Consider the following 241,328-nt stretch of genomic DNA (forward strand, 5'->3'; position numbering starts at 1 on the left):
GCTAGGTTGGCAGGAGCAGGGACCGAGCAACAGGAGCTCACCCTGTCGCGGGGATTTGAACCGCCAACCTTCTGATTGGCAAGTCCTAGGCTCTGTGGTTTAACCCACAGCGCCACCCGCGTCCCTTCAGATGGGATCATACCGTACAAATAATAATAATAATAACAACACTAACACTAACAACAAGAACAAGAACAACAACAACAACAACAACAACAATAATAATTTATTATTTATACCCCGCTCATATGGCTGGGTTTCCCCAGCCACTCTGGGCAGCTTCCAACAAAACACTAAAATACAATAACCTAGTAAACATTAAAAGCTTCCCTAGACAGGGCTGCCTTCAGATGTCTTCTAAAAGTTTGGTAGTTATTTTTCTCTTTGACATCTGGTGGGAGGGCGTTCCACAGGGTGGGTGCCACTACCAAGAAGGCCCTCTGCCTGGTTCCCTGTAACTTGGCTTCTTGCAGTGAGGGAACCGCCAGAAGGCCCTCAGCGCTGGACCTCAGTGTCCAGGCAGAACGATTGCAAAAAAAATGCAAATCAATTTCCCTTAATATAATGTGTTTTTGTCTGTTATTTTCATGAATTCATGGATTTAGTGCACACTTTACCCCAGTATATGCAGTTTTGTATGCATTACTTGCCTGGAGAACTGCATTGTAAAATTTGGAGAAGAGTGAATTTTGAAGGATGGCTGTGTTTCAGTCTGTGTCTTGTTTCAGAAAGTGTGTATCAGAAAAGTCCACCTTCAAATGCAAACTGAATCAAATTTCTCCCCCCATCCCTACATGTCAGTAATCAGTATTCTAGAAAAGATAATACCTAAACCATTCTTTTAGACCAGTGCTTCCCAAACTTACAATAAAAACTTACAAAGATAATTTGTGGTACTTTTAACAACAACAACAACAATTGTAATACTATTTTATCTTTGAATTGTTTCCTGCAGCTAAAAAACCTATGATGTAAAATTAAAAAAAAATATGCTGTGCACCCTTTGAAACTCTTTTGGGAATATCACTGTTTGAAACCAACTCTACAATCAGCATTCATTTCTGCACCATTTGCACTGAACCAGTTCTGATGGTTTTTGTCCTTTATCAGCCTCATGCAACCTTGCGAGTGCATTTATTCTAGCGTAGGACAACCAGCTGCTTCCTGTTATATCATCACTTTTGTTCATTTTTTATCTCTCCTCCCCCCCCCCCCCACTTATGCACACACTTATCCTTTATTATATGGGATGTTAGGTTTCTATCTGATACACATGTCAGTTGGTTGAATTATAATTCCAACTCTGTCAAAGTGCTCTTATGATAGGATTAAGAGTGTTCTTTTCTTTTTGTGTGCAATCATTCATTAAAATACTTTTGTGCTAAATTACAACCTGCCTGTTGCTGAATGCTATCATTTGTCACAGAGGTATTTGCAACTTAATTCGCACTGAGTATATTATTAAGGCTGCAGTTCTATGCACAGTTACCTGGGAGGAAGCCCAGCTGAGTTGAGTTGGGCTGACTTCTGAGCAGACGTGGATGGGATTCAGCTGCCAGATATGTTTGTTAATAGGAAGTGGTGGTATTATTCTGACACTGACAGGAGGCAGGATTCCTCTGAATACTAGTTGCTGGAAGTCATAAGAGGGGAGTCGTAAGTGCGCTCAGGTGTGATGGCCTGGGATTCGGACTCAGAGGCTGAACCTGAGGAATCCCAGCCTGCACAGGAGTCCCCGCCTCCAGAACCAGCTGAGCCGGGGCTGGGGCCTGAGCCTGAAGGGTCCTCACCTGTGCTGGATCCTCAGGTGCAGGCACCAGCTGAGTCTGCTCTGGCTCCTGAGGTGATGGAGGACCCATTGCCTGCAGGTGCTCCACTCTCAGCCCTGTCAGGGGAAGCTGAGGTTGCCTCTGGGTCCAGTAACCCGCCACCCTCTCCTGAGCTGCAGAGGCTCAGGGCAGAGAGGTGGAGGGAACTAAGTTCCTGCAGGAGGAGTGCTCGCTTCCAGGCCAGGAGAGGCAAGTCACCTATAGACCGGGGCCGCCCTATGCCTCGGGGCATATAAAAGCCAGTCAGCCCCAGTCCCAGGTTGCGGGAGCAACGATGTTGCTAGCCTGTTCCTGCCTGCACCCTGTCTTGCTCTTCTGCCAGAGTTCCTGACCCCACCCAACTCCCCGCCTTGGACCCAGCTATAGCTTTGATGGACAGCCTCCATACCGCACCATCGACCTTGGACTGGACTCAGTTCTTTATAGTAGTCCTCAATGGCATTATTTATAATGCAAAATAAAAGACTTAGTCACACACACACACAAACACACACACAGTAAAAGCCGATTGTAAATACAATCTGGCATTTAAAACCACCTAGAGGGCCACACCAAAGCAGGAGCATAAAATCAATTCTAAACCAGCATAAAAACAGTAAGGTAAAAAGAATTTGGCACAAGAAAAGGAAAACTGCCAAAAAATGTAAACAGTGAAAAACACTGTCCTGCCCCAAAGTATTGATCTGAGATTCAATTGCTTTAGCTTTTGTACACGGGACTAGAGAGGTGCGCCATTCTATTCTTTGATTTAGGCAGCAAATCTGCTCTTTGCCTTGGGCAACCCTGCCTCCTTTGGATGGTGGCAAAAATGCTGGATCCTGATGTCTTTAAGGCCAGAGATTCAATCCCTCCAATGTCCGTAGGCCTTGACAGGTTGAAGCTGAAAGAACACTTGGCAGGTTCAAGTTGCCTGATGTGCCTGACACAGGACACAGCTCCATCTCGACTGGCACCTGATATACCCTTTTCACCACAGTTGTTGTTGTTTAGTTGTTTAGTCGTGTCTGACTCTTCATGACCCCATGGACCAGAGCACACCAGGCACTCCTGTCTTCCACTGCCTCCCGCAGTTTGGTCAAACTCATGCTGGTAGCTTCGAGAAAACTGTCCAACCATCTCGTCCTCTGTCGTCCCCTTCTCCTTGTGCCCTCAATCTTTCCCAACATCAGGGTCTTTTCCAGGGAGTTTTCTCTTCTCATGAGGTAACCAAAGTACTGGAGCCTCAGCTTCAGGATATGTCCTTCCAGTGAGCACTCAGGGCTGATTTCCTTCAGAATGGATAGGTTTGATCTTCTTGCAGTCCATGGGACTCTCAAGAGTCTCCTCCAGCACCATAATTCAAAACATCAATTCTTCGGTGATCAGCCTTCTTTACGGTCCAGCTCTCACTTCCATACATCACTACTGGGAAAACCATAGCTTTAACTACACAACTACCTGGATTAGTGAAGCTACCATTGCTGGGTTGTGTGAAAAGTACTGCCAGACAGGGAAATCAAATCCTCCCTTCTCAATGGTCACCTCTCCCACTAGAACCAACCCAGACCCTGCAATCATAATTTGAAGCCCTTCTTCACGCACCTCCTCCATAAGAGGTCCGGAGGGTGGCAACAGGAGAGTAGGCCTTCTCTGCGGGGGCTCCCTGCTTGAGGAATGCTCTCCCCAGGAAGACTTACCTGGCACCTTCATTACATATCTTTTGGCGCCAGGTGAAAATGTTCCTCTACCTCCAGGGCTTTGGATAATGAAGCAATCTATGGCTTTTAAAACTGTGTTACTATTTTAGGTGGTGCTGTGGTCTAAACCACTGAGCCTCTTGGGCTTGCTGATCAGAAGGTTGGCGGTTCAAATCCCTGCGACGGGGTGAGCTCCCGTTGCTCGGTCCCTGCTCCTGCCAACCTAGCAGTTCGAAAGCACGTCAAAGCGCAGGTAGATAAATAGGTACCGCTCCGGTGGGAAGGTAAACAGCGTTTTTGTGTACTGCTTTGGTTTCACCAGAAGCAGCTTAGTCATGCTGGCCACATGACCCGGAAAAACTATCTGTGGACAAACGTCTGCTTCCTCAGCCAGTAAAGCGAGATGAGCACCGCAACCCCAGAGTCGTTCACTGTCAGGAGTCCTTTACCTTTACCTTTACTATTTTAGGTATTTCTGTGCTTTTATATTGTAAACTGTCCTGCGATCCTCAGGTGAAGGATAGTACAGAAATTAATTAATTAAATATTTTTTTAAAAAAACAGCCGCTGCCCCCCAAATATTAAGGACCCCTTCAAGAATCCACTTGTTGGGCCTGCATATCTGTCCTCTCATCATCTAGGCTCGATTGCTATGCCTTGGTTCCTTTGAAGAGATTGTAAAGCTCCCCATTCTTCCTTTGAAATGTGGGAATAAATTGCATATTGGGTTTTGCAAAGTGAGCCGAGGGGCCCTTTCAGCCAGTCAGGTTCTTTCTTTTTTTTTCCTCAATAGAGGAATTAAGACAGGATGGGAGAGTAAATGTGAGTCTGAGCTTAGCAGTTGTCTTGGGCACAGACTTCCAGAAGCCCACTGCCTGCCCTCATTGTGCAAACAAGGAGAGAAAAGAAATATCTTAAATACCTTTTGTAGGATGAGTTTAAGAACACAATGATGGGACTTGGGTTGCTTGAAAAATTGGAAATACAATTGTGGGGAGGGAGAAAAACCCTTTCCTGACAAGACTAATCTGAAAGGGACTCTTGAAGAAGAAGAAATATTGAAGATAATGAAATGTTGTATGACTACTAACATGGAATAGATGTGGTCTTCTCCTCAGCTTTGGGATGACTGACACTAGTCGGATTACAGCAGCGGGCATGATTCAGGCAATAGAGCTTTGACAATTCCTTTCAGAAGATTATCTTCTGGCTAAGAGATTTAAAATCTTCCTTCTCTGCATGATGATTAAGATACTTGGCATTCAAGGCTAAGGCTTGTACACTTGGAAAACTGTATTTACCAAAACTTCAATTATGAATCCTGTAAAGGGGCCGGGTTAACATTCGGGCATTTTTCTCATGAGCTTTGTACTTCAGATTTCTGAACAGGAGTATTAAAACAGAAAATATGTGGGTTTGGTTTTTTGTTTGTTTTTTAAGCTGCAATATTGTAAAAGCCACTTTTCTGGGCAAGCCCATCCAAAGGGGTTTACAACATTAAAAATAAAATTAAAACCCATAATGAGTCAGCAATAAATAGGCTATCAATAAGCAGGGCAGTAAAAACAAAATAATATAATTCTAGCCAATAAAGCAATCACATGCCTGGAGGCAAATATAAAAAGATACAGTGGTAAATCTGGTTATGAACGGGATCCGTTCTGGAGGCACGTTCACAACATGAAAAGAACACAACCCGCAGCAGTGTGTCTGCTCACGCGCGGGTTGTGATTCACCGCTTCTGCGCATGACATCATTTTGTGCTTCTGCGCATGTGCGAGCGGTGAAACCCAGAAGTAACCCTTTCCAGTACTTCCGGGTCGCCGCGGGACGTATCCTGAAAGAACATAACATGAAGCGGACGTAACATGAGGTATGACTGTACTTGCAGGTTTTTGAAGCTGTGCAAAAAAGAGAAAACTATGAACTGTAGACCAGAGTGCAACGAGCATCCACAATAACACACCACCATGGACAAAGGTATCTTGTCTGTTCTTCCTCCAACTCTTTTGAGTCCCCCTCCAGATGGCACTTTCAATGTGGGTGTATATGCAATAAGTGTTTGTGCTTCAGGTTAGGACTGGGTTGTTGTCTTTCTGAGGAAATAAAAGAACACACACACACACACACACACACACACACACACACACACCAGGTGGAGGCTACAGAGGAATCCGAAGGATGCCTTTACTTGGAGGCTATGTGGACAACAATCTGGTGAGTTATATTCCTGTGTAGGAATCATTTTGGAGGAAATCTGGCCCTTTTTCAGGTCATCCTCCTTGGTATCATTATATGCGTCTTTCCCAGCCAGTCTCTTTCTTAATGTTTCTTGTCTTTCTAGAATTTCAGCTTGGACTGAGGATGGGAATGACCAGAATTGACTTATTAGAGTGCTTTCTTCTGTAGAGAAATTGTCCTTTCGCTCGTTTACAGGGCATTGCAAATCATGTAAGGGTGTGCTTTTCCTTTTTAATTTTGGGGTCTCTTGTTTATGATGATCACACCAGAACTTTTGGGGTCAGTTCTCCTTTTTGGATTTTTCCTGGGCCTCTTCTACCATTGGCTTATCACACTTGGCATCAATGGTACCCTATTTTCAAAGAATCTTAGTATTGCTGTCCTTACCTCTAAGAATAGATGTCTTGATCTGTGGATAGGTTTGGCCAAATTTTGATCTTGAAAGGTGATCATTGCTCGTACCGAGTAACATCACAGTGTAAGTACTCTATAGAAACAATATCGTTTGGCTTTACTACTCCTGGCAATGTATCATTCAGGATGTTCAGGAAATGCATTATGCGATCTGTCCGTGAGAGGAAGCCCTTCGGTTTTGGAGGCAGGGAATGTGGTCAGGAATCAGGTCACCTAGTTGCCTCTAACAATGGCCAACATTTTCGAAATGAGTGAGGACCTCTTTTCATTCCTGCTGCCACTGGCGCTTCTTCTTGGCCCTCCAGGAGCCACTTTCCCCATGGTTGCTTGTGCTCTCCTGTCTCCCTTTTTGCACCCTGCAGCTGGGCAAAGATGCAGTTGCAGCCTTGAGTGCAAGGAGAAGAGGAAAGAAGATGGGTGAACAACCCAGTGCTCACTGCTAGCTTGCCCCCTGACCCCACTGACACCCAGAACCTACCCCTCCTTCTTGCCACCCATTTTTCAGCTCCCTATAATGCCAGCTGATCCAGCAGCAAAAGAGAGAGCCAGTAGTCCTGGTGGCAGTGTGCATGGGCAACCTAGAGCAACCACCTCTCCCCCCCCCTTTTTAAACCATAAAGATGTACTGTATTTTTCGCTCTATAAGACGCACCAGACCACAAGATGCACCTAGTTTTCGGAGGAGGAAAACAAGAAAAAAAATATTCTGAATCTCAGAAGCCAGAACAGCAAGAGGGATCGCTGCGCAGTGAAAGCAGCAATCCCTCTTGCTGTTCTGGCTTCTGGGATAGCCGTGCAGCCTGCATTCGCTCCATAAGACGCACACACATTTCCCCTTACTTTTTAGGAGGGAAAAAGTGAGTCTTATAGAGCAAAAAAATACGGTAATTGCTGCGCTAAACCTTCACTCATTTCCACAGAAATGGCACCAACAACCAAGTGTGCAGGAGTGGCTACACACACCAAGGAGTCAGTTTAAGTTGTCACATTGCCAGGACACCTTAGCACAGCAGCACAACAAAAGTGCCATTGTGGTCTGCGAAATTATGTTGTTGGTTTTTTTTTAAGAAGGTGGGAAGCTATAGACCAGCGGTTCTCAACCTGTGGGTTCCCAGATGTTGTTGCACTGCAACTCCCATCACCCCTGAGCTCTGGCCTTGCTAGCTAGGGGTGATGGGAATTATAGTTCAACAACATCTGGGGACCCGCAGGTTGAGAAAGGCTGCTATAGACCATGCCTGGATTGCAGTGGCGTAGGGTGGGGGGTGCAGGTGGGGCCGGCCGCACCGGGCGCAACATCTGGGGGTTAGGGAAATCCACGGGTTAGGGGGCGCAAATCCATGGGTTAGGGGGCGCAAATTACTTGCCTTGCCCCGGGTGCTGATAACCCACGCTACGCCACTGCTGGATTGCAACAAATGTTGTGTGACCATCCAGGAAATTTGGGGGCTGTGCTCTTGTGGGAGCCAAAATGAGACATTCCAGAATTTAATCAGAAGTCAGGATATAATTCTGGGATGTCCCAGTCAAATTATGACGGATGGAGGGTATAGAACCTTACAGGTAAAAGCTCTTAAGGTGTGGAGAGAATCTGTTTATTTGTACACCAGCGAAAAAAGAAATAGAATTATGTACAAGCAGAAAGGCTAGCTGACTTGAAATGAAATATCTGTTTCATTTAGTTCAGATAGTCTTTTGCAGGCCTTAACCTGTATTCTACCTCCTTCTTTGGAAGGGTTCTGGTGGTTGAATTTTCTCAGAAATCACAGTTAAAATGCATAGGAAACTCAATTAAGTCAGGGATGAACCCTATCACTGGGGTCCCCCCCCCCATGTGAATTCCTAATGGGATGTGGTCTTTATTTCATTCCTCCAAATATTCTTTTTGCTTCACAGATACTTCCTTGCTCTGTGTTTTGATTCTAAACCATGTCAGAGCTAAGCACACATAATTCCTTTCTGAGCCTCTCTATCACTAACAATATAAGATCAAATAACCAACTAATTAAAATTTATGTCCACCTTCTCTTGAAGTCATCATTCATGTTCCCCGGAGGAGGGTTTTTTTATTATTGTGTGATCTCTTGAGCATATTTTTATGTACACTCTAGCCCATGAGAGTGGAAATAGAGGCTTTATACTCATTCTTTCTAGGTAGATGGAAAAAGTCTTAATTCAGTAGCCAGGGCTGGCTTTTTGCTATGTCTATCTTATAGTGCAAAGGCTATTCCACCTCCCAAATGTCCTCTCTGACTATAAATATCAGGGCCTCACTTGCAGCTTCCACTCCTCTCTGTACAGCTGCTTGCCACTCCTCCAGAACTAACCGACAGTTAATTCATTTATCTACATACAGTGGTACCTCGGGTTAAGTACTTAATTCGTTCCGGAGGACCGTACTTAACCTGAAACTGTTCTTAACCTGAAGCACCACTTTAGCTAATGGGGCTTCCTGCGCTGCCGGAGCACGATTTCTGTTCTTATCCTGAAGCAGAGTTCTTAACCTGAAGCACTATTTCTAGGTTAGCGGAGTATGTAACCTGAAGTGTATGTAACCTGAAGTGTATGTAACCCGAGGTACCACTGTATAGAGTAGTGTAATATAGCACATTAGCATATAGCACACTGAGTATACTATGGTATAGCCATTATTCTAATTACTACAGTCAGATTTGATGATAATTGTTTCTTAAAATGTGCCCCTGAAGGGCTATTCTGAATCATGCTGTGCCTATATTAAACTTTTCCCCAAACACCCAGAGTTTTCTCCTCCCCTTCCCCAGCCTTTAAAGCATCCTACCTCACCTGCTCTCTTCCAGATATTGTTGGACTTAAATAAAAAACACCTGACTAGTATGGCCAATTGTCACAGAAGATGGGAAGTTTGTAAGGCTCAAGGATGTGGACAAGATGCTTGGATCTGTGAGGGCAACCACTTGCACTCTTGAGCCTTGCCCCTCATGGCTGATAAAAACTAGCTGCAAATTCCAAACCTTTCCATCACTTCTACAGCACAATATGTGGTGCTATTACCAATGTTATTTCAGTGCCTCCTTTTCACCGTGCTTGTCATTATCTCTTAATGCTGTGTCTGAGCTACTGAGTCATGCCCATCTCTTGGTTCCTCTGCCCCCCTCTTGAAATATTTCAGGATGTCACCCACAGGACATTTCCCTTCAGCTCACAATGTACTCGAGGTCTGTCTCCCTGGGAGAGGTATAATCAATGCCTTTACAACAATGAGCTTTCTGAAGCTCCTGGAAGTGGCATTTAATGCCTGTTAAAAATTGGCAAGCTCTGCGTTGCTTTCCAGAAAAGGGAGGCGAGTCATTATCATGGTGTCTCCTCCAAAAGGAGGAGGGCAAAGCTGCCAAAAGGGCAGAACAGCTTCCAGTAGTATGATGCATATCTGTCAGGCTGCCTACCTGCTAGGTCATACCCCGTCTAACATGGAGAACAGCCGCACAAGCGGTACAGTAACATCAGCATGGGAAGCGTGGTGCATTTGTGAAGGCAGGGTTCAACAACCTTTTTCAGCCGTGGGCCAGTCCACTGTCCCTCAGACCTTGTGGGGGGCCAGACTATATATTTTTTTTGGGGGGGGGGAATGAACAAATTCCTATGCCCCACAAATAACCCAGAGATGCACTTTAAATAAAAGGACACATTCTACCCATGTAAAAATACGCTGATTCCTGGACTGTCTGCGGGCCGGATTGAGGAGGCAATTGGGCCGCGTCCGGCCCACGGGCCTTAGGTTCCATACCCATGCTCTTCTCCAATGCACTTCCAATGTACCTGATGCACCTCAACACACTGATTCCCGGACTGTCCGTGGGCCGGATTGAGAAGGCGATTGTGCCGGATCCAGCCCCCGGGCCTTAGTTTGCCTACCTATGGGTTAGAGCAGCCTTTCTCAACCTGTGGGTCCCCATTACCCCTAGCCAGCAAGGCCAGAGCTCAGGGATGATGGGAGTTGTAATGCAACAACATCTGGGGACCCACAGGTTGAGAACCACTGGGTTAGAGTGTCAGATTAGGACCTGGGAGAGCAGCAGTCAGATCCCCACTCAGCCATGAAGCTTGAGAGGCCAAGTAAAGGAAGGATGGGACAAGAATGATCAAGAGAAGTGAGGGCAAAAAGAGTAGGATGCTGATATGCCCATCTGCACTATGCATAGAAAGCAGTATCATATGGGTTCCTCCAAAGATCCTGGGAACTGTAATGGAGCTACAATTCTCATATTTCTCTGGGGAGAGGGATTAATTGTGAAATCACTCTGGAAATTGTAGCTCCTTGGGGTCTCCTAACAACTCTGAGCACCCTTAAGAAACTGCACTTCCCAGCATTCTTTGGGGGAAGCCATGAATGTTTAAATGCATGGTGCAGGTGCAGCTTCCATCATAGCACTTGTTTTCTGTACTCCTGGCCATCTTTGTTGTCCTCCTCTGAATTTGTCTACATCTTTAGATAGATAGATAGATAGATAGATAGATAGATAGATAGATAGATAGATAGATAGTTTATTACGACCATAGGCCCATATTCAATAGATCATACAGCAAAACAGGTATAACAAAGTAAAATTAATAAATTAAAATACGTTTAAATCAAGTACATCTCAAACTGTAAATTTCTAAATTCCATTAAAATAAGAACAATATAGCGCTTAAAATATCAAATTATCAATATAAATCAATATTATTTAGGCAAAATCAATAATCATAGAGTAATCCATTTTTCCTCTTATAAGCTAATACTGTTATCAGAAATCTGGCAACAGAAAGAGACCTACTCGGATCAGAATCTTGCAGTAAATGTATTAGCTGTGTTTCCAAGGAGTCACCCGAGATTTCCAATAATAAAGGGGACAAAAATCTGATCCGAGAAACTGAATGTAGTGAACAACAGAATAGTATATGTTGTAAGGATTCTATAGATCTATTATCACATACACACACCGCTGAGATCTGACCATTGGAAAATCTATTATTCAAGACATTGGAAGGAAAGGCGTTAAATCTTGCCTTAATAAAGGCATATCTGTGGACCGCTACAGACAAAGAAGTCAAATAAGATGGTATCTGCTGAGAGGGCACTATGCCAAGATTTAATGGTGAGCAAGTGCCACTACCCAAAATGGTGTTTCTTAAAATGCAGTGCCCAAGAGCCTGAAGGCATGCAACCAATCAAAACTTCTGGTTGATTCTCGCTACTGTCACAAGTCTGACCTGGTGCTTGAACCAAAAAACCAAATAGCTACAAGTCTACAGATTTGTATATGTGCTTCTGAAGAAGTGATATGAATGGCATAATTTGAGTGAAGTGAACATTCACAAATTTTAAGTTCCTGAATACGAAAATTTCAAATTTGAGATCAAAAATACTAAATTGGGGGTATATTCTACTTTCCGTAATATACGCTTAATTTCTGACTTATACTATTGAAGAAAATTATCTACCGCTGACTCTGAAGAAATTGCAAAATGGAGAAAAATCCCTGGAAGGACATTTTACACCCCCTTTCCTTTTCATGAGAAACTCTCCCAGCTGTTTCCGGACAGCACTGTCTCCCATCTAAACTGGGAATTGTTGTAAAATGTGCAATCCAATGAGAGATCGGGTTTTGATTTCTGACAACTATCCCAGGATCAAAGCCATGGCTGCCATCCAACACCTATGAAGTTTCACATCAAAGTCTACACCGAAAATTTATTTTGTTCCCACTCACCTTTCTTTAGTCCTGAGTTTCAGATGATGAATAACTTATTGGCATATTCAGATCAATCGCAAGAGCCTTGGGCCACAAGAGTTAGCATGGCAGGTTTAAGCAAAGTATGGTGTTGTTTAAATCCACCTTGCTATTGTTGGTCAAAGGAGATCTTGAGATTAACCCTTGTTGCATCCCAGAGTGGCCTGAATGGATGTGGGGGTCCTATATCTATGTATAGTCTCACAACTACCCTGTGAAGTAGGTTAGAGAGCATGACTGGTCCAAGAGCATCTAAATATGGAAATCTGAACTCCCATTTCCTCAACCAGTCAAACATACTAACCTTACTTTGTGTTTCACGGTGTGTATGTTACATTTTGGTAATATAAACTTGTAAACTCTTAATTTTCTGACTGGACTCACAGTGATTTTATACTAACCAGACGGAAGGACAACACAAGAAAAGATCACGAGTTAGAAAATAAGGCTGAGAGCAAACATCAACACAAAAATCTTGTTCTCCCATTTTTATATTCCCTTTAAGCAATTTGCATCCTGCCCTTCAGAACTAGTGCTCTCGAGGCAGCTGCCAGATTTCTCCCTTACTTCTTTTGTCCTCACACCAACTTTAGAGGATAGTTACTGCCAAAGAGCCTATACTGAGCTTCATAGCTGACTGGGGATTTTAACTCAGGTCTCCGCGATCCTAGTTATTACACTACACCAGTTCTCAGAATGTCTACTGCCACGTTTTCTCTTTAAAAAAAAAAAAAAATATTTATTGAAGTTTCGAAAAGGTTACAAAAATATAAAAGAGAAAAAGAAAAATACAAAAAATACAAAATACACACAAAAATAAATAAAAATAATATAAAAACAATTTAGAAAAAAACACACGTCATCCTTTCCATATCTTAACTTTCATTTACTTGTTTCCCTGACCTCCTCACACCTCCCTTTTTTGTATTCTAGTTCAATTAGTAATTTCAGCAAATCCTTTCCATTTTTTCTTTTATCTTGATAATTCATCTTAATATATTATAACTTTGCATTTTCACCTAATAACACTCAATTTTCAATTAAATAATTTATCTTAAAAAACCTAACCTGTTAATTAAGTCAGCAAATCCTTCCATCTTTCCCTACTATATTCTGTCATTCAATTTGCCTTAATTTATTTTAACCTTATCTTACCATAAAATAACTTAAAACTTAATACTTATTTGTACATAACTCCATATTATTTCTACTAAAGCCAAATAGTTTCCTTCCAACGTTTTTCCTAATATTCATTAATTTTACACTAATTTCCAAAATAAGACTTTAAAAATTTTCTCCCAATCTTCATCCAGGGTCTCTTTTTCCTGGTCTCGGGTTATGTCAGTTCTTATTGTCCTTTTCTTCTGGTCCATCAACCTGGTAATCTTATGTCCGAGGCTCTTAAGTCTCTTCCATGTCCCTTCTGCTGATCTTCTTCTTGTTTATACTTGCTCTTTACTTTCTCTTTTGTTGATCTCTTTCTTAGTTTCTTTCCTTTCTCATTGAAGAGTAGATCTCGGGGATGTTCCAACTCAAAAATGTCTCCATCTTTCCTCAAGAAATCAGCCCATTCCTCATAGTTCCATTCCCCACAGTCAACAGCGTAGTCCAGAGGGTATTTAAAGACATGCTTCAAGGACCCTCCAAACTTAAGGGCCCCCACAACTCCAGGTCCCTCCTGGCCCACTCCAGGTTCAACCTTCAACAACAACGACTTATGCTCCTGTGGGGCCTCAGGCTTCTCCATTTGTATTGCTTGAAGTTCAACAACAATTTCCTCCCCTGTCTTCTGCATTTGCACTTGCTCCATCAAATCAGGTTCTTGAGTTGCTCCTGAGTAATTCTTGTATAAATATTCACTGTTTGTCCAAAATTTTTACTGCCACGTTTTCTCACATAACAGCCTGCAAAATGGAACCTGCTTGAAGGGGTTCTTGATTGAAAAGTCAGTGGAGAATATACACACAAAATTTAGAACTTTTCTGCTTAAATTTTAAAAAGTAAAGAGTTATGTGGCCCACCTCTTTTTCTATATCATTTTCACTGTGCCTTCAAGGATCACCTAAAAGTGTACCAGAGTGCATTTTAAATCACTGAAGCGTAAGGAACCACTTGTCTACAGCCCAGAAAATAAGCCCCAAACCCCAATGTAATATAAACTGCAGACTCTTCACCAGGAGTTTACAGAATGGGAATCCCATAGCAGTCCATGCAGTGAATAATATTTCCTATTTATAAAGTACCCCAGGTGGATGTTTTTTCTTGAAAACTCTAAGACCTGGGGATTCAGAACTCTGCTGGACAGGCAGGGCCTTGTTTTCACTGAGGCAGTAAACTTTTATCTGGGATGTATAAATTGAGACTGAAAGTAGTAGCCCTTACATTATTGAATGTTCTTTCATATAGCTAGCCCTGCATGTAGAAAACTAGCAGATCAGGGTGAAGTCAAACCTTCTCACTTTCTATATTCAGGGATATTTTCTCAAGAATGGAGGAGCATTCTGGGCCCCGCCCCACCCCCAACAACCATCTCTACCCTGAGGTGGTCCAATCCTGTCAAACAGAAAGTCCTTACCTCCTAAGTGAGAGAACAAGTACTTACTCTATTGATTCAATGCTCTTAAAAATTTAGGAAGCTTTCCCCCCTAAAATATAACAAAAATCTAACTTTAGTTCACTGTTTTAATACTTTTTTAAAAAAAAATAGTCTCATTATGATTGAATGCACATTTAAAAAGCTACCTGAGATTGACTGTGTCCTAAGAATGATTCCCTCCTCCCAGCTTGGCAGTTATTGCAGTTGAATAATCTTTGGCAAGGAGCATAGATTTTTGACAACACATTAAATGGCTTTTCATCTCAACGAGACAGGAAACTGTGTTCATAAAAATAAATTTAGCTTTTAGAACAGGTGAGCGCAATTGACAAATAAAAGTTAAATGAGCTGAGAAAGATGTTATAAAGAAAAAGATTCAGCATATTACGTTGTCCTATCACCGCTGACAATTAAAAAGTAAGATAAATTATAAATGTCTTATTTTTCTGTACTTTGCTATTGTCAACTAATTTGAGGCTGCAATTCTAAACTCACTTAGACCTATGTGACTTTCTTCTGAGTACACATTAGTGGTATATTCATGACCTGCCTACCCCTTTTTGGGGCTCCTATTTGTTCACTTAAATAAATGTTCAAAAATACAAGAGAGCTAAATGTGTAAGAATGAGTTAATCAATAACAAAGTTTATTTTTTTAGTATCATGTTATTAAACAGTGCTTTTCATTTCTGATTAATGAAAGGAACTTCATTAAAAGGAGGGAAATGAATAAAAATTCAAAGACAAGTCAATTTGATAGAATTACAAGCTTGGTGGATCAGAGGAATGCTGTGAGTGTAGTATATCTTGATTTCAGTAAGGCTTTTGCCTTGGTCAGACCACATCAGGAGTACTGTGCCCAGTTCTGGGCAGCAAAATTTAAGAAGGATATTGACAAGCTGGAACGTGTGCAGAGGAGGGTGACCAAGATGATCAAGGGTCTGGAAACCAAGCCTTGTGAGCAATGGTTGAGGAAACTGGATATGTTTAGCTGGGGAAGAGAGGAGATATGATAGCCATCTTCAAATATCTAAAGGGCTGTCACACGAAAGATGGAGCAAACTTGTTTTATCTTGATCCAGAGTCTAGGACCCAAACCAATGGATTCAAATTACAGTGGAACCTCGGGTTGCGGACATAATCCTTGACGGAGGCACGTCCGCAACCCACAGCATTCACATCCTGAAGCGCCGCATCTGCGCCGGCGCCGGCGCGATTTGGCACTTCTGCGCATGCACAAAGTGTGCTTTAGTGCTTCTGTGCATGCGCGAGCGGCGAAACCCAGAAGTAACCCGTTCTGGTACTTCTGGGTTTCCCGCGGTCCGTAACCTGAAAACACGTAACCTGAGGTGTCTGTAACATGAGGTATGATGGTACAAGAAAAGAAATTCTGGCTATGCATCAGGAAGAACTTTCTGACAGTAAGAACTGTTTGACAGAGGAACAGACCCTCACAAGAGATGATGAACTATCCTTCATTGGAGATTTTTAAGCAGAGGTTTAAGCAGAGGTTAAGCAGAGGTTGCAACCTGTCATGTTGAGAGCCCTGTTTTGCAGGAGGTTGGACTTTTGGGTCACTTCCAACACCACAATTTTATGGTTCTATGATTCATAGATATTCATAAACTTTATACATGTTTCTTTGACCATTTTTTGCGCAAAATTGTCAGTTAACTTGTCAGACTATTACACCACGTAATGCAGAACTCTATGGCAAGTTCAAGAACACAACAGCACTATACAGCATGTCAATGCGAGTTCATTGTTTGTAGTCATGTTTCAAAGTTGCGTGTGTAGGTCCCCAGGCCACCCCTCAAATAACTTCACACATAACACATAATTTTTGTTTTGGTTTTTGGGCACTATTTTGGCCACAACTTTATTAAAATACAAAATCAGTGAGTGGTTGTTTAGACATTGGTTATGACTATCTGTCCCCCCGCCTGGGACAGAACTGACATCCCGAGGTCCGATCGGTAGCCAGTAGAAGAGAAAGTCAAACTGGGGGTCATTTGAGCTAAGCGTCGGACCCACGCCGCTCACCCCAGCAGCTCCCCGAAAGCTTGCCGGCCCTGGTCCCATGACAGGGATTGGACGAAATCGTGGCAAGCCCCAAGATTCCTTTAACGGAATTCCCTTCAGCACAATTGGAGGGGCAGGCACAGCCTATCCTGACCCCTCCACCACCAGGATATTATAACCAATGCCTAACCATAGCCTTACAAGTTGTGACGAATTGCTGAGTAGTAGGCAAAAACCAAATGGCACAGCCAATCACCAAATGGCAAAATTCCTACTAGGCCCCTGCTCCAAAGCAGACGACCCCATGACAGGCAAAGCAAGGTCAACCGGAAAAGAGGGCGGGCGGGTGATCCGATGCACTCAGCGAAAGAGAAAGAGAAACCAGAGTGCACCAATATTTAAAGACTATGGTCCCACCCACCCAATTTGCAACATACAATTTGCCCCAGCAACCCGGTTACCCCATCATAGTGCCAGGCAACAACTATTAACCTGCCTGGCAACAAGAGGCCTGGCCTGGCGGCCCACACCGCAACACGTGCTCTCATTTATTGGAGAACACGCTTTATCCTCTCAGTTAATGATGTATCCAATAACTTGGAGGTGCTGCTGTTTTCATTCATTCATTAATATCCCACATTTCTCCCAGCACAGGACCGAAGGTGGCTCACAAAATAAATTAGAATAGCTAATTTTGTTGCATGTCTATAAATCTGCAACAACAACAACAATTTATTTCTTGTACCCGGTTCATCTGACTGGGTTGCCCCTGCCACTCTGGGCTGCTTCCAACAAAGTATAAAGGAACACATCAAAATATCACTGGTATACATGCACAGCATTGCAAATTAATATTCTAATTCCTTAAAAGGCAGGGGAGAGATACAATTTTACATAGCTGCATATATATTAGGGATGAACAGCCCCTACCAGCTTCAAACTAAGCTGCAGGTTGAGTGTGGGAGAAAATGGATTAATTTAATACGTGTTCTTAGCCATGTTAAGAGGCCTGAGAGAGGCTTCCGGGACACGACTGCTGCTGCTGCTGCTTGCGTGATTGTTGGGAGGACCGCTCCCTCTCCTGCCAACTCCATCCGGCCTAGGGGGCGGGGCCTGCACCCACTGCCACAGCATAAGAGGCCTGAGCAGCTACCGGCAGCAATGGACAAAATGGTTTTAAATGTTTTAATCGCTTTTAATTTGCAGCACTTTAAATGGTGGTTGTTGTTTTTTATAATATTATATTATTTCATTATTTTATTTTTGCTTGGGGTGGGATAAGCACTGAGTCAGCACTATTGTTCCTTGTTTTGCTTTGTTTTGTTTTGTTCTGTTTTGTTTTATTATTATTATTATTCTGTTAAATTATTATATAGTTTGTATTTTGCCTTTTAAGGGGGAGGGTCATGGCTGCCTGGGAGTGGGCCTCAGCCAATAGATTGGGTGGGGCAGGTTCCACAGGGGGAGATGTATTGGGACACCCGATCTCAGTGATCACGGGCAGGAGGAGGAGTTATGCTAAGACCAGACCATGTCATTACCAAGGAGGCAGGTTTAGTCGTTGTTTGAGGACTATCCCTGCCTCCAGGTCTGGTCCTGACCGGAAGGATACAGTAATCAGCAAGGGAAACCCACATGACCTGAAAGTGTTGCTGTGCAATGCCAGGTCAATGATGAATAAAACCACTGCCATCCACGACCTGATTGTGGATGGAGGATTTGACCTGGCATGTGTGACAGAGACCTGGTTGGATGAGGCAGATGGGCCTGTCCTTGCCGCTGCTTGCCCACCAGGTTTCTCTTACGCACAGCAACCCAGGTCATGTGGGCGGGGAGGGGGGGTTGCAGTGATTTTTAGGAAGTCATTAGTCTGCACCAGGCGTCCTATTGGGAAGACCCAGTTTTCTGAGTGCATGTTCTGGAAGTTGGGCAATAGGGGCAGTACAGGATTCCTACTGGTGTACCGACCTCCCCGCTGCACCAAGGATTCCCTGCCCGAGCTGCTTCAGGTCGTGGCGGATATGCTCCTGGAGACACCTAGCTTGGTTGTCCTGGGGGATTTTAACATCCATGCCGACACGACCTTACAAGGGGCAGCTCGGGACTTCGTGGAAAGCATGGCCTCCATGGGGCTGTCCCTGAATAAGTCTGGCCCAACTCATAGCCACGGACATGCCTTAGACTTGGTGTTTACCTCTACGGATGTTGGTGATCTGACATTAACTAAAAGCGAAACAAAAGAAGTGCCATGGTCAGATCACTTCCTGGTGCAACTGGACTTCTCCGCAACCCTTCCCCTCCGCAGGGAGGTGGGACCGATTCGGATGGTCCGCCCCCGCCACTTAATGGATCCAATTGGCTTCCAGAGAGTGGTAGGGGATGCTTTATCCCAAGTTGATGGCCTTTCAGCTGATTCCCTGGTGGCACGCTGGAATGCGGAGTTAACCAGGGCTATTGACTGTCTGGCTCCGAAGCGCCCTCTCCGATTGCATGGAGCCCGGACAGCCCCGTGGTTCTCCCCGGAGCTGAGGGTGATGAAACAATCGTTGAGACGGCTAGAGCGCCGGTGGCGGAAAACTCATTCTGAATCAGACCGGACACGGGTTAGAGCTCAATGTCGAGCCTACCAAGTGGCAATGGCGACGGCGAAGAGGGCCTTCTTCGCCGCCTCCATTGCATCTGCAGAAAACAGCAGCAGGAGACTTTTTCAGGTGGTTCGCAGTTTATCGGAACCACCTGTACCACCGGGGCCTGGTAGGGACCCCAAGATCTCCTGCAATGCTTTTGCAAAGTTTTTTGCAGATAAAATCGCTCAGATTCAGAAGGAAGTAGACTCCACAGTGGGAGCAGGGCCAGGGCGGGAGAGTGCTAGAGTTCTGTCTGGTCCTGTTATATGGGATCAATTCCAATCTGTTACCTCCGAGGATGTGGACAGGCTGCTTGGACGAGTGAAACCGACCACCTGTCTTCTTGATCCTTGCCCATCCTGGCTGATAAAAGCGAGCCGGGAAGGGCTGGGCGATGGGCTTTGTGGGGTGGTGAATGCTTCCCTCTGTGAGGGAGCCTTCCCAGACCCGCTAAAAGAGGCGGTCATTAAACCGCTTCTTAAAAAAACATCTTTAGACCCGGCCAATTTGGCCAACTATCGCCCAGTCTCAAATCTTCCATTCTTGGGCAAGGTGATTGAGCGGGTGGTTGCTGAACAACTCCAAGCACGCCTGGAGGAAACGGACCATTTGGATCCCTTCCAATCGGGATTCAGGCCTCACCATGGGACTGAAACTGCCTTGGTCGCGCTGGTTGATGATCTCCGGCGGGCTAGGGACAAAGGTGAGAGCTGTTTCCTAGTTCTGCTGGATCTCTCAGCGGCCTTTGACACCATCGACCATAACATCCTTCTGGACCGTCTAGAGGGGCTGGGAGCTGGGGGCACTGTTATACAGTGGTTCCGCTCCTTCCTCCTGGGCCGTGTTCAGAAAGTGGTGGTGGGGGATGAGTGTTCAGACCCTTGGGCCCTCACTTGTGGGGTACCTCAGGGTTCCGTCCTCTCCCCCATGCTTTTTAACATCTATATGAAGCCGCTGGGAGAGATCATCAGGGGGTTTGGACTGGGTGTTCATCAGTATGCAGATGACACCCAGCTCTACCTCTCCTTTAAATCAGAACCAGTGAAGGCGGTGAAGGTCCTGTGTGAGTGCCTGGAGGCGGTTGGAGGTTGGATGGCGGCTAACAGATTGAGGTTGAATCCTGACAAGACAGAAGTACTGTTTTTGGGGGACAGGAGGCGGGCAGGTGTGGAGGATTCCCTGGTCCTGAATGGGGTAACTGTGCCCCTGAAGGACCAGGTGCGCAGCCTGGGAGTCATTTTGGACTCACAGCTGTCCATGGAGGCGCAGGTTAACTCTGTGTCCAGGGCAGCTGTCTACCAGCTCCACCTGGTACGCAGGCTAAGACCCTACCTTCCCGCGGACTGTCTCGCCAGAGTGGTGCATGCTCTGGTTATCTCACGCTTGGACTACTGCAACGCGCTCTACGTGGGGCTACCTTTGAAGGTGACCCGGAAACTGCAATTAATCCAGAATGCGGCAGCTAGACTGGTGACTGGGAGTGGCCGCCGGGACCACATAACACCGGTTCTGAGAGATCTGCACTGGCTCCCAGTACGTTTCCGAGCACGATTCAAAGTGTTGGTGCTGACCTTTAAAGCCCTAAACGGCCTCGGTCCTGTATACCTGAAGGAGCATCTCCACCCCCATCGTTCAGCCCGGACACTGAGATCCAGCGCCGAGGGCCTTCTGGCGGTTCCCTCATTGCGAGAAGTGAGGCTACAGGGAACCAGGCAGAGGGCCTTCTCGGTAGTGGCGCCCGACCTGTGGAACGCCCTCCCATCAGATGTCAAAGAGATAAAGAATTACCTGACATTCAGAAGACATCTTAAGGCAGCCCTGTTCAGGGAAGTTTTTAATATGTAATGCTGTATTGTTTTTAACACTGATTGGGAGCCGCCCAGAGTGGCTGGGGAAACTCAGCCAGATGGGCGGGGTATAAATAATAAATTATTATTATTATTATTATTATTATGTTAGCACCAGAAAAGGTGGTCACAGAAGGGGCAAATACAATTTCCAAGGGGCCAAAGGTATGAAAAGTGCCTTTCCTTTAAGCAGGGATGGAGAAGAAGTTTGTTTCATTTCACATTTAAAGGGGAATATACTTAATCCTGAACCAAGAAGTGAACCAAAACATGTCCACTGTTCAAAATTCACAATTTTCCAAATTTTGCAATGCAGTTTTTCAGCGAAGTAATGTTTACCAATGTGCCTGCACTAAGGTGAAATGTGCTTAAGAATACATATACAGTGGTACCTCAGGTTAAGTACTTAATTCGTTCCAGAGGTCCGTTCTTAACCTGAAACTGTTCTTAACCTGAAGCACCACTTTAGCTAATGGGGCCTCCCTCTGCCGCCGCACCACCGCCGCACTATTTCTGTTCTCATCCTGAAGCAAAGTTCTTAACCCGAGGTACTATTTCTGGGTTAGCGGAGAAAAAATTGTGTAGTCACACTGAAATTTTGATGGGTTTTGATAGAGACTTTAAAAACAAATAAATCACAGACTGATGTGGAAATGTGGAGAAGTGTGGGAAAACTGAGAAACTGAGAGAAACTGAAATTGACAGATTCATCTTTTCCTACCTTCAAATAATCACAAGAATCCAGCAATGGATATAGATTGAGCTGCTTGTCTGGGGTTGTAAATATCTGCTTGATAATTTTGTTGTTTTTATTTATTATTATTATTTAAATAATTTTTATTAAATTTTCCATTTAATAATCCAATCATACCTTAGCCCCTAATTTTGTTGTTTTTAAATGGTTTTTACTTTCAGTTACTGATGGCCTGGTGTGGCCAGGTGACCTGATGCCCAAGTGTTGCTTGTTTGAAGGAAAAAATAATACTTAGAAAAGCACCAGCCTTTGCTTCCTGCCACTAACGAGCAGGACACTTTCCAGCGGTGAAGATCTCTGCTGCAAACAATCCTCACGCCTCAAAGCAAAATCAGCCTGAAGTGAGTGAGCATGTGTTCTAGAATATCACTCAGAAATACTTTCATGTCTGACTCACTCAAACTGGAGCTCTACGTTGACATTGTCATATGCTGATACACTGCTGAAGTTTAAAGGAATTCCTTTCGAAACCAAATGTTTGGCTGGCGATGAAAGGAAATCAAAGAGCTTGTTCGGAGTTACATTTGATAATTACAGAGATAAACCCCCTCTACTACGCAAGATATGCAAATAAAGTATTGCTATTAATGGAGTTAAATGCCTGTTGACGATAGGCCTTAAGCACCTCAGTCAAAGGTATGTCCCTTGATAGTCTAGTGGTGTTTTTGGAGAGAAACATGCTGTTTCCACTGTGTGCTCAACTCCATAGCCATTGAGATACTTGGCATGGGACAATCCTTTCTCAAATCCCTCTGCCAACACTGGTAAACCTTTCATAATTTGCAAGGATTCAACTTCTGAAAATCCACACTCCGCCTTCTCACTACATTGGAGACACGGCAACACCCTTGCCAGAAGGCAAAAATGACCCTTTCAGAATTGAGGCTACAATCCTACGTCATTTTATCAGAGTAAGCCCGAGCTGGACCATAAAGAAGGCTGATCACCGAAGAATTGATGCTTTTGAATTATGGTGCTGGAGGAGACTTTTCAGAGTCCCATGGACTGCAAGAAGATCAAACCTATCCATTCTGAAGGAAATCAGCCCTGAGTGCTCACTGGAAGGACAGATCCTGAAGCTGAGGCTCCAATACTTTGGCCACCTCATGAGAAGAGAAGACTCCCTGGAAAAGACCCTGATGTTGGGAAAGATGGAGGGCACAAGGAGAAGGGGACGACAGAGGACAAGATGGTTGGACAGTGTTCTCGAAGCTACCAGCATGAGTTTGACCAAACTGCGGGAGGCAGAGGAAGACAGGAGTGCCTGGCGTGCTCTGGTCCATAGGGTCACGAAGAGTCGGACACAACTAAACGACTAAACAACAAGAAGAAGCCCATTTAACATAATGGTGCTTGCTTCTGACAAAATATTCATAGGGATCACACACTTTATGCTTATCTTAGGTCAGGGTGCTTTCCAGATATTGCTGGACTATAACTCCCATAATCCCTACACACTGAGAGTGCCAGCTGGGGCTGATGGGAAGTCCAAAACATCTGGAAGGCAGCACATTGGCTTCCCCAGATTTATGCTTTGGGAACGGTTACCACATCACGACTGTTTTATGGCTCTGATCCACCTGCAGTCACACACAACCAGCTGCTTTTGAGAACAATTGGCCCTGAATGAGGAGATGCATCTCTTTTCACATGCAAATATAAATCAAGGAATGGGGGATATATGAACCTCCAGACATTGTTGAACCACAATTCCCATCACCCCTCACAATTGGCCTTACTGGCTGGGGTTTATGGGAGGTAAAAGGATTGGCCTCCACAGTCACCTACAGATGTGCCGCTAAGGCTGTGTTCATTGAAGACCATCTTACTCGGCTACAAGTGATCGCCAAAGAAGAATGAGAAGATGGGAGTTGGAGTCCAGCAACACCTGGCAGGACAGAGGTTTCCCACCCCGATTTAGCTATTGCACTGTGGTCCAGGTGTGTGTCTTCACCTGCAAACAGGCAGCAAGGTTGGCTGTGAACCTAGTGAGTGGGTGGAAGACCACCAGGAGTCCGCTTGTAAGCTGCTACACCCTTCTGTTTTCAAAGAAGAACAAGATTAGAAGCAGTGTAGTGGTTAGAGCAACGGTAGCCAATGGAAACAAACCAAACAATGACCAGCCTGTTCCTCCTTATGTACTGTGTAATCTTATACAGTTCTACTCAGAAGGAAGTCTCATTTGAATTCAATGGGACTCACCCCAGGTAAGTGAGTATTGGCTATGAGCCATCGAAAGCAGATGATCCAGGTGTTGCTGTTTGCCATCAACTTGCAGGCTGTACAAAAAGCGTTTGGTGGTGACTTTTTGTCTAACCAAAGAGCAGCACACCCATGACAGGCAGCCTGGTGAGCATTTGATGAGCCTGTTTCATAGCACTATCCCTTCTGTTTAATTGTGGCATCTTTCTTTCTTTCTTTTTGAAAAAAAAAATATTTAGATAGAAACATGCCACATTTATTTCTGACAGATTGCACTTAAAAAGCTTATGGTTTGTTTATAGCATACCAAAAGCATTGCTGTTAATGTAACATTTCATGCCTAATGAACCAAGACTTCGCTCCAAAGAGACAATGACGGCAAACATTGCTTTTTGTCACACTTCATTTCCCCCTCCCCATGTTTTATGGCTCTGCCCATCCTTACCTCCGCAGACAAAATAATGTCAGATTGACAAGTCAAATCAATGAGATTATGCCTTCGTATGATAAATCGCCAATAACCATAACATTCATTCAACAGCTTTTAGGGCAAAGAGATTATTCTGAAAAACATACACAGACTGCAAGGCTGCAAGGCTATGCACATGAAACCGGGTGAAAACTCAACTGGATGCAGTAGAATTTGCTTCTGAGTAAATAGCCATAAAGGGACGCAGGTGGCACTGTGGGTTAAACCACAGAGCCTAGGACTTTCTGATCAGAAGGTCAGCGGTTTGAATCCCTGTGACGGGGTGAGCTCCTGTTGCTCAGTCCCTGCTCCTGCCAATCTAGCAGTTCGAAAGCACATCAAAGTGCAAGTAGATAAATAGGTACCGCTCCGGCGAGAAGGTAAACGGCATTTCCGTGTGCTGCTCTGGTTTGCCAGAAGCGGCTTAATCATGCTGGCCACATGACCCGAAAGCTGTACGCCGGCTCCCTCAGCCAGTAAAGCGAGATGAGCGCCGCAACCCCAGAGTCGGCCACGACTGGACCTAATGGTCAGGGGTCCCTTTAAAAAAGGTAAAGGTAAAGGTACCCCTGCCCGTACGGGCCAGTCTTGACAGACTCTGGGGTTGTGCGCCCATCTCACTTAAGAGGCCAGGGGCCAGCGCTGTCCGGAGACACTTCCGGGTCACGTGGCCAGCGTGACAAAGCTGCATCTGGCGAGCCAGAGCCGCACACGGAAACGCCGTTTACCTTCCTGCTGGTAAGCGGTCCCTATTTATCTACTTGCACCCGGAGGTGCTTTCGAACTGCTAGGTTGGCAGGCGCTGGGACCGAGCAGCGGGAGCGCACCCCGCCGCAGGGATTCGAACCGCCGACCTTTCGATTGGCAAGCCCTAGGCACTGAGGCTTTAACCCACAGCGCCACCTGCCTTTACCTAAATATCCATAGGATTGTGCTGTTAACGTGATGGATGTAATACCCAGTCCAAGACAAGTTTGAGAGATTTGTTCTTTGCTAATTTCAGTATGAACTGACCTAGTCCACATTGTCACCACCCACCTAACATCTCAAGGACCGCCTCTCTCCATATGAACTGATCTGGAGCCTGTGAGCATGATCTTAGGCCCTTCCTCATGAGCCCCCTTCATGAGAGGTCCAGAGGGTGGCAACATGGCAACGGACCTTTTCTGTGGTGGGACCCAGTCTGTGGAATGCTCTCCCCAGAAAGGCTCACCTGGTGCCCTCATTACATATTTTTAAACTCCAGGTGAAAACATTTCTCTATAATCCGCCTTTGGCTGATTAGCATTCTGTGGCCATTTAAATGTGTTTGTGAGAAGGAGGTCTATTGGTTTGTTTTTGTTTTAGTATGTATTTCGTGTTCTCATTTCGTATTTTTATGTTGTGAACCATCCTGTGATCTTCAGAGAAGTATACAAATTTAATAAAATAAATAAATACAGTAATGGCAAAGGGCATCCAGAGGAGGCAAAGGGCATATTATGATGGGCAGGTTCATGCAGAGTCTTTTAAAGAGCATTTTGCATTGTGCCTGGAAATGGACAGGAAGCCAGTGAAGCTTCAAAACCTCAGAGATGTGTTCTAACCAATCACTCCCAGTTGTAGTTTCCTTGCTAGTTTTTTAAAAAACCAATTGAAGTTAATAATCAATCTTCAAATGGCCTGTTGCAATACCGTAATCTGGACTTAGTAGTGCATGGATAACAAACATTCACCTATTGAAAGCTACTTTGTGCCGCCACCAGGGATGGGCGACTGACCATTTTGTTTTCTCTGCTTCTTATATTTCTAACCTTAAGTTCAGTTTTCCACATTTCCTCATCGGTTAGTATTTTTTTAAAGTCCTCATGAAGGTTCATCAGCATTTCAGTTCAATTTTTTCCTAATACACACATTTTTGCAAAGCAATCCCCCCCCCATATGATGCATTTCTATACCTTATTTTCACAACCGTATGGATTTTTATGCACACTTTACCCTACCAGATGCAACATATTGCGTGACTGGAGAATTGCATGGGAAAGTGTGAATTTTGAAGCAGGGCTTGTTGCTTCAGAAAGTGTGTGTTAAGTAGGTTCACCTTTAAACGCAAACCGAACCAAATTCATCCCTCATTCCTAGCCACCGGTGCTGCAAAGATATCAAAATTCAGGGCCAGAATTAGCATCACCCTCAAGCTGTGAATCTGGCTTTGTAGATTTGAGCAGGTTCTTGTCCAGAACAGGTTGGTCATCAATTGACCCTCCATTTCTCATCAACACAAATGTCAATCGCAGTTCAGCAATATTAGAATCAGGAAGAACTTTTTATTTTTATTTTATTTTTAAACCCTCCCACAAGTCTCTATTCAGCAATGACGGTGTCCATAATAGAACAGCAAAAGACGAGGAATAAAAGAATCCTCTTTTTACTGAATGAGTAGCCCATGAAGTAAAAGAGAGCAATAAAGCTTAGAAAAGGAAAACACAGGCTGGAGACATGAGGCAGTGGAGAACAGAAACTCTGAGAAGGAGTCCGCATCATGAGCCTGCCTATAATTCTGATGAATAATTTGTAAAGGCACATGACATGCCCAATAAATTACAACAATTTCTTCTATTAACTGGTACTTAGGCTCCTAGTAAAACAACTTTCCTGGAAAAGTAATGGTTGGATTTGTGCAGGAGCTACACTCTGTAATTTAATAACACTTGAAGTTCCTAAGGGCAGGCAGAGAGTAGTTATTACCTACCTGTTCCTGAATTGGAGATAATTATCATCTTTACTCACTGCTCTAAACTAACTCTTGACTTTGTCCTCAAGCCAATCTTGTTGGTTCAGGGGGGGGGGCGGCACAGTTCTTGAAGTTGCATGTGTGTTAGTGAGTTTGGGGAACATACTCAGGTATATGGCATATTATGGAACACTATTTTATTTACAGTTTTAGTCACCTTGCAGAGGGGGCTGTTCTTGTTAGCCTTAGTGATGTGGATACTTCCCATGACATTTGCAAATGTCAAAAGTTACTATGGATGGGCAAATGTGTTCGTTTGGATTTCTCTGTTTCTCATTTTTTTCTCAGCTTTTGCACTAAAAAAGGTAAAAAGGTAAAGGACCCCTGGACGGTTAAGTCCAGTCAAAGGCGACTATGGGGTTGCGGCGCTCATCTCTCTTCAGGCCGAGGGAGCTGGCAATTGTCCACAGACAACTTTCCGGGTCATGTGGCCAGCATGACTAAACCACTTCTGGTGCAACAGGACACTGTGATGTAAACCAGAGTGCAGGGAAACGTCATTTACCTTCCCGCCACAGTGGTACCTATTTATCTACTTGCACTGGCATGCTTTCGAACTGCTAGGTTGGCAGAAGCTGGGACAGAGCAATGGGAGCTCACTCCGTCATGGGGATTCAAACTGCCAGCCTTCTGACTGGCAAGCCCAAAAGGCTCAGTGCTTTACACCACAACGCCACCTGCATCCTTCTATACTACCCATGCCCTGAAAGTGTGTACATTATCCTCACATCAGAAGGTGTAAATGTTGCATTTTGGAAACAACAGTGCTGTCGGTGGGACAGGAACTATGGCACAGCTGCACTCTTTCTTCAAATGGATTGTGTAGAATTTTATAGTTTGATTGAGGGTAGGTTGGCAGGTGGCGAATAGCTTCAACTTGTGGTGAAAGAGATGGACTAAATGCCCTCTTGGACATACTGCCAGATTCTATGGGGGTGTGAAGGCACAATGTGGCCACCTTCTTCAAATCTCTCTGCCAGGGACATTTAAATAATCATTACCCTTTTCACATGCTTAAATTGTTTCTGTTTTACTATGTTGCATTGATGTGCTGCATTTTGATGAACTGTTATTTACCACCCTGAGAATCCTCAGATTTGAAAAACAGTTTATTAACAACAACAACAACAACAACAGTAACAGCAACAGCAGCAACAACTTCCACCACCATCCTCAAATGTTCATTTTCCACCCAGGGAATCCAAATATAACTGAAAGCCAGATTGGTAATTTGGATCCAGAATGATTATGAAAGAAATTGACAGAGAGCTTCATCATCATAAATATCTCATTTGTGTGGTGCTGTTGCAGAAGTGATGCAAAAAGACTGTGTTCTTTCTATAGCCAATAGTGAATTAATGCCTCAAATACATGACTCTCTTCAAAACACTGGACTGCTATGACACTAAACTCCTGCAAGAATGGTTCCTCCATTTACTTCAGTGGAGCCAGCAATTCGCTTTGCATAAACAGAGCAACACTCCCCACAGAAGTAAATGGGGACATCTTTATGGGCCAGGGATATTGATGTCTATAGCACTCCTATATTCACAGGGAGTCACTGGATTTGGGCAAATTAAGCTCTAGACTCCTCCAGCACTGTAAATCTGGCCATATTTCATCTTTCCATCACTATATGGAACTGTTTGATCCATGTATTAATCAAAGGACTGTAGGTGGTGGTTTCCTGGGCTACAATGAGAACTCATTCCCAGATAGTGACCCACTGTTGTTAAACCTCCGGATTCAGAGCTATAGTAACTTCTGGGCACTATTCTGCTGATAATGTGGGTGCTCAGTAGTACACACACTAGGAAAATCATAACTTGGAGAAATTTTCCTTCTAGGATGGTTGCACAGAAGCAAAATTTCCTTGTGTCAGAGAAATCTTTGATTCAGAAGGAAGAACCGGTGTTGTTATAAAGATGAAATTGTCACCCACTTGAAAGGCATGCCATGGATTTCAATTTTATAACACATTCCGCAGTGTAATGCAAGTACATAATTATCTGTCAAAGCCAGAGAATTTAAAGTTTTCACGAAAGCTGCATCATAATATAATGCTACTGTCATAATAGCTATTGTGATGTTCTCTCCAAAGCTCTTTTCCACTTGGAAGTATAATAGCCACTGAATAATACTCTAGCACCAGCTCATTTAAGCCTGAAACAGATGTTTAACTGAAGGAGAATAATGTTTAAGAAGGATTACAAACTGAAACAGGAAGTATTTTGTGCCAAAAGATTGTGCTTAATGTCATTCATGATGTTGACAATACACTGAAATTGATGTTTCAGACAAAGGTTTGCTTTTCATTTATTTGCGATGGTTTCTCCACATTATTATAGAAATCATAATACCTACAAATACCCACATAGAAATGCTTAGAAATGTGGGCTAAATAGTCAGACACGCCCATTATTGGGGCGATTTTGTGAAAATGACACCTGGACAAACATTGAGCAGCCTTGTCTGTCATCAGGCATAGAAACTGATCAGAAAGGTCAGAGATTCAGCAGACTCCACAGAGATTCATTATGATAATATGTATTTAACTCATTCTGTGCAATCCCTCTTTGATCTGGATGGTAGACACAGCTATAGGACTATGTGTGACATATTTTTTTTGGTAAAGGTTCTATCATCTTTGGGGATTCAAAAATAGCTGGGGAAATTGAAAGGGCACCATGAATGGACCCAATCCACAGAAAGTTAAACAGCTGAAACCAATGGGCCATTTTCACCATGACTAATCTGAACCCCATCCCATTTAGCACAACTGATCTGCTCTGGATTGTAGGCTTTCTAGAAAGTTGATTTACACTTATTTTTATTTGTTCCTTCTGATTTCCACAGTGTCACATCTACCAGCCCAAATGGCAGCCAATTCCTAACAGAATTCCAGTCCCTGGGGCTAGTTCACACACACACACACACACACACACACACACACATACACACACAGTATCTCATATCTGTGCAGGTGAATGCCTCCCCATTTGGAAGCATTGTATCTGCGTGGGCAGAAGACAGGACCAGACTAAGCCCATGGACAGTTGCTTGTCATAGACCCCTAGGGGAGAGATGGGGAATTATAATAATAATAATAATTTATTATTTATACCCCGCCCATCTGGCTGGGTTTCCCCAGCCACTCTGGGCGGCTTCCAACAAAGTATTAAAATACAGTGGTCTGTTAAACATTAAAAGCTTCCCTAAACAGGGCTGCCTTCAGATGTCCTCTAAAAGTCTGGTAGTTGTTTTTCTCTATGGCATCTACCTTCTTGGGTGCCACTACCGAGAAGGCCCTCTGCCTGGTTCCCTGTAATAGCTTCGCACAGTGAGGGAACCACCATTCCTCCCCCCCCCCCCCCGCTTGCCCCTGTTGCAGCCTCATAACCCACATCCATATAAATAAATGAAGTGAAGCTCACTTGGATGGACTGTAACTGGGAAAACTGGGGAGGATGCAGTTCTTCCCTTGCCCTGGGATGGTTCTCCCCTTGAAGAGGAAAGGACCACTGCTGAAACAGTCCCCCAATTGGATTCACAATCAGGTGCAGTGACATGAAGGCTGGGAGAAACCTGTAGGAAGATATATATCTACATGCTGCTTAAAGGACAATATATACTATACCAGCGTTAAGGACAGTAATAGGAAGAGGCATCAATTGTAGGTTTCAGGATGAAAATTACAGAGAGGTATACTGGCAAGTAACAGCAAAGTATGCAAATACTGTTAAAAGTTCGGGAGAGCTTCAATTTTTGGGTGGCTTTTCCATCCCATGCTGCGCCATCCTCAACAACAAATCTAAAGAAGACATTTCTTTGAAGCTCTTCTATTAAGCTGGTTGTTTGTTAAATGCCATGTTGTTTTAACCTGCAGCTACTTGGTTGGTGTTTAGCTATTTGAATAAGCACTTTGGCAGGGAAGAAACCGGGATGTGTTTTAAGAGTGTTTTCTCTCCCTGTGAGTTGCTTCTTTCAAAAACCCTTTCCTATTTAAAAATCCTCCTTTTGTTTTTCTGCAATTTCGACTCTAGCTTGTTCTCCCCTTCTCCCGCCTTTTGAAAATGCTCGCCCCTTTGAAAGTTCCCGTCTTTCTAAAATGCCAGAAAAGTAAACAACCAAATGTGGAAGGATGCCCTGGCCAGACAATGATGTCTCCAGCGAGTGTTTCTAAGTTAAGTGCTTCTTTCAATGTCGCCATTTCTATAGGTCTGGTTAAAAAGGAGCGGGGAATGCCCTTCATCACGACACCTGTGTCTCGGCAGATGATGGATTTGTTAGGCGTTTGATTGGGAAGGACTTCACCATCTCATACTGTTTAGTACATATTATTAAAATAAAAGAAATTGCATAAAAAATAAAAAATGAGGGCATAGCCAGTGCTGCGGCTCCAGTAGTAGAATGGACTTCCATGCATACAACATAGCTTGCTTTTTCTCTTTTGTCTTCTCCAGCCCCAATGTGCTTTCAAAATCAGCTCTGGGGACCCCCCAGAGCTGATCAGGGTGGTGGTGGGGAATGAGAGGAAATGGAAGTCATGTTGCACCAGCAAAACTCTACATGCAGAGCCTTGGAGACAACCCTTAAGCTGCCATGCTTGGAAGTCACTGGAGAGGGTGATTTCAAAGTGAAAAAATGAAGGTGGATTTCACTTGGATAAGTTTTTAATACGTTGGTGAGCTGCTGCAGGGAGAACCAGTGGATTTCTTTAGCTTGGAGAATCTCCTTCATAACGTTATAGATGTTAAGATCATGGCTGATCACGTTTGGGCAGCAACATTGCCAAAGTTTGTAAAGTTTCTGTGGGATGTGAAACACAGAGCAGTCACGAACAACATCCCTAGAGTGGACATAAAAAAGGGATGTCTGGACCAGCCAGTCGGAACTTCCTGTTTCCTCCTAGGCTGGGACAGACTTCCTCTACATGTGACTAGAGGTGGGTGAGGCCTCACCTATGCAGGTAACAAAATACCTCAGTGAAGGCCGCCATCTCTCTCTCTGACCACATTTGTCGAAGAAGCAACATCTGTTTAGCCTAAGACAAAGGAGCTATCTCCTTATGGGATAGTTTCCAGATGTATATTACTTTTGTAACTTAAGTCTGCCTTCTGGGATCCATTTGTGAACAGAATGTGAGTGAGTAAACTCTTTTTACACTTTTATAGAAGACTGTGTCATGTCTATCTTTTTATGAGGGACTAAAGGGGAAATTACCAAGGAAACTTATTTTAGAGCCTGAGCAAATGCATCCGCTGTGCAAGTTTAAAAAGGGGAATGTTACTCTGCTAAATTGTAGAACTTATTAACACAAGCTGGAAAGGATATAATCAAACAATATATCCTCTCCTGCATCCCTGAACATTCCCACAGTTTCAAGTGGGTAATTCTTGAGAATTATTTCCCTGAGGATTGGTCTGATTAAAACTATCAAAGGAGATTCTGTAAATATGCCTAAAAGCAGCATTGTCGTTGGTGTGATTGCCTTCAAATATGATTTTTACAATGGAAAAATGTGCATGGTGTGAATACTCACAAACAAGATGACCTGGGAAACCTATTGTCTGAATGCACCCCAATACCATCATTTTATCCTAAATACTTGAGCAGAAGTAGGGATGTAGGAAGGCATCACTTTCTATTCTGCCCTGTATTCATCACCTGCAGCACTGTTTCCACTCTGCTGCAGTTCATCTTCCTCCAATAAACTATGTTATTCATACAACAGTCTATTGTGGCAAAATTACATATATTATAATTACGTTGCCATTACACTATTCCACCCCATTCATTTCAAATGCAAAGGAAACACAGTGCAAATGGGGAAAACATAATCAATCATCTATTGTTTGTGGACTGAAAGCAACAACAACAACAGATGCCCATTGTATTCACTGGATTGATTTCCATTCCATGTTCCCTTTTCTGTTTTCGATGGTATCTAAAGAAGCAAGTCCCATAGACGGTAATGGAACATATTTTCATCTAAGTGCCCTCCAGATCACAGCGTTGAGAAAACACATTTGCTTGACTATAGGTTCCACTGTGATCCATGAGACTTTGCTCCAATCAACACTTTGACCACATGACAGGCTTAGTTGTGAAAAGTCAGTTCTGGAGAGGAACTGTTAAATGTGTGCACGGTAACAAAGGCAGCCAAGCTAGGCAAACCTTTTGCATGGCCTTCAAAGTGGACAGATTGTAAGACCAACAAAAAAGCTTGTGGGCAGTTTCACCTTTTATCATCTCAAGTCATCATACCTAAATGCTATGGACCAAGAATCCTGATCTTTGTCATCATACCTGATGTTCTCATGACCTTTTGTGGTAGACATACTTTGTCTCATTATGCTGTCCATGGTTTTGCCAACATGGTATCTCCTCTTCCTTTCAACCATGCTGTTGTTGGGAAGGGGAACTGGCCTACCTATCCCACCCTCTCTGCTTCAATTGGCCTGTGCTGACAGTCCTCGATAAAGAGAATTGTCATTGTTAGAGCTGAAGTAGCAGAGATGACATTTCAATTTGCTTCGAGCACACGCAGGGAATTCATGTCAGTGAGAGTCCTTTTCATCTTTGGTTTAAAAGGAAAGCGGAGGGCTGTAATTCCCACCAGGTGCAGACACTGATTGGGTCTGGGTCATGTTCCCTGAAACAGGGAAATGTGAAAACCAGCTGAGAAGTGGGAAGGCACACGTGTGCGCCTTTCCCAAAATCTAATTAGCAAACGATGTCTTCTCCTCTGCGATGGAAAGTGCAGAGCACCTCCATAAAATATCCGTGAGGTCTGCAGGACATTTTGGCACCTACACGGAAGTTAATTAGCTAATATTTGTAAAGTGCTTTGAAGAAAAGAACTTCTACTGAAGTGCTATGTTTTATTAGCTGAAGGGGGCAAGGAGAGAACAAGTGGAGACGTACCGAAAAGGAGATGGGAGGAAATGGGTCCTGACAATCTTTTGGTGGGGCTTTGTGTACTCCATGGATACATTCAAGCCTGCCATTTAGAATGGGGCGCAGAATGCATCTTTCTGAGAATCTTGTAATAAAGAAAAAAGGTTTCTAGTCCTTATGGATGTTAAGATATGCTTGAAAGTACACAAGCTCCCTGATGAAATCACAGAAATTGAATGCGGGAAGATGGTGTTCTCCTACCCTTGCCTTGCTAATACAGCAGCACCTCTTGTCTGCTACATTTTAGGCCCCAGATCCCCAAACCTCACCCCAGGTGCCCTAAGATGGAGGAAAACATACATTTGGATTGGATCAGGTGCAACTGCCAAGCTACCAAGGGGTATAGTTTGGCCAGAGCTGTCATCAAATAGTGTCTGGTGCACAGCACTGTATGGGGCTGCCCATAATCCACTGGAGAGGCAAACCAGGAGCCCAGGAGGTTCCCATATAGCCACACCTTTAGGGAAGTTTCAGGTGTGTGGGACAATGATAGTTATTCCAATGTTTTCATGATAGGTATGATAATGTCTGCTTTGGCTAGAGAAGAGCAGCTCCTCCCAGGCAGTTGTTAGCAGCACGGAGAGCTTTCAGTCAGCCACCATTCCCCAAGTGGTGTTCCCCAAGTGGAAATCAGCTTCTGAAGTTTATCCTGCCAATAATGGCTTCAGTCAGACATAGGCTAATACTGTGAACTCACTTGTCTATGTGGCCCAGTAATGCTTATTAATATTAGGCAAGCGACTTTGCTGCATTGTTTCCAGCATCCAACTTTTGTTTTGGCAAGCCTCAAGTCCATTGGCCTATAATTAGACCTGACACAGGTCCTGATTTGGCCCACAAGGCCGTCCCCCCCCCAAGTTATGCCCACCTGCCCCACACCTGACCTCTGACCTGGTGTCAAAGTGGTCCATTGGGGTTGGGGGTAACTCAAGATCTGGCCCACCAGAGGAGTCCAGTTCCCCATCCCTGCTTTAACACATAGTTATGCTATGCATAATTATCTTGAAATGACTGAATCCGTTAATATTTTGGTAACATTTTCATATAAATTTATTTTAAAAGTTTTGCTTTTATTAGTAGTTTTAATGTTCCTTTTGAGTATGCTTTTGTTATCTACATATTTTTTTTATAAAAAAATTTCTGGACTTGATCCCCCAAACATTGTTGGAGTACAGCTTCCATCAACTCTGATGGCTTGCTAGGCTAATGGAAGCTCAACATCTGGAGAGCCACAAATTAACCATCCCTGAACCAATCTAACAGGTAGTGACTCTGAAAACCTCAAATAGAGAGCTCTACCAGCCTAGGTCTTTCAATCACAGATGCCACAGATTAAACCTAGGATTTTCTTAGTATAAACTAACACTCAGCTGGGGGCTATCTCCTGCCAAATCTGGGTAATCAGGTGGTGAGGGAGGTGGAATGTAGCCATGCAAGAATGCACATTTCACTATTTCTGAAGTTGCTTTTATTAGTGCTTTAAAGGTAAAAAAAAAAAAATCCTCTTGAAATTTCTTATTCCATAGACCTAAAGAACCATTTGGGGACACTCAAAGGTGGGTAACAAAAATATTGGATCTTATCGGACTATAAAGGGGAGGCTATCATTTCTCTACTGCCACTACTCTTATCAGTCCAGTTCATTCCAGCAAACAACATACTGGGAACCACTGTATTGTTTTAGCCAACCCTTTTTGTTTGATTAATTTGGCATCCTCTAGAGTCTAGCACAAGGGAGGATTGATTTTGCAAACTGAAGAAGGGGTTGATATTACTAACTAGTGTGCAGTCTTCTGCATATAGCACTGCCAGTTCCCTCCTGTCCAGTCTTGGAAGGGCTGTATTAAGACCAACCATAGCATTTGTTGGGCTATCACAGTGATTTAAGTTAATAATAATAATACCTCCCTGTTTTCCCAAATAAATGGGAAGCTCAGTGACTACATTTCATTTTTAAAAATATTAATTTGTTTATGTGTAGTTTGATGTCTGGGAGGGACGCGGGTGGCACTGTGGGTAATACCTCAGTGCCTAGGACTTGCCGATCGTATGGTCGGCGGTTCGAATCCCCGTGGCGGGGTGAGCTCCCGTCGTTTGGTCCCAGCTCCTGCCCACCTAGCAGTTCGAAAGCACTCTTAAGTGCAAGTAGATAAATAGGTACCGCTTTATAGCGGGAAGGTAAACGGTCTTTCTGTGTGCTGCGCTGGTGCAGGCTCGCCAGAGCAGCTTCGTCACGCTGGCCACGTGACCCGGAAGTGTCTCCGGACAGCGCTGGCCCCCGGCCTCTTAAGCGAGATGGGCGCGCAACCCTAGAGTCGGACACGACTGGCCCGTACGGGCAGGGGTACCTTGACCTTGACCTTTAGTTTGATGTCTAGATTCTCACTGAAACCTGCCAACCCTTGTAGGGCAATGATAAGAGAGATGTTCACATTTAATGAATGTACAATCTTTGCTCATGTATAGTTGAGCTGTACACTGGTAGTTATTCACATGCAACATTCAAAAGAGTGCACTGTCTGTATAGCTGTGTACACAACAGCTGAGATCTACAAATGCTGCCCCACTGACTGCTGAGCATGTCCTCACTTTCTCCAAATGTTAGAGGGTGAGTGCCTGAAGTGGAAAGCTGTTTCTACTCTTGTAGGCTCCCCAGTGATCAAGAACCTTTGGTTCTCAATGGTTCTCCTTTTATAGATTCCCTGAGCAATGGAGAACAAGCTGCCCACCACAGAAGGTTGTCCTCCAACTAGCGGAGATGACAGGAATGGCCATGGGGAATGGAAGGAGACTAAGCATGCTTGTTCCTGCTGTCCCGCATTGTGTACTGACGTAACCCAGAATGTGTGCACCTGAATGAGACTGATTCTTTCATGTCGTGAAGACAGTACAATGTCACAATGCTATTTCTGACATGATGATGTCACCAGACGTCAGCAAATGGATCAGCCAATCAGTAACACAAGGATGCTACTGAAGGCCAATGAAGTTGTTTTTAATAAGCAGGTGGGCATTTTCCCAAGGAGTGCCCAAAATCACCGGAAGAAGAAGATGTTGCTTTAAAAAATGTTTGCAAAATGGTGTTTTGACACAGCACTACGCAATATTTATATGCCCTGTTAAAAAAAAAAAAAAAGAGGACACCAACAATTGTCCCCTGTCATTCAACTCCCACCCCTCTCCATGTCTGACAGGGAATCTTAATCAAAGACCCAAAAGAATAGAGCAGCTAATTTACCATTTGCCATTGCCCGAGGGGGAAGAATATGTATGACTTCACAGATCTGGCAGGAGTCACGCTGCACCATGCCAAGTTTGATCAGACTATTTCAGTGGTTCAGCATTCTAGAAAGCAAGCACTAAGGACTCAAAGTGATGTTGACTCAGCCATTTGCTTGCTGCCAGGGAACGTTAGCAATTTCTAAACGCCTTCGATTCTTCCATAATGAAAATCCATTTAGACAAAGCCACTTCCATGCACTGCTCATTTTCATTTGGCTCCCGGAGCCTGGCCTGTATTGCTAAGTGAGGATGCAGTCATCTCCCTCTGACATCATAGGCGCACAAGGAATTATCTTGTTTGTCTCTTTGGATAATTGTTGATGGGAAGGCTCACTTGTTATGTTTAGACACACCATTTGGGAGAGAAGGTAATGGGGATTTCCCCAGAGGAGGGGAACAGTGGAAGGTTTTATTACAAAAGGGAGATTTTTGCAGGAGTGTCCTGAATATTTTGCTGCATCTAGGATTACTTGATAATAGACTATATAATGGGCCTGCAGGCTACTGGAATAGGACTAGGAGTGAAAGAACAGTACCCAACCACACAGGTAATTTAAAGCTTATGTTTAGAATTGGTTCAGCTCCCAAGGCCATGTGCCTTGCCTTAGTTAGTTTGCAAGACCAGTTGTGTGTTTTTTAAAAATGTCATCCCAGATCCAGATATTGTTGTTTAGTCGTTTAGTCGTGTCCGACTCTTCATGACCCCGTGGACCAGAGCATGCCAGGCACTCCTGTCTTCCACTGCCTCCCGCAGTTTGGTCAAACTCATGCCAGTAGCTTCAAGAACACTGTCCAACCATCTCATCCTCTGTCGTCCCCTTCTCCTTGTGCCCTCCATCTTTCCCAACATCAGGGTCTTTTCCAGGGAGTCTTCTCTTCTCATGAGGTGGCCAAAGTATTGGAGCCTCACCTTCAGGATCTGTTCTTCCAGTGAGCACTCAGGGCTGATTTCCTTCAGAATGGATAGGTTTGATCTTCTTGTAGTCCATGGGACTCTCAAGAGTTTCCTCCAGATATAGTCAGACACAATAATATGCATGCGACACGCAATGGCAGTTAGAGTCTCAGGATTCTTCTTTCACTTGCAACATGCTCTGCTAATAGGAGCAAATGGTTAAGAAATGGTCAAAAGGAATAGGGGTGGCCCTGTTCTGGCCTCAATGTCACCTCTATACTGGTGGTAAATGTAAAGTCAAGGCTGGGGACCCGGGCACCCTGCATGTGTCACTGGACTACAACTCCCATCATCTCTAACCACCCATCATGCTGGCAGGGGCTGATGGGAGTTGGAGTCCAGCAACATCTGGAGGGCATTGCTGTGCTACGTGTTTTCCCTTCCCTGTGCTAAATGTTGCTCATATGCATGTGAGTATGGAGTGAGCTTTGGAAGTAGGAGTGCACCCTATACTCTTTGGGGTCCATTAGTTTCATGCTGGGGAAAAACATGAAGATAAATAAATAGGAATGTGGCCTGATTTCAAATTGCTTTCTTGTAAAGACTTTAAATACAGATTAACAAGAAGAATACAGAGATCAGAGAAACACAAACAAATGCTTGAAATAAACTATACACCATGCATGTCTTCTATACCATGTCCACCCATGCAGATTTTTTAATGAACCTCTTGCAACTTTAATGTGTGGATTGACCACAGACAGTTGCATCCAGCTCTTTTCGCATCTTGCAGATTGATCCATCCTCCTACAGGCAGCAACAGTCCTTGCTCCTGCAGCTATTCAGCAACAAAAGTGAAATGACACGACCAAATTTAGCAAAACTTCAGCTCAAGCTGGGTTTTGAAACCACAGTCTCCAGTAGGGAAATTGCTGTTCATCATTATTCCACTTCATAAGCATTCAACAGAAATCAAAGTCGCAAAATTCATTTTTTATTTATTAAAAAACAACATATTGCCAACCCATGAATATGAACAGCATTTTTTTAAAAAAAAAAAGTAAGGCAAGCTTTAAGATGATTCAAAGTACCAGGGGAGAATATCCACTCAGGAGATCTTAAAACTACATCGAAGACAGGCATAATCTCAAAACTGTGTTTTGAGATTAGAACTGCCAAATATTCTCCCGTTTCAATTCCAAGGTCAAAAGAGCAATTTTTATGGGACTGAAATGTTTTTGTGAATATTATTCACATTTTTTCCTTTTGTGTGTTGTCCTTATTTTCTTGGTTCTCCTTTTGATCCTTCTTGGTTGAATCATGTTGCAACCCTAGCCAATCATGGGTCATGGAGTGAATGGGACAACGTCAGACTTGACTACGTAATGATGTCATTGAGGGCAAGTTAAAGGCAAGAGAGGGCTATGCAAATGAGCATGGGGACATTTTCCAAAGGAGTTCAACATGTTACCCCAAAGATCAGTCTTTTCAAAACCAGTTTTTAAAACCCATCAAAAAGTGCTCATTTATAGTTCTGGTTCAATGCTCACAGATATCAGCTTTTGATGAAAACATCTACTGAAAACTGTCAAAGAAAATCCTTGCACTGGTGAAATTAGAAGTGGGGTGAATTTGGAGTATCCATATAAATATGCCCAAGTTTTGGGAATGCAACTGAAGAGGTGGAATTATCAACTCCTGATCTAGACGCCATGTCTGCCCTGATGGAAGCTTCATGGTAATAAAGCATAATTCAGGAATGGCCTGAAAGTTCCCTACTCCTGCTTCTTCCTCCTCTGCCTCTTGTAGCTAACAGGATTACCAGCCCAAAGCTGGTAAGCAGATCAATTGCCCATTTTGGACTTGGAATCTTTTTCTCACCAAACCCACCAAACACCCTGGCTTCTCAAGTGGTGAAACCCTATTTCCCCCATTCCATTTCCGCAGTCACCCTGTTGTTCTGTCTTCAGTGGCTTTCCCTACTTACTTAAGAGGAAGAAGCAGAAGCAGACCCAAGTCCCCATTTATCTGAGCACACAGATTAGCTCCTAGAGCACAGAGAGGCTCTATATGTGCATTGCGGTGAACATGAGGCACTGCACCAGGTCAAATAACCTATATGGAAACAAAAGCTGGGACTTACTTCCAAGTAAACAGGCCAAGGTCAGTTGGCCTGTAAAAGCCAGTCTCCACCTAAGGTGGAGAGGAAATACAAAGGCCATTCTGCTGTTCTATCCAGACTCCAGCTGGCAAGGCAGAGGAGGACTCTTGTATTTCTCCACATACTTCCTGGCACACCATTTTTAATATGTCCCCTTCCATTGGAATCAATGGGGAAGAAAGGGGAGGGAGAGATTTAGTCATGCTCAGGAATGTAACTAAACATCTCCCTGATTTGGGGGCATATTGTGGCACCGGACTGTCTTTAGATTTTCAGATACAAGCTGTCTCCCACAGCACCCCTAGAACACCCCCAACATACCTCCTTGGGGGCCCTACCACCAGTGGAGCACCAACATCAGTTGGGTCAGATTACTGGAGGAGCCAGGAACAGCCAGGAGGAAGGCTCCAACATTGGATCTCACTTCCCAGCATCAAGGACTCAATGTGAACTATCCTATGGCACCTGAACTATCCTATGACAACTAGTCAGGGACCCAAAAGTATAGGGTTACATCCTTGGAATGCCAACCTACATTCAGTTACTAGAATGTAATTCACATTGAACTCAGTGAGATGTGTGTCTCAATAAATAGGGTGCGTATCTCATTGGATTCAACAGGACTTACTTCCTGGAAAAACAAACAAAATTAGGAAATGGCTTCTTAGCATAGTTAAAAGTTGTTACAAATCTATTGGAAGCTAAATCCTAACTTCAACTTACTCAGCTGCCCTGAGAGCCTTACCTGGCCCTATGGAAGGATAGAAGTGTTCAAAATAAAATAAAACCATCATTTAACTTCCACCTAGAAAATCTGTAATACGTTATCTTCCCAAGCATGCCATTAAATTAACTGCAATATAGATGTATAAGTGGTGACCTTCTCTCAAAATGTAACTTGCATTATTATCAGAGAGGTAATACAATATTTGATTATTCTCATTTGTGCCCAGAACAAAACAAATTGTGTGGAAATCCAGGCAAAATTCAGATGAATAGAATTGTCAATCACCTATGTCTCAAGCATCCTGCTCCCTTGAGTTTCTTCAGCCTAATTTAGCTATTATTATTTTTTAAACTAGTCAACGAGTTCAATATGTTGGGTCCCAATTCTAATTGCCATGAAATCCTGTTGATTAGGTTTTGTAGTGTGTGGGTTTTTTTTTTTTGGTTTTTTTTAAAGCAGCAAAATGTGCTGACAGTGTCATGGGACTGTCTACAATTGTTGCAATCAAATTTTTAGCAATATAGTTCTAGGCAGTGTCTGTCAATCACCTTCCCCCTCCCCCCCCCCCGCCTCCATGTCCCTTAAAAGTTAGCAGACCTTTTGCTTCTTTGTGGAAGGCTGAGGACAGTCTGAGTTACTGCGAGAAGATTAAAATCTTTAATTTTACATTATTTCCAGCCGTCTCTATAGAACAAAGTAGGCTTTACCTGTTGAATATGGGGCTTATGTGGAGTGGAGTGCTCTTGAGGCATTAAGAGCCAGCCTTGAGCAGCTTCTGAGGTTTAAGCTGAGGAGAATTCTAAAGGGATTACCACAGCATTTTACATAAAATGGGAAATAAAAACAGACTCGAGCAATGCATGATCATAAACACATTCCTGCTGTGATCAAGAGCCCCGTTCCCATTGCTTTTCTAAGACTGGGGCAGGAAGGGCTGTCAAAGGGCAACCATACTTGTAAGGATTTAGTCTTGTCTAATTTAGAACGAAATAGGGGACTGAGTACTTTGTATCTCTTCCATTGTAAGAAGGCGCTCCAATCTGCAGTCTCGCCAGTTCATAGGTGAGAAACTCGCATATAATTACTTTAATGCCATTTCAAAGATTGCACAGCTTTCTGGAGAATGTGGTGAGGGGGGAGTGGAAATTTCGGCGGGGGGAGAGATACTTTATATATGGCTGAATATTATATAAAGTGTGTATGTATATATGTGTGAAAGTGTATGGATATATATGTGTGTGTGTGTGCGCGCGCGCGCATATGTTGGACTAGATAAGTCATGGGACCCCTTCTTACTGGGACCACCAAAGTCATCTAGTCCAACCCACCTCGAACCCACAACCCTGAGATTAAGAGCCTCATGCTCTACCGACTGAGCTATCCCAGGAGAATGTGTATCAAAGCACTTATAAAATTGCTTAATGCACCATAAAAACAATAAACAATACCACGAAAAACCAAAATTCAGAACAAAACCAGCAGTATAAGAGAATTTAAAAACAAATAGAAACCAGAAATTCAAATCAATAAAAACAGGGTCTGATCATATGGGTCAGAGTAAGTCTTTGCAAAAATATATATCTCGAGCAACTGTTGTTTTCTGCTTCATGCATGGGAGAGAGAAGGGCATTCCATAGTATAGGGGCAATAGCAGAAAACCCCTGTTTTGAGGTGATGGCCCTATGATATTCTGTAGGGTGTGGCACTACAAGTAGAATTTTCTCAGATTATCTCAGTGATCTTACAGGTCTATACAAGGGCAGGAGGTCTCTCTGGTACCCTGATCCTGAGCTGCGTGTGTGTATTATTATATTAGATATAAATACTTCCTATTCAATAAATATTTGGTAGGCATCTTCATTGTTTTCAACACCTGCTAAAAGCTGTTTTCTTTAGGCTAAGCAGCCCAGAAATGTAATTTTATTACATTCATTTCGTTCTCAAAAGTGTTGCATTTTATCTATATTTCAATAATTCTATTATGTCCATTGTTTTTAAAGTCTGTTTTTGCTGCTATTTTAAATGATATTTTATATTATTCTAAGTAAACTGCTTACATATTAATTCAGTAATCTTTATAAATCTCTGTAGGGTTAGACCTGTTTAGTAGAGATTTGAACCTGGGTTTCCCTAGTCCTAGTCTGACACTTTGACCTCTACACCGCACTGGTGTTCAGGTTCAGTCTGTAAGTGAAGGGGATTCCATATTTCTTGAATCCTCCAGGAACTGGGACCAGGTGGCTTGGGCATAGATGCATTTGTAGCAAATCAGTACAGGACTGAGGAATCCAAGTGGGAAGTGCATGGAGTTCTTCGTATCATCTTATATTTATATAAGACTCGTATCCATCCTGCTTCTCTGCTTTTTTTAAAAAATAACTGATATGGTTTATATAATTTAACAAAGATAGATAGACACGAAAGACGGATAGCTACAGAACACACTTTACAAGAGAACACATCATCCATTCAAAGCTGCTAGACACAACCTATCAAATTAAAATATATGCAGCGCCAAACAGTAATTAAAATAAAAATATAGGTAACTCAAAAATATCATCTCAGCATCGGCGCAACCTCCTGGCTAAGAGCCAACATACAAGTCTGCAGAAATGGAAAGGTCTTAAATATTGTCCCTGTAATTTTGGATTGCTGGATTTGGGTGGGATTTTCCACAAGTTGGAAGGGAGTTCCAGTTCCTGTTAATTTCACCTCACCATTAGATGTGGGGCCCAATCCAAATATCACACAACTAGAGTGTAGGGAGGAGGTGCATTCTTGCTGGGCCTTAACTTCAGCCCAAAGAATCGTGGCAGTCAGTGCAATTTATAGCACATTGGGCCTACAAGAACCTTCCTCTTCACCCCTGCGATAAGACAAGGTGCCGTATCCTGTACCAGCAGCAACTGTTTCTTAACTGTGTCACTTGGGGCTCGTGGTGATAGTCACAACAACCAATTAAAAAGACGTGTGTGACAGTTGCTAAGGGTTATATTCAATGTAGTGATGAGTGAATGTCACTTAGCGATAGGCTTGTTCTCTGGCAAAATGATTTGACCCAGCAACCAGTGGTTGCACTGAGAATGCACAAGCAGGTTGCTGGTAACTTTGTTGTGAAAAATAAGACTGTGCAATCTGTTGCACAAGGAACTGCTGCTAGAACAGCTGATGCCATGCATGCCTCTGTTGCATAACAGTCCCTCGCCCATCTGCTAGTGCAAAAGGCCTTGCACTATCAGACAGACAACGTTCGACAGTCTGCCAGCAGGAATCATGGAATTGTAGAGTTTGAAGGGGACCCCCAGGACTTAGGTTGCAATTGAGAAAAGGCCTTCTTGGCCACAGCAGCTGAGTCCAGAAATGACCATATCCAGTAACATATCTAAACTACCAGCCTGTTCCATCAGGAGAAAGAAAAAACTCTTTAGAATAGCCAGTTGCACTTTCTGAAGATCGCATGTGAGTGGCCCACCAAGGCCAATTCCATTTGGAATTTGGTGAATGTGCGGTATCTTTTTTACATGACATGACATGGAAGTCAGCTCCCATAAATGGGTTGCTATGTCAGAGACATCACTTTGCCAACAAAGGTCCGTATAGTTAAAGCTATGATTTTCCCAGTAGTGATGTATGGAAGTGAGACCTGGACCATAAAGAAGGCTGATTGCCGAAGAACTGATGCTTTTGAATTATGGTGCTAGAGGAGACTCTTGAGAGTCCCATGGACTGCAAGAAGATCAAACCTATCCATTTTGAAGGAAATCAGCCCTGAGTGCTCACTGGAAGGACAGATCCTGAAGCTGAGGCTCCAATACTTTGGCCACCTCATGAGAAGAGAAGACTCCCTGGAAAAGACCCTGATGTCGGGAAAGATGGAGGGCAGAAGGAGAAGGGGACGACAGAGGACGAGATGGTTGGATAGTGTTCTCGTAGCTACCAGCATGAGTCTGACCAAACTGCGGGAGGCAGTGGAAGACAGGAGTGCCTGGCATGCTCTGGTCCATGGGGTCACGAACAGTCGGACACGACTAAACAACTAGACAACGACAACAACAATGTCCTAATTTACAGGAGGCATTCCTCTAATGTCCAGCAGGCTCATCTTATGTTCTTATGGCAGAGAGAAGAGATGGCCAAGGACTGCAGAGGTGAGGAAGACTGACATTTTCATATTGTTTTGTTATAACCATCCAAACCTTTTGTCTGTGGGCATCTAGTGTATTTTTTAATATGCTGAGAAGCAGGAGAGTGTAATGGTCAAAGTTTATGAAGAATAAAGATTCTCTCCCAATTTAGATTGGCTCATTAGATAGAAAAACCTTTTGGCGTTTTTCTCTCTCCATTTTTAAAGGAGTTGGGGAAGGCCTACTTCAGGAGAAAAGTTCTTGAAAGATTCTGCCTCATATCGAGCTTGAGAGAATAAGTTTCCCATTGCTAAGCAGCGCAGCTATTAAAGCTCGACAAATATTGACAAGGAGAAGTATCACAGGGAGATTTTCCATTTGCACAGCCCAAGAATAGGAATCTCTCTCTGTTCTGGTCTCTCTCTGTTCAATTGTAAACACCCTGAAAGAGAGGGAGGAAGAGGACAAAGAAAATAGAATTTGGTCGTTCCTTTCAAATATAAAATATGGCAGATGAATTCTGATCAATCTATCAGCATTGTAAATCACAGGAGGGGGAAAAACTTTTATTTTTCCATCTCTGTTGACTTTGCAGTTTCACCATTGTGACAACAACACAGATCAGCCTACATTGTAGTGGCTCTGCAAGAGACCTTTTCATACAGTTTCCCTCCCACCAGCTTGCAGAGTCTGGCGAAGGTGAAACTATGTCATTATACTGGAAATCCTGAGACTGATCGTTATGCTAATACCCATTAGTTCTTCTTTAGCAATGTAGGCTGCTGAATGCAGTGAATAAATCTTATTGTCACTGTCAGAATAATAGCCGACTCCTTATTGGTACAAGATACTTTGTAGCCAATGTACTCTGCAGAGAATTTCCAGTATTTCTCAAATTGCAACGCCTTCACAGGTGCAAGCCAAGGCGCATTCTCAAGAATCCTATCCCAGCAGGAACATATTGCTGTAGCCAGTCAGGTAAAGTAACAATCACATTTTGTTATATAGTTAGTAAACAATATTACGTTTTATATTTTTTTTATAGACAGACCTTTGTCGTGTCTCTCCTAGTCAAAATCTGGATTGTAAACTGCTTGGAGTTGGGGGGTCTTTATTTTATTTATACACTTCTTAGTCTTTCACTGAAAAACAGCCTGAAGGCAGCTTACAGCTATGGGAACCGTATACAGTAAAATGCAGCTGCAAAAAGAAGCCATGAGATCAAAGCAGAAGAACCTGCAGAAAGACCACAAGATTGAAACAGAAGGTTAAAGGGAACCCAAGTACCACTGAAAGGGCAAGAGAATAGGGTGGACCGCCTGGTACCTAAATGGCAGTAGGGTTGGGGCTGGGCAAATGTTTTGGGGAAAGAGTTCCATATTTGGGGGGGCCACCACAAAAAAGGCCTCATATTTGGGGGTCACTCACAGAAGGGCTTCTGACAAAATTGGGTTTCAATGTCTTGGCCATTAATTGCACATCTGCGGTTCTACAGTCAGCAGTTCTACAATATCAAAAGGAAGATGGGTGAAATAATTTTAATTCCACAAGCACCTAGCATCCTTAGGAAATGCCTCTGTTTACCCGAATGCCACCAAGTGACCATTCTGAGCTCAAACGTGGGAGACATAAACCCCAGGAATTCAGGGAACTAATGCCCTTGGGTAAAGTCTGGACAGAAAGGAGTAGATACCCGGCCGTTGCTTTTCATGCTTTGGTGACTTTGTTCCAGATTGGAAATACAGCAAAGGAGGAAGAGTTAGAGCCCCTTCTATGCCCATTCCAGGTCTGGATCCAGATGGGGGGTCCCACATCTGCAGTTTTCTTTTTAGAAAGCATTCACACAACCAGAGCCAACCCAAGACCATTTCCATGCCTAAGGTGAAGGACACGATGGCACTGCCTCCAGTCCATGTGCAAAAGGTGACCACTGGCAATGGCATAGTCTTCCACCACACCTGAGGGCTACAGACTAGATCAGTGGGTGTAGGGCAGGCCATGTGGTTTGCACAGCATTTTCTGCCTTCCACCCCTCAGCATCTGCTGCCTGGGGCAACTGGCTCACTCTACCTAATGGTAGGGCCGGCTCCGCCTGCAACTGCAAATTGCATGAATGGCATCTCATGTAGTTCGACCTTAATGCCGACCTAGAAACAATGATGCCAGCTTAGCTCCATGCTTCAACACCATTGCCACCCTGAGCGTTGCAAGTGGAACTTCACAGACTTACTCTGAAAGTCATCCCAACATGATCTGAAGATTAGATTGCTTTGTCTCGGCTGGTGTTTATTTTGTTGTGTTGAGATATAGCGGTTGATTCCTTCCCCCTTTTTTATAATAGAGATTAAAGGCATTCTTGTCATTTTTAATGACTGGCACTTTATAAAAAGTATTTGAGAATCGACACCAACTTTAAACATGGAAAAACTTAAGTGGCATTTAATAGCTAACTTATTACAACACAGGAATTCTCTAAACTTTATTTCCCACCATGGAGGAAGGAGTCCCAGTTTGCATGATAAAGGACCGTACTGCAGTCAGAAAGGTATGACGGAGAACAGAGCAGGTGGAGCTTTTGGGAGCTGGAGATGGCTCCACTGTGGCTGCTGAGCATTCAAGAAGGAACTGAAAAAGAATGCAAAGTTGAGGTATGCTAAACATTTCCAGCCGTACAGTTGGCTGAAATCATTAGAGAATAAGAACCTAAAAAGAACCCTGCTAGTTGAGGGCAAAGGTCCATCTAGTTTAGCATCCTAATAATAATAATAATAATAATAATAATAATAATAATAATAATAATATGTCACCCATCTGACTGAGTTACCCCTGCCACTCTGGGCAGCTTCTAACAAAATAAAATACAGTAAGACATCAAACATTAAAAATTTCCTCATTCAGGGAAGCCAAGCAGATGCCATTGATGATGATAATAATAATAATAATAATAATAATAATAATAATAATAATAATTTATTATTTGTACCCCCCCCATCTGGCTGAGCTTCCCCAGCCACTCTGGGTGGCTTCCAACAAAGATTAAAAATACATCAAAATGTCACACATTAAAAACTTCCCTGAACAGGGCTGCCTTCAGATGTCTTCTAAATGCCAGGTAGTTGTTTATCTCTTTGACAGCTGATGGGAGGGCGTTCCACAGGGCGGGCGCCACTACCGAGAAGGCCCTCTGCCTGGTTCCTTGTGGTTTTGATTCTCGCAGTGAGGGAACTGCCAGAAGGCCCTCGGCGCTGGACCTCAGTGTCAGGGTAGAACGATAGGGGTGGAGACGCTCCTTCAGGTATATAGGGCCGAGAAGTCTGCAAGCAAGACCTGAGTCCAATAGCACAATTCCCACTTGCAATTCTCAGCTACTCGCACCCCAAGGCCTCCAACAGTGGGTGGGAAGGGCCAGAGGCAAAAATGGGCAGAGCTATGGGTGTCAAATTTACTTTTCTACAGTAGGCTAGCTTCTACACACACTCACACCCCTATTTCTCCTCCATTCAGGCAAGCAAGAGGCATGATCAGAGTTGAATGACACATTCTAGTCAGGCAAAAACACTCAAGGAGGGTGCAATGCAGGACCAATGAGAGGTGTGGCCTGAGGAGAGGGGTGTGTGGCTGTGGGGAAAGGGTGTTGCCTGAGGGAAAGGAGGCATAGAAGTGATTGGAAGGGCTCATTTGGCCCATAGGCCTGAGGCTGCCCACTGCTGCTTCAGTGAGCAAGGCTACAGTTCTATCCTCACTTATGTGCTGCGAGTAAGCGTCACAGAATTTTAAAGGACTGAGTAGGCATGGTTAGGATTTTGCTGTAAGATGAGACTGCTGTTTTGCTAATGACCAAAGTGCAGCAGGCATAGCTGTTGAAATGCCTGGGTGAACAGCCGTCGGGGGTTCCTTGCCAGCTTTCTGAAGAAAAAGCGGAGTAGCACCTTTAATAATAACAATAATAATAATAACAACAACAAGAAAATAGCTCAGAGATATGTGACCTGAATTTTGAGCTCTTTAGTGTTCTACACTTCTGCAAACAGGAGAACATTCCAGGGCCAGTTTGACCAGACTAGCTTCATGAGGAGAGAATGCTTAGTCTGAGTTTTTGTAAGATCCATTTAGTTAGAAAATTTCAGGTTGAACACGGGAAAGAAGGCGATTGGGTTACATGGGGAAGAGCCATTGCTCAGCAGCAGAGCGCCCATTCTGCATTCAAAAGGTCCTAGGTTCAATCTTTGTCAGGGAACCCTGCCTGAGCCCTTGGAGAGCCACTGCCAGTCCGTGTAGACAATACCAACCTAGATGGACCAATGGTCTGACTCTTTATAAGGCAGCATCCTAGGCACATGTAGGCCATGCCTACTTGCTAAAGGGACACGGGTGGTGCTGTGGGTTAAACCACAAAGCCTAGGACTTGCCAATCAGAAGGTCGGCGGTTTGAATCCCCGTGACGGGGTGAGCTCCCGTTGCTCAGTCCCAGCTCCTGCTAACCTAGCAGTTTGAAAGCACGTCAAAGTGCAAGTAGATAAATAGGTACCGCTCTGGCAGGAAGGTAAGCGGCGTTTCCGTGCGCTGCTCTGGTTCACCAGAAGTGGCTTATGCTGGCCACATGACCAGCATGTCTGCAGACAAACGCCGGCTCCCTCGGCCAATAAAGTGAGATGAGCGCTGCAACCCCAGAGTCGTCCGCAACTGGACCTAATGATCAGGGATCCCTTTACCTTTACCTTTACTTGCTAAAGACTCCTCCATCACTGCTATCCTAAAAATTGGTGCTTTCCAAAATGATCAACAGGTGAACATTTCTCTAAATGAAGAGTGCATAAGTAATGCTACAACTCTTGAATGGCAGGGATTGTTTTTTGCTTTAGACATTAAATTGCAGGCGCCATCCATCTGAATCATTTTATTACCCAGCAAAACAAAAGCTCTTGGCGAGACCTTTCCAGCCATAATTAGTTAATGGCTGCAAAACACAAGCAGTCATTGGACAGCCTTAAAGGACTTTAGTCATCCTTTTTCTCTTTCTGCACTACTGATGCAGAAGGCAACTTGGTGTTTTGTCTTTTTAAGATGTCCCTTGCTACAAATAGGCTCCTAATGGTGCCATCTTCTGAGTCAGTCACTTGACGGCAGCAATTTCCCCAAGATATGACTCAGCATTACAAAAAGAGATGGAGCCAAGCTATCATGTCCATAGCCAGAAAAGAACCATAGAATCATACAGTCATGTGCGATTTTGAAGGTCATCTAGTTTAACCCCCTTTCCCAATATAGGATATTTAATGAGAAATACAGCTTCAGCATCCCTGGCAGGTGAGCATCTAGTCACTATTTAGATACCTCCAGCAGACTCCCTGGAAAAGACCCTGATGTTGGGAAAGATTGAGGGCACAAGGAGAAGGGGACGACAGAGGACGAGATGGTTGGATAGTTTTCTTGAAGCTACCAGCATGAGTTTGACCAAACTGCGGGAGGCAGTGGAAGACAGGAGTGCCTGGTGTGCTCTGGGCCATGGGGTCACAAAGAGTCGGACATGACTAAACGAGTAAACAACAACAACAACAACAAGCAAAGGAGAGAGCGTGTTGTAGTGGTTAAGAGCAGTAGACTCGTAATCTGATGAACCGGGTTCGCTTCCCCACTCCTCCACATGCAGCTGCTGGGTTACCTTGGGCTAGTCACATTTCTTTGAAGTCTCTCAGCCCCACTCACCTCACAGAGTGTTTGTTGTTGGGGAGGAAGCGAAAGGAGAATGTTAGCCGCTTTGAGACTCCTTAGGGTAGTGATAAAGCGGGATATCAAATCCAAACTCCTCCTCTTCCTCTTCTTCTTCTTCTTCACTGTCCCTGGAGGCCATTCCACATGCACCAAAAGTTGCAACAGACACATTCAATTCGATTTGTTTTGTTTTGAATGTTGCAACATGACCGACATCCCCGGAGAAACGGCCCAGACCACCAGGGCCTGTACAACCAAAGCCCAGACTCCTACGGGCACTTTCCCCAGAGTCTGAGGAATCAGATGCCTCCCACCACACAGCACCAGTCCAGCGGTGCAGGGAGGGAGGCTGTGGAAGGGAGGAGTTCCCATGTCTTCAGGCCAAGGGGTTGGTCCTTTAAGGCTTTGACATTCTCTCAAGGGGGTGGTGCCTGGTAGTGGTAGTCTGGAAAGAGAGGTTTCAAAGGCCTCAGCCTGCTGCAAAACAGCTGCTCACTTGGAGCTATTCATGGTCTGGCAACCTTCAATCAGTCAGGCCTTGAGCTTTAGCCCTTTCGTCTCGGGTTCTGGCACTGACCTAGAACAGGGCAGAGACATAGGAAACTAATTCATCCCGAGTCAGACCAATGATCCACCTAGCTCAGCACTGTTCACACTAGGCAATTTAGGGTTTCAGACAAGGATCTCTAACAGTCCTATCTGAAGATACCACAGATGAAGCAAGAACCTACTGCATGCAAAGCAGATGCTCTACCATTGAGCTATGGTCCTTATACATGTGTGAACAGGCCTTAAGGATTGAGAACAACCAGGGGAGAGAAAGTGATACCTGACAGCTGGTTCTACATTTCTATAGCAAACCAGCACCCGGGCAGGCTCTAAGTATATCCAGTTGTACAGCAGTCATGATCTTCAACTAAGAACTTTAATGGACGTTCTAATTTCAGTCATAAACAATGCAGTACATTTTCTTTTTGCCAGACACCTCTGGGTGAACCCTGTTTTCCCCCCGAGAGGCAGTAGCCTTAACTGGCTGGCACTTACTTCTTTTATCATATTTATGAATCACATTTTTCTCTCAAAGTGCTCAAAAAAATGTTCAAGTGGGCGCTGCTGTCAAGAATGGCCCCACAGGTCTTGGTGCGTTCCCACCTTATCATGGGAAATAATGTAAAGTAGGGCATCCCCTGCATGCCTTAGTACCTGAGGATGTTGAGGCACTCCTTCAGATACTTATGTAAGCTTCTGTGCTACCATGCTGGTCAAGAGCATCATATGACCCATGTTTGCCATGCAATATTTTTGGAATGTACTGTTCTATTTTCTGTGAGAGGCGGGTACTTCTTTGGCTTCTTTGATGATAATAATAACTGATGGGCTTCCAGCAATGTACCAGTCTGCACAAGAGAGAGCAGCAGAAGCATTCTGATCATGGAAGGCCGGAAAAGGAGAGGTGATTTGGCTTAAATAAATATTTGACATCATCAACTTTTCACAAGAGACATATGAAGCAAATTGAAAAGAAAGAGGTGTCATTTTTTAAAGCATGTTATGCGCCAATCCACATCCACCACCCTCCAATGTGCAGTGGACCTAGGACACTGGCATTCTGCTGTATGAACTCCATGCTCAGCGCAACTCCACCTGTGCTGCAAACATGATTGGTTAACAGGTCCTTATCTCTTCCTGCTGCTGCCTGCACTGGCAAGTTGTCCTGGACAGGAGGTAGATCAACAAAGGTACCGCAGGATCCACTTGGATTCCATTCACACCAGCGGTCATTCTGGGGGGAAAGAACTTCAAAATGTCCTTCATTTTCTGGTGTGCTCAAGTGATCAATCTCAACTTGAAATGATAACCATAGACTTTTGGAAAGATCAGGGTCTCAGTACTTGTTTTGCTTTCATCTTTGGATAAATGGCTACATGGTGATGTGTTTCTTTCTGATAGGTGAAGTTCACAACTCCATGGTAAAACACGGTGACCCATGCATGTTCACAGACTGTTGACAAGACTGTGTGGCCAAAACATCCTGGAAAATTACTATTTATTGCAAGTTACTATGTCAGTAAGTAAACCCCCTGATGCTGACTTTCAAAGGGGTAACCACTGAATCTCAATTCGTTCTTTTTTGACAGGACTTCTCCCACGATCTGTGGTCCATTCTCTGAAGGCCTCCTAATTTGTACACTGCAGTTGCACAGGTGGTTGTCAGTGCAAATTCACAGGAATTGAGGGTGTTATGGAATGCTCAGGCTGCAGTATTCCCCCCAAAAGCCATGGAGTCCTCAGTGGAAGGGGTTTCTAGTGCTAGAGCTAAAGTTTTATTACATGACTGGTTTAGCCACCAACAAGAAGTCAGATGCTGCTTTCATTCTGTCCTAGGACATGAGCCAGGTATGATAAATAAATTGAGTGTTGGTTAACATCCAACCTCTACTGTTTACTGTCTAATTAGGAGAGAAATGAAAATCTTCTGGGGATTCTGCAGAAGTCAGGAGTGTTGGAAGTGTAGGTTCCATGGATGATACATAAGAAATGTTCCAAGAGTTTTACTGGAAACCACTCCTGAATTTCTTTTTTTTGGGGGGGGGGGGATGGAAGCTACAAAAGAAGGATGTCTGAGCAAATCTGGATTGAAAACGTAAAAGGGAGGTTAACATCCAACCTGAGATGCAAGAGATCAAACCTCCAACCAATTTGTAAAGAGAACAAAAAATTACATATCAATTTTCAACATGCATGTACGAGCTTGTTTGCTAAGATTAGGCACACAGGCCTGGGGATCCAGCATTCATGTGCGGGCTTGGGGCAAAAGTATGCTTTCCTTTGCCTCTCACACAAAGGCTGATGACAGGGTCAGCAGCTGAACTTGCACAGAGCAGCTCACATTAAACAAACAATACTCTTTTAAAACTTTTTTTTACCTTTCACCGTTTTCCCTCAGTGGCAGCACACTAAATTTTGCTCAATATGCTCTTCTTTGGTCCTCAGCCCAAGGGAGTTGCCCTGCTACAGTTCCAAGTCTGCGTCCCTTAAGCCCGCGGGGTTTCTAGCCATTCCGTAGGAACCCGGGGATGCCTCTGAAGAGTGACCAGTTTCAGAAAGACAGCTTGCCCACTCTTAGGAACCTTCCCTTGCACTGTGTGGAGTACTGGTCACATAGTAGTGTGTGTAAACACTTCATGCAGGCAAGAGAAAGGCCTACAAAGCCTGATGAGATGCCGGTATGGACTGAGAGGGAACCCAAGAGCCCTCTGCAATAGCCTCCCCATACCTGGTGCCCTCAAGATGTCATTGGAATCTGGCTCCCATCAGTCTCAGTCAGCATGGCCAATGGTCAGAGGTGGTGGGGGCTCTGGTTCTAAGCATTTGGAGGGTGCCAGGCTGGGGAAGACTGCTCTACAAGATGAAGAATTAAGGCTCAGACATCCATCCATCCATCCATCCATCCATCCATCCATCCAAGTGGCCTGTTAGATCATTTACAACAGATCCTTGCATGGTGCATGCTCTAGTTATCTCCCACTTGAACTACTGCAATGAGCTCTATGTGGGGCTACCTTTGAAGGTGACCCGGAAACTACAACTAATCCAGAACATGGCAGCTAGACTGGTGACTAAGGGCAGCTGCCGAGACCACATAACACCGGTCTTGAAAGACCTACATTGGCTCCCAGTACGTTTCCGAGCACAATTCAAAGTGTTGGTGTTGACCTTTAAAGCCCTAAATGGCCTCGGCCCAGTATACCCGAAGGAGCATCTCCACTCCCATAGTTTTACCTGGACGCTGAGGTCCAGTGCTGAGGGCCTTCTGGCAGTTCCCTCACTGCGAGAAGCAAAGCTATAGGGAACCAGGCAGAGGGCCTTCTCAGTAGTGGCACCCGCCCTGTGGAACGCCCTCCCATCAGATATCAAAGAGATAAACAACTACCTAACATTCAGAAGACATCTGAAGGCAGCCCTGTTCAGGGAAGTTTTTAATGTGTGACATTTTGATGTATTTTAAAGCTTTGTTGGAAGCCACCCAGAGTGGCTGGGGAAACCCAGCCAGATGGGTGGGGTACAAATAATAAATTATTATTATTATTATTATTGGGTTGGCAACTGGTGACAGGCAATAAACCCTAGGGGGTTTGGTCCAAGAGCTGCCCCTTCTAGATTCCTAACAAAACTTTCTGTGGGGAGGAGACTGAGAGAAGATATGATAGCTATCTTCATCTTCATACCTCAAGGGCTGTCACATGGAAGATGGAGCAGGCGTGTTTTCTCCTGCTCTGGAGGATAGGATTCGAACCAATGGCTTCAAGTTACAAGAAAGGAGATTTCCTACTAAACATCAGGACTTTTTGACTGTAAGGGTCGTTTGACAGTGAAACAGACTGCCATGAGAGGTGGTGGACTCTCCTCCCTTGAAGGTTTCAAAGCAGAGGTTGGGTGGTCATCTGTCATGAATGCTTTAGCTGAGATTCCTGCATTACGGGGGCTTGGACTAGATGACCTTTGAGCTCCCTTCCAACTCTACAATTCTGTGATATCCCCTCCTTTCCCATTTCCTTTGCAAATGTGTGTTGGTCAGTTTGAAGATTTTCTTCTCTTCTTATGCATTAATACAGAAGGTAGCAACATGCAAAGACAATGACCCCAGTCCGGCAATCCAGAGTTATGCATGCTATAGGCACATCGATTTCTGGGGAAGTTATGCACGCATGACTGAGGTGTGATGGATCAGGGTCAGCTTAGAAACAAGAGCAAACTGAGCTCCTCAGGGAGATGCAGTTTCAGCTGGCTGAGGAAACACTCCTGCTAATGTCCTAGAGGTCCATTGGACATCCCTGGAACTGTTCTTCACCTTCCCTCTGTCAGTGCTGCTAGGTATTACAGTACTTGTTTGAGCAGGTACTCACAATACTTAGAGAGGGGAATGCCACATGTACCATTAAGTTTAACACCTTACATAACAGCAGGGATTTAGAAAGGGGGGGATTTTGAGGTCACCCGCTGCATTTGGGCTCCTTTTCAACGGCTCCCTCAGCCATCTGGAGGAGAAAAATAATTGAAACGAATATTATACGTGTGGAAAAGCCAGGAATGCCCCTTCAACAGTATCTTTGAACTATAGCTTCTGTGCCCTTGGGCAACTCACTCACACAGCAACGTCTTGTACCTCCCTTGGCTATAACAGTAACTTTGGCTGTAGCAGTAACATGTACACCCTTTGGCAATCCGCTTACATGGGGAGTGAAAAATGCCTTTGCTAAAAAGTGCAGCTCCCTCCAATTAATTCGCTGTTGTAGATTTCTCTCGTCTCATTCCTTTTCTCATCATTTCTGGAAAGCAACTTCCAGTGCCCCGTGGGTATAAGGCCTCCAGGGTCCTATCTGCAGCAGGCGACACTGATGCATGTATGGAGTCCCTGTGCTTTAAAAAAACCAAACCCAGAGCAGCTGTTAAGCCAGCAAAATTATTAAAGGCACAGCTAAGAATAAGGGGAAATTTCATGACTATCATTCACTACTATCAGGTGTGTCACTTCAGTGGGGAGGTGAGGAAAAATTTTAGGGTGGGGAAGATTCCCAGCAAAGGTTAAAGGCCTGCTCTTGGATACATTCAAGTTGCAGAATACAAGACTGTGCGAGAGCTTCTTTCTCTTACTTCAGCCTTCATAATACCTATATGAATGGTTTCACTGCTGGCCAAATAGCAACCCCTTATTTATTTATTTGTTTGTTTGCTTATTTCAGCAGACCCTCCAAGTGTCCCTATTTTCCAGGGACAGTCTCGGATTTCCAAAAGCCATCCCAGTTTCTGCTTCGATCCCAGAATGTCCCGCTTGCCCTTAGGACATCCCTATTTTCATCAGAGAAATGTTGGAGTGTATTGTGTATTGAGTTATGCGACCCCCCCACCCCCCGAGCCAAGGAGATAAGTAATTATACAACCTTTAGAAGGCAGCCCTTGGATAGGAAAGTTTTTTAATGTTTAATGTTTTCTTATGTTTTTATATATGTTGGAAGCTGCCCTGAGTGGCTGGGGCAACTTAGTCAGATAGGTGGGGTATAAATGATAAAGCAACAACAACAACAACAACAACAACAACAACAATAGGTTGTCTCTGTTTTCATCGGAGAATTGTTGGAGGGTATGTTTGAAAAAATTATATATTTGCCTTCACCATATATTAGAGAAGAATAAATGATAGTAGTCTTGGAGAGGGCATTCCTTAACAAGGACATCCATGCCGAGAAAGCCCCTTAATGTCTTCTGTGCTTTTATTATATTGTGTCATGGAAGGTTTAGGAGACACCGGTCAGGAAACAAGACAAGAACTTTATTGTCTCTCCTAAATAAGAGCAGAGCAGCAACAGGAAACTCCTGATTCAACCCAGCTTCAACCGAGTCCAGTGCCACCTAGTGGCTAAACAATATAATGACACTATCCACACACTTCATATACCTAGCACATTGGTCAGTTTTATGTTCAGCGGTGGCAAAGTGGTGAGGTATGAGGCAATTTGATGTGAAGGAGCAGCAGGCCAGATGGGATCCCTACCTGCCACCTCCTCTCATTAACAGCTTTTCCACACAATGTGGAGCCCTGTGATTAAACACCCCTGTTCGTGCTGCGTTGCTCCAGGTCAGGGAGACTTGGGTTTCCACATCTGTCACTAAAGCAGTGTTCAAATGGGTTGGTTATAAAGATGGCTGATCAAGAAGCACATTTTCTGTGGAATCCTGCAATCTAGCATCCACTTAGATGGTGTTTTATGTAATAAGTAAAAACCTTTTGGTGGTGTTTAGGTTGGACTCCCATGCACCCCTAGCCGAGAGTAAGCTCCAGTGAACAACATTAAGTTTAACTCTGAGTAAACCTATACAAAATCACACTGTTAGTTGGTTTTATTTTGTTTCCTGCAGCTGCTTTCATTATTAGGTTGGAGCAACTAGTTTTTATGCAAGTTTCAAAGCTGTGTTCTGTTGGGTTTTAATGATATTTCCAATTTAGAATATTATTATTATTATTATTATTATTTGACATTTACGTGTCACTTCACAACAGAACCGTCTAAAAGTGACTTACAAAAAAAGACGTTGTTTAAAGGAATTGTTGTAAGACACTTTGAGAACTGCAAGTGAAAAAATGGGGTAGAAATATTTTAAATAAAACAGAAAATGCTCATCATCTGTAGTCAGAGAAGGAAGGGGGTAGGTCCCCTGTCCTCTCTAAATAGCATCCTGATTGAGATGTGTAGTGTATTTTGACTATTTCTGTAGTTGTCTTTAAAAAAAATACCTTCACAACTATCCTAGACTACATCAACATCACAGTTAGAAGCCCATCAACCCCACAGCAGGGGGGCCAGCTGGCAACCTGGCGAAGACTTTGATGTACAGGGAACCATTTGCACAGGGAACAGAACAGGACTGTTTATCCCTGCTGCTTCTTTCTCCATGAGGCATAAATAGTGCCTGTCTTAGGCATTTGTACATCTGTAGAAGAATGCCCACCCAATTCTAGAGGTCTTTAAAAAGAAAATCTTGCAGAGATTGACAGGGAAATGGTGCTCCCTCTAGAATCTGCGGCCAGACTGATTGTTTCATAGGATTTTCTTTTTTTGCACCCCTCTATTCATGTAAGTCAGGACACGGGTGGTGCTGTGGTCTAAACCAGAGCCTAGGGCTTGCTGATCAGAATGTCGGCAGTTCAGATCCCCGCGATGGGGTGAGCTCCCGTTGTTCGGTCCTTGCTCCTGCCAACCTAGCAGTTTGAAAGCAAGCCAAAAGTGCAAGTAGATAAATAGGTACTGCTCTGGTGGGAAGGTAAACGGCATTTCCATGCACTGCTCTGGTTCGCCAGAAGCGGCTTAGTCATGCTGGCCACATGACCTGGAAGCTGTCTGCGGACAAACGCTGGCTCCCTCGGCCTATAGAGCGAGATGAGCGCCGCAACCCCAGAGTCGTCCATGACTGGACCTAATGGTCAGGGGGTACCTTTACTTTTGCCTTTATTCATGCAAGTGACTCAAAACAGCATTCTATGGGCTTTCTCCTTTTATCATTGTCACACAGCTCTGTGACATAGCGTTAGGCTAAGAGGTGGTGATTTCATAAGGTCATAGAATTGTAGAATCATAGAGTTGGAAGGGATCCAGTCCAACCCCCTGAAATGCAGAAATCTCAGCTAGATCATACATGACAGATGGCCATCCAACCTCTGCTTTAAACCTCCAAGGAAGAAGAATCCACCACTTCTCATGGGAGTCTGCGCCACTGTCAAACAACCCTTACAGTCAAAAAGTTCTTCCTGGTGTTCAGTCGGAATCTCCTTTTTTCTGTTGTGAAGGCTGGGTAGGGATTTAGACCTACATCCAGTTGGTCCAAGTTCAGCGTATCTCCGCTATACCACAACAGAAATGCAGTGCTCACCCAAAGCGTTTTTCAGCCTTAAGTAGAGATCAAATGATATTATGCACACAAACAGGCCAACACTTAGGTCCCATTTGCACTATATATTTAAAGCAGTACCATGCCACTTGAAGTAGTCCAGGCTTCCCTCAAGGAATCCTGGGAAGTGTAGTCTGTTAAGGCTGCTGTGAGTGGTTAGGAGACCTCCATTCCACGCACAGAACTACAGTTCCCACAGTCCCCTGGAAAGAGGGATTGATTATTAAACCACTATGAAAAGGGTAGCTCTGTGAGAGAAATAGGGGTCTCTTAACAACTGTCAGCATTCTTAACAAATTAGGGACTAACAACTAGCCTGCACCAAATACAGGAAGAACTGCAGCTTGGTGGCACAAGCTTTGCATGCAGAAGGTCCTAAATTCAATCCCTGGTGCTTCCAGATGAAGCTGTCAATATGGGTTTCTCTAAATTTCTCATTGTTGTAGTCTTAAGTTCGCTTCTCTATATCAATTCGCAATTTATTTATTCTTAAATCCTCATGAAAATTCACCCACATTTTAGTCAGAATTTTCCCCAGTATACACATGTGTGTGTGTGCAATTTTGCCTAATATACACATTTCTGCAAAGCGATTTTCCTAATATACTGGATGCTTGTGTGTTATTTTGTTAACTGTGCCCTTCTATGCACCGTTTTCTTTTGTTTTATGTCAGCTGGAACAAAAAGAGGCAGGGTGGGTAATTGTATGTAAAGACAAGTAAATTAATAAATGATTGGTATGAAAGGGACACCCAGAGCAAGGCCCTAAACAAGGAAGAACAAATAGTTCGTTGTGTACGTCTTCATTGTTGCAGTATCTATGAGAAGCGCCTGGGGGTATCTTCCATCCTAAATGGACTTTCCAGTCTACATTGATGCATCTTGATTCCTCCCCCTCTGCTTTATAGAGTCATAGGCTATAATTTCCCCAAGATAGTAAAGTATCCATCTTTTTGTCATGAGATCTTAAGGATTTCCACTAGGCTACTTCATTAGCTAATTAATAAGCTATGCTGATCAATGGAAACCTTTTGATTAATTAAAAATGTGTACCTAGTAAATTTGGCAGCAAAGGTGCTTTTTTTTTTCCTTTTAAAGAAATGTAACATTTGTAATAGGACTACTTTAAAAAAAAACAGAGGAAATAACCATCATCTTAGAAGAGACATTCTCTTTTCTTCCCACCAAAGAAAGACGGTATCTTCTGCAATGAAATCATTTTGTTTTTCTTAGAGAGTTCTTGTTCTTACACATATGCAAATATTTTAAACCACTATTAAAATGATTCCAATTCATGGCTTGGGTGTCTCGAGAGGCCTAATTTCTGTTCTCATTTCACTATTAAATACTATTTGATTTTGTGACACTTAAAGCAGGCTTGCCCAGTTTAGTGCTCACCAGATTTCATTGGACTACACTTCCCATCTTCTGTGACAATTCGCCATACTAGTCAGGTGTTTTTTATTTAAGTCCAACAATATCTGGAAGAGAGCAAGTGAGATAGGATGCTTTAAAGGCTGGAGAAGGGGAGGAGAAAACTCTGGGTGTTTGGGGAAAAGTTTAATATAGGCACAGCATGATTCAGAATAGCCCTTCAGGGGCACATTTTAAGAAACAATTATCATCAAATCTAACTGTAGTAATTAGAATAATGGCTATACCATAGTATACTCAATGTGCTATATGCTAATGTGTTATATTACACTATACTATATATTAAATAGTTGCTCTATAGCAGGGGTCACCAATGCAGTGTCCATGATTGCCAGTGTGCCTGCCAGTCCCTCCAATGGTGATCTCGGTAAATATCCCCTCAAAATTCCACAATGCAAGAGACGGTTTGCACTTCCAGATAAGTTCCTTTGTGCATTAGATCAGCCTCTTCTGCTTTGGACTGGACACCCACCCTCCTTTCCGTTCTGACCATAATAAAGTGTTGTTGTTGTTGATGACGACTAGAGGAGAAATGCAAAGAGCTTCTCTTTGTGAGAAAGTGTGGTGGTGCCTAATGTAGACGCCTGTTCTGATTGGTGGGAGGACTGGCTGATAGAGGGCATGGTCACACCATTTTGTGGCCCTCTCTTTTTTTCTGCTGTTTTAGATCTGGTGGCCATTTTGTGTTATGCCACGCCCCCATGGCCGCCATTTTGAATGGCATACACAGCCCAACAAAAGCCTTTGTGGGCACCATGATGTATATGATCAAGTGGGTGTTGGTCCATGACAGCTAGGACTGTGTATCTTTTGTTGTTACGGAGCAGGTGTTCATTAACTATAATTAATCAATTAATTATACTGCCCTTCATCTGAGGGTCACAGGGCAGCTTACAATATAAAAACATAAAAATACATACCATAATAACAAACAAAAACAACCCTCTGGTACACACACATGCACACACAATTTAAAAGGCCATAGTTTGTTTAACCAAAGACCTGGGAGAAGATGTTACGTTTTGAAAGTGTCAAGTGAGCCTCCTTGAGGAAATCATTCCACAAACAGGGAGCCACTGCTTCAGACTTCTTATGGAGGAGATACATTTGGGGAGAGGCAGTCCTTGAGGTATTGCAGTCCTGAGCTGTTTAAGGTGTTATTGCTTAAAACCAGCACTTTGAATTGGAACCAGAAATTAATTGGCAGCCAGTACAGTTGGAGCAGGATTGGCATTATATACACAAACGATCTCGGTCACCAAATTCTGCACCAGCTGAAGTTTCTGAACCGTCTTCAGAGGCAGCCCAATGTATTACGTGTTGCAGTAATCTAACCTAGAGGTTACCAGAGCATAACCAATTGATGTTAGGCTATCCCTGTCCAGATACGGGTGTAGCTGGACCACCAGCTGAAGCTGATGGAAGACACTATCTATAAAATGCCCGTCTAATGTATATTAAATGCCCACAACTCCTACTTCCACAAACATATTACTGCCCCCACTCTTCTTTGGAGAGTCATTTAGTTAAAAAAAAACCATCAAGAAATCAGTCATGGATCTTCCTGCATAATGCATATTTTGGCCCTTAGCTGGTGCTTGTAGTTAACGTTTGTCTCTTAACACCTCAATATTTTATGCATTTCTTGGGACAATATCCATCTGATTTTAGTTTTTGCTGTCTGAACCTCTCCCATTAGGTGACAAGCCTCTGAAGATTCCAACTTTAAATTTGAGATATGGAAATATAATTTTACAATAGCGGAAAAACCCAATTTGCATGGCTGCAAAATGTTGGTTTAATCACGATCAGTTCTACTTATTTGCTGAAAGAAATCCTTTTCTCCTACAACAATGAGGGAACCAAGTATATTGTGTATGGGTTGGCAACTGAAAGCCCCTGGGAGTAGGGTGTCAGTTGCGCCTCCTAGTTTTTAGTTAAAAGGCAAAAAAAAAAAAAAAGACAGTAGAAGACACGGGTGGTGCTGTGGGTTAAACCACAGAGCCTGGGGCTTGCCGATCAGACGATCGGTGGTTAGAATCCCCGTGACGGGGTGAGCTCCTGTTGCTCGGTCCCTGCTCCTGCCAACCTAGCAGTTCGAAAGCACGTCAAAGTGCAAGTACATAAATAGGTACCGCTCCGGCAGGAAGGTAAACGGCATTTCCGTGTGCTGCTCTGGTTCACCAGAAGCAGCTTAGTCATGCTGGCCACATGACCCGGAAGCTGTACGCCAGCACCCTCAGCCAATAAAGCGGGATGAGCGCCGCAACCCCAGAGTCGGTCACAACTGGACCTAATGGTCAGGGGTCCCTTTACCTTTACCTTTTTGTAGTTTCTATCACCTTAGAGGCAGGTTAGGGATGATAGCTCATCACATGCACACACAACTTCCCTCCAGCAAAACTAGGGTTGCCAACCAGCGTCCCTGACTTTACCTTCTGCTTGCCAGGTTCTGCCCCAGCTCCTCCACCTTTGGCCTGCCAAATGCCATACTGGTTCCCTTCATGCCTTTTCAGGCTCACCAAACCTATCAGCTTCTCACTTGGCTCTGCCTACCCGGCTTGTTTTGAAATCAAAAGTTGGCAGCCCTTAGCAAAACAAGGTGCTGACCCAGAGGCATAGAGGTGTTTTTTTAGGGTTTTTTTTTTTGTATTTTAATGTGCAACTCATCAGCAGGCAAGCACACAGCAGAACGGGGAAATTGTACCGGGGGTCATATGAGGCCTAGGCAAGTAGCTCACTCGTCGCCCCATTTTCCCCCACCCCTACCCAATTCCTCCAGATGTTTAAAGACCGGCTTTCAGGCCCATTCTAAAGATGTCACAATAAAAATGACAGGTTCTTCCTTTCACCTAGTGCTGTACACACTTAAAGAGGTGCTGCTGCTCCTACTGCTGTTGCCGTGGCCATAAATCTTACTTAATCACCAGATCAAGGTTCCATTTGCATACAAGAGAGAGCTTGAAAACTACCTGAACAGTTGCCAAGAACGTAACTAGCATGCATAACCTTCAGAGAGGTTATTAGAAGGCAGAGGTGCACCAGTGACTTGAGGGGTGGGGGGAAAATATGCAATGTTAATTTCTTATCGTCGGTGTAAGAGGGCAGAAATGAGTCCAAGAAAAACATGCAGTCAAGGATCTCAGACAAGGAGGACGACCAACTGAAACAATCCTTCCCGAGCAATAGGTATGCTTGTCAACATTCCCTTTACATGTTGCCTGTCAACTGCTGGAAACTGTAATGGCCCTCAGGAGTGGTTAGTATTGGCGGGGAGTGAGCTTGCTTTCTCCATTTGCAACCCACCCCTTATGCTGTGTTCACCAGGGAACACACCAGAGGCTCAGGTGCAGTGCCAGATTTACATATAAGCTAAACAAGCTATAGCTTAGGGCCCCACTCTCTTGGGGGCACCCCAAAAAATTAAAGGGGGGAAAACTGGATGTACATTTCCCAAATATAAGATAAAAGACAAATAAAATAAAACCTACATACAGCAACAGTGTTTTGTGTTGTGTAGGCTCCTATGATGTAAGTAGAAAATTTTTTAGGGAGCTCACCTGCTCCCTAAAATATCACTGGTTTGCTCATTTCTATATATAGGGTGCCTACAAACTGCAGGAGGCAGTGGAAGACAGGAGTGCCTGGCGTGCTCTGGTCCATGCAGTCACGAAGAGTCGGACACGACTAAACAACAACAACAACAACATTATGCATGGACCTTGCATTCTGCATGGACTTTTCAACAATTACTTTGAGAAAACACATATTTTGTTGTGTACAAATGTCTTTAGATACCTATTAGGTCCATAAATTACCATATAGCATACATTCAACACAAAAACAGTGACAATTTGTTGTTGACAAAGGACAGCTGGACATATAAAGGGCCCCGTTACCTTCAGTAGCTTAGGGCCTCATCAAACCCAAAACCAGCTCTGCTCAGGTGCCTTCACAACAGGGTGTTCTCTTCTGCTACCCATGCACAAGAAGACAGTAGCTTCCAAGGGGCAAACAAAGCTCCAACATTGGAAAGATCCTGCCTATGCCTCCAGGAGGAAGGAGAAATGAAGGCTGCAGTCCTAACCATGTCTACTCAGAAGTAAGTCCTACTGAATTCAATGGGGTTTCCTCTCAGGTAAGTGGAGTTAGCACTGCAGCCTCAGACTTGCAGGCTTTCATCAAACAATACACCTAGATCACAGAAATGGCCTCATTGCTTGCTTCCATCTCTGGCTCCCTCAATACAGTGGCACCTCGGGTTAAGAACTTAATTCGTTCTGGAGGTCCGTTCTTAACCTGAAACTGTTCTTAACCTGAGGTACCACTTTAGCTAATGGGGCCTCCCACCGCCGATTTCTGTTCTCATCCTGAGGTACTATTTCTGGGTTAGCCGAGTCTGTAACCTCAAGCGTCTGTAACCTGAGGTAGTTAGAAAGCTAAGGCTCCATCGGCACTGTATCTGTAAAGCTCCACTTTAAACAGCAATGGTTCCCCCTGGCTGGCCCCAGAGAATCCTGGGAAATGTAGTTTGTAAAGTGTGCTAAGAGTTGTGAGGAGACCCCTATTCCCCTCACTGAGCTACTGTTGCCTGATAGTCCCCTCCACTTGCCATAGCCGTTAGGATGAATGGGAGGTGGGCAGGCATAGGGCCAGTTGGAGAGCAGGAGCCTCTTCTCTGTCTCTCCCGCCGCCTCCATGAGCAAACTGGAGGAGCATGGAGGTGGGCAGAGAGTGTGGGATCTTCTTTTGTTGCCTATGTACCCCTTCCCTTCCCTTCCCTTCCCTCCCCCACACCTCGTACTTTGCCGCAGGCCCCTACTCGTTCACAACATTTAACGGCCCGCTTTGATATGCAGCCAGTGGTGTGTTTTTTTGTGGTTTTGTTTTGCCATTCCCGACTCATCTTTGATTCAGAAGTGCTCATGCCAACGAGGTTTTTCAGAGCCAAAAGGAGGCACGGCTACCTTAGCAGTTTTTGAAAACTCAGGCCGTAAGCAAAATGAAGGTTTGGCAAAGAGGACGGGATAATGTGATTCTCAAGTCTGGAAAATACCTTTCGCGTTGCAGGTGCCACGTATTCTTCTGCATGGCCTAATAATAGAAAATGCCAGGCTAATGGAATATTACAGAAAGCCACTTAGGTGGCCATAAATTTCATGAGTCAAATGGCCTCTCGCAAAACGCCAGCTTGAATCCTGCAATGGGTCTGGTATAGTACGTTTTGAACTGCAGCACATTTTAAAATAGAAAACCCAGGGATTTGCTTCATGGTCATCCATACAACAATATTTAGATAAGCATAAGGCACCATACATTTACAGTACATTTAAAGTACATGGCTTCTCTCAAAGAATACTGGGAACTGTGGTATAGCCTACTTAAAGCTACAATTCCTAGCACCCTTGACAATCTACAGTTCCCAGGATTCTTGGGGGGGGGGAGCCATGTGCTTTAAATGTGTTTTAAATATATGGTGTGGATGTGACCTAAGACACATAGGAACATTTTCAGCAGCATTAAAAATCTCCCCACTTACCGGTACATTGCCTACCCTTGCTGTGTCAATGGATTCATTTCACGTGGGATTCCTGATTGGCCAGCACCATTCATGTGACTAATCCATAAGAAGAAGAAGCAGTAACCAGAAAAGGGGGGAGCAAAGCAGAATGGGACCAGAAGACAACTTCACACAGCATGAGAAGAAGAAGAAGAGGAAGAGGAAGAGGAAGAGGAAGAGGAAGAGGAAGAAGAAGAGGAAGAAGAAGAAGAAGAAGAAGAAGAAGAAGAAGAAGAAGAAGAAGAAGAAGAAGAAGAAGAAATTTTATTTATATCCCGCCCTCCCCAGCCGAAGCCGGCTCAGGGCGGCTAACAACACTAAAACAGTGCAACATTATAAAAAAATTAATTAAAATCAAAATTGATGGCAACCATAAACTAAAGTTTTGTAAAGATTGCCGAGGGAGGGAGTCAGGCTGTGCCCTGGCCAAAGGCCTGGCGGAACAGCTCTGTCTTGCAGGCCCTGCGGAAAGATGTCAAGTCCTGCAGGGCCCTTGTCTCTTGTGACAGAGCGTTCCACCAGATCGGAGCCACAGCCGAAAAAGCCCTGGCTCTAGTTGAGGCCAGCCTAACCTCTCTGTGGCCTGGGACCTTCAAGATGTTTTTATTTGAAGACCTTAGGGTCCTCTGTGGGGCATACCAGGAGAGGCGGTCTCATAGGTACGAGGGTCCTAGGCCGTATAGGGCTTTGAAGGTTAAAACCAGCACCTTAAACCTGATCCTGTACTCCATCGGGAGCCAGTGCAGCTGGTATAGCACCGGATGAATGTGATCTCGCAGCGAAGAACCCGTAAGGAGTCTCGCTGCGGCATTCTGCACCTGCTGGAGTTTCTGGGTCAGTCTCAAGGGCAGCCCCACGTAGAGAGAGTTACAATAATCCAGTCTGGAGGTGACCATTGCGTGGATCACAGTGGCTAGGTCAGGGCGAGAGAGGTAAGGAGCCAACTGCTTAGCTTGGCAGAGATGAAAAAATGCCGCCTTTGTTATAGCTGCAATCTGCGCCTCCATGGAGAGGGAGGTATCGAAGATTACACCCAAACTCTTAACGGACGGTACTGGCACTAATTGCACCCCCGCAAGAGATGGGAGTTGCCCCCTCAATCCCATATCGTCCCGTCCCAGCCAGAGGACCTCTGTCTTCAAAGGATTTAACTTCAACCGGCTCCCACGTAACCATCCAGCCACAGCTTCCAAGCATCTGATCAGTGTGTCTGGGGCCGAGTCAGGATGGCCATCCATCAACAGATAGAGTTGGGTGTCATCAGCATACTGATGGCAGCCCAGCCCAAAACTCCAGACAAGCTGGGCGAGGGGGCGCATAAAGATGTTAAAAAGCATTGGGGAGAGTATCGCACCCTGGGGCACTCCACACACCAAGGAGTGGCGGGATGACAATTCCCCCCCAGCGCTACCCTCTGTCCCCGACCAGAGAGAAACGAGCGCAGCCATTGAAGGACTGTGCCCTGGATCCCCACGTCGGCAAGGCGGTGGTCCAGGAGTTCGTGATCGACCATGTAGAAGGCTGCTGACAGGTCTAGAAGAATCAGCAGCCCCGACCCGCCTCGATCCAGCTGCCTGTGGAGATCATCTGTTAGGGTGACCAGAGCCGTCTCAGTCCCATGACCAGCGCAGAAGCTGGACTGGAATGGATCCAGAGCCGATGTTTCATCCAGAAACCTACCAAGCTGTTCAGCAACCGCTCTCTCAATCACCTTACCCAGCAATGGAAGATTCGAAACCGGGCAGTAATTGGATAGATCTAAGGGATCTAATGATGTTTTCTTTAAAAGCGGGCGCACCACTGCCTCCTTCAGTTCCCCTGGGAATGTCCCGGTGCCAAGGGACAAATTGATGATATCCCCCAGGGGGCCCCGCACCTCGTCTGGACACGCTCTAATCAGCCAGGACGGGCACGGGTCGAGAGGATAAGTGGTGGGCTTTCCAGCTCGGAGGAGTCTGTCCACATCAGCTGGAGATATCAGGTCAAAGTTGTCCAATACTGGACCCGAGGACAGTCGAGGGGCCTCCAGTTCCTTTATTGTATCCAAATTGGCAGGGAGGTCATGGTGGAGCAACAGGACCTTCTCCGCAAAAAAGCTCGCAAATGCCTCACAGCTGTGTGTCAAATTGTTATTTAAATTTGGCTGTCCTTCGAGGGACGTTAAAGACCGAATTATACTAAATAATTGCGCCGGGCGAGAGCTAGCGGATGCAGTGGAGGCCGAGAAGTAGGACTTCTTAGCGGCCTTCACTGCCATCTCGTAGGTTTTCATAAAAACCCTATAAGATGTTCTTGAAGCTCCGTCACGGGCACCCCGCCATACTCACTCTAGCCGTCTGAGGTCCCGCTTCATTTTCCGGAGCTCCTCGGTAAACCAGGGAGCCTGATTTCTGCGGGGTCGCAGAGGGCGCTTAGGTGCGATCTCATTTATGGCTGCCAGGAGCTGGGTATTCCAGCCCTCAACAAGCTCAGTCAATGAGTCGCCAGGGGGAGAAAGGTCCCGCAAGGCTTGACGGAATCTATCAGGGTCCATCAGCCTCTGCGGGCGAGCCCAAATCGGCTCGCCACCTAAGCAGGGTGGGGGTGGAACGTCAATCCTGGCTTTCAGAGCGTAGTGATCAGACGATGGCACCTTCATCGAAGGAAACATGATCACATCTATACTGACGCCAAAGATCAAATCCAGCGTGTGGCCTGCTTGATGTGTGGGGCCCGAAACAAACTGGGAGAGCCCTAGTGTCGCCATGGAAGACACCAAGTCCAGAGCCTGTGAGGAGGGAGTGGCATCAGCATGGATGTTGAAGTCCCCCAATACCAATAGGTTAGGGAACTCCAAGGCCCAGCCGGCCACCGCCTCTAGCAGGCCTGACAGGGTGGCTGCTGGTGCGCTAGGTGGCCGGTACACCAGCCAGACGGCCAAGCTCACCTCGGAGCCCCACACTAGACCAACACATTCAATGCCGGGAATCGATGGCGATGGTAGAGCCCTGAAAGAACAATCTTCCCGGATTAATAATGCCACCCCTCCCCCCCGGCCCACAGTCTGCGACTGGTGGAGGACGGAGAAACCCAGGGGCGCCATCTCTCGTAAGGTAACAGTATCCCCTTCGCGTGCCCAGGTCTCCGTCACACAAGCCAGGTCGACCCCCTGCGAGATGAAGAAATCTCGCAGGGTGGCGGTTTTGTTGCCTATAGACCTGGCATTGCACTACACCAGTGACAGAGGTGAGTAATCCTTGCTCACCCTACCCTCATCTCTCGGGATGGGGCGCAGATTGGAAGAGGTACGAGCATATCCGTATCTCGATCCCCTTCGCCTATGACATCTGTCCCCACTGCCATACCTCCCTCACTCCTCCACAGTAGGAATCCCAAGCCTCATACTCGCCTCCATTTACAAAATATAAAAGCAAACGAACAAAAAACAATTACACCAAAACAGAATCAATCCCCACCCCACTCAACAACCATCCCACCCCAACCCAAAATAAAACAAAACAAAATAAAAATACATGGATAAAAACCACCGTTTATGGTGGTACAACAAAGTAAAAAGTAAAAACACTTTTAAAACAATTTAGAATATATAAAAACATTTTAAACATTTGTTGCAGCAGCACCAGTGTCCTTAAAGTTGTGGCGGTGGTGAGTGTGGGCCCCGCCCCCCGGGCCTGGTGGAGAATGGGCCTGCAGGGGGAAGAGCCCTCCCCACAAACTCACGGCGGAGCGGCAGCAGCAATGTCCCGAGGCCTCCTTGGAGCCTTATATGCTGAGGTGGAGTATGGGGCCCGCCCCCAGGCCCAAGGTGGAGAATGGGCTTGCAGGGGGAGCGGTCCTCCCCAAGACTCACCGGCAAAGTGGCAGCAGCAATGTCCCGAGGCCTCCTTGGAGCCTTATATGCTGAGGTGGAGTATGGGGCCCGCCCCCAGGCCCAAGGTGGAGAATGGGCTTGCAGGGGGAGCGGTCCTCCCCAAGACTCACCGGCAAAGCGGCAGCAGCAAAGAAGGAGGAGGAGGAGGAGGAGGAGAGGAGTTTGGATTTGATATCCCGCTTTATCACTACTCAAAGGAGTCACAAAGCGGAGGAGGAGGAGGGGAGGAGTTTGGATTTGATATCCCGCTTTATCACTACCCAAAGGAGTCACAAAGCGGCTAACAATCTCCTTTCCCTTCCTCCCCCACAACAAACACTCTGTGAGGTGAGTGAGGCTGAGAGACTTCAGAGAAGTGTGACTGGCCCAAGGTCACCCAGCAGCTGCATGTGGAGGAGCGGAGACACGAACCCGATTCACCAGATTATGCGTCTACTGCTCTTAACCACTACACCACACTGGCTCTAAAAAGTGAATGATTGCAAACAGTGGTTTTCTGTTCAATATTTCTACCCCTCTGGAATTGCTATTTGCAGCTCAGAAAAATTGAAATGAGAATACTTGGTGCAACCCTAGTTTACATGCACCTGATATGGTTTTCCACAATCATTTCTACATTATCATTTGCTGCAACCCCTCCTTTTCATAGTACAGTTTTGTGTGACTATGAGTTGGTTCACACATTAATGTTTGCATCATAGAATTGGAACCGACTTTGGAGGTCAACTATTCCAATCTCCTACTCAATGCAGAATCTTTGAGACAATCCTCAAAAGCAAAAATGTTCATCACTTCCCAGCACATATGTCATCAACCCTTGCAATAAGTTACCAGAACCAGTAGGTACCAGTTGGGGGGCGATAGACAGAGAGGCAATCTATTCTACTTGCATGGATTCCTCATCGAGTAACCACTTGCCACCATACAGTATATTTCCTCAAACTTTACTTCCTTACATCCTGATTCTTCTCCAGTTCAGTTAGTGTTGCTGTTGGACCTTCAATGCCTTCTTTCAACCATCAGTCTTACCAGAATATTAGTTTTGCACTCCCCTGTTATATACAGTATAAACGGGTTCTCACAGATGAATTGCCACAAACAAAATTTTCATACGACCCATGAAAAGTCATGTTCAGCACAATGCTTTTAAATGGATTTAGGGCATACAGTTGTCTGGAGAAGAGAGTTCAGATCCAGAAAAACCAAGTGATGGACATGTTAAAGCCAAAATGAGACACAGCAACCAAAACCCTGGCTGGGAGCAGCGATGTGGTGGCAGATCCACCTTCACACACAAAGCCCTTCCACTTTTGACATCCAGGATGGATCGAAAGCTAGTCCATTTCCTGATGAAGGATCATGACCCAGGCCATTGTGGATCTGGTGCAGCATAAAGAAAAAGAAATTGAATTCTTCTACCACTGTCTAACAGACTATCCACAGCCTCCTCTCACTTCCTTATATAATGGTTGCTGGAAGGTTGGAGCAAGGGACAAAGAATAAATTGTATTTAGTTTGCATTTAAACCTAATTCACTCTTTCTAAAACACTGCAAACACAATAATCCATCAAAATTCGCACATATCTGAATTTTGCAGGACAGTTCTCCATCCAAGTAATGTGCACAAAAAATACATATACTAAGGTAAAATGTGGATAAAACTGCATATATTCATGAAAATAACATGCAAACATGCAGTTTATTAGGGAAAATGTAAATATTAGGAAAATATGCTTTGCAAAAATGTTTACGAACTTAATCCGTTCCTGAAGTCCGTTCTTAAACCAAATCTGTTCTTAAACTGAGGCATGCTTTTCCTAATGAGACCTCCCGCTGCCGGTGCCCTTCCACTGTTCAGCTTCCGTTCGTAGACTGAGCTAAAGTTCGCAAACCGGAACACTACTTCCAGTTTTGCGGAATTCGTAAACCAAATAATTTGTAAACAGGACTCTTCATAAACCGAGGTACCACTGTATTACGCAAACTGCATTCAAAAATGTGTGTATTCACACAAAAATGCTGGTGGATTTTCACGAGGAATTTAAAATTAAATAAATTGTAAGCTGATTTCGAAATGTAGAGAACTGAACTTAAGACTGGGAAAATGAGAAACTGAAATTGACAGATTCGCCCATCCCTAGTTGGAGCACAAAAAAGCAGGGAAATTTGAAGCCTCGGGGAAACCTTGCATTCCAAGGCAGGGTGGGGCAGAGAGGAGCAATTTCTGGCAAGAACTTAGCCTGGAATTAAAACCAAATCCAGTTGTGTGTAAGGATGCTTGAAGAATTTGACCTTTGCAAATTCTGATGTGACCTCACCTGATGCTATTGGACTACAGTGTAGATCAGAACACAATTGCCCTTGGGATTTTGATCTTCTCTCACTGTTGCGATGTTTCTCAGCTCAAAGAAATATGTATCCAAATGCATATAAAATGAAAATTTTCAGGTAAAACATGACAGAAAATACATTTTTTGAGATACGTATTTTGTGAAAGTATATGTTTAAAAATACATTAATTAATTGCATATTTAAACATTGATTTTTGTGCTTTAAAAAAGTGAAGTCAGATTAATGCAGAAACTATTACAATTACTACTACAGTGGTACCTCGGGTTACAGACTCTTCAGGTTACAGACTCCGCTAACCCAGAAATAGTACCTCAGGTTAAGAACTTTGCTTCAGGACGAGAACAGAAATTGCACAGTGGTGGCGCGGCGGCAGCAGGAGGCCCCATTAGCTAAAGTGGTGCTTCAGGTTAAGAACAGTTTCAGGTTAAGAACGGACCTCCGGAACGAATTAAGTTCTTAACCCGAGGTACCACTGTACTACTATTTTATTGAATTTACACCTAGTCCTTCCTCAAGACCCCAGAGTGCCAAACAGTATACAATTTAAAAGCAAAAAGAAAGCAAAATCATTATAAGACATTTTAAGCAAGTACAATAAAATATATCTAAAAGCAATGTCACTTAAAAACCTTCTCCTATCAAATGATCATGAACATTCTTCAGCCACCAAATGTCTGGGTTAACCAGAATGTTTTCAATTCTTCCTGAAAGTTAATAATGATGGAGACAGACACATCTCACTCTAGAGGGCATTCCACAACCAGGGAACCACCACTGAAAAGGCCCTGTCATGGGTCAGCGCCAACACACCAGCTGCTGGTGGCAGCACCACCAGTGAGGCCTCACCTGGTGATCATAGATGGCAGAGATTTAAAAATGAACCTATGATGACTTGACATAGGCCAGAAATGGACATCCATTAATTCCTAGCTAATGGGTTCAAAATTGTCCAAGCACATGCGTAGTTTTGACAACTTGGCATGTCCATTTTAGGCCGCATTTACAATCACCACTCCAAGCTGGAAGACATTTGGGAGGAAGAAACAAGGCTATTGTTTCCATGTGTCTGGTTCTTGTATTTTATTATTATTATTTATGATTCCTCCGGGGACCTCAAGGTGTTGTGCATTGTTCTCACCCTCGTTTTATTCTCACACTGACCCCGAGAGAGGGTGCCTGACCCAAGGTGAGCAGTGAGCTTCATGGCCAAGTGGGAATTTGAACCCTGGTCTCCTGGGTCCTAGTTCAGCTCTCTAACCACTACACCACACTGGCTCTTACTGCACATATGTTTAGCTCTTGGGCACTTACTACAGCAGTGTGAGATCTGGGAAAAGGAGTTTCCATAGCAATGATTTGGGCCTAAATTGCATGTACACCATTCTCTGCCCTTTTCAAGTTAGTAAGTGCTCGACTGAGTACAGTATTTTGCAGACCTGAGGCTAGAAAAACCATTCCAACAATAGGATTTTTATTGTTCTTCCTTTTTAAAGAAAACTCATTTGGTGTCCCTTTCCTGCTAAGTATCTTCACCCATCATAGCCCTTTAAGACCATGAGCACATTTCTGAAAACACACCTAATTTCAACTTAAACCCTTTGATGATGTTTGCTAAAATACAGAAGGTGCTTCTCACATGACACCGGATATTACAGTGTTTGATTGCCACGTCTGTGGGCTTAAGGCAGTTTCTAATGAAAGAGTTATGATTTCAAAAATCCCCCAAATTATAAATAGACTCTCCCGGCTTCTGTTTTGCCTTTGAAGAGGATGAAATTTCCTCACTCATACAAACCGCTCAGAGTTGCTGCTCCTCTGTCAAACTTAAAGGTAAAGGTAAAGAGCCCCCTGACAGTTAAGTCCAGTCGCGAACGACTCTGGGGTTGCGGCACTCATCTCATTTTACAAGACGAGGGGGCCGGTGTTTGTCCGCAGACAGTTTTCCCAGGTCATGTGGCCAGCATGACTAAGCCACTTCTGGCAAACCAGAGCAGCGCATGAAAATGCCATTTACCTTCCCGCTCTAGCAGTATCTATTTATCTACTTGCAGTGGTGTAGTTTCGAACTGCTAGGTTGGCAGGAGCTGGGACCGAGCAACAGGAGCTTACCCCATCGCGGGGATTTGAACCACCGACCTTTTGATCGGCAAGCCTAAGGCTCAGTGGTTTAGACCACAGCGTCACCCACGTCCCATCTGTCAAACTTAGGGCTAAGTATTTATTTATTCCAAAGCCTGCTGGAAACAGCAGAATGGGACTTGAGTTTTAATTTAATTTAGTGGCCAAGGACATTTTGTTGTCGAAGTCTGAGGAGAAAATATGACACACAATATTCACCCACTCAATTCTCTGTACAGAAGCCAACTGGACTGTCAGGTGAATCTACCTTCAACCTAAGGCAATGTCCTCCTCCATATTTGAGGGCAGTGTGTTAGATTTATGGGCACACACAGCTTAGCTGAAGGCCTGCCTTATCCCATATGTGCCATTTTTAAAAGTGCTACAGAGTCTTCGTTCTAGATTAGTGTCTTGAAACAGGTGGCAGGTGAGTTTGAGGGTCATCTCAAATTCCAAATACATTTCTTCAGATATATGACAACCAGATGTTAACCACTGCATTTATAGAAAAGAGAGGACTTCCTCTTGCTTCAGGCGAAATCTTTTCTCCTTGGTGCAGGTTGCTGGGGAACAACCTTCCCCAACCTGGTGCCCTTCAGATAATTTGGACTACAAATCCCACCAGTCCCAGCGAGCCCAGGAGTTGTAGTCAAAAACAGCAGGAGGGCACAGGTACAGGAAGGCTTCAGTGGGAGGCTGGCTCAGGTCATTTTTGGTTTGAGGTACCAACAGCACAATCCTGTGCCTGCCTACACAGAAGTCAGTCCTATTGTGTTCAACTGGAGCTAAATATAAGACTTTGGCTGTAATATCACTGTTTTGAGTTTAGCTGTGGTGTTTTGTGTAGCTCCAAAAGATAAGAGAAGCTCTGGTGAGAATTCAAAAGTAAGACAAATGACTCAGCAATTGAATGATTGATTTATGGAGAAAGATTAAAAGAGGGAAATGTGTATAGCTAAAGGGGTGACATGATAACTGTCTATATGTATCTTGAAGATGTATACCAAAGAAAGCAAGGAAGTGGTGAGGGTGGCTGATGATGGCTTGGAAAAGGGACTAAGAAGGAAAAGAATGAAAACAGTGCACAAACACAGAAACAATGAAACATGGTTATTTATTTACCAGCTATATGTTCCCCTTCTCCCATGGATCTTAAAGTGGCAGATACCCCCCCCCTTTTTTTTTTGCCTCATCGCAAACTCATTGGATAGGCTAAATGAATACATTTTCCTTTAGCTACCCAATAAGTTTATATCTGAGTGAGGATTTCAACCAACATTCAGTGTTACGAAAAAAGTTGTTCTTGATTTTCAAAAGTCTCTTGGAAGGCTTGGGAAAGAAATCAGTCATAGAATCACAGAATTGTAGAGTTGGAAGGGACCCTGAGGGTCATCTAGTCCAACCCCCTGAAATGTAGTCAAAACATCAGTGTTTAACTACTGATACCGACACTGTCCGAAACACTCAGAAGCCCATACCTCTGTACACACAGGCCTCCATGTCACATGGCTGGAAGGGGATGTGCCTGCCCATTCGGCACAGGAATTCAATCACTACCCCAAAAGCACACAAACTAAACCTGTGAAAGAAGGACGCTGTTTGCAAAATCTGCTGATCAGACACCAGCCAAACAGAGAATGCTACTTACTCCCTTCCATACAGAATTCAGAATGGGCTGATTGAAGGTGTTTAATGGGTGCAAAGACCATAGAGCTGCAAATGTATTAAAGTCTGTGGCAAAATCTACCTGGGGAGAAAAACTGCTTTCCCCCCAAGAGTTAAAGATGCATTCTTTACGTTGTCAAAAAAAGACAATAGTGGAAAATGCATGATAGGACACATAAGATATGGACAGCTGCCAGCATGTTGAACAGCTGCGCAGCACATAAGAATTACTGCAGCTGTATTTTAACTAGAAGTGAAATCTATTTTTTATATATAATTTAATGTGCTCAGGCTTTTTTTTACTTATCAGAAGCGAAACATTAGCAATTATGAACTGTTTATTTCCTTGGACGGTGTGCTGTTTTTGCTTCCATACATCTCCAAGTTCAAAATGTCAGGGAGGCATATTTGTGGCTGGCTTCATCATGAGACAACCAGAAGAAGAAGAAGAGTTTGGATTTGATATCCCGCCTTTCACTCCCCTTCAGGAGTCTCAAAGCGGCTAACATTCTCCTTTCCCTTCCTCCCCCACAACAAACACTCTGTGAGGTGAGTGAGGCTGAGAGACTTCAAAGAAGTGTGACTAGCCCAAGGTCACCCAGCAGCTGCATGTGGAGGAGCGGAGACGTGAACCCGGTTCCCCAGATTACGAGACTACCGCTCTTAACCACTACACCACACTGGCTCTCTGTAAGACCCCCAAACCTGCATGGCTGTATGGGCTGCCCTGAGATTTTGGTGAGATTTCTTAGAGCCAAAGGGAAATCATGTTCAGCAATTAGACTAAAACCTTGCCTGTTTAAGATCAGTTATGGCTGTCTTGTATTGGCTCAGATTTGTGGAACAGGAATATAAGAATGGCCCATTTAGTCCAGGATCCTGCTCTCACATGGCCAACCAGATGCCTATGGGAAGGTCATGTGCAGGACCCAAGCCCAAGAGCATTCTCCTTTCCCATGGTTTCCAACAACTGGTTCAGAAGTATTGCTACCTCTGACCATGGAGGCAGACCATAGCCATCATGACTGGTAATCGTTGATAGCCATCTTTCCCATGAATTTGTCCAATCCTCTTTTAAGGCCGTCCAAGTTGGTGGCCATCACTGCCTTCTGTGGGAGAAGATTCCATAGATTCCATGCTGCATGAAAAAGTGCTTTCTTTTATCTGTCTTGAACCCTCCAACGTTCAACTTCATTGGATGTCTAAAGAAGCTAAGGCTGATGCCAAAACAGATGCAACCCATGATTGGCAATGATGTTGTGCAATGTCACCGATTGTTCTTGCATGGGTACACTCACCCTTTACCTTGGTCTTTTAGGTCCAAATCCAGGCTGGGAGGATGGCGTGCCTGTGACCAGAAAGCATGACCCACTTTGTCTTGGTTCTTTATGAAGCATGTGAACTGGATACTATTATTGGAGGAAATACTCTTGTGAGTTGAGCCATGCCTGCTTGTTCTCTACATCAGTAGCCCTGAGTCTTCTTGGAGATATAGACGCGTTACAAAAATGTAAAATAACTGTTTACTGGCAATTCACAAAACTCAGCTTATCCACTCATTCCCAGCTCTCTCCCAGTTCCGTGGGATTCACTATTAAGCCGCTCTAACTATTCTTAGCATCCTGAATAAACTCTTCTCGTCTTCACTGGTGATCACTCATAGCCGAGTAAGATGGTCTTCCATGAACATAAAAAAAATTCCTTCCAGTAGCACCTTAAAGACCAACTATTCCATGAACATGGTCTTAACAGTGAGTCCATAAGTGACTGTGGAGGCCAATTCTGGATCCACACATCCTTCCACAGTGGGGACATAAGTTTCCGGGCGGGAGTTGATCACGGAGAGGGTTTGCCAAACTACAGCTCCCAGAATTCCTTAGGTGACTGTTTAAAGTGATATTGCAGTACTTTAAAAGTATGGTGTAAACGTGCCCAGAATTTATTGTTATATTTTCAAAGCATTCCTGATCATCCCTGCCCTTCTGTTTGCCTTGGGTTTCGCTTTTTGTAAAAATATAGTGCCAGTTTGAAAATTTGCCACTGTTTCCCCAGAAGCGAGTGGAATAATGAAATAAATAAATGCCTAATATGCCAATCTGCTGAAATGCAATTTCTGACACTTGCCTAGGCTAAGTGTTGGCTCTAACGCCAAGCTCTCTGCTCCAGTGCTCATGAGCAAATGTATTTCCCTCTGTCATTGTAGCTAATTAGGCAAGGGCTTGTGTTCATGTCAAGCCTTGGGTAATACTGAACACCTTGTCAACACTTAATAAATTAATAAATAACAGGATGATCTATTAATGGCCTACTGGCTCCTTCCTTTCATTCTTCCCCCACCCACCCTCTTCACCAGAGAACTTGAACTTTCCCTGTTATATTTAGCAGAAGATATTGTAAAAGGTTAAGTTTACGGCAAGCTGTAATTACAGAAAACCCAAGGCTTCTGTGTGCCAGTCTAACAAGATTAATACCTTTTTCGACAGATTTTAATAATACAGTTTTATAATATTTAATTTTGTTCATAAAATGTCTCTCAGTGGGGAAGCCCCCTTTCTTTTTTCTTTGTTCTTTTTTTTAAAAAATAATAAATACCCAAACATTAACGCTCTAAAACAATTTAATTTGTTTCTCTTGGCACAAAAAAATGTGTAATGATGCAGGATTGCTGGAAACTGATTTTGATAGGACCACAGAGGGATCAACTTCAGCTTAATTTGGACATTTCAATCTATTTTGATAGGCCTAGGCCTCTGAAGCCAGATTTTCAATTGTGGATCAAATTCATTATTCTCTCTTTTAAGTCCATATCCAGTCAATGTTTAGTTTAGTTTAGTTTTTGTTTTTTTGCTGTCCTGATTGAATGTCTGCCCCCATCTATACTTTATTGGTATCCTGCCCCTTCTCAATGGAAGATTTAAACCCATAATAACCCTGTGAGGTAGGAAAGCTGAGAGACTTTCCCAAGACTGTCCAGTCAGCTTCCACACTAGTCAAATCTCATCTGTCAAGGCTTAGGTGAATGACTGTAGCTCAGTGGTAGAGCATTAGCTTTGCATGCAAAACTTCCCAGGTTCAATCCCCAGCATCTCCAAGTAGGTCCGAGGAAGACCCATGTCTTAAACCCAGCTGCTAGTCAGTGTAGAATTAAACCAAATGGACCAATGGTATAAGACGTGCCTAGTTCTGGATGTTACACTTTAAATAGGATAAACTGGAATGGGTTCAAAAGAGGGCAACAAAAAAAAGTCAAGGGTATGAAAAAGAAGTCCATTGAAAAACAGTATAAGGAGTTGGGTACTTTTCACCTGGAAATGAGAAGAATGAGTGGAAAGATGATAAAGGTAAAGGTAAAGGGACCCCTGACCATTAGGTCCAGTCGTGGCCGACTCTGGGGTTGCGGCGCTCATCTCGCTTTACTGGCCAAGGGAGCCGGGGTACAACTTCCAGGTCATGTGGCCAGCATGACTAAGCCGCTTCTGGCAAACCAGAGCAGCACACGGAAACGCCGTTTACCTTCCCGACGGAGCGGTACCTATTCATCTACTTGCACTTTGACATGATTTCGAACTGCCAGGTTGGCAGGAGCAGGGACTGAGCAACGGGAGCTCACCCCGTCGCAGGGATTCGAATCGCCGACCTTCTGTTCGGCAAGTCCTAGGCTCTGTGGTTTAACCCACAGCGCCACCTGCGTCCCTTCATGGAAAGATGATAGTAGTCTTCAAATACCTGAAGTGCTGTGGCATAAAAGGTAAAGGACCCCTGACAGTTAAGTCCAGTCACAAATGACTCTGGGGTTGCTCGCTCATCTCGCTCTATGGGCCGAGGGAGCCGGCCTTTGTCTGCAGACAGTTTTTCCAGGTCATGTGGCCAGCATGTTTAAGCCGCAAACCAGAGCAGCTCACGGAAATGCCTTTTACCTTCCCCTCGGAGCAGTACCTATTTATCTACTTGCACTTTTGGGGGTTCTTTCGAACTGCTAGGTTGGCAGGAGCAGGGACCGAGCAACAGGAGCTTACTCCATTGTGGGGATTTGAACCACCGACCTTCTGATCAGCAATCCCTAGGCTCTGTGGTTTAGACCACAGCGCCACCTGTGTCCCCTGCTGTGACATAGAAGAGTACAAAAAGTTGTCCTCTGCTGCCTCAAAGGCGAGAACTACGTTATCCTTCCACTGTCAGACAGAGTAGGCTTCTTTGAACGTCAATTGCTGGGAATCACAAGTGGGGAGGGAGCTATTGGGCGATTTCCACAAGCATCTGCTTAGCCACTGTGAGAACAGGATGCTAGACCAGATGGGCCATTGGCCCAATCCAGCAGGGGTCTTAACTAAATCTAATGGGCTTAAGTTCCAGGAGAGTATATATTGGTCCAAAATCTTAATCTTAAAAGTAATTTGACAGTGAAACCAATTATCTGGGGTGGGTAAGCTCTCCCTTACTGAAGGTCTTCTTCACACACAGGCTGGACAGCCATATGTTGGGAATGCCAATAGTTCTAGATTTGCTGCATCAAACAAGGGGCTGGAGTAGGTAATCTGCAAGAACCCCTCCAATTCCATGATTTCTGGATGAAGGGTCTTTTTTCCTGCAACATTTTTCCTACGTAGGTGTCAGAGCTGCCCAAGGTCCCAGCTCACAGAGGACCAACGCCAGGTCGTGGTTATATACAAAAGTCTTTATTGAAGTTCAGTTTCCATTCCAAAGCCGTAGCGTGCAGCTCTACGTCTTAAACCCTAGACCGCCGAAGCTCCGTCTGAGTCTCCTCCCCCTAGACACCAGTTTAAGACTCTAGCCTTACTCCACCTCTTCCGTTGTTCTTTCCTCCTCTGGGTCCGTCTGCCCGCTGGGGTGTTGCCCTTTCTGGACTCTTCTGATGCTGAAGAGTCCCCGGATTCTTCCCCCTGCCTCCGGCGTGCTTTAGGACCTGGCTCCCAATCCGAGCTCCCTGCTGTCCCGCGCGCCTGTACATTTGAACTTGGCGCGCGCGCCCACCCGGCCACCTTCCTCCTGACCGTTACACTGCTCCTGTCACTGCTTCCCCCTTCGGGGGGGGGGGCTAGCTGGATCTGACTTCCCCTCCGTTCCCTCACTCAGCGATAGGGGCGTGGTCAGCCCTGGCTCATCTTCTCTCCCCACTGGAGGGGAAGCCTGCCCTGACACATGTGACTCTTCCCCCCCGCTACGCTCTGGTGGGGAAACTGGTCCCGATCTCCAGCTGCTGCTTTGGGAGTCGCTGCTGGCCCCTAGCTTCTGGTGCGTCCCTCCCGGGCCCCCCCTTGCCCTGGCCATCGGAGCCCCCTTCTGTGAATCTTCCGATTCGCTGGAGAGGCTCATGGAATCTCTCGGGCCACTGTCATCTTCCCCTACGCTGCCCTCAGATTCTTCCCCTTCGCTCTCCATCTCCCCTCTTCCCTGTGCTTCTGCTCCTGAGCCCCTGACAGTAGGCTTAGCAGAAACAACAAAGCATTCATTCATCTACATCAGGGATGGGAACCCATGGCCCTCCAGATGTTGTTAGATCAGCCTCAACCAGCAAAGCCAATGATCAAAGATAATGGGAGTAGCAGTTCCCCACCCCTGATATAAAGACTACCACAAAGCTGAGCCACTCATGACTTTTCTGTACCACAGACATAAAACGTATTTAGTAGTTATACCCTCTCTCCAAGGAATCTTGGAATAGAGTGATGCTAAGCTTCTCAACCAAAAACTTCTCATTGCCTCCACCAGATTACAGTCTCCAGGAACCTTTGAGGAAAATCATCTGGTTTAAACAAGCTTGTGGTATGGATCTGCCCTGGTTTCAACCAGCGAGCAAGCAAAATAGAGAGATTCGCCTTCTAATTGTACTATATCATGGCATCTCAGCCAGTTATCATCTTCTGCCCTAAAGCAGGAGAGGGACACACCCTGTTCACCTTGTCATTTGCTTGTAACCAATTAATCAACTAAGGTTTCAATCAGAGATCAGCATTTTGCTCTCTGAATAATAGGTGCAGCTAGCAGCAAAGGCAAACACCAGCACCAAATAGGCCACAGAAACATGTACAACCTCACATGGACTCTCTGCACCAAATCTGATGAGAAAGAAAAGTGGGGTGTATTTCCTTTGCTTCTCCCTCCTTTTACTCATGATTCAGGCAACTTGTCTTCTTTAACACAGTAGGTCTCATTATCCATTTGCTGTACCTTACTGCATTGTAGAAGTCACTGAAACTGCATTTGATTCAACAAGTATCTGTTGGTCCACTTCAGCCTGCTTCTGTCACAGCTGGAACCACAGATTTGCTAGTCAGCTCTACCTAATTCTCTGGAACAAGTTACACTTCCCCTTTCCTAAATGTCAAAGGGCCCATCAGTTGCCTTTGCTCAATATTTCTTAGTACAGCAACTCACCCTTGTATCAGTCTTGAATAGCTCTGCAATAGTCTAAAAGAAAGCATGTGTTCCTAGAAATCTAGGCTGATCTACACAACCATCTTTTAAGACTCCAACATGTTGACATTTTCTCAGTGGTTCTATCACACTAAATCAGTTTTGTGGATGTTTTGATATCTGTTCAGATTACAACACCCCACAGTTGTAAAAATTTCCAGAGTGAAACTGAGTGCACAAGTTAGGCACACGTCACAACACTGACTTTGGTCAGTGTGACATAGTCTAAAATCCACCAAAATATAAATTTATAAAAGATCATTCAACCAATTCTCTCCATTGCTTTTCTTCATGGCAGAACCAGAACTAGGACAAGCCTGATCAGGTCCCTGGGAGGGACTCAAATAACAGAACATACTGAAAAGATGAGTTGATATCTGCATGGGCAGCAATGTGCTTCCAGTGCTTTGCAAGGTCTTCTCTACAGGCCAAGCATTGCTTTACCAGCTGTGGAAAACCTGGAGCATGTGCACACAGGATTCTGTTTTGACTTTATTGGGTGCAAAGGAGATGCTCTATGGGTGAAGATATTCCTGGCCTGGCAATAAGAAATATAAAGACTTTTAACTGTGTGTCAGGCTGCTTTCTGACAGCAAAGGTGGAAGTCAAGTAAAAAGGTGGAAACTCATAGAGGAGTGGGCAGAAGGTATATGGGAATCTATTATTAGCTCCCTGGGTGATTTCCAGTAGTTCATCAATAATTTCTGGCCCCAAATTGTTTGACAGTGCTAAACAATAAAAGGACTTTCCCCCAAATACCTTTTCCCCAAGACTTTCCCCCTTTGAAAATGCAAAAGAAGGGTAACCAGGAATGGTTCTGGTACTGACACAAATGCCTAGTTTCAATGTGTGCACAGAGGCACCCTGTTTTCCCATTCTAACAGTATGGTTTTTGGACATGACTGTGGTTCATGGATGCTATCAATAGCTATTAACCATGCTCACTGTCAAGGCAGTATCCCTCCAAATTGCTGGAAATCACAAGTAGGAAGAACTTGTGTTCAGGTCCTCTATATGGGCTTCCCACAGGCATCTGGTTGGCCACTGTGAGAACAAGCTGCTGGGCTAGATGGGTCTCTGATCTGATCCAGCAGGGCTCTTCTTAGGCTCTTACGGTTGACAGATTTGGAAGTTCTAGTAATAAACAAAGTAGATTCAACAAGCCTGAATCTAACATTCTGAGTGGTGCAATAGGAATGAAAGCTGGGATATGATTCCCTCTATTATTTTCTGAAGTGTTGTCTCTCTTAAAATGTCTAAATCAAAATTTGGATTCTTTATTTGTCCAGGAGTCACAACTTCTGAATATAAAAAAGGCAGTTTATACTCAACTGCCTTTATACTCAAAATACTCAACAAGGCCTGCTAGCAGCAAAACACTCCCAGATGCACACAACAGCCAGAAAGGCCTGCTGGTTCTCTCTTCTGCAGTACATGGTCCTCTTACTTATCTCAACCCATCCATTCTACCACACTAGACAGCATGGGAAAGATATGAAGAAGTTGCTACTGAGCAAGCAAAGTTCTTGATTGTTTCTCATGCTCCTGTCACCTCCCACAGGAAAGTAACTGCATACAGACAATTGTCCCTGGCTTTTGTCGAAAAAACATCTGCCCAGCATGTAAGCTGTCCCTGGTCTTGTAGCCCTAGCTATCTAAATCCTGCTCCCTGAACCCTTCAGTCTGCTTCCTGCTTCTTCCAGACTCCTTCCACTCTTGGTGCATTGTGCAAAAGCCTTCCTAGGCTCTCACTGGACACAGACGTATCTGGTATTTTGGGAGGTTTAATCACTTAATTACATTTCAAACTCCCAAAACTGCGATTCATTTTGAATGTAAAGGGGACCTTACATTTGTTTTCCAGTGTCACTGTTACTCACCCCAAGACCTTAGCAAAGGGCATCTATATATTAATTTCAAATGCATTCAGATGTCTAAATGAAAACATTTTAAATTAGCATAACTGTGGCATTTCATGATATATCTTGGAAGAAACATCAGAAAATTCAAAGGTATGAAGGGGGGGAGGTGCTTGTTTCTAATCTCACCCCTGTAAATATGAGAGCTATTTTCAAAAACCCTAAAATGTATTCTAGGTGAAAGTTGTGCCTGTCCTCATAGCTCTGTTTTATTTCTGTGTCCAATAATTTCTTCTCTGTATCACTAATAATCAAACATTCCTGTGTCAACGAATAAAACTGAAGACGGCCTAGAACATCCCTCTTTTCATTCTACTCCTAACTGAATCTGTTCGGAATAGCCTAAAAATGGTACTTAAAATTTGACGTTAAGGAAGGATTTTTTTTTCATCCTCCTACATAGATGTGGGTTAATTAATGTTTTCCTTTCATAATGCTGAATAACGCAAACTTTTACTGTAATGGTTTCTGCCCTCTTAATCACTGTTTTTATTTATTTCAAATCTTTAAGATCATTTTAATGTCTACTTCTGTCTTTGTCTTTTCGGCATTTTAAGCATCTGATTATATGTGTGCTGGAAATGCAGTTTTGTGAAATAATTGTTTACTGGGATTACTTGAGCCCAGATTTGACTTTTTAACATGTGAAAACAAGAAGGCTTTCAGAAATGATTCTCCATGTAGAAATGGCAGGAAGGTGTAAGACTGTTAGGCTGTGATCTAAATATTAGTGCAAGACAAAATTCTAAGGCATCGTGATAGCTGCATTTGGGCACCGATCCAGCAGAGCACTTAAGGAAGGCGATCTAAGGTGTCATTTACTATGGAAGAAGACATTGCTCCATCACTCCCACTCCCCACTCAGCCAGAATATTCCTGAACACGTCACACCTTGGTCTCAGCCTCATGTGCAGTTTCCAGAACTCAATGGAACATCACAGGAGCATAAGAAGCATAAGGCCAAAGGCCCATCTAGTCCACCATCCTGTTCTCTCAGTGGTTAACCAGATACCTAGGGGAAGCCTGCAAACTGGATCTGAGCACAACACCATTGTGTGCCAAGGCACCACAGTTCCCTTAGATAATAAACACACAGACATGAAGATTTTAGGCTTATGGGATGAATTAGGCCACAACTTTATTGGCTACAGATGTGAGCAATTTGACTTAGGCATTGGGTAAAACCAGGCTATATCCTAACTTATGGTTACCAGATTTTTGTTCAATGAATCTGGAGACATTTTTCAACTTCAATAGAAATAATAGGATTTTGTCAGGGGACTGATTTGTAAATCCGGGCATTGTCCCCAGGAAACGGGGACATCTGGTAACCTTATCCTAACTCTTGTCCATCCGCCCAGTCAGTCTGACATCAATACCAGGGAAGATTCTGGAGCAGATCATTAAGCAAACAGTCTGTGAGTACCTAGAAAGGAATGCTGTGATCACCAATAGTTAGCATGGATTTCTGAAAAATAAGTCATGTCAGACTAACCTGATCTCGTTTTTTTGACAGAATTACAAGCCTGGTAGATGAAGGGAATGCAGTGGATGTAGCCTACCTTGATTTCCACAAGGCATTTGACAAGGTGCCCCATGATATTCTTGTAAAGAAGCTGGTAAAATGCGGTCTTGACTATGCTACCACTCAGTGGATTTGTAACTGGCTGACTGACCGAACCCAAAGGGTGCTCATCAATGGTTCCTCTTCATCCTGGAGAAGAGTGACTAGTGGGGTGCCACAGGGTTCTGTCTTGGGCCCGGTCTTATTCAACATCTTTATCAACGACTTGGATGATGGACTCAAGGGCATCCTGATCAAATTTGCAGATGACACCAAACTGGGAGGGGTGGCTAACACCCCAGAGGACAGGATCACACTTCAAAACGGCCTTGACAGATTAGAGAACTGGGCCAAAACAAACAAGATGAATTTTTACAGGGAGAAATGTAAAGTATTGCACTTGGGCAAAAAAAAAATGAGAGGCACAAATACAAGATGGGTGACACCTGGCTTGAGAGCAGTACATGTGAAAAGGATCTAGGAGTCTTGGTTGACCACAAACTTGACATGAGCCAACAGTGTGACGCGGCAGCTAAAAAAGCCAATGCAATTCTGGGCTGCATCAATAGGAGTATAGCATCTAGATCAAGGGAAGTAATAGTGCCACTGTATTCTGCTCTGGTCAGACCTCACCTGGAGTACTGTGTCCAGTTCTGGGCACCACAGTTCAAGAAGGACACTGACAAACTGGAACGTGTCCAGAGGAGGGCAACCAAAATGGTCAAAGGCCTGGAAACGATGCCTTATGAGGAACGGCTAAGGGAGCTGGGCATGTTTAGCCTGGAGAAGAAGAGGTTAAGGGGTGATATGATAGCCATGTTCAAATATATAAAAGGATGTCACATAGAGGAGGTAGAAAGGTTGTTTTCTGCTGCTCCAGAGAAGCGGACACGGAGCAATGGTTCCAAACTACAAGAAAGAAGATTCCACCTAAACATTAGGAAGAACTTCCTGACAGTAAGAGCTGTTCGACAGTGGAATTTGCTGCCAAGGAGTGTGGTGGAGTCTCCTTCTTTGGGGGTCTTTAAGCAGAGGCTTGACAACCATATGTCAGGAGTGCTCTGATGGTGTTTCCTGCTTGGCAGGGGGTTGGACTCGATGGCCCTTGTGGTCTCTTCCAACTCTATGATTCTATGATTCCATGATTCTATGAGATTCTTTGCAGCTGTACACTTCCACTATTCCAGTTTCTGGGAATTGCAGGTGGCTGTTTTACTTGGGTCCTGCTTGCAGGTTTCCCAAATAACAACAACAACAACAATAATAATAATAATTTATTATTTATACCCCTCCCATCTGGCTGCGTTTCCCCAGCCACTCTGGGCGGCTTCCAACAAAACAATGACCTATTAAACATTAAAAGCTTCCCTAAACTGGGCTGCCTTCAGATGTCTTCTAAAAGTCTGGTAGTTGTTCTTCTCTTTGACATCTAGTGGGAGGGTGTTCCACAGGGCGGGCGCCACTACCGAGAAGGCCCTCTGCCTGGTTCACTGTAACTTGGCTTCTCGCAGTGAGGGAACCGCCAGAAGGTCCTCGGCGCTGGACCTCAGTGTCCGGGCAGAACAATGGAGGTGGAGACGCTCCTTCAGGCATCTGTTCAGCCACTGTGAGAACAGGGTTCACCTTATATTCTTTCACATGCGGACACCCACACGCATCCCTATACATATATCAGGGCTAGCCCACCCATGAGGCAAGCTGAGGGAGCTGCCTTGGGCAATGGAATCCCAAGAGGCAGCACCCTCAGTGAGGCCCTGCCTGCCAACTCTGCTGCTGGTGGAGAAGTGGTGACAGCTTCTGGCATGATCTTGCCAAAATGTCATAAGAACGTGCTGAAATCTCACGAGATCTCACAGAGTGCATGAGATCTCGTGAGATCTCACCAGAACCTGTTGCCATCGCCACTTCACACGCAGCAACACACAACCCAGCTAAGACTTTGGCAAGGAGGGGGCACCTTCTCATTTTGCGTCCGGTGGCAAAACAGAACGTGCCACTCCTGACATATTTGCATGAGAATTTCATCTTCCAGTTATGTGCACATGGAAGCCTGGTGAATGTCCACAATGGCCACTTGTTAGGCCTCTCAACTTACATTACCACTAGCATCTAATGGCATATACCTGAATTGCAAGTAGCAAAGTTTCTCCTTATATATTCTGTGCCAATCTTATATTTTATGCCAATGAAATCTCTGGTTTTACTAGTGTGGAGGGTGCGAGGGACTGAGATTGATGCATTCATTGGTCATTTGCTTTCATAAATTTAATAAATAATTTGTCTTCTGGACCTGTTGGATTTCAGCTCCTCCCCACACCCCCAACAGTGTCTTTTCATACTTCCTTTTTCGTGTGCTCCATTTCTCAGCCCAGCCTACCCTGCTGGGTTATTGTGAGGATAAAATGTGATACTCCTATGCACCCCTTTTAGATGGAGGGGAAGCCAAAGATGTGCATAGTATGCTGCTGCTCCCACAAAGACACAACTGCAACAACCAGAGACAAAACTCTGCAGCTGCTTCAACAGCTGGCAAACAGAGATGAGGAATTCCCCTCCCACCACCAATCTAAGCTCTGGTGCCACCTTCTCCTGTTGCTCTGGGCAAGCCTCTGGATCTCTCTGACTCAATTTCCCCATCTGCTCAATGGGGGTATAAATATGAGGGAGGAGAGATACATGTGTTATGGGGATTAATTAATTAGCTAATGTCTGCAATGTGCTTTGAAGATCCAAGGTGCCTGCTCCACTGCTTTTATGGAGGGTGTTGACGTTGACGTTCCTCGACTTGGCACAAGGAGATCTGGGGGCGGACGATCACCGGGCAGAAGTTTGTAAGCTGTGCAAAACAAAAGGGCTCCTCTGCAAACAAGGAGTTCCTTTTGAGCACCCATAAAGGGCATTGATATATTGACTGGCTCAGCAAAGGTACTAAAAACACAGCACTGATCCTAAGGAGGAGGAAGCTTGCAGGAAGTGCCCGTTGGGCACGACGTAAGTAAGAAGGCAGGCAGGTGGGGACTAGCTAAGGACAGATTAACACTGGTGGTCAGTACCCCATTCATCCTCCCTTGCTTTATTGAAATCTCACCAGTATATTGAGTGGAATGAAATTAGCAAACATGAACCATCTACACCCAGAACCATGCAGCATATTTTTAAAATATTTTGCAACCCAGTAATCAGAAGGTCAGCGGTTCAAATCCCCACGACGGGGTGAGCTCCCGTTGCTCGGTCCCAGCTCCTGCCAACCTAGCAGTTCGAAAGCACGTCAAAGTGCAAGTAGATAAACAGGTACCGCTCTGGCAGGAAGGTAAACGGTGTTTCAATGTGCTGCTCTGGTTCACCAGAAGCAGCTTAGTCATGCTGGCCACATGACCCGGAAGCTGTACGCCGGCTCCCTCGGCCAATAAAGCCACAGATGTGCGCCGCAACCCCAGAGTCGGCCACAACTGGACCTAATGGTCAGGGGTCCCTTTACCTTTACCTTTTTAATCCAAATTCTGCAGCAAGAGATATTGGATTCTGGGACCCAGTAACTTGAGAAGAGGAGCCAGGTGTCTGCAGTGGCCACTTCCTAGTGGGACTCCAGAACTTCTTGCCTCCCTGCAGGATTGAAGCCCTGACTGGGCAGTCCCCAGTAACACCTGCTGCTCCATCCCCAGCTGAACCTGGTCATCTAGCTGGGTTGGTGTCCTGCAGGTGGGCCCACCACCAGAGGGGCAGACATCAAAAGGAGTGTCCACTTTGGGGGCTACCACTTTGGGGTGGCATGAGGGCAAGGGCTTGTTGCCCTGCCCAAGAGAATAGAGGACTGCCTGCCCCTGAGAGTTCTGTTCTCTCCCCCATTAACATTTACATGTAACTACTGGGAGAGGGATGCGGGTGGCGCTGTGGGTTAAACCACAGAGCCTAGGACTTGCCGAACAGAAGGTCGGCGGTTCGAATCCCTGCAACGGGGCAGCGCTGAGGGCTAGAAATTTATTTTTATTTATGGAAAGTGGAAATTTTCAGGAATGCTCTAGCCAGAGAAATTAATAGGCGTGGCTAATTTAAGTCCATTCACTTCACTGAATCTACTCTGAGTAGAACTTATTTGGATACACACCACAACAAATGCCAAGACTGTCATTTTCTCTTAAAAGTTTTTTAAAAAATTGAGTGCCTGTATGGCTGGAGTATCTCAGGTTTAAGTCACCTTACACTGATTGGAGTGTGTGGGTGGGTGTGGGTGTGGGTGTATCTATTTATCTCTCTATCTAATCATATAATTGTAGAGTTGGAAGGAACTCTGAGGATCATCTACATATGCCTCTTTGAGCTTTTTGGGGAAGGGAGTGACAAAAATATAAATGACAAATAGGAGCTGCAACATAATGTTGCAGTCTGGAACACTCCTGTTTAGGATAATTCATTGCATTCCGCCTCCACCTTGACATTCCACTCCACTCCTCCACCGTACTCCAACAGTTGGTCGGCATTCTATGCCCACTGAGCATAGAATCAGGGCTGGGTTTATGTCTGTCTGTGTGTGTTTATTTGTTTATTTATTATTAATTGCTTCTACTTGTCACTCTCTTCAGAAACAAATTCCCTAGGTGTTTTCCCTAAAAATTGTGATTGTGTGTGTATATATATGCATATATCTGCAAAGTTTGGTTTCGCTGAGCCTGCTAGCACCTCTCTCTTGGGTATGGATAGTGCTAATTGAGCTATATAAGCAGCACACTCACCTCTGAACACCTGAAACAGAGGGAGTGGTTACAGCAACCTTTGGGGACTGGTGTCATCCTGAGGCTACCGCCTACTGGATCAAGGAGGATACCTTGGGGGCTTTGGAGGAAGGTGGCAATTTGCAGGCATAATTTCACCCTGAAAGGAGTTCATCTGAAAGTCACTGCCTTATACAGTAAGCACTAACAGATAAGGACTGTCAAGGCAGGGGGGGGGGGGAATAGTGTATAAAAATTAGCAATTAAGCAGCTGACATTTGAAATTTTAATTCCACTCATTATTTTTGCTCTTAAAACCATTTATACCTAAACACAACAGACACAAAAGATACCAACATGACTTATAATGAAAGTGATGGTGTTAAAAAATAAACCCACTGAGCCAGCATTTTCTTCGGGTCATGGGTGGAGAATGATGGCTGAAACCTGGCTAATTTTTTAGTCTTGCTTTGCTATCATCACTAGGGTTGCAAAATGCCACAAGGTAAGGTAAAGGTAAAGGGACCCCTGACTGTTAGGTCCAGTTGTGGCCGACTCTGGGGTTGCGGCGCTCATCTGTGGCTTTATTGGCTGAGGGAGCCGGCGTACAGCTTCCGGGTCATGTGGCCAACATGACTAAGCCACTTCTGGTGAACCAGAGCAGCGCATGGAAACGCCGTTTACCTTCCTGCCGTTTACCTTCCGCCGTTTACCTATTGATCTACATGCACTTTGACGTGCTTTCGAACTGCTAGGTTGGTAGGAGCTGAGACCGAGCAATGGGAGCTCACCCCATCGCAGGGATTCGAACCGCCAAACTTCCGATCGGCAAGCCCAAGGCTCAGTGGTTTAGACCACAGCGCCACCCGCGTCCCTAAAATGCCACAAAGAGGGGCACAAATAGCCAAAGCCATTTCATCCAGCTTTTCACAGCCAGATCCTAATGGGCTTCTTTTCCGGCACAAAGTGAAATTTCCTGGCTGTGGATGTTTTTAAACAGGGACATTTTATCATAAGTTGAGGAATCCTTGATTCTTACAAATTTTAATATATGCACTCATATAGTGAAGCAGAAATAAAATCCTTTTTAATAGAATCCATTCTGTGATTAAGAACAATGGCATATTGTCATCTAGGGAGAGACCCTTTTCAATAATGGCACCACGGTTAGAGAATCACCTTCCCAAACATGGTCACCTGGCACTATAGAATCATAGAATCATAGAGTTGGAAGAGACCACAAGGGCCATCGAGTACAACCCCCTGCCAAGCAGGAAACACCATCAGAGCACTCCTGACATATGGTTGTCAAGCTTCTGCTTAAAGACCTCCAAAGAAGGAGACTCCACCACACTCCTTGGCAGCAAATTCCACTGTCGAACAGCTCTTACTGTCAGGAAGTTCTTCCTAATGTTTAGGTGGAATCTTTTTTCTTGTAGTTTGGAACCATTGCTCCGTGTCCGCTTCTCTGGAGCAGCAGAAAACAACCTTTCTCCCTCCTCTATGTGACATTCTTTTATATATTTGAACATGGCTATCATATCACCCCTTAACCTCCTCTTCTCCAGGCTAAATATGCCCAGCTCCCTTAGCCGTTCCTCATAAGGCATCGTTTCCAGGCCTTTGACCATTTTGGTTGCCCTCCTCTGGACACGTTCCAGTTTGTCAGTGTCCTTCTTGAACTGTGGTGCCCAGAACTGGACACAGTACTCCAGGTGAGGTCTGACCAGAGCAGAATACAGTGGCGCTATTACTTCCCTTGTTCTAGATGCAATACTCCTATTGATGCAGCCCAGAATTGCATTGGCTTTTTTAGCTGCCGCGTCACACTGTTGGCTCATGTCAAGTTTGTGGTCAACCAAGACTCCTAGATCCTTTTCACATGTACTGCTCTCAAGCCAGGTGTCACCCATCTATCTTTGTGGCCTTGTTAAATAACTTACATTTTACTGCCTGGGCCTCTATTGAGTATTTTAAATTGTGATTGGGTGGTGGTGGCTGACAGTAGCTGAAGTCCAACGACAGCTACAGGGCCTGAGGTTTGCTACCCCTCAAAGGATTTGGCCAGGACTGGGGAGATCCAGATTCATACCCAACTGAGCTTCCAAGCTCCCTAGGGCTATTCACCATCTTTCAGTCTAACCTACTACATACCCTCCAATATTTCCCCAATGAAAATAGGGACTTCCCAATATACAATTTGAGGATTGGGAAAGATTATGGAAAGAAAACTTAAAATTTACAGCATGTATGACGTTAAAAGAAAATGCTATGAAAATGTTTTATAGATGGTATATAACATCGGTAAAATTAGCGAAAATGTATAAAACATGTAATAAGTGTTGGAAATGTAAAGATAAAGAAGGTTCTCTTTACCATATATGGTGGGAATGTAAGAAAGTGAAAGGCTTCTGGGAAAGGATATATAATGAATTGAAGAAGATATTAAAATATACATTTATAAAGAAACCAGAGGCCTTTCTGTTAGGAATATTGGGAAATGAGATAAAGAGAAAGGACTGTAAATTTTTCCAATATGCAGTGACAGCTGCAAGAGTGTTACTGGCCCAGAAATGGAAACAACAGCAAATACCGACGATAGAAGAATGGAGAATGAAACTGTTAGACTATGCTGAGTTGGATAAATTGACTGGGAAGATTAGATATTTAAGAGACCAAAGGTTCATCGAGGACTGGGGAAAATTTGTGTAATATCTGGAAAGTATAAGTGAGGGACAGATAACGCTAGAAGGATTTAAAGAAGCACTGTGAAATTTGAGAAGTATTGTTTAAAGGGAATAGAAAAAGAAAGGATTAAATAATGACAATGCAAACCTAAGGAATGCGTAACTAAAATAATGACTATGGATGTTTTACGGAAAAGCTGAAGGAAGTCCAGAAAAGAAATAATTTGTGAAAAATTGGATGTGAAATTATTATGTGTTTTTGTTGTAAACCAATAAAAATTATTTAAAAAAAGGAAAAGAAAATAGGGACTTCCCATTCCATAATGATAATTTTACTATGTATACCCCACACATCTTACTGGGTTGCTCCAACCACGCTGGGCAGCTTCCAACATATAAAAAACATAAAACAACATTAAACATTAGAAAACCCTCCCCTATACAGGATTGCTTGGGGGGTCAGATAACTCCATATCTTCCAACATTTCTCTAGTGAAAATAGGGACATCATGAGGAAAAGTGGGACATTCTGGGATCAAATCAGCAACCAGGACGGTTTCTTGAAATCAGGGGCATCCCAGGGACACTTGGAGGGTCAACTCCCTGAGAGGGGTGTTGTGAGTATAAAACTGGGTGGCAGGGCTGAGGGAATAACCACGTACACATGAGCTACTCGGAAAGATGGGAAATACAAAAATAAATACATATTTGGGTAGTTCTTATTCGGTCCTCCTCCTTTAGATCTCTCAAGATGTTCTTAAAAATACTTATCCCTATGAATTATTGTATACAGAAATGGTATCCAATAGGAATGAGTGTCATGTCTGACACTATCACTTATATCAGAAGCCCCATTTAAGTGTTCACTCATTGGGCTTTAACAGTGTTGTTCAAATTTGTTTCTTGAAAATTATGGAGCTACTAATATTAGAAAGGCATTTTTTTAAAAAAAGAATCCTTTTTTAACATACTGAGAAATGGCACAGGCAATTTTTTCAAAAGAAAAGAAATGCGAGGTGAGGGAAGTGCTAAATTCATCTAAGTATTATTTCGTTTCTGATGTTCATGACAATCACTGTACCTATTTTGTCTGACATAAAATACATGGTTTAGGAGTTTAGAAAACACCCTGGAATTACTGGGATCACTCCTATAAAATTGCAATACTAAAGGAAGCACCTGGATTGATAATTTAGCACTCTTTAATGTTGGCAAAAGAGTTTATCATAAAAATGAAAGGTTGGAAGGCTATTATTAAGTGGAATTGCAAAGAGATTACATGTTGATATGTGTACTGTAATAAACGCTTTACCTTTAATTTGTGTTTTTACTAACTTGCGCTGTGAATGAGAGAAACTTTCAGCAACTGTTGATTAAATGTGCTGTCAGAAACAGAATGTCTGACAGAGAGAAAAGAGGCTACTTTATTTTCTCAACAAATGCAGCACAACATCTCTGAGGATCATGTTGTCTGACCAACAAATGAGATCAAGGGGCGTATAATGTTGTCATGCTTTTTTAAAGTTTCTTTGAGATCAGACCAGCAAAGGTTGCAATCCTAAACAGACTTACTACAGAAGAGGCCTCACTAAACAGTACAGGATATGATCTGACGTGAGCTTGCCTAGGATTGTGTTGCGCAGCCGCAATCCAGAACTGGCTCTACTGTTAGACAGAGGGAGGTATCTGCCTCAGGCATCTGTATTTGGCTGCCATGAAAAGGCAGCAAATAGGGAGAGGCACTTGTGGGATTTTTCTACCTCAGGCACCAACTGGCACTCATTATCTGACTGGCTTTGGATACCAATATCATTTCATTGGCTTGGGGTATTCTACACTTTGACTGCCATGTCTTGGGCTAGCCCATTGAACTCCATAACAGTTTGGGTAAGCAGGCCGCTTCTATTTCACTGTATAAGTTATGATGCTATGAGGCACATACTTGTCAATAAGGTTGAACTTGCACGCCCTCAAGTAGGCAATACTCATTTGACAACAAGGAACCAAGCCTTTCTTATCATTAGCCCTGTGGAATATTCTGCCAATAAAGATTGAGCAGGTGCCTGTTCCAACAATTAAATGCCTGCTGAAAATTTGGGGAGGGATCTTGCCAATGATGCCCCCCCCCAACAGGGTAGGGCTTAATCTCACTTGTGGTAGCCACCATATGCTTTCTCTGTCACTGCTGCTTTGATGGTGGCAGAGGCACTGCTCACCATCTTCCACCAGGCCCTTAGCTATGCTGCCTGAGCGACAGATGTATGAAATCAATACATTTCACAGAACCATGGGTCAGGGCTTTACATTCTGGGTAACTCAAAACAGTGGGCAGCCACTATGGATGGGAGCTGAACTTGGCTCCGATTCACAAGCAGTACTGCTGTCTGCTGTGAGTTTGATAGGGAGGATGATGTTGCAGCTAGGTTGGGGTGATGAGGAGCCCTTCAAAGCCCCTGGGACCATTGCACCAGGCTTGATGGGGAACCAGCAAATGCTCTATCAAGACATTCCATCCCCTTCCTGATTGTCTCCCACCCACCCCACAATCAGGGTTTCCTTCTGTCTGCAAAACTCAGGGTTCCCCCAAGTCTGCCAATACCTTGTGCATGGATGGCCCCATAGTAGCTACATGACACTCCCCTGGAGATCAGAAATCAAATACAAGATGAATTGTTATAGACAAAATTTTTGTGTTGCTGCTTATATATAGGGTTAGTTCTAAGGGTACTTGTGGTGTCTTAAGAGTCCCTGAGAGTGTAACCTACCTGTGTGCATCAGCGTCAACAAAACAAGACATCTTGTAAGTTGGTCTTTTTAAAAAATATAGAACCTCAGTATATTATCTCACACAAGGTACCCTAGTTCTATTGAGACTCTGAAATGCAAATGTGTGCTGCCGCTGTTGTGTTGGTTACAGAGGCAAAACTGAAATTGGAGGAAGCAGATGGTGTCACCCAGTGCTGAAGCTGTTCTTGCTGAGTCTGAACAATCACTTCAAGAGCTAGTAATGAGAGGAGCTGAAGCTGCTGCTGATTACAGACTACATCGGAACGTAAGAAAATGAAAGTGATGACACCTTCTGAAAGGAGATATTGCAGCCACAATATGAACCAAGAAAACCAAGCAATTTCATTCCCAAATCCCACTCTTGGAAGTAAACCAGACTCTCCCTTTTAAACCAGAGAAAGAGTATCATTCACCTATTCCCCAATTAGCAAGGACTATGGGTCACAGGGACGCAGGTGGCGCTGTGGGTTAAAGCCTCAGCGCCTAGGACTTGCCGATCGAAAGGTCGGCAGTTCGAATCCCTGCGGCGGGGTGCGCTCCCGCTGCTCGGTCCCAGCGCCTGCCAACCTAGCAGTTCGAAAGCACCTCCGGGTGCAAGTAGATAAATAGGGACCGCTTACCAGCGGGAAGGTAAACGGCGTTTCCGTGTGCGGCTCTGGCTCGCCAGAGCAGCGATGTCACGCTGGCCACGTGACCCGGAAGTGTCTCCGGACAGTGCTGGCCCCTGGCCTCTTGAGTGAGATGAGCGCACAACCCCAGAGTCTGTCAAGACTGGCCCGTACGGGCAGGGGTACCTTTACCTTTACCTTTATGGGTCACAGGGAAAAAACAAAAATGTGTTCTGGACATCACTAGCCATTATTAATTATGTGTCTAAGAGCATTTGTCAATATAAATAGTGGAATAAATGAATGTGAATAAAACCATGATTAACGTGTGTTTTTTGGGGGGGAGTTGGATCTGTGTCCCCAAAGGCCTTGCAATCTAAATTTTGACACGAGGAAAGAAAACAGATTAGAGCAATGGCAAAGATAAGGCAACAAGTGCAATCTTGATCCAAAGTCTTTGAAGTCATCCAAAGCATTTCCCATAAGTGCAGATCACTCAGGTTGGCTCACAGCCACAAATCTTTCTAAAGCAGATTGAATGTTGGCATGGCAAATGATGCTATGCGTTCAGGCTACTGTCAGGCAAAAATACTATGGCTCCTTTTCCCCCTGAAAACAAATCTGGGGGGAATAGTCTCTTTCACTAAGTCTTTGTGTGAATCAGCCTTGGCTTCTATTGGGGGATGGATTCAAGCAACCAGGGATTTTCTACCAAGCAGTCGCCAATGGCAGCAATGAATTGGAACCACGTTGTCTGAAGCATCCATCAATTCTTGGAAAAAATGTGGTAATTATGAAAAACATGAGGCTTCCTGATACCAGATTATACTTCGTTCATCTGATTCATTCTTCTCTATCATGACATAATCTCACAGGTGGTAAAAGGTCTTTCCTGTCACCTGCTACCTGCTCTTTAGCCTGACAGGTAGACTGTAGCCAACCAACAGTGCAAACAGTTGTGCCCACATAATTTGCATTCGCAAGTCCAAATAGAAGTAACTTCGTTCTCAAGAAATCGCAAATCTCTTTAATTTCCCAAGTGCTTTTCCACCTTTGTTGTGCTAGTGTCTGATTGATGATCACTCACATTAGGAGCTGGAAAAGTGTAGCTACCAGCCCTTGCACTCAATTTCATTTGCTCACAGACAGCTGATGAATTAGGCCAAACCAGCACCACAACTAACCAGCTGTCACATATATATTAATTTGAAGGTTTGTTTGCTTATTTATGGGCAGTCTGATCCTCCATGACTGCATATGGCACTGGGGTTGTAGAAGACCTTATTTTACGCTAAGGTTTCTAAGCGTTTTGGTAGAGGATGGAAATAACTTACCAGATCACACCGGTGCTGGGGCATAATCTATATTTGATTATCTGTTTATTCACAGTAAAAATAATGGGTGACTTTCTCTCTCCCAATGACCCTCAATGTGATGTACAACTGTTATAAAGCATAAAAATGCCACAGAAATGTCCTGGGTTATTTGCTGTTCATTATCCAGGAACACCAATGCAGATGAGCATTTCCAGTTGTACAACTGGTGACTATCACTTGTGCAACGTATAGGTTGTGCTATTTAGATACTATACACAATGCAGAAATAATTAAGAAAATCTCCTACAAAAGTACAGAAGCAAGACGTTCAAGCTTAAAGAAAGTACACACACCCAAGCCTATCCTTGTCAGTTCTCATGAGCTTCTAGAAGATAACTTGTTTTAAGAGATCCCTTCTCTCCCCTGAAGCTGCCTCAAGCACCCCAGCCCTTTTCTCTGATCAGAACCATCCTGCCTTTTGTCATAAATAATGACTGCAGCCTGGGCTGTTCATTCTCGGAAGTCTGGGCCAACCTGGTGTCCTCCAGACATTTTTGGACCACAACTTCCATTAGCCCCAGCTTGGGGCTGGTGAGAGTTATGGTCCAAATTGTCTGCAGGACACCAGGTTGGCCAAGCCTGTCTGTGGACTTGGATTCAGGGGTTTAATACTATTTTAATGATTGTGATCATGACCTGGAGCTGATGGGTCTTATGTGATTCCTGTTTCGGAGTGCAGGCTATCTCTCCTAGCTAATTCTATTTCTAGCCTTCTCCATGTTTGGTTGCTTCCATGACCACGTATAGTGTTGTTACCAGGAAGGCTTCCCACCTATTCAGTGAACACAGGTGGCCCTTTCAGGTGTATTTTGGAAGACAGAATTGGTTCTAGATCTATTTGCTCATTTTGCAAACTGAATGTATTATCTCACAAAACCAAGGCACTCATTTCATAGTGTGCATGTTTGGTGGCAAGTACTAGGGAGGGGGTCCCAGCATCAGTTCTGCCACATTCTGAGCCTCTGGTCTTTTATTTTTGCTTGGATGACTTTAGAAGAGGGTGAGACAGCTGCTGTCTAAAGTTGTACATTTCATAAACCAGTTTACTATCTCGGTTAGAAGAAAACCTCAGAAAGTGAATGCAGCTCCTAGTTTTCCCCAGAAGTTCACGGCAGGTGCTCCCCTGCCCTGTTCTATCAATTTCCATGCTGCATCCATCTAGACCCAGATTGGTCTTCTCCTGTGTTCCCTCACATCCCTAAATCCAGAGCTGCAGAAACACCTCCCTTTAAAAATGAAATCAGTGGCATGCCGCCCCACACTCTCACATTTTGCTTAGCAATAAATGTAACAAAGGAAAAACTTGCCTTTCACTGACTATACAATTGTCCTTGCTTTGGGACTGACTGATTATACACATTTTCACCATCTGCAAAATAAAATATTTCCTTTTCCTTTGAAGGTGCCATTATTGTGCCACGCAGCTTCTGCTGGATGATGTCATGGGTAGTGTGGTTTCAAACAGAAGCAAAGCATCTGAGCCAAAATATCCAGCAGATGTTTCAAGAGCGCAGCTGGCCGCATGAGAAGGGTAATTTTAGCGCTCTCCAAATAATTCAGCAGCGAGACTTGTGCTCTGCTTGTAGATCTCCTGCCTGGATATTTGCAAAAAGGCATCGGGGGGAATAGCTGGTCCCTCTCTGTATCTACCCACCTATGTTGTTCATACAACATCCATGCGTGGTTAGTTATGATGAGAGACTGTGACTAGCCCAAGTCCACCTCGGGAGCTTCAAGGCTCAGTAGAGATTTGAACTCACGTCTCCCAAAGGTTAAATCCACTACAACATACAGGAACATCTCACATTGGCAAAGTGTTTAGTGAAAGCAGAGAATAATTTGTTAAAGATCATGATAAAGACTGCTGAGAAGCCCATAGCCAGATATTTTGTGGGGAAGGGGCCTCAGGGTGGCACAGAACATTGCAAAACATAGATACAGACAGTCTACCATGCTTAAAGACATTTAATTGTCTGCAAGCATTACTATAATAAAGTTTAATGTTATAAAAATCTAAAAGTAGGGGCAGGCTGCTTGTCAATTATTCTGATGCTTTTGCATTCATTGGCCAGAACACAAGGAATGTGAGAATCTGCCTTGTACCAAAGTCAGATATATCTCAGTTTTGCTTCTACTTTCCAAGTGTAGGTTTACCTCAGCTGTACCTGGAGATGCCAGAGGACACCTGTGGGGACACCTGTGTGCAAAGCATGTTCTCTGCTCTTAACTGTGGCCCTTTCCCTAACATGAATATAAGATTCCAGCCCTCACGGTTCTGAATAAAGGGCTGATTGAAATAGGAACACAGGGATATGCCTTATACCATTGGTCTCTCTGGCTGCATTCTGTCTACACAAACTCAGCAGTGTCTCTGCAGGGTTTCAGAGTCTTCCCATCGCCTGATCCTTTTAAGGGGAGACACTGGTGGACTGAACTTTGGACCTTCCACATGCAAAAGTTACAAATGCCAAATGTGTATTCTAGGTTAAAATGTGCACAATATGTACATTTTAGGTTAAAATGCATTAAAATGGTTATTTTAGGGCAAAATGCATACTAAAAATGCAGGATTTTCATGTGTGTGTCTTTAAATTGCAGAATGTTGCAGAAATAGGATGGAACAAGTTTATGAATGAACACCTGGAAAGCTGACATGGATTGGAAATAAACCAATCCATCCTTTCCTATGAATGAATATATTTACCTGGGAGACAATATGAGATCAGATCAACACAGATTCAGAAAAATCACATGTTGTAGTCTTCTAGGGCAGTGTTTCCCAACCTTGGGCCTCCAGCTGTTTTTGAACTACAATTCCCATCATCCCTGACCACTGGTCTTGCTAGCTAGGGATGATGGGAGTTGTAGTCCAAAAACAGCTGGAGGCCCAAGGTTGGGAAACACTGTTCTAGGGTGTATACTATTTCAGAATACAGGTGGGAGAACTGGAAGGATGGATGGATGGAAGGAAGGAAGGAAGGAAGGAAGGAAGGAAGGAAAGAAGGGAGGGAGGGAAAGGGATTTACATACACTAACACTATCATACTAGGAGAAGGCTAACAGTCCTTGGAGCTTATACCATATAAATTTTTTGCACATGATTCATTGGCGTCTCGTATAAGTTTATAGATACTGAGTTTCATAGGATGAAACTGGGAACAGAAATTGAATTGATGACGCCACCTGTATGGAAGGCTACTCCATACGTGTTCCAGGACATACCCCAGGAAAAACACCTGAGATGCTCAAGAGTAAAGTGAGGGATTATTTCCCTGCTGGTACTCTGGAGCACAGGACTCTGAGTTAATAAATCAGGAGCAAAATTCAAGCCAGCTCTCAGTGCAGTGGTATAGGCAAGGTACTGCTTTTCTCCATCATGATTTAGGTCACAGTTTCATGGCTATTGCCATAGCAACCTGAGTTTTTGCCTGTATGCAGAGACTTCTAATGGTATACCACAAGGTGAAAAAGAAAGAAGGGAAGTGAGAGAAACCAAGAGATGTTAAGCAGAGCATTGAACAAGGCAGTTAAAGGAAAAACTTTAAATCACTTTGCCAGTGGGAAGAAATGGCAAACAGCGGTGCTAGGAAGATCCCAAGATCTATGCCAAGGATACCTTGAGTTCAGTTTAGGATTTCATGGCCTCCATGGAAAACATGGGGAAATCTCAAACGGTTGTTGGCTTGAAACTCAGAGCAGGGCATACCTCAATTTGGTATTTTCTCCAATTTGAGAGGGTGTTTGTTGTTTATGGAAGTAGGAGGGGGTAGATACTACCCCATTATAATTGCCAGATCACTTCCTGGTGAAGTCTGGTTTTACAGCAACAATACCTGCCTGCAGGGGTGGACAAGCAGTTTTGATGGTCTGCACTCTGGGCTTCTGGAACTCACAGTGGCAAGTATGAGCGGTTAGCAGGACCCTGAGAGGCAGTCCCTCAACTGACTTATATGCTGCTTTTACAGCAAATCCAGTCGAGTTATCCAGCATCACATCTGGCCTGGTTAGGGTAATGTTTCACAGAAATTACTTCCTTCGAGTTATGAACAAATCTGTTATGTACTGAGTTGAAGAGGATCCAAAATGCAGCAGTCTGATAGGTCCTAGAACAATAGGATTCAGAATGCAGCAGTCTGATTGGTCCACAGGAGCCACCCAATCCAGCTCCAGGTGGAAGTGAATCCGCAACCTGATTGGCCTACAGGAGAATCCCGGAATTAGCCAATCACGTGGGGCCCATTGTGTAAAAATGTATATAAAGCAGACATTCGGGGGGGGGGGGGACTTCCATTTCTCCTCACCACTATGAGCTGAATAAAGAGCATGAAATCACATCTTTTCTTTTGACACAAATTAAAACCTGTAAAATAAAAAATCCAAAAATATTTCATCTGTGGTGCTACTATTCCTGCAGAAGCTCCTTCAGTTATTTTCACATCTCTCTCGCTCCTCTCTCATGACAATCGATAAGTATTTGCCATAAACAGACTACATTTATTATATTTCTCCTCCTGACTTTAAAAAAAAATAAAAATCTAGCAAGCAGTTAAAAACTTGGCATTCTATTTATAATTTTTATTTCTTTCAAATCCAATCCCAGCAGTGGAAGACACACTTTGCATGTAGAAAATCCCAGGTTCAATTCCTGGCATTTCCAGGCAGGGTTGGGAAGGACTCCTGTCAGAAACAACAGAGCCAGCCCTTGGAGACAATATTGAGCTGCGAATTCAAGAGACAATATTTAAAATAAATGCTGAAGGTTTCTATTTTTTCAGAAAATATTTTTGGCATAGCTTTATATAGTTCCCCAAGTCTGGGTACATTTCTCTCCTGGCACACGATTGCAGGGATCATACTGAGCATAAATGATATTCATCTGCATGCCATATTTACTTCTGCAGAGCTTCCCCCTGTAATTGAGCAATAGTTAATGAGCACTTAGGCATCTATTCACAAAAGTTTACTAATGTCTGCCTATTGGGGAGCTTTCCTCATGAAGACTCCAAGTGTTTGGGTGGCTGAACAATCAGCCTCCTAAATATTAGGCAGAACAGTAGAAAGTATACAACTTTGGGGGAACTTTAGATGGAAATTCTATTTTAATGCCAAGATAAAATAAGGAAAAATGCTGCTTCTGTGCTCAGATTTAACGATGCAAATCACCCAGACGTGCAAATGTTTTTAATTCCCATTACATGTTCAGATTCTTGCATTAGGTGTATCTGAACATTTACAATGCTTTGGCAAAGTCTGAGATATAAGAATACAAGGAAAGAAGGAAGCATGGGAAAAGATGGGAGGCAAAGGAGTTGCCAGGAGTATTGTGAGGTGAACTTTGTCCATTGTTCTTTGATCTTTTAATATCCCCCCCCCCAAAAAAAAATTACCTGAACTTTTAAAACTGATGTACCCATTAAGGTGAGAAATGTACATGCAGTTAAGATTCCATGCATATATTCCCAGATGTACTGGTGTGTTCATTCAGTTATTTTATTACTCTCCCAGCTACTGAACACCATGTGCCTCTCCACTGCTGCCTATCAGGAAGGGAAGGGTTAAGGCAGCAGGAAGCTGGGCACGGTGAAGGTTCAGCAATAAGAGCATTGGATTAGCTCTCCTGACCAGCCCACATCTGCCAAGCTCCCTACTGCCTCACACCTTCTCTTCTCCCTTCTGGTAAGCAGAAGGTTCAGAAGCTGGGACAACAATGCAGTTCCACTTGTGCCACCCTACCAATATCTACTGCCTTAGATCAAGGAACAGGTTTGCATCAATGTCTGGATATGCTTGGATGCCATGTTGACTGAAGATGGTGGACTGGCCCTTTCAAAATTGCACTGATCTTTTGGGTTCTTTGAATTCCCAAGCAATGCAAGGTACAAGGTGGCTGGTAGATTATATACCATAGTACTAACAAAATATGGTCTGAAACTCAACATCAAAAAAACGAAGATCATGGCCACTGGTTCCATCACCTCCTGGCAAATAGAAGGGGAAGAAATGGAGGCAGTGAGAGATTTTACTTTCTTGGGCTCCATGATCACTGCAGATGGTGACAGCAGCCACAAAATTAAAAGACACCTGCTTCTTGGGAGAAAAACAATGACAAACCTAGGCAGCATCTTTAAAAGCAGAGACATCACCTTCACAACAAAGGTCCGTTTAGTTAAAGCTATGGTTTTCCCAGTAGTGATGTATGGAAGTGAGAGCTGGACCATAAAGAAGGCTGATTACCGAAGAATTGATGCTTTTGAATTATGGTGCTGGAGGAGACTCTTGAGAGTCCCATGGACTACAAGAAGATCAAACCTCTCCATTCTTAAGGAAATCAGCCCTGAGTGCTCAGTGGAAGGACAGATCCTGAAGCTGAGACTCCAATACTTTGGCCACCTCATGAGAAAAGAAGACTCCCTGGAAAAAAACCTGATGTTGGGAAAGATGGAGGGCACAAGGAGACGGGGACGACAGAGGATGAGATGTTTGGACAGTGTTCTCGAAGCTACCAGCATGAGTTTGACCAAACTGCGGGAGGCAGTGGAAGACAGGAGTGCCTGGCGTGCTCGGGTACATGGGGTCACGAAGAGTCGGACACGACTAAACGACTAAACAACAACAACAACTTCAGCAGCAGTAGGATTGCTATTTTATCCAACTTTATCCTTCCTAACCAATGCACAGAGGTGGGGCAGATCCACCCATAAACCAGCAACTACCACTTTAAATTGAATTTAGTCTCACTGATTTTCCTGATTCCCCCACTTCCTTGTGTAATCTTAATAAATGATTGGGCTGTGAGTTTAAGACACTGAAACTGCGGCGAACAATGCAGACAAATCCGCAAATGCCATTTGTATATCCAAAGCAATCATATTATCCCTAATTAAGTTTGAACATGACTGAAGGGCTATGCAAGAGGGCACAAGGGAATCTTTAATTTCATATTCCACAGCGGCATGTCCTATTTGTTTGCTTTGAATCCTCCCCTTTCAATAAGGTGAAAACTTGTGCTAATCCTCCATTCACCAGTTGCCTGGGTGCGTGTGAAATAAACCATGTGGACAAAATAAACCATTGCTAGCTGCAATATTCCATTGTGCCTTAAGCTGCTTCAAGGAGCCTCTTCACAGGTAGCCAAATACCACTCGGGCCTCTTCACATATTTGTTGAGGATCCTACCTTTTTTTCTGTCTTTCTCCACAGAACACCCTTGCTCAGCCATTGAAGAATAGCCAAGATCCAGGCATAAAATGAAGAGGGGTGGGTGGGAAGGGGGGGGGGGGGAGACACGGGCGTTAAAGGAGCCCAAACTGGCTTTCTACACACACAAGGAGATAATTGGCATGGCTGTAATTTTGGAGCCCTGAATGACATGAATAAAATGGAGACATGGGAAAAAACTGAAAAGGACAACAGTTTCCTGGCATACACATAATCACTCCATTTTTCTTGGGAGGCCCAGTGGATAAAACAGGACAAAAATGTTTTTTCTCCATTAATTGCTTTCAAACATCGTCCTGCTAAATGCCTAATTAAAAGGTAGAAGTGTGGTTGAGTCTTCCTTTCCTCCCACCCACCCCCCTCTTATTTCTAATGACCACCTATTGGGGATGGGAAAAAGAAAATCAATAGCAATGTCCTCACAATTTCTTTTATGGAGGCGGAATAAAAGAGATCAATGGGAGACGTTCTAAGCTTACCTTAAACCTAAGTCGCAGCCTCAAAGACCAAAGAACAAAGTGAAGGGGATGTGGACAAGTTGCGCACAGATGAGGTGCACTCAGTATGTTCTGCACGTATTGCAAAGCCATCTTTTATACCCTGGTCTACTTTATTGAATAAATTATGAATGGATGTGTTGCTTTCATTCCATCCTACCATCATGTGAAGAGATTCTCTGCATTTCTAGCTTTCTTCAAAACAGAATCACCAGGGGTTCTTTTGTTTTGTTTTGTTTTGTTTTGTTTTTAAAAAGCAAAACTCAGGTTTGTCACTTGTATTATGTTCCCCCACCACCACCACCTATGTCTGCAATTTTTCCTATCTATAATTCCTTCTAATACTGAACTCGGTGCCCCTGTGTCAACAGGACTGGACAAAAACTTGACTACTGAAAAAACAAAAAGGAGGTATCAGCATGGTTGGGAAAACCCTAAGATTTACAGAACTCCCCTACCCCAAAAAGGCAAAGACAAATGCATGTTGTTTTTAATGAAAAGTCTGTTAAGCATAAAAATGGGAGAAACGCCTTCCATTTTATTGGACCCATCAGCTGTCAAAGAATGAATCTGAACACAGCTGAGGTTAGTTCCAGGTACATGCCCAACGTATGCCTGTAATAAGCAGGCTGAATAGTAAAAGCACTAGATGTCCATATCACAGTCTTTCTGGATTTTATACCTTCCTCAGAAATATAAAACAGATAATTTGTGTCCTCCAGGCAGTTTTTATAACAAGAGTCATTTAACGCCTCTGATGCTTTAAAGGGGAATTAGCAAAGGCATTATGTTCTCATCACTCAGTAGGCATCAGGAGTTTATGTTAACATTGATTAAGGTATTACTTACCTTAATGGAGAATATTTTTGCTTTTAAATTGGCCAGTATAACTAGTAAGTGGGACGCGGGTGGTGCTGTGGGTAAAACCTCAGTGCCGAGGACTTGCCGATCGTATGGTCGGCGGTTCAAATCCCCATGGCGGGGTGAGCTCCCGTCTTTCGGTCCCAGCTCCTGCCCACCTAGCAGTTCGAAAGCACCCCTAAGTGCAAGTAGATAAATAGGTACCGCTTTATAGCGGGAAGGTAAACAGCGTTTCCATGTGCTGCGCTGGTGCTGGCTCGCCAGAGCAGCTTCGTCACGCTGGCCACGTGACCCGGAAGTGTCTTCGGACAGCGCTGGCTCCCGGCCTCTTAAGTGAGATGAGCGCACAACCCTAGAGTCGGACACGACTGGCCTGTACGGGCAGGGGTACCTTTACCTTTACCTTTATAACTAGTAAGGCAGGGCTGGGGGAACTGTGGTGCTCCAGATGTTGTTAGAATCCAACTCCCATCAGCCCCTGCCACCATGGCCAATGATCAGGGAAAATGGGAGTTGGAGTTCAGCAACATCTGGAGGTCCACAAGTTTCCCAGTTCTTAAGTATGGAAGGAAGCAGCTGACATCCACTATTGGCGGTGAGGGGAGGGGTATGTGCTGCCATGAGAGGAATGGGTAGGCTGGGTCAATAGAAATGCAATAGGACTGTCTTTTAATAATAATAATAATAATAATAATAATAATAATAATAATAATTTTTTATTTATATCCCGCCCTCCCCAGCCAAAGCCGGGCTCAGAGCGGCTAATGACAGTAAAAATAGCACAGTTTACATAAAATCACAGTAAATTAATTGAAATACATTCTAAAATCAGTTCAGAATCAAATTAATGGCAACCATTGGGCTATAGTTCTATGAAGATTAGAGAAGGAGAGAGGTCAGAAGGTCAGACTGTGCCTTGGCCAAAGGCCTGGTGGAACAGCTCTGTCTTGCAGGCCCTGCGGAAAGATGTCAAGTCCCGCAGGGCCCTAGTCTCTTGTGACAGAGCGTTCCACCAGATTGGGGCCACGGCCAAAAAAGCCCTGGCTCTGGTTAAGGCCAGCCTAACCTCCCTGTGACCCAGGATCTCCAAGCTGTTTTTATTTGAAGACCGTAAGGTCCTCCATGGGACATACCAGGAGAGGCAGTTCCATAGGTTTTGGCATATGTTTTTGGCATATGTTAAATAAAATACTACTACTACTACTACTACTACTACTAACAACAACAACAACAACAACAACAACAACAACAACAACAACATGCCTGCCTATCAATAAACATTTCCTGGCCACCACAGAAACAAGACAATGTTAAAAATAAAATATATGGTCATTCATATCAACAATAAGCAATTATAGACAACCACAAAAACTGAGACATCATCAATGAGACTGCAGTCATAGTCCCACTGACCTGGGAGTAATCCCCATTGAATTCAGTAAGACTTTATTCTGAATAGATATAGTTAGGATTGTGCTATAAGCCAAAAAACCATGAAGTTACCAATTAAAAACCTTGGGTGAATAAAAGGGGCTTCACCTAGCACTGAAAAGACCACAGGGAATGTGCCAGGTGAGCCTTTCTGGACAGGTGAGCCTTTCTCTATAGCCAGGGTGATACATCCAAAATAGTCCTCTCCTTCCGCCCTAGATTCCTTTGGAGGGAGGGCAAGTGAAATAATGATAATATTTCATTGGTGGGAGAGCCTGGAATCTTAAGATTTCTGTTAGCTATGTATGAAAAAAGCATAAAACTTTGGACCTTGAAGAAGGTAGGACATTCAGTTTTTCTTCATTTGCAGAATAATTAAATGACCTAATTGACAGGCTTAGTTTAATTTAGTGGATAAGTGGTAAAACTGTTTCCGAACTGTGCTACTTCAGACTGCCAAGTGGCGTATTGCATAACAAGGTGCACTGAGAAAACTAGGATTATGGGGGTAGGACAGGACAGTTTTAGCCTACTGTTGCATGTAGGTGTGTGTGTCATTAAGTGGGAAACATGCAAATCCCTACCTGAAGTGTAAATGGCAGTCCAGGGCCAGTTTTGCCACAATTCCTACTTTTGGGGGGAAATGAACTTTTTTCTCTGGATGTCCCATGGGGTAACAATCTCCTTCTTTGTTTTTCCGTCCTCCAGAAGGTATTCAATCCTCACAAACTGCACAAATCTGGAAAGGGGGATCTGTGGATCATTTGTACACAGCAGTGCAGACTTCCTACCTCCTGGTGCTTTCAGATAGTTGCCTGTCTCCATTGTGAGAGGCAGTCCTACCCAGGTTAATATTACCAGGGACCATCTGTATTGTCACTGGTGACAAAGAACTGAGTTGTGTTGCTAGGTGTCACAAGTGTGGGGCATCACTGAAAACTTTTAGGCCGTGCTCTGTGTCTTGCTAGCTGGACCACTGGGATAATTAAAACATTTTTTACAATATTTATAGACCACTTTATTGACAATAAACCTCTAAGCAATTCATATAAAACAGTAAAAAAATACTGCTTAAAGTACTGATAAAATCAAACATTAAAATCAAATTGACATAAAATTTAACAATATATAAATAAAATGAACTGTTTCAAAACAAATATAAATAATAAAAATACATATTGGTGTAGACTTGCCTAAACAAAGAAGTTTTTAGCAGGCAACAAATTATAGTGATCTACCTAATATCAAAGACCTGACAGGGATGCAGGTTGCGCTGCAGTCTAAACCACTGAGCCTCTTGGGCTTGCCGATCAGGAGGTCAGCGGTTCAAATCCCCGCGACAGGGTGAGCTCCGCTTGCTCTGTCCCAGCTCCTGCCAACCTAGCAGTTCGAAAGCACACCAGTACAAGTAGATAAATAGGCACTGCTGTGGTGGGAAGGTAAACAGTGTTTCTGTGCGCTCTGGTTTCCACGGTGTCCAATTGCTCCAGAAGCAGTTTAGTCATGCTGGCCACATGACCCAGAAAGCTGTCTGTGGACAAACGCCAGCTCCCTTGGCCTGAAAGCGAGATGAGCGCCGCAGCCCCATAGTCGCTTTTGACAGGACTTAACCGTCCAGGGATCCTTTACCTTTACCTTTACCTTTTTTTAGTTCTTGAGAGTAGCTGCTGCCACTCTGAAGGATCAGTTCCTTGCAGATGCAGTAGGAACATTATCTAATGACCAGCTCACAAACTCTTAGCATTTCTGTTTACTGCCTCAGCTAGAACTATCAATCAGCTACGAGTGTGAAATATACTTGTTGTTTTAATTGCAAAACAAGAGCATACGCCAACCAATGATAAGGATGGCATAGGTGTGTGATCAAACACTTAAGGAGTACAAAGTATTTTGTCCATAACAAATCAGCATGCAACAATGACATAATGATATAACAAGAACTACCTTGTTGGGCACGGCCATTGTCTGGGCAAATATAGGTGTATGCCAATGTTACCTCAACAGAAGAGATTGTGAAATTCCAGGGGATGGTTTTGGACCAACTTAAGAAACAATCCTTGCAATGACAAGTTCCTTGGAGCGACATCAGGATTAACGATGGCAAAAGCCAAGAGCCTCACCCTCCACTGACAGAAAGAAGATGCTGCAATGTTTGATACATAAATCCAGAAAAGCGATGGTAATAACGAGTCCAAAAGATGACAAAAGAAAAACAAAAATGGGAAAGGAAATAAACATTGTTTACAAATGGCGGGGCACAGTCAATACAGGTTTATGCACAGTTCAAGGTATGCTTCAAAACACACACAAAACTCATGAATACGACTCCTTCATTCAGTTCAATGGAAAGACCACTGTGTTCACACATCATGTGCCAGGAGGTGTGACTGATAACCTTCTTGCACAGGCAAGACCAAGCACTCACAAGAAATTGCTGGATTGGGGCCCTGGCCCACAATGACTTGGCTGTGTTTATGGCATCCCAGAGTTGCTATGACCAGTATTGGCTTGCTGAAGGCCATAGGTACATAAAAGGCCCCACATACAATGACACACCTAAGAAATTTTAGATCCTGGATGTAACAGTCTTACAACCCACCCACCTGTTTTTCATAACCATGTGAATTTCTTCGGTTGTGAAGCATGCAATTAACATTTCTCTTCTCCTTCCACTCCATCATTCCTCTAAAAGAGAAGGAAATACACACCGAGTATGCGTAGTTTTGCATTTTAAAAACTCGCTTAAATCTTACCACCATGACTACAGGAATAAAATAGGGGTTATCTTCTACTGTTAAATATATTTACTGGGGAATAAGTACCACTTTGTAGTAGAAAGGGGTAATTTATTTTTAAATAAATAAAATGAGCACCTGTAAGCACGGACAGGCCTAGTTGGCTGCAACCTGACTATAAAATGGTTTTAAAAATAAGAAGAAATAAGAGGTGATAGAGATGTGTTCTTTTATTTCTAACCTGTATGGATAAGACTGAATGAAAGGGATAACTATGGCAGATTCAATAATGGCCACGGGAAAAGAGCTGGGGTGACAATGCACCCTATCCCTCCCACTTCAAACACTGTATACAGAGAAAAAAACTTTCAGGTTTAAAGCCTAAAGGTTTTTTTTAGTCTGCCTAAAGCAGGGGCATTTGGCTCATCCTCTAGTCCTCCAGATGTTGTTAGACTCCAAGCCACATCTATCTCAACCTAGATAGCCAATGGCCACAGATGCTGGGAGTTGCCATCCAAGTTCACCTCAAGGCAGGGTGGTTGTGTGTCTTACTTTACAAGGGATAGTCCTCTATTTTGAAGGTTTGGCAGTCCTTTGTTTGAAAGTGTCCTCTATTTGAGGGATCTCCAATCCAAGCCTGGTTCAAAGATGAGGAGCCATAAAAAGGGAAAGCAGAAATCCTGAAGCAGCCCATCAACAGTTAGTCTGCAGCACTTGGTCAGGCACAAAAGTCACGTAGTAAACTCCCCACCGGTGAGATAAATGAAGCTTCAGTTTAAATTATAAGATTTTTTTCTACATTTGCGTTTACACCAGTCAATTGCTAAATGAAAATTTCCGTGTTGGAAATCCTCTTTTTGGTAATGCAGGCAGCCCTACCTGGAAGGTCACAAGGTAGTCACCCCTGGTTTAAAAGACTGCCTTCTCCCACAACCTGCCTGCCACTTCAGATCATCATTGGAGACCCGACTCTGGTCTGTCCCACTTTCAGAGTTAAGACGGGTGGTTTCTGAAGAGAGGTAGAGAGGTGGCATTCCAGTTTTGCAACACCCTCCCCTTAGGGAAGTTCATATAGCAAATACTGATTGTTGTGCAGGTGTCAAGCCACGGTTATCCTATTATCCTAAGCTTTTCAGCTAACAATGGTTTTGTCTCTTTACTCATTTTATGGCACACTACAGTTTTAATTCTTGTTTTAGTAGTTTCAATGTATTGTTTGCTTGGTGGATGTTTTCTAATGTATGTCACATGGACAATCTCCTGAAAAAACTAGGAAGTGGTGTATAAAAACCCTCAGAGAGTGCCACACAACCTGGGATGTTTGGAAATGGCATATTGAATATTGTAAATCATAAACAGCGAGCCTTCTTCTCAACAGCTTATTAAATTTGAGACTGAGTTGGGTAAAAGCATTTGCAATCTACAAACAAGTTGAAGCGATCCCTGTTTGTGAAGTTTCAACTCTGGTTTCTTGCTCACTTCTATTTTACATCATGGGCTTGTATTATGAGAGAAAGAGAGAAGATTAATTGCCAGGGTGGGGGAAGGTAATCTTTTTGTTGTCAAATGCTGCTTCTGCCCCCTATTGGTAAATGTTCTACAACTTTAGATTGCTTTTTTCAAAACCACAATAGATACAAAATTAACAACAGATCAATGTTCGCCATAGCCCTAATTAATTTTTACATTTGTGTATGGACTGGAACTAGTGATGTCATACTATATCCCTGAATCAAGCCATCATTGGTTGGTGGGTTGGTTTTTAAAACATAACAATGGCCACAGAGTGGCTTAACCATCAAGCCCTCCAGGGACACCTGGAAATGTAACTCTGTGTGAGGAAGAAGGGTCTCCTAACAAGTTTCAGCACCCTTAACAAATTACAGTTCCCAGCATTCTTTGGGGGAAACAATTTCTGTTTAAACTGGTACCATAGCACTTTGAATATATGGTGTGATGTGGCCAATGTGGCCTGCACAACTGAGCCCAAGGCTGATTGTGTCATTTCCTCCTGATGGTCAGAGGCAGAAATGCTTCTGAATACCAGTTGCTGGGAAAACACAGGAAGGAAGACTGTCCTTGTGCTTGGGTCCTGTTTGCGAGTTTCCCACAGGTTTCCAGTTGGTCACTGTGAGAACGGGATGCTGGACAATATGGGCCATTGGCCTCAGCCAGCAGGCTGTTCTTAAGTTCTTATAGTTGAAAGTAAGCACATAATGCTTATTATTGCTGTGCTGCGTCCTGTGGTTTAGCCCGAAGGCTTGTGAGGGCACCAGCTTACTGTGGCTAAGCCAATCTGGCCTGGGTGGGATCTTCACCTGGGAACCACATGTACACAGTCTTAGTTTCCATGACAAAAGGAAGGAGGGGTGTAAATGTAAGAATACAGAAAGAAACAAATCTGTTAGTTCTGCCCACATCTCACTTCTGACCCCCGTTCAGTGTTGGCACAGTGGTACCTTGGGTTACATACGCTTCAGGTTACATATACTTCAGGTTACAGACTCTGCTAACCCAGAAATAGTACCTTGGGTTAAGAACTTTGCTTCAGGATGAGAACAGGAATTGCGCCATGGTGGTGCGGCAGCAGCAGGAGGCCCCATTAGCTAAAGTGGTGCTTCAGGTTAAGAACAGTTTCAGGTTAAGAACGGACCTCCAGAACGAATTAAGTATGTAACCAGAGGTACCACTGTACTTACTTTCAAGACCCTAAATAGCTTGGGTGTGCAGGTAACTTAAAGAGCACCTTCTTCCAATCCCAGCCTGTCTTGTCCTTATGTCGCCTGCTGAGGCCCTTGTGTGGTGTGAAGCAGATGACAATGACTGATGAAGGCCTTGGGGGGGGGCTGCGGCAACTGTGGGGTGCCCCTCCCCAAAAACTCACCTGGCACCCACATTTGCTGAAACCTTTTTGTTCACCCAAGCAGGCCTTTAACTTGCTAAGGACATCTAATCTGCTGGTTTATTTTTAGCATTTTATTTTTTAAAAAACTATTTTGGCTATTTTAATTTTCTAAATTTTTTGGGTGAAAGGCGGTATTAGAATGTTTCGAACAAACAAATAAAGCCACGGCCCGAGTCAGAAACATGATTCCAAGCAGCAGCAAGGAGTTGTCCCTTGAAACATCATTGTTTGCAGTCTTCCTAAGAGCAGTTCCAAATAATCTCAGTCATGGGCTGCTGTCCAGAAAAGAACATGCAACAGGGAAAACAAGGTTTGCTACAAGCTGGGAAAGAGGTCCCCTCAATGCAGACAAATAGTGCCTGAAAACTATTCCATGTACAACAACAAGGTCCATGTAAACCTGTGTTCATAATAAGAGCTACATTGGCACATTGTTTGCATGGTGCATAAAATTGTATAAGAACCTCACTAGGTTCAAGACAGAGCTAGGTTGGGTACTACTATGAAAAGTCCTGTGCAATAGGTTTTACCCATTTTTTAAACTTCAATATTTAATGGCCCATTGCAGCCAGGATGGTGGCAGTGTAATGGGAGAGCCATAGAGATGCCCTCTTGACACTGGCATTGCTGTTTACTAGGATGAAGATGAGGCAGGAGAGAGGTGATTTGGGGCCTGATGAATCATTGTAGACAACATTCACACCATCCTGCCTCTAACCATGCATGTTGCAGCAATGCCAGTTTCAGAAATGTGGCACCATGGCTCTGCCCCATCACACTAGTCACTATTGCACTTGCAAGGATGGCAAAGACAACTTGGTTCTTGATAACAAAAATCCAGAAGCCACATCCCAACCTAACACATTTTAAATGGCACACACAACTAGAGATGGGCAAATCTGTCTATTCCACTTCTCCACACAAGTTTGAGCTTTTTATTTTTGTAAGAAATCCTCGTGAAAATTTATCAGCATCTCAGTGCAAAATTCTACCATATTTATGCAACTCTAATGCACCATTAAATCTAAAGCGCACCTCAATTTACAAAACCTTGAAACCAAAAAAGTATTTGCTGACGCCATCAAATCTAATGTGCACCCTAATTTTTGTGATGTAATTTGGCCAAAAGAGTGTGCCTTACATTTGAGTAAAGCAATTTCCCCTAATTTAATGCGTGTTGGTATGCTATTTTTCAGCAGTATATCCATTTATATGCACGCTTTCCCCATGTGTATGAATTCTTGTATATATTACATAGCTGGAGAACTTCAATGCAAAATCTGGAGAAGTGAAACACATTGTTTCAGAAAGTTCAATTTAGGTGGGTTCACCTCTAAATAAGAATTGAATCACATTTCTCTCCCATCCCTGCACACAACCTGATGGGAAGTTTACCAGTTCTAGGGAGGGATCTTCATGAACTGTCCCCATTGGTCACAGTGAACTGTCGTCTGCTCTGTTGCCCTTAATGGCACCACAAATGGACGGCTGGAAGCAGCTGCATCACCTTGCCATACTGGCCATTTCTGACTCCTCACCTTATCATAATACTATATACACACACTATATACACACACAATTATTACATGTGTCTAGTCAATGCATGCTGATGAGGAAACAGGATCATGCCCACAGGCTCTGGCCTCCCAATATGCATTTCCCAGAATGGTGAGCATGCCTGCACATGTAGGCAATACTTATGCTTTCAAGAGCCCTGCTTTGGGCAGCGTCTGTTTGTTTATCAAGGCCATTTTCACACCATACATTTGAAACATTATGACATCACTTAAGATAGTCACAGCTTCCCCAAAGAATTCTGGGTATCAGAGCACTTTAAATGTATGGTATGAATGCAGCCTTAGGCAGTTCATGTGCTGCGTATATTTTGGGGTGGAGGTAGCCTCTGAGTTGTTTACTTAATAGTTGTTTACTCTGAGTTGTATCTTAATATGTCATAAATATATATCAAATACCAAAAAAGCCCTTAGAAAAATTACACATGACAGAACACCCCAATTAACTGCTAAATAAGGCATCTTCATAAACATCAGAATAGAGTGGCAAGTACAAAAAAATGCAATAAGAACTACAGATCTTAAAACAGCATAATTAAGAGCTAAATAAATTCCCCTAAAAATGTCAGAATAAAACAATGAAAGGTAAAAAGGTAAAGGACCCCTGACAGTTAAGTCCAGTACCAGACGACTCTGGGGTTGCGGCGCTCATCACACTTTACAGGCCGAGGGAGCCAGCGTTTGTCCGCAAACGGTTTTTCTGGGTCATGTGGACAGCATGACTAAGCCGCTTCTGGAGCAAAGGAACACCGTAACCAGAGAAGCACAGAAACGCCGTTTACCTTCCCACCAGAGCAGTACCTTTTATCTACTTGCATTTTTGGCGTGCTTTCAAACTGCTAGGTTGGCAGGAGCTGGGATAATGAAAACAACCTGTAAAGGGATAAGGGGTTGCTTGTGCGTAAGCGCAAACCCGCTCCAAGCAGAGTAGTTGGCTTAAAACTTTCCCTAACCGGACAGCCCTTACTTCGTGGCTGTCTTAATCACTGGCAGAATCCGTCAGTGGGCGTTTCCTGAACTTCTTCCAACATAAAAGCTCCTTGACGGTGAGTCTCCGCCTAGATTCCCTGCGCGACAACTTTCTGCGCAGAGTGGGCATCCCAATGGGAGGTCCTGAGCTCTCTCCGCTGCCCTCGCTGGAAGTGTCCCTGAGCCTTCCCTCCGACGCCCCCTCCTCCTCCTCTCCTTCCTCAGCGGAAGTTCTTCCTCTCTCCCTGCTGGTTCCCTCCCCTGCATCTGGGAGCCCTGCCACCACCTTGGGCTCCGATGGCAGTTCCCTGACACAACCCCAAAAAGATCCACTAAAAATTCCAGTTTTTAAAATAATGTGATCGACAATTAAGAAAAGGAAAAGTGAACCCATTCTTTCCAACCCACCATATGCCCAACAAACAATTAAACAAGCCAAACCAATCAAATTCTCAGCCACCCATATAAGAATAAACACAACGTAATCTAGCTGCAGAAAAAAAGGCTCCTACCTCACCTAAAGGTCCCTTCTACTCTGTTCCACTGAGACACACCCTCTCATAATAACACAGTCAGAACCTGCACAAATACAGCTTGTCCAGACATGGGCTCCTGGACAAGTTGTGCAGAATACACATAGGGGCTGTGAAGGGGAACAAGCAGGCACAATCCTGCACCCCCACACGCACACTGCCCACACACTGTGCACACATGAGATCTTTCAGCCTTTCCAAGCTCTCAATGCTCAAATTACAGGAGGCTCTTTTGTGACTTCCCCCTTACTTGCTGCCTTTCTGAAGACTACAATGAGGCCCAGGCCTAAGGTTAAACTGGGTGAGAGCCACGGCTGGGGGCTGTGAATTTAATGACGAGTCTTTCTACTTTAGGAAGTCTTCCTACCCATATATTGAGCGCTGTGGAGCAGGAGATCCACTTTCTGAGACATCACCATGAGGCCAGAGAATATTGAGCGCCTTCAAGATCATATATTCAGTCCTGATATTGTTATGGAGCACACAAGCATGGACATGGTCATCTAAAACCAACCAAGAGAGAGAGAGAGAGAATGAGAATGTTAAAACATGTAGGCTGGGGTGGTGAACCTTCTTCACCCTGAGGGTCACCTTTCCTTCTGGGAAGCCTTCAGGGTGGGCCAGTGGTACGCATGATCCGAGGTGAATGTGGGTGAGCACCAGATGTGAAGATAATCTTTGAACATTAGACTAGTGCCTATACAACACAGCCCATCATCAGGAGGGAGAGGTGTGTAGCCCTGCCCTTTCTGGCGTGTCAATGCCCTTCCCTGTATCCTGGGTTGGAGGAAGTGTTTTCTAGGAGATTAAGGGACCTCCCCCTTCTAATATGTCCACGTCTGACATGGGGAGATGATCTCAGCACAGAAGACATAAGGGGTGAGATGTCTGGTGAGGAATCTTCAAATGCTGGTTTAAATGTGCAATCTGCACTTGACCTCCTTCCTAATGTTTTATTTTGGAATCTTTAAGATAACATTTCCTGTTAATTATGTTGCAAATGTATACTTCGTATTTTACTTTCATCTGTAATGTTTTCTTCCAAATGGTTTCATTTGGTGTTTTAATGTAGGCTTAAAACCGCTTTGCGATGTTTTTTCTTAAAGTGGTATAGAAATGACATGAACAATAACAACAATATACAGACCCCTCTCTAGCCACCAACCAGGCAAACAAGAGCCATTATCAGACTTCAAGGACATATTCCAGCTAAGTGAAAGCACTTGTGAGCTGCAAAGGAGGATCAGTAAAGGATGTAGCCTGGGAAGAGGGGGGATAGTTTAGGAGAATCACAATGAGTAAAGAGAGATTACTTGAGGCCCACATTTGTGTGTCCCCACCCCCCCGGCCTGAGGTTCCCTACCCACTGTGTAGACCTCCCCCCTCTCTTTCCCATCATAACTAAATATATATATATATGTACAAGTGAAACAGTAGCAAACGTTTTAATACCCTTCAATTAAATTTTGGTAGACCCACCTGGGTTCAGAAAGTGGGGGGCGGGATATGATTCATAGGTTGTATCCGAACCGCAGGACACCAGCTGGCCATTCCTGGTTTAAATATTTGAGAAAAGAATATAACATCACCTAACAAAGAGCGATGGGGAGAAAATCTTTGATATTTTTTCTCCTCCCTTTGTACTGAATTTATGATTAAATAAGCTCCACTTTTATGTTAAGCATAATAGAAAGATATGTGGAAGATGCTCGGTACTCATCCTTTATGGATTCATTTAAATTCCACATATTAGACTAAGAAAACACCTGCATTTAAAAAACAGCTTTACAAAGAATGCTCAATAGCAATTGAAAATACTGTTAGCACAGGTGTTGGCTGAATATCTTTGATCTTTAAGGCTCGCTTTCTTAAAAAAGCATTAGGGAGAATGAATGTGTGTGTCTAAGTCAAAAGAGAAAGTATTCTTTCTAAAGCAGACAGGAAGAAAAATAGCTTCAGCTTGTATACCGGCTACTTTCTAAGGAATACAGGCCTCCGAATGACAAGCGAAGGGAAAGCACAGTCACTTATGGCCCGAAATGAAATGACATGAATTCAGCTAACTCAAGCCTGCCACTGCTAAGTGTAATACATTATTCATGGAGGTCTGTGATGAGATACTTCCCTGTACCCTGGTGAATTCGCTCCCCAGCATAAATCTGAAATAGATCATTTACTCTAGATTAATATCATGCAGCTTCATAGGAGCTTTAAAAAAAAAAAAGAGCTTATATGGGGCAATGCAAGGAAATGCATACGTTTGCAAAGGGAACGCTGACCACACAAATGGCTCCATTGACGCGCAGGTCCACTGTGGATCTAAGACAACAGCCGAAAAAGCACACCGAGTTGCAGAAAGATGCTGGATGGCAAACCAATGACTTTTAACCTGCGCTCAGCCACAGGCTCACTGTCTGCCCTGGGGCATCTTTGATTTCTGTTTAGGCCACACAGTATTATTTGTTAGTAGTGTTTATTTGATTTCTTACTCACCCTGCACCGTGAGGTCCCAGGGCACATTACAGCCATTTAAAATAATATTAAAATAAGTTTAAAACAAATTACAGTCAAGAGAATAGGGTATTTCAATAACAGATAACATAATATAATGATAATACTGCAAATAATAATAACTAAACTATTTAGAAGAGAATAAGAAGGTAGGGTGGTAATCCTACAATAAGATCTGCAGTTTAGGATGCAGCAAATCTTCAGCTCAGCCGATTCCTGGATCAGCTGGGCTCAACCAGTGTTAAGTCTCCAACCCCAGCTCAGCCAAAAGTATATCTTGGCACTCCATGGATGGGAGTGGAGAGGGCTGACTTAGGCTGGAGCCTGTTCTTGTGCACAGGATTTCTCCCTAGCAGTGTGAAATCCAATACAGTGGTACCTCTGGATACGAACAGGATCCGTTCCAGAGTCCCTAGCGACGGCACGTCTGCACAGGCGCGTGTCACTTTTCGCTTGCTTCTGCGCATGTGTGTGACGTCATTTTGAGCATCTGCACATGTGCAAACGGCGAATCCTGGAAGTAACGCCGAACGCAACTCGAACGCGCTCAACATGAAGCATATTCAACCTGAGGTATGACTGTATAAGCTTTCAGACAGCACAAATGATACATCCACACTCCAGGGGGGTATTCTCTGTGAGATGGTCTTGAATTGGCTTAGTGCTCCAATCAGGAGCATGACACTGTCAAACATGGCACATGTATGCCAATAATAGCCAAAATAAGTAGACGAGACAAGGAGAGTGGGAGCCTCAAAATATGCCTCAGGACACCACTATTCATAAATTCACATCCAGGATAGTGCCCTGTATGAAGTGGCAGCCAATTTTATCCGGTCCAACACTTTATTTGGATGCGAAGCACTGTAAAGGACACAAACCTATGTCGATAGCAGCTAAAATATGTAAAATGAAGGAAGTGGAGATATCCACCCCCAAAATAGCACTTGGGAACCCACATCCAAACCTGAAAGAGTGTGTTTGTACATATTCTGGCAATCATTTGTGTGGATCCATGGACATCAGCACCCTGCAAAACACTGACTCAGACTATAAAATAACACAGTATGGTATAAAATATAATTATTATCATTATTATGATATTATATAAACGTTGCTGCAGGTGGATGGTTAGTATCATCTTTGCTCCATTGTATTCATTATCAGGCAACTAAAAATGTCCGAATCATCAAAAGCTGGACACGATTGCCAGCATTTTTTCCACCCTCGTCGCACAAAATACATTGCAGAAGCCATTCCAAAGCTTAATTCTGCACTCCTTTATTTTCCTAAAGGAGTTTTGCCTAGCAAGCCCATGTCTGCAATAAGGAAAGCATTTGGCATTGTGGGATTACAAGCACAACAATCAAAGTAAAGCCTAAAAAGCAATCCCCAGTTCCAAACTCCTTGCTCTTGCAGCATAGGAAACTATTTTATACTTAGGTGCCAATTTTTGCATAAGCCTTAAGCCTCACACAAGCAAACAAAGGCTAAAGGAAAATTCGGCTCCCCGCCTGCATCACTGGAGCAAACACAAACATGGGGGTTGTACATCTGACAAAAGGCCATTTGGGTACCAGACCTCGCTTTGCTCTTCTTATAAGGCTTGCCTCCTGCTCTTTTCAAAGAACTAAAAGACAAGCTGGGAGATGCACAATCCCTTTGGTCAACTGGCCTCCATAACTTCTCCTTTTCACACTGTCCTGTTAAAGGTTTGACTCAAAGGTGCTCTTTAATGTCTCAAAGGAAAAGCAAGCTGGCAAAATACTCTGGTTCTCAAGGATCCAGAAGGACAAATGGAGCTCAGGAATAATGAGTAATTTGTTTGTCTCCTAAAAGTTTAGATCATCCGCTTATTTCAAGAAAGTGACCTCAATGAAAAGAGTAGTATACATTGAAAGTATATTATAATAATGCATATGGACATTTAAAAAAAACATTTTTAAAGGCAAGAAAAGACACAAAATCCTGCAAACAATTCTACTGCAGCCAGTGGAAACTACACCAAGGAGCCTGCTGTTTTCTAGGATTTGATACAAGTCATGATATTGTCTTTGGTAATGAGTTTTAGAAATTTGCACAGTTCAATAAAAAAAGAACCAGCTGTGCTGTTCTTATATAAATGCATTTGTTCTACTCACTTCAGGACCAGCCTTATTATGAAGTAACATGTCATTCTTGCTCCAGATGAGATTCCAGAAAAGTTATTGGCTCTCCCTTTATATCCCATCTTTCTTCCATCTCAGAACCAAGGTGGCATATATTTGGCTCCCAGGAGGTCTCTCAACCAGGTCCTAACCAGACTCAGACCTGCTTAGCTTCAGCAAGATGGTGGCCTCCCATGTCTTCAGATTACACCAACCTTTACAGTCATTTGAGCCTATTTTTTCTTAAGCATTGGGTAGGGATGTCTGTATCTGTCAATTTCAGTTTATCTCAGAGTCTCAGGGTTTTTGTCCAGTCTTCAGTTCAGTTATCCACATTTACACCTCTTTTTAATTATTCCTCATGAAAATTCACCAGCATTTCAATGTTAATCCCTCGGAACATTTACACATCTATATGATATTTTGACTAATACAGGCAGCAACCATTTTAGGCATGTCCAGCTGATGTGCAATCGGGGACGCGTGGGTCCATTTATGTTGAAGTTACGAATAGCAAAATCACAGCTAAGAAGCTCAAATCATATATGTGACTGAAACCCTTCTTTGGGAATTAAACCAATGTCCTAACTTTAACATTCCAAACCTTTACTGTGGACACTCGGGTTGCGAACGTGATCCATGCGCATGTTCTCAACCCGCAGCATTCACAACCTGCATCTGCACATGCGCAGGTTGCAATTCGGTGCTTCTGTGCATGCACAAAGTGCGATTTAGCGCTTCTGTGCATGCGCGACTGCTGAAACCTGGAAGTAACCCATTCCGGTACTTCCAGGTTTCGGCAGTCTACAACCCGAAAAAACGGAACATGAAGTGGACGCAACATGAAGGATGACTGTACTTGCAGAAACCTATAGTTAAAGATGAATTAAAACATAATATTTACAGTCACATGCTTCTCCAAGCATGGGCCTACAGTCTCTTCTTCCAGCTTCCAAACAACCGTATTTTCCTCTCTTTCCACAGCTCAGATTTGCTCTCTCTCTTTCAAGCAGAGAAGAAGCACTCCAACATGCTATTCAACTTAGCAGTGCTCACAATGGATTCTAAAACACAGTCATCTTGCTTCACATAAAAATGGAGTCTCTCCTTCACTAGATATCTCCCATGTAACCAACGTTAGCCAATCACATGAGAACTACTAGAGAATTTGGGTTTTCCTAGGGGAAAGTGGCAGGACAAGCTAGGGCACCTGCTTGAAGGTGGTAGGCTTGCATCAAACAACAAAAGCAAAAGAACATAAGTTGTTGATCAATGATGCCAAGCTCCAAAGGGGCTCATGAGGTCTGCCAGAGTTCAAAACTGCCCATTTTCAAAAAAAATTGCTGAGAGTTGTTATTCCCTTCCCAGAGCTACAATTCTCACAGTTCCCTGTGAAGCAGGATTGATGGTTAAAATGCCCTGGGTGTTGAAGCTCTGGGAATAGAATAGGTGCCCAAATGCTCAACACACTTAACAAATTACAGCTCCCCGAATTCTTTGGGGGAAGCCATGATTGCTTAAAGTGATATAGTGCTTTAAATGTATGGTGTGAATGTGCCCTTGGTCTTCATCTGCAAGGATTTTATCTGTAGAATACTGTAATGTTTACTCAGAAGGAACAAGGTGGAGTCGAGGGAAGCAGATCTTCTGGGCTGGAAAAATCTGTAAGTCATATTTGTTTTAGTTGGATGTTTTTCCCTCCCCCCACCCCTTGTTGTTTTTAATCTATTCTAACCTTCCCCGTTCATTGTATCACAGGGAATATTTGCCTATTGTCGAAGCCCAATATTTTCCTGATGGTTCCTGGCATTTGACTTGTCATATGACTTTGATGTGGTCTGGCTTTTGCATTTAGGGTGGACGGCTTTTCTTTTGGATTGACTCTGGTGATCGCATTGTGGTTTTGTTCCTGTTGTTTAGATGCCTTTGCAATAGGCATATTAGAGATTCATTGACGTAACTGGTAGCGAATGTTACCTCTGTTGCGAAATCTTCAAAGTGCTGGCAATCCTTGCTCCTTCCATAGTATCTCTCTCATTTTGAAATATCTTCAGTGGTGTCAACTCCACTAGAGATGGCTAAAAATAAAGATCTCTCCTATAGAAGAAGAGGGAGAATCATCACCCACCCATGGACAGGGCAAGAAAGCAAGAGCTTTGATCAGATGACAGGGTGACAGATTTATCGGAAGATCATTAAAGTCAACTGCACCTAAGTCCCATTGAAACCAATGGGACTTCAAAATGAACTTTTCACATTGATTTCAAAAAGGCCTTAGACTGGATCTGAGCCTAATGCTTACTTGGGAATAAGTCCCACTGAACTTAAAGGTAAAGGTAAAGGGACCCCTGACCATTAGGTGCAGTCGTGACCGACTCTGGGGTTGCGGCGCTCATCTCGCTTTATTGGCCGAGGGAGCCAGCGTACAGCTTCCGGGTCATGTGGCCAGCATGACTAAGTCGCTTCTGCAAACCAGAGCAGCGCACGGAAACACCGTCTACCTTCCCGCCGGAGTGGTACCTATTTAACTACTTGCACTTTGATGTGCTTTCGAACTGCTAGGTTGCCAGGAGCTGGGACCAAGCAACGGGAGCTCACCCCGTCTCGGGGATTCGAACCGCCAACCTTCTCATCGGCAAGTCCTAGGCTCTGTGGTTTAACCCACAGTGCCACCTGCGTCCCCATACTTAGTGGCACTTTAAAAATTACTATTACCAGGTTGTAAGGTATAGCAAAACCATTGACTGTTAGACTAGGGGGCTAAGAACAAAAACTGATGTCTCTCCAAATTCTTCTGAAATTAAGACTCAGTCCCAGAAGAAGAGGAGGAGTTTGGATTTGATATCCCGCTTTATCACTACCCGAAGGAGTCTCAAAGCAGCTAACATTCTCCTTTCCCTTCCTCCCCCACAACAAACATTCTGTGAGGTGAGTGAGGCTGAGAGACTTCAGAGAAGTGTGACTAGCCCAAGGTCACCCAGCAGCTGCATGTGGAGGAGCGGAGACGCGAACCCGGTTCACCAGATTACGAGACTACCACTCTTAACCACTACACCACACTGGAACCCAGAACAGCTTCACCCAGTCACCTGTGTTCTCTTCCACTGCTGCCACACTCTTCACTTTTCTGTACTTGGCCCTGGCACCAGTAGTGGTAGGGAGGGCTAGTGATCGGGCCTCCATAACATCTTAGAACACGGTTAAAGCTGCTTCCTTGGAACTCTGCCGATTGTGGTTCCCAGGGTGCCTGTGTCCTTACCAGGGTGTACAGGCAGGAGCTCCCAAGTCACATTTACCAGAGTACCTAGTGCTCAGGGGGATTCTATAGCAATGTAAAGACTAATGGAAGCTACATTGCAGAACTTCTCTGTTGCATGACCCTCATGTCTGTTGCCAACAGGCAGAAATGCCCAAGAATTTTGTTCAGTCCACATTTTTACATAGACTAACCCAATTCACATTTGCTGGGCTGGGGTGGAACGCAGTTCACACTTCTCCGAATTCTGCAATAGAGTTCTCAGTTCATGATATGCACCAAAATGCATATAAATGTGTGTATCTTGAGACAAAATACATTTTAGGATAAAACACAAAAGAAGTTGATAATAAATATAGATAATGCATACTAAAAATAATGTGATTTTCATGTGTGTGCTTTGTTTTAATTGCAGAATGGTGTGGAAACAGGACAGAAACCAGCATGGATTGGAAAATGATTTATCTATAACACTAGGTAAGCTTGGGGGTAAAAAAAGGGATGCCAGGTGAGAATTTAGACCTTCCCTCCCTCCTCTCTCTCTCTTTGTTACTGAGAGATGTGGGGAGCTAAGGAGAAGTTATCATGCCTTCTTATGCTCCTTATGATGTAATGGGGAGTGTGATGGGATCAAACTTTGGAACTCTTATGACGATTGACTGATACTTTGCTTTTCCTTCTAAAGGAACCCAGGCAGCAAATAAATATATGGAAAATAAATAAATAAATCTTTACCCGACCCCATTCCACACTGAGCAAGCCCATCACAGGAAAGTGTTTCCCTGATTGCAAGAGCAGTTCATTTGCCAATGGAACAAGAAGATGTCAAGGGTGTTTATGGAAATCTCCCTTTGGTGCAAGTTTTCAGAAAAAGGTTGGGCTGTCATGAATTGTTCCTCAGCCCAGCCCAGCCTTGCCCAGCCCAGCCTTGGAATGCAAAAATCATCTGAAGCCCATTGAGCTTCCCCCTTCCTTTGCCTACAGCCTCTCAACCTCTCCTGTAAACGGAGGCAGAGAGAACCTGCTGGGAAGCAAGTCAGCAGCGTGTTTGTTTTGATTTTTTGACACTCCTTGATGTTGTCTGAACTGGGCCTTGGGGTGTCCCTTTAATTCATTTTATATTATTATTATTATTATTATTATTATTATTATTATTATTTACATATATATTTTTAAAAAAATCTACCCGCCTTTCTACTGTTCATTTATCAGAATGACTTGCAAAAATTAAAAATCAAAACACAATAACCATCTACACACACACATACAACAATGCATGAACTTATTATTTTAAAAAAATGCAACAATGGAAAGAGATGACAGATATGACTGAGCTTCACATATAATTATTAGCAGGCAAAAGCCTGGTGGAATAAAGATGTTGCTACCAGCCAGCCAGAGAGGCTGCCCTCTGCACTTCATGAGGCTTGCCATCATCTCCTCACCCAAGACTGTTATTTCCACTGAATTCAATGCACTTTTGTCAGAGGCAGAGCTAGCTGCTCCGGCACCCAGAACGGCCTACGGGGGCAGAGCTAGCCACCTGCGGGGGTGCCCCAGCGCATGTCCCAGAGGGGTGCACCAGCAGCAGCACACACCTCAGGGGGGGGCACCGCATGCGGCAATGTCACCCCCCTCAGGGATGACACCTGGGGTGGACCACCCACCCCCACCTTTCTCCGCTACTGACTTTTGTCTGCCCACATTGTTCGCATTCTGCCTTGCCTGCTGCCTTTGGCAAATGTGTATGTGAATCCGGTCTTGGGTGTTTGATTTTCGTTGTTGTGTATACTGTGTATATACGGACAATGACAATAAATTTATCTATCTATTTGTTCTGGATGCTGTAGTTTGCTCTGCATCAGGTTGGGAGTAAGGACCTTCCACATGTTATACACTGTGTATAGGCCAGGCACGTGGAACCTTTTGCACTCCATAGGCCTGATCTTTATCTAGCTCCACCTCCCTGGATCAACTTTACCATGCCCAGCCCACCTGTTCAAATCCCTTGCACAGGGGTTCCCAAGTGCCTGAGAGTCATCTGATTCCTGGGCACTTGAGAAACTCAGTACAAAGAGCTAATCTCAGCACTTTGAGAACCCTGCACAAAGCTGGCTCCCGGGTGCTATGCAGCCTAGGACCCATGTACCTACGGGACCGCCTCTCCTGGTATGCCCCGCGGAGGACCTTAAGGTCCACAAATGACAACACTCTGGAGGTCCCAAGTCGCAAGGTGGTTAGATTGGTCTCAACTAGGGCCAGGGCCTTTTCAGTACTGGCCCCGACTTGCTGGAAAGCTCTGTCACAAGAAACCAGGGCCTTGCGGGACTTGACATCTTTATGCAGGGCCGGCAAGACAGAGCTGTTCCGCCTGGCCTTTGGCTTGGACTCAGTCGGACCCTTATGTTTCCCTCCCCTTATGGTTTTGATCTATGGGCTCCTTTTAAAATGAGGATGCATTTTAAATTGCATTTTAAGCTGTATTTTAAATTGGGTTTTTTCCCCTATTATGTTTTTACTGTATTTTTACTGGTGTTAGCCACCCTGAGCTCGGCTCTGGCCGGGGAGGGCGGGGTATAAATAAAATTGATTATTATATTATTGTTATTGGGGACTCCTGTGCAAGCCCTGTGCTGCATGAGTGAGTTTGCAAGGGATGCTGTCGCATACAGCCAAAGCATGCTTCCCTTGGCCAACGCACATTCAGGAGTGCACTTTAAGGCCCCCGATTATACATTGGCAGCCACATCTCTCCTTGCCCCACACCTGACTTCACGTATGGTGTCAAGTGTGGTAGGTTTGGTTTGACTCGCACACCAAATTTGAACCCTGGCAGGCCGGGTTTGGCCTACAGGCTAAAGGTTTCCCACCCTGGTATAGGTGACCAATGCTCTGTATAAGAGTGCCAGTTACTCACATTATGCACTAGAGACTTGAGTGGAACATGGGGCATCCCTGCATCAGTTCCTGCTAGATTGACCTGAGAGGCAGGGCTATTGTTATGCCAAAACAGTAAGCATCCCCCTTAACCCTTGAAATATAGGAAGTATCTCTTTTCCACTACTGTCGCAACTTGAAGCAATGTGCAGAAGCGTCTTAGATGACATAGGAACATGAGGGAGTCTGCCCATTGGTGGATCACCTGCTTTGCACAGTAGTTCAGTGGCAAATTCAGAAATGTCATGATGGTCACCTCGTCTAAGATTATAGAACTTTCTAAAATTATACAATAATCTTATCATTCTGTGATAATAATTAAGTACGCATTGCAATGTTCAATGCAGATCTCCTGGTGTTGCCTTTCAGCTAGATCTACTATTTTCTGTGCAGATACATGGGGAATGATTTTGCTCCAATGTCTTCCTTCGGAGTGCTTTCTATGATGTTCCACTGCATGTAAGAGAACTTGCACAACATGCTCCTGAAACTGAAGTACCTTGTGTTTCCAGTGTTTCTAAATGCTTAGTTCTGGAGCATAAAGGGACCCCTGACTATTAGGTCCAGTCGTGGCTGACTCTGGGGTTGCAGCGCTCATCTCACTTTATTGGCCGAGGGAACCGGCGTACAGCTTCTGGGTCATGTGGCCAGTATGACTAAGCCACTTCTGGCAAACCAGAGCAGTGCACGGAAACACTGTTTACCTTCCTGCTGGACACTGTTTACCTTACCTACTTGCACTTTGATGTGCTTTCGAACTGCTAGGTTGGCAGGAGCAGGGACCGAGCAATGGGAGCTCACTCTGTCATGGGGATTCGAACCGCCGATCTTCTGATCGGCAAGTCCAAAGCTCTGTGGTTTAACCCACAGTGCCACCCGCGTCCCTCTGGAGCATAAGGTAGCGCCTATTTCATGGTGATTGGTGAGCCCTAGGACAATGGAGACAGAGGCCCTGCAGGGACACTGCTGCAGCCCCACACCACACCACTGGTTTTTCATGCAGATAGTCCCAAATGCAATCCCTAGCAGCTCTAGGTAGGTAAGGACTCCTACCTGAAACCCGGGATAGCTGCTGCCTGTCAGTGTAGGCAGTACTGAGTTAGATGGGCGAAGGGTCTGCCTCATCATATGGCAGCTTTGTATGTTCCTAAGAAGCTTGAGTTGAGTTGGTATGGCAATGCTACAATTTTTTACAGAAGGCTATAGTGGAGGGAGGCGAGATATTTCCCCACAATGGGTATCTTCCCCCCAATAAGTAGTTAAAAGCGAGTGTGCCTGCATAAAACAAGGTAGGTAATTAAAATTATTAACTATAGTCAAACCCATAGAGCTGTGCAGTGCCAACTGCAAACAAAAGTAGGGCTGAACAAGTCTGAACTTGCCACTTTTTATTAAATCTTATTTAAAGTACTGAAATAAGTGGAGTGTCTGATGAAATATGCAGGGGGTTTAAACATGCCACAGCTGATAGAAAACTATACATGTCTGTGTTTTGACTGGCCAAAGATTCCTCTGCTGAATTTGTAAGCATTATTCTAAAAGGGCCGAATCGGTAGGCTGCGATCCAAACCCCACTTACCAGGGAACAAGCCCCAATGAATTCTAGAGGACCTGCTCCTGAATACACACTGTTATGGTCACACTGGTAAACAGCATCTGAGCAAAAGTTCTTCAGGCCTTCGGTATTACTTAAGGCAAACTGTCCTTAATCTGTCAAAATTATCCTGGGCAGATGAAATGACTCTTATCTACGTTCAGAGAATAATGTCATTTTAAGTATGTTGGGCATATAGTTCAAGATGTTACTATTAGTATATAAAGCCTGTAAAGCCAGTTTCCTTGGGAGATGTCCATACCTCATATATGCCACCTCAGCCTGCGGAACTGGCACTGTTATAGGTTCCACATAACACTCATTCCACACATGTAAGAAATTGATCTTTTAGAGTGGCAGCACCAACGCTCTGGAACTCTCTACCTGTCTTTAATCAATCATTTTAATTGTTTTATTTTATGTTTTTGTAAACTACTTAGAGATTTCCTTTAAAAAATACAATATATATATATATATATATATATATATATATATATATATAGTTATAAATGAAACAAACGAAAAAGTGGGGTATGGGAAGGCAGCCTAGGCTCTGGTTTAGGATTAGCATTGGGAAAGCAAGATTCATGTGCCTCTCAAATCCAAAATGTGGCCCCTGATCGAAAAAAGCTGGCAACCACTGCTAAACTTGCACCCAAATATGCATTTGGAGACCCATTTCTTGATTTTACACCATCTGGTAATGGTGGTACTGCTACTATTGCAACTCACCTTAGATCAGGCCATGACCCAGAAGCAGGTCCCAACCCACCAGCTGAAGACCAATGGGTTAGAGTGTGAAAAACCATTGCTGTATCATTCTAATCCATCATTTTCTCATGATAGCATTTCCTTAAGCCTTGGGAATATGCTTGCACATGAACTGGGCTGGCCATGTCAGTACATGTCCATGTACTTCACTTAACCTTTTATTTTGATTCACAGGTATAGCATGCACACATATTTACTTGAATTGTATTACACAATGGACAATAGCATTTGCTTTGGAAGGGCCAGATCCCGCAGCTGACTGCATGGGCGGTGGCTCTCCTCCACCTGTTCAAAGCCAGCAGACATTCTTACTGATGACTAAACAACACGAGACCTCGAGTCTTTGACATAAGAATCTCATTAATCACACCTGCTTGACACGGGCTAAGATCCGAATCCTGCAGTGTGCATGAAGTGTATCCCAAGCAGGAATTGTGCCCTTATCTTCAGCACCTTAAGATATTATATGGGCACATGGATTTCTTTATTTCAAATGTTTATGTCCACCAATCTGTTTGAGACGGGTCTGCATTGCACCTTCTCTGAGCTCAAGAAAATAGGAGAGTCCTTTTGTGCATTTCGAGTTCCCTGTATATTTCATTCCCTTCAAGTGGTCTAGAAATGCCAGATCATTCATTGTGGCAGGTGTGCCAACTTGAAAACCATATTGGGGAGGGGGGCATGTAAGCCCACCCTGCATAATCAGTCACATGATGCGACACACACCATTTGAATGGCAATGTCCATCAACCTTTGGGAAGGGCCTGAAGGGACCTTGGCCCCTAGAAGTTGGTTCCTATGCATTGTGGCAGTTTTGGAAGTAGCTCAGTGTCACTGAGCAGACACTGGTGCCTAGTTCCATATGATGCTGCTCATCTGCCAGCAGGTCTGCTTAGATAACATGTGGAAGGTTCATTCTGCATCAGGGATGGGGAGCCTGTGGTTTTCCAGATGTTCCTGGACTACAATACCCATCATCCCTGACCACTAGCCATGGTGGCTGGGGCCGAGAGGAGTCGGAGTCTAAAGACACGTGTAAAGTCACAGGTTTCTATCTTTGCTCTACAAACTCTCTCTACAGGCCGGGCAGATGGAAGGACCGTAAACCACTAAAGCAACATTTGTCACCTCTGTGTTTCTGGGAGGGAAGGAGTTCGCTTTTGTCGTACAAAGCTACCCATTTAATTTTTCCTTTCTCAGCTTGTCATTTCTCTAGTCTGCAGTTCAGTTCCCCACATTTCAACATCAGTTTGCGTTTAAAAAAAACATCAGCATGAAAATCCATGCACATTTTCACATGCATTTCTCCTAACGCACACATTTTTGAAAGCAATTTCCCCTGATATATGCTATGTATATTAATTCAGCTCTCCCCAACATATATTTTTCATACACATCTGCCTTTATAATCAGTTATTATTGATACCTTTGATTACAACACTAAAAGGGCCATTCTTTGCTTGTGGAAGAAATGAATTTCTTCTGTAATATGCAATAAATGGTTTCCACTGTATTGCACAGGTATTCTGTTTTTGTACGCATATTTTGGCTGGAAAGAGGCATCAGGCAGACCCAGGCGTCCAGGGTTCAAATCCCCACTCTGCCAAGGTCCCTGGGTGACCTTGGACCAGTCTCTGGAAGGAAGTGGGGAACCACGTATACTACATTGAACTTGTTGGTGGAAAGTTGGGAATATGTAAATGTAATAATCAATTAATAATTACTTGGTTGCTGAAGTGCTAATTAGGCAGATTTCCATTAAAATGCATACCAAACAAATTTGTCTCCCATCCCTCCTCTGAGCAGGGTGGGCTCCTGGCCAAAGGATCATGTCATTACTAGCCAGACTTTCTCTTACTTAATTTAGGGTTCCCTCTCAGGCTACTGGTCTTCACTTCTCTTTCCCCTCCCAACTGTTCAAAAATATTAGCTGGACAGGGTGACAGGAAAGGGGAAGTCCAGACAACGCACAGTTTCTTCCCTTGGATGAGGCAATCTGCTGCCAAAGGTCTGCATCCTTCCAAGGAGCAATGGATTTAGTGCTTCAAGCTTCTTGAGATCTTGCCTCTATCAGGTCAACTTGAGAGCCTTTATAGCCAGGCTCTGAATTTGCCCTGAATGCCCAAGGGGCCGACCACTCATCAAATTTGAGACAAGGGAAGGATTTCATAAGAAGGTAAGAAGAACCTGTGAGACGCAGGTGGTGCTGTGGGTTAAACCACAGAGCCTAGGACTTGCCAATCAGAAGGTCGGCGGTTCGAATCCCCACGACGGGGTGAGCTCCCGTTGCTCGGTCCCTGCTCCTGCCAACCTAGCAGTTCGAAAGCACGTCAAAGTGCAAGTAGATAAATAGGTACCGCTCCGGCGGGAAGGTAAACGGCGTTTCTGTGTGCTGCTCTGGTTCACCAGAAGCAGGTTAGTCATGCTGGCCACGTGACCCGGAAGCTGTACACCGGCTCCCTCGGCCAATAAAGCGAGATGAGCGCTGCAACCCCAGAGTCGGTCATGACTGGACCTAATGGTCAGGGGTCCCTTTATCTAAGAAGAACCTGCTAGATCAGGCCAGTGGCTCTATTATTCCAGCAGCCTGTTCACAGTGGGAAACCCACAAGCAGGACTCAAGCACAAGAGCACTCCGCCCTCCTGTGGTTTCCAGCAAGAAGAAGAAGAAGAAGAGGAGTTTGGATTTGATATCCTGCTTTATCACTACCCGAAGGAGTCTCAAAGCGGCTAACATTCTCCTTTCCCTTCCCTTCCCCACAACAAACACTCTGTGAGGTGAGTGAAGCTGAGAGACTTCAGAGAAGTGTGACTGGCCCAAGGTCACCCAGCAGCTGCATGTGGAGGAGCGGAGACCCGAACCTGGTTCACCAGATTACGAGTCCACTGCTCTTAACCACTACACCACACTGGCTCTCCATACCAGCAACTGGCATTTAGAAGCATTACTTAGTGCCTCTGACTATGCAGCATAGGCATCATGTCTAGTCACCATTGATAGCTTTATCCTCCATCAAAACAAAATAAAAAAATCCCTTCCAGTAGCACCTTAAAGAGCCAGACTGATACCCAGAGAGAACTTGCTGCAAGACAGACCCAAAAAAGAAAATAACAGAACACCTCTAGTCATCACATACAGCTCCCAAGTTAAAACAGTACAACGCATCATCAGAGATCTACAACCTCTCCTGGACAATGACAGTTCTCTTTCTCAAGCTCTAGGAGGAAGACCTTTCATTGCCTACAGACAGCCATCGAATCTTAAACAACTCCTAACCCACAATAATACTACAACCAGACTTAACACGGACACTGGCACCAGAGCCTGCAATAAACCCAGATGCCAACTTTGCTGCCACATACACCCGGACAACACCATTACTGGCCCCAACAACATCACACATACCATCTCGGGACTATTTAATTGCTCATCGTCTAACATTGGGTATGCCATCAAATGCCAACAGTGTCCTTCAGCTCTCTATATTAGACAAACAGGCCAAACCTTACGCCAAAGAATAAACGGACATAAATCCGACATCAGGAACCACAAGACAGAGAAACCAGTAGGAGAACACTTCAATCTCCCAGGACATTCTATACAAGATCTCAAAGTAGCTGTTCTATTACAAAGGAATTTCAGAAATAGACTGGAAAGAGTAGCTGCTGAATTGCAACTTATCACCAAACTTAAAACCATGGAGAGACCTGGTCTGAACAAAGACATTGGATTCTTATCTCATTATACATGACAAAGCCTTTTTTCACCTTCTCACCCCTTGCTTTTTCCTGTAAGACCTATTGCAGTCGTTAAGAGTCGTCAACAGGCTCATCACAGCTATCTGCCAATCACCCAATCCCACCACCCTTCTGAGTAATACCCCTCCCCACCTTCTCACTATATAGAAGGGTCTGGTGACTTCTGTTTCAGTGTATCTGAAGAAGTGTGCATGCACACGAAAGCTCATACCAAGAACTAACTTAGTTGGTCTTTAAGGTGCTACTGGAAGGAATTTTTTTATTTTGTTTTGACTATGGCAGACCAACACGGCTACCTATCTGTAACTTTATCCTCCATGACTTTATCCAATCCTCTTTGAAAGCCATCCAAGTTGGTGGCCATCACTCTCTCCAGTGGGAATGAACTCCACCGTCTAAGTAGGCACTGCATAAAGAAGGACTTTCTTGGATACCCCCAAATTCTAGTGAGGGAGAAAAACTTTTCTCTAGCCACTTTCCCCCATGTCACACATAATTTTATAAACTTCTAGCATGTCACCACTTACTTGCCTTTTCTCTAAACTAAAATGCCCCGAGCACTGCAACCTTGGGCTCATCCACACTTCCTGCCGCTTTCCGCTGGGGAAATCCACTGAATCGGAGCAGTTGTCAATCGGTTTTTCTCCAAATTGGTCTTTGTTCCAATTTAGCGCTAAAGAGCAGGTTTTCCAGAGGGAAATGGCAGGGCAAAGAGAAAACTACTTGGACCTGTGCCTAGAAAGCAACAGGACAAATGGGGAAACATTTGGACCCTTGTTTTTTATGCACGGGACGAGCAGAAGTGTGAACAAGCCCCTTTCCTCATAGGGGAGTCACCCCATCCTCTATATTATCACACACACACCCAGGTTAGACTCACTACTTCTTCTTTGGTGATCACTCGTAGCCAAGTAAGATTGTCTTCCAAGAAAACGCTCTTAACTGTGAGTCCGTAAGTGGAGGCCAATTCTGGATCCACATGTCCTTCCACAGTGGGGACATAGGTTTCCGGGTGGGAGTTGATCATGGTGAGAGTTTGCCAAACGTCCCTTCCTCTTAGCTCATTTCTCCCTTCCGCCCTGAGTTTGTGCTTCTTCAGAGTCCAGACTCACTAGATTTACCCTGGGCCAGCAATACTGATAGACTGTAATTTTCTCTCCTCTGTACTCTGTGTTTTGCTCAGTAGCTTGCTCACTGAACCATGTTTGGTTCTTTATTGTACTGAGAACTTTGCTGCATGGACTCACTTTCAAGCTTCCATGCTCAGCCAAATAAGTAGTGGTGCAAATTAGCAAAAGTAATTAAAGCAATTTTAAAAACCTGTTATTTATTTATTTATTATACTCCACCCTTCCTGGTTCAGAAAACCAGGCTCAGGGAGGCTAACAACAAATTTAAAACACTTAATTGTGATACAACAAAAACAGTATAAAATATAGTATAAAAGCGTGAATAACAATAAATTCAACGTGCTAGAATCAGTTTAGGGGGAAATCCATCCATTAAACATTAGATGATCACCAGGGCCAGCTGGCTAAATTAATCCTATTTGGGCCAGCAAGGAGGCCAGGGAAGAATTAGCTGTGGGATCCCAGAGTGGGATCCCATCTTCATAAAAAGGGGAGGGGGAAGGAAGGAAGGGGAATAAAAGATCAGGCTAAATTCAAATTGAAAGCAAGGCAGAATAGCTCTGTCTTACAGGCCCTGCGGAAGGAAGTTAAATCCTGCAGGCCCCTGGTCTCATGGGACAGAGCATTCCACCAGGTCAGAGCCATCACTGAGAAGGCCCTGGCCCTGGTGGAGGATAATGAGAGCCAGTGTGGTGTAGTGGTTAAGAGCGGTAGTCTCATAATCTGGGGAACCGGGTTCGCGTCTCCGCTTCTCCACATGCAGCTGCTGGGTGACCTCGGGCCAGTCACACTTCTTTGAAGTCTCTCAGCCCCACTCACCTCACAGAGTGTTTGTTGTGGGGGAGGAAGGGAAAGGAGAATGTTAGCCGCTTTGAGACTCCTGAAGGGGAGTGAAAGGCGGGATATCAAATCCAAACTCTTCTTCCTTAGGACCCGGGACCTCTAAACTATGATTATTCACGGACCTTAAGGTCCTCTTCAGGGCGTACCAGGAGAGGTGGTCCCACAAATACGAGGTCCCTGTACAGGCAGCAACAAATTTGCACAGGGGTTGTGTTCCAGACCCATGCGAATGTTGATGGGCCACACTGTTCCACAAGAAGTTCAGTTTTGTCACCCGTGGCTTGAATTAGGAAAATGGGTTTTTAATCATGCTGCATTTGTTAACTAGCTTACAAGTGCCAGGATTTTTCTGCTATCACCCCTCTGGAAAATTATATTTATGGATATATATTTTTGCAGGACAGTCTTTTGTTCCATCAGAGCTAACTTCCATCAGAACTAACTTCAACTCCACATAGTAAACACACAGTCACCACTTGGGAGAACAGAGCAGGTTGGGCTCAATGATGAGTATATGAAGAAAGTATTTTGGCAACATTCCTGATATGAACTCCTACACTCTGAAACACAGCCCCTATATGTCGTTTGCACTGGTTTTCAAAGAGGGAAAAAATACAACAGCCTAGGGACAGATGTGCCATAACTATTTATGGTTTCAAAAGAACAGAACAGGTTTGGTGAGAATTTAAAACACTGTGAACACCAAGAAATGTTCTAAGAGGGGATAGGCATGTTCTAAAGGTGTTTTATACAATCTTCTGGCTCAGAGCCCAGAACTCAGTTGGAACAGCTGTGTTGAGCACCAAGCGACTACTCTTTGAACTTGGAAAAACCTATGATTAGATCTTAGTAGTGGAAAGGTGTATGAATGAACAGTAGGATCCTTCTATCCATGACATCCTTCTACATTTCTCAAGTCTTTGCTGCTTATTATTGAAAGAGCACAGCTTTGTATTGCGGCAGGGGGGAGATATATTTCACAAGGAACCCATTCCATTTGGATTCTGCTTTTCTAGCATCTATAGGTCTCATAGCTCAGCACGGAGCCTCTCTGATCAAGGTGGCCTCAGGCATGGTGTTGGAGACCCCAGGAAGACAACATAACATTGGGCTGACATACAGAACAGGATGCATGCTCAAATTTTGTTCCAGAACATGGGAGGGATGATCTGGAAGTAAGGGAAATGGTAGCTCCATTGTCAAGGTGAGACCATGTCCTGGCAAGGTTTAGTCCCAAAGCATCAGTTCCCTCCTGCAAAAGTGGAAGGCTGGATCTGTTGAGTTGGCCGACGTGCAGAAATATATGGAATCTGAGCAATTCTTGAACGCTCTGGGAAAATTTCCAGAAATCAGAACAGGTACTTTATATGGTGCTGCCCCTAAGGACGATTTGGAAACTACAGCTGGTGCAAAAGAGGGCAGTTAGGTTCATCCATGCAGCATCCTACCACAAAAGTATAACACCTGTGCTAAAAGAATTGTGTTGGCTGCCAATTTAAGGCTTACTTATGGACTTATAAGGTTCTGAACAGCTTGGGCCCAAGCTACCTGAGATAATGGCTCCTCTTGTACAGAACTGCCTGTTGATCAAAATAATCAAGACACCTTGTTAGATGTACACATCCAGCAGAAATTCATCTTAATGGGGCTTGAAAGAGGCCCTTCTCCACCATGGTACTTGCCTTATGGAATTATCTCTTTTTGGAGTTGTGGCGGGCACTTGCAGTGTTGCTGTTTCATCGCTTATTAGAAACAAATCTCTTAGTTCAGGCATTCTCAGGTAGCTAATTCTTCAGTTTAATTAACCTTTCAGTGTCTTTTTAATATATATTTTAATATGCTGCCACTGTGTGGTTTTATTGTATTGCTCTTGGTTTTGCAAACCACATTGTAAGCATTCTGGTGAATGGCAATGATTTTAAATTTTGGTACATATTTTTGCTTGGAGAAACATGCTGGAAATGTGCAAAAGTACAAATTTTGAAGGACAGCTGTATTTTGGTTCATGTATTTTTTCAGGAAATGATGTAGGTTGTTCACATTAAAATTAGTACATTTTAAATTGTCCCTCACTCCTAGAGTAACACTGAATGGGAACTTGAATTCACAATATATTGTGAATATATTGTAGGTGAAATGATTACACATGCATACTTCTCAAAGTTCTCTTCTGTGAATTAGCAAATCTTCTCCAGATATTCTCCAGCTGGGTGCATACTTTAAATTCCACATTGACATCAGCACCCAGTGATTTTTCAGAACCAATCAAGTCCCGCCGATATCAGAAAAGTCACAAACAACAGTTCACAGCACCAGGCAGCTGGCATGCAGCACTCCTGACACCACCCTGGGATCCTGTGGGATGAAGGATGTGATATACATTTTTAAAATAAGTAAAATCTGGCTGCTGCAGCAGGACAGCAGACTTGAAATGGCATTGGGGCATTTTGCAGTCACTTTTTTCACTTAACTTGTCAAGAAACGTCCCCTACGATAGGAGGCAGAAACGAAGCTGTCAAATTTTGCATTCTGAAATTCAAACGTCGAATTTCAAGGGTACATTTCAAAGTCAAAAAAGGTCAAGTGTCAAGTTCAAAAACTTGTTAAATGTTCAGTCTTTCTGAAATTTCATTTGGCATCTAGAATGCATCACGGTCCACTGAAAAGCATGTTCAGATGGATATAGAAACAAGTGACTCAATCCCTGATGGCTCTACAGTTTTTTCTCTTGCCCCGGACAAGTTCTTAAGTTAGCAAAGCACCATTCTTGATGCTTCTGTGTGGTAGCTTTCCACAATCCTTGTTCTCACAGCTGCTTCTAAAGATCAGTGAAATCCAGCAAAAGTTAGTAATTGATTCTCATTGAAATAAACAGGGCTTAAGTAGTCATGACTGGAAGAGCACTGCGCCCCCTCTATCCAGCTCTGCTAGGTTCTGTTGGTCTCCTGCTATATGTAGGATGGTGCCATGGAACTGCCCCTTCTGGCTGCCATATGTGCATGCAAATGGAACTGCTGCTAGTAGAATTCTCACCAGCAGCAGGCAGCCGAACCCCCTGAAATGGTCTTTCAGGGGGAAGGGGTTGGGCTGAACCAGATCCCAAGCAACCCAGCCACCATCACATGACCACCTGCCACTCACCTTCCACCCTGGCCGTCAAGTACAGCAGAATTGGAGGGTGGAGGGGAGTCAGGACTGCTGCCTTAATCACACTTCCAGTTTTCCGTGTGGCCTTTTCCATGTCTGATTTTTGCAGATTGTGCCCCCAAACTCTGCTTGCTACCACTGAAGATGATCTAGCCTGGTTCATGCTTGCAAAGGTTTAAGATGAACCAAAAGGCACTGTGGATTGCACCCATTGGACTATTGTGGCCTCGGGAAGATTTTGCAACCTTGTCAGGTGCCAGCAAAAGAATCTCAGCAAGCTGACATGCCAAGATTTACACAGGAGGGTAACCGCAGGTGCTTATTTTTTTGTCTCCTTGTAGTTCATCAGCGTCACGCAGCTGCTGGCTCATTCTGCAAATGTGTCAACTCTTGGAATAACAGCAACTTACGTAGGTTGGATGCAGTGCCAGGAGATAAAGAGTTTTACAGAGCAAAGTCATAAAGCATTGAGGGCACAAACCTTGTGGTAGTTAAGGAGACTTCCCACTTATCTATTTGTTTAGATTTTAACACACCTGATCCTGCAAGTTCCAGGTGGGTAACAATGAAGGTAACAGAAATACAAACAGCAAATACATGAAACATTAACAAACATGAAACTCTCGAAGGTATGTGTGTGTGTGTAGGTTTATCATGCTGGCAAGAGCTGTGATCCTGGTGTTCATGGCATCCTTACAACCCAAATTCTACTGTTGAAGAGACCTTCCAAATATCACCAATATGCCCTTTTAATAATTGACAATAATTTATTTTTAAAGTGGGGGAATAGAAGTTAATAGGCCAACACAAGCCCCCAACTTGTGTTAAGGCTATTTGCATTATCCCCAGTCCAAATATTCAAACCCACAAATGGGAGGAAATGCAAACTAAGCCATTAGAAGTTATTTGTGTGACAATCAATGTGCATTTTGCGGTTCGTATAAAATCCATTTTTGAGCAGAACTCGTGGGCTCATCCATTATAGGTCACTGTGCATTTCAGCATGAGTTTCTGTCGGTGTTATATAGTCTTTCCTAAGATACAAGGATACCTGGGAGTAGTTTGCATAATGCTTTGTTTCTGCAGATCCCATGATTTTTCCCTCTTCTGGAAAAAAACTTACTTTTTTTCTACATTTGGGCTAGCCTTGGGCACATACTCATATGTAAGGAAATGCATCTGAACCAGTAGACCATAAATGCATCTTGCAGCAAGTTGGGAAATTATATTAGCCCAATTTAGACATGATGGAAAAACATTTTTTCACAATATGTGAATAAGGCTGTAGGAGCCTTGCGTTTCTCTGTTGTTGTTGTTGTTGGAAAAGGGGCGAGCCAGGGCTGCCCCGACCTTAAGTGCACCATTGTTGGCCCGCCCCTGCCGCCAGCCATTTGGCTGGCGCTGCAGGATATGAATAATAATGGGGATCCCCGGGTCCCGCGGGACTTGCGTCAGCCCCGCGAGAATGTAGGTGGGTGCGTGAGCCCGCAACCCCCCCCCTCCTGAGATCGGGAGTGGTTTGTTGTTGTTGTTGTTCTCCTCTTTTGCATGCCACAGTTCCCTGTGGATGTTCAAATTCAGGGCACTGTGGCTTATTTAAACTCTAGTTCAGGGCTGGGGAACATGTGCACTTCCAGATGCTGAATTCACACTCCATCAACCCCAGCCAGCATGGCCAGTAGTGAGGAATGATGAGCACTGTAATCCACAACATCTGCAGGGCCAAAGGTTCCCCAGCCCTGCTCTACTTTGTGAACAAACCAGGATCCCAAACCTGAATTGAACCTGGTTTTTTGTTTCCTATTACACCTGAACTCAGACCACTGAATACAAAAGTAACCCAATGGCATAGTTTAAGGATCATGCAAGGGACCAAATGTGGCCTTCAAGGCCTTTCTGTTTGGCCCTCAAGACTCAGGCTGCACACCTTCATCAGCCTTAATCTCCATTAATTTGTCTAACCCAATAATAATAATAATGTTATTATTTATACCCTGCCCATGTGACTGAGTTGCCCCAGCTGCACTGGATATAGAGCTTCCAATGTAATAGAAAAACAAAGCAAAACATCATACATTAAAAACTTCCTGATGCAGGGCTGTCTTCAGAAAGTTGTGTAATTGTTTATCTCTTTGACATCTGATGGGAGGGTGTTCCACAGGACGGGTGCCAGTCATAGCTGTCAACTTTTCCCTTTTCCTGCGAGGAATCCTATTCGGAATAAGGAAATTTCCCTTAAAAAAAGGGAAATGTTGACAGCTATATGCCATTATGGAGAAGGTCCTTTGCCTGGTTCCCTGTAACTTCACTTCTTGCAGTAAGGGAACTGCCAGAAGGCCCTCAGAACTGGACCTCAGTGTCCAGGCTGAATGACGGGGGTGGGGACATTCTAAGTCAGTGGCCGTCACGGCCTCCAGTGGGACTGAGGACATCATTTTAACTATGTGCCATGTAAAGCAGCTTCATTGAAGGTCCCCAAGTCCCAGCGTTATGAGAGATGAAGAAAAACTTTTCTCCACTTTTTCCTAACTTGCATATTTTTTAAAACTTCTGTCACTGCATCTCTTAATCACCTTTTCTCTAAACTAAGAAGTCCCAAGTGCTGCAACCTTTCCTCATAGGATGGTTGTCTCTGAATGTCGCTGAATCCCAGTTGCTGAGAATCACGTATGGAAAGGACTCTTGCACTCAGGTCCTGTTTTGGGGCTTCCTATGGGCATATTGTTGGCCACTGTGAGGAGAGGGTGATGGACTAGGTGTTGGGCTTTGACCTGATTCCACAGGGCTCTTATATTCTTACTAGCAAAACTACACATGCTCCACTTTTTCTCAAACACTAAGCAGCAGATTTTTTCCCTGCTAACAAGCTTAATTCCGGAACTGGTTGGTGAAAACCCCCAATAATATCAGAAAATGGGTATTTCTAATACAGGATTGGACTGTTGGCTCATTCATTTAGTAAGAAGAATGGAGAGCCTCCGAAATAGCCTCACGAAGATCTCTCTCTCTCTCTCTCTCTCTCTCTCAATTTGTTTCTGACACAAACTGAAAGCTGAGATCATCTATATGACAATTAAAGGATATAGACTGATTCCTGAATGCTCTTTAAAGATGAATTACTTATGGATTCCTAAAGGCCCTCATCCCCTTCTTGCTATAATCTCTCAATAAGTACCGCTGTCTATGTTGTTCAATGTTTGACATAAACGATTTGGAGGCAGTATATATTTCATCTTGGTTGATACAAGAAATTACAAGTGGACTAAGAGCTAGTGACAGAAGCTGACTTATCAAAGGTTTCTTAGGTACATAAACGAAAAATAAGTCACCATTCTGCTGCCCCTCCCAAAAACTAAATTCCTTATTTTACCAAAGGCCGTATAATCCTTTCATTTTCAAACAAATGCCACAGCACCGTTGTTATTCTAACTTAAGCTCACATAAACCGTACAATGAGGAGCATGTTTAATGTGTTTTTTAATAGCCTTGTTTGAAGGACTTCTTGCTGACATCACATTGCTGGGGAGATCCAGAGGGGATTACTTGTGTCAACCCAATCCAGTGGTTGGTAATTGTAGCACAAAGGAGCGATCCGAGAGGCTGAGCTAACACAGCCACGGCAGAGCAAAGCCTGTATTTATTCCTGCCTTGATAAAAGCTAAGAGAAATTCAACAAACCTAAACCACTAAATTAATTGGCACTAAAAGCATGTAATAGTTATCTAATCTATTAATTTTTAGTTGAATATTAACTAGGGTGTCTGCTATGACAGGTATTTGACCTGTGCAGATAGAATGGACGGGGACCAGCCTTGCAGGCAGCTTTCAAGTGAACAAAAATAATTAGTCGGCAGGAAAGGGTGACAGCATTCTTCAGCAGCTACCTGGCAGTCTAAGATTTTTATTTGTATTGACTTTCTGGGGCCAGACGTCTTATGCTTGACACAGCCTGTTCCTCAGCAAACGGAGGGAATTTCAGATCAAGCTGGGCCTACTGCTATTTGGCCACTGAAATCCCTTGCAAATATTGTAGCACCATTTTCTCTGCCTCCATAGAACTAAATATGTTAAGGCCTGGTTCACACATGACACTAATAGGCTTTTAAACTATGGTTTATGACTTACCCATGTTATGTGTGAACCCAGCCTAGCAGCCTAATTGTAGCTTATTAACTAGGGTAAAGGTCACTCATTAACCAAGGTTTGTAACTAGTTTATAAACCTTAATTAATGTTAGCCATAGCTTAGTGTTACATGTGAACCTAAACATCTTCCTTAACTATGCTTCAAGAATCATCACCATCTCAAAAGATTGAGCAGCAAAATATTCAAACTACTCTCAAGGCTCGGCTGCTCTCCTCAGGGTTTTTAATTGTTCTGTGTCGTAACAAACCAATGTTTAAGTGATCATCTGCCAGACATCTCAGCTTTAACTATGGTTAATGTTAACAATGGTTAAGATTACCCACGGTTTATGTGTTATGTATAAACCAGACCTCTATGTTATAGAGTAATGGTAAAGGGTAAAGGGACCCCTGACCATTAGGTCCAGTCGTGGCCAACTCTGGGGTTGCAGTGCTCATCTCGCTTTATAGGTCGAGGGAGCCAGTGTACAGCTTCTGGGACATGTGGCCAGCATGACTAAGCCACTTCTGGCGAACCAGAGCAGTGCATGGAAACGCCGTTTACCTTCCAGCTGGAGCGGTACCTATTTATCTACTTGCACTTTGACGTGCTTTCGAACTGCTAGGTTGGCAGGAGCAGGGACCGAGCAATGGGAGCTCACTCCGTCGCGGGGATTCGAACCGCCAACCTTCTGATCGGCAAGTCCTAGGCTCTGTGGTTTAACCCACAGCGCCACCCGCATCCCTATGTTATAGACTAAGGCCAAGACAAACGTGGACTCCTGCTGTGGCAGAGAGCCTGGAATTGGTGTACGCTTTGTATTTTTAATATTTTGTTTTCAGACATGGCCTTTCCCATGTCTAGCTTCATTGTGTGGTGGAAAGAGATATTTTCAAAGGGTCGGATTCAACTAATCCATTGCACTAGCAGAAGTTAGTGCAAGGAGTTCTGCTAGTGCCATGGCCCCCACATGTCCCCTGTGCCTCCCCTAAATCTGCTCTAGAGTGCTTGGTATTGAAGCAATGTAGCCAAACGAGGCACGGCTGTGCTTGGTTCTATATTAAAGCACTGAGGTTATCAGGTACAGCTGTTTCATGGTTAGCCTACCACTGCCACACCCATGCAGGTGCTGAAGTGCTATATGTTTGTCTGCTTTGTAGGTTAGATACAATAACATGCACAGCCTATGCCCATTTGCTTAGAACTATAAGAACTTTCTAGGATCAGCTGTGTACTAAGCCGATAGCCATATCTTTCCTTATCTAAATAGCATTCGTAGCACCCCACCTATTGAGTCTAAGCACGTTATAAGAAGTTATGAAAATTAACCATAGGTTCCTGTACAAAAACATGAAATACATTACATGCTGTGAATTTGTGCTTAGCAATCCATATGGCCAAACTGCAGCCAACAAATTATTAACAACCACATCTGTGCGGCAAGACAGCAGCAGCATCAGATGTCTGGTTTTCAACTGGACCATTTCACACAGATTGTTTCTGTCCCATGTGATCCTGAATAAAAACCCCACCCCCCACTAAGCTGGTATTAGTCTCAGAATGAAAGCTCCCATTGGAACCAATGGAAGCTCCTGTATTGGCATCAGGGCAATGTTCTCCTAAAACAGGGGTCAGCAACCTTTTTCAGCCGTGGGCCGGTCCACTGTCCCTCAGACCATGTGGTGGGCAGGACTATATTTTGGAAAAAAAATTAATGAACAAATTCCTATGCCCCCTAAATAACCCAGAGATGCATTTTAAATAAAAGCACACATTCTATTCATGTAAAAACACCAGGCAGGCCCCACAAATAACCCAGAGATGCATTTTAAATAAAAGGACACATTCTACTCATGCAAAAACATGCTGATTCCTGGACCGTCCATGTTAACATCTGGGCGAACATATCAGACGACACAGCGATTCTTCAAACAGCTCTTGTTTATTCACAGGCCAGAACAGAACGGAACTGAAGGGTTCAGCCAGCCTGCTTATATAGAGGTCCACTAGAACGCAACACTAACCGTTTTCTGTAACTAGCCAATCACTGAACGTCACTTTCGATCCCTTATTTGCATATGTGGACCTGAACTATCTACAGTATCCCCCTGCTGGCCCAGGGTGGGAACTTCAGTACATAACAGTCCGGGGGCCAGATTGAGAAGGCGATTGGGCCTCATCCGGCCCCTGGGTCTTAGGTTGCCTACCCCTGTCGTAAAACCTTAAAGCAAGGATGTGGATCCTGTGGCCCTCTAGATGTTGCTGAACTCCCAGCTCCCATCACCCAGCCTGGCTAATGGTTAAGGATGATGAGAGTTGTTGTCCAACAAAAGCCAGATGAACACAGGTGCCACAATATTGGCCTTAAGAAATCCTTTGTGCATTATTTGCTTCAGGCTCCAGTTCTCTCCCTTTCCTCCTGTATTGATTTTACCCCATAAATGAATTTTATGAAGGAGGGTAAAAAAGAAGAAAAGAAAAAAAGAGGCATCCGCCAGGTAAAACCTATTTAACGTGGGCACACATGTTTATGAATCAGATAAGATTTGTATGTCTGGTAGGCGGTGGCACTAAAAGCTTTCTATGTCACGACATCAAAGCAGCCAAGAGATGAAAGGCCATATTTGTGCATCATAAATGAGATTTGCATATTGTGATACTCCAAGAATCTTTCATTTGAACAGGTGGAAAAACAGGGAAGCAGGGGCACCCACGTGAAAACAAAGCCTTACTTGCGGTTGATGATTAAATTTTTATATAGCTTTGATATAACCACTGCAATTAAGCCTGGGCGATGAGCAAGGACTTGTTTTGCCCTTTAAAAAGGTACACATTGTTTACTAATCCCTCATTTTATATGATGAATCTATCACCATCTAGGCACAGCTGCGACAAGCCTTTTGAGAGGACGGGTTTCATCCCATGTAACAAATTTCAAACTTTTCATCTCTTTCTCTCTTTTCAAAAAGAAGCAGCAGCTTCTACTTGACAATTGAGGCTCAATGAATCCGCGAGACGCGTCATTTCATAAACGACTATTTCCACCTTTTGTCAAGATCTGAGACGAGGTGTATACAGTGTAAACATGAACCCAGGATCTTTTTACCAGTCGAAGTTGGCCTTGAAAGTGACTGTGGAATGTGCCTTGATTCAAACTTACTGAAATTTTCACTTTGTCTCTCCCCCCCCCCATCCTAAACTTCTAATATTCATTGCTGCTTGTTCTTCACCCTTGAGAAGGAAGAGGGCAAAAAGACAAATGACTTTAATTAAGAATTAGTTATGAGTGAATGAGTCGTCTCTAATTATATCAAGAACCTTTTAAACAGTTTCACTCAGCCTTATTTGATTTCTTAATTACTGAAATAAGAAAAGTCCCCCATACAAATTGCGTTGGCTTTGGAAACAGAAAAAGCTGTCACGCTGTTGCTTATTGTGGATTAACCAATCATGGACTGAGAGAAGGCGGTGCCGCTTCCAAAATTGCATCTTTGTTAAATGCATCTAATGGAGTGGATCCTTGCCTATGAATGCTATATGTGACTCAGGTGCCAGATGACTATGTTATTTTCGCTGTAGCAAATTAGCACAGCTACCGTTCCAAAGTTGGATACATGTTGAATTTTATATTTCAGTAAAAAGGGCAAAGCTGCTGATGGATGAAAACAAACTCCAAACTGATAGATCTAACCACAAATCAAACATAAGCTATATCCACATGAGCAGCTTAATTCTGAAATCCTGAAATCCAGTGAATGTAGACCATGCTGAGCTATTAGAGCAGGGCTGTAGTTCTTCTGTAGTGGCAGAACATTTGCTTTGCACACATAAGGAACCAGGTTCAATCTATGGCATCTTCAGGTAGAGTTGGGAAAGGCAGCTGACTGAGAGAGCTGCTGCCACTTAGGGTAGACAATATTTAGCCAGGTGGACCAAGGGTCTGCCTCAGCGTAAGGTGTAAGGCAGCTTCCTACTCAGCATTCCTTTCCTACTTACACAGAAATTAGATGTCATTACCAACGCGGGTGGCGCTGTGGTCTAAACCACAGAGCCTAGGACTTGCCGATCAGAAGGTCAGCAGTTCGAATCCCCGCGACGGAGTGAGCTCCCATTGCTCAGTCCCAGCTCCTGCCAACCTAGCAGTTCAAAAGCACGTCAAAGTGCAAGTAGATAAATAGGTACCACTCCGGTGGGAAGGTAAACGGTGTTTCCATGCGCTGCTCTGGTTCACCAGAAGCGACTTAGTCATGCTGGCCACATGACCCGGAAGCTGTACGCCGGCTCCCTCGGCCAATAAAGCGAGATGAGCGCCGCAACCCCAGAATCGGCCACAACTGGACCTAATGGTCAGGGGTCCCTTTACCTTTACCAACCCATTGCATATAAATATTTCCTCATATTTCCTCATATTTCTCATATTTCTTCCATGTTTTCTCAAACCACCAAAAAGCCAGATTTTATTTTCAAAAGCATGAAACTGCAGCACAATCACCTCCAGTGCAGATCGCTCTTAGTGCTTACGCTTCTGAGTTTTTTGAGGTTCCTCTCCTCCCTGCCTAATTAATAGCAAGCGACTCCTCACTTACGTGGAGGTTACGTTCCAAGCCCCTACCCCACTCAAAAGTGAAATGTGCGCAAGTGGGGAGCCCTCTGGAGTACTGGTATGTACAGCTCCCTGCCCAACAGCTGTTGAGTAGGGTAGCACAGCAGCAGCAAGAGCTCCCATCTGCCATTTTGGAGCCCTTGGAGTCTTTTTTTTGTCTGAACTTTTGGCTCACTGACGCCCTCTTTGGGCTCTCAGGAGGGTCTCCTCATGAGCCATGAGGACTTTCCAACTTTCTCATTTTTTAAAAAAAATAATATTTATTACTTTTCCAACAATTTAAACACTACAAAAAAGAAGGATACAATACAAAAACACTACATAACACTAACACATTAAACTAACAAAATAGAACAAAAACAGTTTAAAACACATCAAATAATTTCAGTATCTTATCTTTCATTCACTTATTTCCGCAACCTCCTCACACCTCCCTTTTTGTATTCCACTTCTGTTAATTGTTTCAGCAATTCCTTTCCATCTTCCTCTGTTTTCTATCCTATAATTATCTTAGCACATTCTAACCTTATTTTTCCTTTAATACTCTATTAATCTGTTTATACTTAATTCCTTATAACATTTCTACTAAAGCCATATAACTTCATTCCAACATTTTTCTAACATTCATTAATTTTACAATATTTCCGTAAATAATCTTTAAACTTTTTCCAGTCTTCTTCCACCGACTCTTCTCCCTGGACTCGGATTCTGCCAGTCATTTCCACCAGTTCCATATAGTCCATCAACTTCATCTGCCATTCTTCCCGGGTGGGTAAATCTTGTGTCTTCCAATACTTCGCGATGAGTACTCTTGCTGCTGTTGTTGCATACATGAAAAATGTTCTATCCTTCTTTGGCACCAATTGGCCGACCATGCCCAGGAGAAAGGCCTCTGGTTTCTTCAGGAAGGTATATTTGAATACCTTTTTCATTTCGTTATAAATCATCTCCCAGAATGTCTTAATCCTTGGGCATTTCCACCAAAGGTGAAAGAATGTACCTTCAATCTCATTACATTTCCAACATTTATTATCGGGCAAATGGTAAATTTTTGCAAGCTTGACTGGTGTCATGTACCACCTATAAATCATTTTCATTAAGTTTTGTCTTAGGGCATTACATGCTGTAAATTTCATACCTGTGGTCCATAACTGTTCCCAATCAGCCATCATTATGTTATGTCCAACATCTTGTGCCCATTTAATCATATCAGATTTCACCATTTCATCCTGAGTGTTCCATTTCAACAGCAAGTTATACATTCTTGACAAATTCTTGATTTTTGAATCTAGCAATTCTGTTTCCAATTTTGATTTTTCCACCTGGAAACCAACTTTTTTGTCCAAATTGTATGCCTCCATTATCTGATAATAATGGAGCCAATCTCGCACTTTATTTTTCAATTTTTCAAAACTCTGCAATTTTATCCTGTCTCCATCTTGTTCCAAAATTTCCCAATATTTCGGCCATTTGGCGGACTTTCCAACTCTCTCAACCCAATTCATGTTAGAATTGAATTATTTATTTATTTCCCATTGGCACATTTGCATAAAATTGGCAAATGCAAATGTATAGGTGCAAATTTAGACATAATTACTATAATTTAGATAGCATGCATTTTGCCAAACATTGGCCCAATGACCTGTGTGTCTGCACAATCTGTTGCCTGGGTGCCAACTGTTGATGGACAACTTCAAGACCCCTGTTCTCCTTTCTTATGATTCTTTAATTTTTAAAACTGGGGTTTTCAAAATATAGCTGAACAAATAACAACAATGCCTAACAGTGGTGTAACACAGTAACAAGCCACTTTCTACCTGCCTATTCACCAATCCTGGGACAGGGATATCTGGATAGATTTGCTCTGCAGGGTCAATGGCACTATGGAGATCTGCTGAAGGGTCCTGCTCCCTTTGCTCCACCTCTGAGGAGACCTCAGGTCAGGTTCAAGGTCTGGGCAAGTACAAACCCTGACAATTCTACTGGAGGGCACAGAGGGGGAGAGGGGGTATTTATGCAGTTACCATCATTGGAGGTAGCTGCACATTTCTGCATAGCATCTACTTTGGCCAAAGTCCCATTCATTTCATTGTCATGCTTTTCATGACCCATAAGGCTGGGCCCTGTTTGTGTCTGTATATATAGATTCCCTGAATTCCTAAAAAAAAAAAATAATTAAAAAAAATTGTAGTGTTTTCTGCTGTGTTACTAGTTTTTACGTTTTACTGATATTGTTTTTCTGTTTTTATGTCTTACACTGCTTAGAGATTGAGCTGTTTGTGAATGTTTTAAATAAATAAATAATTTAAATGGGGTTTGGACACGGCAGATGCACATGCAGTGGTACCTCGGGTTAAGTATTTAATTTGTTCCGGAGGTCCGTACTTAACCTGAAACTGTTCTTAACCTGAAGCACCACTTTAGCTAATGGGGCCTCCTGCTGCTGCCGCGCCGCCGGAGCACGATTTCTGTTCTCATCTTGAAGCAAAGTTCTTAACCCAAGGTACTATTTCTGGGTTAGCGGAGTCTGTAACCTGAAGCGTCTGTAACCCGAGGTACCACTGTACATATCATACAGGCATTCACTATCTCATGCAACTCACAGAATGAAAAAGCTAGCCAAGCATTAGAGGCCATTCCCCATTCAGCATCCTTGGGAGCCGTGCTGCTGTATTTCAAGGTGTTCCCAAAGCAACTGAGATTTTCTTGATTCTCGACAGCCATCTTTCCCTCTCCGCACAAGCGTGCCTCTCTTTTCCAGCATCCCCTTGCCCACAGTCCAGTGACTTCATTCTCTTTTCCCGCTACCTCCAGTGGGGTCTATAACGGCAGCCCGTCTTGTGGATGTGAGGCTTTTCCATGGTTCCCTTGGGAGTCTACCAATTACATTCTTTCAGCTAGACAGAGAAGGTCAATCGAAGGAAAGGCTTAAAACATTCCCCCTGCCCCCTCCCCGCCACCCTTCCCTGTTTCTCTGCAAGCTGCCGGCAGAGTCACTGCCTCGGATTCCAGCTCTTATCAGGCCGAAGCGTGTGAGATTTCATCACATTTACTTCCATCTCTCTCGTATTATAGCTGCGTGGACGGATAGCGATCCCGGAAGAATATAGAGGAGAGGGGAGCTGGAGAGCAAGATTAGCATCAGGAATAAGTGTTTTTCTTGGCATGGCTCTAGAATGCCATTTGGGAGATAGAATGCCCTTGCAAGTATTCTCATCCATACAGCAGCAGGACCCAAGCCTTGCCTCTTGTGTACATAAGAAAGAGCTTTCAGACAGAGCTGAAGTGTTGTCCACTAGTCTCAGACAGCACTGCATGCATGTGGTACATTACAGTGCCATCACATTGGGGCAGATTGTAGCATCATTATTACACCACCGTGATAGCACACAGGTACATTAACCACCCATTATTTATTTTTATTATTATGCATTAAGTTTCTATACCACCCTACATCTGAAGATCACAAGGCAGTCTGCAATATACAGTGGTACCTCGGGTTACATACGCTTCAGGTTACATACGCTTCAGGTTACAGACTCCGCTAACCCAGAAATAGTACCTCGGGTTAAGAACATTGCTTCAGGATGAGAACAGAAATTGTGCAGCGGCAGCGGGAGGCCCCATTAGCTAAAGTGGTGCTTCAGGTTAAGAACAGTTTCAGGTTAAGAACAGACCTCTGGAACGAATTAAGTACTTAACCTGAGGTACCACTGTGTGTGTGTGTGTGTGTGTGTGTATATATATATACACACACCATAATAACAAAATAAAAACAAAGAACCTCACCACACACAGTTTAAAAGGCCATATGTTTCGAAGGCGTCAGGCGAGCCTCCCTGGGGAGAGCATTTCACAAATGGGGAGCCACCGCCGAAAAGGCCTGCTCTTGTGTTGCCACCCTCGGACGTCTCGAGGAGACACACAAGGAAAGGCCTCAGATGATGATTGCAGTGTCTGGGTCGGTTCATATGGGGAGAGGCAGTACTTGAGGTATTGTGGTCCTGAGCTGTTTGGGGCTTTATAGGTTAAATCCAGCACTTTGAATCGCGACCTGATACTAATTGGCAGCCAGTAGAGTCAGACCAGGATTGGCATTACAGTGGTGCCCCGCAAGACGAACGCCTCGCAAGACGGAAAATCCGCTAGACGAAAGGGTTTTCCGTTTTGGAGGCGCTTCGCAAAACGAATTTCCCTATGGGCTTGCTTCGCAAGACGAAAATGTCTTGCGAGTTCCTGCGGGTTTTCCCCCCTTTTTTCCCCCTTTTCCTAAGCCGCTAAGCCGCTTATCAGCTGATCCGCTGATAAGCCGCTTAACAGCTGATCGCTAAAAGCCGCTAAACCGCTAATAGCGCTAATCCGCTAAGCTGTCAATGGGCTTATAGAATCATAGAATCATAGTTGGAAGAGACCACAAGGGCCATCGAGTCCAACCCCCTGCCAAGCAGGAAACACCATCAGAGCACTCCTGACATATGGTTGTCAAGCCTCTGCTTAAAGACTTCCAAAGAAGGAGACTCCACCACACTCCTTGGCAGCAAATTCCACTGTCGAATAGCTCTTACTGTCAGGAAGTTCTTCCTAATGTTTAGGTGGAATCTTCTTTCTTGTAGTTTGGAGCCATTGCTCCGTGTCCGCTTCTCTGGAGCAGCAGAAAACAACCTTTCTCCCTCCTCTATGTGACATCCTTTTATATATTTGAACATGGCTATCATATCACCCCTTAACCTCCTCTTCTCCAGGCTAAACATGCCCAGCTCCCTTAGCCGTTCCTCATAAGGCATCGTTTCCAGGCCTTTGACCATTTTGGTTGCCCTCCTCTGGACACGTTCCAGTTTGTCAGTGTCCTTCTTGAACTGTGGTGCCCAGAACTGGACACAGTACTCCAGGTGAGGTCTGACCAGAGCAGAATACAGTGGCACTATTACTTCCCTTGATCTAGATGCAATACTCCTATTGATGCAGCCCAGAATTGCATTGGCTTTTTTAGCTGCCGCGTCACACTGTTGGCTCATGTCAAGTTTGCGGTCAACCAAGACTCCTAGATCCTTTTCACATGTACTGCTCTCAAGCCAGGTGTCACCCATCTTGTATTTGTGCCTCTCTCTTTTTTTGCCCAAGTGCAATACTTTACATTTCTCCCTGTTAAAATTCATCTTGTTTGTTTTGGCCCAGTTCTCTAATCTGTCAAGGTCATTTTGAAGTGTGATCCTGTCCCCTGGGGTATTAGCCACCCCTCCCAGTTTGGTGTCATCTGCAAATTTGATCAGGATGCTCTTGAGTCCATCATCCAAGTCGTTGATAAAGATGTTGAATAAGACCGGGCCCAAGACAGAACCCTGTGGCACCCCACTAGTCACTCTTCTCCAGGATGAAGAGGAACCATTGATGAGCACCCTTTGGGTTCGGTCAGTCAGCCAGTTACAAATCCACTGAGTGGTCGCATAGTCAAGTCCACATTTTACCAGCTTCTTTACAAGAATATCATGAGGCACCTTGTCAAATGCCTTGCTGAAATCAAGGTAGGCTACATCCACTGCATTCCCTTCATCTACCAGGCTTGTAATTTTGTCAAAAAACGAGATCAGGTTAGTCTGACATGACTTATTTTTCAGAAATCCATGCTGACTATTGGTGATCACAGTATTCCTTTCTAGGTGCTCACAGACTGTTTGCTTAATTATCTGCTCCAGAATCTTCCCTGGTATTGATGTCAGACTGACTGGCGGTAATTATTTGGGTCCTCTCTTTTCCCCTTTTTGAAAATAGGGACAACATTTGCCCTCCTCCAGTCTGCCGGGACTTTGCCTGTTCTCCAGGAATTCTCAAAGATGACTGCCATTGGTTCTGGGATCACATCTGCCAGTTCTTTTAATACTCTTGGATGCAGTTCATCTGGCCCTGGAGACTTGAATACATCTAAACTAGCCAAGTATTCTTGTACTGTCTCCTTAGTTATTCTGGGCTGTGTTTCCTCTGCTGAATCATTTGCTCCAAATTCTTCAGGTCGGGCATTGTTTTCTTTATCGGAGAAGACTGAGGCAAAGAAGGCATTGAGGAGTTCAGCCCTTTCTGTGTCCCCTGTTTGCATTTCACCATCTTCTCCTCTGAGTGACCCCAGTGTTTCTTTGTTCTTCCTTTTGCTACGAACATACCCATAAAAGCCTTTTTTGTTGCTTTTAACCTCTCTAGCAAGCCTGAGTTCATTCTGTGCTTTAGCTTTTCTGACTTTGTGTCTACACGTGCTGGCTATTTGTTTGAATTCCTCTTTGGTGGTTTCGCCCCTTTTCCATTTTTTGTACACATCCTTTTTTAATCTTAACTCAGTTAAAAGTTCTTTAGATAGCCACCCTGGCTTCTTTAGGCACCTTCCATGTTTCCGTCTCATTGGTATTGCCTGAAGTTGTGCTTTTACTATTTCCCTCTTAACAAACTCCCAGCCATCATGAACTCCCTTTCCTTTTAGTATTACTGTCCATGGGATCTCACCCAGCACTTCCCTAAGTTTTATGAAGTCGGCTTTCCTAAAGTCAAGAAATTGAGTCCTAGTATGCTTGGCTGCTCCTTTCCGCTGTATAGTAAACTTCAGAAGAGCATGATCACTCGCGCCTAATGATCCTTCCACTTCTACCCCACTAACCAGGTCATCAACATTGGTTAGGACCAGATCTAAAATGGCTGTTCCTCTTGTTGCTTCTCCCACTTTCTGGACAATGAAGTTGTCTGCAAGGCCAGTGAGGAATCTGTTTGACCTTATGCTCTTGGCTGAGTTTGACATCCAGCAAATATCCGGGTAATTGAAGTCCCCCATTACTACTATCTCCCTTCCTTTTGCATGCTTGGCCATCTGTTCCAGGAAGGCATCATCTATGTCCTCCGTTTGGCTTGGGGATCTATAGTAAACTCCCACAATGAGGTCCCTGTTATTCTTCTCTCCCTTAATTTTGACCCAAATGCTCTCACTTTGGCTTTGAGGTTCTAAATCTTGGATCTCTTCACAGGTATACACATCCCTGACATATAACGCCACTCCTCCTCCATTCTTGTCTGGTCTGTTTCTCTGAAATAGATTGTATCCCTCCATTATTACATTCCAGTCATGGGACTTATCCCACCAGGTTTCAGTGATGCCTATTATGTCATATTTAGTTTGCTGTACCAAGAGTTCAAACTCATCTTGTTTATTTCCCATGCTTTGCGCATTAGTGTACAGACATTGAAGTCCATTAATCATTCCCCCGTGTCTCTTATTTAAGGATTTTTTCCTCCCACCACTAGGTCTGCGTGCTGTTTGCTCCATTTGGTCTATGACATTTGGATGATCATCTTCATCAATTGATAGACTCCTACCTTCAGGAGCACTGTCTCCCTCCCCCACATTAGTCAGTTTAAAGCCCTCCTGATGAGGTTTCTGAGATTTTTGGCAAAAACATTCCTCCCAACCGTTGTGAGGTGCAGCCCATCGCTTGCCAGAAGTCCATCTTCAAGAAACTGCAGTCCGTGATCTAAGAATCCAAACCGTTCCTGTTTACACCATTTGCGAAGCCAGTTGTTCACTTCCACTATTTTTCTCTCTCTCCCTGGGCCACGTCGTTCAACTGGGAGGACAGATGAGATGACAATTTGTGCATTTAATTGCTTCAGTTTCCTGCCCAGAGCCTCATAGTCTCTTTTGATCTTCTGGAGGCTATTGCTTGCAGTGTCATTGGTTCCCACATGAACCAAGAGGAAGGGGTATTTGTCAGTGGGTTTTATGATTCCTTGCAGTTGTTCAGTTACATCTTGGATCTTAGCCCCGGGGAGACAGCACACTTCCCGAGACATCTTGTCAGGCCCACAGATCACTGCTTCTGTTCCCCTCAGTAGGGAATCCCCTATCACCACTACACGCCTCCTCTTAGGTTTGGTCAGGGTTCTTCCGTGAGCTGTCCGTTCCAAGGTCGCCTGCACATTCCCTGAGGACTGACTTTGCTGCTCGTCTTCATATACCTGATCGACTGTAATGAGGGAGAGATCCTCAAATGGAGTCTGCTCTTCGTCTTCCATGCTAGGGGAGAGGACCTCAAAGTGATTGTGTATTTCTAAACAATCAGAGCGAACCCTGGGCTTCCTACTTCTTTGCGTCACGTTTCTCCATATATCTGGCTCCTGTGTTGGTGAACTAGCCTCCTTCTCAGGGGAGTCCCCTGTCTCCTGCTTGGTGGAGACGGTGTGCTCTGTTGCTTCCAAGAAGAGCTCCAGCTCTCTAATTCTTTGGAGCGTAGCTACACGTTCCTCCAGTTGCTGGACTTTGTCTTTTAAGAGGGCAATCAGCATGCAATTGCTGCAGGTGAAGCTGCCTGCAACCTCTGGCAAGATGGCAAACATTGTGCAGGAACCGCAGGCGACTGCAGCTGTTCCCTCACTCTCCATCTTGAGAACGTGTCGTTGGGGGTGGCTACAGCGGTCCTCCATCATAAGAAGCATGCAGACAGGACAAATAACTCCCCCCCAAAAAACCCTAGGTCTCCTCCAACAAACGATTGAGACTAGCTCCCCTAAATCTAAGAGATGGATCAAACTGTGCGCACCACTAGGCACGCGCCGCTGCCCTGCAAGCTCTGATAAGCTCCTCCCACAGCTAATCACCTGCCTCAACAGAAACCCTGCCCCCTCTGACCTTTGCACAGGGAGAGCAGCTAATCAGCCACAAGAAACACACACACAAGAAAACCTTTTTTGCTCCTTCTTCAGCTGCTGCCCTGCAAGCTTCGCAAGACGAAAAAACCGCTATACGAAGAGCCTCACGGAATGGATTAATTTCGTCTTGCGAGGCACCACTGTATATGCTCAAACTGACTTGCCCCAATGCGCAACCTGGTAGCTGAATTCTGCACCAGTTGAAGCTTCCGAACCATCTTCAGAGGCAGCCCCACGTGTAATGTTTTGCAGTAATCTAACCTAGAGGTTACCAGAGCACAGATGACAGAAGCTAGGCTTTCCCTGTCCAGATAGTAGCCCAGCTATGCCCCTGTCTGGAAATCAGTCTGTGCTACCAAGGCCACCTGAGTCTCAAGTGAGAGCAAAGGATCCATGAGCACCCACAAGCTACACACCTGCTCCTTCAGAGAAAGTGTAGGCACATCAAGAGCAGGCAACCTCTCATCCATCCGGTCTAGGGAACCGCCCACTAACAGTGCCTCAGTCTTATCTGAATGGAGCTTCAGTTGGTTGGCTCTCATCCAGTCCATTACCAAGCCAAGACAATGGTCCAGCATATCCACTGCCTCACCTGCAGATGTAAAGGAGAAGTAGAGTTGTGTGTCATCAGCATATTGCTAACAATGTACTCCAAAATGTTGGATAACCCCATAAAGATGTTAAATAGCATGGGGGATAAAACTTAACTCTGAGGAACCACACACTGAAGGCTCTACTGGGCTGAAGATCACTTCCCAAGCATCATGCTCTGGAAACAACCATCTATGTAGGACCAGAACCACAACAAAGCATTGTCACCCACCCCTAACCAGGACAGCCGCTCCAGAAGGGATACCATGGTTGATGGTATCAAACACCGATGGGACGTCAAGGAGAAGTAACAAAGACACATTTCCCCTATCTCTCTCCCAACAGAGGTCATCATACAGGGCGATAAAGCAGTTTTTGTGCCTAAACCAGGCCTAAAACCTGATTGAAATTGATCTAAAAAATCAGTTTACTCCAAGAGGATCTGGATTTGGCCTGCCACCACCCGCTCAAGAATCTTGCCCAAGAAGGGGAGATTGGTAGCTGGCTGACTGGCATGCAATGAAACTATTTTGATTTTTATAAATTGGGGCGGGGAGATTGGGTGAAAATGCCCTATGAAGATTGGATTCAGTTACGGGTGGCTAATGGGGGCAATCTCCAAGAATGTCCCTGGAAATGACGTTACATGATGTCAGTCCTGTATGGCAGAGGTGGGGACATTTTTCAGCCCAGGGGCCACATGTCAGGCAGGGAGGGTGGGGCAAAAGTGGGATACTGTCCAAAGCTAACAGTAATTCATTTCTCTGCTCACTTTTGCCTCTCACCCTGAGAGAGGCAATACAGACCATGGGCTCAGAAAGGTTCCCCACTCCTGCCCTTTATGGCCTAAACCTATGGCTTGTGTCTCAAGGGCAGGTTCTTATATGAACCTGCCAATACACTGAGTTCATCTGCATAGACCTTTCGCCAGGTCCCCACACCTGCAAATGTGGGAGGAAATTGGATGTCCCTGGATGCCACGCCGTTTGTAGAATCTCTTGCCTAGGTCCACACACCTGGCACCAACAATTATGAGTATTAGGCATTAGGTTGTATTTTCCCAGGCACTCAGGTTCAGACTGTTCTTGTTTTATTGCTTTCTGCTTTCAGAGCTGTGAATTGTTAGAATTTCTCAGCTGCTGTGCTGGGAATCTTTTTTTAGTGCTCTGAAAAAAAGTTTTACCCTGTTGCTATTTTTGTTGGGTCATTGTTGGTAATTATTTCTTTTATGATCATTGGTTTTTATGATGCTGAGCTGCCTTTTAAATGTTTTGATGAGGTGGTGTGTATATTAAATAGGGTAGGGTAGGGCAGCAAGTAAGAGCTGCAATATCTGTGGTATATATTTAAAGCAGTATCATACCATTTGAAACAGCCATGGCTTCCCCAAAAGAATCCTGGGAACTGTCATTTGTTAAGGATGCTGAGACCCCTGTTCCCCTCCCAGAGCTACAATCTCAGAATGGTTTAACAGTCAATCCACCTCTGCAGGAAACTCTGAAACTTGCAACTCTGTGAAGGGAATAGGGGTCTCCTAACCAGGTGTGCCAGGGACGTGGGTGGCGCTGTGGGTTAAACCACAGAGCCTAGGTTCGAATCCCCGCAACAGGGTGAGCTCCTGTTGCTCGGTCCCTGCTCCTTCCAACCTAGCAGTTCAAAAGCACGTCAAAGTGCAAGTAGATAAATAGGTATCACTCCGGTGGGAAGGTAAACAGCGTTTCCGTGCACTGCTCTGGTTTGCCAGAAGCAGCTTAGACATGCTGGCATCATGACCCTGAAGCTGTACGCCGGCTCCCTCACCAATAAAGCAAGATGAGCGCCACAACCCCAGAGTCGTCCACGACTGGACCTAATGGTCAGGGGTCCCTTTACCTTTACCTTTAACCAGGTGTGCCAGGTTCTGCACCACATTGTGAGTGCCTGGTGTGGGCCTGTGGCATCACATCCAACAAGGCCCAACAGGGCACGTCGCGGCCTCAGCCCCAACAGACGCCCTGCAGTGGACACCACAGTATCGGAGAGTGGTAAGGCAGCTGGCAGCAGCAGGTAGAGGCCAGGCACCCACAGTCAAAATTTTGTTGGTGCCCAGGCACCTAGGGCCCTGCAGAAATGGCGCCTGTGCTTCTAACAACTCTCAGCACCCTTAACAAGCTACATTTTCCAGGATTCTCATTTACATTTCTGCAAACTTAGGGCCTGCTGATTCCTCCCTGCCCCCACCCCCATTTATGTGTGCGCAGTGTCATTTTGGCTACCTAACGATTGGCATATAAAGTATTGATATGGGAGAAAATGGTAATGATAGAGAACGACAGAGGCAACAGGAGCACCCGACATCACTAAATTATGTAGCATGGAATACTTAAAACATTTTCAGGGAAATGGAGCAATAACAACAGAACAGATCTAAAATTCCTCGCTGTTTTTCTTTTTTCTTTTTTGGCCTGTGTTCAGCTTCCCTCTTGAAACGTTCCTCCATTCACTGAAGCACAGTGATATTATCACCTAACTATGTCCTGATATAATAGGATGCATATAGTGACACATCTGAATTTGTGCGCGCTTACTTTGGAGTAAGTCTCATGAACTCAGTGCAAATTATTTCTGCATAAACATGCACATGAGTGTGCTATACATGAGATAAGCATCACCAGGCCAGTATTGGCTACAGAGAACCACCACTTGATCTTATTTACAGAAGTCAGTGCTGCCGTGAAGTCAGCCAGTAGCAACAGAGGGCAGCTCTGAAGGACCAGTGACTCCAAAGCTGAATGCCAAACATTTTCAAAACAAACAATTTTTCCCCCTGAGACAGAACAGCAAGAAATCAGCTGTTTCATCCAGGCCAAGCTTCAACCAGAAACTGAATACTGCAAAAAAATACAAAGTCCTCACCCTCATAATCGCTATGCATCCAAGTTCATTTCTAAACCATTGACTGGGTTGTACTGGAGTTCCCTGTGTTAGAGTTGGACACTGTATTTGGGCAGGGGTAAGCAGAGGTACAGAGAAATGGTTCTCGCATATTTCTTCCACACCTTTGAAATCTAAATGATACACCCCAAATAACTCTAAGGCTCTTAAGAATTATTTCAGCAATGCCCAGTCTTCCCAGAAAACTGTATCAGTGCCTCCAAGGGCACAAGGAGAAGAAAACAGGATGGTTGCTCTTTTTTAAAACTAGCTCAGAATTCCTGGACCAGTCACAGCAAACTTGCCAATTCTATCTTTGGAGTGGGGTTGGAAACCTCTGGCTTAGGGGCCAAATGCTATCTTCCAGGCTCCTCTAGCATTGGTCCTTTAAGACTCTGCCCATGCTTTGCCTCCTCCCTAGGCCCCACCTCACTTCAGACCTACTCCACACCTCCCCAAGTGCTTGTGCATGTTCCTGGACTGTGCTAATGCCTCTTTGCTTTCTTGGATGGAGAGTGTTGTAATGTGCCATGATGCAATGTATGAAAACCACCACTGGGGGGTTCTGCAATTGTCAGCCCTAGTTTCTCCCCATAGTTTTTCCATAAAGGCTTGCTGTGTGGATACACAAAAGTAAGAATTGCATCTATTGCTCAGACCACTTTTTCCTCTGGACCTGATGGTTGGCCTCAGGACAGAAAAAGCTATCCACTTCAAGATTTGGAGCACCTGGTGGGTTCTTTTAAAATGAGATTTAATTGAAGGTCTGTTTAGAAGCCTTTCATTAATTCGGGGCACAAATATAAGGTATATTCATTCTAACTTTCCTCCTCCTGTAACTTTCCTCCCACCCTGCCTTGCTACCAAACTCTCACAACTGTAACTCTTCTGTAAATTTGTCAGTAAACTCTGTTATTGTGGCATTTCTCTCCCCCTTTTCACTTAAAGAAGAACTGAGATTTCAGTAAAAATCTTGATGTCTTGGATCACCATAGCTAAGAAATTTCAGGAAATCTTTGAAGATGTTGTGACCTTGCCATTATAAGTACTGTTCAAAAGTGGCCATTTGGTCATGGCTACAGCATCTCTTTATCTACATAATGCAAGCCAGGAACAGGAGATCCACATGCTGTCATAGTAAAAAACTACATCATTTAGTGCTGCTTTGGAGAAATCTAGGACCAGCTAAATGCAAACAAATGAGGCAGCCAAACAGCAGATGGAGGGGGAAAAAATATCAAGGTACTAAAGCACCTTTCCTTTGAGGAAAGGCTAAAAGCTGACATTCAGAAAAGAAGGTGATTAAAAGTGAAGATGATCAGGTTTTCTCGAATTACACATGGTGCAGATGAAGTGGATATAAAGGTAGCATATATCTCCCTTTTTCATAAAACTATAACTTCAGATATTCCAATGGAATTGATTGGTAGTAATTCAGTGGAGAGCAAAGAAAATAACTTCTTCACACAAAGCCAATGACATGGAGATGCCCACCAGCTTAGACATTTTTAAAGGGAGCTAGATGAATTCATGGAGGAGGGTGGGTCTATCAGCAGCTATGATCCACAACGATTAAATGAAACAATATACCTGAACATCACTTGCTCGGTGAGGCATTCAGCAAAGGAGACAATTGACTTCATGCCTTGCTTGTAGCTTCTCAGAGGGATCTGACTACAGGGCTGGGAAATCTGTAGCCTTCCAGATGTCTTTGGACTCCAACTCCCATCAGCCCCAGCCAACATGGCCAATCAGAGGCAGTTTTAGGGTAGTACAACTGATGGGCCACACTGTGCACTGTGCTACAGGGGGAGCCACAACAATGCTATAGAATGGAGTGCAAGAGGCGGAGGCACCAAATTTTCGTGTCACACGGGGCACTGCTGAAATTTGAGAGCCCAAAGTCCACCACTGGGCCAATGGTCACAGGTGAGGTCCAGCAACATCCAGAAGACCACAAGCTTCCCATCCCTGAACTAGATGGACCTTTAGTCTAATCCAGTGTTCCCCAAACTTGGGTCTCTAGCTGTTTTTGGACTGCAATTCCCATCATCCCTGATCACTGGTCCTGCTAGCTAGGGACAATGGGAGTTGTAGTTGAAAACCAGCTGGAGACCCAAGTTTGGGAAACCATGCCTAAATATTCAGGGCTGTTCTAATGTTCTTATATAGCAGCAGTAGAATTTAGTGCTGCTGGTTAGCAATGCAGTGAAAAGCACACAGAAACACACCTTTAAGAAGAAATTCCACAGAGCAAAGGGCATCGCTCAACCCCTGTGTACCTTTGAAGGTACCCGTGTACCTTTGTACACACCTTAACCTCTGTTGGACTTCCCTTTGAGATAAGAGTACTTTATTTAAAGTGTTGGGGGGGGTTCCCCCTCTGCCAGCAAGTGTCGGTATTTGCAGGCATCTTATCTACACATTGCCGTTTCCTTGATCTTGTCAAGCAATAAATGGAAACATACTTTACAGTCACGCAATAGGTGCACTTACCTGTTAGTATGTTCCATTTATCCCAGTGGGACTTACTTCTGAGTAGACATGCCCAGGATTGCAGTGTTGTTCTCTCACCACATACGCATGCCTAGAGACGTGTGATTTGTAGCTTTTGAAAGTTGAGACTGGGAGAAAAATGTAGCCATATTATTATGCAACAATACATTGTGCTGCCAAACAATGGTGTCATAAAAACATACGGCCCGCACACCTGTGAATGCTGGCATAAAGTTTAAATCAATAAAACCAAAAAAGAAGTTGGCAAATAGCCAATTATTTGTCATGCAAAAGTTTTGAATAAGGTGTGCTTTTATTTTTTATTTTTGAAGTGTGAATTGAACAATTTGGTACTTGTGAGATAGCCCTGCTCTTTAAAAAAACAACAAGGTATTTATTCAAAATTAACATACAATTATATTAATTAGGCTTACATAATCCCTGTGGATAGTATTGTTTTCTTATTAGCATCTGAATGGAAACAGAGTACAGCTGATGCCAAGTGGTGTGTAGATGTCTAAAGTTTGAAGTACAGTTTCTGAAATATGCATATAGAATCACTCAAAACCAAAAATGAGAACCAATTACCCATTGCCTCTTGTTCACTCTAATTGGGATATTGGATTGCTTAGAATACTGCTCTGAATTTTGCATGGCAGTTCTCCAGCCATGTCATGTGTTCAAAAATGCACATACTAGGGTAAAGTGTGCATAAAAATGCATGTGTTAGTAAAAGTAACATACAAAGATGCATTATATTAGAGGGGGGAATTTGAAAAATTCTGTGTATTCGGCAAAAATCATCCAGATTCAGAAAGGGGGCAATAAAATCAGAAACAAATCTCAGTAAGAAATAAATAAACAATTACAGCCAGGCCAAAAGTAAGTTGGAATGAAGAGCCAGAATTGTGACCAGTTTGGATGGAGCTGACTGTCTTCTTCTTCATAACTGGGCTGTTCCTTTCATTTTGAAGGGCTTAGAGATTTAACCCACCCCACATCGTGGTAGATTTGTGCAAAAGCAAACCTGCCCTCCTTTATATCCTGCTAAGGTGTGGCAGCACAATGAGAAAAAGGGGGATCTGAGGTTCAAAGGTCACATCTGTAAGACCTAACGCAAAAAAAATAAAAATAAAAAATTAGCAAATAAGATGGTAGAACTGTTTCGGGATTGTGTCATTTCAAATTGCAGGGTGGGGTGGGGGAGTTATTGCATAATTGTATGTTTTTATTGGATAAAGAATCGATTTTCTTTCAGGGTCACATAACAAACAGCAGAAATCAACCAGCTAAACTTCTCCCATCATTAAATTTTGGGGAAGGCACACATTGTGTCTGCGTGCAGTATCAGAACCTTTGTCCGAAACAAAAGTGCCTTAGGGACGGCACAGTAAGGTTGGTATCTGGTTTTCATATTGATGTCCAGAATCCAAGCCTGAGGCCCCAACCGCAATAACCAGTGCAGCTGCTGGGCCACTGGTGAGACAACCATGGCTATGGCAATGGCCATGCGGTGGTGACGGAGGCATTCCTCCTGGCCCTGCCCCAACATTAAGACAAGGAAGAAGCAAGGCAGGAAGCGGAGACTCCACTGTGGCTTCTGGTGTGCTTCAGAAGTTGGACCACAGTCCACAGGGACACTAGGACATGGACAAGCAACAGAACTTTCTGGTACTTATCTCAACAAATAACCCTTATTTGTGCCCAGAAGTCAACCTCCATATGCTTCAGGAAAATCTATCTAAAGGAGGAAAGACAGAAAGCTGACTTCTCAGTCAAGAGCCACTTCAAGGAACTGGTATGCATATTAACAAGCCTTGCTGACAAAACCTGCAGTGCTGTACAAACGCTCCAGCCAATTTTCAGATGTTAATTGCTTTGCCACTTTACTCTTAAAATAGCAAAAAGCCTCACCCACATTATGGACTGAAGCTGAACCTTTAGGGAGCAATTTTTTAAAAAAGAAAAAAAAGAAGAAGTGTGATAGTATGCCTGATTTAAACATACACCATACTAAGTACAGTACACTGTAATCTAAACAGAACCAGATTTTATCATCTGAGGCAAAGTTCTCCTGATCCCTCAGAGACATGAGGAACACCTATTTACTTGGGTGATTGAAGCAAGATTTATTTATTTTATATAACAAAATGTGTACAGCATACACATTGTAATATTATTGTAATAAAACCTCTAAGCAGTTTACAAGAAATCTAAGTGGTTTACAAGATGGAGGAAATGGATTGACTCACTGGTCCTAAAACACCTCTGGCCTGGATAAATAATAGTATATTAAATTGTTATAATAATTAATAGTTGAATAATATGCATATTGGGCTGTCCAAATTTCAGAGACTGCAAATTGGTAACCCCACTTGAAGCACTCAAACTGTATCAAGAAAACTGTAAGCGTTGACTACAAATGGTAGTTCCTGAGTTAGTTTTCCAATTTGTTGGAGACCACAAATGCTCAAAATTATGCAGAGCTCAAACTATTCATGCATGTGGACCTAACATTAGGTCCACATGCAGTGAGCAGCTACATGGCATAAGGTACTTTTGGTGGTGGCACCCATTTTGTCAAATTCTTTGCCCCAGAATATCTGGTCACCATATATATACACACCATAAGCACAGTACAATACTTAAAGGTCACAAACAATGACCTTCGAACAACAATCACCGAATGAGAAACAAAATGGAATTGCACAAAACTGGAAGTAGGGATTGGGAAGTATTTGCATCCAGGAACAACTATTGATTCAGAAAGAGGCAGTTGTAAACTTGTAGCTCCTACCTTACAACTAGAAATGCAACTGGAACTCCTGAATGTTTAATAGCTGTGCAGCGGTCTGAACTCCAGGAGGAATGACTGCTTCTTTGACAATGTGGTGTTGATGGGAAAGGAACTTGCAGCAAATGAACTTCACCTTGACGAGATGCTGTTAAAGGTCCTGGAGACCTCCCTAGACCAGGAGATCACAACACTGCATCTCAACTCCTATTCCTGATAGGATCAATTCGATGCCACAAATTCAGAGTGCTCCCAAAAGTCATACATTCACCCTGGAAAAGGATGCTGCGTGGAGCTGTGTAACCGGGTGACTGCTTGTGTCATGTCTAAATGGGTTGTCAGAGATAGGAAAGTGCTGTCAGTGATGTTGTCTCTTCTCTCAGCATTTCAGATTCAGTGCCTTTCTTTCAATGGAGCTAGGTCACACATGTAGTCACCACTTATCATACACCCGTGCTGAGAAAGTATGAGCATGAGTGAACTTAGGGAAGGGTCATAGCGCAGAGTTAGAGCATCTGTTTTGTGTGCAGAAGGTCCCAGGTACAATCCACATGCATCTGCAGGTAGGACGTGGAATGTCCCCTGTCTGAAACCCTGGAGAGCTACTATCAGTCAGCATAGATGACACTCAGCCAGATGGACCAATGGTTTGACTTCGTATAAGGCAGTTCCTTGTGTTCCTGTGTTAATTGAACCTAGGTCAGAATGAAGCACAGGTACCATAAATGACTTGGCAGAATTCAACTCTTTTCACCTCTGGCATGCTTTATTGGTGCAAGTGTTTATGCTTGGAATGTAATATAATAACAATTCCTCCCTTGCAGATAAGGATCTTAATTGATTTTGGAAGAACATGATATGCAGTAGTATGGTAATCATTACAGCAGAACTGCTTTATCCATTTTAAAGCTGCATCACAAAGAGGGGCTGGCACTTCAGTCCTATGTTATTAAAAGTGGATTAGACAAATTCATGGAGCAACTAGTCAGAATACTGATACAGAGCTTCCATGTTTGGAGGCAGTATACCTACTGATGGGGAACAACAGCAGGAGAGGGCTGTTTTCTTCTAGCTTGGCTTGTTGGCTTCCCAGAAACATCTGGTTGGCCATTGTAGGAAGCAGAATGCTGAACTTGATGCATCTTTGGCCTGATCCAGCCAGGCTCTTTCGTTATGGTCAATGGAATCCAAGGTTATGGGGAGACATTTAGATGACTAAGTGGGGAAGTTACCCAGCTAATAAGGCAACTTTGCTGTCTGCTGTATGTGTTATATGGAGAAAGAGTAAAGTCACAACATCTTCCTCTGAGCTTTAACTGAAGTTCAGCAAGCCAGGAAGGCTGGCTGCTGAATGCCTAAGAGTGTTACTCTTGCTGTTTTTGTTATTTCAGGTAAGTCCTTCATTTTACATTTCGTTAAAAAAAAATATCCACACTCATCTCTTTAAAAGCAAGACAAATGCACTTAAAAATAAATAACAATTGAGAGCTGTAGAGCTGTAGGCAAGCCTCTTACTTTCCTGTATTTAGAGCAGGGAGGGGGAACCTGTTGCCTTCCAGGTGTTTAACACCAATCCCCATTATCCTCAGCCAACATGGCCAATGGTCAGGAGTGATGGGAGCTGTGGTCTAACCACATCTGGAGGGCGGCAAATTCCCCATCTCTGTGCTTAGATGAAAGCCTAGATGGTGATGTGGGGTTTTCCAGAAAGGTGAACACCTAAGAAGCAGGAGAGGCGATGTGTCACATGACAGAAAGGACACTCACAACACACCATGGCTACCTTAAAACAAAGGTAAGCACAGCAAAACTTTGCACCCCACCCATGAGAATTTTACCAACATCTTATCTACTCTTTGATAATTTTCAATTTTCTTTTCTTATTAATTGATGGAGATTAAGAATGGGAAATGCAAGAGGAGCAACACTACGAGCTATAATGGGCACCCACTGTAATTGCTACATACGGATGCTCAAAAGTTTGGCCCCATAAACCGTCACTTCCTTCTCTGTCAAAATGTTTGGTGTAGAAATGAATTTTTGTATCTGAGAACAAGACCGGATTTTTAAAAAACAAAAACAAATAAATTTGCTTCTGTCTGATCCAAACTCAGGAAAAATTTTCCGCGGGAGACCAAGCCCTAAACTACCTTCTTACACTACACACCAAGACAAAAATTTATAACTCTGCCTGCATGTTCCAGCCTTGAGGAGGGAGGGGGAAAAATCCTTATTATTTATTTATGCCTGTTGTGTTTAAGAAGTTAAATCCCCAGAGCATCTCAATTTAGATCAAAAGCAAGCTACCATACTTCACCTGGCACACCTGTGCCTTATGATTTCTTAATTACCTGCCTCGCATTCCCAAAGCTAGAAGGCAACGGGGCAGGACTCATTTTCGCGCATGTACAAATCTCTGAAATGCACCTAATGTAACAAAGCCTTTCCAGAATGCCTGAGGTGTTAACCAGTTTTAAAGAATCCCACAGATCCCAAGCCACTTGCATTCCGGCAAATTGCCTCCTTCCAGGTTTTGAGGGTTTAAAATAAAATGATGAGGGAGATGCCATAGGGCTCTCGGGCTGTGGCCAGTTATGATTGCTCATCTCTGGGGATTTCCATCATCCCACCTGGCCACCAAAATGGCACTGAACCTGCAATCAAAGGAATCTTGGATCCTGATTTCAATGAGGCCGGGGGCAAGGAGAAGATGAGATTCTGGAACTGGCGAGGTAGATGCATACAAAGTTGCCAGTTTTCCAGGAGGGGGTAGGGACAACTGACCGCTCTTGTGCCTTTATTTTTACATTTAAACCTCACTTTTCTCCATTAAAAGAAAGTTAATTCACATAGTGCATATTTAAAAGTATGGTATTCACTCCCTCAGAAAGCAGTGATGGCCACCAAGTTAAATGGCTTTAAAAGAGGATCAGACAAATTCATGGAAGACGAGGGCTATCAGTGGCTACTAGCCACTGTTGGAGGCAGTATGCCTCTGAATACCAGTTGCTGGGAATCACAAGTCCCCGCCTCATTACCTTTCCCCATCAATTAATAAGAAAATTGAAAATGTCATTGTGTCCAGGGAAGTCAAGGCAGTACACAATATTTTCCAAAAGAGTCTCCCCTCCACACACCAAACCCAGACCTGTTCAGCTTCGGCAAGGTGGCTGCATCATCTGCCTTCAGATGATACCCTTGATCTTTCAAAATCAGCAGGGAGATATGCCTGTTAGGTCTCCCCAAATACAGCTACACTATCTGTCTGGAAAGCCGGCAACCCCAGGTACATCTCTCCCCACTCTTTATTAGGTTTCATGCCAATTCTCTTTTCCTTTAAGAGTACAGGTTGCAAGTGAGTAGAGCAATAATTAATGTTCAATTGGAGTTGCGTGGCTAGAGAGCTCTTTCTTATTTCTTTTACCACAGCACCCCTAGGGGCCCACAGTAAGCCTCTTAAGCTGGGAATTAGTTGCTATAGCTTTGCTATGAGAACCAACTCCACCCAAAATAGAGTGTAACTTGATTGTTTGCCATGTCCTTTTGGGGACCAACACATGTAGCTTTCCTTTGATATTTTCTTCCTCCTTTTTTAAAAAAATATGCAGGTGCAAACGCTGAAATCTTCAGGAGAACATTGGTACAGGGAAAATGCTTCTTTAATCCTTTTCTCTACGAACTCCCCCAGCAGCTTTTCCTCAATAGGGAAAAGATACCAATACCTTATCTCTATGGAGAGAGGGGGGAAAGCACCTGGCGCCATTTTTAGTGGGGAAATTGCCAGAGGAATCTCTCCCTCTTTACTGGTCTTCCACTGCAAATTGCAGCCTTTGTGGCTAAAACGGGGATCAAACCTGCAACCTTGGCATTATCAGCACCACACCCTAACAAACTGATGTTAGTGGTTAAGTTCAGACACCATTAGAAGAACTTTCTGATGGCAATAGCTGTTTGACATTAGAATGGACTACCTCAGAAGGTGGTGGACTCTCCTTCATCGGATGTTTTTAAAAAGAGGTTGGATGGCCACCTGCCAGGCATTCTTTAGCCATGATTCCTGCATTGCAAGGGGTTGGACTAGATGATCCTCAGGGTCCCTTCCAGCTCTATGATTCTATGGTTAATAATTACTCCAAAGGAAATCAGTGAGAGGCATGTATTTTAAGTTTTACTTCTATTCAGTCTTCCACTCTATGAATCCACTAGTCCCAAGGAATTATCACATTCTTAGTATCTCAGCCAAAATACAGAGATAATATGATGGTAAAGTCGGTATGTTATAAATCCATACTGCAATAAGAAGAAGCTGAAATGCGTAACTCTGCATGTACATGGTCACAGTCAAGTGGACAGTGCCGCATTGTGGCTTCCACTACCGCACAATCTGTGTTCGTTTCAGGGAGGCTTGTAAGAACCTCTGGCAAGGGGCTTCTGGATTTCTCCTGCTGAGGTAAGCAAATTTCCAGGTCCCTGGATGTTCTTAGCAAGAGCAGTTGATATGCTACCAGATTTGTATCCACATAAAGATCGCCTCAACAGCAGTCACGAAATTAAAAGACACCTACTTCTTGGGAGAAAAGCAATGACAAACCTAGACAGCATCTTAAAAAGCAGAGACATCACCTTGCCAACAAAGGTCCGTATAGTTAAAGCTATGGTTTTCCCAGTAGTGATGTATGGAAGTGAGAGCTGGACCATAAAGAAGGCTGATTGCCGAAGAACTGATGCTTTTGAATTATGGTGCAGGAGGAGACGCTTGAGAGTCCCATGGACTGCAAGAAGATCAAACCTATCCATTCTTAAGGAAATCAGCCCTGAGTGCTCACTGGAAGGACAGATCCTGAAGCTGAGGCTCCGATACTTTGGCCACCTCTTGAGAAGAGAAGACTCCCTGGAAAAGACCCTGATGTTGGGAAAGATGGAGGGCACAAGGAGAAGGGGACGACAGAGGATGAGATGGTTGGACAGTGTTCTTGAAGCTACCAGCATGAGTTTGACCAAACTGCGGGAGGCAGTGGAAGACAGGAATGCCTGGCGTGCTCTGGTCCATGCGGTCACAAAGAGTCGGACACGACTAAACGACTAAACAACAATAGATTGCCTCCCCATTTCCATCTCAGTCTTCTTTTAGGATTGAGGGGACGAGTGAGCAAGGAAGAGCATTTCATGTTCACAAACACGAAGGCCAGATTGTTTAGTGTGTTGTGTCCTTTCCTCGGCAGAAAAAAAAAAGCCTCTCATCTAATGTCACCCTAATTGCCCAATTTAATTGCATTGTAGCAGCTGATTGTTAAGTATCCTTGCTAAAGCTGTTTAGCTGAAATTGGATTTGCAGTTCAGAATGAAAAATTAATTCATGCAGAGTTTATTTAAATTAAAGAGGCAAAAGCAGTCACCCGTCATCCTCGTGCTCAAGGGATTCAAACAGATAGATGCCTGAAATGAGCTGCATTGAATTGCAAAGAGCCCTCTTGCAATCATCCTAGGTTTGTTGAAGTTGTTCGGTGTTAGGCTACCCAGCGGAGGCATGTCAGCTCCCATCAATAAGCGGGTGAATTATTCTTGCCCTCACAAACCCTTTTATTATTTGCAATTTAATTCACGATGCTGCATTCTAATACAATCAGGAGACAATTTTCTTTTAATTGCAACTTTGGGTACTTTCCCATGGCCTGAACAGGGATGAGGTCATGGTTGACTTTATTCTGCATATAATCCATAAACATGTAAAGAGAAGGGAGTTTGTGTGATGATTCATGTGAAGATAGTAGGAGAGAAGAACCACTGTGGGGATTGTGGCTTCAGTTCTTGGACTTCAATGTGGGAATTGTGTTGGCCTACTAATGTTCTATATAACAGTACTCAGTAATATGAAATGTGAACCCCTTTCCTCTCTTTATTATTAAAAACTAGAGTGGCATTCAGCTAATATTTACTCTGAGCAGACCCACTGAAATTAATAGACTTAGCAATGCACATTAATTTCATGAGTCTACTCTGAGTAGTTAAATACAACCCCTAATCTTTTATCTACAACATCAATTACACATTTAGTCCCGCTAAACGTTTCCTACAAGAAAATTGATCCTTGGCTATTTCCTAGCAAACATCACTTTTCCAGCTCCTCTGTTCAAAAACTGCAGCTCTTGGCTTTAATCTAACATGTTTCCTGGGCTACATGTTATTCAAACTGATTAGTCAAATCACTGAATGAACCCTCTTGTTAATCTGAATTTAATTGACATTTCACCCCAGTTTGCCAGGAGCCGGCCTCCCTTGCTTACCCTTCCAAGAGCTGAGGACAAATCTCAAGATGGCCTTACACTCCCCAGCACAGCTAAGATTATAGCCTGCCTCTCTTAACTTGTTCATAGAGGTAACAGCAGCATTTCCCTAACACTAAGGAGAAGCTTGAGTTGAATTCAGAAAGACAGTTTTCACTTTGGAAAATATTGTTTTCTTTTCTCTGTGTGTTATTTTATCCTCTTCATAATCCAGGTAAAAATAATAATTCAGAGTGGTTCTACACATTACACAGAATGGGGCAGCTGAAAGGTGTTAGAAGTCAATTGTACCAACTAATTGAAATTGAGAGTCAATATTTTTTAACACACACACAAACACAAATACACAGCTTTCATCTAATAAAACTATTATTCATTCTGCTGTGCTAGCTTACCTAGTGTGGGGCGCTCCTTATATTAGGAATCATTCAAACATATGAAAACCTCCCCTGCAGTCTGAAGTGGTGCAGTCCAAAATTCAATTGCTGAATTCTGCAGCCATCCTGTATTCTAATTCTGATTCAGTTGTTCAGGTTTACGTAGCTAAAAAGGCACCGTGCAGAAAAAGCCACTTCCGGCCTGCCCAGGAGGTGGGGTTGCGGGCTTCACGCCCACCCCCACGTGAGCGGGGGCTTGTTTCAGCCCCCGCGAGAACAGGGGAATCCCGGCCGGGTCTGCCCTATTTAGGGCCAGCACAGAGGAGGCTCGCCCTCTTTTCGCCGGCCAGCCCTCAGTGAGCGAAGGGTGGTCCGTTAAAGGACTCCGGGGGGCGTGGCCCTGTCCGAAGCCTATGGAGGTGTGGGCCAAAGGCATGCCCCAGAGCGGTGACCCGGGGGAGTTCCTAGTCGACGTGCCTCTGCAGGAGACTCCCCTGATAAAGTGTTAACCCTTCCCCGTGTCTCCAGCAAATGGGCTGGAGCCAGATAGTCGATAGGACCAATGCCTAAGCCAATGCCTCTCATTCCTGAATTCAATAAAGTTGTGGCCTAATTCGCCCAATTAACCTTAATTATGGTGTCTCATGTCTTTATTTATCCTGGTGGGGGGCGGGAACTCGCCACGCAAAGAACAAGGCACCTGAAGAGTCAAGCTAATCCTGATATTTGCAACAGTTATGAAAAAAAATATGGGGCAAATTACCTAAAGGATGAAGATTCATATTGTTAGATCTGCTCTATTATGGAGAGCATTACAGTATCTTTATGTGACTCTTCCTTATGTGTAAAATACCAAATTTCACCATGGAATGGCATGTCCAAAGAGAACAATCCTTCCATCTAAAGTAAACTAGTCCCATTAAAATCAATAGAATTTGACAAAATTGCAAGCCATTTCACACACACCCTGCCCTTCATGCCATTGTTTTACCACTTCCATGGTCACAACTAATTTTTGCTGAATTGTATCCTTGCAAAGCTCGGTTTAAGGTAAGCTCATACTCCTACATGGATAAAAATCCCCACAATAAAAGAGTAATATGTGAAAAGGTCCATAGGCCACATTCACATCATACATGTAAAGCGCTATTGTACCACTTTCAATAGTCATGGCTTCCCCCAAATAATTCTGGGAGCTGCAATTTGTTAAGTATGCTGAGAGTTGGTATGAGACTCCTATCCCCCCAAGCTACAGTTCCCAGAGTGGTTTAACACTCCATCCCTCTTCACAACCTTGGGAATTATAGCTCTGGGAGGGGAATGGGGCAAATGGGACCACAGTTATAGCATAATAATATCTTTAAGACTAAGGCCATATTCATACCATCCATATAAAGCTGTGCTGGGCCTGGGGGGTCCAGGACCAGTCCAGAACCCAAAGGTTCCACTGGAAACCAGGCAAGGACAGGTACAGGATCTCAGGCAGGATCTAGCATACAGCAATGTTTCTCCTGCAACCTGGGGTGGGGTCCAACAGCCTTTTATCTTTGTCCTGATCCCCCGGTGACTCACCTCCTTGTTTTGCCCAAGCACTCCTCTTGCGAGTACTCAGGTCTCTCCTTCTCTCAGATCTTAGTCTCTGCAGCTCGGGAAACGTTGTGGGTTACTAGATCCGCCTCAGCCTCCCCTGACCAAAAGGGTAGTGGAGCAGCTGTAAGTGATGACCCAGCTGAAGGCAATGAGGTAATCCTTGCATCTGGAGCCAGGGCAGGATCAGGCCCTTGACTCGGCCCAGCTGGTGTTTGTTGCAGGGGAACCTGTGCAGACTGGGACTCTTCAGGATCAGGCCCCAGACTTGGCTCAAATGATGCCTGAGTCTCCTCTGGTTTCGAGTCTGAGCCCAAGTCCCAGGCCATCACAAAAGCACCATGATACCACTTTAAACAGTCATAGCTCCCCCTAAAGAATTATAGGAACTGTAGTTTGTTAAGTGTGCTGAGAGTTGTTGGGAAACTTTTATTCCCACCATAGAACTACAATTTCTACAGACAAGCCAATTTAGCACTCAAGAGTATTTGAATTTCCAATGACTTTAAGGGAACTAATTTGATTTAACTCAAGAGGAGCTTTTTGTTGCATCTTAAGTAAAACTCTCATTTGCCCTGCTACAGATCACTGCAAGAACAGGTACCCTCTTCTAATCTAGAAATAACTAGGCTTAACTCTGGGTCACTGAAGTAAATTTGCTACAGTGCTGAGGAAGTGTATGGTCTCACCTGGTGCTCTTCAAGAATTCTATGGATTGGTCTGCACAGACATGCACTTCACTTTATTGCTCAACACTTGACGATTCCTTGATGAACGCATAAGCCAAAAGCATTGTGCTCATGGGGATATGAGAGCAGTAGTGAAGTAGCAAATTCAGATGTGCAGGGTGCCTTCCTCACAGCCATGATTATACAACCTTCTAAGATTATACAATAATCTTATAATTATACAATAATAATAATTAGGGATGCATGGCAATGATCAATGCAGAACTCTGTGTTCTGCCTTTCAGCTAGATCTACTGCTTCCTGTACACATACATGGGCAAATGATTTGTGGTGCTGCAATAACCTCTTTCAAAATGACTTAAGCTGTGTTTTTCATGAAGGTCCATTGTACGTAACAAAACTTGCACACCATTCCCTTGAAACTGAAGCATCTTGTGTTTTCAGTGTTCCCAAATGCTTAGTTTCCCCCCTTTTTTACTGATTGGGCAGCTCTAGGACGCTGGAGACAGGGGATCTGCTGCAAAAATAATAATAGGACCCCCATCCCACAACCCCAGGCCATTGCACCAGTGTTTGAGAGTTCTATTTACAATGCTTGATCTTCAGTTGCACACTCTGCAATTAACACTCGATGCTGTGGTGCCCAAGAGATCAGTGTGCATGTGTGAGCTTACCCTGAACCAAACCAGACCCTGAGAGCATCACCTGAGGCCCTTCTTCATGTGCCCCCTCCACAAGAGTTCTGGAGGGTGGCAACACAAGAATGGGCCTTGTCTGCAGTAGCTCGCTCTGTGCCTTTGTTACAGGCAAAAACATTCCTCTTCTTTTAGGCCTTTGGCTAATTAAACAATCTATGGCCTTTTAAACTGGGGTGGGGTATTGTTTTGCTTGTTCCTATGTTATGTATTTTCCTGTTTTCATACTGTAAACTACCCAGTGATCCTCAGATGAAGGGTGGTATAGAAATTTAGTAAATAAACAAAAACTTGTGGGTCAAACTGAGAGAGGCAAAGTTACTCCATACATTTGGGAGAAACCACAGTGATACAAGTATGAGTGGGAAGAAACCTGAGCAGATATCAAGACAAAAGCAACTTGCAGACAGCCGTGAAGAAGATGGGATGTTCTCTGCATAACCTTAATAATCTCCAAACACACTTATAACAAAGATCTTGAATTCATCTCTTAATGCCTAGAGGAAATTTTCATCCAAAGGCAGCGTGACATTGAGATTAGCTTCTGATGAAGGCAGCCAAGTTGGAAGGAGGGAGAAAAGCCAACACCTGGCATTTCAATTTATCTTACCTTTCAAGTAATTTATTCCGTAAATAAATAGCTGATTACCACAATAAGCTTTCCTTGGCTTTGAGAGCTGGACTGACTATTGGAGGCTATATAATTGAAAGCCTGCGTATGTTTCAAAGGGAGGGGGGAGAGGACAAGAGAGAACCTCTTGACACACACAGCTGGATGTTTTAGTGGAGAATAACATTCTTTATACTCCATAGACTTTTCTCTTAAATCTCAGCTGTCATCGCTGGGTAATATCCCCACCCTATCAGATGTCATGGATGCCCCAAATTTCCCATCGCCCTCCGTCTACTTAAAATGCTTTTGCTTTCTGTCTAATTGGTAGAAGATCAGATAGTGGCTGTCTTCAAATGAAGTCTGTTGTTTTTAGAATGTTAACAGTCTGAAACAGAGCATGACAAACAATCCAACCTCTTCAATTGTTTCAGTATATCTTGAGGGTAGGTGCACTTCTACTGGGGCTAGGATCACCAAGGATGGAGCCCCTGTTGCATTACCAGAGCTCCTCCACAGCAGAAAATGAGATGCTTTGAAGCTGGCTCAAAGGCCTTAGATGGTATTTCATGGCCTGGATGTCGGTGGAATTTTAGTATCTTCCACATCATTCCATGGGCCTCCAGAAACAACAGGGCTAACTGTTCACCACCACCAAACAGTAAAAAGGATCCCAGGTAGCCATGCTGAGAAAGAACTGCAGCCAGTGACAGCAGACAGTACTGAGCTACATGGACCAGTTTGGAACAAAGCTGTTTACATATATTCAGCAACGAAACAGGCATAACCCTAAATAGATTCCCTACATTATAAGTCCAGGTACCAGGACTGAGGTTGTTCTTTTAACAGTAGAAATGTAGAAGAAGAAAACAGGACCCAATTCAACCCTAACTAAATCCCATTGAAATGGGGGGGTGCAAAGTTACAATGCGTAGTTAAGTGGGAGTAATCCACTTAACTCAGAGGCTGTACATGCAAATGATTTCAGTATTATTTAAAAACAGAAGAGCCATGCTGGATCAGGCCCAAAGCCCATTTCGTCCATCCTGTTCTCACAGAATGCCTATGGGAAGCCCTCACAAAGGACTCAAGTGCAATATATTTATTATTCTTAAAGCTTTATAATACAACTTATTTTGAAAGGAACTCAAGGCAGCTTACATCATACAAGATAAAAATGGATATTCATCAGTCACACATCAACCAAGTATCGTGGAAGAACAGCATTAATGGAACAAACCAAGGATTCAAATAGGAAGGGTCAGCCATTATAAACAGCAAGCAAAAGAGAACTTAGCTTGCATAGATGTGGGTCAGGAGTGGTCTGCCTTGTGGATTGGCCAATGGTCAAGTTCAAGGAATAGCCCTCTGCAGAGTCCAGGCAAAAGCCTTTTGTAGGCAATACAGCAAAATGGCTTCAGAAACCTCAAGCAAGCCTCACCAAGCTTAGTCTACTGTAAGCTCCTATTAGAGAAGACAGAGACTGTACCTGAAAACCATCCAGCCACACCAAAGGGCAATGCTGCAAATAAAGGCAGAGCCAGTGCTCAGTCCCAGAGTGGAGCTTGGAAGCTCAGCATGCCTGTTTTGCAATTTAGGTGATCAGCTGAGCACCCTACCCCAGAACTGAATCAATGTCTGCTTCATCTAGGAGCTCTCCTAGGTCCTGCACCACTTCACTTCCCCTGCTATGAGGATCTTGTCTGTTGACTGTTGCATGCTGATTGGCAATAAATGACTCCAGCTGCAGTTGAGCCTGAGTTCATCCAAATTGTATTTAAATGTATATCCATTAATAAAAATAGCATTCAAAAATGCATTCTGTCAGGGGGGAATTGGGAAAAATGCATATACTACGCAAAATTGTATTCAAAAAAATTGTGTGAAAATGCATATGAATTTTCATGCAGACTTTTTATTTTTAAAAAAAGAAAACATGAACATATGCAGAAATGTTCAAATCAAACTTAAGGACTGAGGAAATGAGAAACTAAGAGAAACCAAAATGAAGAGATCTGCCCATTCCTAGCTGTATCTCATTAAGTACTTCCTTTATGTCTCTCACACTCTAAACATGACTGGTGCAGAGCTTCAGTCTGCCATCAGTTTCATTTAATACATTACTTTCAAACTATAACACTTAAAAACCATAACCAATGTTATAACACAGTCTGTTTTCATCTTTTGCACATTAGTGTTGTTATTGCCTTTAAAAAAGCAGCCTGTGTTTTGTTTCCAAATTAACAACATCCAGTTTTAAGAAACAAAATTTAATTAAGAGAACTGGGAGTTAATGCTGCAATCTTACACATCTCTTCTCAGAGATGTCTTACTAAGTTCAGACTTATTCCTGGGCAGTGTATGTAGGATATCAGCCTCAATTATTTATATAAGAAAACTCAATTAACAGTGTAATCCTAAACTTGCCTCCTCAGAAGTAAATTATACTGATTTCAATGGTGCTTCTTTCCAGGTAAGTGGGGTAAGAATTGCAAATCTGGTTTAAAGACGCAACAGAGTTGATGAAGAGATGAATTGCTCTTCTTGTTGTGTGTGTTTTTGAAACAAATAGATTTTCACAAGTGAAGTATCTCGTTCCTTACAGCTACTTTAGGCATTTAACTTGTTACGACATGACTACAACTATAGTCCCTACTGAAATGAGCATTTCCCCCCCTAATTTTTTTGTCACATCATTAATATCTTCATTCAAAGATCACACATCTTTACCTCAAATAAGCCATTCAACCATACAGTCAACATCATATGACCTCACTTACAAACAACCTTTGACAGCTGGCAGAAGGGTGAGTAATGGCGTTCCACCTGCCCTCTCCGAGAATTCTTGCATACTTGCTTTATATCTTTGCTTTGAATGATCACATTGCAGTCAGTAACCTCCTACATTTACCAATGATTTTCACAAATGCATTAGCTTTCCTACTTAATGCAGTTTTGTTTGTCTGTTTTCAATCAGAATTGCACATTTAAGCAGAGAACATCCTTTTGTAAAAAATATAGCAATAGAGGCTGAAGAAATCTTGGCTCCCATCCAGTTCTAGTCATGGGCAACTAGATGAGTGTTAACAACTGGTGGTCTCAGGTGAGGATGCAGACCCCAAAGCAAATACGAAAATCTAATCAGACCGTTTAGTGGAATCTAGATGTTCATTGCAGTGCAGATCCATACTAATGCATGTGGAAGCCCCTATATGGGAATGGAGACAGGTTTTTTTCTTTAATGCCCATCATAAAACTCCAGTGAGTTGTAGTCATGGATGGTTAACAAGAGCCAACACAGTCAAAATCATCTGGACAGGAAGCCAGCACTCTTTTGAGGGCCAGAAATATTACTGGAAACTCATCTTTCCAAAAATTATTATGACTCAAGTTTGCTTCCGGCTACTAGGTCAAAGTGCTTACATCCAATTAATGATATACACCTACATCTACCCAGAATATAATTTAGTTGTGACTATACTTTATTGCTCCAGTAATCCTTTGAAGACCAATCTAAGAGTCATTGTAGATCTTTTAGTAAAAGTGCTACTTTATAACAAATGGCACAGTCTCCAGTTTTACCAACAGACTCCTCTAAGCAGCAAACACACAAAAATCAGTTAACAAAAAACAGAGGGGGAGGGTTTCAAATACACTAGCTAATATGCTTTTCTTTACAGTGTAGTACTATGGCCTGAATGTCACACAATATGTATTTTATAGCAAGAGACATAATTAATAGCAAAACAGGAATATGCTTCAAACAGCCCTCACACTTTTTTATGTAGCATATCAATATTGTGATAAATAATGTATTTGAAAGCACCCTCAGATAGTAAAATCTATATTTCTCTCAACAAGACAAATTCCCGTTTTCAATGTCTATTCCAGTTTTCATACAGATCTTTGCATGAAAAAGTATCTGATGAGGCACCGTAAGATATTTAGTGGGGAAAAGGCATCTTGTTGTGATTTATCAAATGCATAAGAACCAAGAATGGCTTTCTGTTCCCATGGTGTTCAGATCGGCCCACAAAGGCCATGCTTGCATGACAATGGCAATGCAATCATATTCTCTCCCAGGGAGGAAATCAAAGCTACTTTGCTCCTCCACCGTCTTTTTAGCGCATCTCAGGGTGGCACAACAGCTAAGCCAGCGTTCCGCTTAGTGTGTCTTCCAAATTGTGGTTAAACTCTCTCCTCTTTAACCATGATTGGTAGCCAGGAATAAACCATGATGACTTCTCTATGAAATTTTCATGTTCTGCGAAACCTCTGGTCCTATTGCACCAAGGCTGTGACCAGAGATGGTCAAAGATATGTTGGTGCTTTGAGCAAAAAAATCCAAATGGTGAGCCTTCTTCCCAGTGGGACATAAAAACATAATAATGAACTACATATCTGTGCATCAAGTCTGGGTGCACAGTAGAGCTTTGAGGTCCTCTCCCCCCACATACACACACACACGGCGAGGGGTGTTACTCTGTCTGACAATCTAATTCCATACCTCCCTTTTGCAACACCAGTGGAGAAGAAATGGGATCTTCCTTCCTAGAGAGAATCTCTTTTCTGTAAAAGAATGTTATGGTATGCCAAGGTATGAAACTTCTGGGTTTGCTAATGAATTTGAAATGTGTGTAGTTCAGGACTGAAGAACCTGTGGCCCTCCAGAAATTGCTGAGCTACAGCTCCCACTATCCCTCACCACTGACCACAGTGGCTGGGGTTGACGGGAGCTGGAATCTAACATCTTTTGGAGAACCGTAAGTTCCCATCCCTTATATAGTTTTGTGGGGCTGGAACACAGATACAAATGAAACTGCAATCTCTTTGGATGCATTTATGAAGTTCACAATCAGAGAGAGGAATAACATCACATTCTCTATGGAAAATCAGTTTATTATTTGGGGAAGCCAGGATGTGCTGAATGAAACATCTGTTTGAGAAGCAGAGGAAGAGTGAAATAAGGCTCCTGGTGTGGTCTAATTCTTTTCCTAATTCTTTTTTTTTAATGTTCCAATGCTTCTATGTATAATGAAAGAGCCTACGCAATTGCCACACTAATCATTCATAATCAGAAAATAGACAAGTCCCATTGTATAACTGAACCAGCAATATAGCACCATCTGGTGTGTGAAGAGTGAAGATGCAATATGGGAAAAAATGCAAATGCAGTTTTGTAATAAACAAGACAAGAAGGAAAAGCAAAGTGTGCAATTTTAGGAGGGGCCACCACATGGCTTGCAGCAAAAGCAGCAAAAAAATATGGCAATTTTCAAAATCACCTGGGTTTTGTTCAATATATGCCACAGTTATCAGACTTCTAATTCAGAACATTTCTGTGAAAGTATTCCGCAAAACACCACATAATAATTAGCCAAATAAGAACACTGGGGGAAAAGGAGTGAAAAGCAAATGGAGCTCATTTTCCCCACCCTTGCTCCTCACTCCCACAGAAAGCATCTGAGTTGCCAGAACTGATTATCCAGATCACCCTTCCTAATCTGGTGCCACCCAGATGCTTTTGGATTCTAGTTTCTGATATCTCTGACCGGTAGCTGTGAAAGCTGGGGCTGACAGGAGCTACTGTTCAAAACATCTTGAAGATCACCAGATTGAGAAGATTATAGGAACAGTGAAGACAAAAGGCACTGTGAGCAGCTTTAAGGGAGGCAAAAGGGGCAAGGACTAACATAGGGATGCATAAAGTCACCAGTCTTTCCCAACCTGATGCCCTCCAGATGTTTTTGATGACCATTCCCATCAGCCCTGGTGTCATATACCTGTGCTGGCTAGGGCTGGTGGGAATTGTAGTAAAAAGAAAAGGAAAAAAAGAACACCTGGATGGTACCAGGTTGGGGACAGTTTCCTTACACCAAGTCATACTGCTTGTCCATGCAGTCCAATATTGTCCACTCTGAAGGTGCATCTTCATGGTCTTTCCCATCAAAAACTACCTGGTCCTTTTTAACTGCAAATGCCAGAGGCTAAACCTGGTGCTCTTCTTGATGGGCTTGGTCCAAACAATGACAAACTATTGGTGCTTTACTATTCCAATTTTAAAATATGATGGGATTGGATTGTGGATATAGGGTTGCATGACATTAAACGATGTTTCAGCATTGTTTGGAAGGTTTCATTTCTGTTTTTCAACTAACGAAGGTTTGTTGTTATTTCAGAAACTGGAACTGTCGTTAATTATAACTATGGTTTAAGGGGGGAACCTCAGGGTCACATACCAAATTAAGTCTGGTGTCATATGTGATGTCAGGCAGTGGCATAGCGTGGGGGTGCAGGGGGAGGCCGGCCGCACCGGGCGCAACATCTGGGGGGGCGCTCGCCGCCTCCGGAGTCGCCGAAGAGCCCCGGGCGCAGGCTATAGCAGAGCCCCATGTCTCGCGGAACCGATGAGCTGTGCACGCGTCCGGGCTGAAGGCATCCGGCAGGCAGCGGCTCTCAACGCTCGCCGCGGTCCCCGTGCGTCAGGGCCATGGAGGGCGCGCCAGGCAGCCCCTCCTCACAGCCCCGCCACCGCTGCTGCTGCTGCAGCTGCTGGGCCATGTTGCATTTTCCTCGCCTCTCTGCCCTCCTCCTCCTCCGGGCAAGCGGCGTCGTTTGGGCGGCAGCGCCAGTGGCAACTCGCCTCAGATCACCTGACACGGACCCGCCGCCGCCGCCGTGGCTACCTTACCGTAAATACACCAGCCCAGGCAGCAGCAAGAAGAAGCTGGCAGCGGCGGCAGGTTAGGGGTTAGGGGCGCAAATTACTTGCCTTGCCCCGGGTGCTGACAACCCACGCTACGCCGCTGATGTCAGGTGTAGGACAGGGAGGGTTGCAACCGCCAGTGAACAATTGGGAGCCTAAAAATGCTACCCTGATTGTTTCATAGCAGGTAAGACTTGCTGTCAAACACTAATCAGCCAAAGCAGGGCTTACTGTTAGCACAACTGATCCTTTCAATTGCTTGCCTGAATGCAAGCTAGCAATGCAAAGGCTCTTCCTCATAGCCTAATCCAAGCCCACAAACGTAAGGGAACTAAGGATCCAACCCACTGGCTGTAAAAGGTTCCCCACTTTGCTATATAGTATACAAGCAAGACGTAAAACTTCCTTGCACTTACACATGAGACCGAGTGAGATTTTCTTCATGTTTGGAACTAATTTACTCCTAGTTTAACCAGGAGTTAGTGAAAACATAAATGGGGAGTGTAATACATTATCCTAATGTAAGTAGAAGAAAAAGTAATATGTGAACTGAGACAGGAAGTCTATAATATTTTTTATACACTGGGTCTGATTTAAGCATCCTTGTCTCACAATTGAAGTGATTAAAGCTTGGTAAGGGAGTGATTCCTTCTTGAAATCCATATTCATGAGGACCTCCTCAAAATCTCATGTTATTCCATGTCTTTTATTCTTGATTAATTTGGAGTGTTCTCATCATTGCAGATACAGATTAGAATCATCACTGGTCCTTCACACACTCTTTACAAGGGGTTAGAAATGCTTCATTTTGGCAGGTTTTAATCACCTTCTTACCTTAACAGAAAGTCCAACTGTTACCCCAACTGTTCTAATTTTGGACCAGGATCCCTATTTATTTTAATTTCATTTATGCATTCATTTACCCCAATTTTCTGAGGCTTATGCCCCGCTCAGAGTGGCTTAAGGTGTTTTTCAAAAAAAATGTAAATTAAAATTACAAATCACTATTAAAACAAATCAGTAAAATAAAATACAAAGACAGATGTAACAGATAGTAACAGTCTTCAACATAGACACATATGTAAGGCAATGCAGAACATTTTCAGGCAAAGGCTGAAATTCTAACCCCATTTAACTGGGAAGAAGCCCTACTGAATTGAATAGGACTTACTTTTTAAGTAAACACGATTAGGATTAAGCTTCTGGTATCAATTTTGCTCAAGGATGGTCTAAGACATTTTGTTACCTGAGGCAGAAAAATCCTACAACTGCCCCTTCCTGGGAGTAAAAATGCTACAATAATAAATTAAATAACTAAGATTTTGTTGCCCCTTCATTATACCCCACACATTATACCGCCTCATTCTCCCTAATGGTAGAACCTGCCCTGAGTCTACTAGTCTCAGGTGAGCTCCAGACAGATGGGCAGGTCCCTGAGCCTCTTGGGCTTGCCGATCAGGTCGGCGGTTTGAATCCCCGTGACGGGGTGAGCTTCCGTTGCTCTGTCCCAGCTTCTGCCAACCTATCTATTCAAAAGCATGCCAGTGCAAGTAGATAAATAGGTACCACTGTGGCGGGAAGGTAAATGGTGTTTCTGTGCGCTCTGGTTTCCATCACAGTGTTCCACTGCACCAGAAGTGGTTTAGTCACGCTGGCCACATGACCCAGAAAGCTGTCTGTGGACAAACGCCGGCTCCCTCGGCCTGAAAGCAAGATGAGTGCTGCAACCCCAGAGTCGCCTTTGACTGGACTTAACCGTCCAGGGGTCCTTTACCTTTTACCTTTGCTACGTGGATTTATTTGGTAGGAATGAATGAAGAAGGCAGCCAGATTATCTCCTCACATTCAGACCAAATCCAGGTGGATTGAACTAAGAGAGCACGGTACTAAAGGTCACTTTGAGAGGCCTGCTTTCCATTCTCACATATGTCCACTGCATGAGACACCCAAAGCAAGAGCAGCTGGCATGGTGGTGCAATTGGGGCTGCCTTGCTCTCCTGACTTCCCAACCCCGCATGTCCCTGTAACTTACTGAGAGGGGGACAGGAAAGGGCACGGCAACAAAGAGCTCAGCTTGGTACAGGCGCAGCATTAGGAGCACTGGATTGGCCCTGTCGCTACAGACTCCAAACTCCCTACCAATTCTGCTTGGGATAGGACTAAATTGTCAGAGGGCGAGGAGTCTAAATGAAACTCAACTCGCACCCAAAAGTGGGTTCAGAGAGATTCTCAGTGAGCCAGAACTGAACTCAAACCTGAGACCCCTCTTGGTTATCTTGACTCCTATCCTCCTACATTTTGTGTTTGAGTGTGAAGTGTAGGGAGGGCTGCAGCTCAGTGGTAGAGAATGTGCTGTGGGTGCAAAAGGTCCCACACTCAATCCCCAGGATTTCCAGGTAGGTCTGGAAGAGACCACTGTCTAAAACCCTGGAGAGCTGCTACTAGACATACTGAATACATCTATATAGACCGATGGCCTAACTTCATATAAGCAACTTCTTATGTTCCTAATACAGGCAGAGTCCACATAAATGTAGATGGCTTGATCATAACACCAGCCAAGTTCAATTTGTATTTTTGTTTGGCATTCTTAATGTAACTTATTAAACTCTGGACAAATTTTCAGTTCAAACTTTGCATTTAAACTGAAATTTCAGATCTAGTATGCTGATTTTATTTTTTTTAGAACATGGAATTGGGAAAAAGTGTATTTTGCTGGAGAGCAGGAAAACCAAAAGGTGGGATGTTTGGTGCAGAATTCAGTTTCCTATAAATCTCATATTTCATTAAAAAACAACCCTTATGGTGGATTAGAATAAATCTACTCTGGATCATGTGTGCTGTGGTACTGAAATTGTAGTGCTGTTGCCATGTTGTTTTTATGCTTTGTTTCACTGTTTAAATGTTATTTTAACTGACTGGTTTTACTGATTGCATTAGACGCTGTTTGTAGAGGAATATATAAACATGGAAAGTAAATAAATAAGCCCTAACTTTTAGCCCTCATGGTTGCAGATGTATGCTTGAAAAAGTGTGTGAGACACGATGAAATTTTTGGAAATAAAAAATGGAGAGTATAATATTTCCAAAATAACATTTACGGTAAATTCCAGTTTAATTACCAGATGGATAAAGAAGAAACTGGTCCCTGCAGCTCAGGCCTAGTCAACTCAATGTCATGCTGTCCATTTTGGTGTCAACAGTCACTGAAGTGCTTGAATTACAGGGTCAGGGGCTTACATTTTGCAACAGTCCCTGTACCTGTTTCTAGAAAGCTGTGGGGGATATGATTTGGCCAAAATTGGAGAAGGTATCTATGGATTAAGGCTTGTGGATTTCATTAAGTGTTCCCCAACTAACTCCCCCTTGACTGCATTTAATGGCATCAGCATGGGGAAGAATATGGGAAATTATGGGCTCCAGAAAATGGGATTCCTGGGTTGACACAAGGCTGGGTTTCAGCCACAGATCATATTTTTCCTTTTCTCCTGTCTATGTCATAAAGGAGGAGCTAATGGACTGCAAGACACGTGTATCAGTTGTACAGGCTTCATGCATAACCCACTCCTGATTCATCAGCTCATACTCCTGAAGATGCAAGCCTCTGTTGAGTTGAAACAGCACCTTGCTGCTGCTGCTTCTATCAAAATTACTATGGAGAGTACTTCAAGGAAAGTGCCACTTGTCAGTAGCTTTGGAGCAATAAAATCCATGTAAACCACAATCAACTTAGGGAGAATTCACTGACAGGTTCATGGAGCATTGGTCTATCAATGGCTATTCATCATAATAGCTTAAGAATGCATCCTCCAAGTTCACAGGCATCTTCAGATGCTGGAAACAATCACAGGTAGGATGTCTCCTCTCCAGCCTCTCTTGCTTTGGTGAGCTTCTGGAAGTCATTTGGCTAATTACCTGTAAACTGGGATCCTGTCTTTGCTTCCATTTTTCCATACCTCCCCACTGGCAAGTACTGGAGCTGAAGGATCTTTGATATGATCCAGTAAGTCGCTTTCAATTTCCGCCACCCAGGGAGACTCGCCTGGTGCCTTTGATACATATCTTTAGGTGGCAATCACAATATTCCTCTTCCCCCATGCCTTTGGCTAATTAAACAATCTATGGCCTTTTAAATTGTGGGGGTATTGTTTGTTTGTTACTATGATACGTATTTCTCTGTTTTTATACTGTAAACCATCCTGTGATCCTCAGATGAAGGATGATACAGTATAGAAATTTAATCATAATCATAATCTGCATTGTCTCTCTGGATCCACAACCCATATTGTTTTTCCTTTCTAATTCTTTTTATTTTTCGAGAGAGAGAGAGAGAGAGAGAGAGACTCCTATTTGTTTCTTGTTTCTCATCAGGGGCTCTTGTCTAGAGTGGTTTCAGCCTGGCAACCAAAATGACGTTTAAGCAACACACTTCCTCTGATTTCCATCTCAGCTTTATGACCCTGAACAAGTTTATCTAATAGTGTGGAACAATGTAGTTTTGAAAGGCACAAGAATGTTTCATCCTTAATGTGGAAATGCTTTCAGATGAGCGGCAATGACAAACAGGATGCTATGCAAAGATGTTTATAGGGCTGTTTACCAGAATGCCATTATTATTACCATGCTATAAACTGCAAAAGATTGTAGCCAGACTAGCAACGAAAACTTCAAAAGAACTGGACAACCATATTAGCAACTTCCTAGAAACCGGGGCTACTTCTGCAGGCTCTGAAGTTATGTGGTTGAATTTTCTACAAATCCTCAATACATTTAGAGGTGAATCACACTAGGTCCTTAGCTCTTCTGCACTGGTTCAGGACTGTCATGCCATATAGAAATGTTTCCTAAGTCAGTAGGCTAGAGCAATTTTACATATTTTCTGGCAAGTCACTGACCCAATTTGCTCATCATTTGCATGGACATGGCCAGGGCCATTAGTGAGTCCTACCATTAGGGAGAGTGAGGCAACAGCCTTACGTAGCAGTGACACAACCCCCAGCAATATATTCCGAGCCCTTTGGTCATTCCCCTCCGTTGGGAGTTCAGAGCTATGTGTACTGCAGGCATGCCATATGTCCACTAAACCAGCCTGCTACCCTCAGGTGCTATGAATAATGCCTACAGTATGTTGAAGTACAGTCCAATCAGTTTCTGTACATAGAATATGGGAGGCAGCATCTTGACATTTGCCTCAGGCAACAAAATATCTTTGGCCAGCCCTGAACCTGATAAAGGACAATGATCTACTGATTATTTAAGCCAGGGGTATGCTGTGAACTGCCCTGTAGTCCATGGATGAAGGTTGCTATACAAATTTAATAAATAATTAATCTGTGGCACTCCAGAGATTTGCAGGACTGCAACTCCCATCATTCCTGCCCATGAGCCAGGGTGGCTGGAGTGATGGGAGCTGTAGTCCAACAATATCTGGAGGGCCACTGGTTAGCCACTGGTTAGCAAGCAAATCAAAATCAAGTCTGCCATACTCAGAAAGTGGAGCCCATAACTCTAGACAAGTCACACCAGTATTGTTTCCTCCAGTTGGCATTTTCACCTGGAGGAATTTAAAGCTTGGGAACTCTTTGAGTTCAATCACACTACATGGTGACCCTATGGGAATGAGCTGTTTCCACATCAAGACTACCTGTGCGACAAAGATAATAAGTATAATCATGGTAGCTTGAAGAAGTCTCCTAATCTATTTTAGGCCACACCTTCCATATTTATTTTTTTTCACACCCAATCTAGGCAAGTCCAAATATGGTCTGGAAATCACTCAAACTTCATCAACTCGTGTATTTTGGTACTGTGCCTAGTAACTATATATTCATCCCACTATAATACAACTCAAAGTGGCCACAATTCACTCAGTAACAATGCTAAGAGAATGGCTATGGTTAGAATTCATGGGTAGTATGAAGAGATCCTGAAGGGGGCTGTTGCCCCTCACATGGCTTTTTATTTGAGTCAACACACCACTGAAACCAGATGTGGGGGTGCATGAGGATTCGGGTGGGGGGTGCTGAGAGCATCCCATAACTGTTCAAGGGCAGCATCAAAGAGTGTTCCCTTCAGGTCCCAGAGGGAGGCAGCAGGAGGAGGGGGGTAACAAGAGCAAAGGTGAAGGAAGACAGAGGAGAGAAGGAGAAAGCAAAAGCAAGGAAAGGAGGGAGATGAAGTAGACAGTAGTGGGGAACAGGAAAAACTACAAAAAGGAAGTAGGGCTACTGCAATAAACATACTGGAAAGGGGAGAAAAGGAATCTAGGGAAGTGAGAGACTGAACAGGTCAGAAATGGGTGGGGAAAGATGGTGTCCAGTGATGAAAAGGGGTAACCACACTCTTGCAGTAAGGTCCCAATAGACTGTCCTCTAAAGAGACCACCTGAGGTTCTTAGGACTTCTTAGACTTTACGTATGTAGGAGCTGATAGACAGGAATAAAAATGGCTGAGTGAATGGCTTGGAGCTTTAGCTAAAGATGATTGAATTGGTAATCAATTGGTGCGTTCAATTTGATTGATTCATTGGCTGTTTGATTAAACTTGCTTGGTGTTAAATTGTCTTGGTACTCCCTGAAGTGAACAGAGAGGCATAAGAAGTTTTATAAATAACATAAAATAAGTCATCATTTCAGTGATGTAAAGACCCTTTATCTTGTGCGGACTTTTTTTCCCCTTCAGGGACATGGAGAATTTTCAGGTTTTGTACTGATACAAAAATGCAGTTTACAGAAACAGGTTGACCAGATTCTCATCCTTCTTAGGAATTAGGGCGGCATGTCATGGTGGCTGCTTCCCACTATTCCTTTCCAACCAGTAAAGGAAAGAGGGTGAACCAGGGTCATCTTTGGAAACCAGCACAACTCCCAGGTATGTTTTACTGCTTGCATTTTTAAGCAGGACCTTTCAACTGGCTCACAGTTAAAATTACTGCTTCCGTTGCAACTACCAAAAGGATAAACTGCAGAGTAAATGTACAGCATAACAGTACAATGATAAAATAGAACATACTGCTTTAAGTGAGATTAATGCTTCCCACTTGGAAGGCTTCCAAACTGGTGTCGTCTAATTGAGCTAAAAACGTGTCACATTCCCCATTAAGTTTCCAATTCTTCTCATTTGCCAGCAGAAATATAAATGTCAATAAGAAACTTCTCAGTTTCAAATTGCAAACCTCAACACCACTTGCACGCTTGAGCTGCAGTGAACCTTATAGCAGAGATGGTGAATCTCTAGCCCTCCAGATGTTAAAAGGTAAAGGTAAAGGTACCCCTGCCCGTACGGGCCAGTCTTGACAGACTCTGGGGTTGTGTGCCCATCTCACTTAAGAGGCCAGGGGCCAGCGCTGTCCGGAGACACTTCCGGGTCACGTGGCCAGCGTGACATCGCTGCTCTGGCCAGAGCCAGAGCCAGAGCCGCACACGGAAACGCCGTTTACCTTCCCGCTGGTAAGCGGTCCCTATTTATCTACTTGCACCCGGAGGTGCTTTCGAACTGCTAGGTTGGCAGGCGCTGGGACCGAGCAGCGGGAGCGCACCCCGCCGCAGGGATTCGAACCGCCGACCTTTCGATCGGCAAGCCCTAGGCGCTGAGGCTTTAACCCACAGCGCCAACTCCCACCAGCTTCAGCCAGCATAGTCAATGGTCAGGAATGAAGGGTACAGGAATGGTCATGAATGAAGGGCACGGGCTCCCCATTTCTGCTTTATGGGATCAAGATGTCCAGAATGGTAGCGTCAACAGCAAAGACCTGATGTCCCCTTTAACTGGAACAACACTGATCACAGTTTTAAAATATCAATTGCACATTTTTAAGGCGTATTCTGCCCTTTCCAGACATGCTTCATATATTGGGAAATAATGTGTATGAGGTGTGTTAAGGGAGGGGTATTACTTCTGGTGGGGGGACACATCACACTCCTTCTGGGGTACAGTAGTTTGTCCACCTTTGGTCCCCACCATGTGCTCAGCTCTCACCTGTGGCTCCTAGAAGCTGTCAGCATTCCAACAACAGGCACACCCTGAGAAATGGCTTTGACCGGCTAGCTAAACCAGGTGAGGGTGGTTGATGGGTCTCAAAGCCTCAATGAGTTAGGGACTTCACCTGCATACAAAGAGAGGCTCCAACAGATTGTGTGGCGAGACCAATGGTGGATCCAATGGTGAAGAAGGCAGTTTCTGCATGTGCTGTAGAGGGAAGTGGGGGACAGATGAGTTGCTCAGAGCAGGCCGACTGAATCATAGAGGCATGGGAGACCACCAGAAGTGCCCCATCAAAAGATCTCATTGATAGAGGTGGAGCGTAAGGAATCATACATGTCACCATAGTGAGGAAGAATCAAGACAGCTTGTGTGTCTAACCAGATGCAACTGTTAATGGGCAACTTCAAGGCTCCCACTCCCCCCCCTTTTTTCTCCTTATGGGACTGAACAGCCCTCAAAAAGAGGACCCCTTCAAACAAAAAAAGAGGGCCGCTTTCTGTAAAATAGGACACACGGCCACCCTATTCTCAGCCCACTATCTGATAACTTTTTAATGGGGGGATAGAAATTGTGGGCCCATCTGTATTGCAGAGCATGTGCTCTACCATTGAGATATGGTCCCTCCCCTGAATTGATCCAGAGTAAATGGTATTGATCCAGACAGGAGGTAAGCTTAATATGGGGGGGGGTGGGGGGTTAGCTAGAGCACAGAGACGCCCAAGGCCTACAGCAACACAGCAAATCATAAATTCTAAATAAATCAATGTGATGTCTTTGTGTAACAACACTACTGCGTGGATAATAGGCTGTACGAGAATGTAATATATGCCGCAGTCCCTATCGTTTCCCAACTTCGGAAAGAAAAATAACAAATGCTTGAAAACTCTGCCAAACAACAAAGCTGAGATTTTATACATGCACATCAATTTCGCCCTAAAGCCTTAAAAGCCCGAGGGTCATCCCAGCCCCTTTAATACCAAAGGGCCTAACTATGCCGCCGATCGTGCACCAAGCCCAAACCTGCTTTTGTCTGAGAAAAGATGAAAGCTCCCTAAAACAGGTGAAGGCTCCTTTTGAATCATCACCTGCAATTAAACAAAGGGAAACTTAGAGGAGGAGAGGTAAGCTGAACTCTCTTTTAAAAGACACCAGCAGAGCAGGTGGATGCTTGCCGAGGATGGCTGTGGTGTCTGCTGTCATTCTTTCACCAAATGATGTGCAGTCATGAGGATTTGCTGCACGGAGGCAACAGGTCAGTGGTGACGAAGGCTGATGAGGGCAGAGCACGGGAGGAGAAGGGAGGAGGAGAGGCAAGGAAAAAAATAGAAATATATATAACACAGCCCACATATAAGACTCAATGGGAGAAGACTTGGCTGTTTAATAGCATTCCTAGATCTCTGATGAGTTCTAGTTGCAAAGAGAATTTCTTTAGGACCATCTATCAGAGGTAGATTACTTCACATAGACTAGCCAGAATATAAAAAAAATATATCGCCAAGAGCAGATGTATATCGCCAAGAGCAGATTGTTTGCATATCTTCTGGCGGTGTGAAAAAATTAAAGTAATTCTGGAATAGTGTATTTGAAAGTACAAGAAAACATTGGCTACAACTTGCCACACACTCCAAAAACAGGTTCTCTTTGCTATCTGAGGTGAGTCTGACAGACTTAGAAGCGATGGCAACTCTTCTAGAGACAACCAGAAATTGCAATATTTGCTAAATACTGGATGATTGAAGAGACCCCACAATTGAAAGACCGGCTAGAGAAAGTATGGCATGTAGCTACTTCTATTAAATTGACATACTTAAGAAGAGAATAACCAGCAAGAGAACAAGTTATTAAAACAATGAGCCCTTTTCATAAGGGTTGAAGATACCTGAAAATAAGTTACAAAGGAAGATGCTACCTAACTCTGCATTACACACACACACACACACACACTTTTCCCATCCCTCCCTCCCCCTTTTTCTTCTTTCCTTCTCTTTTTCCTTTCTCTCTTCTTTCCACCTTTCTTTTCTCCTTTCCTCCCCCTTGTTTTCCTCTTCTCCCATTTTTTTTTCTTCTCTGGTGTTTTCTCGGGAGGGCATTCCACAAACAGGGAGCCACCAACAAAAAGGCTCTATTTGGTGCCAACATATAAAGCCCTACACAGCTCAGGTTATCTGAGAGGCCACCTGATCCCTTATATATCCAAAGATATCAGAAACTTGTTTTACAGTAACTCAGAGCAGGGCTCTCAGTGCGGCTACCTCTGTTTTGTGGGGAAGCATTTCTGTCAAGATAAAACAGACACCCACATTCCAGAAACAACTGAAGACATTTTTGTTCTGATGCATTTTTCCAGCTGGATGTATAAGCTTCCTCACTGGGTGTCTATTTTGCTTTCATATTTTAAATATATTTGCTTTTGTGTTTTTGACTCCTTTTTTATGTTTTTGTTGCACATTGCCTTGAGATGCTTGTGTAGAAGGTGATTAATAAAACAACAACAATAATTATTTTGCCTGTCACCTTTGCTAGCTTCAGTAGTCCCAATTTTGGTTAGTAACAATTATTCTTTCCTCAGTTTCACTCATATGTTCCCATGGCACTCATCCAAGGCTTTGGAATACTAAACCTGCTGAGCAGGTAACGGTAGTTACTTTCATTCTCCAGGTCTTTGCAAGAACTTGCACTTGTGGTATTTAAAACATTAACAACATTAACTCGTTAGGCCAAAGTTTGCCTCGGTGCAAATAACCACAGTGTCCACTCCATGGAAGCCAATAGGGAGAAAGGACTCTTTAAAAATAATAATAATTTCAGTGGTACTCAGCTCCATATTATGCCAATCATTTTGGGCCTGGCTGCAGGAAAAGAACAATCACCTGGTGTCTACTTAGAAGTCAGCCCCATTGAGTTCAATAGGGCTTACTCCCAGATAAGTGGGTATAGGGTTGCAGCTTTGGTCCATTAGAGTCAATCCATTAAAAACCTTTTAATCAATTAAAAAGGTGCACTTGAAAGGTGCCAGCAAACGTCTGCTGGCCCAGGATAAATGGCTGCTAGGCTACTAACTGGAACTGGCCTGAAGGGACACACTCTCTGATGCAGATTCACTGGCTGCTGGTGTGCTCCTGAGCACAAGTCAAAGCACTTACTTTTCAAGCAGCTTTATATGAGGACCTGAAGTACCTGTCTTTTCTCTTCTTCTTCTTCTTCTTCTTCTTCTTCTTCTTCTTCTTCTTCGGTGATCACTCGTAGCCGAGTAAGATTGTCTTCCATAAACAGTTTTAACAATGAGTCCGTAAGTAACTGTGGAGGCCAAGTCAGGATCCACACGTCCTTCCACAGCGGGGACATTGGGTTCTGGGCAGGAGTTGATCACGGTGTGGATTTGCCAAGCGTGCCTTCCTCTTAGTACGTTTCTCCCTTGCATCCTGAGTTCAAGTGTCTTCAAAGCCCATGACACCTTTGGTAAAGGCTGTTCTCCAACTGGAGCGCTTGCGGGCCAGTGTTTCCCAGTTATCAATGTTTATACTACATTTTTTTTTTAGATTTGCCTTGAGACAGGCTTTAAACCTCTTTTGTTGACCACCAGCATTACACTTTCCATTTTTAAGTTCAGAATAGAGTAGTTGCTTTGGAAGAAGATAATCAGGCATTCATACAACATGACCAGTCCAACGAAGTGGATGTTGAAGAATCATTGCTTCAACACTGGTGATCTTTGCTTCTTCCAGTACACTGATATTAGTTCGCCTGTCTTCCCAAGTGATGTGTAGAATTTTTCGGAGACACCGTTGATGGAATCTTTTGAGGAGTTGGAGATGGTGTTTATAAGTGGTCCATGTTTCACAAGCATATAGTAAGGTTGGTAGTACAATAGCTTTGTAAACAAGCATTTTGGTTTCCTTGCGAATGTCCCGGTCCTCAAACACTCTGCACTTCAATTGGGAGAAAGCCGCACTCACAGAGCTCAGGTGATACTGGATTTCACATACCATGGTCAGAGGACCTTCTCTGGTCCTTGTTCATGGCCACCACCGCACTCATCTGCTGGCAGTGACACTTGTTAAGTTACCTATGCATTGTGTGAATAAACCCTTGATATATTTGTAATTGTGTTTACACACTGAAAATCAAAAAACCTCTTTTGAAAAAAGATCCTTGATATGGGCTTATATATTCTGAACCTTGGAGTTCTCAGGGTGGCTTCGTTCTAACGTTTTTGGAAACAGAAAAGAACAAGTGGGACCTTGTTAGTGCAGTGAGGAGTGCTCCTGTTCAGGATGCCTCCAGGATGTGCCAATTCCTTGCCAAGGTCAGTGGACATGCTCAGTCCTCATTTTGTCATTGTCGTCCCCCACAAAGCTTTTCCCCCATCATCTCTACAGACCTTGGGGTTTCCTCAAGCCTACTGATCCTCTTCTGTGAGGATGGTACTATTCTCCCCTGGAAGAATGAGTTTGCTAGAGTTCCCCCAGAAGCATGCAATGGCACTTGCTGTGTGATCAGCTCCTCTCCACCAAAGCTGCTCAACAGTCATTCTGCAGCTCAGTTTCTCTTTGCTTGGCCTTCACTGGCTGTGCCCATGCCCTCTTCCCCTTCTGATTGGAGAGATTCCACTAACAGGCATTTAGATTGGTAAGGAGAGGAAGAGCAGATGAACAATGTAAGCTCTGCCAAGCTACCGTATCAGTGTTGGGGGCCTCAGCAGTGGGGAAATGAGCTACCAGGGGGAAGCTGGGGACAGGGAGGAAAATCAGAAGCTCCTAGAGGGGTTGACAATGTGGAAGTCAGGGAGCCCTTTAATCAGTGAATGAAATCATCAAGCCCTGATCCCAGCCACACACACACCCTGCATTTTAGCTAAATCTTGGCTCACCTGTAGCCCTATAAAAAGCAGAAGCTAAGGGGCTCAGCACAAAAAGGCCTCAGGAGCCTTGGCTTACCTGTAATTTAAGAACTCCCCCTCCCCCCAAAAAATGGTGATCTGCACTGTCAGTGCTTTTCATCTATTCACATTTGTGTTTATACAACTGTTTTCTTAGTTTGCTGGATGGTGTCAGCAAAGAAAAATGAGTTTCTGAAGTACAGATCCCCCAAACCACACTGACCAACTAGAAATAAAAATGAAGAAACACAGCCAACTCTCAGAAAACAACTAGTATTCCTGGAGTAAAAGCTGGAATCTCGAAAAAGAAGAAGAAAAAAGACCAAAAAGAATGGGGAAAGAAATGCTTCCAGCAACAACATTATGGATAATAATATGCGTCATCCACCAGATAAGCTGTTGCTAAGAAATGAGTACAGATGCGCCAACCTCTCTTTAGTGCAGGAAACCGCTGGGTCAAAAATACTGAAATTAAAATACCCTTTTAAAAGATGCAGGTGTAAAACACTGGCATTTGGTTGATAGGAGGTAGTCAATGAAAGGTTGTTGTTGTTTTATGAAAAGGAGTGGATGAGAAACATCTGTAACAAGAAAGCGTGTGCTTTAAAATGCAGAGCAAATACCTCCTTAAATCTTGCTGCAAGTCAAATTCTGCTCTTGGGTGCAAGTCAATAAACACCATCAGCTTCACAAAGAGACAGTTATGAATATTCAAAAGCAGAACCTGATCCAGTGTATGAGAATGACTGTACAGTACATACATACACAGAGAGAGAGGGAGAGAGAGGGAGAGTTGTTATTGAATGTTTCTGAAGGCAATGTATTTCAACATTCCAAGAAAAGAAGAGGCCTCTAGAACAGATCAACCCTGTGCTGGAACCAAGTGAAAACTACCCCCTTGCTGCAGTGCTGGGGCATGTTGTAACACTTTGCGTGTTGGTGCTCCCCTGGAGCATGACATGCAGCTACAGAATAATGAAGACATTGAATGGCTTGATTGACAGGGCTCCAGCGGCGCACAGAAAAGAACAATGATTGCAACATAGTGGCAACCCCCTCCTGGATTAAAATTTCCTTCTCATCTGCAGAATCAGGAGGATGCCAGCAATTGTAAACATGCTTTATTAAAACAGTTGCCACAGTCACACATAAAGGCACGCACACGCGCGCGCGCACACACAAAACCACACACAAATGTAATAAGAACCGAGGAAGGTTCATCCTAAATAGAACTCAGTGGCAGGGCTAGTCCTACTGTTAGGCAGAATGAGGCAACCGCTGCAGGTGGCAGATACTGAAGGGAAGCTGTGGAAACCCTCAGGCTGTTATTTCTATACCACTTTATACTCTCCTTTTCTCCAAACTCTGCAACCTTTGTTAATGGTATAATGGTGTTTAGTTTTTAAATGTAAGTTACTTGGAGACCTTTGGGTAACAGGCAACTAACAAGTCTAATAAATAAAATAGTAAATAAATAAATGGAAGTATTTCCTGCACTTGGAGAGCCCCACCCACTAGGAATCAAGGACCTGCCTAGTTGCATAGCTCCTTCATGGGATCTGCTGCTGTTTTTGTCATACTACAGTGTGATGAAATGTCAGGAACATAATTTGATAGACAGATAGAGAGATGACCCTGATGTGCCTTCCTCTGAAACACGAATCAAGTATTTCATTTTCCATGGGTTCCTTTTACAAGGGCAGCTTGTAACATGCCATAACTTTAAGGATATGATTACTGGGGGACTCTTAGGTAACTCTGTTGTTGTGCCCAACAAGACACTGATGTTTTAATCACATTACTGAACGGTGTGTCTGTTTACCTTAAACCATCAATGTTCAGTTCTTCAAAGCTCTTTGTATTTCGGGTTCTCACCCTATAAGCTCATAAAGCATCTAAGTTTTTTACCTCCCCCTTCTTCCTTTCTTCAGACTGTGCAGTAACTACATTACAGTTGGCACAGCACCATAAAAACACGTTGGCAGTCAAACAAATAGCACCACACGAGACCCAACATAATTGTGGGTTATGGAAAAATGCTTCCTGTACATGGCTGGAATTCCCCTTGCGAGCTGAAAAGTTTTCTTAGCTGGCCAAAGTTCACTGTCAGAAGTGCGTGCACACCTTCATGTCCTCCCCTGGAGGACACACTTGATCCACGACTTCAAAGCTCAGCCAAACGAACCTGTCACTTATGCCTTAGAACTCTTGTCCAGTGTCACCTAACCTGGAAGCCAGCTAACCCTGGGCTTGGGGCCAAGGTATCACTCACAAAATCCCACCCAGCACAAACGTAAGGAGCAACAGGGGAGGGGGAGCACAAAGGATTGAAGGAATAAAATAGGAAGGGATTCACTATCTTCTCCAAGTTACTTCTCCAGGTGACTCCCTTTACTTCTGTGCCTGATAAAGCACCCTCAGCCCCCAACTGCACCAATGGTCTGCTGCATAAAGTCTAAGCCAAAAGTATTTAATGCCATCAAATTATATACTTGGTTGTTTTTACGGTGTAACTCCCTCTTGATTGCCGGTTCAGGTATTATTTATTATTGTTATAATTACTATTATTGTTTTTATTATTACTATGCACTACTGCTGCTACTAAGGGTGGCGCTGTGGGTTAAACCACAGAGCCTAGGACTTGCCAATCAGAAGGTCAGCGGTTCAAATCCCCGTGACGGGGTGAGCTCCCGTTGCCCGGTCCCTGCTCCTGCCAACCTAGCAGTTTGAAAGCACGTCGAAGTGCAAGTAGATTAATAGGTACCGCTCCGGCAGGAAGGTAAATGGCGTTTCCGTGCACTGCTCTGGTTTGCCAGAAGTGGCTTTGTCATGCTGGCCACATGACCCGGAAGCTGTACGCCAGCTCCCTTGGCCAATAAAGCGAGATGAGCACCGCAACCCAAGAGTCAACCACGACTGGACCTAATGGTCAGGGGTCCCTTTACCTTTACCGCTGCTACTATTACCATTGTTATTACATACATAACATAATTTTCTTTGTATACCACCTTTGCGCCGTTCAAACCATGCTCAAAGTGACTTGCAACTTGAAAAAAATACATAACTACAATGTAACAAACGTAGTGATATTAACAATAAAATATTGAAAAAATACACAACCAAGTGGAACAATTTCCACATAAATTACAAAAAGATCTAAAATATACAAAAAACCAACAGCAACAAACCCCTGTCAACAACCCTCAAAACAACACCCCAGCCCTAGACTTTACAATTATACAATTGTATAATTGTAGAGGCAACTCTCATTTTATGCACGTTCAAAGCATGCACAACCACTGATGCACACACTTTTTTCAACCCCAGAAGGGGACAGAACAGGGCAGGGGTGGCACAGGGTGAGCTTATACATGCCCCACTAACAATGTGACCCAAAATGTAACCCCCACACAAAAGGGGGAGTTGCCTGTATAAGATGGTGTGTATAAGAATTTACAATTATGATTATTTTTACATTTATATCCCACTGTTCCTCCAAGGAGCTCAAGGAGACTCTCTTTTTTTAAAAAAATATTTATTAAGATTTTCCAAATACAAAAATGCAAAAGTAATAAACAATATAACATATATCATAACATATTATCAAAACTTCTTTGGACTCCCTCACGTCTCCCGCTCCCACTTGCATCATTACAAAACTTTTTCCAGCAATTTATCAATTTATTTACATTCTTAAGTCTTATTCATTTAATTTAGTCTGATAATTCTCCAAAAAAATTATATTTTCCTCAATCTCATTTATCATCCAGATTACGTCTAATTTAGTGGTGCTCAATTGTTTATGATCTGGCATCCTTCTTAACATTCAAACCAAATTACAGTGTTTTTGTAAATAAATCCTGAATTTCTTCCAGTCTTCTTCAACCCTCTCCTCTCCCAGGTCTCGGATTCTGCCGGTCATCTCTGCCAATTCCATATAGTCTATCAGTTGCATCTGCCATTCTTCCAGTGTGGGTAGATCTTGGGTTTTCCAATGCTTAGCGATGAGTATCCTTGCTGCCGTTGTTGCATACAGGAAAAAAGTTCTGTCCTTCTTTATCACCCTCTGGCCGACAATACCCAGGAGGAAGGCCTCTGGTTTCTTAGGGAAAGTATACTTAAATACCTTTTTCAACTCATTATATATCATTTCCCAGAAGGCCTTCACTCTAGGGCACGTCCACCAGAGGTGAAAGAATGTTCCTTCGTTTCCTTTACACTTCCAGCATTTGTTATCAGACACATGATATATTTTGGCAAGTTTAACTGGGGTCATGTACCATCTATATATCATTTTCATTACATTTTCCTTCAAAGCATTACATGCAGTGAAGTTCAACCCAGTGGTTCACAACCTTTCCCAGTCTTCAAACATAATGTTATACCCAATATCCTGTGCCCACTTTATCATAGCCGATTTAACCATTTCATCTTGTGTGTTCCATTTTAACAGCAAGTTATACATTCTTGAAAGTACCTTAGTCTTAGGTTCTAACAATTCTGTTTCCAATTTCGATTTCTCCACCTGGAACCCTAACTTTTTGTCATTTTTAAAAACTTCTTTAATCTGAGCATAGTGTAACCAGTCTCGCACTTTATCCTTCATTTTCTCCAAACTCTGCAATTTCCAATTGTCTCCATCTTTTTCTAGTATTTCCCCATATTTTGGCCATTTGGCCTCCATATTGGGTCTTTTTCGGGCCTGCTCAAGGAGACTCTCATTATTCTTTCCCTCCCAATGTTATCTTTATAAAAACCCTGTGAGGTAGATTAGGCTGTGAGGCAGTGTCTGGCACAAGGTTACCCAGTGAGTTTCATGGTTGATTTGAACCCTCATCTCCCAGGTGCTAACCACTACAGTCTGGTACAGACTCAGTGGTGGGGGGGAAATGAAATAGACAAATAATAAAACACACTCTTCTAATTTATTCTCAAACAAATGAGTTTTTAAACCCTGGTGGCTATCACAACTTCCTCTGTTCTACTTTAACACTTTCTGTAAACACAGGTCATACCCCGGCACCCTGCAAAGGTCTTCCACCACTAGACTCAGTTCGTATTTCTGGTGGGTTAATTAATTCATCTGCATGCACCAAATCACCATAATCTGAAGCTAGTTTTTGAAGATGCTGAACCCCCAGCCACCTTGAACTGCCTTGCCACTTTTACTACAGATTTATGACTCATGAGTTGTATTGCAGTTTAAATATTAATACTTCAGGCAAAACATCCTTTCCTGTTCTCCACAGCATAACATCATTGCTAATCTCTCTCCTTCATGTTAAAACATTTTCTAACTTTCAAATGGCACATGCAGCACGCAAGAACATTTTCAACATTGCAGAACCCAGGAGTGGAATGACTAAAACCTGTGGTTTATTCACCGGAGAGTTGTTAGAATTTTGGCAGTGATTTATTCTCCACAACAAGCTGCTTGAATTGCAACATGGTACCCTAATAATCCAGAGCATTTAACATTTCAACACGAACATTAGTCCTGTCATAAGTAGTAATAGTGACACCTTGTGCCTATCAGTACACATTCTAACCAGATTGTCTTGAGTCATCTATGGTTTAGTAAGGAAGTCTGGAACATAGCTGTCAACGTTTCCCTTTTTTAAAGGGAAATTCCCTTATTCCGAATAGGATTCCTCGCAAGAAAAGGGAAAAGTTGACAGCTATAGTCTGGAAGCTTCTTGCAGAACAGGGGGAAATGCTCTAAAAATCAATAAATGCATCTGCCATGATATTGTCCAAAAGCCAGTACATAAAAACAGGTGGAGCTGACACAAGCAATCCAAGTCAGCTTTGTATCCATGTCACTGAGTACTGTTGAAAGTGAGGACAGTATAGTTAGCTAACTGAACATTTCCCCAAAGACTGCAAAAAAAGGAGAGGCATTCTTTAGCACTGCAAAAGGTGTTCACAAAAACTGGTGGGTGTTAGTCCTTGCATCTGCCCGAACATTGCATCAACATTTTAAGTTCATATCTCGTTTTGAGTATGGCCGCATTCCTACCGTACATTTAAAGCATTATGATTCCCGTTTAAACAGTCCTTCCCCCTCCAAATTTTTCAATAAAGCAGTTTTGTTTAGACACGCTTATTACTGGCATGTAGATGCTGATGCATTTTCATCTGTTTTGCTATTAATTTAAATTGTTTTGTTGTTATTTCTTGCAAAACCGCTTCAAGTTCATGTAGTTTATCAATTCTGTTAAATACATAAATAAAAATAAATAAAAATATTGCACACAAAAATACATAAACTGAGTTAAAGTGTGCATCCAAATGTATATATTAGTGAAAACAGCAAAAAAAAAAGCATTATCATATACAGTATTAGGGTGAAACCTGTTTTGCAAAAATGTGTACAGTGGACAGAATCTCATGTAAATATATGTATATTAGTAGAAATTAGCGCAAAAGGCTGGTGGTTTTTCATTAAGACTTTAAAAAAATATATTACTAACCAATGTGGAAATGTGAGGAATTGAATTTAATATTGGAGAAATGAGAAACCAAGAGAAACCAAATTTTTCAGATTTGTACATTCCTAGGACTCATGGGACACTTTGAGAACCGAAGATAGTGAGCATTTCTCTAATTGTGTCAGCATGGGGCAGTTTCTCCTTTCAAGTTCCAGGCGTTATAGAATAGAATCACAGAATTGTAGAGTTGGAAGGAAATCCAAGGGTCATCTAGGCCAACCCCATGCAATGGGTTGGGATCCTTGCTCAGCTCTACATTTGTAAATCTGAGATAACTGATAAATAACCATAAATGACTGGATTCCATCTGTACATATTTCTAATGTTAATCATGTGCCCTAAGAGCAATGAATGCAGGTAGGCATGCAATTAGAGTATTATTAGAAACGCATATTAATGAACTTTTCCACACGTGTGTCTTCCATAAAGTAATCAGCTAATCAGAGCTGATTAGTTGCTCAGAGCTAGTGGCATTGTAGCCCAGTATTGTAGCAATCATAAAATAATTCATGAATAAGATGGGCCTGTTGTGTCGTTCATGCAAATGAATTTTGCTTTGGCCAGTAAACTATGTACTCATCCACACCTCTACTTCCCCCACTACTTTCCCCTAGGGAAACCCAGTATTTACTGCTGAATCGGAGCAAAACATCAACCAAGTTTTCCATGGATTGGCATTTGCTCTGATCCAGCAGTAAAGAGCAGGTCTTCTAGAGGAAAGTAGCATAGCAGATGGATAAACTGCTCAGACCTCTGCTTTTTAGGAGCAGTACAAGGTCTGTATAGTTAAAGCTATGGTTTTCCGAGTAGTGATGTATGGAAGTGAGAGCTGGACCATAAAGAAGGCTGATCGCCAAAGAATTGATGCTTTTGAATTATGGTGCCAGAGGAGACTCTTGAGAGTCCCATGGACTGCAAGAAGATCAAACCTCTCCATTCTGAAGGAAATCAGCCCTGAGTGCTCACTGGAAGGACAGATCCTGAAGCTGAGACTCCAGTACTTTGGCCACCTCATGAGAAGAGAAGACTCCCTGGAAAAGACCCTGATGTTGGGAAAGATGGAGGGCACAAGGAGAAGGGGACGACAGAGGACGAGATGGTTGGACAGTGTTCTCGAAGCTACCAACATGAGTTTGACCAAACTGCGGGAGGAAGTGGAAGACAGGAGTGCCTGGCGTGCTGTGGTCCATGGGGTCATGAAGAGTCGGACACGACTAAATGACTAAAGAACAACAACAACAAGTTAAGTGTGAATGACCTCTATCTTTCAAAGAAAACCCCAAAAGTATCTGGCACCTCAGCTAATCACAAAAACAAACCCCTGTGCTGCAATGAGAACGAATCACAGAAATATAGACACAACACGTAGGCTAATAACTGTTAGAGCATATATAATAGAATAATGGTTTCATCCAAAAAGTAGAAATAAATCTATTAGAGTTCATATATACAATGTAACAGACCAGTGGCACAGAATGTCAAGCTATGTGTTCAAGACAGGCGTCAAAGGTCAGTCTCACAATGGTTATTCAAAGGTTTCAACAGAAAACGTCTCAAAAGTCTAAAAAGTAAAGTTTTCTCAATAGTTTTTCTGAGACGTTTTCTGCGCCATGCAAATGTTCAGGCTCCCATATGGCAATGTATCTCTGAAAGCTGGAATACAATTGTTTTCATTACTGATGGAATTTGAACTTATTTAGCATTTTTTTGAAGCCATTGTAACTTCTAGTATGTAACTGCAATAGGGACTAGTCTACAATGCAGATTCCTCAGATTTTATCTATATTAACGATATATTTTAAAAATAAAAATAAGTGCAAGCTGCTGTTTATTAAATTGTAGATCATCTCAAATGTAAAAAGGAAGGAAGGAAGTTATGTTTCTGCCAAACCTAACAATATCCTTCGAAACTGTATTAAAGTTTTATTAATGTATCAATAAAAAAAAGATAATTGGTCAACTAAAAATCCATCCACTGGTTCACTGCCCTAAAATTTTATAGTAAAGGAAAAACAACCCTTTTTTATACATGACTAATCATTTAATATATTTTAACGTAGGTCTTGTACCACCCTGTCACAGGTGAGATGCCTGTGATGATTTTTTAAAATTTCTGTACTGAATCCAGGATTTTATTTTGTTTTAAAATAAATTATACCTAATTGCAACTCTGTTACTTCTACACACAAGCATCTCTAACTGGGAGACTTGGAAAAACTTGTGAATATGTTAGTTAAATGCCTTGAGCATACACAATGTTATCATCTTGTACCAATTTAATAATAGTCATTTAAATTTTAAATGAAGGCAAACTAATCAATAAAAACACACATGGACTCTCATGGGATGCAGAGAGCCCTAATCTGCAATTAGCATGCAAATAAAGACACAGCAGGAAGCAATGGAGAGTATTGACTTAATTGCAATATTTTAGGAAAGGCCTACATACAAGAAACGAGTGGCAATCTTGTTTTTTCATCAGAGTACACTTGGATATGTTTCATAGACTTTGGCCATGATCCAAGGGAAGTTGTTGTGGTCATTGAAGGGAAGACATGCCTTCATCATGGGCTGAGTTTGAGCCATCTTTTCAGCCTCACTCCCTAGTCTCATAGGGCAATAGTGGGTTATGCTCCCTGGTAGGTGAATGTCAAAGGACAGCACTAGAGAAGTCTGAGGGTGAGGGTAGGAAATGCCACCTGAATCTTCCCAGCACCAAAGTCCACACTAGAAACTGCCATAATGCACATTTTGGAATTTTCTCATGTGCAAGCAGGGCTAGTTTTACTTTTTGTGGGGTTGCACTACAGTGTTAAAGCATATTTGAAGCACATTCTTTCCATCCAAAAATTCTGGGCATTGTAGTTTGTTAAGGGTTGCTGAGAATTTTCACTTGATCTTTCAGTGTGGCAGCACCTATACCTTGGGATTCCCTGCCCACTGACAGTTGTCAGTTGCCTGAACTGTGTTGTTTTCAGCACCAGATCTAGAAATTTGACATGTATCTTAAAGTTATTTTATTTTATAATGTATATTTTTAATTTTTTTTAAAAAAAACCTGCTGGTTTCATTTATATTTTTTTTTTTCAAGTTAACTTGTTTTTAACATCTGATTCTTTTCAGGAATTTTACATTAAAAATATAATTAAGTGGTATATCAACCCTGCTAGATATGTAAATAAATGTTTATCATTATTTTCCCTGGGTTTCTGATATGCCTCTTCTAACACTGTTCTTTCTCACTCATCTTCCTGCCTTCCAGCAGCATTAGCATATAAACAACTATACACTGATGTCCTCCTTTTCGTGTGCGATTCCCCCCCCCCCCCCCCGTGAACTTTTTGGCTGCAATCCTAGGCAGCCATATGTGCAGTTTGGGAAGAAGTGCCTAAACGCACAGCTGGAGGGGTTGGGAACGCTTCTTTCCTTTGGCAGCTCGGCCAGCAGAATAGGAAACTTGCTTCCTTTTCCCTCCTCCCCCCCAAAAAATCTTAAATCAGCTTGCCTGTTCAACCAGATGATCAGTAAAAACCTTCAAAATCATCTCCCATTTCGGGCATATTTCTCGCACTTCTACACATATAGCTTTCCAGTGTCTGGTATTTTTTCTTTTGACTTTTAAAAAGTGTCTCTCAACTACGGAGTGTTTGTTTTTTATTTTTTTCCCCTCCCCTTTCACATCTCCAATTAGAAGGCATATTATATTGCCTCTGCTAAGAGACCAGCTCTCTTTGGTCCTACCTCAACTGTCACCTAGCAGTAGCCATACCATCAAACTACCTGAACTACTCCCAGCTCAGCTGCTCGGTATAAGAACTGTAGCTTTAAGAACTTGTACGTGAGCTTGCTTTATTCCCTCTTCCATCCCCATCCTTTTTTCCTTGTGTGTCATGTATTTATACTGCAAGCCTGAGGGCACTGGCTGTCTTACTATTGATCTTTATCAACCATTCTGATAGGCTATTTTGGCTGGGGGGGGGAGTCTTTAAATAAATAAAAAACAATAGACATTTAAAACAACATTTTAAAGGATTAAATCCTCCCTCTTAATTCTCTCACATTTACACTGTATGTTGGGTACTACGCATAATGCAGTGTGATTGTGATAGCCAAGCTAAATGTATACTTTGTGTCCTGTGTGTATATGTGTAAAAAATAAAGGTAAAGGACCCCTGGATGGTTAAGTCCAGTCAAAGGCGACTATGGGGTTGTGGCGCTCATCTCGCTTTCAGGCCGAGGGAGCTGGCGTTTGTCCACAGATAGCTTTCCGGATCATGTGGCCAGCATGACTAAACCACTTCTGGTGCAACGGAACACCGTGACAGAAAGCAGAGCGCACGGAAACACCGTTTACCTTCCCGCCACAGCGGTACCTATTTATCTACTTGCACTGGCATGCTTTCGAACTGCTAGGTTGGCAGTAGCTGGGACAGGGCAACAGGAGCTCACCCCGTTGTGGGGATTCGAACCACCAACCACCAACCCAAGAGGCTCAGTGGTTTAGACCACAGCGCCACCCGCGTGTTACACAAAAAAAGTGTTGATGCAAGGGAGGAGCAACCTAGATCAGGATGATGAAATGAGTGGTAAAAGTTTAACTTTTCATTCATCTGACTTGTATCTCATTCTCTCCAGAAGCAGGGACCCTATGGTTTTAAAGATGATCTTGGAGTTGGATTCCAACTTCCGTCAATGCCAGCCAGTGTGCCCAATGGCCAGGGATGATAGGAGTTGTAGTCCCCCAACTTCTGAATGACCCCTGGCACCTCATCCCTGTTCTGTTTAGTCCAGTTGCAAAACTGGGGTTGCAGCACCAACCCAAACCCATCCATCCTGAATCCTCTACAGATTAGCAGAATTAAACCCCAGCTGCTTTGAAATCAGGCCTAAACTCAAGAGGCTTACATTAGGTTTGAAGGATGAAATATCAAGTGCTGTTTCTATTTATAAACTACTACACTTTTTTTTCTTTTTGTCATGCTGATAAATATCACCTGATGAATCAGATAAGAGAAACATTGGCAGAAGCCCACATTCTGATCTCATCCAAAGCCAGCCTGCTGATGATTAATGAGTTGTGATATCATAGTCTGTGAGGACACATACTAAAGTGGCAGCGAAACAAGTAAGCACTAGACAGTGTCACACCTTCTTTCTTCTTTAAAAGTTGAAATTTGTAACTTCACAAACAACTTACATATAAATATATCTTGTTTCATCCAACACCTTGGTCCTCGGTTGTTGTTTTAACCAAACTCGGTATTTTTACTTCACGGTTGTAACTCTATTCATAACTGCTGTAAACAAAGATATGAACTACACATTCAGGTCAGGAGATATAGCTCTCTTAGAAATGTACCAGCTCAATATGTTGGTGCAAATATATATATATATATATATAGAGAGAGAGAGAGAGAGAGAGAGAGAGAGAGGAGATAATTCCTGGATGCCAAGATCCAAGTTTGGGGCAAGTCCTCTTTGGAGAGAGAACCCCAGGAGAGATTTAAAGTCACAAAATATGCAGCAAAGTAAAGCAGAGAAAGGCTGCTGGACCTTTGAAATATGCCCTTCCAAGTCAGTTTCAGAATATCCCCTTAAAAATTCTCTTTCCAAAGTTTCCATCTTCTCCCAGTATAGCAAAAAGACCCACACATTTGGTAAGTTGAAAACTGGTTTACTTACAAAGATCAGGTTAATGTGCTTCAGAAAAGTTGCACAGGCAGTAAAACCTAGCTCAGTGAGCAAGTTGTAAAAGCTCCTAGATTATTGGTATAGGTACTCAAGAGAGGCTTGTGAAAGCCATGCGGTTCAGCTGAAGCAATCAGCTCAAACCTCTTCATAAGCTGATCTTCTGGATGAAACAATAGGCTTGATTCTACTCAGTGTAGACCTATGAAAATGAATGCACCCAACTTCATCATGTTCATTAACTTCAGTAGGTCTATGCTGAGTACAGCTTAGCTGAATATGACCTTTTAGAAATACCTGAAAACACATGTAAATCAGCCCATGTGTATAGGTATGCCTTAAAGGGACCAATGCAACTTATGATTCAATGGGCTGTCTCTTAATTCTTTCTTTTTTGAAAAAATGTCTCCGGGCTTTGTAACATAATACGACAAAATGAGTGGTTACATTCCATTCATAAATTGATTAAACTGAAGATCACACAGGTAAATTATATGTAGAGGCTGGAATTAGCACACATAATGAATTTTTTTCTTTAAATCTAACCAGCTAGCCAATTGATTTTTTACCTTCACAATTCCAGTTTATAGTGCCATTTCTCTAAGTGATGTTCTTCACCAGGGTCTAATTTAAATGATGGATCCTTCTCAATTACTGTCCATTAGAAGACAGGAAAACATTAAAATCAACAGAGTATTGTGAGAATTATGGGTTAGTCTTTAAGTAGGAGATTGTAAGTGAAAATTAATTTAACATGTTCATTTCTGACCTGGAGATTTTAAAAGGGAGTGAGGCAGAAGAGATTAAGCTAGAGTTGTTCTTTGACCAAGAAGAAGAAGAAGATTGGGCATGATACGGGAGAAACAGGGGGCAGTTAGGGCAGTCATACATTAAAAGCCAGATGTTTATCTTCTCCAAGGCATGAATGTTCCTCTGTGAAGGTAAATGGAAAAGTTCCTGAAGGCAAATATTGGGCTAGCAATCCTCAAAACACAGGTAGACTGGCCCAAGGTCACCTTGTGAGCTTTATGGCCAAGTGGGGATTTGAACCCTGGTCTCCCAGGTCCTAGTCCGACGCTCTAACCATTACACCACACTGGCTCTACTTCTGAGTAGAGCCTCAAAGCAGTGCCCATGGACATGGGCACTAAACAATATTCTAAAAATGCTTATTAGTGTGAATCTGAAAGAGAACTACAGTGGTACCTCGGGTTACATACTCTTCAGGTTACATACGCTTCAGGTTACAGACTCCGTTAACCCAGAATTATTGCTTCAGGTTAAGAACTTTGCTTCAGGATGAGAACAGAAATTGTGCTCCGGCGGCGCGGCAGCAGCAGGAAGCCCCATTAGCTAAAGTGGTGCTTCAGGTTAAGTACAGTTTCAGGTTAAGTACGGACCTCCGGAACGAATTAAGTACTTAACCTGAGGTACCACTGTATCTTAAAACAATATTCCAATTTAACTGCACACAGAATTAATAAAAATTTTGGCCAAAACATGCATTGCTCAAGGTACAACAGAATTAAGATGGATTTAATAGATAATAGATTTAATAGGTATCTTTTGTTGTTGTAAAAAGATAAAAATGTCTTTTTAGACAGAGGTAATGGATATTATATGAATAATAACAAGCTACAATCTTCCAAGAAACTCTAAAATAACTCTCCTTTTCATACTTCATCCTGATGTCATTAATACTGATTTACAACTGATTACTGCACTAACAACTGCAAAACACTATACAGTATACTGAACAAAAATGGGAAAATTAAAATCTTCCTACCATTGGGTAGGGAAAACTTGGCAGACTCTCTTAATGATAAAACTTACATATGAGAGAAGCGTAAAACTTAATAATCAACAAAACAAATTTACTGGGAAGTGGGCCTTGTTTTTACATTTCTGGAATGACAAAGTAAATGACGATATTTTTGTTTTACGTTAAGTCATGGTATTATAGAGTTTTTGTTATGTTGTCCCTCTCCCCTCTTCACATGTTATTTCCTCAGGGGGTTGGCTCCCCCCCCCCTTTTCACTTGTTTTCCTTCTTTTTTCATGAGAAGCAAGCATGATTGGTGTATAATGCGTTTGGGGTTTTTTTGCTATATATTGTCACAACATAATATTTATTTAACAAATTCAAATAATAAATACTATGCCTTAAATAAATAAATAAATTAGAATGTCTTTATGGTTTAAAATCATTTCCCATATAAATTACTTCTGGAGAAGAAAGGGGTTGCACTAATGGTAGCGGGGAAGCAAACTCAGAGGAGAGAGGCTTACACAGAAAATATACAGAAAATTCTACTTGCGTTCTAGTGCCAGAAATGCAAAAACAAAAAACAAAAAACCATTTTCCTTCTCAAACTCTCAGGCACTATTTTTTCTTCCTGTCACAATGTGTGTGTGTGTGTGTGTGTGTGTGTGTGTGTAGAAAATCCCCAAGCTGATAAACTAAAAGCAGGCTACTGCTGCTGGAGGAAAAAAGATACAGTAATATAATTATCCTAATGACATCAGTCAAAGAATTTCATGTAACTGAAGCTGAAACTATGAATGAATGAGGAAACTAATGTTACAAAACCTCTGCCGCTCCCACCCCTCTCCTGTGGAATTAATACTACGGAGGCCTATAAAAGATTAATCAAGGTAAGCAATCAATAACTTCTCAAGTGCTAATAAGCACTGCCATGTTCTATGATATGTTGAGCACTTTATCATGTTTAACCATATGAAGATTTATGGAAAATCCATTGTTAAAACTAAAGGATGAGGTAATGCACCACTTAGTAAATGAAGTGCAATTACAATTTATGCTTGATATTATACATTCCAGAGATCTGCAAAAATCATTTTGATTTCTTCCTTTTTAAAGAGAGGAAACTGAGGTACTGTGGTCACACATCTTGACATGCAGTTGTGTGAGAACAGCCAGGAAGTCAATGGTACCCATCTCTCAAGGAAAGTAACCCTGAAATACTGTGCTTTTCTTCTTCTCAAAACAGAAACACGCCAAAAACCTATTATAATGTTATTCAGTTGTTGGACTTTTACTCAACAAATCTGAAAGATAAAATATAAAATCTATTAGGATTAAAAAGGTTCCTATTATTACACATCATTCTGAAAGATTTGTAGGTCGGTCCAATGAAGGGCTTAATGGCTTATTAATAGCCCATAAAACAAAGGCCTCAACCCAAAGGGTCATTGACAGGGACCCTATGGGGCCCTACATCCTACTGCATATTATTAACTAAACCTACCAAATCATGTGTTTAAGAAAGCTGCTAGAATTACATGAATGGATCCCATGTATTTGTTATGACAGCCAGCAATAAGTATTTCTGCATGACAGTAAGTCTAGGACATGTATTTATTTTACAGCTCCATGTTTTAATTGATTCATCAGAGCCTTAATCAATTTTAATCCATCAAGTGTTATGTGGCAGGAGTTGACAACATTCTCTGGCCAGGATCCAAACAACTGTACAATTATATCTGTACACCAAAGGAAGCCTGGAGCTTGTGTTTGCTTGAAGAGCAGTCAGCCCATGCACACGGGAAGTTTTGAAGCAGAAAGACCTTTCAAGAAGGCATACCTGAGGGAAGGCTGCAACCTCTATGCAGTCCTATCAAAATAGTCTTCTGTGTAGCCCCCCACTATTCAACCCAGACGCCCTGGCAGAAGCCTGAATCACTCTTGGACGTCTCCCTCAGGAGCCATCAGGAGCCTGGTCCCGCAAAGAAAATGTGGCTCCATAAATACCAGAGGAAAGGATAGCCCAACACACACAAACACATTTCTTTGCTTGTAAGAGTGTATAATGACTCAACTCTCCAACAGTATTTACTTGGATGCTGTGGGGCCACTATTGGACACCCTGCAATACTTGTGATGGCTTTAAACATAAATTATGGATAATACAGTGGTACCTCAGGTTAAGTATTTAATTCGTTCCGGAGGTCCGTTCTTAACCTGAAACTGTTCTTAACCTGAAGCACCACTTTAGCTAATGGGGCCTCCTACTGCTGCCGCGCCGCCGGAGCACAATTTCTGTTCTCATCCTGAAGCAAAGTTCTTAACCTGAAGCACTATTTCTGGGTTAGCGGAGTCTGTAACCTGAAGCATATGTAACCTGAAGCGTATGTAACCCGAGGTACCACTGTACTGTAACACTTACTGGTATTAATTTTCTATAAGTATTTGTCATGATCCAACATGGACAATCCATTCATGCATAACCTGATCCAAAATGAAGGTTTCTTCCATGAATTAACTGGACTTCTTGAATCATGACCAATATTTCTAAAATATCAACGTTGTAAATTAGCACTTGCTTGTCAAAGGAGGTGGTGCAATGAATCACATCTGGGGTGAGGATCTGTCTATTTCAGTTTCTTGTTTTTCAAATGTTATATTAAATCATTCACATCAATTCATGATTTTTAAAAAGTCCTTATAAAAATTCATTCTACTATGAATTTGCTTAATATATACTTTTTGCAAAGGAAATTTTCCCTAACACGATGCATTTTTCATTGCCGTTTTCATTAATATATGCACTTTTGCACACATTACTTGACTGGAGAACTGCGCTGCAAAATTTGGTGTCCTGCGAATTTCAAAGGATGGCTGTGTTTCTGTTTTGTTTCAGAAAGTATGAATTAGGTAGATTTGTGAACTGAATCAAATTTGTTCCCACATTCTGTGCCTACTTGAGGGCCTTGGTTTTGAAATTATTGCAATGGAGAATGGTTGACAGGAAGGGGGAAATCACAGGTGCTAGGTATCCACCAATACCCTTAATGGCCCTTTCTGAGCACCTTCTCTAGGATCCTGAATAAGTGAGACTGATATAACCTCTACAGCTTACATATCTAACTTAAGGAGTGGCTAACCCTTTTCGGTCTGAGGGCCACATTCACCTTTCATCGGTTCTCCTGGGGCCACATGCCAGCAGTGTGTGTAGTCACCCAAACTCTCACATGCAAACACAGACACCACCACAACAACACACATATAAATCTGCATGCAGCATTTCTTTGCTTATTAAGTACGGTAATCAATCTGGTGACAAGGGAGGGGGTCATTTGCATCCCCATCAAAGTGCTGGGCATGGTGTCTAACTTTAAAAAATATTTTTGCCACCACTAAAAGTCAGGTTTGGGGAGCCAGAAAAAAATGCTTGGAGGGCCACATCAGGCTCCCCAAACAGGGTGGTCAGCACCCCCACCTTACACTTCGTGACACAATTCATCCATGTGTTGTTTATTTCAATTTTTCTGAAAGAAAATTCATGACTTAATTTTTCAGAAAGAGTAATCATGAGAATTCACACACAAAAGCACACGCCAATATCCCCTAGCACTAATAAGTCATTCAAGACATACTGCTTTCTAAAGCAATGCTGCTACATATACAAAAGCCATCATTTCTTAGATTCTCCAGGGCATAGGATACATAGTCTAGGATTTATAACGACAGATTTAACATACACTACATTAAATGTCCCAGGCACTTTCATTTACCTCTTTATAATTAAATATTAATCAATTTCACAAATGTATACATTACGTTTAACCAAAGTGTATCGATCCTTTTCATGTTTGAAAAGCAGAACAACCACATTCTGCTTTAATACAGCACGTTTAGAATGCTGATTGATTAAATCCTAAGACGTTCTTATGGTCCAATGTCATTGCAGAAGCAGACCCACTTGCAAGGTTTCAGTAGATCCTTGTGTGAATTTGATTTATTCTGGTGTGTCGGTAGAGGGGTTTTTATTTATTTGTATGTGCACGTGTACAAATAATATAGCACTTTCCTTTTCACCAGAAAGGGTCATGTCAGTGTGCAGCAATCAGAATAATTAGAAAGTCTTGACACATATTTCAGCAGCAGGAAGGTCCTCGAAACCAGCCTACTTAATTCATATCTCTCCAGCATTCCAGGAAAGATCTCCACCTGCACTCAGAAATGTTTGCCCTGTTATTCTTGAAGCCAAAATACAAGGGGGGACCACCTCACTTTCACCTTTCAGAGTCCTTTAGTTGACCTTACTTTCAACTTACCACAACTAGAGAAGCAAAAGACCACAGCAGCACTTAAGCATGCCTGGCCTTTTGGTGATAGATAAACCTGTCAAGGGTCTTCCAAACTGGTGTTTTCTGCAGGTATAATCTGCAGCATGTTGATGACACAGTAATAGTGCATTAGTGCTGCATTTATATTGGACCATCCACACACAGAATCATAGAACTGTAGAGCTGGAAGGAACCACAAGAGTAATCTCATCTAGCCCCCTGCAATGCAAGAATCTTTTGCCCAAACCCACAACCTTGAGACTAAGAGTCTCATGGTCTACCATTTGAGCTATCCCAGGCGAAATCATTGTGCTTTAGAAATTGCTCTGAGATGCTTAACCAGCCAATACCATTACATTGTTGCTATCTGGAGGGGCATTTTTGCACTATGGCGCAATGGAAGTGGGACAAAAAAACTTTTGGTATAAAAGGTTCAGGATTTCAGCAGAAAGTTTCTGGACGTGCACTGGTTGGAAGTACAGCTGAAATGGTACTTCATTCACACACTTTTCACCCAAGGAAAAATGCTCTGGAATCTTTATTCATGCAAGTGGACTCAGCGACTTCATTGAGCCTGCTGCGTTTAACTAACTATTCATATGAGTCAAGGTTTCAGGAAGAAGCCCTATTAAAAGCGGAGCCACCCAGCTTTCACACTGCAAGAGAAAGGCACAATATATTTGCTTTTTATTGCAGTTTACGAGACAATGATTCACCAAGGCTGGGGGCAAGTAAATGGTTCTGTTCCCTTCCAGGGGTGAGGGCTGGGATCTTGTAAATCCCCCAAAGGCTAAATTAGATTTGACAAATTTAACCCACCTCAAAGCCCAATCAACCATACTCAAATAAATTAGTAGAATACTGTTGCAGCAACAGTTGACCTTTAATTCAAAAATTAGCAATGGCATTTATTGTCAGGTACCGGTATTTTAGGTAGCTTAAGCTAAGGAAGTTTGGGGTCTAAGGTTGCCAGGTTACTATGCAGAGACTGCCCCACTACCTTTACATCTGCTGCTGAAATTGAGTTGGAATAGCCAAAGATTCTCTTATCATTTCTCTCTAACCCTTTGGTTTGACCTCTTCTCTCATTTACTAAGAACATAAAAACATAGGAAGGGCCAATCCAATGGTCCATCTAGTCCAGCATTCTGTACTCACAGTGGCTAACCAGATGCCTATGGGAAGAATACAAACAGGACTGAGGAGCACAGCAGCACTCTGCCCTCCTGAGGTTTTCAACAACTGGTATTCGGAAGCAGAGCACACCCATTCACAACATCCAGAGCCCTGCTCCCTAAAGCAGGCAAGAGACTTGGGCTGTGTACACATTGCCACTTTAAAGCACACAGAAGGGTTTTTCAACTGAGTTTTCTGCATGTGCTTTTATGCACAATGGTCCACGTCTGTGATTTCTGGTAGGACTTCAAGGAGGATAGACAAAAGGGCTGGAGGAAACATCTGAAAGAGGCCCACTGAACTGAGAAATGACCTGTCCAGAACACATTCTGGTTCCCTCTATCCTTTTAATGTCTATGTGTCTTTTCCTATGCCCGCTTTTCCCAGCTACTCTATTTTATTCCCCTCCCATCCAGTTGTCATTTTTCCCACTCACTGGGCTATTGCTGGAGTGAGGGAGTACCCCCAGAGGAGTTTTGTCTACATTTTGTTTGTACCTGGGCAAACTTCAAAATTATCCTTCCCCTGCTGCTACTGCATTTTTGTGTGTGGCACAGTTTTGGCTACATTTTGTGAGCATGTGAAGATTTAAATTAAATAAAAGAGGGAATGATAGCAAATGGAACCTCCATATTCAGAACCAGCCGGTCTCAAAATACCAGCTGCTAGAGACAAACAAGTGAGGGCTGTTGTTTTATTATTCTTAGGTGTTTCCTAGAGATATCTTTCTGGTCACTCTTGGAAATGGTATTCTAGACTAGATGGCTCGTTGGCATTCTGAAGCAAGACTCTTCTGATGTTCTTAGCATCAACTTGAAATTCATTCCACATGCAGCCCCTTGAAAAAAATATATTTTTGGCTCATTCATATTGCAATTAAAAAGTAATGTTAAAAATGTACTTGATATGCCAATCCCAAAAGCATATAATAGGCACTAAATATCTGCAACTTTCCCCTACCCCATACAATATAATATGTGACAACAAAAGTATTATCCTAAGGGTTTGATAGAGACATCCATGTTAGCTGAAATCACTGGGCTTTGATTGCAATCCAGACATGAAACACTTAAAGCATGCCAATTTAAGAACAGTGCCTCTTTGATCCAATTTTGCCCAGCCTTGCATCATTTACCTGTCTCTGTATAGTCTCACCAAATGATTGGCCTACAGAAAGAAATCTTTTGAGGGCAGGGAGGAACAAATTTTAATCAGCATAGGAACATTCACTAATCTCTATAACATTAAATTGCAAGGGGAGCCATTTCTTCACTGTCAAGATTAAGTCTCTCTGAAATGCAACATCTCACTTTCCAACCATTCAGAGCAATATGTATTCATTCATTTATTTCTATCCCATCCATTCTCCCCCAAAAAACAGTTGAAGTAAAACAAAATACATAGAATAAAAACAAAGAAGCCAATTAAAAACCACTGAATACCTGCAAAGGTATTTCCAATGAGATGTCCCCTTGGGACAGCCATCAATGAAATCTCTCTCTCCCTGGCTTCCCCACCACTGTGCCCTTACTGATCAAATACAGAGCACAGATGGAACACACACACACATACACATACACACACACACACACACACAGAGAGAGAGAGAGAGAGAGAGAGAGAGAGAGATGCTCTCAGATTACCTTCAAAAGGTATGAGCAGGACTCCCTCTGCCCCTCGTTGCGCTCCTTGAACTAAAACCATTACTTTCCCTGTGGTCTGCCACCAGAAAGAGCACTTCCACACCATGTTGCCCACCCTGATAAAACACCCAATGTTGTGCTGTCATGAAGCCATGCATTTTCCCATTCTTGCTACACATCACGGACTGCTGCCAATGGGGAAGGGATTCATAATGATGTAATATCACATAGATGAGGAGTATGCTTTCCTATACAACAGGGAAGGGAACACCTTTTACAGCCCAGGGGCCACATTCTCTTCCAAGATCACGTGCCAGTGGTGAGTGGAGGGAGAAACAAAAGTTGGCAAGGAAACATTGTACAGTGGGCTGCTTTGTTCACTCACACCCCTCTCAATTCTCCATCCAGGCAAGACAGAGCCATTATCAGAGTTCAACAGCACAATCCAACCAGGCAAAAATTCCCAAGAAGGGTGTAAAGGAGGGCTGGTGAGGGGTGTGACCTGCAGAGCGTCCTGGGGGCCAGATAGAAAGGCATTTGGATCCCATATCAGGGGTTCCTGCCTCTGCTACACAAAATAAAGTGGAGGGTTGCCATTTTCAATAGCAACCCCATATCTATTTTAATATGCAGCTATTTCAAAGATAAATCAAGGTGGGAAATGGCACAGATCATATCTAGGTTCAGAAATAAAAGGGAATCGAGGTTTCCTGCTATTGTTGCACACTCTGGTGCTATTGTGCACTAGAGAAGGACATGGTGTGTTGCCAAATGGACAATGGTTCTTTTGGATTCAGGTAGGCAACAAAAAACACCAAATTTGCTCTTTAACAGCTTTTATTCATAGGATGAAGATACAAAGAACAAAAGCAAAGGCAGATAATCTTACACCCCTTTGTGTTGCTTTTGCAGGAAAATTTTGCATTCTGAAATTTCCATTTTCCATTTCCATTCCCATTTCCATGTGTGGGAATAGGTACAGAATCTTAAGAGCCAAGTTGCAGCCCTTGTTGCAGCCTAACATCTGTGTCGGATTCTCTCTAAGCAGGGGTGCCACTGGGACTTGTATACCTTTTCCCTGCTGGTCTGCTCCCACCAAAGCAAAAGACTGACTAATATTTGGCAGGAAGTCATCACAAATAACTCCTAAAGCTAGCTGATACTCCCTATAGCAGGTGTCAGTGTGAGATCCCTGTGGAAGTCAATCTAGGTCATCACAATTCCCATACAGAGTTGTTTCAGCAACTATTTTATAGAACAAAAGAATTAACAACTTAAAAGCCCAGGTTCACAGGATTTCTAGGCATTACCTGGGCATGAGAAGGGAGAATTGCTTGGCACCACCCTAATCTCCTCAAGATAACGATTGTCTTCCGTGGTATAGCAATATAGATGGAAAACTTCCACTTCTGATTTTAAACTAATCACAGTCCCATCTGACATCTGAGTTGGGGGGTGTCTATAGTTTGATTAAATACTAATTAATGAGAACAATACAAGATCAAACAGAGCCTGGCTCCTCCTAACAAACCAGTTTAAAGAAACCACAGTTCTCCAAGTTTGGACATCATGGGAAACTGTGGTTTGTTTAAAATCAGAAGTTTTTGATCTCCTCTAGCATGCAAAGAGCAGGAAAGGGAGAGGTGCAAACTTGAAGTTCATGCAAGCTCATTCACATAGCAGGCAATAACAGTTTTCCATTGCATCTGAATGTGGCCACTGTGGCTCGGGTTTTCTGCAAATTGCCGTTTATTCAGATTCAGTGGTAAAGAGTGGTTTTTTTCCAGGGAAAGTCATGGGGCAAACAATAAATCACACAGACCCATGCTTTCTAGGCACAGTACAAACAGAAGTGTGGAACAGCACTATGTTAGCAAACTATTATTTATTTAATTGCACAGACACATCTGTATCTGTACAGTATACAGGATGCAATTACTTAAAATCTATTTTGTTAATTTTAGATATCTATGGCAGTGCAGTATATTTTGGGACATTCTCCTGCCCCTTAAAAGGAGGATAGAAAGCAGGTAGCCACATACTCCAACTCCTGGGACATGTTTCACTGCAATGCACAGTGAAGCCAAGGTTACAAAAAGGACATCAAAATAAATGGGAAGGAAGCAAATTAGAAAATGGAAAGAAAGAGCCTGCCACTTAATAAATATTAGGCTAGCATTTGCCTTCAGCAAAGAGTTATTCATTTATTAAATTATTTCAATTTATATTCTGCCGTGTTACAAAGACTCTTGTCAACATGTTTTTTAAAATATTAGATAAATAAAAAATGAGGTGCTGAGACATAAAAGAAAAACAAACTCAGATTGGCCTTCTGCTAGCTCTGCAACTAAGTGCCAGCCTATGCAAAGCAGTCTTATGAAGAAAATTCCTAAATAAGGCTGTTGATTTACAAAGCATAACCAAGTTGAAAAGCTATTCCTCTATGGCACTACGTCACTGAAGAAAAAGGAATCTGTGAGCATTCCAGGAGCAACTGAGACACCCTCTGTGGAAATGGAACAGAGTTGGTGGGCTGGTTATCCTTTTGCTACTGTGGGGTTGAAGACATTCTGGGGCACCATGCAGAGACTCAGGCCCAGGTGATGCTAGCCCCTGGCCTCCCCCACAGAGGGGCTCAGTCCCAATGACTCCAAACGAAATTAAGAGATGGAACAGGTCATGCCATAAAATACGTCTTTCTGTTTAACATTGTTGCCATGCATATATATTTTTGCCATATTTATTTATGGGACAATTTACCATACTCTCCTCTCCTCCACTCATGTGCAGTTCTGAACATTGTACTCCCCTACCACCAATTTGTCATAGTTGTGGAAAGCTATGCTCACAAATAGGCTGTACATGCTTAGAGTAGGGACTAGGTTGGCACCTTGTTTTAGCAATATTGATTAAACATTAGGAAGAACTTTCTGACAGTTAGAGCTGTTTGACAGTGGAACGTACTAGCTCAGAAGGTGGTGGATGACTCTCCTTCATTGGATGTTTTTAAAAAGAGGTTGGATGGCCATCAGTCAGGGATTCTTTAGCTGTGATTCCTGCATAGCAGGGGGTTGAACTAGATAACCATTAGTTCCTTCCAACTCCACACTGTATGATTCTGTGATTCATTCATTTGTTCATTCTCTAGAAAGCATAAGTAAAGGTAAAGGGACCCCTGACCATTAGGTCCAGTTGTGGGCGACTCTGGGGTTACGGCGCTCATCTCGCTTTATTGGCTGAGGAAGCCAGCGTACAGCTTCCGGGTCATGTGGCCAGCATGACGAAGCCGCTTCTGGTGAACCAGAGCAGCGCATGGAAACGCCGTTTACCTTCCCGCCAGAGCAGTACCTATTTATCTACTTGCACTTTGACGTGCTTTCGAACTGCTAGGTTGGCAGGAGCAAGGACCGAGCAACGGGAGCTCACCCCGTCACGGGGATTCAAACCACCAACCTTCTGATCGGCAAATCCTAGGCTCTGGTTTAACCCACAGCGTCATATACAGGCTCAAACTCAGAGACTATTCGTAAGCATTGGGGAAGGGGTCATGCTAAATGCTATTGCTCCTTAATAACGCCCTCTACGTTAAAAGTAAGCATGCCATAAATAAGTCTTATAGCCTGCTTTTCTCTTCAGCAGCCTTGTTAAAGGATCTGCACTGTCTGCCAATTTACTACTAGGCCAAGTCTGAGGTGCTTTTTTCAGTTTACAAAGCATTCAACAGCTTGACGACCTGGCTCTTTGAAAGACTGCCTCTTCCTTTACAGACCTTCCTGGTCAGCTAAAGAGGCCCTCATGGTGAGGCCACCCTTTACGTCAACTAAGGGGTTACTCAGAGCTGGGCATGTAGTATGGCGGTGCCCATTATGTGGCTCGGGCTCCTCCATTATAGTAAACAAACATTGACTGTTGTTTGCTTTTGGCTCATGCTGAAGTCATTTTTATTCAGGAAAACTTCCTCAAAATAGCAATGCCAGCCTTCCATTTTGATTTTATTGGTCACTGATTACTTGTATTTCTGTGCTTTTTTATTGGATAAATTTTGAATCTGCCTTCTGAAAGTGGTTTTGGCTACAAAGGGTATACCACATATTTTGCCCCCATGTCTCAAATGTCTGAATCAGCTCTAATGCCTTTAGAAACAAGTCAAAAGCAGGTGTCAGAGACATATCTAAGGTAATAAAAGGTTTCCGACAGGAAGCCCATTCTCATCATTTGGGACAAAACGCGAAGAACAATTCATCTAAATAATGAAAACTACAGTGCGATGGAGAGTGGCAGAGTGTAATTATCCAGCTGGCACAGAGCCAGGTCACCAAGTGTTAACACCTTTAATCTTCAATCAGCAGGCCTTTCATATAAGGACAGGATTCTTTTTCTAAAAAAAAATAAAAATCTATCTGTGGAATGAATGAAAAGACAGCTGAGGAGGAGTGGTGGTGTTAAGATTCTATCTTCTTTCTTCATTGCTTTATCACTATATATGGATGTAGAAATTCTGAAATATCGATTAACTTGCAATATTTGAAGTTAAAAAATGTAATAAATTGTAACATCATAGCCTGGCAAACACAATATTCCTTTATGGCAGCTCCTGATAATTGTGAGGAGCTAAAATAAGCTCAGATTCTAACAAATGGATCTCCTCAGCACACAGTGAACTTAAATGGTTGTAAAGTTTCCAAGTATTGGATAAAATTAGATTTTTCTTATTTAATTTTTTTTATTTTAAAAATCTGTCCCTCTGCCAAAGGTTCATGGTGGCTCACAGTCTAAAAAAAAGAAAAACCCCAAGAGATAGATAGATAATAATAATAATTTATTATTTATACCTTCCCCAGCCACTCTGGGCGGCTTCCAAAAAAATATTAAAATACTGTAATACATCAAACATTAAAAGCTTCCCTAAACAGGGCTGCCTTCAGATGTCTTCTAAAAGTCTGGTAGTTGTTGTTCTCTTTGACGTCTAGTGGGAGGCCGTTCCACAGGGAGGGTGCCACTACCAAGAAGGCCCTCTGCCTGGTTCCCTGTAACTTGGCTTCTCCCAGTGAGGGAACCGCCAGAAGGCCCTCGGTGCTGGACCTCAGTGTCCGGGTAAAACGATGGGGGTGGAGACGCTCCTTCAGATATACTGGACCGAGGCCGTTTAGGACTTTAAAGATGATAGATAGATAGATAGATTTTTGGCAACACAATGACCAAATAAATGTGCACCTTGTTCAGCAGGCATAGAGGACGTATGTGTCTTACACAGCAATCATCTACATGTTTACTCAGAAGTAAGCTCCACTGAATTCAATGGGACTTGCTTCTAGGCAGGGATGGGCAAGCAAGTAAATACATGGCCCTCAGGACTCTCCCTGGACCACATCCCTCACCAGCATCACTTTACCCTCTCCTTGAGTATTTTTGCTTGGCTGAAATGTGTATTTCAACTCCTATAACATTTCTTGCTTGCCTGGATTGAGGACAGATTGTGTTAGTGTGTGTAGAAACTAACCTACACTGCAATAAAAAAAAATACAGTTCCTGCTGTATGAGATTCTGCATGATGTGGATGAAGAGCGGTTTTTATGCCTCACAAAATACTGGAACCCAGAGCCATCCAATGAATATCAACGTTAGAATATTCAAGGCAAAAGAAAGTACTTCTTCACGTACCAAATAGTTAAAAATAAGGTACAGTGGTACCTCGGGTTAAGTACTTAATTCGTTCTGGAGGTCCGTTCTTAACCTGAAACTGTTCTTAACCTGAAGCACCACTTTAGCTAATGGGGCCTCCTGCTGCTGCTGCGCCACCGCTGTACGATTTCTGTTCTCATCCTGAAGTAAAGTTCTTAACCTGAGGTAATATTTCTGGGTTAGCAGAGTCTGTAACCTGAAGCGTATGTAACACGAGGTACCACTGTATTAGCTGCCAAAAGATGCAATGATGGCTGTCCACTTGGACAGCTTAAAAAGAGGATTAGACAAATTCATGGAGGCTATGGCTATCAATTGCTACAAGTCATCATAGTTATATTCACCTTCCTCTGTCAGAGAAAGCATGCCTCTTTATGCCAGTTGCCGGAAATCACAAGGAGGCAAGATGTTGCATGCAAGCTTCCCAAATGCATCTGAGAACAGTATGCTGGATGACATGGGCCTTTGGCTTGATCTAGCAGGGCTCTTGTCGGGATCCTAGGTTATGTATTCCCCTACCTACGCTGATTTACAAAGCAAGTTGTTCTATTTTAAAATCACAGGAAGTAGACGCCTCACACATTTTAAATAAGAGATCTCCCACCTTACACAAAGCCACTTTACAGAATCAAGTAATGAGTGAGCTTTCCTCAGTTTAGCTATGTTGATAGCAAGATTAATTATCTTTCTGTTGCGATGCAAAAGCTGCCACAATGATGTGTCACTGCCACTTAACCAGCAAAGGCTTATTCATCACAAGTGACAAGCCGGCAGCAAAGTGAAATTCTTGTTCCAAGAGTTGTCTCTATGGCTAAAGGTGCTTTGAACACAATAGTTCCCTCAAAGCCGGATGAGGACATGAAGAAGGAGGAGGGAGGAAAGAAAGAGAGAGGAGAAAGACGGAGAAGTACTTGAGCCAAAGAAAATGAGTGGAAGAATTTAAGCAATTTGATTTAAAACAACAACAAAAAAAACCCTGACCTTTTCAGATTTAATCTGAACACCCATTAGGTAAAGAGGAAACACTGTTTTGCTTGTTTGTCTCATTTGAATTAACTCAAATTCCTGCTAAGAACAACAAAGCACTTTCTTTGTCCTCCTTAAATTAAAAGCTGGGGAAGGCATGTTTACAAACAGCTTAATTGCTTTTGTGCAAATACTGTGTTACATTCCAACATCCTGTTAAAAAAACCCTTTGGATTTTCACATGTTCCTCTTCAAGGTGCAAAGCTGGAGTTGGTGAGTAACTTGATATTAGTGCCACTGTGCTGTGTTTTACAAGCAAATTGTAACAAGGGAAGCTTTCGCTTACCCAGTGATCTGTCTAAAAACATAATGGATTTTCTGGCATTCTGTGGCCTTTCAGACAGAAAACTAGCACCTCAGGGAAAAAGGTTCTAGCCCTGGAAAATGAGATCACCCACTTGCAGTCTGAAGTGGAACAGTTCATTATACCACCCCAGGATTCTTCTGATATTGTCCTGCACTTGTTGGCAGGGGCTGAGAGATAACGATATTGACCAGTTAACAACTGGCCTACTGGTTCCTCCAAACAACCTGTTTATTGAGCATTCATCCTGATTTGCTTGCACAAAGTTTATGCAAAGATCTGGTCATTATTGAACATTTATTCCAATTTGTTTGCAAGCAATGAGCATTCATCCTGATTAGCTTGTGGGATATTTATACATCTTCCCATCAATCATTTGTTCATTCCACCCTTTTCAATGAATTTCCCCATCACTTTCCTAACTGCAAACAGTCTAATTCTTTTTTAAAGTAGATTTGTTCCGCTAGGGTGACAGATCACTTAAAACTACTTTGATTGCACAAATGTGCATTTCCAGTAGGCACTTAAATTACTCTCACAAAATACTGGCAGCACCTTAAATGAAGTTAACTTGTGCTGGAATTCTAGTTAAGGATAGCCCAGAAGGAAGAAACACACAGTAAAATACAAAGTATCTAAAAATAACTAAAGTCAACTTGTTGAGAGTAGAAACAACACAGTTTATCAGTTATTAACATGTTGGGAGGTAGGAGAGGTGCAGGTGAAAGAACACAACTCAAAGCTCAAAAAGCATTGAGCAAAGCACCTACAGAAGTGCTATTTAGCACAGGAGACACTTAATAGCCTCTTTCAATTAAACACCTCTCACTGCTGAAATTAGCTCCATGGCTTAATGAAACCAGCTGGCTGAAAGAATTTGAATGAACACAACATGCTCACAAGGATAAGTGTGACAACAAATAGTTAATTGATTTATCTGTCATCTAAAACAGTTTCTGGGGCTGAACTGGCTTGTAGTCCAAAACATCTGGAGGGCACTAGGTTGGTGAAGGCTGAACTAAAAGCACTGCTCACTCATACAGCTGTAGTGATATAATGAAAAATTTGCCACTACATTTCTGTGGGTCTTGCATCCATCAGTATGTGGTTCTAGGTGTCCACTTCCCAGTAAAGGTTTGTTCTGTTGCTGGTAAGATCCAAGGACAGTTCCACGAATGAAGAAACTTAGCACTTAATCTCATGCGAGCATAAATACACCCTTTAAAACACAAGAGAAATGGCTGAACTTTACCATTAGGCTTCCATAAAACCACATTGCGTACAATCCCATAAAATGAAGTTAATATGTAATTGTAATCATAAAAATTACATTAAAATACTGGTATTGTCAACTTAATGGCACCATAAAAGAAACTGCTATAATGGCAGTCTTTGTTAGCCCACTTGCATCACTATTAATTAAAACCTAGCCTTTAAATTTGGACCCTTTGGTAGCTAGAAACATTGTCAATGTTCACGGGAGATTTCATGCACATAGCAAAGTATAATGGGAAAATCTTTCTTTCAAAGCTGTGAGCAGAAGTGTAAGCTGATCTACACGTGGACAGAACCTGCATGCTCTGATATGCCAACCCACTTCAGATTAGAGGTGGGGAACATGAATAGAGGTGGGGAACATGAACATGAATAGGCTGTGTACCAGATCTGGATTTAAGATCTAGATTTGGGATTTGGTCAGATCTAGGAAAGCAGAAGTTCCAACTAGACAACAATAATGAGGTTCTGGTCACTTAGTTTCCCTTCAAGAGCCCCCATTTTGGTAGTTCAATCATCTCCCCATTAATTGTTATTTTATACTACAAATGTTGGGGGGGGTGTCCTGCTTTCGTTACACTGTGGTGCAAGAGTGCCCCTCCAAAAGACATTGGCAATAATGCTGGGGAACCATCACAGATGAACTAATAAAACTGAATGATGTGTAAACAGTCCAGTATAAATCCAGGAAATCCAGGCCTTCAAAGACAAAGGTTCCCCTTCCCTGCAAGAACAACAGCATATTTGTCACATTAGGCAGGGATTCACCTTTTGCACTGCTCCATCCCCGGTAATGGCCAATGGGAGACCAGCCACATTCAGCAAGGAAATCTATTTCCCCAATAGACCAGAGAAGATCAGGAGACATGCCACAGGCTCAATAAAAGCTTCTAGGTGAGGCTTGCTCACTGGCCTGACTCTGAGCAAACAGGTGTCTACTCTTGCTGGCTATGAATCTCCATAAACTTGCTCATCCTCTGACCTTGTCTTGTCTTGCCCTGCCCTGTCCCGTCCCATCCTCAGCGTAACAAGAACTGCAATGGGCTGTAACAAGGTTGACTTCTGCTATTTGAGCTAGTGGAGCAACATGCAACGTGGGGAAGAACCATAGCTCAGTGACTAAGCACATAAGTTTTGAATGAACAAGCTCAGTCCTGAGCATCTCCAGGCAGCTGGCAATGGGAGACACCTCCCTGCTCAAGATGCTGGAGAGCTGGTGCTAAGTCAGAAGAGGCAGTATTGGGCTAGGTTAACCAATTGGCAGTATTGGGCTAGGTGAACCAATAGTCTGATTCAGTATAAGGCAGCTTCAGGGATTAATACGCATAAGATAGCAGAATGGTGAACCCAACCCTAAGTATGCTAAAGACAGATCACTTTATTAAAATTTCACAGCACATTCTCTGTTGCTTACATCAAATGTCATTTTGATGCACACTTCACTATAGATACAATAAAGTAGTGCCAGAGATGTTGCTGCTTTCATCATCCCCTAAAATGAGCCTGGGCTTTGGTGGGGGGGGGTGCTTACTCCAGCTAAAGAAATATGAACGGCGATGAGTCACAAATGCCAGGGGAACTCCTTCGTCAGTTGGTTGATGCCAGATTCCTGGTTCTTTTTTTCCCAAGCCAGCTGCCAGTTTCCTTTGGAACATGATGCTGGGAAGTGGCCAACTGCTTAACAAAAACTCATTTAATTTAGAGAGACTTTCAGTTTTATACTCAATAAATTGAGACAGCAGTTCGCTTGGGGGGGGGGAAAATCTGCCCGCATGCAACACTTGCAAAACACACACACAGTCCCCCCAAAATGTAAAGGAAGATGACCGCCTAAATGTGGCTGCTTTAGCAATGGGTGACATTTCCACTGGGCACCAGAACAACTAGATATTTTACGAATTCAACTTGTCCCTGCTGCACTGGAGTGCTGTATGTCACGTAAATGAAACAGAGCCTCCTGAGTCAAAATCCTTTTTCAACTGGAAAAGGTCATACCAGCAAAGAGAGAAAAGGCGAGTGGACAAATGCACGTTATGCACACAGAGACCCAAGAATGAACTGACAGGAAAGTTAAAGCCAAAGAAGGCAGCAATCCAGTTTTTTTCATGGACAAGCAATACAAGACAGAGCGTTAGATTATATGAAGCAAAATCATACCTTTATTCTTTTATGCACCTGAAACCTGCTGTGGGATGTACTACGCACTTTCCTTATGTTCCATTGCTGGAGAGGATATAATAATGTTGGGTTGCTAAGGTCTTGAAACTTTATGTCCTATTCATGGGCATAGCCGGGGGGCAGGGAGGGGCAGCTGCCCCCTAAATCAATAAAAAACAATAAAAATACATAGTTAACTGAGGTTCTGCCCCCCCCCCAACAAAGGCCTGCCCCCCAAACAAAAATCCTAGCTATGCCCATGGTCCTATTTCAGTTAGCCTGAGAGCCCACTGAGCAAGACTTGAATGAACCTGATCTGGAGCGGAAGATGCCCAGCAATTTGAGAAAGGTATCAGGGTTTTGAGGGACGCAGGTGGCGCTGTGGGTTAAAGCCTCAGCGCCTAGGACTTGCCGATCGAAAGGTCGGCGGTTCGAATCCCTGCGGCGGGGTGCGCTCCCGCTGCTCGGTCCCAGCGCCTGCCAACCTAGCAGTTCGAAAGCACCTCCGGGTGCAAGTAGATAAATAGGGACCGCTTACCAGCGGGAAGGTAAACGGTGTTTCCGTGTGCGGCTCTGGCTCGCCAGAGCAGCGATGTCACGCTGGCCACGTGACCCGGAAGTGTCTCCGGACAGCGCTGGCCCCTGGCCTCTTAAGTGAGATGGGCGCACAACCCCAGAGTCTGTCAAGACTGGCCCGTACGGGCAGGGGTACCTTTACCTTTATCAGGGTTTTGACATGTGTCTGGCCTGCCTTTCTATAATAACTGCTAAGGCAGGTAACCTTATATCAAATTTACAATACCAATACAAACCAAATATCATGAAAATTAAACAAGAGAAGGTTTATTCACTTTCACAATTTTATCGATTTAAAAAATGGAGAATGACAATGTAACAACAAGGAATAGTATGCATACATGCAGAATACAACAATCAATGTAACAAACCAGAAGGGGAAGATGAGGGAAGTTGGGGGGGGGGAGCCGGGGAATTGTTTCCCTTCTTTTTTTCTTTTTTCTTACTTTTTCTTAATACTCTAAATTCCTTATGAGATAATATGTATTGTAATGAACATAAAATTGTAAAACCCAATAAAATCTTTTTTTAAAAAAAGAAAATTAAACGAGAGAAACTGTATTAAAGGGTGGGTTTTCATGGGGGAAGCTTGAGGCAAAACAGCAAAGACCACCGCTAAGACACGGAGCATTATAGTGCAGGCCTCTGCCTGGAAAGAGAAGGGCGAAAGATAGGTGTAGATAAGACCAAAATACAACAATAACCTAAGAAGAGCCTGCTGGATCAGGCCAGTGGCCCATATAGTCGAGAATCCCGTTCTCGCAGTGGCCAACCAGATGCCCATGGGAAGACCACGAGCAGGATCTGAGCACAGCAGCACAACATTAAAAGCAATGTTAAATGATGTACATTTAAACAGCAGCAGCGACAAATTCATAAACAGTATCCATATCCATGAAAATAAAGTCAAAGCATTACAAGGCAGCGTAACGTAGAGCCACCTATTCATAGAACTGCTCACCCAATCTCACTCTCACCATCCATTTCATGGCTGGCATTTAGTACCTCACACATTATCCTCATCAGCTAGCCGTTCACATGCCACAATATTAAAGGTTCTCCCCATCTCACTAATGGGCCCTGCCCCACATGCACTGAACCATCATAACCTGGGCCCAGACCTTTAAACAGTACAGTGGTACCTCGGGTTAAGTACTTAATTTGTTCCGGAGGTCCGTTCTTAACCTGAAACTGTTCTTAACCTGAAGCACCACTTTAGCTAATGGGGCCTCCTGCTGCCGCCACGCTGCCACCACGCAATTTCTGTTCTTATCCTGAAGCAAAGTTCTTAACCTGAAGCACTATTTCTGGGTTAGCGGAGTCTGTAACCTGAAGCATATGTAACCTGAAGCGTAAGTAACCCGAGGTACCACTGTAACGCCATAAACACAACATAAAAACAAAGACAACACGCAGACTCCATATTTTATTGGACGGTCCGTTACAAAAAATAATCTGACTCCCTTCTCAAAGAAAGCTCCATGCGGAGAGTGTTACACACAGATATGGCGTCAAGGCATGAACACAAATGCATAGCATGTATAACCCCATTGACTTGGGAGTATTGTTATTTTGTATTGTTCTTAATGTTCCTTTGCTTATCAACGCTCTTCATTATGGGTCCCTGCAGAAACCAACAGCAAAGGACTTCTATGAGGTGAAGAACATAAAACTCACTCTCAAAAGAAAACACCAAAAAAAACCCCACAGCAGTACAAGAATAAGGAGCTTATTCCTTTTTTTATTCCTAACAAGGAACTTAACAGCACTGAGGAAATTCGTATTTCTTTTTAACACTTCAGGGAAACCTTACTACTAACCTGTTCTTGAGGGTTTGGGGCATTACAGAAAAGCGGCAACAGGCATCACCTGTTCTGAGGTAAAATAAGCCAGTTGCCCATAATGGTGGCTGCTCCCTGCCTCAATTCTACCACTAGCATGTGCAGCCTTGTTAACATGATATACAACAAGCAGGCTACACTTGCTTGCCAGTGACTGTCTATTTTAAAGGTGAGTGAATGAAAGGGGAAGCGACTACAGAATTATTATTTTTTGTAGTTGCACTACTCTACAAATGCGCTAGCAAATGCCAACGCTTACCAAGTGCCTGTTTGTTTCCTTCCTTCCCATGGGTAATATTTAGAGCTGGAAAACACTCCTATGTTTGAAATGTGCTTAATGTTTACAAATCTGAGGATCTGCATGAGAATTCCCCCTCACACAGGCTGTTTGAAGCACACAGGCTTACTTCCAAGAAATGTTTCAGAGCAGATCATCTCGGGAGACCATATTATACACGTTGATCTCTTGGCTTAGTGAAGAAATTCCTATGCCAAATGGATATTCTCAGATTCTTAAGCAGCAGTTAGGCCTCCTCTAGGAACGATTTGTTTCAAATACTCATATGATCACTCATCCAGGCCCAGAGGTAGCTGTGAAGGGGAGCGATCTGTAGTGGCAGCACCTACTGTAACAGCAGCAGAAATGTGGGGCAGCAATAGAGGCAGTGGCAGCAATGCCCAACTTGAGCTCTGGTTGGAGCTAGCCAAGCTATCAGCTGCAAGAGCCAAGAGCCTACTGAAATCTGACGCTGGCCTTGTTGTCAGCCTCTGTCGACATCTGCTACCTGATGCTTTCAAACTGGAAATGCTGCAAATTGAATCTGGGGGTTGCAGCAAACAAAGCACCTGCTCTGCCACCAACTTGTGGTCCACACCTGATCATAGCTGTCAACCGTCCCTTAGTTGGCGGGAAACTCCCTTATCCCAGCGCTGTGTCCCGCTGCTGTCCCTTATTGATGATGTCCCTTAAATTTCCCGGGTTTCAAAGGAAGCAGCTCCTCTCCCTGCTGGCCAGGGAGGCTCCAACTGTGTTGCTTGGCTGCGCGGCCCGCCCCCCTCCGGTCTCCTCTCACCAGTCTCGGCCCCCGGGAGCCCCTCCCCGCCGGGACTGAGGAGCCTTGAGAGGAGAGTGAGGGCAACCATAGAGAAAGTTGAGAGAGAGGAGGAGGAGGCGGAGGTGCGGGCAGGTGTTCCAAGGGCTAACCATAGAGGGGGAAAGCAGAGGAAGGACTGCAAGCGCTTCTCCCATAGATTTGTAGTGGTAGACTAGCATAGATGGTCTGATCTGCGGGTTTACTTCGGGCGCTATTCCCCCCCTCCTCCCGCCCCGCCTGATGGAACTGAGAGCTGCAGATGGAGCACAAGAGAAAAGATACAGAACTGCAGCAGCATCTTCGTAGCTTGGACTTCGTTTTGCGCAAAAAGTGGTTGCTGCTTGTAGTTATTTAATTGCAGTATTTCATCAGCTGGTGTCTTGAGCAGCAACCTCTGGAAACGAAGGGCTAAAAACCGGCGCTGCTCTCCCAAATTATCTGGTCCCTTTTAATTTCGTATTTCAGCTGGTTGACTAAAATCCCTTATTTTGGCTGCTGGTCCCTTATTTTTGAGGCTGCTGGTCCCTTATTTTCAAATCTGTAAGTTGACAGCTATGCACCTGATGTCTGCTCTCAGTTTCAAACCCACCTTCCACAGCTTGCAACACAATCAAGTGAAAAGGCAAGCTTCATGCGAGTCAGCTGAAGACAATCCAAAATAATACGGTTGATGCGTGAGAGAAGCAAGAGACCGGGCGATGCTCACGGTCATGTGCCCTCAGTGCAGGGTTCGCCTGCTTCTGGCTCAGCCTTGCATTTTTATTATGACAACAGTGACATCCGGTAGCTTTCAATCCTAAAGACTTGATGAAAATATGTGATGGAAACTTTTCTCTCTCTCTTTTTTCTTTCTGGAAACATGAGAAGAAGCTGCTTATCTTTGGGAAGACGCTACCTTTGATGCTGATGTAAAAATGTACAGAATGTGTCTAAACTCAATTAAGAAGTGTCTGAAGGGGGAAAAGAAATCACTTAACCTCTTCAAAAACACTTCCTTTCCCCATCCTAGAGACGGCTGATGAGGTCTTTGAACAAGAGTAGGAGGGCAGGCGAGAATTGTGCTGAAAATTTGCTTCTTTGAAGTAAATTGCCTACTTCAAACTACTGTCTCTAAGTAGTTTCATAAAGGGGGGAGGATCAAAACTAACATGAATTACAGTTTAGAGTAAAATAATGTTGCCAATCTGCTCAAGGTAGCACTGCCCACCTTACCTTACCTTCACCTCTCCTTGGCACTGCTCTCGCACAACTGCCTGTCATGAGCTGTTGGAGTTGCGCTCAGCTTTCCCCATGTGGTAAACCAGAGAATGGCACACAGCAACCTTTTCAGTGACGTGCCTTTCACCCTGGACTGCTTCTGCCCATCAAGGCAGGCCACTGGGATCTTCCAGGACAGGCAGGGGCATAAAGAGCTTTCTGTTTCAGTTGAGCCTGGATTGAGCAACAAGGTCTTCTTGAGCTCTGGCATAGATGGTTCTGTATCCTTTGGTACTGATTCGCACCTCAGCCCTGACTGATGTTGACTATGGTCCAACCCTGACATCACTGAACCAAGGACTGCTATGGTCGACACACACCCCACACGTGGAGGCACCGTGGAAACTTTAAATATGTTATCTGTCCAATCCCATAATGCTAGCAATTACCCTTACAGACACTTAAGAAGAGCCCCCCTTTCTCTCTCTCTCTCTCTCTCTCTCTCTCTCTCTCTCTCATAAAACTTAGGGAAGTGCTGGGTGAGATCCCATGGACAGTAATACTAAAAGGAAAGGGAGTTCATGATGGCTGGGAGTTTGTTAAGAGGGAGATAGTAAAAGCACAACTTCAGGCAATACCAATGAGACGGAAACATGGAAGGTGCCTAAAGAAGCCAGGGTGGCTATCTAAAGAACTTTTAACTGAGTTAAGATTTAAAAAGGATGTGTACAAAAAATGGAAAAGCGGGGAAACCACCAAAGAGGAATTCAAACAAATAGCCAGCACATGTAGACACAAAGTCAGAAAAGCTAAAGCACAGAATGAACTCAGGCTTGCTAGAGAGGTTAAAAGCAACAAAAAAAAGGCTTTTATGGGTATGTTCGTAGCAAAAGGAAGAACAAAGAAACCGTGGGGTCACTCAGAGGAGAAGATGGTGAAATGCAAACAGGGGACACAGAAAGGGCTGAACTCCTCAATGCCTTCTTTGCCTCAGTCTTCTCCGATAAAGAAAACAATGCCTGACCTGAAGAATTTGGAGCAATTGATTCAGCAGAGGAAACACAGCCCAGAATAACTAAGGAGATAGTACAAGAATACTTGGCTAGTTTAGATGTATTCAAGTCTCCAGGGCCAGATGAACTGCATCCAAGAGTATTAAAAGAACTGGCAGATGTGATCTCAGAACCACTGGCAGTCATCTTTGAGAATTCCTGGAGAACAGGCGAAGTCTCGGCAGACTGGAGGAGGGCAAATGTTGTCCCTATTTTCAAAAAGGGGAAAAGAGAAGACCCAAATAATTACCGCCCAGTCAGTCTGACATCAATACCAGGGAAGATTCTGGAGCAAATCATTAAGCAAACAATCTGTGAGCACCTAGAAAGGAATGCTGTGATCACCAATAGTCAGCATGGATTTCTGAAAAATAAGTCATGTCAGACTAACCTGATCTCGTTTTTTGACAAAATTACAAGCCTGGTAGATGAAAGGAACGCAGTGGATGTAGCCTACCTTGATTTCCGCAAGGCATTTGACAAGGTGCCCCATGATATTCTTGTAAAGAAGCTGGTAAAATGTGGACTTGACTATGCTACCACTCAGTGAATTTGTAACTGACTAACTGACCGAACCCAAAGGGTGCTCATCAATGGTTCCTCTTCATCCTGGAGAAGAGAGTGACTAGTGGGCTGCCACAGGGTTCTGTCTTGGGCCCCGTCTTATTCAACATCTTTATCAACGACTTGGATGATGGACTCAAGGGCATCCTGATCAAATTTGCAGATGACACCAAACTGGGAGGGGTGGCTAGCACCCCAGAGGACAGGATCACACTTCAAAACGACCTTGACAGATTAGAGAACTGGGCCCAAACCAACAAGATGAATTTTAACAGGCAGAAATGTAAAGTATTGCACTTGGGCAAAAAAAATGAGAGGCACAAATACAAGATGGGTGACACCTGGCTTGAGAGCAGTACATGTGAAAAGGATCTAGGAGTCTTGGTTGACCACAAACTTGACATGAGCCAACAGTGTGACGTGGCAGCTAAAAAAGCCAATGCAATTCTGGGCTGCATCAATAGGAGTATAGCATCTAGATCAAGGGAAGTAATAGTGCCACTGTATTCTGCTCTGGTCAGACCTCACCTGGAGTACTGTGTCCAGTTCTGGGCACCACAGTTCAAGAAGGACACTGACAAACTGGAACGTGTCCAGAGGAGGGCAACCAAAATGGTCAAAGGCCTGGAAACGATGCCTTATGAGGAATGGCTAAGGGAGCTGGGCATGTTTAGCCTGGAGAAGAGGAGGTTAAGGGGTGATATGATAGCCATGTTCAAATATATAAAAGGATGTCACATAGAGGAGGGAGACACGGAGAAGTGGACACGGAGCAATGGTTCCAAACTACAGGAAAGAAAATTCCACCTATACATTAGGAAGAACTTCCTGGCAGTAAGAGCTGTTCAACAGTGGAATTTGCTGCCAAGGAGTGTGGTAGAGTCTCCTTCTTTGGAGGTCTTTAAGCAGAGGCTTGACAACCATATGTCAGGAGTGCTCTGATGGTGTTTCCTGCTTGGCAGGGGGTTGGACTCGATGGCCCTTGTGGTCTCTTCCAACTCTATGATTCTATGATTCTCTCTCTCTCTCTCTCTCTCTCTCTCACACACACACACACACACACCAGCAGAGAACATGGGGGAACAATATCTTCATTGAGATATTGGTGCCAAGACCTAAGACAGGTTTGCCATCCATCAGGAAAACTCCTGCCATGTCCTGGTTTTGGGGTGTAAAAATGGCGTCGAGGGGGGGTGCTGAATTGGCAAAATGTCCGGTAAAACCCAGATGTATGGCAATGTTATGGAAAAAGCAGCAGAAATAGCTCCCAAAGCTTAAAATGACTATTTTCCTCCAAAATAGCTCAACAATTTGGGTTTGTTCCCAAAGAAAGCTCAACAATTTTGGTGGGTTTCCAAAAATAGCTCAACAACTTTGCAGGTGTCACGAATTTTACTTTTTGGAATACGGCAACTCTACCTAAGATCATGAATTAGCTTGCATGTTTAATTTTTTAAAAAATTAAGGGTGGGGGAAGTTGAACAAAAGACCGCAAAATACGATCTGTAGCATGCAAGTTACTTTTAAATGCAAAAGATGTAAATGCTAATCAAGGTTAAGAATATTTTGCTTCCATAAGAATCAAATTCCTTTAAAGGGTTTCTTTTTTTGTACAAGGAATGTAAATGCTACACTTAAAATAAACTGAAATTTATTTTGTTAATATAAAATAATATTAGAAACTGGAAGTGTGTGTTGTGTGGAATTTAACATGTATCCATACAGCTATGTACAAAAATATTAACTTTAAACTACAAATACCGAGACATCTATAGACTTAAGTCACATTCAAAAGTTCTGGCTGGAAAACAAGACTACATTGAGGATAAGCTCAGTGACCCATTTCAGAAGGAGGTATGGGGAGAAGGGTTAGGGACTGAAACCACCCATTTTAAAATGCCTGCCTCTTTTAACATGAATCAATTAATGAAATGGTTTGCTGTTAAATTATAGCCTGCCCTCACACACATGATGTAAATACATGCTTAATTCCCATTGAAACCAGTCAGTTCTGCTCAAATTAAATTGAATTATGCATAAAGAAAAGAAGCTTCTTCAGAGCACAAAACGCCCATAGCACCCTCTGCTGATAAAGAGGGAAGAGAATAAAATTCACAGAAAGCAATTCTACAAACACGTTTTTTTAAAGACTGTTGGGGGGGGTACATGAAAAATGCATACGACATTAACTGTCATGTAAAGTGATCTATTAAAGAAAATTGTACTTGGAAGTCTACATTCAGAACATCCCAGCCAGATGAAAAGATTCTAACCAAGCAAATACATTTCACAACCTTCGCACATTTCTATTCATCAGTCCAGTATTCATTTTGACATTATTTGATGCCACCACTCAACAGGCCATTGAATTATTCATTTGGCTCTTATTGAAATATTAAGGATGTAATCAATGGAGCATATGGATGCTTAGTAGGCTTGTACTGAAATGAGATGATGGGGCGAACTAGGGTGCAGACTAGCTAGGATAGGGTACCATTCAGTGTTCGTACAGAGGTGAGATCACAAAAAGCTCTTCTGTTATGTCTATATATTTAACTTACTATTACTGATCAATGGCAACTTAATATAGGTTAAGAGTCAGGAAGTAGTGGCTCCTAGGCAGTACCCTGATAATGCCATTGTCAAAACCAAATGTGGACAAGTAAATGAAAACAATTCTTTAAAAAGATAGTTTAAAAGGCTCTTCTTAAAAACCTAAAAACTCCCTTAAAAGAATCAAGTCTTCAAAGAAGTTGTATGATCTAAGAAAGTCTTTAAAAGAATCCTTCCAAAAGAATTTAAAAATTATAAAGTAGCACCTTTGAGACCAACTGAGTAGTTTTAGGTACTGTATAAGCTTTCGTGTGCATGCACACTTCTTCAGATACCTGGACAAGTAGTAACTGTTGGGATAGGTTTTGCCAGAAGGCCATTATGGAGCATAGATATTGGAGCTGTGACCCATCTAACCACTTTTCTCCCCTACAGGAAAATGTCCTTCAAAAGCAGAGTCCAGCATGACACTACACTACTGCACTATGATTTATTGGCAACTTCCATTCTGTTCAGTCTAGTCAAGCCTGGGAGTATTTTTTTCCACTACAGCATGTAATTGTTCCTCTTTAGGTGTTAAATTAGCAAAGGAAGGAAGTATTATCACAAATGACCTTTGTGAGTGGATCAGTTTGACTTCAACAGAATTGTAAGTCCTTCTGCTGTCATTTGCAAACCCAGCCAGATGGGCAGGGTATAAATAATAATTTATTATTATAACAACATCCAGTGTAGATGTTCCATTCCAACTCTGGATACTTCATGCATCTGATGAAGTAAGCTCCAGTCTACAAACGTTTGTACCACAATAAATATGTTAGCATTCAATTTCTGCAGCGTTGTGACTTTGACAGCAGAGAAGGCATTCAGAGGCCCATTTGCCCCACACTTACAGAATTTTGATGTGTTATGTTAAGTTGTGGGTGAACATATCAGACGACACAGCAATTCTTCAAACAGCTCTTGTTTATTCACAGGCCAGGACAGATCTGAACTGAAGGGTTCAGTCAGCCTGCTTATATAGAGCTCCAGTACAATGTAACTGTAACAATTTTCTAAAACTATCCAATCACTGAACGTCACTTTCGATCCCTTATTTGCATAACTATCTACAGTACCCCCCTGCTGGCCCAGGGTGAGAACTTCAGGACATAACATGTTAGCCTGTCAGCTCAGGCTAATTCATTACAGTGGTGCCTCGCAAGACAAAAATAATCCGTTCCGCGAGTCTCTTCGTCTAGCGGTTTTTTCGTCTTGCGAAGCAAGCCCATTAGCGGCTTAGCGGATTAGCGCTATTAGCGGCTTAGCGGCTTTTAGCGGCTTAGCGGCTTAGAAAAAGGGGGGGAAGGGGGGAAACTCGGAAAAACTCGCAAGACATTTTCGTCTTGCGAAGCAAGCCCATAGGGAAATTCGTCTTGCGAAGCACCTCCAAAACGGAAAACCCTTTCGTCTAGCGGCTTTTTCGTCTTGCGAGGCATTCGTCTTGTGGGGCACCACTGTACATCCATTGCAGCTCCAGTGCCCAACACACACACACACACACACACACACAAACACACACAAGGCTGCCTTCCTTTTAGCTCAGTATTGTCTACACTGACTGGCAGCTCCCAAGTGTTTCAGGCTGGAGAGGCCAAAACTTGAATCTGTGTCCTTCTACATACAAAGCAGCTGTGCTCCAGCCCTTCCCCACCAAAGCTCTGAGGGCCAAACTATGTATTGTTTTTTCTTTGTTTTAGTGGCTCTCATTTTTCTACGTAAGCTGCCTTGAGTCCCATCAGGGAAAATGGGGGCTGGGGTATATATAAATCTTAATAATAATAATGATTTGATTTCATATCTTTGCCCTTAAGTGTATAGGGGTGTAATATAAATTGCCAATGCAACGAGTCTATGTAGATTCGAAATGTAGGGGGTGGGGGTAGGAGGGCTTTAGTCTTTGACAGCCTTCCTGTAATGGCCTGTTTTTGAATCAACCCTTGCATGCCGGCAATTAGCATACTGGGGAAAACTTCTCATGTGCTTTCATTTTAAAACTCACATGAAAACTAATTTTAAGATGCTTCGTACTGTTGTTTTTAAAAACATAGTAGTCGACTTTGGAATTGCTCAGAGCATGCCCTGAGATCTACTGTGATGACAGTTTTAATAAAGCAGCTGCTACGTGCCACTAAGCCTAGCTTGGTGCTGCCTTTTAAATAGGATTGTTTGTCTAGAAATGCAAGCAAAGGCCAGTCTCTGGACTAGAAGAGGCACCTTTTGATTGCACACACTGAACTGAATCCCTAATAAATTTCCCCACACCTTTGTCTGAACCAAGGGAGGCAAAGGTCTGCATTTTCTCACAAGCATGTACAAGCCTCATCCCAAGTCATATGGCTTTCAGCCTCAGAATCTCACTCTTTATTGACTTAAAGAGTTTGTCTGAGTGACAACGGACATCACTGATTTGTTACTTCTGTCATCTTTGCTACCAGTGCGCTTTACTTCAGGTCAAAGTCAAAAGCCTATCTAATATATATATATATATATATATATAACATATACAAACCACAGTGACAAATAGTATGCTTTGTTTGACACTGCAAAGCAAACAAGAAATTGCTTTCAATTACAAAGAGAAAGAATCCCCTCTTTTCAGTCCTAATTCTAAAGCCTGAAATGCTATGAACTAGAGGTTTACTTCACGCTCAAGGAATGAGCCCCTTTCAAAAATATAACCAGCCTGACAAAAGTTAAACTGGAATTGCAATGTTGAGATTTTTTTTCAAAACTGTGCACTAAGAAAATGAAAATAATTAGCTTCCCATCAGCAGAAAGTATTTCTTTTAGCACAGTTTGTTTATTAGAGCCAATACATGCAACTGCAGGAAATAAAATAACCATGAACACATAAAATAACCCACAATAATGAAACAAACATTGAAAAATACATACAAATACCTGTAGTATTTGCATACCTAATCTGATTTAGATGCAGCTCAACAGGCTTGAACCTATGCTGTCCTAGATTTCAAAGCCAAAATTCTATGATCAGGAAATCCCAAACTATGGGAATTCAGGACTCACAAAATAAACCATGCAAACACACTAATTTTGCACTCAATTTTATTTGGCCTAAATATTGCAACAATGGTTGGTTAGTAGTAGCCTGAACACAGTTTAAAATAACATCAGGCCTTCTTTGAATACCTACACTAAGCTAGATATTGAACTGCAAAATAGTGCAGTTGGGAGCAGTAGAATGAAAACATAGCTTATACTCATGAATGCACATAATTCCTGCAGGGTCAAGCTTCTCATCAGGGCCAGCACATCCCGAGCCGGCACCCCATGGGTGAAGTTGCTTTGGCATTGGCACAACATCTTGCTGAAATTGCATGAGATCTTGCAGAGTGCACAAGATTTTGCTGGAAATCGGTGAGATCTCACCAGCAATTGGCAATGCTTCTCCACCAGTGACAGAAGCAGTATGGCCAAAGCTGGGAGGCATGGCAACAACAGCACGGCAGGATGGCACTTCTCATTTCACCTCCAACAGCAAAACAGGATACACTGTTCCTGCTCCTCATTCATTTCAATAGAGGCTGATCTGTACACGTTTCCATAATCATAAAGGAATAGCAGGCTTCCTCAAACTCGGCCCTCCATATGTTTTTCGGCCTACAACTCCCAGGATCCCTAGCTAGCAGGACCAGTGGTCAGGGATGATGGGAATTGTAGTCTTAAAAACATCCAGAGGGCCGAGTTTGAGGAAGCCTGGAGTAAGGCAAATAACAGTTTCATAATAACCCTGCTTTGAAGTTCCATCTGCAACATGTATACCAATATTGCAGGCCATGGCCCTCTTGTTGTATTGCTGGCCACACTGCTAATCTGTCTGCTAGCAGAGTTGCATGTCTACGCTCAGTTGTCACAGGCATGCCACTCAAGCCAGGAGTATCAAAGGGTGTGGCCTGCAAGCACAACCTAACTCTCCCTTTGGTCCAGTGAACATATGAGGGGCTCGTCTTCACACTAATGATATATAGGATTGTGTGCATGAGCAGGGAAGAATATAAAGCAGGGATAGCCAGTGTGATGCTCTCTTTTGGTTATTGTATTTTTATTCTCTTTCACTCTGCTACACACATTTGGATAATGTGCTTTATGTGCTTTTTATTTTGTTTCCTTGGCACTGGTCACTTACTGCAGCAATCAAGGTTTGATTTGAATTTATATCCCATACATTCAACATCAACCTATGTTCTCATGGCAAATAATAAAATAGTAAGAAAGCAAAAGTACCATTTTAAATAGTAATAATGAAAATATAATGCATACAAATGATCACAGCAAACAACCTAGTCAAATTGAGTAAAATTAAATTGTCCTAAGTGCCAGGGACGCAGGTGGCACTGTGGGTTAAACCACAGAACCTAGGACTTGCCGATCAGAAGGTCGGCGGTTCGAATCCCTGCGATGGGGTGAGCTCCCATTGCTCAGTCCCTGCTCCTGCCGACCTTGCAGTTCGAAAGCACTTCAAAGTCAAGTAGATAAATAGGTTACCTTCTCCAGCGGGAAGGTAAATGGCATTTCCGTGCGCTGCTCTGGTTCACCAGAAGCGGCTTAGTCATGCTGGCCACATGACCCGGAAGCTGTACACCAGCTCCCTCGGCCAATAAAGCGAGATGAGTGCCACAACCCCAGAGTTGGCCACGACTGGACCTAAGTGCCATAACTCAATGGCAGGGGACCTGCTTTGCATGCAGAAAGTCCCATGTTCAACCCGAGAGACCCCAGTTGAAAACCCTGAAGGATGTCACAGCCAGTCAGTGTGGACTTTCGAGAGGACCCAGTGCAGAATAACACAGAATCAGTCTGCAATGAGCTTTTATTTTCGGAATAAAATCAGTTTTCCAAGAAGCGCTTTTCAGGGGCAAAAAAAAAAAATATGATACCTCTCGACTGTGGGTAAACTACATAGCAAAAACAAAGACTGTCTCCACGGGGTCCTGGAGGGATGCGAGTGGATACAGCCTCAGTATAAGGCAGAATCCTATGTTCCTTAAAATGCTTACTTTGGTAACTCTTAAAAACCTGAGGAAACAGAAATTGGGAGCAAAATTGGGAAAGGAGTATGACAAGGCTGCTTTTTGTCTCCCTGCTTATTTAACTTATATGCAGAATTCATCATGCGAAAGGCTGGGCTGGATGAATCCCTAGCCGGAATTAAGATTGCCGGAAGAAATATCAACAACCTCAGATATGCAGATGACACAACCTTGATGGCAGAAAGTGAGGAGGAATTAAAGAACCTTTTATTGAGGGTGAAAGAGGAGAGTGCAAAATATGGTCTGAAGCTCAACATCAAAAAAACGAAGATCATGGCCACTGGTCCCATCACCTCCTGGCAAATAGAAGGAGAAGAAATGGAGGCAGTGAGAGATTTTACTTTCTTGGGGCTCCATGATCACTGCAGATGGTGACAGCAGCCACGAAATTAAAAGACGC

General features: G+C 43.4%; 1 long non-coding RNA gene across 2 annotated transcripts; it reads right to left on the reverse strand.

Moving 5' to 3' along the window:
- Window positions 1-60,900: 60,900 nt before the first annotated feature.
- Window positions 60,901-231,100, reverse strand: LOC307199381. Of its 2 annotated transcripts, XR_013831950.1 has the most exons (4): window positions 231,030-231,100; window positions 229,355-230,250; window positions 123,953-124,072; window positions 60,901-60,989 (listed from the first exon to the last, which is right to left on the reverse strand). It is a non-coding gene; the product is annotated as an uncharacterized lncRNA (long non-coding RNA). The 2 variants fall into 2 exon arrangements; XR_013831951.1 differs by lacking the exons at window positions 229,355-230,250; window positions 231,030-231,100 and adding an exon at window positions 130,495-130,601.
- Between the last annotated feature and the right edge of the window lie 10,228 nt (window positions 231,101-241,328).

Source organism: Podarcis cretensis, assembly GCF_951804945.1.
Source record: "Podarcis cretensis genome assembly, chromosome: 12".
Taxonomy (NCBI): domain Eukaryota; kingdom Metazoa; phylum Chordata; class Lepidosauria; order Squamata; family Lacertidae; genus Podarcis; species Podarcis cretensis.